The sequence below is a fragment of the Gorilla gorilla genome, chromosome 1 (genome assembly GCF_029281585.2).
Source record: "Gorilla gorilla gorilla isolate KB3781 chromosome 1, NHGRI_mGorGor1-v2.1_pri, whole genome shotgun sequence".
NCBI lineage: Eukaryota > Metazoa > Chordata > Mammalia > Primates > Hominidae > Gorilla > Gorilla gorilla.
This window is the reverse complement of record NC_073224.2, coordinates 165,742,124-166,030,481: the sequence shown is the minus strand read 5'-3', so window position 1 is coordinate 166,030,481 and position 288,358 is coordinate 165,742,124. Positions and strand designations below refer to the sequence as shown.

The following is a 288,358-nucleotide window of genomic DNA, read 5'->3' as shown; positions in this document are numbered from 1 at the left end:
ATTTGGGTAAATAGTTTTACAATAAAGTAAAGCAATTTAATTACATACTTGAAATATTTGTATACATAACAAACACAGGTGGAAAAGAGCCATAGTTTTCAAGATGGTTCTAAGAAACCTCAGTCTGCAGCAGAGCCATCTCTGTAATGAGTGTGTGGGGTGTATATTCCCAAGTATTTTATATGTTTATCTGTCTACTTTGGATTGAATTTTCTATCGAAAACATAAATAGTGAATAAAAGGGGTCTGAAAGCCATTCGAAAAAAACTCCAAACAGTATTCTTTAAAAAGAAGAGTTATAAATGCCAAGCATTCAGGCTATCTTCCCTGGTCCCCATTCTCTCTTCATTAGGGAAATTTCAGAAGCGCTGTGTGCACTTTAATTCAGAATTTACTTGTATATCTTCAAGATTTTAGACATTGGGATGGCATAACTTTTGCTTTTAGTCATCTTTATATTCTCCAAGCCTAGCACAGTTAAAAAAATAAGAACTGAATAAATGAGTGGATGAATACATGAATTATATTATGTATTGCAGTCATTTTATGTCTTTGAGAATCACTTCTTTAGAAAAAAGGGAGTTAATAGGTGGCAGCACAAACCATGAACAATTCTCAGGAAAGGCCATTCAAAAATTAAAGTAAATGAAAAGATATAAAAGCTTTATCTACAAAAGGTAAGCACTTCTGACATGATCTGTTTCAGCAATGTTAGTAAAGCTAGACTGGAACAACTGACGTTCTACATAATCATTTCAGTTAATATATTCACTCTAACCTATTTTGCATCTATTTGTTTATTGCTGCATAAACAGAAGTGAAAGATCTACTGCTTGCTAGCTACTTAACTTTTGTAAGTGTAGCATAATTATAAGTGAATTGATAAGTAATGAAAACATTAAGTGTTGTGTAAAGATTATGACTCCAGCGCCTAGTAGGGCAATTAAATTTGATGTTTGTTACTGTGTCTCACAGTGAATAATGATACGGTTTCCCCTGTGACTATGTAAATAGCTGATTGATAACAATAAAGAAGTGGTTATGAAGGCCAATTCTACTTATTATTAAATATGTGACTAAGCAATTCATTTGACAATGAAAGTGATTGGTAGCAAACACTGTAATATGGCACAGATGAGATCAATGTTGGACCGTAATGAATGTAAAATGGTAAATGCTTTTTTTTTTAATTTATTGATCTGTGAGAGGAGCAAGAAATGAGCATCATGGAGCATTAGTATTTGTAAGCTGTGACTTGATTGCCAGTTCATTTGCCTGACACTAATAAATAAATAATAAAATGAAATATAGCCAACATTTTCAGAAAGTAAAATTATATTAAAACCCAATACATTGCACATGGTGTGGATCCAATGAATATATGTTATTAAGTTGTTTTTATTCTTTTGTTTGTTTGTTCCTTTCTTAACATTCCTTGTAGCAATAAATACTTTAATAAATAAATAGTCCTTTTAAAACAAATTTTGTCAGATATGTAAAAATCTAAGGTCTTTTATTTTTACATTTGACTCAAGTAATAATCAACAGCAGGTCCAAGAATGAAACACACGGATAATAATAAATCAAGAAGTCTTTGCATCACATCTGGATTGCCCAACAGTCAGGCCAAATATTTGCTGAAGGAATGAGCAAAGAAGACCACAAAAATCATTTTTGGAAAGATTTTTAAAAATAAAATGCACAGTACTAGTTATAACAAGAACTGTTAAGACTGTGTTGTACTGTCCTAAATTAATTTGAGATTTTGTATTATTTTGTATTGAATTACATTAAGCTGAGTGGAGGCTGGAAGGTAACATAAATTACAGGGTGATATAAAAGTCTTAATAAGGTCCAGCCTTTAGATAAATATAAAAAGCTGCCTTAGCTTCTGAAGAATAAATTAAACTCCACACATGAGGATGAGGAAATAGTACCTGAATGACACCGTCTTTTTTTCACAAGGTTGACAGAAGTGTTTATTGGGGTTTGGACATACACTGCCCCTGTTTTAGAGACTGAGGCTTTAAGAGTAGAGAACAGAAGGTACAGTTTAGAAGACACCTGATGGTTCATATGATGTTGTCCTGTTTCTCGGAACAAAATTTAACCAAAATTTTAAAGAAAAACACATTGTTTTAAATTACATTGCACTGGTTATTTTAGAGCCTAGGCCTTTTTGAAGCATGATCATCTTTCTGTATTTTTAGAATAATTTTATTAAAGTCAGAAATAGGCCTTTAAATTTGCAAGGTGAAAATTATCATACTAAAAGATAAATTAGTAATTCTGAAAAATGTTTTACTATAAAAAGACAACTTTTACAATAACGGCAAATCTTTTTTTTTTTTCACCACAATTAACCATCTGGCAAATGAGTTATAATTAGGTCATCATTTGGTAATGTGATTTCAATAGACAAAAAGAATACTAATAATACAATGAGCCAAATTTCATTATCTAATATAATTCATTATAATTTCTCTAGCACTTCAGTTTTGTTCTAAATGACTCTATTTGTTAATCTTTCTACATCTCTTTCATGAAGATGAATAATACAACACATTCCCAATTGATAGACATGAAAACTGAAGATACATGCCAAGTAATTTATCCGTGGCAATTTCTAAAAGGGCTATGTTATTTATGTAGCCTCCAGTAACTTCAGACACAATTAATTCAACAAACATTTACTGGATACCTACCATGTATCAACACTGTATTGGCCATTATCCACCATGAAGACAACATAGGCTGTGACATAAATGAGTTGAGAGAAAGAAGTGAGAGAAAATTATAAATGCATGTTGCAAAGTAAAGTTCAAAATCACCAAACTACCAAGAGAATAGGAGTTGCCTGGAAACTATAAAATGGATCACAAGAATGTATTTCAAGAAGTTTACCAGATGACTAATTGGCTACGGGAATTTGTGAGAAAAAAAGAGTCTAGAATTTTTCTTTCTTTTTTTCTTTTTTAAAAATTGAATTGATATCATTGATGGTACTGTGCTCAATATGGGCAATTCATGAGAAGTAGAAGCTTGGGAAGAGAAAGTAATTAATTCAATTTCTATGTGATCAAATTTGAGTCTTGATGGCACTTCAGATATGTAGCGTAAGAACTTGCTAAGTTCTAGAGATATTGATTATGAAACAGTTAATACCATTGAGGGGAATCAAAAAGGTTGGCCAGGGAGAATATATTGAGTAAGAATAGATAAAGCTGAGAATGAGGTTCTGGGGCAACATTTATGCTTAAATGATGAAAAGAAGGAAAGAGGCCAGCAAAGTATCGTAAGTGGCAATGGTCAGAAGTACAAAAAAGAAGCAGAAAGTGGTATCATGGAAACGTCCTCCCCACCCTGCGAAATATATATATATCACAAGAAGATTAAATCACCCAGGGTTTTTCTTTTATTTTTCTGCATTGATACTGTATAAAAAAAAACCCACAAGATATGAGTGCTTACAACAAAGCATTTATTTTCTGGCAGATTGATCTATGAGTCAGCAAGAGCAGCTCTGCTTCATGTTTTGGGCAGTGCCAGGCCTGGCTACAGTTATAGGTTGAGTTCAGGTGTCCACCATGTGTCTCCTTGTTCTCTCCAGACCACCACTAGCTGGAAATGTTCTCAAGCAACATGGAAAGAGCATGAGAAGCCAAGCATATGAGAGCCCTGGCTCATGTCGTATCCGTTAATAGTCTATGGGTCCAAGCAAATCACATGTCAAAGGATCAGCAGTATATACTCCACACACACTAGTAATAGAGGCTTTCCAAAGTCATCTGGAAAAGAGCACAGGTTTATAATTCTATAATATTGACGGAATGAAGAAATAAAAACTGTAATCCAATCCAATCTGTAACAGAAGAATGTGGTCAACTGTCAAGGATCAATTAAGGGAAGAGCCAGATAGAGCAGAGTCTACGGTTTTTGTAATTACTCACTCATTTCCAAGTATAAAGATTTAGGGGAAATGAGAATTTCTTGTAGCATATATTCTCTCCTCTATTCTACAGAGAAATATAAATACCTGAGGAGATTTGTAAAAATACCTATGCTTGAAACCAGATCAATTAAATCAAATGTACTGAGGCTGAAAGGCAAACTTTAAAAAAATTTTTTTTACAATTCCTCAAGGGACTGTAATATGCAGGAAGGGTTTTACAGAAGTAAACAGTCTCCACTTTGCAAGGGATGTTAAAAAAATAGTCACATTATAGCATAGTTTTAATTTTATGTATATGCATGTACATGTGGTATTGCATGTATATATATATGTAATATATATGCAAATATGTATATGTATACATACATGTTACAAGGGAAAAGAGAGATACAAATATCATGTTTACCTCTGAATGATGGGTTTGAAAATGCTTATGATTTTATTATTTATACTTTTTTACATTTTTAAATTTTCTGCAATGAAATGTATGACTTCTAAACTCTGAGATAATAAATCAACATTAATAAGTAAAAATTCAGACTAAATTAGATGCCCAGGGTCAAAACTGCAAAATATTAATAATTCACAAAAACAGAGAATAGTCTTCCAGAATGAAGATGTGAAAATTATTGAATATCTGAAGGAAAAGAAAAAACTGAGAGCCAACTATTTCCTATAAGTGGTCAGCATGTTCTAAAAGATCATGATGAGGGCTAAAATGTAGTGATATACTTTTATTTGAATCTAAACTATTTCAACCCAGAATTTTGTCATAAGGGTCTGACTATACTCTGAAATATCAGGTGAAAATAAGATTGAGAATAAGTTAGTGACAGTTCAGTGTCCAATATGCATTTTTCTTCTCTGCCTTTCATGAAACTTGATAGGTTAAAATTGATCCTTTCATACCATGAAATGGGATAATTTTTCATCTCAGTTTGATCTTATCAGGCATCCTGTACCTCTCCACTTGATGACAAAAAATAAAACATACCACTCCGATGGAAAAAAAATGAAGAAAACTGAAATAAAATAGAGATGGAGGAAAAGTAGCAATTGCCGAAAGTTTGGATATATAAATATGCAAATGTAATATATCCCAGGTTTTAACTCAGTTGATTTGTTGGGCCTTCACAAAAGATATGGGCAAATTTATGGCCCATTTTTTTCCTGTCTTTCTAAAAAATTATTTTGTTTCTGAGCACTGAAAAGGGAAGACTGTCTGTATTTTTGTAAATAAATGTGCCTGTGGTTTGTGAGATCTAGGCACATATGTTTCAAGCATAAATGTTTTCTACTGGGAACTCTATAGAAAACCTATTATTGAGAGTTAGATGATTTCATGCCTCATAAGTTTAACACTAACTGGCAGAAGTCAAAAGGAATTAACTTTTTTGCAACTGTGTCACAACTCCAAACATTGTGCCAAACATCCCAGTTTTTAAAAATTGACTGGGTAGAAACATCCATTTGTAGTTGATGTCTGTGTTGAACTCCTGACAATGACTGTTGTTGCTTTTATTATTTAGGTAGTTATTGTTCTTATTGTTTTTAAATGTGAACCAAATATATGCCCCTTTAATTACAAAATATAAACTACACTTTTTAAACCACACTGGTGGCTTTACATAAAACTAGCATTGCAACAATGACTTCTTTAATAATCCTACACTTGCTTCCATATGAATGTTAACATTACTGCAGAAAATCCAAAGTTTGTGATTATAAAGACGCGAACACTAAAGAAAGAAAATTAAACAATATTTTCTTTAATAAAAGACTCTGAATATTTACATTCTAATTAAGAAAAGTTTAGTGGCTGGCCTAATCATGGTAATGGTGGAAATGAAGTATATGAATTCCCAGCCCCATACTCTGATCATTTAAATGCACTCTGTATCTTTCCTTTATCCACAGGCAAGATTCAGGGAGCAGACACACATGAACTCTCCCCATGACACCCCTAATGACCATTGCTTAGTAGAGGTAATACCCTTTCTCTAATACAAAACCCATTAACCTGAAGACACCCAGAGACCTCCATACTCAAACTGAGGTTTAAGTTCTTCCCGTATATCTCTTCAACCACAATTGACCTCAGGGAGAAAACTACAGCAAATGTGCTCAGCATGCGGTAATCCTGTATTGGGCCATGAAGGAGGAGATATAATCCTTCTCCCAGTTGAAAGCTCAAAGGGAAGCCAAGCTCTTGTTACATTAGTATAGAGAGTGTGCTAGTATAGGGTAGCACCACTCACTGAAAAAGGGGATAAAGTTTTTATGACCCCAGAAACACAAGAGAGAGGTTCATTCTCACTCCTAAGGAACAATGAACTTAACTGTTGTTCCTTTAGCATGGGGGGATTCGTTTACCATTTCTGTAGATTAGTACCACCTATTGAGCCAGGCTATTTTTATGCAGGGTACAAGGTTACAATGAGATTTCACTTTCTAGAAAAAGAGCAAACAACAAAGATCAGTAACCAGATTCAGAATAAAGTAGTGTCTATGTGCTTTGTTAAGTATGAAGAGAAACAGAAAATTTCAAGCATCCAAAGATGATTTCAAACAATGGAACTGCTTCTTCTCCCCTCATTGCACCCATGGGAACTGCTTTTGCTCATTAACTGCACTGAGAAAGATCAATTGCAACCTGTCGCTTTCATAGAAGAAGTAACTGTTCGTTGCACTCAAGCAAGTCTTCTCTTTTAAAAAAAGTTTGAATAGGAAATGCCACAGACATGTATGGTATTTAAAATATTGTATTCTTAGTTCATCGATTTTGAGAACAGTTATTTAATGATATTTAATGAATTGCAATTATTACTATAGACATAATGTCATAATACAGCATTTATTTAGGCTTTGGAGTAAAAGGGAGTGTTTGTACAAACCTTTTTTTTTTTTTCTGTAATTGAAATGTTATTTACCTCTTCCTAACAGAGCGAACCATCTGTATAGAGTGGTATTTAAAGGTAATGCTGGATTTTCATCTGTTCTATTCTGGCTGTGAATATCTCCTGATGCCTCCCTCTTTTTTCTTAGATGTCATGAAAGGGCAAACTCAAATATCCAGTGTTTTCATATAAAATGTCATTCATCACATGGCTATAGCCATCCATTTATTGAAAATCATTATTGGGAGAGGTCTTAAAAGGAAAACCTAGAGATAACTCATTTGTGGCCTTAAATCTAAAAGAAACCTAACATGCAATCTACATAGAAAGAGAGACATAACTTGTTCTAAGCATGATTTATATTTTTAGTCATTTTCTCTTTCTCTAAATTTGTGCTTAGATTCTTAAATGAATCAGAACCCTTCTTTTAAAAAATCTATTCCTTTTAAATTTCCATGGCAAAAACTATTGACAGCTTTCCATGAGACAATAGGTCATATTTGGAAAGACCAATTTGATGCTAACATTTGATCTCTGAGTGGCATATATTCCAGAAGGAGATTTAATTATACATCTGACTCCCACTCACCCATTTGGCAGAGTTTCATTTGATTTTTATTAAACACAAGACTTGAAAACATGAGATATAGCTTTATCTTTCATGTTTTTTTAATGCACCAGAAAAGTAGTTAGAAAGCTGAAGTTCAAACTTGTGTAGATACAAGTTCTTGTTCCCTCTTGCTTTGTAACTGATGCCTTCAATTCAAAAGGGAAAACATTTTTCTTCTGTATACTCTGGAGTAAGTAACTTTACTGGGACTCCTCTCTCCCTCACTCCACTCTCCAGGTTATAGAGTGAGAAGAGAGCCTATTTAATGACTTTTTTTCATTATTAAGAACCCTTCCAACCATACCCATTAAATGCATAACATTAATATATTCTTGGGGTAGTGGTGACCTTGGTTTAGAGATACATGGGAATAAGATCTATAGTTCATGGGTCCCAACTCACTCCTATCTTACAATAGAAACCCTCATTCAATAAGCATTTGGATATAGCAAAGTGATGAAGAATTTCCTCAGACTTTTTTATATACTTCAACTCTGGTGCTGGTTTTGAGTGATATTTGGCTAGTCATTCAAACTCTTTACTACTCAATTTTCTTATGTTTCAAATGAAAAAGAAAAAAAGGACGTACTAATAATTTAGGATACAGTGAGAAAATGAAATACTGCGTGTAAAACTCTTATTCTAGTGCTATGCCAGAAACAGAGTAGAAGAAAGTTACATGTTCAAATAATTTAGATACCACGATTCTCTCTAGGAATCCAAACATGAACAAGTTGTTACTTCAAAAAGTTAATCATCTGGGGAGATACAGAAAAGAAAGAAAATACAGGTGGAGTGTGAAAAGTGATGGAGGATAAGCCGGTTGCTGTGCAATCATGGAAAGGCGGAAAACTTTTGACCAGAAAAGAAGAAGAAAGCAACAGAGTTTATCTAAGCAGATGCCTGAAATGTAGGAGGATTTGGTTAGACTGTTCACAGGAAGCTAAAAGTAAAAGAGAGAAAGGAACACACGTGATCTAGTGTGCCCTAAAGATCCCTGTTTATTCATTAGCCCTTGGCAAACTACAGCCTGGGTGTTAGCTGACATCCTTGCATAGCCCTCTCTTCCAGAATAGAGAACAGACCTTGCCTTCCTTCCTGAAACAAACACAAACATTCCTAAGATTGTCATATAAAAGGAGGAATAGTTATTTTATTATTCTTACATATAATATATCATTATATACATTGTATCCACACAATAATGATGAAAATATTAATTATATTATCAATTAGTAAATTATGACAAATTTAAAACAAAACTGTTAGCAGCTATAAAACATGCCTTTAAACATTCACAGAATCTAAAATATAACTCATCATCATGAAGTTTTTGTGGTGCCTATTGTTCTGTTAAGAGGCATTACATTTAATCTGCCCATAAGTCGTTAGTAACCTTGAACCCTTTTTTTTTTTTTTTTTAGACGGAGTCTCACTCTGTCACCCAGGCTGGAGTGCAGCCAGCACAATCTCAGCTCACTGCAACCTCCACCTCCCAGGTTCAAGCGATTCTCCTGCCTCAGCCTCCTGAGTAGCTGGGACTACAGGTGTGCGTCACCACACCCAGCTAATTTTTTGTATTTTTAGTAGAGACGGGTTTTCACCGTGTTAGCCAGGATGGTCTCAATCTCCTGACCTTGTGATTTACCAGCCTCGGCCTCCCAAAGTGCTGGGATTACAGGCGTGAGCCACCATGCCCAGCTCCCACTCATCTTTTAGGTAAACTTTTGAATGGTCTTTTAATGTATCAACTTTGCTCTCGTGTCTACTTATGCTTCATCTATATTCCATCAGTGTCATACATTTTATTAATAGGTGTTTATTTTTCATTCAAGTTTTACAGTGGCTTAGACAATATTCAAGAAATTCACCTTATGTTTTATAAAGTATATCCATTTTCTTACTAGTCATTTGGATCCAATCTGAATAGTACATTTTATGTTAGAAATCACTATTTAGAGCCTAGAAGTTTAGTCTTTAACTACCACTCTTGCTTTTAAAAAACGTATACATTTAAAACCAAATGACCCCCTAATTTTTACCCACGCTACACACATGCACATACACACACACACACACACACACACTAGACTAAAACATTTAAAGTTAAAATCAATTATACTGATATTCAGTTAAAATACAAATCCATGTGATTCAGAGTATATATTTTTACATAGGCTTTATAACCATAGATTATGTACCTTCAAATCAAAATTAAATTACATACCAAAGTTTCTCAGGATAGTCTTAGAAAGGCTGTGATGAGAACAGGCCCATGGAACTGTCTCCAAATATGTCTTACAGCCATTCATACTTCCAGTTATAAAGAGCATTTAAATTTTTTTGCTTCCTTGACGTTCACAGAAACATCCAAATTGCTTCTTAAATCCCTCTACTATGAATTCCCCAGCTACTCCAATGACAATATTTTGTAATGTTAGCACCTTGCACAATTTCCATCACTCTGTAGAATCACAAGCTATGCTGTAAACCTAAAACAAGTTTATATCAATATAAAAGGACCACAAGTGATTCTCTTATCTACCTTGAATCAAAACCGTTAAGACTAAAAGCAACTTCAGAATAATCTTACTTAAAACCACTAATCTCTGGTTTATATGCAGTCCATTTGTTCATCTGTTCATCAAAAATGTATATAAGTACTGGGCATACAACTGTGAGAAAATAGATACTCCTGCCCTCTTGATTCTTATGTTCTTTTAGGTAAACTTTTGAATGGTCTTGTAATGTATCAACTTTATGTTCCAGTGGAGGAAAAAAATTATAATGAATAATATATGTAAAATACATAAGATGTTAATAGGAAGGAGAATAAGAAGTGTTGATGGAGTTGCCTCATTATACAGGTGACATTTGAGTAAAGACTGGAAGGACATAAATAGCAAATCATATGGCTATCTGGAAGAAGCTTTTTCTAGTAGAGAGAAAAACAAAGGCAAAGAGAAGAATGAAGGAGGGGTGGAAGAGTAGGAAATGAAGATTAGATAAATGATAAGAGTGCAGAAGCTTCCATAGAAAAGTTTAGTCTGAGGGAAATGGGAAGATACTGGGTGATATGGTTTGGCTCTGTGTCACCACCCAAATCTCATTTTGAATTGTAATCCAAATTATAATCCCTACGTTTTGAGGGAGGGACCTTGTGGGAAGTGATTAGATCATGGGGTTGGTTCCCACATGCTGTTTTCATGATAGTGAGTGAGTTCTCATGAGATCTGATGGTTTTATAAGGGGCTTTTCTCCGCTTTGGTCTGCACTTCTCTCTCTAGCTGCCATGTGAAGAAGGGTGTGTTTGTTTCTTCTACCATGATTCTAAGTTTCGTGAGGCTTCCCCAGCCATGCAGAACTGTGAGTCAATTCAACCTCTTCCCTTTATAAATTACCTAGTCTCAGGTATTTCTTCATAACAGCCTGAGAATGGGCTACCACACATGGATAGAATGTTTATACCCTCCAAAACTTACATTGACATTTAACTGTCATTAAAACAGCATTAAGAGGTGAGACCTTTATGAAGCCTTTAGGTCATGAGGTTCTGACCTCATAAATGGACAAATTCTGCTTTCAAGGGAGTAGGTTCATTATTGAGGAAGTGTATTTACTGCCTCATGCTGTCTCTCCATTTGCTCTTTCATCCTTCCACCATGTGATGCCTTTCACCACATTATGATGTAGCAAGTAGGTCCATTGATTTTACACTTCTCAGCATCCAGAATTGTGAGCCAATAAATTTCTGTTCATTATAAATTCCTTAGTCTGTGGTATTCTGTTACAATAGCACAAAACTAAGACAGAAGCCAACTGGAGTGTTTCGAGTAGAAAGATAATACAATTTTACAGTTTAATAGGACCACTCTGGCTCCTCTGAATGTGATTAACTGGGACAGGAACTTATGATGCCCTATAAATATAATACCTTATAGTACATTAACACTTAGAGCAATGATATCACCAAAGTGTGTATATATTGATTTTAATAAAAATATTGAAGGGCTGAACATTATGATGTAAAGACCAGAAAATGAAGAATAGACAACAAAGAAGACTAAGAAGAACAACTAATGAAGTAGAAGGAAAACTGGTGGTGTGTGTGATCCTGGAAGTCATGTGTTTAATGGAAAAGGGAGTACATCAGTGGTGCCAGATGCTGCTAATGCATCAAATGAGATGAAGACTGAGAACTAACCACTGGGTTTAGCAATCTGGGAATCATTGTTGACCTTGACAAGAGAGTTTCAGTGGAGGAACATAAGTAAAAGCTTTGTTAAAGGAGTTCAAGGGATAATTGCTGGAAAGTAACACAGGAGAGTGAGTACACACAACTCTTGTACTATAAAGGAAAGGTGAGGAATAGGGAAATAGCTGGAGATTAAAACAGGGTTAGAAAAGAGAGGTTTAAGATGGGAGAAATAACAGATTCTTTGTACACATAAGAAAAATCTAGTAAAGGGGAGCAAAGGAGATGAGAAGAAATAAATATTCAGGTGAGAGAAAAAATGCTGGAGCAATCTTAATGAGACCAAAGGGGTTAAGAGGAAGCCTACTCAATAGGGGAAAGGATTGGCCTTTCTTCAGATCACAGACAGTTCATCTATAGTAATAGAAGTTTATTACGGATGGAAGGTTAGATGTGATGGTAGGAGTTTGTTGAAATTATTTTCTGATTGATTAAATTTTTCCCAATTAAATAGAAAACAAGACCTTAATCTGATATTGTAGATAAAGGAGTATGTTAACAGTTTTAGAAAAGAGGAAATTATATAAAATAATTATATGAGAGCTGAAGGATAAATGAACAAGAAAAATCTAGTATAATTGTTAGGCAGCATTAAGGGCTCATTTTAGGTTAGTGATCCTGAATTTAAAGTGAAACCATTCAGCATGGCTGTGTGTTTTTCTCTAGTAACATTCAGTTACAGAGTAGCAATTTGCAATTAAGGAAGGTTATAATTTTGGTAAGTGAATACAATGAAGTAAGAAAGGGGCAAGAGCTTTAGGAGTATATGCAAGAGAATGATTATAGTAATTGTTCATAATATTGAAACTTGAAACAGAGGATAGTCAAGAAATGAGGGGATAAGAGACAGAAAAGATCATAAAAATCAATGAATCATAGGTCCTAGTGATATAAAATGATTGCTGGAGTTAGGGTCCTAAAATAATTAAGTTGAAAAGATTGGAAATGATGAAGAGAGAGTCAAATGCTTGAAATTAAGGTTATGTTTCAACAATGTTTAGGTTCTGCCCATTAGAGAAAGTAGCTGAGGTAGGCAGAAATTAAGATAATTAGAGGATGAAAGTTCAATGAAATGCAGGCCCAAAGTACTATTAGGATAATCTACAAAGATAATGATATACCCTAAATTATGACAGAGGTGGTTTAGAAGAAAGTAACTCTTTGCCTGTGAATAATATCTTCAAGAAAGAGGATTAGAAGTTGACTATACCAAGCAGGTATTGTAGTTGATATAGTTTTATGCATGAGAGTGAAAAGTGGGAGGCTTAGGTAAAAGGGAGGAAGAATAAAATGGAAGCAACTAAGAGAAAATGGACAACCACTCTCTTTGCCTTCCTCTGGCAAATGTGGTACAAGATGAGTGGGAAAGAAAACAGCCACCACATGAAATGGCTTCAAGAGAAGCAGTGTCCTCATGTGAGAGGTAGATTCCAGATAGAGCAAGAGGGTGAAGACAGAGGGATTTCTCTGAAGATCTCTGTGAGTTGCAGAAGAAATAGGACAATGCTTTTGAGAGTTGTAAAGGAGTGCTATCAGAAACAGGGATATACAGTCTTAGACTGCGGTGTAGCAGAAGATAGAAGATAATAGATTTGATTTTCTTTTGCTAACTAAAATTTAAGAAGCCATATGAATTAAATGTATGTCAAGGTTATTGTTGAAAACCAGGAATCTAAAAGTTCAGGCATCAGAGTCTGGGAAAAAGGAAACCGGTGTTTGGGCTATGGGGCTGTTAAGCTTCATGAGTAGTCATAAACAATTTCCTTTTTTGTTATGACCATGATAATGATCAAATCTTATAGTTAGAGAAGTATATGACAGGGTAGAATCTTGACTTTCCACTCTACCCCGCTACCTAATTGCTGAGAGAGTACCAACCCCTTCTCCTATATTACCAAGGGATTTAGGGAACTTCCCTTCAACAACACATAAACTGTATGACATACCTTGGGCTTCCAGCTTTACACAGCCACCTTCAAGTCGAAGGAGGACCGATTGCTTTACCTGTCGGCTTTGCAGAAGACCATCTGCCTCTATGGGAAGCCAGACCAAAGAAAATTGATCTTATACACAATTACGTCCATATCTCAGGCTACACTCATGATCCCAAAATGTGGCCTCTAAGTATTATACTCCACTCTTTCAGTCACTGATACAATTTTTATTTATCAGGCCCATGATACTAATCACTGGTCATGCTTGGAAGACCCTTGAAGACAATCAAGTCAATGAACAGGAAAAGGAAGTATGTGAGTAACACCCGTGACTCTCTACTAGTCCGGAAGCCAAAGAGGCCTAGATCTAGACAGCAGAAGAGATCTCAGGAACTCTTAAACCATCATTCTGCCACATTTGGGGGACTAATTGATTTCTCTTATCACTGATATTGATCCTTATATAGGGTGACCATAGAATTTATTATCCAAGCCACATGATATTTAAGAGTTGAAGAAGATGCTTAGTCAGAATTTCAATCTTGCTCAATAGCTATAAGCTGGAATTGTTCCAGAAAAACAAAAATATGTGGTCACTCTACCTACATACAACATGTTTGCTCAGGGAGCAGATTACTCCTTGGCTGGCCAATAGACTTAATTGTTTAAAATTATCCTAGCCAAAAAGCCAAGGCTAATCTGCTGCCTATAAAGCTCACATAACATCTTTGGTGTTTTGGCCTGGGATAGGTGACAGATTTTCTATTGTTCTGGTTACCTTCCTCTCAAGAATGAGATCACAAGCAACGTCATGGAGTCATTACTACTATATACACTCTACAGGTCAGAGATTGGTCATGGGTTCTGCAGGAAGGAACCCTAGAAAACTTTGAAAGGGAAGTCCAGTCACTCCCCTGGTTCAACTCTTGTGGATCTGAGGATGTAAGTGGAAATTATTTGTACATATAGGAAGAACAGCTTGTGAGAGGCTTGTTTCTAGTCACCCGGTTAGAGACTGTTCTTACCATAATGGACACAGGCATTGCATGTAGTTGGGAAATACTGGTATTTGCAGCTGCAAGGAATTGTAGTAATGCTTTAGAGGAGACAGTGTGGTGGGACAAAGCAGGAAACAATCAGTTCCAAAGATGTGAAAGTACTTCCCATAGGTCTTAAACAATAAGTTGAATATTTATGAATGTCGGAGATATACATGCAGAAGAGCATGATAGGAAAAGGGAATGAAGTGTTCAAAAGTACCTAGGAAACAATGGGGAATTTCAGGAGATCACATATAATGTAATGTGTCTATCAACAATAGTGATTGCTATCATTTGTCAAGTGCCTACTTTATAGGAAGAACTCTATTAAACTTGTCTCAACAATTCAACATGATCCAGTTCCTATACCAAATCCCCATCTAAGAAATAATAGTCTGAGTCCAGAATTCTGAAGACCGATTCAAATATTTCTTAACTATTTATTTAAAGGAATAGCATAAGACTCTTACGTAGTACCTTATAAAAAGAAGAAACTTTTTACAAGCCTTTGTGGGTGGTTCTCTCCCAAAAGATTCCCAATCTAGGAAGCTAATAAAATGCTCCTCTTTCTGTCTCTGCTGCTGTCTCAGAACCATGCTGTTCCTCTCTCCATTTCCTCACTCCCTGTGTCATTTAGATCCAGGATGTCTGCAGTAAAATTAGTCCTCTGGAAATCTCCCTTTCCTGTCTGCTGATACAGACCCTCCAAAAGCACTGCAGGACTTCATGACAAACACAGTCCTTGTGAAGGATCCTTTCTTCTTGCTGAGAAAACAAGCTGAGCCCTTACTCTTACTCTGCTCTTCTGGGGAACAGCAATCCACTACCTAAATTCTGCATAGCGAGAATGAACTCTTGACTATGTATATATATATATATATATATATATATATATATATATATATATATATATATATATACACACACACACAGAATGCTTACTCCTTTGTAGGTGGCACGGGGATAGAAACGGAAGAGAGAGATTATAATTATTTGAACATTAATACTTTTATTCCCATTACAATAAATTTCAACAGTGATGATGACAGATTATACCTACTGAGCACTTTGCATTGGGCATTCTTCTTAGTGGTTTAGTTTTTCTAAGCACTTCAAATCCTGAAAACAATCCTGTGAAGTAGATTCTATTGTACCCCCTTTTACATATGAGGAAACCAAGGTACAGCAAAGTTAAGTAACTTTCCCAAGATCATACAGCTCATTATATTATAATTATAATTATAATTATAATTATAAGAGGAGGCCAAAGAACTAGCTTGCCCTCTTTCTGTCATGAGAAGTTACAAGAAGTTTGATGTCTGCAACCCAGATGAGGGCCCTCACCAAAACCGAAATATGCTGGCACTCTGATCTCAGACTTTCAGCCTCCAGGAATGTGAAAAATAAATTTCTGTAGCTTTTAATCCACCCAATCTATGGTACTTTGTTATACCAGCCTGAACTAAGACACCAAACTAATGCACTCTGATTAGTCTGATGGTATATACTGATGACCTTTGAACCATGCTGAGCTTAGTCTTAATAAGAAGGAACATTGCATATTATTAAAGATTTTCAAGTATCATGGAGAAGGAATAAAAGCCATGATGCCCTCCCTGCTCTACTTAGAATAGGTGAGGCATGATGAGAGAGGAATATGATTAGGCAGGTTTCAGATTTTCTTCAAGTATCTTGTCCATCATGCTAAGGAGTTTTGGTTTAATCTAAATATAACGGGGGACATTAATAGTATCTAAAGTGGGGAATAAAAAGATCAGGCTATGTTTTAGAAAAATCTTACAGAAATTGTACTGTCAGCTCTCTGCATTCATAGATTATACACTTATTGTTGTCAAATTTGGGCAGCCTCAATGATTCCTGACTTGAAATAGTTTGGGATTTTGCTGAGGCATGAACCTGAACCCCATGCCATATGAGGCCGGAATGGAAAGAACTATTGAGAAAGCCTGGGGTCTGTTAGTAACTATGGTCCAACTCTGTATCCTCGTATCAAGGATCTAAGTCCCTAGTAATACCACTTTCCCAAATCACATCATACCTGTAATAATGTAAGAATTTTGCTGATTTTTTATATTCTTAATTGCTCTTTGAGCCTGTCCTACATCCCATGGTCCTATCAGTCTTCCTGTAACTATATATAACTTAGAATAATAAGGCCTTATATTTTATCTGATTTTTTCAAATAATTTATACTTTCACTCTCTAATTTTTCCTTCACAACAATCCTAAATTAGGCAGGGATGGTATGTAGTTTAGTAAAAGTAAACTTTTACCATTTTGGAAAAATTAAGGGACCAAAGAAGGATCAACTAGTTAAGTAGTGATGGAGTCAAAACAAGAATTTATAGTTTATTTTATGAGCATGGAGGTGTTATGGAAATGTTCTGCATCTTTATTGTTTCAGTAGTTTTACAAGCATGTAAATTTGTCAAAAGTAATCAAATTGCATGCTTTAATAGATGTGCTTCATCCAACACAAATTATACATAAATAATATTTTAATAAGTTTAGTTTAAAAAACAGATCTACTGTTATTAACTTTAACAGTGCTAGAATTAAAATCTATCTGTTTCATTTTGGACTTTATCAAAAATGAAACAAAATAAAAAATACTTCCAATTGTATATTTTCTACAACATTAAATTTAAACTAACTCAAAAGTTTTTCACAATTAAATTCCATATTACTTTTGCAGTCTGATTCCAACTCTTACACCTATTTCCACTTCCTATTCCTACCTCCATTCCTTTTCTGCATAAACTCTGCTACATCCAAACTATACAACTATACATTCCCTGAATCAAAAGGAGGTCTCTGTACTTTGGTTCATGTTAGACTTGGCCATGAGAAACCACCTTCTACCTCCTCATACACACCCAAATTTTTATATTTCCCACTTTCCCCCACCTCATACACACCCAAATTGTTTATATCCTGCTTTCTCATTCCTATCTTCAAGATTGTTCTGATAGCCTTGCCTTGGTGGTTACTTTTCTTTCCTTCATTCATATAGCATGTATTGCTTTTTATCATTTGGACGTTTAGTTCTTTCCTTTAGTCACACATTTTTTCTGTGCCTCTTAGGTGCCAATGATTTTGTAAACATATGTGTTTGTTCTTTATCCTGTCAAACTACTTAGATTACAATTTCTCAGTCCTATGAAAAATTATATGCTTGGTATCCCCAGTATACTTTAAATAAATAATAGGCACCCACTTAAGATTGTATGATGTCGTTCAAAGAGCCCTGGACAGGGAAATAGAAAACCTATTATCTGGGCTCAGACTCACTAGATGAGCAAGTTGAGGTATAGTCAACTTTTCTGAACTTAAATTTTCACATTTTTGAGTGGGAAAACTATATTAATTATGATACTTAGTTCTGACAGTCCAATGAAGCAATGTGTGTACAAGTGCATTCTAAAACACTGTGTTCCTTCTGCAATTGTGGTGCAACTCTGTGTCAACCTTTCTTCAACTTTTACTGCTTCTTTAGACAGTCAACAATTTATTCATGTGTTGAAGGTAATCCATGCATCAATACATTGATTGATCCACAATTCATACATCCCATATCATAGCTGATGCTCTATTATGCACAATAATTTAATCTAATTTATAGAGTAAACCTGACTTTCTTTCTCTGCCTGTTTCTGATCAACTTTTAGGAATGGCCCAACTAAAAAATATTACAAAGACTAGAAAAAAATTTGGTTAATTGAGCACTTTTGTTTTCCAGCAGCAAAATTCAACTCTTGATCAAAGAAGCTACCCTAGTCTGGCTAGCTCTGATTAAAAATTCAGTAATTCCACTATCTATGCATAATTAACTAAAATGTTGACAGAGTGGCGGGATGCTACAATGATTCATTTTAATATGCTTTTGTTTAATATTGGTAATGGAGTAAATATAATGCACTAGTTTATAAATTATGCTGAAGATAATTTTAATTTTTTTGAATTAAATATATCCTCTTTTAATTTAATTTTATACATGTAAAGTTTATTATAGATGTGACTAATGTTTACCAATTTTCAGGATACTCTGGGAGCCTGGTACTTTATTAACTAGATTTCTATTTCCAAATTATTTCTACTATTTTCTTCTTTTAAAAATATAGCATTCATGCTTGAATTTACCAAGTGCTTATTTACCTATGCTACTTTTTGCCAGATACTACTTTACCTAGTACTCCAACTTAATATGTTCTTCTACAAACTCTCCATTCATTTGGGTTAGTTGATGCAAACAAGTGGTTATTTATTTACTTGCAATGATTCAAGTAACATTAGGATGAGTCATTTACTTGCAAAGATTAAAGTGACTGAATCAAGTAAAGTGAGCTGTTGGTCACGTTAAACCACCTATCTGGTGACCTCTGTGCATTGTCATGCAAAATCAAGCAAGAAAGCCATGCTTTTTAAAGTGGGAATGTGCTACCTAAGCAGAACAGTGAGAAGACCTCTGCAGACACAGATCAGATGAAGGACATTCACTCTGCTCAGTAAATCTATGGGGCTTGAGAGGCTTTTCCTGACCTGGTAATGTGCTGAAATTGCAAGAAATTCTTGTAGGAAAATGATGTGTGATAGGGGAAGGGTAAAATACACTGCCCCACCTGCATTTGTCTTGACATAGCCAAGTTTCTCCATTTTTCCATCCCATATCTAGAAGTAGTAACATTTTTTCCCTTCACATCTCAAAGGACTCTTCTGAGCATCAAAAGGGATCACATAGATAACAATATGAAGGAAAATGTAAAATTGAATACAAATATGAAATTCATAGTTTTCTGTTTCCATCCCCACCCATAAACTAATGAATGACATTCAGGATAAAAGATATGCAAGGGTAGCTGAGGTCCTGATTCCCCTGATCAGGGATTTTCTGAGGGTAAAGAAGCTTAAAATTTTGTTACTACTCCACTTAAAATCAATAAACATGCATTGAGAACCTACATGTATGTATAGAACATTATGATGACTACTACTGGGAATATAGGTGATTAGTTGGGCCTCTTGTATACAAAGAAAAACTAAATGAAAGAAACACTGTACAACTGGAAATTCTCTAAGACATTTGCACAAGCAGAGAGAAGGAGAATTTTTTAGCAGAGTCTGAAAGATGAATAAGAGCTTGAGAAGAGGAGAAAGCACAGAGGAACCAACGACATTCATTAAGATAACAGCATAAGCAAAGGGATAGAAGTATGATTGGATAGTACACTGGGAGGATGAAGAAGAGAAACACTAAGACGTTGGATGCAAGAGGGGAATAGAGTGAAAAGTTTGATACATTAGGGCAAGATTAGAGGCTCCTAATATGATTTTATGTGCACTTGCCAGTCAGACCAGCAAAATGACAATACTTCGGTCCGAATATTTGAATTCTAGAGACCAGTCTTTCCACATTAAATCCCTTTTATCAAACTTTACATCTGAGCAGCTTTAGGGATGTTTGGCACTTCTCCGTCTCCTAGAAAATGTTCATAGCCACGGAACCCAAATTAGATATTACTTTGATCAAATTGCCACTGAGCTCAAGAAAAGGTTCTCTTCATGCTCTGTCACCCAACAAAACAAATAAGTATCAACCAAAAAATTACTTGTGAAGAGAATATTAAAGAACTGAAGTTGAACACGTTTTCCAAAAGCCAACTGCCTAAAAGTCATTAAAGGACTCCTTAGAAATTTTCCATGAGGACAGTATGTTTTTACACATGTGAATAATGTGCATGATGAAATTATAGAATGGAGACATGCAGCTAAAATGTAAAATTGAAATGCTCATTGTCAATATCAAATAGTTTCTGAGTGTCTTCCCACCTTACATTTACATGGACAAGCAACTTCAGATTCTTCCTAGTAACGAGGTTTAGTTCAAGCATCTAAAATGAAAAATGAATGAATCCCATTACATTTACAATTGGTGCCAGTTTTACTGAAGATTATAACTTGATGAAGCCACCATATATCAATAATTTTGACTTAAATTATTCAGAACAAAACCCCTCATTTCTACCAAAAAAGCTTCCTCTAACACAGTCTTATAGTATTAGTCAGAATAGGCCATGTTGTACTAACAAACAACTCCTACATTTCAGTGATTAAAGCAACAAATGTTAATTTTTCACTCATACATCATGTAAATAAATGATAAGCTGCAGTTCTGCCTCCACGTCACCCTCACTGTGAGACTCAGGCTAACGGAGCAACAACTATTTGAGACGTGAATTATCAATGTAGAAGACAGAGTTATGGGGGATCTCTGTTGGCAACTAAATGCTTGGTTGTCAAATAAGACTACATTTTATTATCTAATTCAAGCTTAGGGTTATATCACATATTTTTTATCTTCTCACAAATATATGTTAACACAGATTCTTAGTTATTTTAACAGACTCATCTGAAATAATTTATTCCTCAAACTGCACTTGTGAAAACTGTAGGGCTATATTTATTCCTAAAAGGTATTTTCTTGATCTTTTTTGCATTAGTGATTTAAGTTATGAAACATATATTATATAAACTATATTTCCAGCTTTGGGTCATGTTCTTAATAGTATTTGTTGGTATACGTGGAGTACATTTTTAAAAACTTGATAGAAAGGAAATTATTCTTCTGAACCAAATTAGTTTAAAGTTCTTTCAAGCATTAAAGTCAATATTTCAACCACTTTAATCTCAGTTCTAAGCTCTAGAAACATCTTTTTCATGATTAGTCTCACAATACCAAGTTTCTTGAAAATGCTAAGTATGCAAATAAGACTTGAGCTTAATTTCTAGGTTACATTTAGATAATTAAGAGATTCAATATAGATTCTAAATCTTATCAGACCAAAAGGAGCATAGTTATAGAACAGATAAAAGTGGAAGAACAATAGTAAAATCAGAAATTTTATAATGGTGAATTAAATTAATGGTTAACTGGGATGTTATCGTTGGTCAGTAAAAAGCCGATTCAATCTGAAAATATTTTTCTGACTTGTCTTCCAACATACTCAAAAACTTATTTTTCAAAATTTATTAAGTGATTTTTTTTGTATCAGACCCTTTGCACAGAGAAACACATGATATGGCCACTGCTTCAGGAAATATGTTCCCTAGGTGGGATGAATGGCCAATGTGTTAATAATTCTATTCAGTTGTGTGGCAGAGTCTGGGCTCTAAGTACAGTGGGGCCACAAATGGAATGGTCAATGCTACCTAAGTGGTCAGAAAAAGCTTCACAGAAGATGACATAAGAAGAGTTTTTCGAAATGAACAGGTTGGACGCAGTGGCTCATGCCTGTAATCTCAGTACTTTGGGAGGCCAAGACAGACAGATCCCTTGAGTTTAGGAGTTTGAGGCTAGCCAGGGCAACATTGCAATATCCCGTCTCTACAAAAAAATGCAAAAAATTAGCAGGACATGAGTGCACCTACTCGGGAGGCTAAGGTGGAAGAATCACCTGACCCCAGGAGTCAGCCGTGATAGCACCACTGCACTCCAGCCTGAGCAACACAGTAGACCCTGCCTCAAAAAAAAAAAAAAAAAAAAAATTTAAAAAAAAGAACAGATGTTCGCTCTTTGAAAACTTTAAACTCTAGCAGAAATAGGACTAAATATTAATCATCCTATTCCACAAAGTTACTTGTTTACATTTGCCTTCTATAATTTAAATGGAATCCCATAAGGATCTCTATTCTTGGATATTTCACTGCTCCACATTTCAAGTCTAATTGCTTTGCTGTGTTCAAAAATTTGAACATACATTTAAACATATTGATTTATATTTTAAACTGATTTGAGTATATTGGAAGAAGAGAAAAGTGATATCAAGATTGTAAATCACAAATATTATATTTAGTTATTGATACTTTACTACTACCAGAACTATTTATCCAGATCCAGCTGTGGAGAAACAGGATGGATCTATTTATTGCCCCAACCAAAGCAAGATCAAAGCTGGAGAAATTAGCCTTATGTGGGATGATCAAAATTCTAGTGGGTAGAATCATAGTAGTGAGTCTGAACTAAAGTCCCAGAGTATGAGAGGCCCAAGCCAGAAACGCAGGATCAGTCAACAAGTCCAAAGGTCAGTTTCAGGGTCCAAACAAGAAGACTGAAACGGCAGTAAGTTTGCCAGCAGTGATGAGAAACAACAGAGGTTAGAAGCAGCACAGGAAACATTCTGGACTGTCTTAAGTGGAATTGTAATGACATTAATATCGTGCTTACTGTTAGAGTATATTTAACGCTACACACAGTAAATGTTTAGAAGTGCATAACTTCTAAACATTTATTGATCTAGTATATATTCCTTTTGTTGTATAAAGGAAAAACCTCTGGTATAAAAAGAAAAAAAGAATTTATTACAAGAACACCGAAGTAGCTAATATAATCAAAGGAATAACTATGACTTGAGATAAAAAGGCAGCAGACAGGCCCAAAGACCACTGTAGCAAGGATTCATAGACCTTTACTGTAGACACAGCTCCAGGGTCAAGTGTCTTCCCCTGTATCAATAAACTATGGTCAGTAGGCCCAGGTCATGTAATCCAGAAGAAGGAAAATCAGTGTGAGCTAAATCATCCGAGAGATGGTTTCTATATTTTCTCACAGTTAGCGGTTAAATACAGATGTGAGAGTAACATTTGGTTGTAGGCTACAGCCACATCCAAGTATGAAACTAAGCAACGTGGCTGTTATATCAGCACAAAACCTACTGGATGACTGAAATTAAACCAGTAGATTTCCCTTACCTCCTTGTCTTTTTGAGGTCAGTGTTTGCTTTAATGAGTTTCTGAATAAAACTAGTCTATGGCATAAGTTTAAGCTATTTGTATAGTAGCATTATGAGGTCAGAAAATGGCATTAAGAAGATACCTGGCTTCTATGGGTTCCAAACACCTAGAAAAATGCTACCTGTGTTACTAAATGTTTGCTGGATAATTTTAAAAATGAATACATGTTTCCTCTGGGAACTCCCAACTTCTAGTGATATCTAAAATACAGCAGTCTTTCTGACTGGACATTGTAGATAGTAAATACAACTCTCTTGAGTCAACCTCATAATGGCTGGCACAAAATCAAATAAAGCTTGTAATTACATACAGGAATCTAAGTGCTTCTGGATGAGAAAGCATATCAACTAAGGGGAAGTCAGAGTATCTTCCAAGATCCAACAGGAGTCTTGAGTCACAGGCTAAGATACTGATCTGTAGAGCAAGCAATCATTGTAAAGTCAATTGCATGACAGTTTTATCCCTTATTATTATATTTCCCTTTGCCTAAGGCTTTATTCAGGAAAGAATTCTTTTTGAAAATCCAATAAGATTATTGCTTCTTTTTATTTCCTTTACACGGCCATAGCACATGTTTGGCTTTATTCCCATAATTTATCAGCCCTTGGCCCTCAGGCACAAGAATTTTGTAGCATAGTACAATAAATAGTGACCAGAATAAGCCAGGGCCTGTGGGACACTAGCAGTAGCAACTTAATAAACGTTGAGTTTGTTGCTTCTGGACAATCTTTTTTGATGACACAATTTAATTCTCAACACATCTTAAAGAGAGAACAATTTTCACTATTCTCACTGTAAATTTATTAAGGATCCGAAGAGCTTAAAGAAATTAAGCCATTTTCATTGCAATATGAGAATAGCAGGGCTGAAATCAAAGAGAACCATAGTCAGAGCTTAAATCTTTGACAATTATCAACTGCCCATAAACCTTGTCCTCACTCAAGGTCAAAGTTTTCCATTGGGGAAACTTCTTATTAAACTTCTTTCAAAAATTGACTTAAGTAACAGAATGTAACTCTAGGGAGAGACTTTCATTTTGAACACATCTTGCTTATCCACAGTGGAGACAGCAATCAGTGAGCTAAGTTGCTTCCATTGACCTGACTACTGCTCCTTTGAGTATCCTCAAAGTTAGCTCTCCCATAAGGCATAGGCAGCTCAATAATTGTGAAACAGCAGGGAATAGAATATTTGCCCCAGGAGATATTTCTTAAAGGAGTTTCATAGTCATCTTCCTTATAATATGGGGATTCTAAAAACTTGGAAATTGTAGAAGTGTGTTAGTCTATTAAAAGCTTTGATAATCCTTTGATAGATGCAGTAAAGAAACTCATTTAACACAAGATCTCCCAAACACATTGACCATGCAATCTCTCCTCATAGAATATGTCTTGCGGAACATGCTTTGGAAAATGTTACCATGAAGAATTAGGAGAGCAGATTGTGCTCTTCCTCAAAGATATTGGGTGTCTGATAATCAGTGAGATACCTTTCAGGGTTAATGCCTTCTAGGTGACTTCTTGTACAAACAGCAGCCATCCCACCAGACCCACTAGCATATCATAACTCAGAAACAAGCGAATTCATCAGGTCAGTTTCAAAGTCTGCCTTAGAGCCTGAGAAATATAGAATGTACATGCTGCAGCAGCTCCATTAGAAAACAGAAATGCGTGATTTGCTCATGGGAAAGTAAGAGAACAAAAGAATATGTGATTAATTGAAGTACTGGCTCCCACACTTGGAGCCCACAGCTGGAGTCATTTAGCACATTAATAGAGATGATGACACTGAAAGAAGAAAAAAGGTGGAGGAAAAGGATGAGGAGGAAAATACAGGATAAGGGGTTGAGGAGGAGACAAGGAAGTAGCTGACAAAAAGAAAAAGATAACTCAAAGCAAGCCTACTGTGAAAACTTTTATAGTTTCAATTTAGAAGTAAGTGTAGATGTTTTGGTAATTGAGCATTTGGAACACTGGGAAAAAAAGTTTTTATTTCCAGGAATGTTATGGGTCCTTTCACCCTGGGAAAGCTCAGTCCTGAAGTTCATTAACACTATTGAGGTTTTGGAACACTACTGAGGCTGAAGAAAATACTTCTACCCTGTAGCTATAATTATCCAGTAAAAAGGTTAATTTACAAGTGGGAGCAGACTAACAAGGATAATGTGAAGAAAGGATCTTAGAGTTACACATCTCTAACATGCAACATACAGACTTCTTCTGTGGATTGACCATCTACAGGGTTAGATGTCCCCCATATAGCTGAATAACACCAGAAATTTATATAGTTACTCTGAATCACTTAGAGTCAAATAAATCCTGCCTACTACTACAGCCCATGTTCAGTGTGGTAATCAGATAAAAGGATGTATTTGGAGTCAAATAATATACCATATGATCTAAGAAATATTTTCTCTTGTGACTTACATTGTGCTCCTTCCATTCGGGGACCCTGACTGTAGCCATTTTGGGCTGACTCTGGGAGTTTCCCAGACAAGCTGTTAGGTTCCTACATGCCTACCTGCTCATTCTGACAGCACCTACAAAAATGTCTTTTTCATGACCATGATCTTTTGCTACACCCATAATTTCTCTCAACTCTTGATTCAATCCATTAGAAATGTATGTTAGTTCTATGTTTAAAATATATTATACCATGATTGTCCCCTCCCATTTCTTGTTGCTATATATCTAATCCAAGTCACCAGCATGTATAGTCTGGATTTCTGCAGTAACTTCCCAATAATTTCTCTCATTCCATGTTTTCTCAACACTCTTATCCCCATAATCCATTCTCTATAAAACAAAACAAAATTCTAAGTTTTTAATATCAACTCAGATCTCTTCACACTTTATTTCAATGTTTTCCTATTGTGATTATAGCAAAATAAAACTCTTCGTCATAGCCTAGAGTGTCTTATATTATCTGGCTTCTGCCTATTTCTTTGAATTCAACTCCTACGCTATCCTGCTTGTTCATTATTACAGTCTAGCCACATTGGCTTTCACTTTGTCTCTGGAACATACCAAGTTGACTCTTCTTCAAAGAATGATCCTTATTGATCTCACTACCTAGATTGCTTTTATGTGTAGGTCTCCTTATAGGTGCTAGCTCATCTTTCAGATCCTAGTTCAAAACTCATCTCAGAGAAGCCTTCTCCGATCATCACCACACCCATCCCTCCCCATCACTGTTACCTTATCTATCTTGTTTATGTGTGTTTTTGTAAATCAGACTACTCAATTGTAATGTAAGCTCCAAGAGTGCAGGAACCTTGTCATCTTATTCACTGATGTGTTTTCAGTGCCTAGAAAAGTGATTGACACAAAGTAGGCACTCATAAAATGTTTCCTAGATAAATAAATGAAAAAAAAAAATGTCATTTGTACTGAAACTCGTTTTGGTCAAATCTTCCAACAGCAGGTAGTCCAAACTAGCCAGGACCTTCTAATAGGACTACTGCGTCAGTCTCTCTCCTTGTCTCCCTGTTGTGCATGAGTGGCAGATGTTCAGTAGTATTAAAAGGTTCCATGGAAACCTGTGTGTCAACAATATGCTCTAGAATGTCAAGCGATGTGGCTATTTCTGGAGGCAAAAGGAGTAGTTACTAAAGGTAGTTACAAAAGAGTTCCCGAGGATGCTTTGGATTATATATAAATTTACATTCTCTATAAGGCTTGCTCTATTATTCTGAATCCTATTTCAAGCTCCACTTTGCAGATGGCATAACTCAACACAACCCCAACTAATACTGATCTCTCCACATTTGTGCAAATAATACCACTACTATTGTCATTGTTTTTTGACTAATATAATACTACAAGTGGTACACCATGCCAGGGGAGTCATGTATATGTTTTATTTAATATTCACAACCTTACGAGATAGATATTATTGTTGTTCATGTTTTTAAAGATGAGGAAACTGAAACTTAGACTTTTCTGTCTGAGGTTGTATAATTTAGAAATGAAATCCAGGTCTTCTTGACTCCAGAATCTGAGCTCTTAATTGCTACACTCATTTCCTTCACAATTATAAATACAGTCTTAAGAGATCCTTTGTATAAGGACTTGACACCAAAAAGAACAAAAATAAGATTTTACTGAGCTGGGTTCCTTTGTGTCTACTACTGGGCTAGGTGAAACAGATAAAAAGATGAACTGTCATAGTTCTTGTCTCAAGTTACTCATGGTTTAAAAAAGGAATTAGCCCTACACAAAATAAGTATTATACAGTGTACATGTTATAATACTGGTGGGGTGTGTATGGTCCAAATTAAAGTAGTCCAGGTCAAAGTAAGATTTTTGGTATAATTAATGTCTGGGATAAACATTCAAGATAAATCCATCTTAAAACTGGAACCAATTTCTTCTTGGTTAAAAGCCAAGGCAAAAGGAATCAGACATATCTGGACTATGTTACCCAAATACCAGCCATATAACATCTAAGGGCAAATATCTTAAATCCTCATTCAGTGTCTTGTAAAAAGACTGTATGCTCTTCAAAATAGCTGTGAACTACTGGGAGCCTTGCATGGTCAACCTGCAGCTTAGAATTCCTGCTTTCCTTAATTCTCTGCTTTTTTTCTTGAGACTATTTCCTTATCTTAGTGCAGTTCTGACATCTGACAAAACCTGGGACTCTTTGCCTTGTCCCCAGCCTCCTCTTTCACCCATCAACAGAAAGTAAACCACAGATAAAAGTCTGCAGCAGAAATTTTACCAGAGATTTGTGGATCATGGTGAAGAGTTTACACCATTGAAACACAAAGAATACAAATGCAAATCATATACAGTGGATTCTTGTTATAGCTTTGTTCAATAAAGTCTGTACAAATCCTGAATTAGCAATACTGAAACATTGGTCCTGGGGGGAAGAAAGGTTAGTCTCCTGTGAACCTCCGGTGACAACATTCCATCACCAAATTAATAAATAAATTTGTTTTATGTGTGTTTCTGTTTAAAAACACCTTTTAAAAATATATATTGGTGATTCACGAACATGAAACTCACAACCAACAGCACTGTAATTCATGACTGTTTTAAATTTATGTAAGACTTTTTTTTTTTTTTTTCTGTAAGGCATACCACAGCCTTCTTTCACTTAAAAACAGTAGACAGCACTTCAGCACTATGCTTGGGGGATGTTTTAAACAGAAAAATTACAAACAAAAAGGACACAAAAAAAAATGTCTAAAAGTGTCACTAAGTGTATTGCAAAAGGAATACTTTTTCACCATATAAAGGCTGAAACAGGATGACAGAGCATTGCTTTGTCCGTTGACCTCAAGCTGTGCCCATCCAACGACTCAAATTTTTTTTTGTTTGCCATTTTGCACATATCTATGAATGACTGAAAAAGTACCACTCGTATGGATTTTGGGGTTACAGATACATTTTAGTAAGTGGGCAAGTTTTTAAATGCAGAATCCACCTTTACTAAACGATCGACAGTATTAGACACTCTCTTAGTACGATTGCCAACAGCACCCTCTTGCTGGCTTTCCCCCAACCCCATCCCCAACTGCCTCAACCTCTTACCATCTGCTGGTTTATTTTATTCCCTTCAATTTCCCATCTTATTTTATTATATCATTTTTCCAGATTGCCTTCTCTGATCCAAATTCTTATCTTTCTACTATGAGAAGTAATATGTTCAAAGCCACCATTAAAGATATATATCTAGCAAATGATTATACAGAGCCAGCAATGTCTCTGTGATTATGGTCTTTTTTATTTCAGATTATATTAGTTTCCTAGAGCTGCAGTAAGAAAGTACAGCAAACTCGTTGGCTCAGAGCAATACAAATTCATGTGCTATATGGCTAGAGGCTACAAGTCCAAAATCAAGGTGTTGTCACTGTCATGCTCCGTCTCAAACCTGTAGAGGAGAATTTTTCCGTGTGTCTTCCTAATTTCTGGTGGTTTGCTGGCAATCCTTGTTCCTTGGCATGCAGGCACAGCGTTGCAGTCTCTGCCTACATTGCCACATGGCATTTTCCCTGTGTGTATCTGTACCTTTGTGTCTCTTCATTTCTTTTAAGGACACCAGTTATATTGGATTAAGGGCCTAACCTACTAAGTGTGGCCTCATCTTAACTAATTATATCTGCAACAACCATGTTTCCAAATAAGGGAACGTGCTGATGTACTAGGGGTTAGGACTTCAATATATATTTTTGGTACCACAATTCATTCCATAACAAATATTACAGTAGCTGCAATAGCAGCAGCAGTAGTAGTACAAAGTAGCAGGTGTGGTTTTCAATAGCACCATTTTTCCCTTTCTTTTCTTTTCTTTTCTGTCTCTCTTTCTTTCTTTCTTTTCTTTCTTTCCCTTTGCTTACTTCTTTCTTTCTTTCTCCCTCTTTCTTTCTCCTTCCTTCCTTCCCTCCTTCCTCCCTTCCTCTCTCTCCCTTCCTTCCTTCTTCCTTCCTTCCTTCCTTCCTTCTTTCCTTCCTTTCTCTATTTCTCTCTTTCAACAGAGTCTCACTCTGTTGCCAGGCTGGTGCAGTGGTGCCATCTCTGCTCACTACAATCTCTGCCTCCCGGGTTCAAGCAATTCTCATGCCTCAGCCTCCTGAGTAGCTGGGATTACAGGTGTGCACCATCACCACAGCAGCTAATTTTGGCATTTTTAGTAGAGACAGGGTTTTGCCATGTTGGCCAGGCTGGTTTCGAACTCCTGGCCTCAAGCAATCTGCCCACCTTGGCCTCCTGAAGTGCTGAGATTATAGGCGTGAGTCACTGCACGAAGCCAGCACCTTTTCTCTTTCTATTACAGTTGTAATCACAACTCTGCAATGTGACTCTTGTAAAATTGTTCAGTCTTCCTAAATTGTTCAGTCTTCAAAACTAGCTTTGAGGATCACAATAGATAATATATATGAGCCACTTAGACGATACCTGGCATTTAGTTAGAGCCTAATAAATGGTGCCATTAATAATGTAATGCACACATACATACACACAAATGCACTTACAGGTGTATGTTCATGCTAATAATGTTAGATATATATCTAGCAAATGATTATACAGAGCCAGCAATATCTCTGAGATTATGGTCTTTTTTATTTCAGATTATATTAGTTTCCTAGAGCTGCAGTAAGAAATGTTAGAAATGTAGTAATAATGTTAGCATGAATATGCACCTGTAAGTGCATTTGTGTGTATGTATATGTGCATGTATGTCTCTATATATGCATATGCATTTTGGCTAGTGTTTGCCTAAAAATATTGAGAAGATAATAAATTAATCAAAATGCAAGGTAATCAAAAGGAAGACTATTCTTTAACAATTTAAGAGGATCACTTATATTACATCATCATATTCAACATTATTTTTCCTATTTTCATCCAGATGTTTCAAGAGTAGTCAAGAAGTTTGGCTTTTCATTGACTAACCTGTATAAAATTTAAATACTGATTATTCCATAGTTGATAATCAGGCATTGATTTATCTAAGTGGGGCTATGGCAAGTGTCCAAGTTTTTCCTTGGGAGACGCTGTAGTGAGGAAGCTGATTTGTTGATGCTGACTCAATAAGCACCTGAGGAAATAAAGAGAACAGACAATTTTAAGATTGGATGATTGGATGGTGGCAGTTGAGAGGGTGTAAAAGGAAAACCATCACCTACTGTATCATTTTATGCTCCTGAGAAGGCCACATTCATACTTTGATTCTCAATTTCTCTGACAACTTCCTTTGGCGCAGTTTTCACCTGAGTGATGAGAGGCTAGTGAGACTGAAGATCTTGTAAATTGAGGAATATTCTATCAAATTTATATCAAATATTCTATTAAAATATCTGACACCAATCCTGTAACCAAATTTGATTGGACAAGGTATGCACCAAGCTAGATCATGAATATTCTCTCTTCCAGAAGTTTGGGTGAATGGGAGATAGATGCTGGTTTCAGCTGTTTAAGTTGAATTGAGAACATCTTAATTTGGTAGCTGCAAGAAACCCAACTTCCATCATATGCCCAGAGAAACAGAAAGAGCAAAATCAAGCAGAGCTGAAGGGAGAAGCCAAGATGAGAGACCATGACTTAAACACACACACAACACACACACACACACACACACACACACACACACACACACACAGAGAGAGAGAGAGAGAGAGAGAGAGAGAGAGAGAGAGAGAGAGAGAGAGACAGTGGCTACCTGGGAAACTGCCAATTCATATCGCCTTCTTTCTGGAGTCTCAAGAGTGCTTTTTGCCATTGGGTTTCATGGGACATACCTGTGTAGGTTAACAGGCATCCCACCTCTTTTTATATTATTTTTATTTATTTTTACTTTTACCACTAACTAGCCTTCACTGAGATAAAACACAGTTAGACCTTTCCACCATTTGTTAGTGCCCTGGGTGAGACAGTTGAGCTACTGCCATAAGGCTGGCAGGAGAGAATTTATTTGACTTCCTGTAAAACTTATCTGATGAACAATGGTGATATGTAAATTACGAACTATAATATTTTAACCTTATGAGGAGTAAGACTATTTATTATCATAAACGGTCAAACTGACTTAGGCACTCTGTCTCCTCTTCATTTTTAAAGAAAATATATACTCCTTAGAAGAAAACATTAATAACTTTGTCAACACTTTATTTCAGTGCACTGCAAGTAAAACTCCTTCGTAGGTGTCTGAGATACATGTTTTATATTTTTTCCTACAGTCTAACCACTTGGCTCTACCTCCTGCCAGAGGCTATAATACCTTAAAGGCTTTAACAAAGAACTATCCCAAGGTTTGTCATTTTACACTGACATTGAACTTAATGAGTTTCAGCTGTCATCACATTTTAAAACATAAATCTATGTTCTATTTATCGTTGTTTTTTTCGGTGACATTTTTAAGGTTTCCTAAAATTTTATGGAAGATTTGACACACTTGCCCTGGAGTGTTTTATCTTCACAGCACTCAGGAGCTAATGTCTAAAACGCTGAGATCTTGTTCCACAGCACATATTCGTTGATTCATTTATACTTTAAACTTTTGTGGAAAATCATCTGAAGGCAAGACTTTTGAGAGGCATTGTCCTGGGTTTCAAGAATCTTACAATTCAGGAAAGCCATGTATATAAATGAATCAAAATAAGCTAGAAAACATAAGTACTTTAAGAGAGAGCATCCAAAGGATCAAGATAGTTTTGCTTCTGGATAAGCAGACTAGGAAATGTTTTGAGAAATAATAAAATTGGAATCATGATAAAGGTTGATGTGATTTTGCTGTGTCCCCACCCAAATCTAATCTTGAATTATAGTTCCCATAGTCCCCATGTGTTGTGGGAGGGAACAAGTGGGAGGTAATTGAATAATGGGGGTGGGTTTTCCCATGCTGTTCTCATGATAGTGAATAAGTCTCATGAGATCTGATGGTTTTATCAAGGGCAGTTGCCCTGCACACGCTCTCTTCCCTGCCACCATGTAAGACGTGCCTTTGCTCCTCCTTTGCCTTCTACTATGATTGTCAGGTTTTCCCAGCCATGTGGAAGTGTGAGTCCATTAAATCTCTTTTTCTTTATAAATTACCCAGACTTGGGCATTTCTTTATAGCAGTAGGAAAATGGACTAATACAAAGGTAAAAACTGAAAAATGGTGTGCAGATTATTTATTTTCTTGGTACTTTAAAAATTAAAATAACAAATATTTTCTTTTAACTTCAGCTAAAATATACATCACTTTTGTTTTTACTGATTGCTTCCATTCTTACTGTAATCCAACACTTATTAGCAAACCCTATGTTATTTTACCCTTTTTTATAGGCTTCCCTAATCTGGTCAAAAATCTTTTCACAGTCAGTGAAGAGTCAACATATCTCATTCTTTTTCCCAGGCTTATAGGACCTGTTGCTAGATCTTCCAATTTCTTGATAATTCTGCAAAGTAAACAACTGCTTCTTCTTCATATAATCTGATCATGAATAAGCCCCAATAAATAAACCTCTATTATGAATCAAAATGTATTCTGCAGAAGATGGGCTTAAGAAAAAAACAAAGAATGTCTTCTATTGAAGGACGTTTGTTTATACTCAAAGTATCAGAAATAAAATTAACCACAAGTAAGAATTCAACTAAACTGTCATTTCATGTATATATTGTTTCCAAGTGATAAAAATATGCCACTTGATATTTTACAAGTTTGCATTCAGTATCAGCAGGAAATCCAAGAAGGAAGACGGCTGAATCTCCAAGTTTAAGTTATGTAAAATTATATGCTTCTTGCCTCATGAAATCTGTGACATTTGAGAAGGACCAAAAGAAAGGGTAGTTCCCTCTAAGCTGAAGAAAATTCTGCCTTGGTCTATATGTAAACTCATTGCAATAGAGAGTGTAGGATTAAGTGATTCAATTCTCTATCCAAGTAAGAGAAATATGCGAAAATTATATTTAGTCCACAATTTTTTTCTTCTGTCATCCTGTTTGAAGGAGAAATATCATGCATATGGATGTCGTTTTTTGTTAACTAGAAAGTCTTCCCTCATAAACACTCAATCCCTATCTCTTTCATCTCAGGCAAAAATATAAAAGAGCCTCCCTCAACAATGTACAATTCTTGTGGATATACTGATGGAAATCCACAAACTAGTTACACAGAAATGAAAACAGAAAAATGATTTGATCACCTAAAGGAAGCAGACTTTTTTTTTTTCTGGAAACAGGAGAGGTCAGAACCCTCCTGTCAGTGGTCAGAACCACAACATGTCAGTTCTCAAACTCTGAGATGCATTGAAACATGAATGTTGTCATTTCAGCAAGACTTGGTTGTGATCCAGACCTGCAATGTATGGTTTTTCTGATTGTTCTCCAAATAAAGGCACTCAGCTAAGAGGACGAGAGGGGAATGACATCCAGCCCCTGCTTTTGGAATAAGGAACACTTTTTTTCTAGTTCATATGCAACCTTAGTTGTCTCATAAGTCATGGGTCCTAAAGACTCCACCTCTTTCAATAAGGTGTTTTCACTAATTTCCACAACAGCACAGTATGGGCTAGTGTTGACCTAGAAGTAAACACCAAAGAAAATTATTTAGACTCTGCTGTTAAGGGCAAATGATGTTAGATATGAACTAAAAATAATGTCTTTAAAATGTACTATGCATCAGACTTAATGCAATCTCATTAAACTTTTCCATAAACTTCATAAGATAGATGCTATTACAAAGAACCCTCTTAAACATCTTTTATCTAAAAGACTCTGTAGATTAAAGACATTCTCTACCCTCTTCCGTGAAACATAATGAGCACTGAACACTTAAAATCATGAAATTAATCTTTAACACTGAAGACTGCTGAAGAGTTTTAATTTCTCCATTCAAAGTTTCACTTTAATGCTACCAAGAATGAGTTGAGACAGATCCCAAACCTGTCAAATTCAGGTGTGACTGTTTTAAAATTTGTAATTTTTTAAAGTAACTTATAAACCAATAATTGGAAATTTCTAAATAATGTTTTTTTATAAACATTAAGTAAATCATTTTTGGAGTCTAATAAAATGGGTCAATAAAAAGAATTTATCTTGTATTACAAGTTTGTGCAGCCACTATAAAGTGTTGGGAACCACAGATAAATTAATGAAGATTGTGTAGACAGATTGCTTCACAAGTATTTAAGTTCTCATTCATTTTAAAGAAACTAACATGAAAAATCACAGATGATACATAATGGATGCGGTTTATGGAATACAACAAGGAAGTCCAATCAGCAGACTAATACTAAAAGAAATGTTTTTTACTCTTCATCAAAATATTGGAAAATGCTTATATCTTTAAGTTATAATCACGTTTAGGATATGTACATCACTTTTTATGATTACCCACTTTGACGAACTTTTTAAAAGAGCTTTTACTGTGCTTTTAAACATTATAAAGACAATGAAAATGCACCTGCATATTATATAAACTGCAAAAAGTAATAGCCAACAGATGACAGAACCTTTCATAACCTTGGTCCCCACATTAATCCATGGTATATCCAGCCCTGAGATACGTCTTAAGGTCTCAATGATTTGGCCTCTGCTCAGAACTACGGTCCCATCTATTGCCAAAACCTCGCTGATATTCTAAACTGTATGATAAACTACCTTGAGTTTCTCATATGTTCGACATTCTCTCACTCTTTCCGAACTTCAAAGTCTCTGAATTTGAACCTATCAAAAATATCCTTCCCTTTCCCTTCCATATTACCTGGCAAACATGTATTCTATAGACTTCAAGTTTCAAAACAGGCATCATTTCTTCTTTGGAATATGTCTGTGCCTTATGACTTCCCTCCCACTCAGATTAGAAGCCCCTTTAATAGCACCTTCACATTGGCCTTTTATACCTTTCATAATACTAGTTATTGTCTGTTTATTTATCCTCCTGTCTCAACTCAAGCAGGTATTCTTTAAGCTCAGGAACTATAGAGCTCATCATCACATATACAGCATCAAACATAGTGCCTGGCACATAATTTGTCCTCAATATATATTTAGGAAAGAAAATCAGAAATGAAGATATTCAGAGGATTTTAATTAATCTTTTCTAGAAATAGAAGAATTATTGTGTCGCCAACAGATTATAACTAAAAGAATGCCATGATGGTACCAAATATATATTCATGCCCTGGATCTTAAAGATTTGCCCTATTTGAAGATCAATTGAAAATATATTTTTATCATCCCATAATTAATACACTTAAAATTTTAAGAGAAACATGCTAGAAAATGAGCTAGAACTTTCATAGAGAAATTTTTATATACCAAGTATTTTAAAAATTTAGTTTCACTACATGAGTCACATTATTTCAGGCTCCACTCATTAAAAATGTGTAATTATTCAGTCATAGATTAGGGTGAAATTTACCTTGTGAATTTCAAAGAAAAATCAAGCTTTTAAAGCTAAAGTAGAGTATTAAAAGGGATTGCAGAGGAAATATTTATCTGATTTAATATAATTACTTAAAGCTCTTAGAAAAATGTTTCTATCTCAAAGTAATCAATACTATAATTGTAATTTTACTGTCTTCGGTTTCTTAAAGCAGGCTTCTTAACAGGTTTTCTACCTAATTTTTTTTTTTTTTTTTTTTTGGTTAACCTGAGTTAGTTTACCTGAAGACAATAAAGTACATTTTTAAGCATATAATTTTAACTTTTAATTACAGACATATTTTGTTTGCTTGTGCTTAACTTTATGGAGTTTTACAGGTAGGGTGTATTTGTTGTTTGTTTGTTTGTTTTTTACAAACTGAGGGTTTGTGGCAACCCTGTTGTGAGCAAGTCTATAGGAACTATTTTTCCCATCAGCATGTAATCACTTCATGTCTCTGTCATATTTTGGTAATTCTCACATTTCAAACGTTTCCATTATTATTATATTTGTTATGGTGATCTGTGATCAGTGATCTTTGATGTTACTATTGTTAAGTGTTTTGAGGAGCCAAAACCACACCCACAATGGTAACTTAATAAATGTTGTATGTGTTCTGACTAATCCACTGAGGATGGGCAACTCTCCTGTTTCTCTTCTTCTACTCTGGCCTTATTCCCCGAGACACAACAAAATTGACATTAAGCCAATTAATAATGCTATAATGACCTCTAAGTGTTCAAGTGTTAGGAAGAGTTGCACACCTCTCACTTTAAATCAAAAGCTAGAAATGATTAGGCTTAGTGATGAAGGTATGTTGAAAGCTGAGACAGGCCAAAAGCTAGGTGTCTTGTGCCAAATAGTTAGCCAAGTTGTGAATGCAAATAAAAAGTTATTTAAAAAAGCTAAAATTGCTACTCCAGTGAACAAATAAATCACAGAAAAGGGAAACAGCCTTATTGCCAATATGGAGAAACTTTTAGTGGACTGGATAGAAGATGAAACTAATCACAACATTTTCTTAATCCAAAACCAAAACAAAGCCCTAACTCTCTTCAATTCTACAAAGGCTAAGAGAGATCAGAAATCTGCAGAAGAAAAGTTGGAAGCTACCAGAGTTTGGTTCCTGAACTTTAAGGAAAGAAGCCATCTCCATAACATAAAAGTGCAAGGTGAAGCAGCAAGTGCTAATGTAGAAGTTGCAGTAAGTTATCCAGAAGATATAGCTAAGATCATTGATGAAAAGGGTTATACTAAAAAACAAATGTAGACAACAGTGTAGAAAAATAGTCTTCTATTGGAAGAAGATGCCATCTAGGACATTCATAGCTACAGAGGAGAAGTGAATGCCAAGCTTCAAAGCTTCAAAGGACAGGCCAACTCTCTTGTTAGGGACTAAAGCAGATGGTGACTTTAAGTTAAAGCCAATGCTCATTTGTTATTTTGAAAATCCTAGGGCTCTTGAGAATTATGCTAAATCTACTCTGCCAGTACTCTAACAATGGAACAACAAAGCCTGGATGACAGCCCATCTGTTTAGAGTACGGTTTACTGAATATTTTAAGCCCACTCTTAAGACCTACTGCTAAGAAAAAACACTGCATTCAAAATATTACTGCTCATTGACAATTCACCTTGTCACCTCAGAGCTCTATGAAGATGTACAAGGATATAAATGTTGCTTTGATGCCTGCTAACACATCTATTCTGTAGCCCATCCATGGATCAAGGAGTAATTTTCTTTCACATCCTAAGCTGTACCTGCCATAGATAGTAATTTCTCTTATGGATCTGGGCAAGGTAAATTGAAAATCTTCTGGAAAGGATTTATCACTCTAGATGTCATTAAGAACATTTGTGATTCATGAGAGGAAAGCAAAATATCAATATTAACAGGAGTTTGGAAGAAAGTGATTCCTATCCTCATGGATGACTTTCAGGAAATCAAGACTTCTTTGTATAAAGTAACTTCAGATTTATGGAAACAGGAAGAAAACTAGAATTAGAAGTGGAGCACGAAGATGCTCCTGAATCGCTGCAATGTCATGATCAAACTTGAAAACATGAGGAGTTCTTACAGTCGAGCAAAAACAGTTGTTTCTTGAGATGGAATCTACTCTTTATGAGGATGCTATGCACATTGTTGAAATGAAAACAAGGGATTTAGAATATTACATAATCTTAGTTGATAAAGCAGAGGCAGGGTTTCAAATAATTGCCTTCAACTTTTGAAAACACATCTACTGTTGGTAAAATGGTATCAAACAGCAATGCATGCTATGGATAAATCTTTCATGAAAGGAAAAGTCAATTAATGTGGTTACCATTATTATTGTCTTATTTTAAGAAATTGCCACAGCTACCCCAACCTTCAGCAACCATCCATCTGATCAGTCAGCAATCATAAACACTGAGGCAAGACCCCCCACCAGCAAAAGGATTATAACTTACTGAAGGCTCAGTGATCATTAGCATTTTAGCAATCAATGTTTTAAATTAAGGTATGTACATTATATTTTTAGAAATAATGCTATTGCACACTTAATAGACCACACTGTGGTGTAAACACACATTTTATATGCTCATAGAAACCAAAAAATGGGTGTGACTCACTTTGTTGAGATTTTTACTTAATTATGGTGGTCTGAAACAAAACCTATAGTATCTCTGAGGTATGCTTATAATTGACATTACACTTTCATTTATTTCAAGGTGTTCTCAATATTTTTACTGTAACATACGTGAATGATAATCATTCACCTGATCATTCACTTATTTACTCCATGAGAATTTATAGAAAGCCTACTGATTTTCAAGTCCTGCCCCTTGAAAACAAAACCAAACAACAACAAAAATCCTTTTAAGTTCAGAAGTACATGTGCAGGTTTGTTATATAGGTAAACTTGTGTCATGGGGGTTTGTTGTATAGATTATTTCTTCACCCAGCTATTAAACTTAGTACTCACCATTTATTTTTCCTGATCCTATTCCTCCTCCCACCTTCCATCCTCCAACAGGCCCCAGTGTCTGCTGTTCCCCTCTATGTGTCCATGTGTCTTGAGCGTTATGAATATAGCAAAAGACGAACAGACATGATCAATTTTTTTTCATGGAGCTTACATTCCACCGTAGAAACAAAAATAAACAAATAAACAGAGTAAATGAGGAAATGACAAGTGCTACGATAAAAATAAAATGGTGTGATGTGTTATGGAGTTATTTCAGGTTGTATAATCAGAAAAAAAAAATTCTAAGGAAGAGGCATTTGAACCAAGACTGAGTTTGAGTCAACTTCTTGAAAATCTAGGAAATGTATTTCAGAAAAAATAGTCCAAGATCCTACTTAGTAAGGACAGTGGATCATAAAATGAGATGAGGTCAGAGACATCAGCAGGAATTTGAGCAGACATGCCTTTGTAAATAAGAGTTAGGATTTTATTCTGAGGGTTATTGTGTATAATTGAAGATTTTCAAGCAGGTGAGAAATAGAATGTGATTTCAGAAGTTCCTGTGCATACCATATAGAGACTGGGCACAGGCTGGGAGAATAGGAACAGAATGAAAATGCTAAAGCCACTTAAAAGTCATTTCAGTTGTCAACAGAAGACTAGATGGTAGGATTACAGAGGAAAAGAGTGCACAATTTTAGGTCTACAGAACATAGTGACATTCTATGTGTCATATTGGAGGTAGAAGAAAGAGGAATAAAGATTAACTGTCATGTTTTGAGGTTGAGCTACTAAATTGTAATGACATTCGCTTAGATGGAAAAGACAGGGAAACATTAATGTTGGATTGGAGGATCAAGAACTCTGTTTTAAACACTTAATAATTGAGATACTTCTTTCAAATGGATAAATCACATAGTGTTGGGTCCAAGAGGCTGGAGTTCAGAGTAAAAATCGAGATGAAACTAATGGGTTTAGTGTGCCCCCCGCAGAGACTAAATTTCAAGGCATAAATCTGGGTAAAATTATTTAAGAAAAGAGTAGCAATTAAAAAAAATTTCCAGAAACAAATTGTCATAACATCAATATTTAGAGTTTAAGAAAAGGTATTGAAGATAGCAAAAAGAGAAGCAGAAGTAACTAGTTAGGGAAAATAAAGCCAAAAGAACTTAGTATTATAGAAGACATAAGATAAGGTTTCAAGGGCAAGGGAGTCATTTACTCTGTCAAAGTTGCTGAAATCTAGTAAAATAAAAGAGAAAAATGAACCTCAGACTTTGGCAAACTAGTGATTATTAGAGACCATGGTATGAACAGTTTTAGTAGAGTAGTAACCAAGGAAGTTTGATTAAAGTGAGTTGAGGTGAGGATTAAAAAATGGTAGAATAGAGAGCACTTACATGGATAACTCTTTCAAAAATTTTTGCTATGAAAGATGAGCAGCAAAAGGAGGATACAGCTGAAGTGGGACATGACCTCAAAGAAAGATCACATCAAGATTCATGATATTAAGGTATATTTGAAGGCCAATGATAATGTTGCATTTATATACTGATGTTGGTAATATGAGAGAAATATGATAATTTAAAGACTGGAATTTTTGAGAAAGTGAGGGGCAAAAGGAACCAGGGTGTTTATGGAAGGGGTGGACTGTGATTGGAGCAGGGCTATGTCATCCATTTTAACAAAAGGAAAACAAAGAGTATGAAGCAGACAGATAAGCTAGTAAGATTGGCACTGATGTGTAGTACTATTTCTGAGCTCTCTGTTCTATTCCATTGGTCTATATATCTGTTTTGGTATCAGTACCATGCTGTTTTGGTTCCTGTAGCCTTGAAGTATAGTTTGAAAAGTCAGATAGCATGATGCCTCCAGCTCTGTTATTTCTGCTTAGGATTGTCTTGGCCATATGGGATCCTTTTGGGTTCCATATGAAATATAAAGTAGTTTTTTCTAATTCTGCAAAGAAAGTCAATGGAAGCGTGACAGGAATAGCATTGAATCTATAAATTACTTTGGGCAGTATGGCCATTTTCATGATATTAATTCTTCCTATCCATGAGCATGGAATGTTTCTCCATTTGTTTGTGTCCTCTCTTATTTCCTTGAGCAGTGGTTTGTAGTTCTCCTTGAAGAGATCCCTAACATCCTTTGTAAGTTCTACTCCTAGGTATTTAATTCTCTTTGTAGCAATTGTGAATGGGAGTTCACTAATGATTTGGCTTTCTGCCTCTCTATTATTGGTGTTTAGGAATGCTTGTGATTTTTACACATTGACTTTGGATCTTGAGAGTTTGCTGAAGTTGCTTATCAGCTTAAGGAATTTTTGAGCTCAAACTGTTGGGTTTTCTAAATATACAGTCATGTCAACTGCAAACAGAGACAATCTGATTTCGTCTCTTCCTATCTGAATACTGTTTTATTTCTTTATTTTGCCTGATTGCTCTGGCCAGAACTTACAATACTATGTTGAAAAGGACTGGTGTGGTGAGAGAGGGCATCCTTGTCTTGTGCTGGTTTTCAAAGGGAACGCTTCCAGCTTTTGCCCATTCAGTATGATATTGGCATGGGTTTGTCATAAATAGCTCTTATTGTTTCGAGATATGTTCCATCAAACCTAGTTTATTGAGTGTTTTTAGCATGAAGGGATGTTGAATTTTATCGAAGGCCTTTTCTGCATCTATTGAGATCATCATGTGGTTTTTGTCATTGGTTCTGTTTATGTGATGGATTACATTAATTGACCTGTGTATGCTGAACCAGCTTTGAATTCCAGGGATGAAGTGGATTTGACGGTGGTGGATAAGCTGTTTGATGTGCTGCTGGATTCAGTTTGCCAGTATTTTATTGAGGATTTTCACACTGATGTTCGTCAGGGATATTGGTCTGAAGTTTTCATTTTTTTCCAGGTTTTGGAATCAGGATGATGCTGTCCTCATAAAATGAGTTAAGGAGGAGTCCCTCTTTTTCAATTGTTTGGAATGGTTTCAGAAGGAATGGCACCATCTGGTCCTGTGCTTTTTTTTTTTGGTTGGTAGGCTATTAATTGCCACTTCAATTTCAGAACTTGTTATTGGTCTATTCAGGGATTCGACTTCTTCCTGGTTTAGTCTTGGGAGCATGCATGTGTCTAGGAATTTATCCATTTCTTCTAAATTTTCTAGTTTATTTGCATAGAGGTGTTTATAGTATTCTCTGATGGTAGTTGGTATTTCTGTGGAATCAGTGGTGCTATCCCCTTTATCATTTTTTATTTTGTCTATTTGATTCTTCTCTCTTCCCTTCTTTATTAATCTAGCTAGCGGTCTATATATTTTGTTAATTTTTTCAAAAAACCACCATCTAATCTTTGACAAATCTGACAAAAACAAGCAATGGGGAAAGGATTTCCTGTAATAAATGGTGCTGGGAAAACTGGCTAGCCATATGCCACAAACTGAAACTGGACCTCTTCCTTACGCCTAATACAAAAATTAACTCAAGATGGATTAAAGGCTTAAATGTAAACCCCAAACCATAAAAACTCTAGAAGAAAACCTAGGCAATACCATTCAGGACATAGTCATGGGCAAAGATTTTATGACTAAAACAGCAAAAGCCTTTGCAACAAAAGCCAAAATTGACAAATGGAATCTAAGTAAACTAAAGAGCTTCTGCACAGCAAAAGAAATTATTGTTAGAGTGAACAGGCAACCTACACAATGGGAGAAAACTTTTGCAATCTACCCAGGTAACAAAAGTCTAATATCCAGAATCTACAAGAAACTTAAATAAATTTATAAGAAAACAGCAAACAACCTCATCCAAAAGTGGGCAAAGGATATGAACAGACACTTCTCAAAAAAAGACATTTATGCAGCCAACAAAAACATATGAAAAAAAGCTCATCATCACTGATCATTAAAGAAATGCAAATCAAAACCACTATGAGATACCATCTCATGCCAGTCAGAATGGCAATTATTAAAAAGTCAGGAAACAATAGGTGCTGGCGAGGCTGTGGAGAAATAGGAACACTTTTACACTGTTGGTGAGAGTGTAAATTAGTTCAACTATTGTGGAAGACAGTGTGGCAATTCCTTAAGGATCTAGAATCAGAAATACCATTTGACCCAGTAATCCCATTACTGAGTATATACTCAAAGGATTATAAATCATTCCACTATAAAGACACATGCACATGTATGTTTATTGTGGAACTGTTCACAACAGCAAAGACTTGGAACCATCCCAAATGCCCAGCAATAATAGACTGGATAAAGAAAACATGATACATATACACCATGGAATACTATGAAGCCATAAAAAATAATAAAATCCTGTCCTTTACAGGGACATGGATGAAGCTGGAAGCCATAATTGTCAGCAAACTAACACAGGAACAGAAAACCAAACACCACATGTTCTCACTCCTAAGTGAGAGTTGAACAATGAGAACATGTGGACACAGGGAGGGGAACAACACGCACTGGTTCCTGGCAGGGGGTGGGGGGCAAGGGGAGGGACAGCTTTAGGATGAATACCTAATGCATGTGGGGATTAATACCTAGATGATGGATTGATAGGTGCAGCAAACCACCATGGCACATGTATACACATGTAACAAACCTGCACATTCTGCTCATGTATCCTGGAACTTGAAGTAAATTCTTTTTTTAAAAAAGACTGGTACTGAGAGGGTGCTTCTTTCTGATATTTTTCTCCAAGAATTATGAGGAGGAGTGATTCCTTAAAACTGAGAGTGGGGGAAGGGTGTGAGATGTTTTAGGGAAAAGCTGATGCTATGAAACCTTCACTTGGAGAGAGGGAAAGGGAATGCATAATGGCTGCCAAGCAGTACTGGGAATCTATTTGAATTATATGAATATGAATTTAAAGTGTAATACTTGTGGGATTTTTAAATCTTTTTTGAGCAAATTTCAGTGCCTCTGGAGCAGGCACTATATAGACAGATGATTTAACAAGGACTGGACTTTTGCTGGCCAAGTATAAGAGGGACAAGTAGGAGGATTAAAGATGTTCATAAGGTAGTGTGTCATAATTGTGGGGTCAGTAGAAGATATAAAGGCTTTCCATTAACAAGGGAGTATATACAGCTTTAATTTCCAAATATTTAGATTTTACAAGTAACTTTATTTTTCATATTGGAAACTCACAAAGGGTTCTGTTTTTTCTCCCTAAGATCCTCTAAAAAAACAAAAAACTCAATTTATTATCATCATGATCATTTCATATTTCAAAATAAAGACCAAAGACTAGGGAGGACACAACTTCAGGATAAAAGGCAGCCTTTCAAATTAAATTTAATTAAATAAACTTAGTTTTCTAGAACACTCAAAATATTGTTCTTATTTTATTATTGATGAGTAGAAATTATTCATGGACCAGTACAATGTCACTGACAATTACTTGGCAATCACAGGTGTACACTATGGATGCAGAATCAGAAAGACATAATCCTAGGTCCTGGTTCTGACAGCCATCACCTATGTGATCTTGGAGAAATTGCATAATTTTTGTGAACCTCTGCAAAATGAGGTATCTTATCCATACATTTCAATAAGGTATCTCATCTATACATTGCAATAACTAGTACCACACAACATTCTATGAATATCAAATTTGATCACATATGTAAAGTGCCTCATGTAATGCCTGGAGTATATCAAACACTCTTTTATATCATTTGTTATGATGATTGACTTAAAATCATGAGGTTCATAAATTTGGAGAAGAGGCTTTAATTCTTATGAAGTGTTCTAGCCTGTAAGTTGGCCATCTTAACAGGCTGGGAAGTGGCAGATACCAAAGCGAGCACTTTGAGGATGGGGAGTGGAAAAATAATTTATGTTGAATGAGTTGGCCAAGTATAAATTTTCAGCAGATTATAGTAGAAGCTATGAGTATTCACAAAGAGGGGGGATGTGCACAGGTGTAGTATGCAAACATGCATGTTACATATGTCTCATGCTCACTTCGGGGTGGAGATCTAACACTTTAATGCATTACAATTAGGCCCTATATATCAGAAGATGAAGCAGGAACATGAAGGCACTCAAGTGCACAGCCTCTGTAAACCGGCCAGAACCAGTCCATGGTCAGTGGTTTATCAGGAGACAGTTACTGAAATCAGTCTCTTGTCCAGTCAAAGCTGTAATTATATCTTGCGGAACTAGTTATGGCTTGTCAGTTAGTCAGTGTCACATTTGGTGAGCTGCAATTGTTTTAATATTGTTTATCTCACTGCCAGAGGAAAAAAAAAAAATCTTGTTGTAGTTAGAACACAGTTTATTCTTTAAGTGAAGTGGTATGCAAATTAACCCTTGCCTGTCATGGCCCTGTGCCCTGTTTTAACAGTCTTCTTTTTACCCTCTGTGAAACTGCTATTAAAACTGAGTTGTATCCCTTATAATCTTTTCATCCTTATCTTTAGTGTCTCTTATAAAAGAAATCAGACCACAAACTCCTTTAAGGTATTTATCAACTCTGTTGAAACAGGGCAGGTCTCCTCTTATTAAGACAAAAAGACTGAAGTAACAGTGTCTGTACCTATTTTACATTTGCTTCCAAAGTGATAATTTAATATTCAGTTAGAATTAATATATAATCCCAACTTTTGGTTTAAATCTCTACCCTGTCAATGGGTTTTACTTTTGTAACTGTTTTTAAAAACAAAATAATATTTGTCCTTTATTGTGGGTTAATTAAAATTTATATTTAGTTCCAAGATTCCAAAGATGAAAATTAGAGAATGGAAGAGATGATCTTTCATATGTCAATCAGAAGTCTAGTGGATCCTAGAATGAATCTTGACCTTCTCCTGAGTAAATATCTTTCAGGACCTTACAAAGTTGGTCAACCAACTTTGACCGATATATACACAATAAGAATTCTCAACATTTGCTTGTTCATTTCGGATTGGAGATTGGAACCTTTTATGTTAACTTGGAATTGCAGCTAAAACCTTAAAGTTCACTCAGAAGAAACTAGTCAAACATATACCTCCAGGACTACCTAACCAATATCCTTATAAAATCACCCTGTCTGACCTATTCAAGTAGAAGCCTAGGGAGAATTTTGAGGAATTTCTACAAGTAAGAGTTACCTAATTAGAGAAAGAATGCAATGGGAAGGGGGTACTTCCACAGGCAGGTAATGAGCCCCCCCAGGAAAAACTGCTCACAGAGACTGGGTTGCCTACAAGTGCACTTTTTGTGACACGAAATGCTGTGTGCTTCCAAAAACAACCAATTCTCCAATCTTCCGATACAAGCTGAGCATTCCACAACTCAATTCATTTCTGACACTATCTACCCAGAACTAGAGCAGACCGCACAGGTTAAGGGGTCGGTTCCAGAGAACTACCACCTCTTCAGATGCCAGCTGCAAAGGGATTGCTCAGGCTATCCACACTACATCCACCGACTACAAATTTGGGGGTTCCCCCAATGCTCTCCTCAGGATCAACAATTCCCTAGAACAACTTACAGAACTCAGGAAAGTACTTTATCTATGACTACTAGTTTATTATAAAGGATACAACTCAAGAACAGCCAAATGGGAAGAGCTGTGTAGGGCAAGGTATTGGGAAAGGGGTACAGAGGTTCCATGCCTCTCCAGGCACACCACCCTCCAAGCACATTGATGTGTTCACCAACATGGAAGCTCTCTATCCCTGCCATTGTTAAGAATAAATAAAGTTCTCATTACTTAGCCATGATTAATTAAATCATCGGTCAATGGCAATTGAACTCAATCGCCATCCGTCTCTCATCCCTGGAGGTTGAGAATAGGCCTGAAAGTTCTAACCCTCTAATCACATGGTTTGTTTTTCTGGAGAGCAGCCCCCGTTCTGAAGCTATCTAGGGCCCTCAAGAGTTGTTTCATTACTACACAAAAACAGTAAGCTCTAAGGTTTTAAAGAGTTTTATGCCAGGAACTGGGGACACAGACCAAATATATATATATATATAATATATACAAATATATAAAATATATATAAATATATAAAATATATATAAATATATAATATATATATAAATATATAAAATATATATAAATATATAATATATATATAAATATATAAAATATATATAAATATATAATATATATATAAATATATATTATATATATATAAATATATAATATATATATAAATATATATTATATATATATAAATATATATATAATATATATAAATATATACTAAATATATATAAAAATATACATTAAATATATATAAATATATATATATTTTAGTATATCACTCTGCAAGAAAATAAAACTGGCATTTTATTTTGCTTTGCACATTTGCCAGGTAGTGACCTGATGACTTGCCCTCATGACACTTCCAGAAAGGAGCACTTCTGGTAAGACAGAGAGGAAGCACTGAGATTTTGTTCCCTTCCCTGAGGAAAGGGAAAATAGGAATTAATAAGAGCTCATTTGATGGCAGTGAACATAGTTTATTCTTCAATAAATTGGTTATTAATTATATATAATTAATAATATATGTAAATTATATATATATATATATATATATATATATAATGCTTATTAAGCCAAACACTCTTCTAGTCATGCTGGACACAACTGAAAGCAGAAGAAAGTCCCTGTTCTGTTCAGGGAGTATACTGTACGTTGTGGAGGAGATGGACAATAAGCATGGGAGCACATAAATGTCATGGTTTCAAAGGTGGTTGCTATAAAGGAAAAAAAGGAAGAAAACAAAACACAACACAACAAAACAGGGTAATGGGGCAGGCTGTTGGGATGGGGGATGGAGTTATTTTAGAGAAGCCCTCACTGTGGAACTGATATTTGAGCAGTTTCCAGTGAAATGTGGAGGCAAGCCACATAAAAATCCAGTGGACTTAGTTTGCTTTTTATCAAAATAGAAATGAATACACAGACTTTAAAATAACAAAAGAAGAATTTCAAGCTATAGTAATGATAGTTGAAAAAGTAGAAAAAAAGAGTTTGGGTAGTCTAATTGTCTGGTAAGCATGCCTTGTTTACATTTTATCAGCAACCCTTCTTTGTGTAGCAATCAGAACAAGAATAAAGAACATGCATTCAATTTTTTGACTTTCACACAGACTAATGGTTTACAAGAAGTTATTTTTTAAATCATGCAGACTATCTATTGCCTTCTAATCAATATGTGGAAATCAATGATCCAATGATGTCTAATGAAATTTGAGGGATGTAATGCTTCTCTTAGTTCTTTAAATGAGAAAGCTTGAATTACATGGATCGATAGACAATGATCCAAACTGCCCTTTCTGGCAGGCAGCCTGACTGAGCAGAAGAATATATCCAACTAAAGAACTGGGTTTACAGGCACTTGGTAGAACTGCTTTCTCTTTTAAAATCCACTAAGTGGTTTGCTTTCTTTCTGTTATGACATTTCTCTTATTTGAATGGTAGTCAATTTTGGATTTGACTTTTGACCATACTGCACTGTCTGCTACTTTAGAACAGGAGCTGAGCTCTAATAATTGTTTTACTTCTCACCCAGCACATTAAGTATAAATAAATATTTGCCTTGTTCCTTAAATTCTAGCTTTAATAGACAATACATTTAAATTGTTCAATAAATAAAATTTAAAAAAGGACACATTGAAAGCCCTTACTCCCATCCCTGACTCTATCCCCTCAATGCCCACCTGTCCCCCCAACTATGCCCAGTAGTTAATGACTTTCTTGGATATATTTTAACTGTTTCTTCATGCAAATGTATCCAAATTAAAATAAATAACCTTAAACTCTTTTATTCAAGTCTTACACAAAAATAAACAGCCAATATGCTGTTTTGCTCTTGACAGTTTTTTCATTTAATAATGTGTCTTTCTATATCAATACATTGAGAACATCTTTGTACTCTGTTGTAGCTGCATGGTATTATTTGTGGCTATATTTCTGCCATCATAAACTGTCTTGTAATCAATAACCTTTTGCTTTGTGGTAGGCAGAATTCTAAAATGACCACCAATGACCCATGCCTTTTTATAATTCCTTAGCCTTTGAGTGTGGCAGGAACTGGTGATTGTGATAGAACATCACTCTTCTGATTAGGTTACATTATAAGGCACATTTGCCTTAAGAATTATCCTAGGTAGGCCTGATCTAACCAGGTAAGCCCTTGAAAGAGGAGATTCTCCATGGCTGGTTTTAAAGATAGAAGGACACAGGACAAGGAAAGTAGACAATCGTTACTTGCTGAGAGCAACCACCAGCTCACAACTCCCAAGAAAATGGAGACCTTAGTCCTACAACTGCAAAAAAGTGAATTCTGCCAACATCCTGAAGGTGCTTTGATGAAGACCCCAAGCTCCAGATGACACAGCCCAGCCAACACATTGATTTCAACCTGTGACACATAAGCAGAAAATCTAGTTATGCCTGGAATTCTGCCCTATAACAACTGTGAGATAATGAACTTGTGTTGCCTTAAGCCATTAAGTTTGTGGTAATTTGAATATATGGCTCCTCTTTTTCCATTTCCCTGGATATTCTTACTTGCTTAGATTTTTTCAATAAGCTTTTTAGAATCAATTTTTATAGTTCCAGAAAAATGAAACTTGTGATATATTTTTAATTAACTTAGGAACAACTGATGTCTTTCTTATTTTGAGCATTTCTAATTTAAGAACATATTAATTCTGCCTATTTTTTACATCTACTATTATTGAATAGAGGAAAATATCTGTGAGGTAAGGTGGATTCCCAATTATTTAACATAAGTTTCTTTCCAGGAGATAGTTGAGTTTTCAACTCTACACAAGGAGATAGGTCAAAGTACCATCTTCTTCCAATGAAATGTGGATCGCGTCTTGTGAGGATGTTTTGTGTGTGCATATGAAAGAGGAAAAAAAATGAAGGAAAAATGAAGGGAATAGGGAAGAATAGTGGAAAGAAGGGTGAGGATTTCAGTTATTTCACAGGAGGTTCCTTTTGAATACCAATAATGGAGCCAATCCAGCTACAAATGTTTTGGGAGGAACTCCACTGGTGTTCTCAAATTCAGGAGACTCTCTGGGGCATAGAGAAAGGCCATTGCCACAATTTCCAAAAGCATGTGTAAAGAGTGACAGACCACCTAACTGTATGCTCATTGCCTTGGGCCTTGTCACTGTCTCCAAGAGCTTTCTAATGGTTGGGTTAAACAACAGAAAGTTATTGTCTTACACACCTAGAGTCTAGAAGTCTAAATTCAAGGGGCAGCAGGGTTGGTTTCTTCTGAGCGCTGTGAGGATACATCTGTTTCATGCCTCTCTCCTACCTCCTGGTAGTCTCAGGATTTTTTCAGCTATGGATGGCATTCTCTCCATGTCTTCACATGACTTTCCCTCCATACATGTCTGTTTCTGGGTCCAAATTTATTCTTTTATATAAGAACACAGACATATTGGTTAAAGCACATCCTAATGACCTTATCTTAACTTGATCATGTGTGAAGACCTAGTTTCCAAAGACTACCTTCATGGGTACTACAGATTAAGACTTCAGCATCTTTGGGGGCACACAATTCAACCCACAACAGGTCTCCTCAGTGGATTTTACACAAATATCCAGTCCTAATTCTAACAAAAACATGGAAAGTTATTTTTAAAAACCTTTTCTAACTCTACCACCTTGTAACTAAAAGACCCATGTGATTTGTTTTAAAAAGATATCTAAAATGATAAAAAGTTAACTTTCATAATTCTGAGGCTCTTCACAATTCTTAAATGGTAGATTCAACATAAAATTATAGAGGGTCATGTTTTCTTAAATAAATTTCTGACTCATCGAATTCTTGGGGAGAAAAATTAAACAGACAAAATTAACTCCAAACCTGTCAATTGCCAAGATACTTGAAAATAAAAAAGCTTAATTTTACCTTATTGCATTACTTGAAATTTAGTTAGCATTTCAGGGGGAAGGTAAACGTGAATTTTTATGAGTCTTTTAGAGCTTAATGAGTTTTATTTCTTAAGTAAACCTTTATCAGAGGAAATTAACATCTTACAAGATTTTAAATGGAACAAAAGCAAAATCAAAAGCTAGTGTTGATAAAGTTCACAGCCTTAAACATTATCACTTAATAATTTGTTACTATATGCTGGAGATCCATTATACCTCTGGTTGCAGCTTTTGAGAGCAGACTTACCTACTTCTAAAAATAATCAATTATTTATAATGCCTTGGAATAAAATATTAATCTATATACAATCTAATGAGAAATATATTGTCCTTTATATTCTTTTTCATTCTGTTGCTCTGAATTTAAACTTTTTATCTCTTTTTTCTTTTCTTGTTTCTTTTCATCTGTTTTTTTTTTTTTTTTTTTGGTGGGGGGGTGGAGGTGCCTTTGAAAGAGATGAACATTGTAATCTAGGCTTGAGGAAAAGAGAAGAAAGAAGGAATGAACTTGGAAGGAAGACAAAGTCCATTTGTCTTCTTAGTAACTGTAATTCTACTCTTTTCTTCTGTATGCAGGCAAAACATTTTAGCTTTTCTCTGTTTTCATGAAAAGACTGATTGGCTGAAAGCCTAAAACAGCTTCTCTCTTTCTCCTTTCCTCTCTTGCATTCTCCTCTGGCTTTACCTCCCTCTTCCACTACTGTATCTAGTGACCTTGCCACAGGAGCTACAATCAGCCATAAAGCGTAGCCTTACTGGAGTCACCTCCATATTAAAAATATCATCCTGGATTCCACCCTCGTCTTTGAAAATAGAACACGCTTAAGTCTACAGAAATTATGCCAACTCACTCAGCTTAGGAAAGACATCCTATTGTTCTAGTTATCATTATAAAGGCTGCTATTTTTATCTTTGTTAAATTTTTTATTCTTTTCCTTAAGCATGTTTGTAGAGTGTTAAAGCAAAGGGAGAAAGATAATCAAGCCAGCCAAAGTGAGCAGGTTTCTCTATGAAGCAAGTAGAAGGTGGCATGACTGCTCAGATATTCTTTGTAGGGCAGTTGCAATAGGAAGATAGTCCTGGTATAGCCTTAGTGTAAACATAACATCAGATCACAAGAAAAGGAAATATAGAGATCCTCTGTTTAGGTCAAAGTTCCACAGATGAATAACCTGAGGTCACAATCTTGCAAACAGTGGCTGTTGAGGGTCCACTGATTACCACCAGTACACTTTCTCTCCTACTACCTTTTAGCAACAGAAGCTTCCAAATTTTGGCTTGGCATTTGACTTCATAGCTATAGTCTACATTTCAAAACTTCTTTCATTAGTTTTCTATTTTTGCCATAATAAATTATCACAAATATATTGGCTTAAAATAACACACATGTATTATTTCATAGTTCTATAGATAAGAAGTCCAGGTGGACTCAGCTGGATTTTTAAATTTTTTAATGAACATATAATAATTGTACATATTTATGGTGTGACATACTGATATTTTCATACATGTAATGTATAGTGATCAGATCAAGGTAATTACCATATCCATCACTTAAACAGTTATCATTTCTTTATGTTGAGAACATTCAATATCCTCCTTGTTGCTATTTGAAATTATATGTCATTGTTAACGATAGTCATCCTACTGTGCTATAGAACATTATAACTTATTCTTATCTAGCTGTAATCAGTTAACAAATCTCTCTCTATTTCTCACTTCTCCCTACCCTTCCCAGCCTCTTGTATTCTCTATTCTACGTTTTACTTCTATGAGATTAACTTTCTTTAGCTCTCATATATAAATCAGAACATGTTGTGTTTAACTTTCTGTTTCTGGCTTATTTCACTTAACATAATATTCTCTGGTTCCATCCATGCTACTGCAAACTACAGCATTTCATTCTCTTTTATTGCTGAATACTATTCCATTTTGTGTATATACCACATTGTCTTTATCCATTCATTTGTTGTTGGACTCTTAGGACGATTCTATATCTTGGCTATTATGACTAGTACGACAATAAACATGGGAGTGCAGATGTCTTTTCAATATACTGATTTCCTTTTTTTTTTTTTTGGATAAATGCTCAGTAGTGGGATTGTTGGATCATATGTTATTCTATTGGTAGTTTTTGAGGAATCTCCATACTGTACTCCATAGTGGTTGCACTACTTTATATTTCCACAACAGTGTATAAGAATTCACTTTTCTCTAGTTCCTGGTCAGCATTTGCTATTTTTTGTCTTTTTGATAATAGCCATCCTAATTGCTGTGAGATAATTGCTCATTGTGGGTTTTATTTGCATTTCCCTGGTGATTAGCGATGTTGAGCATTTTTTATTTATTTGTTGGCAATTTTTATGTTTTCTTTTGAGAAATGTCCATTCAGATGATTTGCCTATTTTTTTCTGGATATGAACTCCCTGTTAAATGAATAGTTTACAAATATTTTCTCCTATTACGTAGGTCACCTTTTCACTCTGTTGATTGTTTTACTCTGAGCTTTGCAGAAGCTTTTCTATTTAATATGATCCCATTTATTTATTTTTGCTTTTGTTGTTTCTGCTTTTGAGATCCTATTCAAAAATCTTTATCCAGAACAATGTCCTGAAGCATTTTTCCTATTTTTTTTTCTAGTCATTTTATAGTTTCAGGCCTTACATTTAGATCTTTGATCACTTTGAGGTGATTTTTTTTTATTATACTTTAAGTTTTAGGGTACATGTGCACATTGTGCAGGTTAGTTACATATGTATACATGTGCCATGCTGGTGCGCTGCACCCACTAACTCGTTATCTAGCATTAGGTGATTTTTATAAAGAGTGAGAGGTGGGGATGGGGTCTAATTTCATTCTTTTGCAGACAGATATCCAGTTTTCCCAGCACTCCTAATTGAAAAGACTATAATTTCCCCAGTGAGTGTTCTTGGCATCTTTGTCAAAAATCAATTGACTGTAGATATATGGATTCATTTCTGGGTTCTCTATTCTGTTCCCTTTTTCTATATGTCTGTTTTTATGCTACTTTGGTTACTATAGCTTTGTAGTATATTTTGATGTTAGGTAATGTGATATCTATAGTTCTGTTATTTTTGCTCGGGATTGTTTTGGCTATTTGGGACCTTTTGTGATTCCATACAAATTTTAATTTTTTTTATTTCTCTGAAGAATGTTATTGGTATTAGGATAGAGACTGCATTGACTCTATAGATTGCTTTGTGTAGTATGTATGGTCATTAAAAATATTAATTCCTCCAATCCATGAGCATGAGATGTCATTTCATTTGTTTGTATATTGACTCAGGGCCTCACAATGCCAAAATTAAACTGGTGGGTGAGTTGGGATCTTACTGAGAGCCTCTGAGGAAGAGCCAGTCTTATTCAGATTGTGGGCAGAATTTAGCTCCTTTTGGCTGTTAAAACTGAGGTCTCTGTTATCTTGATATGCGGACTCTTCACTTTCAATCTGACAATGGCATGATGAATCCTTTTCATGTTTTGGAACCCTGACTTCCACTTCTGCTACCACCAGAGAAAGAACTCTGCTATTAAGGGCTCCTGTGGTTACATTAGGACCAACAAGATAATCTAGGGTAATTTTACAGTGAGTGGACTAGTAACATTAATTATATCCCTTTTGCCATATAATGAAACATACTCATTGGCATAACACTGGGGAAAGTTCATGGGGTACAACATGCTGCCTACCACTCTCTTGAGCAAGAAGCAGCTATGCTAGGGCCACCATTCTCCGGCACAAGCCACAGAGTATCATGAACCTGAAAATATAATTAAATTATATCCCTTGGAGGTGTGTAGTGTGAGAGAACCGTGCTATACAGCTAGGTTTTAGCAAATAGGAGGTAAATTGAAATAACGTGTACATTTCAGATTATTTTATTAAACCCAAAGTCTCTTCCCATGTTTCTTTCCTTTCTCCCTTTAAATTAAGTTTAAAATAGCAGTAATATGAACAATCTAGGAAGCCATGTGTTGAAAATGGCAACTCCACCCTCCCAAACCCAAACCATTCATTTCTGACCTATTAAGTAAAAGAGGAAAACAATTATATCTTATTCAAGCCACTGTATTTTATGGTTTATTCGTTATGGCAGCGGAGCTTGATAATGCTCCTGTAGAATCAGAAGTAAAATCCAGGCCCATTCATTCCCAGTGCAGCACTTCTTGTCGCCTTTTGTTTCTCCTTATTCATGTGTGTCTTTAGTTTCAAACACTGCCACTAATCATGGGGCCTATTGTTCCAGGTTCCTTCTCATTCAGTACTCCAATGTCCTCTGGTATCTGGTTCATTATTCTTCTCTTGTGTTCTTCAAAAGTTCTGTAAGAGGCTGAGGTTGGGGAGACATAGCAAGCCTGGTTGGAGGGTGAAAAGGCATAGTTCAGGCTGATAATTATGAAGGTGAGGGACTTAACAGTGGTGCATAAGGCAGACTTATGTAACACTTTAAGTCTTTGTGTATAAAAAATCTGGGGTTAAAAAAATGTGTATCATTATGTACGCAAATTCCTGAAAAGTGGTGGATAATTCTAACAGAAAATGAAATGTATCGTGATAAAGAAAAAGCAAGTCATGTTCCAGTAGAATCCCAAAAAAATTCAGGCTTGTTCATTACAAATACAACATAAATATGAAGAGTAACTAAATAATTTATTGAAAAATTTTATATCTAACATGTGCATTCATAAAACAATAAGTTACTGACAATACCAAATCAAGCAATAAATAGCATTTGCCCATTCTAATAGCTGTATTTTTCTCCATCCCCTTCACTAAATGGCATTCAAAGTCTTTGTCATGTTCCAGATTTAGCAGTTTTATTAATCTTGGCAGCAATGTGGTCATTGTTCTGATGAAATCCTCTCAGGAAAGAATGCAGCCAATGTCTGTGACCCCTTAGCCTTTTTCATGCTGGCTGATAACGTTTGTCTTAACTTCAATTGTTTCTATGGCTCTGAGCCTCTTTGAAACAGTTAACTGACACAATTTTAGGCATTATTTTTAAAAATTTAAAACATTACTTAACAAAGTAACCCTTAGAAAACACATGTGTTCATAGAGTACAATCGAAGACAATTTGAATAGTACAATATCCCAGGGCAACTGGGAATGCAAATGATGGCTGATAAACCATCTTTCATTGTGCTGTGAGGCAGAGTTTCATATCAGGTTTTACTTGAATAGTTGGAAGGACTTTGAACCCACAGTATGACTAACAATATAACCCTCCTCCTGCAAAGATAAATAAATAATGAATTTCTCTCAGGTATTTCGAAGTGTATAACTACACAATTTTTTTCTATATATTAATAAAGGTGCTACTTTTTCACTTTATTCTCGAAACAGAAAATGATTGTGAATAAACTGGGTTGTGAATTTATCTACCATAGCTAGATATTTGTTATATTTGTTATTTGTTCTAGGGATGGCTGAGCAAAAGGAATTAAAAGAAGATGCCTAGGAGGGGTAGAAATAACATTAACAAGCAGAGAACAGACAATAAAAGTCAATAGCTCCCTGGAAGATGAGCCTTTGGCTACCTATATTGCATTTGAAAAAGTTATTTAATATCTCTGACCCTGTTTTCTCATCTAAGATATGGGGATTCTAGTACCTACCTCTCCATGGATTTTTGAGAATATAATGAGAAAAAGGTAGTAACATATACCATGGTTCTAGTAACCTAGTGGGCACCCAATTATGGTTTCCTCTTACTCCCTCTACACACTCTTATCTTAGCCTTTATAAGTTAAGACAAGCTTGGAAGGAAAATATTTAGAGAGTGAGACATTCCGTGGGTACAAATTCATCACCAGCCTCAACTATATGAAACTTCAGAGGGTGGAATAGAACTCATATCTTTTGCCAAGTTTCTTCCAGGTAATATTTCTCTATCTTAAAGGATAATATTATACCTAAGTTTATATATATTAGTTTTCTCTTGCTGTATATCAAATAACCACAAATTTAGTGGTTTAAAATAACACAGATTTGTTACCTTTTAGTTTCTGGGGGTCACAGGTCAAAGTCTAGCTTAAATGGGTTTTCTGCTCAGGGTCTTACCAGGTTAAAATCAAGGTTCCAGTTCAGGCTGTATTCTCATCTGTAGCTCATGGTTCTCTTGCAGGTTGTTGGAATAATTCCATGTCCTGCAGTTGTAGCACTAGGACCCCTATTTCTTGTTGGCTATTCAGTGGGGGTCACTGCTTTTAGGTTCTTGGTTATGAAGTCTTTCCTAAGACAGTATCTAGAAGGGTTTCTCCAACGTTATATTCCAAAATTTTTATGTCTTCAGGTCTTAGATTAAGTCTTAGATCCATCTTCAGTTGATTTTTGTTTAATATGATATATGAAGATACAGTTTAATTCTTCTACATATGGCTTGACCATTATCCCAGAACCATTTGTTGAATAAGGTGTCTTTTCCCCACTTTATGTTTTGGTATGCTTTGCCAAAGATCAGTTGGCTGTACGTATTTGGCTTTACTTCTTGGTTCTCTATTCTGTTCCATTTGTCTATGTGCCTAATTTTTTAAACCAGTACCATGATGTTTTGGTGACTATGGCATTATAGTGTGGTTTGAAGTCAGGAGGCGTGATGCCTCCAGATTTGTTCTTTTTTGTTTAGTCTTGCTTTAGCTATGTGGGCCCTTTCTTGGTTCCATGAGAATTTTAGGATTTTTTTTCTAGTTCTGTGAAGAATTATGGTGGTATTTTGATGGGAATTGCATGAATTTGTAGATTGCTTTAGGAAGTGTATCAGTCCATTTTCATGTTGCTGGTAAAGGCATACCTGAGACTGGGATAAATTATAAAGAAAAAGAGGTTTAATGGACTCACAGTTCCACATGGCTGGGGAGGCCTCCCAATCATGGCGCAGGGAAAAGGCACATCTTACATTGGCAGCCAGCAAAGAGACAATGAGAGCCAAGCAAAATGGGTTTACCCTTATAAAATCATCAGATTTCATGAGAGAGATTTACTACCATGAGAGCAGTATGGGTAAAACCACCCCCATGATTCAATTACCTCCCATCAGTTCCTTCCACCACACACGCGAATTATGGGAGCTACAATTCAAGATGAGATTTCAGTGGGGACACAGCCAGACCATATCATTCCACCCCTGACATCACATTTCATTACCAGCCTCAGATCCTCACATTTCAATACCAATCGTGCCTTCCAAACAGTGCCCCAAAGTCTTAACTCATTTCAGCATTAGCTCAAAAGTCCACAGTTCAAAGTCTTATCTGAGACAAGCCAAGTTCCTTCCACCTATGAGCCTGTAAAATCAAAAGCAAGTTAGTTACTTCCCAGATACAATGGGGGCACAGGCATTGAATGTTATACCCATTCCAAATGGGTGAAATTGGCCAAAATAGAGGGGCTAAAGGCCCCATGCAAGCCTGAAAACCACTGGGGCAGTCAAATCTTAAAGCTCTAAAATTATCTCCTTTGACTCCATGCCTCACATCCAGGTCACACTGATCCAAGAGTTGGATTCCCATAGTCTTGAACGGCTCCACCCCTGTGGCTTTGCAGGGTACAGCCTCGCTCCCAGCTGCTTTCATTTGCTGGCACTGAGTGTCTGTGGCTTTTCCAGGTGCACAGTGCAGCCTCTTCAGGGATCTACCATTCTGGGGTCTGGGTCTGGAAAATGGTGGCTTCTTCTCACTTCTCCACTAGGCAGTGCCCCAGTGGGGAGTCTGTGTAGGGAATTCAACCCCCCATTTCCCTTCTGCACTGACCTAGCAGAGGTTTTCTATGAGGGCCTTGTACCTGCAGCAAGTTTCTGCCTGGACATCTAGGCATATACATACATGGTTTGAAATCTACACACATGGTTTAAAATAATTGAGGTTCCTAAACCCCCTCAATTATTGACTTCTCTGTACCTGCAGGCTCTACACTATGTGGAAGCCACCCTCTGAAGTACCCTCTGAAGCCCCAACCTGAGCTTCACCTTGGCCCCTTTTAGCTATGGCTAGAGCAGCTGGGACACAGGGCACTAAGTCCCTAGGCTGCACAGAGCAGGGATATCCTGGGCCCAGTGAATAAAACCATTTTTTCCTCCTAGGCCTTCAGGCCTGTGATGGGAAGGGCTACTGCAAAGGTCTCTGACATGTCCTAGAGACATTTTCCCCATCGCCTTGGTGATTAACATTTGACTCCTTGTTACTTATGCAAATTTCTGCAGGAATGCTTTTAACAGCACCCAAGTCACATCTTGAATGCTTTGCTGCTTAGAAATTTCTTCTGCCAGGTACCCTGAATCATTTCCCTTAAGATCAAAGTTACACAAATCTCTAGGGCAGTGGCAAAATGCTGCTAGTCTCTTTGCTAAAACATAGCAAGAGCTACCTTTACTCCAGTTCCCAACAAACTCCTCATCTCCATCTGAGACCACTTTAGCCTAGATTTCATTGTCCATATCACTATCAGCATTTTGGTTAAAACCATTCAATAAGTCTCTAGGAAGTTCTAAACTTTCCCATATTTTCCTGTTTTCTTCTGAGCCCTCCAAACTATTCTAACCTCTGCCTGTTACCCAGTTCTAAAGTCACTTCCATATTTTTGGGTATCTTTACAGCAGTGCCCTACTCTACCAGTACCAATTTACTGTATTAGCCTATTTCCACACTGCTGACAAAGACATACCTGAGACTGGGTAATTTATAAAGGAAAGAGGTTTAATGGACTCACAGTTCCACATGGGTAAAGAAGCCTAACAATCATGGTAGAAAATGAAGAAAAAGCAAAGGAAGAATGAGAGCCAAGCAAAAGGGGTTTCCCCTTACAAAACCATTAGATCTCATGACACTTATTCACCACCATGAGAACAGTATGGGGGAATTTGCACCCTTGATTCAGTTATTTCCCACTGGGTTCCTCCCACAACACACGGGAATTATGGAAGCTGCAATTCAAGATGAGATTTGGGTGGGAACACATTCAAACCATATCAGGTGGTATGGTAATTTTCATAATATTGCTTCTACCCATCAATGAGCATGGGATGTGTTTCCATTCATTTGTGTCATCTATGATTTCTTTCAGCAGTGTTTTGTAGTTTTCCTCCTAGAGGTCTTTCATTCCTATGGTTTTTTTTTCCAGCTATTGTAAAAGCGTTTGAGTTATTGATTTGATTCTCACCTTGTCATTGTGGATGTGTGGCTGTGCTATTGATTTGTGTACATTAATTTTGTATCCAGAAACTTTGCTGAATTCATTTATCAGTTCTGGGAGCTTTTAAATGAGTCTTTAGGGTTTTCTAGGTACATGATCATATCATCAACAAACAGTGACAGTTTGACTTCTTCTTTACTGATTTGGATGCCCTTTATTTCTTTCTCTTGCCTGAGTGCTCTGGCTGGAACTTCCAGTACTAGGTTGAATAGAAGTGGTGAAAGTGAGCATCCTTATCTGTTCCAGTTCTCAGGGGGAATTCTTTCATCTTTTCCCCATTCAGTGTAATGTTGATTGTGGGTTTGTCATAAATGGCTTTTATTACATTGAGGTATGTCCCTTCTATGCACATTTTGCTGAGGGTTTTAATCATAAAGAGATGTTGGATTCTGTCAAGTGTTTTTTCTGCATCTATTGAGATGATCATGTGATTTTCCTTTTTAATTCTGTTTATGTGGTGTATAACATTTATTGAGTTATGGATGGTAAAACATCCCTGCATCCCTGGAATGAAACCCACTTGATCATGGTGGGTTAACTTTTTGATATGCCATTTGATTCGGTTAGCTAGTATTTTGTTGAGGATTTTTACATCTATGTTCATCAGGGATAGTGGTTTATAGTTTTCTTTTTTTTTTTTTTGTTATGTCCTTTTCTGGTTTTGGTATTAGGGTGCTATTGGCTTCATAGAATTATATAGGGAGGATTCCATCTCTTTCTCTATCTTGTGAATAGAATTGGTACCAATTCTCTTTGAATGTCTGACAGAATTCAACTGTGAATCCATCTGGTCCTGGACTTTTTTTGTTAGCATTTCCCCTTACTTCTTCACAGCATGTAGTTGTATATAAAACAATCTAATCAAGAGGATAACTCCCCCATTATATTCTCAGGTCCTGCCCACATTCAAGAGGAGGGGTTTATACAGGGAATCTGTACCGGAAGGTAGAAGTCTGGGGACCATCTCAGAATTCTGTCTATTTTACTCTACAAACTCATTTTGAACCAAAATAATCTGCTTTTCCATGTCAAAAAAAAGTGATATTTTTTAAGTCAACAAATCAGGTGTTGCCATATTGTTCTATGTGTATTATCTTTCACAATCAGATTCAAAGAATCTTAGACAACAATTTCTAATTATTTGTTATTCTGAAAAACAATCACCAGCCAGACCATGTAGTTATGTGAAAAATTACTTTAAAGAGCTAGCATAGGACAGGTGCTATGTTTCATACCTGTCATCTCAGCACTTTGGGAGACTGAGGCAGGTGAATCACCTGAGGTCAGGCATTCAAGACCAGCCTGGCCAACATGGCAAAACCCCATCTCTACTAAAAATATAAAAATTAGCCATGTGTGGTGGCACATGCCTGTAATCCCAGCTACTCGGGAAACTACAGCAGGAGAATTGCTTGAACCTGGGAGGCAGAGGCTGCAGCGAGCCAAGATTGTACCACTGCACTCCAGCCTGGGCAACATAGTGAGACTCTGTCTCAAAATAAAAAGTAGAGCTAGTATAAAGTGATTGTCTGAAGAAGAGTACAAATCATTAATATCTAGAAAATACAATTCTACACAGAAGTAAAGTTTTGTATTACGTTTGTTTGATTTTCACATGATGAAAATAATATACACCTGATACAAAAGAAATACAGAAAGGTAAAAAGAAGGAAAAACATGTTCATAATGTTCAACCTGCAAATAAACATTTTGTTATATTTATTTCCAGGTTTCGTTTTTTCTTCCTGTATTTAAAAGATTATCCAGATCACAATTTTACTTTATCGTTAAAAGCACAGCTCTAAAGAAGCTCCTAGAACCAATAAATGAATTCAGCAAAGTTTCTGGATACAAAGTTTCCTGGCTATTTGACCTTTTTCCAGTTACTTAACGTAAGTTTTAGGTTTTTTATTTAAGAAATACATATATATATATACACACACACATACATAATACACACATCCATAGACACACAGAAATGCAAAGTAAATAAGATTCTTTCTAGAATCAGATAAGAATATTTGTACAAAACATTTAGTAAAATGTGTGGGCTATGATAAGCATCATATAAATGTGTTTTTACTTAAGTAGTATTCCTATAGATACATACACACATTTCTTATTGTTACAATAACAAATTACCACAAACGTATCTTCTTTAACAGTACAAGTTTACTCTTTATCATTTCTGGTGGTCAGAAGTCCACAAGTAGTCACAGTAAGCTAAAGTCAAAGTGTTGTCAGGACTGGTTCCTCGTGGAGGTTCTGAGGAGAGAATCTGTTTCCTTGCCTTTTTCAGTTTCTATGTGCTGTCCTTATTTTTTGGCTTGTGGCAATTTTCTCTGTCTTCAAAATGTACATCTTCAAATTTCTCTTTACTCCCATGATAACTGCCTCCTTTTGCATTTTACTGCAAGCAGCAAACAGAAATCAAGCCATACCTTTAAAACTTTGCTCAGAAAGTTCCTTAGCTACATACCCAAGTTACTCTCTTCGCAATTTCCTAGAAAACAAGTTCACTGCTTCCAAAATATAATGGTAGGATAGCCATAGTAGAAGAATTATGGACAATTCCATTCAAAAATCAAGAAAAAGAAAAAAAGAGTTGGTTCTCTCAAGCAATTTTAAAATCCAGCAAGGCCAACTCCATTATGTTTTAAGGCCTGGAATAATCTTCTGTGACTTTAGGCTCATCCCTCTATGCCAGCGGTTCCACCCTCAGAGTCATTTTTCCTTTATGTTACAGGATAGCAGGTGTTTGCAACTAAATGGTTTTATCAGCCTGCTTCCTGCCTATAGAATTTTGGAAGTCCAACAGCTTTATTTCATTTCATCTCCTCTGTCCTTTTAGAGCAAAATTAGCCATGTTTCTTCTGACCTAACATTCTCAAGTATCAGTGAGTGAGTCTTTTGTGTATGTCACAGGAATTCACTCCATTAGACAAGTGGGTCCTCCACAGGTTTTTCTGGATTATTCTTCCTCTAATTTTGGCTTTTCCAGAGATAGCTGAGAGGATCCATGAGTCAGACAACTAAGCTCCTCAAAGAGTCCTCTGTGTGACTGAATACTGACTGTGAGCTTTTGTTACTTCTAAGAAATTAGCAAAAGTTGTCCAGCTAAATTCTTGGCTTTTCCTCTGAGCATGCTTTTCTGACAGTGAATCTCCTCATTATAGCATCTTTTAAAGTCTAGATAAACTGAGAATGTCCAAAATCATCAGTTTCTGATTCCTCTTTGCTTAATAGTTGTTTCCTCAATTTATCTCTTCCTCTCACATTTTACCATAAGTAGCAAAAAAGAAACTAAGCCTTGGCTTCAACACTTTGCTTGGAAATCTCAGCTATATATCCAAGTCCATCCCTTACAAGTGTAGGACACAATGAAGGTAAGCTTTCTGCATATATAAAAAAAAGATTATCTTTACTTCTGTTTCCAATAGTATGTTGTTTTGTAAAATTTAAAGATTCTTTTGATGACAAGACGCAATACAGGAATACTCAGATAAAAGGCATAACTTTTTGTTCTTTATGGCTTGAAATGAGAGAAGGCTGCAGGCAGAGCCACATGGGGAGTTGCAACTGGAGACAGGGTAATAGGAAGCTGGAGCTTTAGGGGAAAGTTTCTGTATCTCAAATGGAGTGAAGTGTGCTAGATTTCAAGGGCTCCTTGTTCATTGCCTAATTTGAATAATTTCTCCCTAGTTGCCTGGTACCTGGCTCTGGGGTGATTAAAGTTGATGCATAACGGCCCATAATATGAGAGCTTGATAAGGGATGTGGTTACAGTGTGGACTTAGGCAGCTGCTCAAGAAGGGGAACTAACCAGCCTCTAGCCAGGGCATTGTTCCACAGTGGATACATATAAAAGTATCACTTTATACTCCACAAATATATGTGGTTATTGTTTGTAAATTAAAAATAAAACTTAAACTCTGGATAAACACAGAAAAGAAAGTGGAAAAACTATGTTACACACGTTCCTCATGTCTTTCTGAGCCCTTGCCAGTGGAATTTAACATCCATATTTCTACAAAAAGTCTATTTGAGGCAATCTAGGTTTTTTCTAACTTACTTCTCAAAATTCCTCTAGCCTCTACTCATTACTTAATTTCAAAGCCACTTCCACACACAAGTGTGTTCTACAACTGGCTTTTCCCACTTAATATACATTAGACATCTCACCATAGCAGTAACATAGGTCTGGATCACTATTTTTTATATTCCATTATGTGGCTGTGTCTTCACTTATTTATGGACACTTAAGTATTTCTTACATTTTCACTATTTCAAATAGTGCTACAACTGACATTTGGAAATTTGTTAATTATTTTCTTAAAACCCTCCATAATTTTGATTGGTTGGGTTGTTAACTCATACTATCCATAAATATATTTTATCTATGTCTTTCTAAATGTTCTTTGATAGGGTTTATCCCCAAATAGTGTATATTTGTTAGATTTCTTTTTAAATACTTCAGAATTCTGTTGTTCTTTGAAAATAATATCTTAATTTCTGTTTGGTTTTAGTAGTTTCATACCAGTATAGAGGAACAGTTGTTTCTACTTGTTAATCTTATAGCCAGCAACCTTGAGAACTCTCCTTTTAGTTCTAATAGTTTGTTGAATTTCATAGGTTTCTATGCAAAATATTATAGTATGTGAAAACAGTGACTACTAAATCTCTTCCTCCTATAGTATACACTGCTCAGTGTGGCCATCCCTCAGTTGCTATGAATGTCACTGCTAATGGCTCATACAGGCAACCTCCTCCATAGAATGGCTCTTCAGTGATTCGAGCTGCTGCATGAGGACGTGCCTGGGAATTATGCCCTCTCACTCCAGGATGGCGCATATCTCATGACTGATGATATGAGCCTCACTTACCTAAAGACAAAATAAACTTCGGGCAATTGATACTCCAGAAATCTTCTTAAGATCATCCGGAGGCTACATTTCACATAAAATTGTGTTTCTCAGCCCCCTTTTTTCCACTATTGTCCCCTAAAGAAACTTCATAGACAGTTTTTTTCCCCTAATCATCCACTGCCATGAAATTTTAATGTCAAGAGAGACCATCTATGTATTTATTTGTGTATGGTGGTGTTTTGGAGGGCTACACACCGTTATAATATCTTTCGCTTCCCCACAATCAATTTTCACTCCCTTGGGGGTGAGATTGCCCCACTGAAAGTATATGATCTGAATTATATCGTTGCTTAATTTATTTCCTTTCCTTATCCTGCTTACCTCCCTCCCTCATAGGTTTCTTCTGAGAGCACTCTTAATAAATCACTTTTTCCTTTTAATTATTTGTTTCAGAGCATTGTTCTGAAGAATGTTAACATAATTTTATCAGGTGAAAAATATCCTAATTGGAATTCTATTTTAATTACAATAAACCTACAATATAAGTTTAGACAAACTGACATTTTAACAATATTCAGTCTTCTCATCCAGAAATACAGTGCATTGCTTCATTTACTCAAGCATTCTTATATGTCCCTAAAATATCATATACATTTCTTATTAAAATTATTCCTGTTTCACATTGGTTGTTAATGTGAAAGTATTTTTTATTATTGTTTTACTTTCTGATTATTTATCTTTATAAATAATTTCAAGAGTATATTTTTATTTTTTAATTTAATTTTATTTTAAGTTCCAGGGTATATGTGCAGGACGTGCAGATTTGTTACATAAACATGCCCTTGCTGCACCTATCAATTCATCACCTAGGTATTAAGCCCTCCATATATTAGCTATTTATCCTGGTGCTCTCCCTCCCTCAAGAGTATGATTAAGAGTAAAAACATTGTCTTTCAAATAATTCCAAGAAAATTAGAATTGTTAACATCTTAAGAATAAGTAATTGAAAATTAACAAAAAGTGAATGGAAATAAAATCAAGATCAAAACACAAGCAGGCACCTAACGATGAGTAAAAAAATGGGAGTGTATTAGAAAATACATTATGAGGAATAAAAATAAATAAATAAACTGAGATCATAGTACAGATGCTTCCCAACTTAACGATTGTTTAACTTATGATTTTCTGAGTTTATGATGGTACAAAACCTAGATGCGTTCAGCAGCAACTATACTTTGAATTTTGAATGGTGATTTTTCCCCCCAGGCTAGCAATATACAATATAATACTCTCTGGCACTGCTGGGCAGTAGCAGTGAGCCGCAGCCTCCCGTCAGCCACAGGATCATGAGGATAAACACAGAGATTCTACAGTGGACTGTGTTGCCAGATAATTTCACTCAGTTGCGGCTAATGTAAGTATTCTAAGCACATTCAACATAGGCTAGACTAAGCTATGATGTTCGGTAGTTTAGGTGTATTAAATGCATCTTTGATTTATGTTATTTCCAACTTACAATGGGTTTATCTGGATGTAATACCATTTTAAGTCAAGGAGCATCTATATTTCCCAAACTAAGCAGATGTGTAAGCTATATAAAGCTGTCTGAGAAGAAAACAATGCATAAGATAGCAGATTATGTTAAAAAAAAAAAAGGACAAGGAAGAGTCTGTGAATAATTGTCTTTCTTTATTCGGTGCTAATTGGGCCCCTGTAATAATACTGCATTGTTGGAAGCCAATGTTTCTACCAATAATAATTAATATTAGGTTTGTGCAAAAGTTTTTGCATTGCTGAAGTTTGCCGTTTGATACTGGAATACATTCTTAAATAAATGTGGTTATAAATCACTTTAATGAACATTTCTCACTTTATGTTTTTTTTTTTTTTGCTAATGACTTATTACTTCCCATTTATTTTATAGTTATTTTGGACTATGGAAATGATGTTGGACAAAAAGCAAATTCAAGCAATCTTCTTATTCGAGTTCAAAATGCGTCGTAAAGTAGCAGAGACAACTCACAACATCAACAATGCGTTTGACCCAGGAACTGCTAACAAACCTACAGTGCAGTGGTCATTCAAGAAGTTTTGCAAAGGCGACGAGATGAGGAGCATAGTGGCTGGCCAGCAGAAGTTGCCGATGACCATTTGAGAGCAATCAACGAAGCTGATCCTCTTACAACTACATGAGAAGTTGCTGAAGAACTCAAAGTCGAACATTCTGTGGTCATTCGTCATTTGAAGCAAATTGGAAAGGTGAAAAAGCTTGATAACTGGGTGCCTCATAAGGTGAGCAAAAATTGAAAAAAATCATCATTTTGAAGTGTCGTCTTCTCTTCTTCTATGCAATAACGATGAACCATTTCTCAATCAGATTGTGATGTGCAACAAAAAGTGGACTTTATATGACAACCATCGACCACCAGCTCAGTGGATGGAACAAGAAGAAGCTCCAAAGCAATTCCCAAAGCCACACTTGCACCAAAAAATGGGCATGGTCACTGTTTGGTGGTCTGCTGCCTGTCGGATCCACTACAGCTTTGTGAATCCTGATGAAATCATTACATCTAAGACGTATGCTCAGCAAGTCCATGAGATGCAATATCTGCAGCTGGCATTGGTCAACAGAAAAGATCCAATTCTTCTCCATGACAATGCCCAACCACATGTCACACAACCAACACTTCAAAAGGTGAACAAATTGGGCTATGAAGTTTTGCCTCATCTGCCATATTCACCTGACCTCTCGCCAACCAACTACCACTTCTTCAAGCATCTCAACAACTTTTTGCAGGGAAAATGTTTCTACAATGAGCAAGATGCAAAAAAATGCTATCTAAGAGTTTGTAGAATCTTGAAGCATGGATTTTTATGCTACAGGAATAAACAAACTTATTTTTCATTGGCAAAAATACGTTGATTGTAATGGTTTCTATTTTCATTAATAAAGATGTGTTCGAGCCTAGTTATAACGATTTAAAATTCACAGCCTGAAAGCGTAATTACTTTTGCACCAACTTTTTTTTTATGGCAGTGTATTTTCTTTTATCACATATTTAGAATTATCAAATCATACATTGTTGGAGCTGGCTGACAACTTAGAGATTTCCTAGTTTGCCTTCCTCATTTAAAAAATAAAGAAGTTAAGCTCCAGGTAGGCTAAATTGATCTTTAATTAGGTGAAATTATTTTCCCTCTGATTTCCCTTCCTCAGGTAAAGCCATCAGAACTCATTCAAGGTAAAAATCTGAGTCATTTTGAAATTATTCTTTTTATCTCATATCCAATCAGTGATCCACATGCTATTTAGTTTTGTATCCTACATATCTCACTAACCCAGAGACACTAAGGTAGTTCAGGTCCTCATCATTGCCTCCACTCTTTCATACCCCAAATATTCTTCTGCATCTTCTGCCAGCCACATATTGCACCAAATACTGAAAATATGACAGTAATAGTCTGTCTGTGGCTGCCTTGGGTTCCTACTCCCCCCTAATTTTGATCGATCTTCAACACATCTATTGGAGAGTGTTTTACAGAACACAAATCGTATTATGAGTTCCCTTATTCAAAACTCTTCAGTAGCTTTCTGTTACCATGTGAGATTAACGTCAAGTCCATTGGTCTTTCTCAGAGTGAATCCTTCCCTTTATTTGGGGATCTTTTCTTGCTCATATTCAAGCTTTGGGTCTGCCATTCTACAGACCCATGTGCCACACAGAGGTACTAACTTTTATCGAACTATGACGGGCACATTCATACTGTAAACGTAGAATGTTAGCCTCCCTTTCTCTAGCTTATTTGGGGGAAAGTGAGCATGTCACATGTCTGATCGTGAGTCATCGCCTTCGCTGTTGCTACCACATGAGATATGTTTTCTCCCCTGCTTTCAGCTCTAACTCTGGTCATTATTTACCCTACAGCTGAGCACTACCTGATACTCCAGGATGCTTGGTTCTTCAGTATAGCACTGCGGCAGCAGTACTAGCTACAGTGAAAGGTGATACGAGGAGCATCACTTTTTCCTTTTTGGATCCATCCCTTAATTCTCCATAAAAATCATTACAAAAAAATAAGATTTTATGTATGTAACACATTTTATTACACTGTTGATAACTAAAGAAATTAAAATAAATGTAAAACAAACAACTTTAGATGCTACTACGATTGTTCCTAGTATTCAAAGAAAAAATAAATAATAATTAATGCCCTTTTTCTTAGTCTTAATAATAGAAAACTCTAAGAAACGCTTTGGAACATCACGTATATTCTTTAAGATTGCCATGACAAGGCGAGGTACCGATGTACCTCTTAATTTTTCCTGTAGTTTTGGAATGAGTAACTATTAAAACACACACATGCACATATACAAATATACAAGCCATTTATAAGGACATTAAAAATTAATAGTCTGAAACACCTTAAGAAATTTTCTTTCTATATGCAAAAATGCTTGTACTGTTATCCCTGGCCACAATGTAGGTAGAGCTGAATATTCTAATGAAGAGAAAATTTACTTTATTTTTGTAGGTTCCAGAAAATACACAAAAGATTATTGGATTTTTTTTTAAGTGGGCCATTAAAATATCTTGACAAACATCAGAACCATCTACATCTTGCTCCTGTCCAGAAAATAAAAACCCACTCAAATAATTGGACATACGAGTTTTAGAGAAGAAAGAAAGGAGATTACTCTTTTAAACATACAGTTTTAGATCTTTTCATATATTCTTTCTCTTGCTAAAGATGCTACTTCTTCTAATAAAAAGGTTCAAGTTGAAATGTCTTCTCTGTGATCCCTCCCTTACTCCCCTGTGCCTTTACCTGATTTTCCCTCCTACACTTCTCATAAAAATCTGCACTTTACTATAACTCACCACATCTCATCATATTTACTTACATCTCTCTGTCTCTCTGTGTCACCTGTGAGCTCCTGTGGGGGCAAGAAATAAGATTCTATTCATCTGTGTCTTCTGGTACTTAGTCACAATAAGTGTTCAATAGATATTTGGGAATAAATTAGAGAAGGAATACATTCCCAAAGTTATACAAAGTAGTGACCAGGTAGATAACAAAACTAGGGATTTATGACTCCTAGTCTAGTATTTTCCATAATTATATAACTTGGTCTCTAAACAGCAGTTAATTCCCAAATTGCAGGCTAGACATCCAAGAAGTTTAATGAGTTTTTCAAGATCACATTTATAATGTAAGAAACATCATTATTTCAGTCAGCATAGATTAGGTTATGCTGCAGTAATACTCTCCAAATTCCTACATACTGAAACAATGAAGGTTTGCTGATTGCTCCTGCTACAGGTCCATCATAGGTAAGAAGAGGATATTGATACTGCCATTGAGAGACACAGGCTGATGGAGCAGCCACAGTCTTGAACCCTGATTGCATTTATGCCACAGGGAAAAAAATATTCTGAAGAGTGTCCACCAGCAATTAACTTCTCTGGTCCGGAAGATGTTACTTCCCCCCATTACTCATCACACGATCCCCAGCCAACAACAAAAAGATTGGAAAGTATAATTCTACCATGTTTGAACTGGAGATGATATTTGGTTAGCAACCATTTTCCTTAAAAATGCAAGTTGGTCAAGACTAGTACCAAGACTTACATATAATAAGTATATCAGAGATATTTGCTAAGTTGAATATAATTTTTATTTCTAGCCCAGTATTCTTTCTACTAGGCAGTTATAAGATACACTTATTTAACAAAAATACCAAGGATGTGGGCATTTTTATTTTAAGATAATTCAGATACAATAAATGTGAAACTGTTCAAGGAATTATACATCTTAGCTTAAGACCAAGAAATAATTGTGATTATTTTTTATGGAAAATAGCTGTCTTTAGCTACACAGTAGGTGATAATAAGAAAAACCATGACTAATTGTTTGCAGATTGTTGAATACAGAGAAATAAACTTAAAGGTCAATAAAAAGTTAAATGGGGTGATTTTCGTAAGTGCTATATAAAAGCAGCATGACACCTTCCTCCCCTAGACAGGGCTTTGGGGCAGGAAAGCCCAAAATTCTAGACCTAAATTCATTACCTATTAGCAATGTAACCTCGACTCTCCTGTAGGCATATGTCTTGCTGTATAAAATGAAAATCTGGAATAATGTATAAGATTCCTTACAATTTAAAATTATGTGAGCTACGTGAGTTAACTTGTCATAACTCAGATTAGGAGTAACTTCTATAATAGTTATGGTGGCAGTAACTGCTATAGTAACTACTCCTCAAAATTTCAATCCCATAAAATAATACAATTCTATTTTTCATCCACATAACAATGTTCCTGTTTTTCCACATGGTGATTCATTCACAGGCTTCTCCACCTATTTGCTCTACCATTCATTCACTGGAGCCTCAGAGTCCTCTGCTTCTGGTGAAAAAAAGGAAGGAGAGTGGAGAAACCTAGACCATAAGTGGCACACATCACTTCTGCTTAGCTTTTTTGGGGGAGAATTTCTCATAGATGAGAACACATTACTGCAACTGTATACAAAGGAGGCTGGAGAAACATAGTTCCTGTCCGGAGATTCCTCTACCAGCACCAACTTCACACTGTGGAAGTAGAGACTCAAATTTTTGGAGAACATCTAACCCGTGGCACATATTCTCAAGTCTTTCTTGACCGCCACCTTTGTCCATTGAAGAATTTATCACTTCTCTCTGCTGCTTCCCCTACGCTCAGACAGAATGCTATCCTGAGATCTACATTAGTTGGTTTCTTTAGGTGGCAAAAATTTAACAGCAGAGACAATTTTTATTTTAGCCTTGTACCTTCCAGCATGTTGCCCTGTTCCAGGATAGAGCAATTATTTTGTTAAAATAAATAAACATATATATATATATATATATACACACACACACACACATATATATACACACACATATATATACACACATATATATACACACACACACACACACACATATATATATACACATATAATGAATTTACTCAGAGCCCTCTCTGTCACTTTTGTGTTTTATTTCTGTGTATTTGGGAAAATATTTTAATCTACAAGAACATTATTAAAACATGTACCCTGCAATGCTATTGAGGGCATTAGATGAGAAACATATATTAAGTGTTTAAATATAAATGATGTTTCCCAGACCCTCACTCTCCACCTGAAATCACATCCCCTTCGTAAGTAGGAGATGGAGAGAAGGCCTATTTTTGAAATCCTAATGTTAGGTATAGGAATTGAAATATGCCCTTATTCCCTAAGTTTATGTCCATAAACGTTGTTGTTGTCGTTGCTGCCGTTTTATTCAGAAAGGTATAAGTCACCATACTGCTTCTAGAATGACAGAAAAATTAGATTTTGTAAACTTACAAGTAAAGACATAAGTGCACCCTGAAAAGCGGCACTTAGACTTCATAGGAAATACCTGGGAAGATTTTGTCCACGAGCAGCAAGGAAATATTTTGAGAAATTTAACTTTTAGGTCTTATTCAGTTCAGTCAAATATATAAACATGTAATAATATGTTTAATGCAGAACATGTATTCATTCATTTATCAAACAAACATTTATTAAGCATTTACTTTGGTTTATTAACTTACATTATTTAGGAAAAAATCAAACCATGTTTTTCAAATTACCTACGTAACTATAGAATGCTTTGGACTGGATATGTAGTAAGATCCTTGGGGAGCATTTTTAGCCATAACATTTGGACCATTAAATGACCAGAGCCCACTCCTACACATTGCTTGAATTCCAATAAACATTTATGGAATAAATGCAACAATAACTATAAAAATTCATTTAAATCCCTTATTTAGACTTTTTAGCTATGACAATGTAGAATTTTACTAGAACCCAGGGATCTTGGAAAACAAAGGTGTTAAAGAAATATCCCCATCCTTTTGTGTCCCCGAAGATACCTTACTACAAAGAAACAGCCTTCCCTATGACTTATTTAGGGATGCTTTCCTTGGTTTACCTATGACCAATCCAGACAAAACCCTCCAAACTCCCATTCTTTGCTTCATTAATAGTTAACTGAACTGCTGGTCCCCACGGATCAATGAGAACAAAATGCTTGTTAAGCAAGCTTTGTTAAAGCATCTCTGCTTCCCCTAGGTCCATGAACTTTGAACCACCTTCAGACTAAACCAGCAGACAGCCCCTTAACAGCAACTCCTGAGAATAATTCAGTAACACACTTTCTTATTTACTGTCCAATCTGCTGTCCACTCTTTCATCCCATTTATCCACACCTAATTTTTCTCTAGCCTTGTTTACTTCTTATTATAAAAGGAAAACTTTTTTTGTTTAATCTTTGAATACTGGCAGGTCTCACGATTTATTACAGTAGTCCCCCTCCTTCTATTACAATTCCCCTCCTTCTATTCTCTTTCCTCCTTGCGATAATTTTTAAAAATATTTTCTTTACCCTAATTCCAGATTTGTGTTTTATTTGATACCTGCTTTGAAAGAGGATTATTTCCCCCCCACACACACACCCCCATGTACAAATGTAAACTAAATCTCCATCTGCTATAGTCCTAACTTCATTTTTTCTCATTTGACCTCTTAGAGTGTTTTTCTGATTTTCTAAAGTGAAAATATTTATTAACATTCAAGTTGAATAAAAAAGGATGTTTAGAGCCTATATCAAATAAAAATGCGTTGCAAATAAGAGTTCCATGACTCTGTCTTGGGGCTTGAGGAGCACTTACAGAAAGACTGCCTTCTTGAATGTTAGGGGACACTGTTTTAGTTACAGTAACTGTCTTGCCATAAGCTTGAATATGTACTGCCATCTACTGGTAAATAGTACAAAATCAAATAAAAACAAATGGCACTTCTTTCTTGCAATAAGTATGTGAACACATTTGTTGAAAAAAAAGGTCCTCTCAACAGACCTAACAACAAATGTTTATGTTCTATATACATAATTTATTTATTAACTCACCATGTTTAAATACTGTTTTATCTTACATTTTCTTAAAAATGTTTTTTGGTTTATAAAATATTTTTAACTGATTCAGGGTTAAATATCTGAACAAGTCCAATTATTGTACTATGTTGAATAGGATAGTACAGTTCAGAACAATACAGAGCTTTGATGTGCAAAGGTGCAGTCTGCTGACCACACTTTAGGTACAAGAAACATCTGGGAGCTCGTCAGGAATTCAGAATCTCAGTCCTCTTCCCAGACCCTCTTAGAATCTGCACTTTAACAAGATGATTAGGCAAATGGTTTTCACATTAGAGTTTGGGGAGCCCTGGCACAAAGTAAAGTATAGCACTGCATAGGCAAAATCACTAGTCTGAAATATTAAAAATCAAAAACAAAGAACAAAGGAACTCATGGTCCTGGAATCATTTTTTATTTTTCAATCTTTAAATGGACTTCATCCTGCAATTAAAATATTTTGAATCACTGTAAGATCAATTGAAGCAGTTATGAAACAAATTATAATGGAAGACAATTAAGAACAATACCCTAGAGCTAAATGTTAATATTATACATTTGTGCATATTGGAATTCATTTTTCTGTTCAGCATCCTTGATGAGACTTTCCATAACATTAATTACTGAGACAGCTATGCCAGCAGCCTCCCAAGAAAGTCAAGAAATAGTCGAAGAAAAGATACAAAGTAAGGAGTTGGAGTTAGAGTAAAGTCAATGAGGGGTGCTAAACTTCATGCAAATGCATACACATATACATATGCACACACACACACACAGACAGACACACACACACACACACTGAGAGTGATCTCCCAATATCAAGCTGGCAGACCGCAGGAGCCAAAATTTCAAGGTTCGCTGGCTCTCCACAGCTCCTACAATCACTTTTATTAGAAAGAGACTCCATCGCTAAAGTGATCTTATTTAGTGTGCCAGAGGCCTCTTACTTGAAAAAGAAACACAGATAAAAGTGTACATTCAGCAAAAGGGCACAGTTTTCTTTTTTTTTAATGTAAGTTGTATATATTATCATTGTCTTTGAATTTATTGAGACTTTCATTATGATTAGCACACAGTCATTTTTTTAAAAATGTTTCATGTGAGCTTGAAAATGTGCATTTTCTACTTCTTAGGTGCTAAATAGATAGATAAATCAAACTTGTTAATTGTTAATTATGCTGTCCATATTGTCTATATCATTATTAATTTATTTCACTGCCTAACTGATTGATTAATAAAAGTATATTAATATCTCCCATTATAGTGATAAATTTTTTCTATTCCAGCAGATTTTGCTTTCCATATTTTATGACTGTTTAACTAGACTGTTTATATTTTCCTAAGAAATTTATTATTTTATAATATATCGTGTCCCTCTTTATTCTTAATAACATTCATCTTAAATTCTGTATAATTTAATATGACCCGATGTAGGCTAAACTTCACAGGTTTAGAGTCAGGAGCCCCCAGGGCCACTTTTACTTTTGACCAGTTGGTGACAAATTAGAGTGTTTCAACAATCACTCTCAGGTTTGATAATTCAAGAGAAAAATTCATAGGACTCACTAAAAGAAAGTCTAATACTTAAAGTTATAGTTTTAATATATATATTATATAGCATATATAATATATATATTCCCAAATTAGAAGAGATGCATAGGGTGAAGACTCAGAGAGTTCCAAACACAGTTTTCATCATCTTCTCAGCGTCAAAGTGCGACAATACTCAAGAGTATTGCCAACCAGGGAAAGCTCACTGAGCTTCAGTGTTAAGAGTTTTGTTTTTGTTTTTTTAATCGGACTCTAACTCTGTAGACACAGTTGATTGAATCATTGTCCACTGACTCAATCTCCAGTTAGCTCTCGCTTCCACTGGGGTTAGGGTGATATAAAAATATAAGGTTGATCTTTCCAGTATGGCCAAATCCAACCTAGTCAACTCCTTAGCATAAACTATCTAGGAGCTAACCATCAGTCACCTAATCAGCATAACTCTCTATCAAGTGTGTTCTAACAGGCCCACCATAACAAAGACACTCCAATTACTTGGAAAATTCAAAGGGTTTAGAGGCTACCTCCTGGAGCCAAGACAAAGGCCAGACTTCTCTTTTGGTAAAGTTAGTTCTTCACCACACAAGTACTAATATTGCCACCCTAGCTTTCTTTTCATTATGAATGACCCACAAAGTATAAAATAAATGGTAAAAAAAATCCAAATATTTCTGTAATCACAGTAAATATAAATATACGAAACTCATTATTAAAATTTGTCTTATTGGAATAAAATAATTCTTGTTATTTACAAAAGCCAAACATAAATGATATGGACACGTCATCAAATAAGTGCAAATTAAAACCACAATGAAACACCACTATGCACTCACCAGAAGAGGCAAACTTTAAAAAACTAATAATACATAATAATCATAATCTTCATCTAAGCTGTGGTAACATGGGAATATAAATTCACCTGTAACGTGTATACAAGTAGAGATTACCAAGCCATACATTTAAGATATATGCATTTCTGTGTATGTTATATCTCAATAAAATAATTTTAAAAACATGAATAAAAAAAGACATTCGCTTTCAGGACAGCCTCATATTCTAGTTTCACTCTTCAAAATCTGCTTGCAGCTGGTTTCAATTCACTGATAGAAGTAATACTGCCTACTAGACAGGGATTGGAGAATGTGGAGAAATAGGGAATGAGCCCAGAACAGAGGAAGGATATTGATATTATTACCCAAAGTTAATATAGTTGAACAGAGACATCTCAGTGCTTAGGTTGAAAAAGAGGGATAAGAAAAAGAACAAGGCATAAAAGAAGGAGATAGGTTGAATACAGGAGTACTGGCTAGAAAGTTCAGAGGGCTATGGAATCAATGTTCTGCTTCAGAATCATGGGCCTAGCTAGATAACTAGTATAGTTTTTATTCCCACAAGTCAGTGAAGTAATGTGAGAAAGTCACACCGAACTGACAGATACACCACTGAAAATGTGGATGCATCTCACGTGGTAGTATGGTCCAGTTACAGGGAAATAGTTGACTGGCATATCAACATGTCCTCCTTCTCCTGAATCTAGCAAATTCTCTCATGTGTCCAGTTGAAGTCTTCCTTTCTCCCGTTGTATTAGGTTTCTAGGGCTGCCATAGCAAAATACCACAAAGTCACTTAAACAACAGAAATGCTTTGTATCACAGTTGTGGAGGTCAGAAATGGAAAATCAGGTGTCAGCAGGGCCATGCTCTCTCTGACAGCACTGGGGAAAATCTGATTGAGACCTCTCTCCTAGTTTCTGGTAGTTTCCTGGCTTGGGGCAACATAATTCCAATATTCACGTGGTATTTTTCCTGTGCGCATTTGTTTCAGTGTCCACATTTTTCCTTTCTATATGGACACAGACATAATGGACCAGAGTCTACCCTAATAATCTAGTCTTAAATTGATAATCATCAAACACCCTTTTTCCAAATAAGGTCACACTTAACAGGTATTGGGAGTAAAGATTTCAGCATCTTTTTGGGGATACAATTCAACACATAACACTAGTCCTCTGTCTTAATACTGACACTGCAATGTCCTTGAACTTTTACCTTAATTAAGTGGCCAAGACCAAGTCTTCCTTCCTAGAATCTCCTTTGTGTCACGCGTGTCCGAGTGAAGAGACCACCAAACAGGCTTTGTGTGAGCAATAAAGCTTTTTAATCACCTGGGTGCAGGCAGGCTGAGTCCAAAAAGAGAGTCAATGAAGGGAGATAGTGGTGGGGCCGTTTTATAGGACTTGGGTAGGTAGTGGAAAATTAGTCAAAGGGGGTTGTTCTCTGGTGGGCAGGGGCGGGGGTCACAAGGTGCTCAGTGGGGGAGCTTCTGAGCCAGGAGAAGGAATTTCACAAGGTAATGCCATCAGTTAAGGCAGGAACCAGCCATTTTCACTTCTTTTGTGATTCTTCAGTTGCTTCAGGCCATCTGGATGTATAAGTGCAGGTCACAGGGGATATGATGGCTTAGCTTGGGCTCAGAAGCCTGACACTTTGTGCTATCTTTTGTGGACAGATTGAGATTGCATCATTCATATCCACAAATACATGACCTGTCCATTCTCCTCTTCAAGTACCTAGCAGTTGTTTCAGCAATTACTCATGAAATTCCTATCAAATTATCGCTTTGTAATATCAAAGATCTCAAGGAATCTAGATCTCCAGGCATTCTGTCATAGTGCAGATATAAGCAAAACCACTGGTTAATGCACATTACACAAATGGAGGTGGAGAGGGAGAAAGGGAAATGCTAACATCTCTTGAACTGTTGACCTCCTTTATCCCCAATTCCATTATGTAAATTCAAGCCTTACCATCTTCTGCCTGGATTATTTTAATAACCTCCTAATGGGCTTCCTATCTCCAATCTTGTCCACCTCTAATCCATTCTCCACATTAGACCCAGAATGATCTTTTTAAGTCACCCACTCCCCTCCTTAAAATCCTATCTTAGCTCAAAACTGCTCTCAGGATAACATACCAAATTCTTATAATGCTTTTTTCAGGTGCTTATTTAAATGAAGTTCAATTCTTTAAATTCACCTTACACTCTCTGTCCCTTAGGAAATTGCTCTTGCTTTTGTTTCTGCCTGGAATTCTCTTTCACCACTGTCACTCATTGCAAGCAGCTAACTCATTTGAGCCTTCCATCTTTGCATAAATCTTTCCTGCATCTCCAAAGGATAGATTAGGTGTTACCTTCCACTACCATTAAGTACTGCCACTAAGCACTCAGTACCAGTACTTAAATCTTATTACAGCTTTTATCACTGTCTATTGTGATAATTACCTGAGCACCTCTCTGTTTCCCCAACTATTGCCTAAATTCCTTCAAGGCCAGCATCTTATGTTATCTTGTTCATCCTTCTCTTCTTAACACCCAGCAGTGCCCCCTCCACATAGTAAGTACTCAGTAAAGCTGTCTAATGTATCTAATTTTACTGATTTATTTTAATTTTACCAATTTAATAAAATAGTAAAATAATCAGATTATTCAGGAAAAAATATATTTTTTGCTGCCAAATTTCTTTCTGTAAATAAAAGTGCCCCCAAACTCATTTTTAGATGATCAGTTTCACTAATTTTAATACAATGGAATATTGCTCTAAAGCTATCAGATACAAAGAAGTAATATTTTATGTAGAATAATCTCATATTTGATTTCATCCAAATAGGGTTAGTTGCTAATGTCCCCAGAGCACTTCATTATAAGTTGGCCAGACTTAAAAGGCTTAGACACCAAAAATGCATATCTAAAACAGATGTCTCTCTCAGAGAGTAAGCTTTTCCAGCACAATAAATTCTACTGTTCTTTGCTTCAGAACACAGAAATGCATGACATGCAAGAAAAATGTGTGAAATACAACAGGTATTTTGAGATTTAAAAAAAAAATGGTATAGAAGTGAGTCTTTGAACAAAAGCTGTTTTGTTTTATAAACCAACTTGTGTTCACAGTCACAACTATCCTCCACTCACTGGATAGAAAAGTGTTTTTTTTTGTTGTTGTTGTTGTTTTTTTCTTGGGAGAAATAAATACAGTATTTTATAGGTTCTTTTCTCCCTGCCTTTCATAACTGGAATATGAAACTATGTAGCCCTTTAAAACACTTTTATGTCACCTTTCAAAAATGAAAACAAAACAAAAAGCACATTTTTTTATTTTTGTAAAATAAAGAAACATAAATTTGATGATTTGGTGTATTTCTGCAAACAAAGTACACAATCTGAATACTTCAGAGAAATAAAACATTGTTACAAGCTAATAGTTTCTTACTTGTAGCTATGTGCCAGGACACCTATCAAAAACATGTCCAGTCAAGAGGTTGACACTGTTTCAAAGTGAGGCCATTAATCTGGTGACAGCACTCCATTAAACTAACTCTGCAAATCATTTTGTTGGAGGAGTGAACTATTGGAGAGAGAGTGGGACCCCTGTTTACTGTCATTATTGACTAATTACAGCATGATTGCTTAGGGACAAGCCAATTGTTTGCATCATGTAGAAAGATAACAAAGATAAAGACACTCCACTTTGGAGGAACGCAGCTCCAAGGGGATACATTTCTCTTTCTCACTCTCCTCAGTAAATGAGAAAAAATCCTGTTCTACCATGTGGATGGAGGGAAGATTTCATTTAAGGTAACATAATTAATAGAGCACATTTTTATTCTATAAATAAGCTGTATGTACATTTTGGTAGCATTCTGAGTAATGTATTATTTACTATTTCCTTTTTTATTTTTATTTTTATTTTCTTTTTGAGAGAGAGTCTTGCTGTCTCCCAGGCTGGAGTGCAGTGGAGGGATCTGGGCTCACTGCAAGCTCCGCCTCCTCGGTTCACACCATTCTCCTGCCTCAGCCTCCCGAGTAGCTGGGACTACAGACGCCCGTCACCACGCCCGGCTAATTTTTTGTATTTTTTAGTAGAGACGGGGTTTCACCGCGTTAGCCAGGATGGTCTTGATCTCCTGACCTCGCGATCCGCCCACCTCGGCTTTCCAAAGTGCTGCAATTACAGGCGTGAGCCACCGCGCCCGGCCTGCTATTTCCACTTTATACACTACTATAGTAAAATATTGGCCTACCAGAAAACAGAGTTTTTTACATTTTGGTTTCCAACTGTGATATAGGACAGTAACAGCCAGAAAAATATTGATCTAATGAAATAAATCAAATATCTCTTATGGTTGCATTTACCAGCTGTTTTATTCAAACTAAGTTTGTCATTAGAAAATTTCATGAGATTTGTTTGGAATTGTTCTCCCAAATGTATACTCAATTCTTGACGATCTAAGAGAGCAGAGCGTAGGAAATAGCAAAGATTACTAAATCTACAAATCCCTTCCTTGTCTAAACTTCTTCTAACAAATTTAACGGAACAACTTCATCTCAAGTCGATATGTTAATGAGCAGGAAACCGGAGAGTGAGTAGCAAAACAGAAAAGAAACAGAAACAAGGGCTCTGGAAAATTTGTTAGCTGCTTTATTGACTCTAAAATACACCTTTATGAGGCAGCAGGGAAGTGGAGGAGGATTATTTCATTGAATAAAATGCAGGCCAAAGTTTGTTATTTCTGGATGTAAGCCAAACATATCTACAAAGGTCTTATATATTATGAGATATATTCTCTAATATGTTATGAGATATGAGAGAATAAACGAGTAGATCTTATGGTGTAGTAGAGTAAAAATTTAGTCTCTGTAACTGTGAAACAAGGAAGTAATTGGTTAAGCATTCTTAGCCATTTATAAAATATCCCCTAAGTGCCTTACAGGTTCTATGTTAGCTGTAGGAATAGTGATCATTAAGACAGGTACAGGTATTTCTTTCAAGAATTTATTTAAACAGTTATTAAGTGAATTATTTTAATTAATTAATTATTAGTTAGCATTATGAAAAACCTATGAGGAAATAAAGGGTGTTATGAAATAACAAAACAAGGAACTGACTGAGTCTGAGAGGGAAATATCCTCTGGGGAAGTGCAATCTGAAGATCATCAGGTGGTAGGTAATTCAATTAAAAAACCTTATTGAGCCTTTGCTGTATATATACCACATATATACAGCAAACTATACCACACTTTGCACATATTTTTGCATGTGTATAGAACTACACTTTTTGATAATAAGATGTGGTTATACAATGAAGGAATGTTAAGTCATTCACAAATAACTATAATAGGAAGCAGAATGTATTGCCACCAAAACTTGTCTTAATAAGTTTTTGGAATATCAGAGAAGAAAAAATTGCTACTGCTTCATTTTCTTGATAAGATTAGTTAAATTAAATTGAAAGAAGACACCGATCAGATTATTTGAGAAACAATGGCAAAAGACACACTTCTCAATGGCTTCCAAAGACCTGGCAGGGGTGACAAAAGCTGAATGAACAGCTTGCATGCTGGACATGATAATACCAGAGAGAGACAGCGTCCTCATGACACATCTTGCAGTATCAAATCCTAAAATAAAATGAAAACAATGGTCTCAAGGATTCTTTGGAGCTGGACTTTTTAGTAAGCCATACATAGTTATTGGGTTGTTAATTTGGGAATGTGAAGCTCAAGTTCCACTGGTTCCGAAAGCTTCCATTTTATTTCTCTTATAATTTTTTGTTGATAGGGTGAATTAGTAACACCCTTAGGTCAATTTTTCATTTAGGAAAAATGGTAGAAACCTGTCAGGCTTTTTATTAGCCTCTATATCAACAGAAATCCTGCGTTCCGTAAATCTGACAATATTACATGTAAGATTAAGTACTTAGATGATGGCTGAACTGGTAATGGGTATCCGTGTAAAGCAGTATTTGTAATTTGTCAAACGAATTCAGTGAACACATTAGTTTGATCGTGTTTTTTTAAAGAAAAATTTGAGAGAATTCCTGGATGAAGAAGATCACCACCCTAATCATGAAAATAACCACCATTTACTAAGTGCTAACTATGTGGCACACTGCGATTAAAACATGTAGTAAACATGACCTCCTTTAACTCCCTCAATAAATCCATGAGGAATGCAATAGTCAACTTACACATGAGGAGCTTCTTCACTTATTGTCATTCAAAAAAACATATTTTATACCAGGCATATTTTCCATACTCTGAGTATGCAGCCTAGAAAGTTTATTGAAAAGTGCTGGGAGCTACACTCAACAAGTAGTGGACTAGGAGTTGAACCCATAATTGCATCTACCATGTTATTTTCTTCAGCAGTTAGTGGCGGTCAATCTTCAAAGCTTAATTGAAATTTTGTTTGTAATCAATGAGTTGCAAACTTCATAGATCAAGGGAGAAAATAGATCTATTGAGGAGGAATATATTTGTTGCTTTCCAAATTACATTTCTTATAACTGCAGAGAGCCTCACCTGCCTCAGTGGGCCCCTCTATCCATCACCTGCTGTGCAGAGCAGATTCCATGAAAGCTTTGATCTGCATGTCCTGTTTCTTTTAAATTCACACAGGATTTTTAAAGTGACTAAATATTAAAAGTAAAATTAAGAAGTATTTTTAAGGTTTTTTAGGCCATGCATCTGATTCAGTGGACATTTTAAAAATATATGTTTTTATGTTGTATCTCCTCTTTTCTGCTTTGCTGGGAAGTAATCCTATGCCTTCTTTATTTCTGTAGCTCTGATATAGATGGACCTATCACCTAAATAAGTCAATTAAATCCGTAAGAGCTATTAGTCTACTGGTTCGATGACAATGTGCCAAGATTAAAGTAAATCAACTATGGCTGAAGATACTGGAAATGAATGAAGCAGAATCTTTGGCATATATCCATCTTTACACACTTGATGAAGGGATAAAAAAAATTCCATGGCTAATGCAGTGCATTGTAGTAGTGACTAATCTTAGATTTAGTCACTCTTAGGATTAGCAGCTCCAGATTCCCATCTTTTCCTTTCTCCATTTTTGCACAATTTTCAAACAAATCAATTCCTTATTCATAAAAAGCTTTTTCCATATCCTTAAAATTAAAAGTCTTAAACCTGTATATCATGATGTTGTTGGTTTTTCCATTTTAAATATGCCTTCATATTTTATTAGAAAATTACTTAGAATGCTGAGCAAATGTCTCTGTGGATACTTGGTCAATTATGCCAAACAGTCAAGACAAATATGACCCCTCTGAATGATCTAGTTTTGTAGACAGTAGAGATAAAACAATTGATTGTAAAACAGATCATTATCTGAGTCTTACAGATTTACTTTTAACAATAAGATTGTTGATTTTTGGCCGAGCTTGGTGGCTCACGCCTGTAATCCCAGCACTTTGGGAGGCTGAGGCAGGCGGAGCACCTGAGGTCAGGAGTTCGAGAGCAGCCTGGCCAACATGGTATAACCCCCGTCCCTACTAAAAATGCAAAAACTTAGCCAGGCGTGGTGGCTGGTGCCTGTAATTATGTAATTATGTAATTCCAGCTACTTGGGAGGCTGAGGCAGTAGAATTGCTTGAACCCAGGAGGCAGATGTTGCAGTGAGCCGAGATCTTGCCATTCCACTTTAGCCTGGGTGACAAGAGCAAGAAACAAAAAAAAGAAGAAGAAGAAGAGTATAGATTTTTTTAAGTGTATGAAAAATATACTGCTGTGACCTAAAAATGAAAATTTTCATAGATACTTTTACAATTTCCAGTATGACAAGTTCAGCTGAAATAATGTTCTCGTGATAATTTTTAGCCTACCCATTTAGCTAAGGTTAAAAGCAAAGAATACAAGTTATTTTTATGTTTACTCGAGTTTTACCTTTTTGATTCATTTCATATTTTTTACCTGTACTTACCTGTACCTGTTTTAGCTATTTTTCTTTTCTTTTTTTTTGAGACAGTGTCTCACTCTGTCATGTAGCCTGGAGTGCAGTGGCGCAATGTCGGCCCACTGCAGCCTCCACCTTCCAAGTTCAAGTGATTCTCCTTCCTCAGCCTCCTGAGTAGCTGGGACTACAGATGCCCACTACCATGCCCAGCAAATTTTTGTATTTAGCAAAATTTTGTATTAGTAGAGATGGGGTTTCACCATGTTGGCTAGGATGGTCTTGATCTCCTGACCTTGTGATCCACCTGCCTCGGCCTCACAAACTGCTGGGATTACAGGCTTGAGCCACCACGCCAGTCGTGTTTTAGCCATTTTTCATAGTAGGCCAATTCATTTCAAATACAGAAAATGTTATTCTTTCTCCATTTTTTCTCATTTCCAGCTTGGGAAACTTATTACAGCTGATATGAGACAGAAATTGATACAGTTGGTGCTGTTAACAACACTCATCAATTATCAACTGTGTACACAGTATCAGATTGCATTAGACACTGTAGAAGGATATAAGAAGAGGGGCATTTGCTTCTGCCTTCAATGCACATGCAATCTAATGAGATTTACATAATACATACCCATGGAAACATATGGTACACTAGAGAAACACTTTTTGCTTATTTAACAGGCTCAAGGACAAAATTAATTATAGAGAAATGTGTTCATTTCTTTGTTCAAAAAACATTCATTAGGATTCCATTGCTAATAATATTAGGCACAATAAATTTCAAAAGGTTCATGAAAGACCCAAGCAGCTATAACAATAACATGGTAGTTAATTTTACAGAATGCCTAGTGCATGCCAAACCCTGGAGTTTTACATGCAGTCTCACTTATTCCTCCTGACAACCCTGCATGCAGGGTTGGGCCCTGTTTTCGGCATGAGGTAACTCAGGCTTAGACAAATTAAGTGTTTGGTCAGGGTATATAGCTGATAATGGTAGAATATGGATTAAGAACAAATTATTCCAAGTCCAAAGTCCAAGTTTTTCCCATTTTCCCACACAAGCTCTGGAATTGCTTCACCTGGCTAATCTATTCTGAATAATTATTTTTTTTTCTGTTACACTGACTATATTTACCCTCTGACCTCAGCACACTATTATCCTTTTCTTTTGCACCTTTCTCCCTGTTTTAGGCTGTTATCAACTGGGCAACACAAGTATCACCAGTACCACCACCAGCACCAGTGGCAGAGCACAACTTCCTGAGCGCTGCGAACTACATTTTCCTGGATGCGCTTTTCCAGGAGTGCTGGTACAGTTGGCCTTTGGGAGAACATTAACACCATTTGGAAGGTGAAAGTGAAACTGAAACTCCGTTGTTCTCCCGCTTGGGGTGCTCAGGCTTCCTGGAGTGCTTGTGCTCCAGTGTCTCCACCTGTGCTTCAGTCTGCAGTAGTGAGTGATGGTTGTCCAGTCCTCCAGCTGTCTCCCAGGCATTTCCCCTTCAACTCCTCACACATTCTTTAAACCCTAAATCTTCTAATAAACAACCTTTATTCCCAAAATACCTTACCAAGCTAAGACTGACACACTCTCTTCAATCTATAAAGCCCCCCTTTCTCACCTTCATCTATGTAATTGTAACCAATTTTTAGAAGGCAATTCAAGGGAAAGAGAACTAGCGTTTACTGAGCAGCTTCTGTGTCTGACGATGTGTGCTAAGTTGTTTGCATCATACCTGATTTTATATCCAGTAAGTCTCTATATCTAAAGTCACTTCTCACTCTCCTGAGCATCATTGCTATTTACTGATTCAACAAATGTTTACCAAGTTCTCATTATATATCAAGTACTGTGTTGCTTACTGATGAGAAAATGATAAGAAGGCAGGTCTGTACCCTCAAGAACCTTAAAGTCTATGAAAAGAAAGTCAATGGGAAAATATATTACTATATGATAAAAGATAATGACAGAGATGTAGAGGGCCCTATGCATACGTGGGAGGGACACCAGGCTCAAATGGAAGTAGGAAGGTGGAGTGAGACAGAAAAATTTCCAAGTTGGTTATATGGAGGCAGCCTCTTAATTATGAATATAGGTACGCCGAAACCAGTAGCTTGTGAGTGCAGAATACTCCAGGCTAAAGCAGCACCATGTTCAGAGTGGCTGTATGTGACTAGAACACAAAGTAAATGCCTGGTGGAGATGCGACTGAAGGCAGACGAAGAAAATAAATTTTAAAGGGCTTTCTCTCAGATGCTAAGTTGCTAGGGTTTTTAACTTGAAAGCAATGGGGGAGGCATTAAGGGTTTATTTTTTAGCTAAGGAGTATAGGTACAGATTTATATTTTAGACAGATGATGAATCTGAGGTGTGGGGCCAGAAAAGCTGGAAGGAGAAGGGTTAATGGGCTGCATTGCAGTACATCCAGGTGAAAGATGATGAAGGTCTGAACTCGTGATGGAGAGAAGTACCAAAGAAATTGATTTTAAATATTTTAACTGGAAATGGGCTATAGATTGTTTAGATGAACAGGATAGTGGAACAGTGGGATCTAGGATAATGCCTCGGTACCTGCCTTGGATGATGGGACCTTAGAGGAAAGCAGTCCCAGTGGGGTGAAGGAGAAGGTGAGGGTACATTTGGTTATAGCTTAAGGTGCCTACCAACCTTTCAAATGGAGATGCCCAGAAGATATTTCTCCCTGAGTTGGTTGAGATCTACCACATACTCTCTTTAACTGTAATTTACTATTTTTGTGCATGTTTTTAATCTAATCAAGTTTTTTTTCTTTTTTAATTCCTTGAAAGAAGAAGGAGAATTGCCTTATAGTCCTTTGCATTCATCACAGGCCAAGCACAATCCATTGCTTATAGTGGTTGCTCAGTAAGGATTTGTTTCTCAATAAATGCATTGTTTAATTGCAATAGAATGACTCTGATACATACTAAGTTAAGTTGGATACAGTTTACTTGAGAGGGCTTTACAAAGGATTTCTGTGTGAAGGGTAGAAGGACAGAAGCATGGTGCATTTATGAAAATCTTTCTGCCATAGGTTTTTTAATGTGTACCCTCAATACTCAGTATCTTAGAAACTATTACTTACATACATTTTGAGAACAAAGATTATGTCTTATTTTACCCTCATTTTATCCCAAGCTACTTTCATGGCACATAGTAGGTATTCAACAAATATGTGTGGAATAAATGCATGAACCAGAATCACTAGCTCACAGTTTATGTACCAAATTACATTGTAAAATTCAATATTTAATAATAGCTATATGAAAATAATAGATGGAATTTATGTAATTTTTACTGTCCAATAATCACAAAGTATCTTTGTTATCTTTATGATATATTTGTAGTTGGAGTCTGTCCCTTTATATCTGAGCAACTCTGCCTCCATCTGCTAGTGATGCCAGATGGAGGAGAGGCAGGAAGACCAAGAGATTAATGAAGCAACTCATCAAGTTGTTTGAAAGGCAAAAAATATATTAGAAAATTAAATCTGTTGAGATGCCCTTTAAAGAGCAATGGTTGCATGTTGTATATGTTTAAAGTTTCTAGAGACAAAAAAGAAAAAAAACCTAAGAAAATTTCTGCGAGATAAAATTGTTAATGACTTGTAAGACATCCATGCCGGAAAAACACAGGGTATCATCTTCTCCTTAGTGTCTGTGTTAACACCCTGGTGGCAAAGGAAATTAACTCTTTCTGACCACAAGGGTGAAATTAACTGCACTGGGGAGTACAAAGTCCATTAGTGGAAATGGTTTCCCATGGCTCTTATGTGGTGATAGGCTCACAGACCATGAAATAAGGGTGCAAGCTAGTCTTTCCAAAAGAAAGCCAGTACTTAAGAACAAAGATATTGCCTGTAATTTATAGGAGGAAAAGAAAGGCAAAATCAGGTGAACTCTGCTGGACTTGCAATTCTTTGGAAAGCAGTAGTGAAAATGGAGGGGAAAAAACTCATGCACGACAGTTTAGGACAGTGCCAGATGTCAGCTAGTGAGAGATAAAAGATAAAAAGTTCCTCAAACAGTGTTGTAATGCAATAAGCTGCATTATACAACTCACCATTATGAAGTGTATTCTAGTAGAAATAAATTCATTTTAAATGTTGATAACATACATTTGCATGACAAAGAAATAGTGTTGATAACATTACAAATGAAAAAATACACAATGAGAAAAATGTTATTTATTTATTTATTTTAACTTTTATTTTAAGTTCAGGGGTACATGTGCAAGTTTATTACATAGGTAAACTCATGTCATGGGGGTTTGTTGTACAGATTACTTCATCACTCAGGTATTACGCCTAGGATCCATTAGTCATTTTTCCTGATCCTCTCCCTACTTCCACCCTTCACCCTCCAATAGGTTCCAGTGACTGTAGTTCCCTTCCTTGTGTCCATGAGTTCTCATCTTTTAGCTTCCACTTATTAGTGAGAACATGCAGTATTTGGTTTTCTGTTCCTACATTAGTTTGCTAAGAATAATGGCTTTCAATATATTTTAAAAGCAGCTAAAGCAGTGAATATATCTGTATACCACCCAAACAAATATTCTTAATAAAATAATTATGGAAACTTACTCATTAGAATTATATAATTCCCTTTTCTAAAGAAAACTTTAGGTGGTTGCAGCCAAGAAAATGTAAATACTAATTTTTTAGTTTCTGTTTGCTTAGCTCTCCTTCTCAGCTCCTGGTGAGTCAAGTGCCATGTAGATCTGTAGTTCACCTCAATTTCTCCCTTGGCCTAACATTATTTTTTTTTTATATTTAACTTCTCAAGGTCAATTCTTTTGTTTGTTTAAAAATAACAGTCCTAGTAAGAATCCTGAGTTCAAATTATTTGCTGAATTTGGTTGACTTGACAGAATATAATACTTTTGAAATGTAAGTAATTTTATTTACTTAGAGCCACAAGCAGGCCAGACCTGAAAACAGATATGGGGAAAAAAGGCAGAATTATATTATAGTACTGGGGCTTTCTTGCTGGAACTTTAGGAACACATGCCTTCTTTTTTCATCTTCCAAGAATTACAGTCATCATGAATATTCTCTATTCACTCATTAATCTTTCACTTATTCAACAAACATTCTTAAGTTCTCATATATGCCAATCACTATTCAAATTTCTAAATGTAGATGGCACTGATCTTAAATTTACACATATATATGTACACACACGTACACACACACACATATATATATATACAGACATACATAAAGTCCTCACTTAACACTGTCAATAGATTCTTAGAAACTGTGACTTTAAGGAAAACAGTGTAATAAAATCAATTTTACCAAAGGTTAATTGATACTAGAACAGAGTTATGGAGAGGATTTCTGGCAAGATGGCCGAACAGGAACACCTCTGGTCTGCAGCTCCCAGCAAGATCAACACAGAAGGTGGGTGACTTCTGCATTTCCAACTGAGGTACCTGGTTCATCTCATTGGGACTGGTTTGACAGTGAGTGCAGCCCATGGAGGGCAAGCCAAAGCAGGGCAGGGCATTGCCTCACCCAGGAAGCATAAGGGGTTGGGGGATTTCCCTTTCTTAGCCAAGGGAAGCCGTGAGAGACTATACCATGGGTCACACGCCCACAGAGCCCAGCAAGCTAAGATCCACTGGCTTGAAATTCTCGCTGCTAGCACAGCAGTCTGAGATCGACCTGAAAAATCTGGAGCTTGGCAGGGGGAGGGGCGTCCGCCATTGCTGAGGCTTGAGTGGGCAGTATTATGCTCACAGTGTAAACAAAGCCACAGGGAAGTTCGAACTGGGCAGAGCCCACCACAGCTCAGCAAGGCTGACTGCCTCTCTAGATTCTACCTCTGAGGGCAGGGCATCTCTGAACAAAAGGCAGCAGCCCCAGTCTCCCTGGGACAGAGCCACCTTGGAGAAGGGGCAACTGTGGGCACAGCTTCAGCAGACTTAAATGTCCTTGCCTGACAGTTCTGAAGAGAGCAGTGGTTCTCCCAGCACAGTGTTCGAGCTCTGATAATGGACAGACTGCCTCCTCAAGTGGATCCCTGACCCCCATGTAGCCTGACTGGGAGACACCTCCCAGTAGGGGCTGACAGACACCTCATACAGGAGAGCTCTGGCTGGCACCTGATGGGTGTCCCTCTGGGACTAAGCTTCCAGAAGAAGGATCAGGCAGCAATATTTGCTGTTCTGTAGCCTCTGCTGGTGATACCCAGGCAAACAGGGTCTGGAGTGACCGTCCAGCAAACTCCATCAGACCTGCAGCTGAGGGTCCTGACTGTTAGAAGGAAAACTAACAAACAGAAAGGAATAGCATCAACAGCAATAAAAAGGATGTGAACACCAAGACCCCATCTGTAGGTTGCCAACATCAAAAACCAAAGGTAGATAAAACCACAAAGATGGGGAGAAACCAGTGCAGAAAGGCTGAAAAATTCCAAAACCAGAACGCCTCTTCTCCTCCAAAGGATCACAACTCCTCACCAGCAAGGGAACAAAACTGGATGGAGAATTAGTTTGGTGAATTGACAGAAGTAGGCTTCAGAAGGTGGGTAATAAGAAACTCCTCCGAGGTAAAGGAGCATGTTCTAACCCAACGCAAGGAAGCTAAGAACCTTGAAAAAAGTTAGATGAATTGCTAACTTGAATAACAAGTGTAGAGATGAACATAAATGACCTGATGGAGCTGAAAAACACAGCACGAGAACTTAGTGAAGCATACACAAGATTCAATAGCTGAATCAATCATGCAGAAGAAAGGATATCAGTGATTGAAGATCAACTTAATGAAATAAAGCGAAAAGACAAGAGAAAAAAGAGTGAAAAGAAATGAACAAAGACTCCAAGAAATATGGGACTATGTGAAAAGACCAAATCTACGTTGACTGGTGTACCTGAAAGTGATGGGGAGAATGGAACCAAGTTGGAAAACACTCTTCAGGATATCATCCAGGAGAACTTCCCCAACCTAGCAAGGCAGGCCAACATTCAAATTCAGGAAATACAGAGAACACCACAAAGATATTCCTTGAGAAGAGCAACCCCAAGACACATAATCATCAGATTCACCAAGGTTGAAATGAAAGAAAAAATGTTAAGGGCAGCCAGAGAGAAAAGTCAGGTTACCCACAAAAGGAAGCCTGTCAGACTAACAGTGGATCTCTCAGCACAAACCCTACAAGCCAGAAGAGAGTGGGAGCCAATATTCAAAGTTCTTAAAGAAAAGAATTTTCAACCCAGAATTTCATAACCAGTCAAACTAAGCTTCATAAGTGAAGGAGAAATAAAAGCCTTTATAGACAAGCAAATGCTGAAAGATTTTGTCACCACCAGGCCTGTCTTACAAGAGCTCCTGAAGGAAGCACTGAACATGGAAAGGAACAACTGGTACCAGCCACTGCAAAAACATGCCAAATTGTAAAGACCATCAACATTATGAAGAAACTAAATCAACTAATGGGCGAAAGAACCAGCTAGTATCATAATGACAGGATCAAATTCACACATAACAATATTAACCTCAATATAAATGGGCTAAATGCTCCAATTAAAAGACACAGACTCGCAAATTGGATAAACAGTCAAGACCCATCAATGTGCTGTATTCAATAGATTCATCTCACATGCAAAGACACACATAGGCTCAAAATAAAGGGAGGGAGGAATATTTACCAAACAAATGGAAAGCAAAAAAAAAAAAAAGCAGGGGTTGCAATCCTAGTCTCTGATAAAACAGACTTTAAACCAACAATGATCAAAAGAGACAGAGAAGGGTATTACATAATGGTATAGGAATCAATGCAACAAGAAGAGCTAACTATCCTAAATATATATGGACCCAATACAGAAGCACCCAGATTCATAAAGCAAGTTCTTAGAGACATACAAAGAGACTTAGACTCCCACACAATAATAGTTAAAGCCACTGCACTCCAGCCTGGGCAACAGAGTGAAACTCCATCTCAAAAATAAATAAATAAATAAATAATAAAATAAATAATATATATTTTTAAAAAGAGTTAAGTTCTTATGGCATATTTCTGGTCACAAAAGCATCACCAAACTTCTAAATAAAGACAAAAGACTTCTAATATTAAATATCGAAATAACAGTGAGTTATACATACATATAAGAAAGACTAACTAAAACAAGTAAGATAATTATTTACTCAACTTTGGTGAATAAGTGAATGACGGTGGTCATCGTGGTGGTGGGTTAAATCAAGATGTTTGCAAAGTGAAAACTTTAAAGAGTACTTCCTATCACCACACGGTTCAAAAACAATGATAAATATGGCAAGTTCACTGAGTGCTTTTGTACAGAGTCATTTATTGTTATACATTTGTATGATTATTGTATACTTTACAAATTTTTATTTGACAATAATTTGTATTCCTTCAGTCATTATCCAACCCATTTATTCTAGTGGGTAGCTGGAGCCTATCCTGGGAACCCAACCTGGACAAGCTGCTGTCCCATCAAAGGGCACACACACACACATCCACACTCACTCAAACTGAGACCATAAAGACAGGCAATTCACCTAATGTGCACAGCTTTGGGATGTGAGAGGACACCAAAATGGAGAAAATCCACAAATACATGGGCAGAACATCCAAACCCCCTACAGACAGTGGCCCTAGCTGGGGATCAATTTTTTTTTCTCATCAATTTTATAAGGAAATTCTGTTGAATGAAGTGATATTATTTGAGGACCTGTTCTTTGTGTGTGTGTGTGTGTGTGTGTGTGCGTGTGTGTGTGTGTGTGTGCATTTGAAATGAAGTTCCCTTGTGATGGCTGGTCAAAGATAATGCCCCCGTAAATATTCTCTATATTAGAGATGAACTTGGCTGTCCTTGCTCCCTAAAACATTTATCTGCTCCCCAGCATTTCCAAAAGCTCTTGTATTAGGTGAAGCCATGTGAAAAGTTCTGGCCAAGGACTCTGAGCAGACTTGACATGTCATTTTGGAGCCAAACCATTTAAGGGCTGTTGGGCCCCCTCCTTTCTACCATGTTCTTTCTTTGCCATAGCACCATCACAGGCCATCTGTAAGACACTGACACTATTAAACAGTGATGTCTTCCTTAGTCACACTGGACATGGAGTATCAGTGAGAAATGAACTAAACTGGGCTAAGTCACTGAGAGTAAAGGGTCTGTTACCCTAGTCTGACAGTGTCAGGCGGTTAAACATGATGGAATTATCCTGAAATGATAGAGGAAGTGTTGATATGAAGAGTAGGGATTATAATATATCAAATCATACATTTCTTGACTTCTAGGAACTGTGTGTATCAATTGAAAAGTATTGCATATTATACAGATATAACCATTTAGTTTCTGCCTGGTTGGTAATGACCTCTATTCATGAGAAGATAAAAGAAGGTTCTACACCTCTGACAATCCACTTTCTCATGAATTATTTCCTTCATCTTGAAGAGACTTTTAGATTCTCAGACTATACAGGCAGATTTATAGTGAAGATAATGAGGCTTAACCTTCAGTACCCCTCATATTATGGTCCCCTTCCAAGGCCCTATACTTAACTTGATAATTTTGTATTATTTTCCCAAAAGAGCATCCTCTCAAGTTGAATAAGCTTCAGGCCCCATAAAAACCTAGATCTAGCTCTAACTGATCTTTTACATTACTACATTTACCTGGCACTCGGCTTTATTTTTGTGTTTTACCAGTTATTTATCTAGTTCTCCAGAAGTAAACAATAAAAAAACCTTCTCCCCTTGTGGCCTGGGCACTGACTATGCATATTTCCCTCTTTAGGTTACTGGGCCAAAAAGAAGTTTCCTTTGCCTGGGTGTTTAAGCCACTGATGTTGTGAGCTTCAGTCATCTTCAATAGCTGTCATTTGCATATGGAGACTGGCACCTACATATTCATATATACATGGAAACACATATACACACCCACAGACTTATGAACACACATGGAAAACACATTTTGTGATGTGTTTATTTCATATAATAAGATCACCTTGTAATAGAGACCTTTACCACATATCAATATCAGGTGAACAAGGCCACTGTCTAAAGATTTCTACTGCAGAGGTCTGTCATTTTCACAAGGTCCAGCTCTTCTCAGAGGCCACATAGTGTACTCTTAGGAAAATCAGTTAAACCATATTAACCTATGCTGATGAGTTTTTGGAGCTAGCCTATCAAATGAACAAACAAAAACAAAAATGAAAAAACAACATCTGTATGATTACTAGGTGACTTTCTTCTCAAAAGTACTTTATTGTGTAAATCATGAGAGCAGCTGCCACTTTTATATGGATCCATTCTGGCTAGAAGGATGGCAGGAGGAGGCAAAAGGGGTGGCCAGGAAAAGAGTGGTTAACAATTACACATGCAGGTAGCGTGTTAGAAACTCTCTTTCTAAAGCGATGATAAAGTACTCCATTCTTTATTTAACTCTCATAATCAGTCTTCTTCTTTATCTGAAGAACCACATTTTTAGAAGTAAAATTCTAAAAAAAGTCAGCTTTCAACTTTGTATTTTTTTTCTCTAAATGTAGGAAAGAAGGGAAAATAGGAGGTTTTTGAAATTACTATAAATAGGGCTTTTAACCTAAAAGTTGATTCCTCAGCAGAATAGTTTAGATAGTTAATGCAAATAATGAAGCAGATTAGAGTTTTTTTCTTGAAATATTAGTGGCACTGAATGCTCATATCTCAATTTTGTCAATCTATAGGATATATTTATCAATCTTTGACCTCTACATAGGACAGAAAATTTTAGTAAAAACAATTAAAATATTTAAAGGGTATTATTTGTTCTTGATGTCATTCCAAGGGCTAAACAGTACACACAGGAAATTAAAAGATATCCCTCTTTCTTGTTTTATTAAGCACTGGGGATAAACAAATTAAGATACAGGGAATCCACAGTCAAATGTGTGGAACAGCATATAATCAATTTGTTGTAATGCCATGTAAATAAGTAATATAATAATACAATAATATAATAAAGGCATGCACAGAAGCACTGGATGAAAGACTTTCAGAGCATGCCCCTTGACTCTAGAAGATCAATCAGAAGTTCTCTAAGCAGACAAAAGCATAAGGGCACTTGAGGTAGAGGAGTTAGAGAATTGAATAATCTGATAGATGGAACATGGGGCTTGAGACTTCTGATGGCAGGAGAAGCTGGAAAGGTAGGAACTGTCAAGGCCACTAAGATTTTCTTCTTTCCTGCTACTAGGAAAGGGTTTTTTTTTTTTTTAACTTTATCCTATTGCAGTTGGGATATGACCAAAGAGTTGATTTCCACTTCAGGATATGCAGAATAGATTTGAAGAAAGAAATAGCAAGAACTAAACATTGTCATTGGAGATTCAGAGGAGAGTTTTAAGAGCAATGAGATAAGAGGATGCAAAAGAGTTGGTTATGTAAGACATGTGGTGTTACATATGTTAAGGATGACCTGCAGGATAGGTTCTGAAAGGGAAGATCTATGATTTTAGTCTGTAGCATGTTGAGTTTGAGTGCCATGTGGGTCATCCAAGTGAACATGTTTGGTGGATGATTAGAAATATGCCTGGAACTCAAGAGAGATGCTGTTAGGACCTGTTAGAACATGGGCAATATGATTATGGGCAATGTCAAAAAACATGGCCTTGCATGCTGTGAACCAGGAAACATACAAATTGAGAAGAAAGCTATATATGGGAGAATGAGGCAGTAGTCTGTTCAGGATGCTATAAATACCATAGACTTGGTGGCATACGAATAACAGAAATTTATTTCTCATATCCCTAGAGGCTTGGGAGTCCAATACTAAGACACTGGCAGATTCACTGTCTATGAGGACCTGCTTCCTGGTTCATAGATGGCTGTCTTCTTGCTGTGTCTTCACATGGCAGAAGGGGTGAGGGAATGCTCTTGGGCCTCTTTTATGAGCATTAATCCCATTCATTAGGGCTCTGCCCTTATGACCTAATCATCTAAAGGCCCCACCTTTAAATATGATCACTTGAGGGATTAGGTTTCAACATATAACTTTTAGGGAGACACAAACATTCAGTTTACAAATGTGATAGCACCAAAATTTAAGGAAAAAATAACAGCAGGAAAAAAAGTCAGAAGGGTGAGAAAGGATATAAAGAGCAGCATGTGGTGTCATGGAAATTGAGACGGAAAAAGCTGTGTCAAAGAGGGCAAAATTAATAGCAGTGAATGCTTCTGAAAGTTCCAGCAAAATACAGGCTAAAAGATGTTGATTTGACTTAGCAAGAAGGAGGTTATTGGTGATTTTGTTGATGTTTTCATTACAGGGTCAAAAGATGAAATGGAAGTCTGATTTTATGGAATTGATATGTAAAACACAAGACAGGATGTTTATGTATTTTGGTAAGATTTGAATGGCCTGAGAAAGTGTATATTTAGCAGAGAAGGAATCAATAAAGGTGACAAATGGGGCAGATAGGAAACTACAGAAAAGAGCAAATAGTTGTTTAATCATTTCAATATACATATTTATAATAAAAGTAAAAATATATATAGAGATTCTTTGTTCTTTTTGAACATAGGCTTTAAAAAATCTTCAACTTTGTTACACACTAAATCATAGCCAAGGAAGATATCTGTGAATGATTATTAAGGACCATTGCAATGTGTAGGACACTGCTAGAGAAGGCTGTCAATAGAAAGATGGTAACACACATTTTCTGACTGTAAAGACTTTATAACCTAAGTGAGGCAATTAAACAAATAGGCAAACGACCGGAACAAAAGATAGGGTAAGATGAGTGCCATAGGGCTGTACAGGCAAAGTATCATGCCTGAACTTCAATTTATTGTGCCTTCTGATTAGCAGCCTCTGAAGCATTCCCTTCCAGTTTTCCCCAAAGCGGAAAATTCCCAGCATGGAAAATAATGAATAATAATAGCAAACACTTATCTAACACTTACTATGACCCAGGCACTGTTCTGGGTATATCACATTCACTTATGTTTAAAACTTTCATGATAGATAAATATTATATCCCATTGACAGATTATTAAGACAAAAAGCCTACTTTTTGCGCTTTAAAAAGATCTTTTACAGCCGGGCGCGGTGGCGCATGTCTGTAATCCCAGCACTTTGGGAGGCCGATGTGGGTGGATCACGAGGTCAGGAGTTTGAGACCAGCCTGGCCAATATAGTGAAACCCCGTCTCTACTAAAAATACCAGAAATTAGCTGGGCATAGTGGTGCATGCCTGTAGTCCCAGCTACTTGGGACGGAGGAGAATAGCTTGAATCCGGGAGACAGAAGTTGGAGGTTGAAGTGAACCAAGGCTGTACCATTGCACTCCAGCCTGGGTAAAAGAGTGAGACTCTGTCTCAAAAAAAAAAAAAACTCTTACATTTGTAAAGTGAGATTTACTGAGACAAAATAAATGTATTGGAATTCTTCTTATTCTGATGTACGACTGAGACCATTGCTAGTAAGAACAACAAAGATACTCACTGGAAGGATTGTTGGTAACTCAGGAATCTAAATGAAGAAATCTGGGACCAAGCTCAGAAAATGGGTAGATATCAAAGCAGGCTAGGTAGCAGAAGCTCAGTAGACAATGCCACATATATGGCCATCTTTGACATTGCTATCACTGGAAATTTTCTGCTGCCACTCTTGGACTCAACACCACTGGGAATGACTTCTTGTCTTTCGTCCTGGTATCACTTTAGAAGTGCTAACATGAACATCAAACGACTGGCTCTCTATCCCAGGAGTTGAAGTGAAAACTTTTTGATCCCTCTAAATTTGTGTTAAGACATGGTTAATAACTCAAAACAGGCCAAAGGGTATTTCCCCAGAAAAAGAACATTTAGATGATTTATAGGCAAAAGTAAACAAAAGAATCTGACAAATGTACATTTACATTTTTCTTATGATACTAACACCTCTCACTACTCCCATAAGGTGGCTCAATCCTAATATAAGTATTCTTTATACAACCACAAAAGCATACATCCACTTCTCTAAGGGAAATAACTCAAAGTCTCATTAGTTACTACATTCAGCTTGGAGCCCAGGATCACTGTGCAATGGCCATTATGCTCCAGTTCTATTATGATACTTCATTAATATTATATGGAATAGAGGAAATGGAGAGGAAGAAAAAATATAAAGTATACAAATGCATTCGTGATAAAACATGAAGGCAATATGAGTAGAGGTTGTGATCTTTATTTCTGTATATATTTATGAAGCCATAGTTAAAATGTATTACTTTCCACCTCCACCATCTCTTCAAGGTACCTTTTGCCTTCAGCCAACAATTCACTATAACAGGCTTTACCTGGTAGGCTTACCCAAATATTCTTTCCTGAGAAATACAAGCCCTTGCTTGTAAAGTGTTGAGGCAGCCTTCCGTTAACTTTAGCTCTAGACATGGAAGTATATGGAGATGTTCCAAGGGATGGCTGGAGCTCTATCTGTACTCCTTCATAGTTTTATTGTGTGAAAACTCTGTTTCCCATTGATAATCAGACACTTACTGGGAAAAGTAAGCCTAGAAATTCCCTGGTTAAAGTATGGGCAGGAACTTAGCAAATCCAGTGGCACAAAACAAAGTCATGTTAGAACACAGAAAGAATCTGGAGGAACTTCTGGTAATACAGCCATAGGAAACTAGTAGCTTCTCTCCTGGAATGTTGAGCTGCAATGGCAGTGAATAATTTATAAATTACCTCTGTCTTAGCAATATTTCAAGATCCAGAATCATGGGCAAGAATAAATAATCAATCAGGTGCCCTCACTGTAGCCGAGTGTAGGGGGAGGGAATGTCTGATACCTTTAGCCCCCATTGTGAATGACAAGCAAATTTCCTCCTTAAAAACCCACAAAGCCTACTAATACTTTGCCTCATAAAACCGAGAAGCCTCACTTGCCTAAAATAAGATAGGGAGATAGGTTACTCCCTTTCCACTACTGCATCCTAGTTCAAACCCTGTATCTGTACCAGTATAAAAATGGGATCTCTTCCCCAGTATGAATGTGTTTGCTGCTACTTATGCTAGCTAGAAGTTGCTGAATCACTCTGTATAGACTCATCCATTATGATATATTAATTACAATAAAACAGTTGGTCAGAAAATGTATATGTTTGAATGTATAGGGTGGTGCTCGTATGTCCCATTTGCTTTATGTGTGAAAGTTATCATAGGATTATGGATGAAGACAAAGACAGGAAGAGCTCAGCCAACAATTGTTTAAGCGTCAGTGACCCAGAAAGTGACAGGGTAGGGTGGAGGAGTTGGGTGAGAAGCAAGAAAAAGAGATCAGTAAACAGAACAACACGCATACATACATATACCCCTAACCTAGAAAAACAACCCAAAATATTAACAGTGGTTATCTGTGGGTAATAGGCTATTACTTATATTATTTATAATTTAAATACATTTTCTGCTTTTCAAAAATAATGCTGCTATTATAATTGAAATACAATATTTTAAATTGTTATAGTGACTCAGAAGAAAGTGTAAAATACATCTAATTGGAAGGATTAGACAAATTTCTATGGATCACAGTGTTGGGGTATTAGATTTCATTAAAAATTATGCAGGTGACATTTGTGATATGGAGCATATCGGCCAGGAGTGAAAAATAACTGGAGTCAAGGAAGAAGTCATATAATCATGGTTTTCAAGAACCATTAATGTTCTAATTTGAATGGGATGGGACGTGCTATTATAGGTCAAGCATCCCTAATCTGAAAATCTGAAATCAAAATGTTCCGAAGTCCAAAACTTTTTGATATCTGACATGACACAAGTGGGAAATTCCACACCTGACCTCATGTGATGGGTCACAGTAAAAATGTGGTCAAAACTTTGTTTCATGCACCAAATTATTGAAAATGTTTTATAAAATTATGTTCAAGCTATGTGTACAAATGTGTATAAGACACAAATGAATTTCATGTTTAAATTTTGGTCCTATCCATAATATACCTCATTATGTATATGCAAATATTCCAAAAATTAAAAAAAAAATCTGAAATCTGAAACAATTCTTGTCCCAAGCAACTTGGATAAGGGATGCTCAATCTGTAGAAGATAAATACCAGAAACAAATCAAGAAATATGGTAGTGCTTCTAAAGAGAGTATTTGAGGTAGAAATAATATATTGTTCTTTAGACTTTCTTTTATTATGTATGTGTCTGTACATATGTGTGATCTGTGTCTGTGTGGGTGTGTGAAATTTAAAAAAAATCATTCTGCTTAAGTCTGTAATTTGCACTGAAGGCAAGAGTTACTGTATGAAAGAGTGCAACAGAATTCTAAGAAATCTTTTAAAAGGTGCTGGCTGAAAGGGTAGGAATAGGAAAACAAATTAACCAACAATATACATATTGCTTTCTAGATTTAACTAAAAAAATTTTTTTAGACATAAGTGATCTGAATAATGAAGTTAAAGGCAGTATAGGACACTAACACCCAGAACCCATAGCATTTAAAACTTTACATGGGCTATAGTATGAGTAGACCTGGGTCTCCATATTTCTGTCTTCAATATTGGTTTTCTTACTACCCCACAAAGCCAGTACCAGATACATTGGGATTTTGTGATAGTAGCACTCCTATTTTGGTAACAAGTTCTCTACTGATTAAATCCCTCATAGATGCTGGCCTAATATAATTGATGTGGTTGCAAAGCCCTTAATATAACTGAATTTTCTTTTGGATGATGTAAAGCACAAAACAGGTATTCTCTCACACTCCAAACAGGGATTTAGGAGGCCAGGTTCTTTCTATCTAGGGAATTTTTTAAGCAACGATGTTTTAAAAGCTTACATATATAACCAATGAGTATTAAAGAGAAATTTTGAATAGCATTAGCTACATCGTATTTAGTGAACAATGTCATAATTATAGCGAGACACCCATCTTTCTAGATATATGAAATCACTATTGAAAATGGATGCAAATTTTACAAAGGATTTTTATGTCTTTTTTAACAGTTTATTTTTCAAATTTTCTACCATTGGTATGTATTAAACAGACTTATGGTTAATATATACCATTTCTGTATATTTTATGATTCCAATATATAATTATATGGCTTCTCTCTTGCTTCTCTCCTCTGTCTTTTCCCTGTCTTCACATATATACCAAACAGGGCAAACCCATCAAAAGTAAATACACAAAAATCTTACAGTCTTCAAGGAAGGTGATAAGAATGTTTAATTTACTTTTCATAGTTCATATTTTCTGAATTTTTATAACAGCATATATCACTGACAAAATATTGAAACCATACTTTAAAAAATAAATTCAGGAATTGTTTTAACAAAATAAGCAGGAAATATAATTAAATATATAAAAGCAGGTAATAAAAGTCATCAACGTACACAGTGTCTTAATAAAAGTCAGCAGTTGGAGTAGAAATTACTATTCTAAGGTTTCCAGAAAAACCTAAATTAGCTTATGAATTGCTATATTTAGAAAGAATATGAAACAGAATATCAGCAATGTCATTGCAACATTGTCTGCAATAAATTAAATCAGTTTAATTGTTCCTTAGGCATCTGATCTAAGAAATTTGTCAGAGGTGCTAAGTCAACTTTAAGTTAAATTATGACCAGTAAGAGAAACATTTTAACTAATCTTTATATTTTTAGAAGACTTATATATAAATCCATCTTGTGATGTAGAGTATTTCTTGCTTTAGAGTATTATTTCAAATTCCTTCAACTAAAAATAATGACTATAATTTAAGATGATCATAGGATGTGATCTGGCATTGATTCATTTTATCAGTCCATTGGGAACTTTAAAGTCTAAATTTGTTTTCACAATTGCTACTTTTGTTTTAGCATCTTGAAGTCTTTCACAGGCCTTTTCAAAGGCAATCATATCCATAACAAATTTTTCTTCACAATGTTTTTTATATATTTCTTGAGATCTAAGAGGAGAAAGAAAGGTAATAGAATGAGATACTTTTAAATACTGAAACCATGGCAATCTATTAGACTGTTAATGATAATAATTAGATGTCTTCGAAATAGGCATATACAAGTGAGAAAGACAGAATTCCATTTATATAACTTGGTTATATCATTAAACAATACTCAGACAAGTATTTATGAGATATCTATAAGCTATAATTAAAAATTCTCACAAACTATGGCTTAGATTTCCAAAGAGGCATCTAAACTACCCTATGTCATCACTTAAAATACATCTACTTAAGCCTCACTAAACCCAAGCTACTTCTTCGACTCTGTTATGGACTGAATGCATTCCACCATATTCATATGTCAAAGTCCTAACTCCCAGTGTCTTTGAATGTGACTATTTGGAGATAAGGCCTTTAAGAAGTAGTTAAGGCTAAATGACATTATATGGGTAGGTCCTAATCCAATATAATTTGTGTACTTATAAGAAGAGGAAGCAAGAGCAGAGATGTGAGTGTACAGAAGAAAGGCCATGGGAGGACACAAGGCAAAGGTGGCCATCTGCAAGCCAAGGAGAGAGGGCTCAATAGAAACCACACCTGCTGACACTTTGTTCTTGGACTTCCAGCCTCCAGAACTGGGAGAAAATAAATTACTGTTTAAGCCACCCAGCCTGTGATATTTTGTTATGGCAGTCCTAGTAGACTAATACCCTGCCAAACCGGGGAAATGTCACAGGTCTTAGGAGATTTCATTCATTCATCCTTATTTATTCAACAATTATGTATTGTGATGCATGGCACTAACCTTAGATGCTGGAGACATAAATATGACATGATGTAACTACGTGAAGCTTATCAAAAGTTAAGAGAAATAAATGTATACAAATATACAAATGAGATATTATGGTTCATTGTGAAAACATTATGTAACAAGTCAGAGTGAGGAAAAACTTGAGTAAAAACTTGGTAAATATAAACTAAAGAGCAAGGAGGGGAAGATAAAAAAAAGTTTAGAGTTAAAATAACCTTTGAACTGAATCTTGAAAGATGTGTATTTTCCAGTCAGAAAGTGGAAGAGAATTTTGTTCAAACTATTTTTACAGCACGAACATGGTCAAAACAAAGGTAGAGAGGGTAGCACAGCTTGGAATGCTCCAAGAACTGGCATCAATCTAATTGTCTGGGTCTTACAGTCTGGGAAGGAGAACAAGGAAGCAGGCAAGGCTGGAGAAACAAATTTAGGCCAGATCATAAAATACTTTATTTATGTGTAGGTATACTCAGAAATCTGAAGTTGAGGAGAGAAAGAGAGGGTGAAGTCTAAAAAGCCTGCAGCTTATTGATGATGTGACTTTAGACAAGATATTCATGTTCTTTCTCTCTCATTTTCTTCATTGTTAAGGAGATAATCTAACTCATAGGGTTAGTAAAGGACTAAGTGGGTTGATACATTAAAAATTCTTAGGTGACTGCCTAACATTAAATAATTCATTTTACTGGATGGATAATAGTGGCGTTCAACAGAAAGAAACGTAGGTAGAGCAACAAGACGGGAAGAAAGATTAGAGTTCTGACTGGAAATGGTTAGTGTTAAGAGCCTACTTATTCATGTGGTGATGCCCAGGGTGTTGAATATAGAGAAGTGAAGGCTTATAGTTAAGAGTACAGGTAGTAAAGCCATTCTGCTTGGCTCTGAAATGTATTGTTGGTGTGATTTTAGATAGGTTATTTAAGTTGTCTCTGTAATTTTTTTTTCATCTTTATAAAGAGGACATTTCAACTCACAGGGTTTAGTAGGAAGTAAATAAACTAACACATTTAAAATCCTTAAAGGAGTGCCTAGCATTTAATAATCATTTTAGTAGTAGCTAAAAGTTAGCTACTAGTACTATAAGCCTAGAAATCAAGAGAGTAGTCAGGTCTGGATGCGTAGCAGAGTAGAAATCATAGAAAAGGAATCTTGCACATGTAATTAAGGATAGTAATTAAGTCAATAAATGTACTAAAATAGCCCTCCTACAGATAAACATTATAAGCTGTGAAGAAAATGTAAGTAAAAGAACTATTTAAAAGTCTTAAAGATTTTTGCACATTGATTTTGTATCCTGAGACTTTGCTGAAGTTGCTTATCAGCTTAAGGAGATTTTGGGCTGAGACAATGGGGTTTTCTAGATATACAATCATGTCATCTGCAAACAGGGACAATTTGACTTCCTCTTTTCCTAACTGAATACCCTTTATTTCTTTCTCCTGCCTGATTGCCCTGGCCAGAACTTCCAACACTATGTTGAATAGGAGTGGCGAGAGAGGGCATCCCTGTCTTGTGCCAGTTTTCAAAGGGAATGCTTCCAGTTTTTGCCCATTCAGTATGATATTGGCTGTGGGTTTGTCATAAATAGCTCTTATTATTTTGAGGTAATTTATTGAGAGTTTTTAGCATGAACGGCTCTTGAATTTTGTCAAAGGCCTTTTCTGCATCTATCGAGATAATCATGTGGTTTTTGTCTTTGGTTCTGTTTACATGTTGGATTATGTTTATTGATTTGAGTATGTTGAACCAGCCTTGCATCCGAGGGATGAAGCCCACTTGATCATGGTGGATAAGCTTTTTGATGTACCGCTGGACTTGGTATGCCAGTATTTTACTGAGGATTTTTGCATCGATGTTCACCAGGGATATTGGTCTAAAATTCTCTTTTGTGTGTGTGTCTCTGCCAGGCTTTGGTATCAGGATGATGCTGGTCTCATAAAATGAGTTAGGGACGATTCCTTCTTTTTCTATTGATTGGAATAATTTCGGAAGAAATGGTACCAGCTCCTTCTTGTACCTCTGGTAGAATTCGGCTGTGAATCCGTCTGGTCCTGGACTTTTTTTGGTTGGTAAGCTATAAACTATTGCCTCAATTTCAGAGCCTGTTATTGGTCTATTAAGAGATTCAACTTCTTCCTAGTTTAGTCTTGGGAGGGTGTATGTGTCAAGGAATTTATCCATTTCTTCTAGATTTTCTAGTTTATTTGCTCAGAGAGCCAAATCATGACTGAACTCCCATTCACAATTGTTTCAAAGAGAATAAAATACCTAGGGATCCAACTTACCAGGGATGTGAAGGACCTCTTCAAGGAGAACTACAAACCACTGCTCAACAAAATAAAAGAGGACACAAACAAATGGCAGAATATTCCATGCTCATGGATAGGAAGAATCAATATCATGAAAATGGCCATATTGGCCAAGGTAATTTATAGATTCAGTGCCATCCCCATCAAGCTACCAATGACTTTCTTGGAAAAAACTACTTTAAAGTTCATATGGAACCAAAAAAGATCCCGCTTGCCAAGTCAATCCTAAGCCAAAAGAACAAAGCTGGAGGCATCATGCTACCTGACTTCAAACTATACTACAAGGCTACAGTAACCAAAACAGCATGGTACTGGTACCAAAACAGAGATATAGACCAATGGAATAGAACAGAGCCCTCAGAAATAATACCACACATCTACAACTATCTGATCTTTGACAAACCTGACAAAAACAAGAAATGGGGAAAAGATTCCCTATTTAACAAATGGTGGTGGGAAAACTGGCTAGCCATATGTAAAAGCTGAAACTGGATCCCTTCCTTACACCTTATACAAAAATTAATTCAAGATGGATTAAAGACTTAAATGTTAGACCTAAAACCATAAAAACCTTAAAAGAAAACCTAGGCAATACCATCCAGGACATAGGCATGGGCAAGGACTTCATGTCTAAAACACCAAATGCAATGGCAACAAAAGCCGAAATTGACAAATGGGATCTAATTAAACTAAAGAGCTTCTGCACAGCAAAGGAACTACCATCAGAATGAACAGACAACCTACAGAATAGGAGAAAACTTTTGCAATCTACTCATCTGACAAAGGGCTAATATCTAGAATCTACAAAGAACTCAAACAAATTTACAAGAAAATAACAAACAACCCCATCAAAAAGTGGGCAAAGGATATAAACAGACACTTCTCAAAAGAAGACATTTATGCAGCCAACAGACACATGAAATAATGCTCATCATCACTGGCCATCAGAGAAATGCAAATCAAAACCACAGTGAGATATCATCTCACACCAGTTAGAATGGCCATCATTAAAAAGTCAGGAAACAACAGGTGCTGGAGAGGATGTGGAGAAATAGGAACACTTTTACATTGTTGGTGGGACTGTAGACTAGTTCAACCATTGTGGAAGACAGTGTGGCAATTCCTCAGGGATCTAGAACTAGAAATACCATTTGACCCAGCCATCCCATTACTGGGTATATACCCAAAGGATTATAAATCATGCTGCTATAAAGACACATGCACACGTTTGTTTATTGCAGCACTATTCACAAAAGCAAAGACTTGGAACCAACCCAAATGTCCAACAATGATAGACTGGATTAAGAAAATGTGGCACACATACACCATGGAATACTATGCAGCCACACAAAATGATGAGTTCATGTCCTTTGTAGGGACATGGATGAAGCTGGAAACCATCATTCTCAGCAAACTATCACAAGGACAAAAAACCAAACACCGCATGTTCTCACTCATAGGTGGGAATTGGACAATGAGAACACTTGGACACAGGAAGGGGAACATCACACACCGGGGCCTGTTGTGGGGTGAAGGCAGGGGGGCGGGATAGCATTAGGAGATATACCTAATGTAAATGAGGAGTTACTGGGTGCAGCACACCAACATGGCACATGTATGCATATGTAACAAACCTGCACGTTGTGCACATGTACCCTAGAACTTAAAGTATAATAAAAAATATATTTAAAAAAGTCTTAGAGAATGAGAAATATGAAATAATCAATTATATCATTATATCCATGTATACCAATGTCAAACAATTGGAAAATAAAATCAAGTGATTCCACTTACACTGTGACCAGAAAAGCATAAAATATTTAGACATAAATGTAATAAAAGATAGGCAAGGTCTATACCTAAAAATGATAAAATATTGCTAAAAGAAATTTAAAAAGATCTAAATTAATGGGGAGTTATATTATCTCAAAGATTATAAGATAATATTATTATTATGTCAATTTTTCCCAAGTAGATCTATGGATAAATAAAATTACAATTAATATGCCAACAGCCTCTATGATAGAAATTAGAAATTAACATTTACATTTGTTTTAAATATATATTAATTTAATTCAGATTTATTTTAAATGTGTTAAATTTAAATGTTTTGAATTTATTAAAATTTAAATTTATATGAAAATGCAAAGGTCCTAGAACAACCAATACAATCTTGGGAAAACAGAACAAAGTTGGAATCTATTTTTCATTCCGCATAACAATTTACCCATAAATGTATTGGCTTACAACAACCACCTTATAATACCTCATAGTTTCATTAGGTCAGAAGTCCAGGCACATTGTGGCTAGTTGGGTTTTCTGCTTAGGTCTCACAAGACTGAAATCAAGGTGTCAGCCAGAGCAATGGTTCTCATTTAGGTCTTGGGTCCTCATCCAGGATCAGTGGTTGTTGTCAGAATTCATTTTATCATCACTCTTTCCCTGTGCTTCCCTCTATTTTTAAGTCAGCGATATCATGTAAAACCCTTCTTATACTTTGAATCTGATGTTCTCTTTTGTCTCTGTATTTGAAAGGCTCATGTGATACATTGGGCGCATCTGGATAATCCAGAATAATTTCCTTATGTTAAGGTTAATTAAGCAATATCCTTAATTACATATTTAAAGTCCCTTTACCAACACATTCACAGGTGTGCTATCTCATCATATTCATAGTCCTGGGAATCAAGGAAGGCATGGTATCTATCTTCTTGGTAGCCATAATTCTGACTAACACAGCAGCCTTACATTACTTGATTTTAAAGATTATAAGAATTATAAGAGGAGAGTTTATTAGCTTTTAACAGAAAATGGAAACCTAATCATGAGACAGCAGAAAACGAAACTGTGGTAAATATAAAATATATAGAATTTTATAAATATGGATATAGGAAGTTGAATGAATTAAAGCTTGAAGTCCTAAAATTTCGTTGGAAAATAGATAAAAGTATCTTGTTGAGAAGGAGAGGCCATAAGTGGTGTTTGAATAGAAAGCTGTACTGTTGAAGATTTTAAATGGCTCTTGTAGGTAACAGGAGAAAGAGCAAGCAACTGTGGGAGCAGCTCAAGTTGGAGACCATAAAATTAATATTGGCATAAATCTATGGGGCATTGATTTCTTCTAGACATTTTTATCCAAATACAGGAAATGAAGATAGATAGTTGAAATGTTCCAAGGTAAGGGTTGTAAGGAACATTTTAGCATAATCAAGGCAATGAAATGAAAGAACTTTAGAGACACTGGAGAGAATGGACAAAATAATAATTTAATTAAAGAACCCTGGAGCCTACACTAGAAATGAAAATAAAAGTGTGTAAAGGAGGTTATTTGATGGATGGGTGTCACCATATATTTGGAGGATATGTGTGGTGGAAGTAAAGGAAGAAAGGAGTTGAGGAAGAAAGGAGTTGAGGAAGAAAGGATTTTAGTTATAAATAAATATATAGGAGTTGAAGATTTAAGAGGTGGGGCAGTTCCAAGTGATAAGAGGATCTTTGTATGTGTCTATGGAAATCAGTTTATTAACGTCCCGTAGGATAAAGATTGTTGGTGTCCAAAAATGTCAATATTAGGTAATTGGGAGGGCTGTTCTTATGAATTTGGAAGTTAACAATGATTATGGCAGAAATTGGATGGAGAGAAAAAGCTTCATAAGTCAAAATGATGTAAAGACCACAGTAAATGAAGATGGTAGTATGGGAGGTCAATTGATGACCAAATAAGGACAAGTTGAAGATGATGTAATTGAAAAACCACTTTATTTTCTAGCTCTTCCATGCTAAGTGATACCCTACTTCAAAATGGACACCCTGCTCTCCTGGCTTGAACAGTATCATCACTTTCTCAGAGTACAGACATGAATATCTTAGAAAAACCCCTGACTAGCTATTATCTGATACATAGATTCTTTCATTTCAAAGTCTATCTTTAATTAATGCTTAAATACTCCTGTGGGTATTTTATTAACTTTCTAAATTAGAGCTTTATGGTTCCCCTTTTTTCTTTTACTCTTTCTCATTCCACATAGCAGGATTAGGGAGCTACATTCTCAATAATGACTTCACTAGTTGTTGAAATTTATCAGAATGCTTTTAGGTCAAGAGAATAAAGAATCATCAGCGGAAAAAGTATCAGAATTGAAAAATTTCAGAAGTCTCCAGTTAGATTTCACTTTTTGATCACATCTTCTTTCTGTATATTGATACCTAATCTTTATTTGAAAATATTTAGAGTAAAACTCAAAGATGCCTACTGGAACATACTACTCACATAACCGAAACATTGCCCTATTCTTATGTGCTCTGCAGGTTAATACTTTTGCAGTAGCTTATGAGAGAAGATAATTCAGTTCACATATATTAGGATGCTTGTTTGAGTCTGCATTCTTTAAAAATTAATTATGGCCAGATATTCATTTTACTGTGAAAAAACTAAGCTGATTAAATTAGATTGATTTGCACTAGATTTGTATTTCAATACATACTAGCTTTCATTTTCTTTTCCAAAATACTTTTTTAAATTAAAATAAGTTATAGGAAATATTTCCAAAGCACACACAGACACACACACACACACACACACACACACCACACAAAGTGTACACTAAAGAAAATGATTTTAAATTTGGAGGGGGAAATATATAGTATTTTTCATACGTAATAAAGTATTACATAAAACACATCAGTAAATAGCTTAAATTGCTTATAAGTAGGAAAAGGCAAGTGCTTTTTTTATTTAAAACTTCTTTCTAGCACAGGCTTTTAAAAACGATGCTGTTTAAAAATTTAAATAAAATAAGCAGTTCTGAAGATCTCTAAGTGTTTCTATACAAGCCTTAAACATGTATGTACATAATTTGGCCATTTGAAATAGCACTAGGATAAAACTGTGGCTGATCAGTTTCAATCTAATATCAGAGAAAAAATGTGTGAAAGACTTTGAAAGGGTAAAATAAAATTACTATGAGTCCTGGCTAGTACACCCTTCAGAACTATCTGTGCCTTTCAATCTCTGTGAACAATTTTACAACTCTAAATTAAGAAAAACTGTGAGCAATACAAATGATTCTTGTTTATAGAGATATAAATAATCGTGTTCAGCTAAGTTACGTTTGATTATTGCCCAGTGAATATTGACTAGTTTTGCACCTATCTGTGAATTTAGTTTAGCATTTTTGATTGCCAATATCAATATAGACGTAGAAGTAGACATAGACATAGATATAATATATAGATAGATAAATGCTCTTTGAATTCTCATAACTGATTTATTCTTTAATGAGTTAAATGATATCTTTGGCATGTGCTCATTTTATATTTATATGGGTCATGGTTTTATGTTCTTAAAAATGTTCCTTGGCAATTAATAAAATTTAAATTTACTAACTGTAAGTTAAAATATTTTGAGTCAACAAAGCTCCTACTTTACCAAATTTGGTTTAAAATTTTAAAATCTTCACCATAAAACAATTTCTATTTTTGCAATTGTTTGAGAAAGTTTTGTCCAAAGTGTGCCCTAAGAATTATTTTCTGAGATATTTCTTGAAAGGAAAGTTTTATGGTAAAATACATGTGTAAAATGCAATATATCTTTCTGGTAGGAATCCTAATGGTCTTTACTGCACAACTGTCTACTGAGACTTAGAGGCTCTTTTTAATCAAGTTGATATTTCTCAAGCAATTGCACTGTCAACTACTCTTCATAAACTTTCTGCTATAGGTACAGGAATATTCACGATCTCCTTGATCTCCCCTAGCTTTACCTATTTTGAACTTTCCAACTTTGCTTATCCTCTTCTCCTTGCCTCACCTCTCTACTATAATGGTCTCCTCTCACCTCTCTGCTTTTCCAATGTGAATCAACAATTGTACTTCTCCTACTACTATTTTTTGTAACAATTGAAATGTATGCTTATGTTTGCCACTGGACTGTGAGTTCTTAGAGGATCAAGAATATCTTATTCATCTTTGTATGGCAGGGCAAGGGAGAATTTAAGTGAAGTAACACTCTGGTTTAGTTAAGGCTTCTCTTTGAAGGTTTTGATTTTGGAGTAGCAAAAAATGCTGCCCCCAAATATGGCACATTGGCACACTATGTATTTTAAGCTGAAGGAAACTGAGAAACTTGCAGAAGCAGAAAGATTGCTCTCAACTTCCGCCTCCTGTCTTTTAAACACTGTGACAAATGCCATGCTTTAAACCATGAGGGAAGGAATATTATATAGAAAGGCCAAGAAGAATCTGAACAAACAGGCCTTGCTTGGTACCCCGCATCCCCAGTTTATTACCATTAGGTCATACCCTTTTCTTTTTGTTCCAATCATACTTCTACAAAATTGTCTATTCTTCATCAAATCTAAGCATAAAAATAGTTGTCCCCGGGTCTTCATTTTAGAAAGCTTCTAGGTCACAAAACATTTTGATGAAATAAATTTGTTATGCCTTTTTCTTGCTAATCTGTCTTTGTTATAGAAGTGTCAGCCATAAACCTATTAATGTACCCGAAATTTTAATTGTCTATTCGTAATGTTTGTGTTATTGCTGGCATTATTATGTAACTGTTAATCTCATTGCTTTTTGCCGTATTTCCCATCTCAATTTTCAGTTTCTTGGGCCAAATGATCTTTACATGACTACATCACCTGTAAGAGAACTCTTCAAGAGCTAGAAATGAATTACTACTTGAATTATTTGAATTGAAGGTAGGTACTACTTAGTAGAAGCACCAATGATCACAGAGGGGCAGAAAAAAATGTGCAGGGCAAATTTACTGCCATGAATTAAGCACTTGTACTAAGAAGTTTACTTAGTCTAATGATTAGTGAAGCTACTTTCGTAACTTGGTTAATTACATTTTTACTCTATGTTTAATATTATTCTGATTATTTATCTTCATTGTAAAAGCATTCAGAAAAAATATACATTGCTTCTTATTCTAAATGACTCAAGTACAAATACGTAAAAAGCACTCTCTTCTCGATGGTTGTTATATGACTTAAATGAGTTTATATACAACCTTTACTAATTGAGGTTCTCGCCTATTTTCCCCAAGAAATGTGTGTTGAATAAATTTGTTAACTAGGTACTATACTGGGCGTTGAAATAGAAAGATGGAGTGAATAATACAAAGACTTGATTATTTTATTGAGGGGGTGGGGCCAAAATGGCTGACTAGAAGCAGCAGTGATTGGAGGCTGTCATCAAAAAGAACCATAACTGCCTCCAAATCCTGCACTGGCAACTGAGGTATGCAGGGTCTTCATCAAAACTGACTAGGGCCAGGTGAGGTGACTCACACCTGTAATCCCAGCAATTTGGGAGGCTGAGGGGGGCGGATCACCTGAGGTCAGGAGTTGGAGACCAGTCTGGCCGACATGGTGAAACCCTGTCTCTACTAAAAATACAAAAAACAGCTTGGTGTGGTGGCGGACGCTTGTAATCCCATACTCAGGAGGCTGAGGCAGGAGAATCATTTGGGAGGTGAAGGGTGCAGTGAGCCAAGATCATGCCATTGCACTCCAGCTTGGGCAACAAGAGTGAAACTGTGTCTCAAAACAAAACAAAACAAAAAACAAACAAACAACAACAACAAAAAAACAAGAACTGACTAGGCAGCTGGTATGACCCATGGAGAGGAAGGAAGAGGAGTGTGCTGTGGTGGCCCACCTAAGAGCCACACGGGGCAGGGGAGCCCCCACACCCCAGTCAAGGGAGGTGGTGAGTGTGCTACCCAGCCTAGGAAACCGTGCTTTTTCCATGGAACTGTGCAACCCAAGGATTGGAGGATCCCACTCATGAACCCATGCCACCGGGAAGCCATGCAGTTTCTCAACAGCCACTCAACTAGAATCTGCTTAAGCCTCCCAGGGGAGGGGCAACCAGCACCACAGCTGCCGCTGCCTACTGTCTAAGCTGCCTGAGGTCCTTAGGGGAGGGGCACCAGCCAACACTGGGACTGATAGCTGCCTAACACATTAAGCTCCCAGGGCGGGTATGGGGCAGCAGCCATCTCTATAGCTCCAGGATATGCTTTTCCCCTGATGGAGCCAGGGAGGCTGGATGGCTTGGTCCCAAGAGGTGTCCCCCACAGCCCAACACACCGGCTGTGGCAGATTGCAGCCAGAATGCCTCTTCAGGCCTGACCCTGACCCATCCCTCCTCACTGGGTGGGGTCTCCCTGCAGGAACTCCAACAACTCCAGCCAGGGGCTCAGGGACAGAAGCCTGATCTCCCTGGGCCTGAGCCCCCAGGGTGAGGGGTGGCCACAGTCTCTGCAGACCAGCAGACTTAACCTTTCCTCCTGCTAGTTCTGAGGAATCTGGGCAGCCCAGACAAGTGGGTTTCCCCCCAGCAAAACACACCTTTCACCAAGGGATGGTCAAAGTGCTTTGTTAAACAGGTCCTGCTCCCTGTGCCACTCAACTGGGTGAGACTCTTAAACAGGGATTGTCAGACACCCTATACATGAGCATTCCTACTGAGATCAGGTAGGTGCCTCTCGAGGGACCTGACCATTGAAATAAAAACAATCAAACAGAAAACAACAACAATAGCATCAGCAAAAAAGAATTCCCAACTAAAGCCCTATCCAAGGGTGGGCAGCCTCAAACATCAAAACTAGACATACTCATGAAGATGAGAACGAATCAATGAAAAAATGCTGCAAAACCAAAAGGCCAGAGTTCCTCCTCTCCTCCAAATGATCATAATGCCTCTCCAGCAAGGGTGCAGAACTGGACAGAGGATGAGATGGGTGGATTGACAGAAGTAGGCTTCAGAAGGTGGGTAATGATAAACGCCACTAAGCTAAAGAAGCATGTGCTAAAGTTCTTAGCAAAGAAGCTAAGAACCTTGATAAAAAGTTCGAGAAGGTGCTAACTAGAATAACCAGTTTAGAGAGGAACATAAATGACCTGATGGAGCTAAAAACATAGCACGAGAACTTAGTGAAGCATACACAAGTATCAACAGGTGAATCGACCAAGTAGAAGAAACGATATCAGAGTTTGAAGACTACCTTGCTGAAATAAGTCACGAAGACAGGATTAGAGAAAACAGAATGAAAGGAATGAACAAAATCTCGGAGAAATATGGGACTATGTAAAAAAAAAACGAACCTATGACTGATTGGAGTACCTGAAGGAGATGGGGAGAAGAGAATCAAGCTGGAAAACACATGTCAGGATACTATCTAGGAGAACTTCCCAAACCTAGCAAGAAAAGCCAACATTCAAATTCAGGAAATACAAAGAACACCACTAAGATACTCCATGAGAAGATCAACCCCAAGACACATATGGGCAGCCAGAGAGAAAGGCCAAGTAATCTACAAAGGGAAGCACATCAGACTAACAGTGGACCTCTCAGCAGAAACCCTACAAGCCAGAAGACAGTGGGGGCCAATATTCATCATTCTTAAAGAAAAGAATTTTCAACACAGAATTTCATATTCAGCCAAACGAAGCCTCATAAGTGAAGGAGAAATAAAATCCTTTCCAGACAAGCAAATGCTGAGGGATTTCATCACCACCAGGCCTGCCTTGCAAGAGCTCCTGAAGGAAGCACTAAACATGGAAAGGAAAAACCGGTACCAGCCACTGCAAAAACACACCAAAATATAATGACCAATGACACTGTGAAGAAACTGTACCAACTAGTGTGCAAAATAACCAGATAGCATCATGATGACAGGATCAAATTCACACATAAAAATATTAACCTCAAGTGTAAATGGGCTAAATGCCCCAATTAAAAGACACAGACTGGCAAATAGTATAAAGAGCCAAGACCCATCAGTGTGCTGTGTTCAGGAGACCCATCTCACGTGCAAAGACACACATAGGCTCAAAATAAAGGAATGGAGGAACATTTACCAAGCAAATGGAAAGGAAAAGAGAAAAAAAAAGCAAGGGTTGCAATCCTAGTCTCTGACAAAACAGACTTTAAACCAACAAAAATCAGAAAGACAAAGAAGGGCATTACATAATGGTAAAGAGATCAACGCAACAAGAAGAGCTAACTATCCTAAATATATATGTGCCCAATACAGCAGCACCTGAATCCATAAAGCAAGTTCTTAGAGACCTACAAAGAGACATAGTCTCCCACACAATAATAGTGGGAGACTTTAATACCCCACTGTCAATATTAGACTGATTAATGAGACATAAAATTAACAAGGATATTCAGGACTTTAACACAGCTCTGGGTCAAGTGGACCTAATAGACATCTACATAATTCTCTACACCAAATCAACAGAATATACATTCTTCTCAGTGCCACATGGCACTTATTCTAAAATTGACCACATAATTGGAAGTAAAACCATCCTCAGCAAATGCAAAAGAACTGAAATCATAGCAAACAGTCGCTCACACCACAGTGCAATCAAAGTAGAGCTCAGGATTAAGACACTCACTCAAAACCACACAATTACATGGAAATTGAACAACATGCTCCTGAATGACTCCTGAGTAAATAATGAAATTAAGGCAGAAATCAATGTTATTTGAAACCAGTGAGAACAAAGACACAACATACCAGAATCTCTGGGACACAGCTAAAGCAGTATTAAGAGGGAAATTTATAGCACTAAATACCTACATTGGAAAGCTGGAGAAAGATCACAAAATGACACCCTAACATCAGAATTAAAAGAGCTAGAGGCTGGACACGTTGGCTTATGCCTGTAATCCCAGCACTTTGGAAGGCCAAGGTGGGTGGATCACCTGAGGTCAGGAGTTCAAGACCAGCCTGAATTAGATGGTGAAACCTCATCTCTACTAAAAATACAAAAACTTAGCTAGGCATGGTGGCGCAAGCCTGTAATCCCAGCTACTTGGGATGCTGAGGCATGAGAATTGCTTGAACCTGGGAGGCAGAGGTTCCAGTGAGCCAAGATCATGACATTGCACTCCAGCCTGGGCTTCAAGAGTGAAAATCCATTTCATAAAAAAAGGTGGCGGGGGTGGGGGGGGGGTGGCTAGAAAAGCAAGAGCAAACAATCCAAAAGCTAGCAGAAGACAAGAAATAACTAAGATCAGCACAGAACTGAAGGAGACAAAGACATGAAAAACCCTCCAAAAAAATCTAGGAATCTAAGAGCTGTTTTTTTGAAAAAATTAACAAAATAAATAGACCATTAGCTAGACTAATAAAGAAGAAAAGAGAGAAGAATCAAATAGACACAATAAAAATGATAAAGGGGATATCACCACTGAAACCACAGAAATACAAACTACAAAAAGAGAATACTATAAACAACTTTACAAAATAAATGAGAAAATATGGAAGAAATGGAAAAATTCCTGGACACATACACCTCACAAGACAACCAGGAAGAAGTTGAAATCCTGAATAGACCAATAACAAATTCTGAAATTGAGGCAGTAATTAATAGCCTACCAACCAAAAAAAAAGCACAGGACCAGACAGATTCACAACAGAATTCTACCAGAGGTACAAAAGGGAGCTGGTATCATTCATTCTGAAACTGTTCCAAACAATAGAAAAAGAGGGAATCCTCCCTAACTCATTTTAGGAGGCAAGCATCATCTTGATACCAAAACCTGGCAGAGATCACAACAAAAAAAGAAAATTTCAGGCCAATATCCCTGATGAACATCAATGTGAAAATCCTCAATAAAATACTGGCAAACTGAATCCAGCAGTACATCAAAATGCTTGTCCATGATGATCAAGTTGGCTTCATCTTTGGGAAGCAAGGCTGGTTCAACATATGCAAATCAATAAATGTAATCCATCACATAAACAGAACCAATGACAAAAGCCACATGATTATCCCAATAGATGCAGAGAAGGTCTTCAATAAAATTCAACATCCATTCATGTTAAAAACTCTCAATAAATTAGGTATTGATGGAACATATCTCAAAATAATAAGAGCTATTTATGACAAACCCATGACCAATATCAAATTGAATGGTCAAAAGCTGGAAGCATTCCTTTGAAAACTGGCACAAGACAAGGATGCCCTCTCTCACCACTCCTATTCAACCTGGTATTAGAAGTTCTGGCCAGTGCAGTCAGGCAAGAAGAAGAAATAAAAGGTATTCAAATAGGAAGACAGGAAGTCAAATTGTCTCTGTTTGCAGACAACATGAGTCTATCTTTAGAAAACCCTATTGTCTCAGCCCACAAACTCCTTAAGCTGATAAGCAACTTCAGCAAAGTCTCAGGATACAAAATCAATGTGCAAAAATCACAAGCACCCCTATACACCAACAACAGACAAGCAGAGAGCCAAATCATGAATGAACTCCCATTCACAATTGCTACAAAGAGAATACAATATGTAGGAATACAGCTAACAAAGGATGTGAAGGATCTCTTCAAGGAGAACTACAAACCATTGCTCAAGGAAATAAGAGAGGAAACAAACAAATGGAAATACATTCCATCCTCATGGATAAGATAACTCAAGATCATGAAAATAGCCATACTGCCCAGAGTAATTTATAGATTCAATACTTTTCCATCAAACTACCATCGACATTCTTCACAGAATTAGAAAAAACTACTTTAAATTTCATATGGAACCAAAAAAGAGCCCATACAGCCAAGACAAACCTAAGCAAAAAGAATGAAGCTGGAGGCATAACGCTACCTGACTTCAAACTATACTACAAGGCTACAGTAATCAAAACAGCATGGTACTAGTAACAAAACAGATATATAGACCAATGGAACAGAACAGAGATCTCAGAAATAACACTCCACATCTACAACCATCTGATTTTCAACAAACCTGACAAAAACAAGCAATGGGTGAAGGATTCCCTATTTAATAAATGGTGCTGGGAAAACTGGCTAGCCATATTCAGAAAACAGAAACTGGACCCCTTCCTTATGTCTTATACAAAAATTAACTCAAGATGGATTAAAGATATAAATGTAAAATACAAAAACATAAACACCATAGAAGAAAACCTAGGCAATACCATTCAGGACATAGGCATGGCGAAGACTTCATAACTAAAACACCAGAAGCAATGACAACAAAAGCCATAATTGACAAATGGGATCTAATTAAGCTAAGGAGCTTCTGCACAGCAAAATAAACTATCATCAGGGAGAATAGCCAACCTAGAGAAGGGGAGAAAATTTTTGCAATCCATCCATATGACAAAGGGCTAATATCCAGAATCTACAAGGAATGTAAACAAATTTACAAGAAAAAAAACCCATCAAAAAGTGGGCAAAGGATATGAACAGACACTTCTCAAAAGAACACATTTATGTGGCGAACAAACATATGAAAAAAGCTCAACATCACTGATGATAAGAGAAATGCAAATCAAATCCACAATGAGATAGCATCTCACACCTGTCAGAATGGCGACTATTAAAAAGTCAAGAAACAATAGATGCTAGTGAGGCTGTGGAGAAATAGGAATGCTTTTATGCTGTTGATGGGAACGTAAATTAGTTCAACCATTGTGGAAGACAGTGTGGAGATTCCTCAAGTACCTAGACCCAGAAATACCATTTGACCCAGCAATCTCATTACTGGGTATATACCCAAAGGAATATAGATCATTCTACCATAAAAACACATGCACACGTATGTTTATTGCAGCACTATTTACAATAGCAAAGACATGGAACCAACCCAAATGCCCATCAGTGATAGACTGGATAAAGAAAATGTGTTACATATACGCCATGGAATACTACGCAGCCACAAAAAGGAATGAGATCATGTCCTTTGCAGGGAGACATGGATGAAGCTGGAAGCCATCAACCTCAGCAAACTAACACAGGAAAAGAAGACCAAACACTGCATGTTCTCACTCATAAGTGGGAGTTGAACAACAAGAAAACATGTACATAGGGAGGGAAACAACACACACTGGGGCCAGTTGGGGGGTTGGGGGTGAGGGGGGAGAGGGTATTAAGACAAATAGCTAATGCATGCGGAGATTAAAACCTAGATGACGGGTTGATAGGTGCAGCAAACCACCATGGCACGTGTGTATCTATGTAACAAACCTACACGTTCTACACTTATATCCTGGAATTTAAAGTAAAATAAATAAAAAATAAAGAATTAAAGAAAATAATTCAGAACCCAACCATGCAACTATGATAAAATCTCTCTGGTTATAACTGGTAACATTGAGATTCCAATAAAGTATATAAAATCACCACAAAATTAAAGAGACTAATTCAGACTGGAGGAGCAGTTGGTAAGATTAAAAGTGAAAATGCCTTTGAGTTGGTTGCTAAAGGATGGGTAATAAAAGTATAAATTTTACCAGTGGTTGTGCAGTTCATGTATTGTATGATGAGCGCAAGTAGGTACGAAACAAGGTCACACACAGTCAAGAAGCAGCCACTTATGAGGCACTTCCCTGGAGAAAAGAGTGTCTTTTTCTTCACATGTAGGCACCACCTTCTCACCAATTAGAACACAGCAAAGCATTCTGATTTGCACAATAACATAGAGGCTTGTGTTGCATAATAATATCTAGACAACATTAACATTGTGAGCTTGTAGTGCTCTTGAGGAGTATATATTTGAGAAAAAAGGGGATAGTATCAGTAAAGTCATAGGAATAAAAGAGTATAAAGTTGGGTAGGGAGTAGAGAATAGTCTGTTTAGAGCAGAGTGCTGCTAGAGGGAGGAGGGAGGAAGTTATAGCAGAAAATTTAGCGTGAGATAAGTCTAGACTAGAAAGAACAGAGCACATTGTCTGAAATGCCATTTAGAGCAAATTCAGTTTTATTCTGTGAATAACTGTAAGCTATTAATATATTTAAATAGGAAGTGATGTGATCCGAACTTTATTTTAAAGACAGTTGAGGTTTGTAGGCCAGAGAAAAGACTTGGGTTGAAGAAAAGATGAAGAATAGGAATGAAGATCTCAGTTGGAAGAATAATGTGAATTCGTGGAGAGATTATGAGAGCCTAAATTAGAATAGGAGGAGTCATATTGACAAGGAAGGATCCTTTTGAGACTCCTTTTAGAAGTAAAGTGAGTAGAAAAACATTAGATATTGGCAACGAAGACTTTGTTGCAAAAAACTGAGGTTGATAGCACTGGTCAAGAGGCTGATGATGATGCCACTTGTGATAATAAGAACAACTCATAACTAAGAGGTAGATAGGTTTTGTTGCACAGGTGGAGAGATGGGGAAAGACAGAGTTGTTTTATTGCCTTATCTTTGGTAATATATTAGTACATTATTTGTTCTTTGTTTTAATTTTTCAAAGTAGAATGTACTATGTTATAAACAGAATACTAATTATTAGGTCTTAAAATTTAGCATGCAATATTCACATGTAATTGACTTTAATGCTTCTGTTATATCTAAATTGTACCTACCTAACTTTTTTCATTTCTTTAAGTAAATTCTTTCCATATTTTTCTGCTTTTAGTTTTTGCTTAACAATCAGGCTTTTCTCTTTTAGGACAGCCTCATTCTTCTTCAGTCTGTCAATTTTAAGTAGTCCTCTGGTCAAAAGAGTGTGCTCATTATTTAAGTTTTGAACTAATAAACGCTCTGCAGCCTTTTGGGATTTTTCTTTTAGAAACAGAGCTTTTCTCTCTCTAGCTTTTTCAAGGTAGTTGAATCTGTTTTGCCAAACTTGTCGTAAACTGTTCTGAATTGTCTCTTTATTTTCTTCAATTAGTTTTTGTGTAGCATATTTTTTCTGATTCAAATGTTCATTAACAGTTACTCTAACTCTTTCTCGAGCAACTTGTGCCATGGCTACAACTCTTACTTTTTCTTTATGGCATTTCTGCTTCTTTTGTTCTGTGTAATATTTGTCAATATCACTAAATGTTCGGAGTTTCATACCAGCTCTTTGTGTTGCAAAAAACTCTTTCATACTCCGCTCCAATCGTATGTCTTTTTTAATGATTGGCTTTGGATGAGTAGTATAGATTGGCTGAGGATATGCAGGAAAAAAATGTTGTTTTTTCTCTCTCAATACTGCATTATTCTTCAATGAACCTGAAGTGTATATGGGTAGTTTGAAAACTGATATCCTAAAACTGGTATCCAATTTTTCATCCACAATTTCATTTTCAGACTCCTGACCTACATCAAACAGAAGCAAATATTATACATTATACAAGAGCTAAGCACATTTTATTTTCTGTCCAAATATATCAATAAACTTGATAAGAACCTGTTATTTACTTTACTAAGAAGAATTTTTCCCAAGTACCTTTTCAACTTGTGATTTAATAGTAACTTTGGAGAAGAAAATCACTATCAAAACATTTTCACATAGAAATGCACTGAATCTAATTCTTATATTTTCTGTATTATCTTCCACAATTACTTAACTTGCACTGACTCAATAGCAGCATCTTATCACATACTTAGTACTACTTAACCACACATATTATTTTTTCATATAGTTTGCTAAAAGAAACAAAGTTTAATTAAGCAAAGAATAATTCATGAACTGGGTAGCACTGAGAACCAGTGAAAATTTAGAAAACTCTGTGTAATAAATGAGCAGGGAGTATTTATAGATAGAAAATGGAAGAAATATAGAAACAGCTTGATTGGTTATGGTTCAATTTTGCCTTATTTGGACATAATCGTATCAGTTGGTGGCCTGTGATTGGCTGAAGCTTGACTGCTGTGATTGGCTATGACTTTTACAAAAATATACCCGTAAGTTAGGCTTTCAGTTTGTTTACATACTAAGTTAGGTTGCAATTCATTATGTAAGGACTCAAGGAACAGAGGCAGCCTTAGGCCACATTTAACAAGTTATTAGTATGTCATATTTGCAAAGGGCATTGTAATCCATTTTACCTTATTTTTCTTAACTCTGGTGGAAAATAGTAGCAGCCATCAATTGTTTTTCCCTTTTTTGGACAGACAAAATTACTAAAACTCTTAGCTTCCTTTGCTTTCCTTTGTGTGACCATAGGCTAAGTCCTTTTTAATAGAGTGTGAACACAATTGTTATGTGTTATTCCTTGTCCAAGGGATTGTTTTAAGAAACAATGTGCACCTTCTTTCCACTATGTAGAGATGAGAATGAAACCCCAAAAGATGGTGGAACCATAAGATAGAAGCCGCCTGCCTGCCTGAATCACTTGTTGAAAAAACTTCTCATGGACCAGAATCATCCAAGTTGAGTCACTTATGAAGCCAGAAATCAAAAGTAATTATGTTTCAGTCAATATGCATTTCTGGGTCTATTTGTTACTATACCCAACCTAATTAATACAATAAATTGAATCACATTGTTGTTTGCATATTTACTTTTTGACAAACCTACTAACGAATTCAGAATCAGGTGACAAATACAAGTATAAAAGTTATGCTTGTTAATTTAGGAGAAAAAGGTGTTTCTTGATTTCTTCCACTTATTAAAATTACATTCCTGCTAACTCTAGTCTACAAGGGTTTGATCTCCCTTAGAAAATTACCTTGTCTTTATGTGTAAAAATGTCAAATATGATGCTGGTGGTTTTATGGAAGTTAAGGGAACTATGAAGAAGGGCAGGGCTTGTAGTCTAGACGGACAGTAGAAAATAATTGAATAGGCAAGATTTTCACGAAAGGCTACAGGAGTATCAACATTGGAAAAGTAAGTAAATTCTACAGCAAAGTAGGAAATCAAGTCTAGCAAATAGAAAAGGCAGTCCATCAGGATACAAAGCCAAAGTGTCCAGAAATAAACACTAAATATGTGTGTCCAAAGCAAGAGACTGAGGAGCCAAAGTGTCAAAAGTCAGAGTCTCTCATTAGTTGGTTGAACATAGTCCCACTAACACTTTTAAAAGTCTCCTAATTTCTTTCTCTGCTTTCAGAATCTCTGTTTCAAGAAATCACTCACTGCTATATTTATCTTTCTTAAGTAGGGTTCTAACAACATTGTACCTTATACACAAACAAAGGAAGACAAAATCTTTATGGCTTTCCACCCATAGTCTGAAGAATAGTTTCCATTTTTGGCCTAGGATTATATAATACCAGAAAAGAGCGACATATTTTTCCCCAACACATGCATCATATCTTATCATCATTGGGCCTTTGCTTTTATTATTTTAAGTTTTGCTCAGTATTCTGTTTTTCTTATCTGTATCTGTTCATATTCTATGCATTCTTCCATGTCTTTTCACATGTCATATTTTCCTTATTGCTTAAAAAGAATTCATATGTTTTAAACTATCACATATGTTTTTCCTGATAGAATTAATCATATTCCACTTACATTAAAGCTCTATGTAGTAGTTTTTAGCTATAGGATCGAACTTGATATAACCTTCTTATGAGTAAGGATCTATTCCTTTGGTCTTTGATGCTACATTCCCAGCCCCTAGCCTACTATTTTGCACAGTTTGGTTTGTGCAGCAATGCGGTTTAGATGTGTGTCCCCTCCAAATCCCATGTTGAAATGCAATCCCCAATGTTGGATATTGGGCCTAGTGAGAGGTGTTTGGGACATGGGGTAGACCCCTTATGAGTGGCTTGGTGCCCTCTCGTGATAATGAGAGAGTTCATGTTATGGTAGTTCATATGAGAGCTAGTTGTTTAAAAAAGTCTGGCACCTCTGTCTTCATGTGATATGCCAGCTCCCACATCACCTTCTGCCATAATATTAAGGGAAATTTATAGCACTAAATGCCCACAGGAGAAAGCAAAAAGATCTAAAATTGACACCCTAATATCACAATTAAAAGAACTAGAGAAGAAAGAGCAAACAAATTCAAAAGCTAGCAGAAGACAAGAAATAACTAAGATCAAAGCAGAACTGAAGGAGACAGAGTCACAAAAAACCCTTCAAAAAATCAATGAATCCAGGAGCTGGATTTTTGAAAACATCAACAAAATAGACCACTAGCCAGACTAATAAGAATAAAAGAGAGGAGAATCAAATAGATGCAATCAAAAATGATAAAGGGGATATCACCACCGATTCCACAGAAAATACAAACTACCATCAGAGAATACGATAAACACTTCTATGCAAATAAACTAGAAAATCTAGAAGAAATGGATAAATTCCTGGACACATACACTCTTCCAAGACTAAACCATGAAGAATTTGAATCCCTGAATAGACCAATAACTAGTTCTGAAATTGAGGCAGTAATTAATAGCCTACCAACCAAAAAAAGTCCAGGACCAGAGGGATTCACAGCCGAATTCTACCAGAGGTACTAAGAGGAGCTGGTACCATTCCTTCTGAAACTATTTCAAACAATAGAAAAAGAGTGAATCCTCCTTAACTCATTTTATGGGGCAAGCATCATCCTGATACCAAGACCTGGCACAGACACAACAAAAAAAGAAAATCTCAGGCCAATATCCCTGATGAACATTGATCCGAAAATCCTCAATAAAATACTGGTGAACTGAATCCAGCAACACATCAAAAAGCTTATCCACCACTATCAAGTCAGCTTCATCCTTGAGATGCAAGCCTTGTTCAACATATGCAAATCAATAAACATAATCTAGCACATAAACGGAACCAGTGATAAAAGCCACATGATTATCTCAATAGTTGCAGAAAAGGCCTTCGACAAAATTCAGCAGGCTTCATGCTAAAAATGTTCAATATACTAGGCATTGATGGAACGTATCTCAAAATAATAAGAGCTGTTTATGACAAACCCACAGCCAATATCATACTGAATGGGCAAAAACTGGCAGCATTCTCTTTGAAAACCGGCACAAGACAAGGTTGCCCTCTCTCACCACTCCTATTCAACATAGTATTGGAAGTTCTGGCCAGGGCAATCAGGCAGGAGAAAGAAATAAACGGTATTCAAATAGGAAAAGAGGAAGTCGAATTGTCTCTGTTTGCAGATGACATGATTGTATATTTACGAAAACCCATCATCTCAGCCCAAAATCTCCTTAAATTGATAAGCAACTTCAGCAAAGTCTCAGGGTACAAAATCAATGTGCAAAATACACAAGCACTCCTATATACCAATAAAAGACAAACAGCCAATTCACGAGCGAACTCCCATTCACAACAACTGCAAAGAGAATAAAATACCTAGGAGTACAGCTAACAAGGGATGTGAGGGACCTCTTCAAGGAGAACTACAAACCACTGCTCGAGGAAATAAGAGAGGACACAAACAAATGGAAAAACATTCCATCCTCATGGATAGGAAGAATCAATATAATTAAAATGGCCACACTGCCCAAAGCAATTTATAGATCTAATGCTATCCCAATCAGGCTACCATTGACTTTCTTCACAGAAGTGGAAAAAACTACTTTAAAGTTCATATGGAACCAAAAAAGAGCCTGCATAGCCAAGACAATCCTAAGCAAAAAGAACAAAGCTGGAGGCATCATGCTACCTGACTTCAAACTATACTACAAGGCTACAGTAACACAAACAGCATGGTACTGGTACCAAAACAGATATATAGACCAATGGAACAGAACAGAGGCCTCAGAAATCATGCCACATATCTACAACCATCTGATCTTCAACAAACCTGACAAAAACAAGAAATGGGGAAAGGGTACCCTAATTAATAAATGGTGCTAGGAAAACTGGCTAGCCATATGCTAGCTGAAACTGGATCCCTACCTTACACCTTATACAAAAATTAACTCAAGATGGATTAAAGACTTAAACCTAAAGCCATAAAAACCCTAGAAGAAAACCTAGGCAATACCATTCAGGACATTGGAATGGGCAAAGGCTTCATGACTAAAACACCAAAAGCAATGGCAACAAAAGCCAAAATAGACAAATGGGATCTGATTAAACTAAAGAGCTTCTGCACAGCAAAAGAAACTATCATCAGAGTGAACAGGCAACCTACAGAATGGGAGAAAAATTTTGCAATCTATCCATCTGATGTAGGCCTAATATCCAGAATCTACAAAGAACTTAAACAGATTTACAAGAAAAAAAACAAACAACCCCATCAAAAAGTGTGCAAAGGATATGAACAGACATTTCTCAAAATAAGGCATTTATGTGGCCAAAAAACATATGAGAAAAAGCTCATCATCTCTGGTCATTATAGAAATGCAACACAAAACCACAATGAGATACCATCTCACACCAGTAAGAATGGCAATCATTAAAAAGTCAGGAAACAACAGATGCTGGAGAGGATGTGGGGAAATAGGAATGCTTTTATACTGTTGGTGGAAGTGTAAATTAGTTCAACCATTGTGGGAGACAGTGTGGCCATTCCTCCAGGATATAGAACCAGAAATACCCAGCAATCCCATTACTAGGTATATGCCCAAAGGATTATAAATCATTCTACTATAAAGACACATACACATGTATGTTTATTGTGGCACTGTTCACTATAGGAAAGACTTGGAACCAACCCAAATGCCCATCACTGATAGACTGGATAAAGAAAATGTGGCACATATACACCACAGAATACTATGCAGCCATAAAAAAGGATGAGTTCATGTTCTTTGCGGGGACATGGATGACACTGGAAACCATCATTCTCAGCAAACTAACACAAGAATAGATAACCAAACACCACATGTTCTCACTCATAAGTGGGAGTTGAACAATGAGAATACAGGGAGAGGAACATCACATACTGGGACCTGTTGGAATGTGATGGGCTAGGGGACGGATAGCATTAGGAGAAATACCTAACGTATCTGATGGGTTGATGGGTGCGGCATACCACCATGGCACGTGTATACCTATGGAACAAACCTGCACGTTCTGCACATGTACCCCAGAAATTAAAGAAATTAAAGTATATATATATATAAAAAAGAGGCCTGATAGAGGTCCTTCACCCTCTACCATCATGTGAGCACACAGCCAGAAGGCACCATGTATAAACCAGAAAGTGGGTTTTCAACAGACACCAAATTTGTTGGTGTCTTGTTCTTGGACTTCCTAGCCTCCAGAATGATTTTAAAAAATCTGTTGTTTATAAGCTACCCAGTTTATGGTATTTTGTTATAACAGCCCAAATAGAGCCCCAACCCCCAGTGTGGCTTTATTTGGTAGTGGGGCCCCTCAGAAACTGATTAAGGTTAAATTTGGTCATAAAGTGAAACCCTGATTGAATCAGGTTAGTGTTCTCATAAGAAGAAATATCAGATAGCTCACTTTCTCTTCTCACTATGCACACATATCAAAGAAAGGCCATATGGACACAGCAAGATGGTGGTTTTCCAAAAGGCAGAGAGCCCTCACTAGAAACTTACCATGTTGGCATCCTGATCTCAGACTCAGACTCCAGAATTGTAAGAAAACAAATTTCTGTTCTTTAAGTCACCCAGTCTGGAATTTCGTTATGACAGCTTGAACAGACTAACACAAAGGAAGTTCCCTCTCCTGAATTTTTAAGTGAAGTTGCCCAACTGGTATGCTGTGGCAAACTAGTGTGTTATTAATGGATAATAGGAGTGCTCAGAGACATTGATCACCCTGGGATGGTTATTTATTTCCATTTTATTTCAATTTTAATTCATCCTAGCATGTCAATAATTCTTCTAATTTGGAGAGGGGAGTATAATGTTCCTAGAATGTCCAAAATGTGACCATTTGTCCAGTCTTGGGTCTCATATCTCAATTTCATTGTGTTATTAATGTAACAGATAACAATTTCCCCCATAACCTCCCAGCAGCTACTTAAAATTACATATGATCTCAATGAAGGATTAAGTAGCTTCTGGCTTCCTAGAATCATTTTGATTCATTCACCAATTAATTCATCTATCTATCCTTCCATCCATTCATTCATATTTTAGTAGCTTGCAAATTCTATGGAAATTCAGGGATCACAAATATAAAAGTTATTATTCAAACTTTCTTTAGTTCTTAACTTTTTCTGTAAATTTTTTTCCTTTGTGTTTGAGAGTTGTTTTCCATGAATATTAGCAGTCTGTCTTTACTCGTAAATGTTTTCTTTGTTAAATATAGAAGTCCAATAATAATATAATGTGTGAACAGTGTATACATAACATTGAATGTTTGTTGTGTATAAGACACTTTTCTAAACAAAATACATGAGGTATTTACTAAGAAATGCACTATCCCAGGGCTCATGAAACTTCTATTCTAGTGGAGAAGATGGATAACAAATTTATAAATAAGAAAATATCAAATAGAAATAAATGCTCTGATAAAAATTAATTGGCAGTGAGAGGGTCTAGTAATTAGATTGGGTGGATAGGAATGGGTTTTTAGAGGATATCTGCTTTAAACCTAGATGAGAAAAGATAAGTAAGAACAAGCAAGGAGAAAAAATGTATATTCCAGAAGAAAAGAGAAGCTAATATAAAGGCAGTAGACAGAAGCACATTTAGCCTGTTAGGGATACAGAGAGAAAGCCACCTGAAATCCACTAAGTAAGAGGAGAGTGGTGCTAGAGACCCTCACAGAGGTAAGGCAGGGGCCAGATTCTATGCGGCATGGTAGGTCACAGAATAAAAGTTTTGGATTTCATTCTGAGATGTGAAGCCGTTGAAGTAGGGGACTGATACGGTATGTGTTTTACCATGAAGGCAATGGATTTGAATGTAGACCATAAAATTCTAAGTAGGGGACTGGTTAAGAGGCTACTCTAGTGGCCCAGGTAAGATTTTATGATAGGAAGGGCCTAGATGAAAGCAATAAATTCACAGAGAAGTAGAAAGATTTGGCATATGTTTTACAAGTATAGTCAGAAGGGGCTGCTGATAACTTAGATGGCAGAAGTGAGAAAGAAAAAAATCAAAGATGAATGGTAGCACTTTGGCTTGAGAAACCAGGTGAATGGTGATGCCATTTGCTGACATGGGAAAAACTGCAGGAAAAGCAGATTTGGTGAGCTAGAAGAAATATTTTTATATGTATTACTGTTTTGCAGTTCGTACTTTTCATATTTAAACACATAACTAACATTTTCCTAATTCAACATCATATTCAAATTGCTTATATTAAAAATCATTTAAAACTTTCACTAATGTAACGTCATTTTAAAGTATTTTATTCTTAAAATAAAATCATTTTGAACAAATACCATTTATTTCCATTTACATGATTCCTAGTAATACTCAGGTTAAAACTGAGGGAAATTACACCTTTGAGTCTTTTTTTTTCTTTTTTTTTTTTCTTTTTGAGACGGAGTCTCACTCTGTTGCCCAGGCTAGAGTGCAATGGCATGATCTCAGCTCACTGCAACCTCCGCCTCCCGGATTCAAGCAATTCTCCTGCCTCAGCCTCCTGAGTAGCTGGGATTACAGGCACACACCACCACACCTGGCTAATTTTTGTATTTTTAGTAGAGATGGGGTTTCACCATGTTGATCAGGCTGCTCTCAAACTCCTGACCTCATGATCCGCCCACCTCGGCCTCCCAAAGTGCTGGGACTACAGGAGTGAGCCACCACACCCACCTTGCATACTTTTTAAATAATAATACCAGATAATACTTGAAGTACAGGTTCTCCTTTCTCCAGCCATAACTTCCACAAACTGAATTTTTTGACACAAAGGCAACAAAATGGCTTGTTTTAGATACAGTATTAAAGAAAAGCTTGCTAAAAACCAATTATTCTTATATTTGTACCTTATATGTACCTCTCAACTTAAGAGCAAAACAACTGGATCATATCAGCCAATTTACTTTCAGTTTTCTGAACAGATAGTTGGATCTTTTAGGACTCAGAGGAACACAGAAGCCAATACCATTTGTGGTCAACAGAGCTTGTTTGATTCTTCTGAACGTATTGCAGATTTATGAACCATCTGTGAAGAAACAAATGGTCCAAACCTATTTAAAATCAGCATAGCTGTGATTTGAATGCTCACAAGTGGGTCTGAAGCAGTTGCTTTCCTCAGCAAACTGGCCTGACACCTTTGCACAAGCTTATAGCCTTATGTGATACATAAGCTTTAAGTTTAGGTGAAGCAAAGAACAGGAAAATAAGGAAAATGAAACGAATATAAGGAAGAAAGCAGTGGCATAAACTTCTGTCACGTACTGAGTTTTTCCTGATTTGCTAGATGCAAAAATTTCACTTATAGCAATGGTTGCAATTTCTTCCTATTTTCTTAGTAGCAAATGTTTTCAATGAAGTCTCTCCCATTACACACACACATATACTCTGGTATAAATGACTTATCTAAGATATGGTACAAGATCACCATAATAAAGAATATAGTTTATGAAACATCTTACATCTCACATGTAATAAAGCTCTACTGGGGATTTATTGTAATAGAATAGAAAGTTACAGAGATGCACAGGAGTTACCCCTCTCACTTTACATCTTTAATCAATTTCTGAAAATTAGACATTCTGTAAAGAAGTGCTATGCTGGAGCCTATTTCTTTATATTCTACATGGGAAAATTGTAACACATTAAATGTTAACCACCAACCCTTATTTGATTTCCAAAAATGAAAATAGAGCATTAAAACATTAAAGCAGGAAAACACACTGAAACATGAATTTATAAGTACTGTTCACACTAATGTACAAATTGCTTAAAACATTGCTTTTTGATTATCAGTTATTAAGGCTGCTTACAAATAGTATCCATTGCAATGATGTGGCTGTTAGTGACAACGTCTCAAATAGCCATACCTATTGTTGACATTTGGCATGCTTTAAAAGTTCCTACATACGATTTTAAAAACATCTGTATTGAGATATACTTAATATCCTATATTAGTGGTATATTAAATCATTAAAGTGTACAATGTAATTGTTTTAATACATTTATAGAGTTGTGCAACCATAAGTATCACCACAGTCTAGGTTTAGAGCATTTTCATCACCCCAAACAGAAACCCCATACCCATTAGAGTCATTCACCATCCCCTGTCTCCTACCATCTCCCCCACCTTAAGCAACCACTAATCTACTTTCTGTCTGCCAGATTTTCCTATTCTGGACATTTCTTATAAATGCAATCACACAATATGTGATCTTTTATAAGGGGTTTCATTATTCTAAGGTAGTAAATTACAGCTTTATGATACGTTCCCTTTTAAAATTTGCCTTTTATACAGTTTGCCTTCGCCACTCCACTCTGAGTTCTACCTGTCTGGTAATTTTACGTAGAACAAAATATTTAAACCAATTTCATACCTGGCCATAAAGAGTGAAAAAAATAGACTGGGCAAGTTTGGCTTAGGATTAAGGTCAAACTTTCTACAGGTTCCTGAATAACTATGAATCAGTCCGTTAATAATTATATTATTTCCCTTTTCCCAAGCTTACCATTTCTTTCATCTTCTAAGGATCATGACGCTTCAATCTTTTTTTCCTCTAAGATCAGGATCTTAATTTGAAGATCTAAATTTCTCTACCTGATATCTTAGGTCCAAATATGTGAGTTCCACCAGGACCGCACTGACTACGTAAGTCTAACTAGTCCGATGTCCACTGAAACAGTGCTTTGGATCTAACTTTCTCTTTTTTTGAGCCATTGGACAGCTACTGCCACTGTTGGATAGTAGTTAGGGTGAAAAACCAGCAGCACAATCACTTGCATATCTGAAATGCCACATCCTATCATTTCAGAAAGTAACTTCATGAAAGTTACTCAAATTCACGATGCCATAGTTTCTTCATCTATAAAATGGGAGAATGAAAGTGCCCACCTTATAGATTTGCTGTGAGGGTTGAGTGAAATCTTCTTGGCACTGAGGAAGAAATTTTAAAATTTAGTTGTTCTTCTTATATCAGCTCTCAATTTCATTTTTTGATCTACATCTTCTTATGTCCTCGATAATGGTAGACATCTCTAATATCCTCAAAAGCCTTTCTCACACTGCGTTTCTCACACTCTGGGCAGAGAGCGGTTATTCATTTGAGTAGATTATAAGCCAATACAGATTTACTATCTTTATCTGATATAATAAATTTTGCTTAATCTCTTATTATATAACTATTACAAATCCCTCTCTGAGCTCTTCTCTCTGTGGAATATATTCAATCTGCATTTCCTTTTTTTCATAATGTGTATTATATCTGACTTCTTTAAAACAAAATAAATTCTAGATTGTAGGAATCCTACTTACACTTGATCTTAATTCAAGTCTTCAATTAATTTTGATTTAACAATTTCCTTGTTCACTATTCTTTCTGGTTTTTAAAAATAACATCTTCTTTGAGATATAATTCATATGCCAAAGAATGTATCTTTTTAAAGTGTACAATTACAATAATCAAAACAGTTTGGTATTGGCAAGAGTATTGACAAATAGATCAATGGAACAAAGTAGAGAGCCCAGAAATAGATCTGTCCCGTGATATAGTCAACTTATCTTTAACAAAAGAGCAACGGCAAAACAATGAAGTGAGACAGTCTTTTCAACAAATGGTAATGAAATAACTGGTCCTCCACATGCCAAAAAAAAAAAAAACAAAACTAATTAATCTAGACATAGACCTTACACCCATGACAAAAATCAATTTGAAATGGCTCATAGATTTAAATATAAAATGCAAAACTATAAACTCAGAGAAGAAAATGGAAGAAATCCTATATAATTTTGAGTATGACAATAACTTCTTTAAAAAAACCAAAGTTCCATGAAAGAAATAACTGTTAATCTGGATTTCATTAAAATTAAAATTTCTGCCCTGCAAAAGAGACTACCCAGAGAATGAGAGAGCAGCCACAGACTTAGAAAACTATTTCAAAACACACAGTTGATAAAGAACGTTATTAAAACTCAACAATAATAAAATAAACAGCCAGATGAAAAAATGAGCAAGGGGCTGGGTGCACTGACTCACCCCTGTAATCTCAGTACTTTGGCTAAGGCAGGAGGATTGCTTGAGCCAAAGAGTTTCAGGTTGCAACAGGATATGATGGCACCACTGCACTCCAGGCTGAGCAACACAGTCAGACCTTGTCTCTAAAAGCAAATAAATAAATAAATAAATAAATAAATAAATAAATAAATAAATAAATGGACAAGAGACTTCCTTAAAGAAAATATACAGATAGCAAGAAAGTATATAAAAAGATGCTCCACATCATATGTTATTAGAGAATTGCAACTTCATAAGATAACACTACACACCTACTAGAATGGCCAAAATTCAAAACATTGACAACACCAAATACTGATGAGGTTATGGAACAACAGGACCTCTCATTCATTGCTGGTAGGATGCAAAATGGTACCACCACTTTGGAAGACTGGCAGTGTTTAAAAAACTAAAGATATTCTCACTGTAAAATCCAGCTGTCATGTTCCTTGGTACCCATCAAAATGAATTGAAAACTTTGAAAACTTGTGTCTGTACAAAAACCTGCACATGTATATTTATATTTAATAGCAGCTTTATTCATAATTGGCAAAATATGGAAACTACCAAATATTCTTTAGTAGGTGAATGGATAAATAAACCTTGGTATATCCAGACAATGGAATATTATTCAGTGCTAAAGACTTGTGCTATCAAGCCATAAAAAAAAACACAAAAACTAAATGCATATTATTGAGTGAAAGAAGCCAATCTAAAAAGGCTACATACTGTATGATTCCAGATACTGGTATACAATATGTGTGAACAGGTAAACCTGTAAATAATAGTAAAAACATCAGTGGTAGCCAGGGATAAGGTGGGGAGGACAGGATGAATAAGGAGTGCAGAAAGGATTTTTAGGGCAGTGAAATGATTCTAAATGATACCGCGATGTTGGATAAATGTCATTGTACGTTTGTCAAAACTCATAGAATGTACACCAAGAGTAAACCCTAAGGTAAATTATGATCTTTTGCAGTAATAATGTGTTAGTTTAAGTTCATCTATTGTAACAATTGTACCACTATATTATATGTGGTGTGGGATGTGGATAATGAAAGAGGTTGTGCATATATTGAAACAGACTGTTATGGAAAAATCTCTGTACTTTCTGCTCAATTTTGCTATGAACAAAAACTGTCCTAAAAGTTTATTAATTACAAAAAGGAAGAAAACACAAATCTATCTATCTATCTATATACCTACATACACATACATATAAATACACACATACATACATATATACATACATATACACACATACATCCACATTTTTAATGCATGTGTATATATGTATATATTTATGTGCAATTATAAATATAATTTAAAATACAATTATGAATTACAATTATAAATTATATAAAATATATAATTGTATTACATATTATGAATTATATAATTATATAAAATATTATAAATATATAATTATATAAAATTTAAAAATATATTTTAAATAATATGTAAATATAAATATAGTTTATATAAATACCCACATACATATAAAGTGTATAATCCAGTGGGTCTTTGCCACTTTTTATCACAGAATAACACAACCATCATGACATGTATGCACATACATACACATGCATACATACACATACACACACATACATACATATACACTTTATATATATATATATACACACATACATATAAAGGGTATGATTCAGTGTTTTTCTGACACTTTGTCGCAGAATAATGCAATTATCATGACTACCTAATTCAAGAACATTTTCATCACCCTAGAAAGAAAGCAGGTATCTACTAGCAGTCATTTCTTGTTCCCCCCTCTTTTCTGCCCCTGACAACTACAAACCTATTTTATATCTCTATAGGTTTGTATTTTCTGGGCAATTCATATACACGGAGTCATAAAATACGTGCTTTTTGTGTCTTCTCTCTTATTTAACATGTTTGCAAGAATCATCCATGTTGTAACATATATCAGTATTTCATTCCTCTTTGTAACTGAGTATCATTCATTATACATATTCATTATATGCCCAGGACTGGGCAATGCATTTTTTACTTACTGGTTGATGGATATTTGATTTTTTGATTTGTTTCCACCTTTGAACTGCTTTAAGTACTGCTTCTTTCATATACAATTTTTATGTGGACATATGTTTATGATTCTCTTGGGTATATCGCTAGAAATAAAATTAGGGGTTCATATGGCAACTGTTTAATGTTTGAAGACTGCCAATCTGTTTTTCAAAAGTGGCTGTATCACATGCAGGAAAAGCACTCATGAAATTAAACACCCTTTCTTGATAAAAATTGAATAAAGTCCTGGCATGGTGGCTCACGCCTGTAATCCCAGCACTTTGGGAGGCCAAGGTGGGCACATCACGAGGTCAGGTGATCAAGACCATCCTTGCTAACACGGTGAAACCCCGCCTCTACTAAAAATACAAAAAAATTAGCCAGGTGTGGTGGTGGGTGCCTGTAGTCCCAGCTACTCAGGAGGCTGAGGCAGGAGAATCGCTCCAAGCCGGCAGGTGGAGGTTGCAGTGAGCCGAGATCATGCCACTGCACTCCAGCCTGGGTGACAGAGTGAGAATCTGTCTCAAAAATAAATAAATGAATAAATAAAAAAAAACTCAACAAATTAGATATAGCAGGAACATACTTCAACACAGTAAAGACCATATATGACAAAACCATAGCTCATATCATACACAATGGGAAAAATTTTAAAGCTTTTTCTGTAAGATCTGGAAAAAGATAAGGATGCCCACTCTCACCACTTGTATTCAACATAGTACTAGAAGTTGCAGCCAGAGCAATTAGGCAAGAGGGAAAATAGGGATCCAAATTGGAATAGAGAAAGTCAAAGTGTCCCTCCTTGCAGATGACATGATCATACATATAAAAAACTATGAAGACTCCACCAAAAAACTCTTGGAACTAATAAATCAATTCAGTAAAGTTGCAGACACAAAATCAACATACAAAAATCAGTAGTGTTTTAATACACGAATAGTGAACTGTCTGAATAATAAATCAAGAATGCAATCCCATTTACAATAACTACAAAAATAAAATAACTAGAAATAAATTTAACCATGAAAAGAAAATATTTCTATAATATAAAATACAAAATACTGATGAAATAGTTTTAGGAACACAAAAATAAATGGAAAACTATCCTGTGTTCATGGATTGTCAGAATTACTATTGTTAAAATGTCCATACTACCTGATATGTGTCCCCAACCAAGTCTCAACTTGAATTGTTACCCCCACATGTGGAGGGAGGGACCTGGTGGGATGTAATTGGATCATGGAGGTGGTTTCTCCCATGCTGTTCTCATGATAATGAGGAAGTTCTCTCAAGATCTGATGTTTTAAAAGTGGCAGTTTCCCCTGCACTCACTCTCTGTCTCCTGCCACCATGTAAGATGGACCTTGCTTCCCCTTTGCCTTCGCTATGAGTGTAAGTTTCCTGGGGCCTCCCCAGCCATGCAGAACTGTGAGTCAATTAAACCTCTTTTGTTTATAGATTACCCAGTTTCAGATAATATCTTTATAGCAGTGTGAGAATGGTCTAATATACTACCCAAAGTGATCTACAGATTCATTACTATTCCTATCAAAATACTAACGACATTCTTCACAGAAATAGAAAAACATTCCCCAAATTATATAAGATCCTGAATATCCAAAGCAACTCTGAGCCAAAAGAATACAAGTTACCATAGATTTTTAGTGTATTTTAATGTCAGGTAGTGGAAGCATACTACCTGACATTAAAATATGCTAAAAAGGTATAGTAACCAAAGCAGAATGGTACTGGCATAAATGGAGACACACAGATCAGTGGAACATAATAGAGAGCCCATAAATAAATTCATACGTTCACAGCCAACTGATTTTAGACATAGGTGGCAAGAATACTCATTAAACAAGGACAGTCTTTTTAATAAATGGTGCTGCAAACACTAAATATTCACATGCAGAAGAATGAAACTAGACCCCTATCTCTCACAATATAAAAAATCTACTCAAAATGCATTAAAGACTTATATGTAAGACTTGAAACTTTGAAACTACTAGAAAACAAAAGAGAAATGCTGCATGACATAGGACTGGGCAAGGACTTTTTGAAATAGACTTCAAAGGCACAGGTAACAAAAGCAAAAATAGACAAATGGGATTACACCAAACTGAAAAGCTGCTGCACAGCAAAGGAACCAATCAGCAGAATGGGAGAACATATTCACAAACTATACATGTGATAAGGGGTTAATATCAAACATACATAGGGAACTCAAACTCAATAGCTAAAAAACAAGCAACCCAACTAAAAAATAGTCAAAATCCCTGACTAGACATTTATCAAAAGAAGATATAAAACTTGCCAGCAGGTATATGACAAAATGCTTAATATCACCAATCATTAGGAAAATGCAAATCAAAACCACAGTGAGATATTGCCTCACCCCTCTTAGAATGGCTATTATCAAAAAAACAAAAAATAAATACTAGTGAGAACACAGCTAATGAAGAACTCTTATACACTGTTGGTAGGAGCATACATTAGTACAATGACTATGGAAAATAGTATGGAGGTTCTTCAAAAAACTAAAAATAGAAGTATCATACGATCCAGCAGTTCCACTACTGGGTGTTCATCCAAACGAAATGAAATTAGTATTCAGAGACATCTGAACTCCCATGTTTGTTGCAGCACTATTCACAATAGCCAAGAAATGGAATAAACCTTTGTTCATCAATAGATGAATGGATAATGAAAATGTGGTATATACACACAATGGAATATTACGCAGAAATAAAATGGAATGAAATCTTGTCATTCGCTACAACATGGATGAGCTTGGAGAATGTTATATTAAGTGATATAAGCCAGGTACAGAAAGACAAATATTACATGTTATCTTGCATATATGGAAGCTAAAAAAGTTTGTCTCATAGAAGTAAAGAATAAAACAGTGGTTTCCAGAGGCTGGGGAGTGTTGGAGAAGGGAAATAGTCAGAGGTTGGTTAACAGATACACAAATAGATAGGAGGAATAAGTAAGTTCTAGTGTTTTGTAGCACTGGGGAGTGACTATAATCAACAACAATTTGTTGCATGTTTTCAAATAGCTAGAAGAGTGGACTTTTAATGTATCTAACACAAGAGAATGGTAAATGTTTGAGGCGATGAATATTCTAATTATGCTATTGATCATTGTGCAATGTATACCTGTATTGAAACATCATACTGTACCCCATAAATATGTATAATTGTTATGTATTAATTATAAACAAAATAGAAAGTAAATTGATGTATCATTTTACAGCCAGCAATGTATGGAAATCCATCTGTAATCCACAAAGTTTCCAATTTCTCCTTATCTTTGCCAACCCTTTGCACTGTCTGTGTTTTTTATTATAGCCATATGAATGGGTATGAAATAGAATCTCATTAAATTCTTTATTTGTATTGCCCTGGTGGCCAAAGATGTTGTAAGAGATTTTTAATATTTCTGGGTACAAGTCCATAGCAGATATGTTATTTGCAAATATTTTATCTTACTCAGCGAGTGTCTTTTCACTTTCTTGATGGTATACTTTGAAGCACAAAGTGCTTTATTTTTTCAACTTTGATGTGGTTCAATCTTTCATTTTCTATCTGTATTTATTTGCTTCCTTTTTTTTCTTTTCTTATTATTTTTGGCTTATGCTCCTAGTGGCATATCTAAAACATCGTTGCCCAAGTTAAGGTTACAAAGGTTTACTCCCATCTTCTCTTTTAAGACACTTATAATTTTAATGCTTATGTTTAGATCTATGATCCATTTAAAGTTAATTTTTGTACATGGTGTGATATAGAGATCCAACATCAATTTTTGAATGTAGATATATAGCTGTCCCAGCACCATTTTTTGAAAAGACTATTCTTTCCTCAATAAATTATCTTGGCACTCTTGTCAAAAAGTTGTATTGCCTTGATCTAAATGTCTTTCATTATGCCAGTTTCACATTGTCTTAATTACCGTAGCTTTGCAGTAAGTTTCAAATCAGGAACTGTGAGTTCTTCAAATTTGTTTTTATTTTTAAAGATCATTTGGTTGTTGGAAATCCTCTACATTCTATGTGGACTTTAGGATCATCTTTTCCATTTCTGAAAAGAAAAAAGCATTGAAATTTTGATAGGGTTTGCTTGTATCTCTAGATTGCTTTCAGTAGTAATATCATCTTAATTTTAAGTCACCCATTTTAAGAAAATGAGTGTCTTTCCATTTATTTAGATCTACTTTAATTCTTCAGTATAGAAGTCCTGTACTTCCTTCATTAAATTCATTCCTAGGTATTTTATTCTTTTTTGTTGCTATTATAAATAAAATTGTATTCTTAAATTATTTTCAAATTATTCACTATATAATTGATTTTCAAATATTTGCGTATTTTTATACTTCTAGGAAAGTGTTCATTTCATCTAACATAAAATTTCTTTGCATATTGTTCATTGTATTCCTTTATCATCCTTTTTGTTTCTGGAAATTTTGTAGTAATGTCCCCTGTTTCATTTCTGATTCTAGTAACCTGAGTTGGCTTCTTCTTCTTCTTCTTCTTCTTCCTCTTCCTCTTCCTCTTCTTCTTCTTCCTTCTTCTTCTTCTTCTTCTTCTTCTTCTTCCTCTTCCTCTTCTTTCTCTTCCTCCTCCTCCTCTTCCTCCTCTTCCTCTTCTTCTTCCTCCTCCTCCTCTTCCACCTCCTCCTCCTCATTTTCTTCTTCTTCCTCCTCCTCCTCATCCTCTTCCTCCTCCTCATCTTCTTTTCTACCTCTTTTTTTCTTAAGGTGGAAAGTTAGGTTATATATTTGAAGTATTTTTGCATTTTTAATACAGGTGCTTACAGATATAAATTTCATTCTCAGCACTGCTTTAGCTGAACCTCATAAGTTATTTTTGTTTTCACTTACCTAGCTATATTTTCTAATGTCATTTGTAATTTTTTTCTCTGATCCATTGGTTATTGGAGAGAGTGTAGCTGGGTGTGGTGGTGCATGACTGTAGTCCCAGCTAATAGAGACCACTTAAGCCCAGGAGTTTGAGTTCACAGTGGGCAACATAGCAAGACCTTGTCACACACACACCAAAAAAAGGTAGGAGGAACATCTGCCACCAAGGGACTAGGACCTCAGGAAGACTGGTGCACTCCAAGCAGATCTTCAGAAGGAAGGCATTGAGAGTGGACAGAGAGGAAACACATGCTAGGTTGAAGGGGCAGGAATCTGGGACCTCTGCATGTAGCTACCACACATCAGGACTCATTTTGACCCCCAGTGACTTCTGGGGAAGGGGTGAGTTTAGCAGGCAAGAAGCTTCCCACTCTCACCACAGACCTCTGGAATTCTGGCAGCGGGAGATGTCACAACTTTCAAGGACACTTGAGCTGGCAGGGAAAGCTGCTTAGAGAGGTGGAGGGGCAGGACTTGATCTGATATATGACCTCAGCAAAGTTTCAGGATAGGAAATCAATGTACAAAAATTAATAACATCCTCATATGCCAACAAGATCCATGCTGAGAGTCAAATCAAGAATCCAATTCCATTCACAATAGCCACAAAAAGAATGAAATACCTAGGAATACAGCTAACTGGGGTGGTGAAAGATCTCTCTCATGAGAATTATAAAACACTGCTCAAAGAAATCAGAAGTGACACAAACAAATGGAAAAACATTCCATGTTCATTGATAGGAAGAATCAATACTGTTAATCAATATTGTTAAAATGGTCATATTGGCCAAAGTAGTTAACAGATTCAATGTTATTCCTATCAAATTATCAATGACATTCTTCATTGAATTAGAATATTTTACAATTCGTATGGAACCAAAATACAGACTGAATAGCCAAGACAATCCTAAACAGAAAGAACAGAGCTGGAGGCATCACATTACCTGACTTCAAACTATACTACATTTGCACAAAATGAAAACTCGACCACTTCCTTATACCATATAGAAAAATCAACTCAAGATATATTAAAGACTTAAACGTAAAACCTAAAACCATGAAAACCCTGAAGGTAACCTAGGAAATACCATTCTGGACATGGGACCAGGCAAAGATTTCATGATCAACATGGCAAAAGCAATTGCAACAAAAACAAAACTTGACAAATCAGGTTGGGCATGGTGGCTTACACCAGTAGTCTCAGCAGTTTGGGAGGCCTAGTCCAGTGAATTGCTTGAGCTCAGGAACTGGAGACTAGGCTGCATAACTTAGTGAGACCCTCTCTCTATAAATAATATAAGTATAGCCAAGCTTGGTGGCACATGCCTGTAGTCACAGCTACTAGGGAGGCTGAGGTGGCAGGATTCCTTGAGCCTGCGAGGCTGAAGTTGCAGGGAGCTGAGATCATACCACTGCACTCCAGCCTGGGAGACAGAGTGAGAGTTTTTTTCAAAAGAAAATAAAATTGACCAATGGGACCTAATTAAATTAAAAAGCTTCTTCTGCAAGGCAAAATAAATTATCAACAAAGTAAACAGACAACCTATAGAATGGGAGAAAATATTTGCAAACTGTGAATCCAACAAAGGTCTAGTATCCAAAAACCTATAGGGAACTTAAATATACAAGTGAAAAATAACCCCATTAAAAATTGGGCAAAAGACATGAAAAGACACTTTTCAAAAGAAGATATATGTATGACCAACAAGCATATGAAACAATGCTCAATATCACTAATCATTAGAGTAATGCAAATAAAAACCACAGTGAGATACCATCTCACACCAGTCAGAATGGCTATTACTAAAAAGTCAAAAAACAACAGATGCTGCCAAGGTTGCGGAGGAAAGGGAAGGCTTATACACTGCTGATGGAAATGTAAAGTAGTTCACTCATTGTAGAAAGCAGTTTAACAATTTCTGAAAGGACTTAAAACAGAATAAGTACTCAAAGGAATAGATCACAGCACTATTCACAGTAGCAAAGACACAGAATCAACCTTAATGTCCATCAGCAGTAGACTAGATAAAGAAAATGTGGTATATACACAACATGGAATACCATGCAGCCATGAAAAAGAATGAGATCATGTCCTTTGCAGTAACATGGTTGGAGCTGTAGGCCATTATCATCAGCAAATTAACACAGAAACAGAAAACCAAATACCACATGATATCACTTATGCGAGCTAAACATCAAGTATATATGGATACAATGAAGGGAACAGCAGACATTGGGGCCTACTTGAAGGTGGTGGGTGTGAGGAGGGTGAGGAGTGAAAAACTACCTATCGGATACTATGCCTATTACCTGGGTGAGGAAATAATCTGTACACCAAACCCATATAACATACAATTTATATATGTAGTAAACATTCATATGTTCCCCTGAACCTAAAATAGAAGTTAAAAATAGAAAGTAAAAACAATTAAATAAAATAGATACTCAAGTAGTCCTAAAATAACAACCACTACCAAAGCAAAACAAAACAAAACAAAATCAAATCAAAACAAAACAAAACAAAACAAAAAACCCCAAAACCAAACAACAACAACAACAACAACAACAAAAAACGAGGAAGGGTGTTTCCTAATTTACACATATTTGTATATTTGTGAGATTTCAAAATTTTCTTCTATCATTTCTAATGTAATCTCATAATGAATAAAGAACATGTTTTGTATCATTTCCATCTTTTAAAATTCCTTGATTCTTTTCATAACGTGGTATACTTGTATATGGTTTAAACTGGAAAATATTCCACGCACACTTGAGAAGAATGTGTATTCTGCAATTGATGAGTGGTTTATTCAATGTGGCTGCTTTAAATTGTTGGTCAAATCTTCTAGGTCCATTTGGATCTTCTACCCATGTATTGAATCCTTTATTCAAAGTGGCATATAAATGTCTCCAATTCTTATTGTTGCATTGTCTATTTCTCTCTTCAATTCTGTCAGATTTTGCTTTCTGTCAATTTGGGGTTTCTATTGTTATGTGCATATATTTTTATATTTGTTATATATTCCTAAAGTGTTGACTCTTTCATTATTGTGACATGCCTCTCTTTATTTCTAGCAACACTGTTTTTTCATTTTAATTTTTTTGACTGACATTAATACAGTCCCTCCAGTTCTCTGATGATTGCTGTTTGCATGATATCATTTTCCATCATTTTAGTTTCAAATTACATGAAACTTTAAATCTAAAGTGTGTTCGCTTTAAAAAGTATGTAGGTAGATTGTTTTTAAATTAAATTGGGCAATCTGTCTTTTGATTGGATCTTTATCAATTCACATTTAATTTTATCTTGATATGGTGTGTGAATATTTTCTGCGGCACCATTTTAATTATTTTAATGATTGTTTAATTTTATTTTTGAGCCATATTCTCAGGGGTCATTCTAGGGCTTGCAATAGATATATATCTTAAGTTATCAAAATGACACCAGATTTCCAGTAAATTCCAGTAAAATATGAAAACTTCACTCTTGCAAATGTCATTCCCCACTTTTGTGCATATTTAGATACTATATATAATGTATAATGTCTATATACGGTAAAAATATTTTTGTAATTATACTGTATATATATTCAGAAAGCTGATGAAAAGTGGAGAGCAAGTATATATAGTCATAGAGCTTGTTATTATCTTTTTTATTTACCAATTTTTATCCTATTTCTTTCTGTAGGCTTGTTATCTTGCATCATTTCATTACTCCATATAGCTTTGTTACACCTGCCTCCTTTATGCTGTTATTACCAAATATATTACATTACTATATGTTATATGGCCAACAATATAATTATGTATACATAATGTTTTATTCAGTTGTTTCTAAAGTAAGTTAAAAGAGAAAAGGAGAAGAAAGGTGCAATTACATTGTGTTTTATAATTACTGACTTTATGACCTTTATTAGCACTCTTTGTTTTTTCATGTGGATTTGAAATACTGTTTGATGCCACTTGCTTTCAACTCGTGGAACTTTCTTTCATACACCTTCTAAGGCACATCTTTTAGCAATGATATCTCTCAGCTTTCTTATATCTGGGAATGGTTTCATTTCACCTTCATTCATCTGGAATGTCTTTATTTCACCTTTATTTTTGAAAGACACTTTTTCTGGATTTAAGAATCTTGGTTGATAGTTTTCTTTTCTTTCAGCATTTTGATATTATCTCACTGCCTCTGGCTTCATTATATCTGATGAGCAGTAAGTTATTATTCTCATTGGAGTTCCTTGCATGTAATGATTTGTTTTTCTCTTACTACTTTCAAAATTCTATCTTAATATTTTGTTCTTAATATTTTGATTATAATGTGTCTGGATGGAAATATTTTTGTATTTATCTTATTCGGAGTTTGTTGATATCCTTAAATGTGTAGAATACAGTTTTTCAACAAATTTGGAAAGTAACTATTTTTTGAATATTTTTCTTTCCCTTTTGTCTCTTTTCTCCACCTAGTTCTCCTGTTACATTTGGCTACTTAATATTCTCATATATTTCTCCAAGACTTTGTTCACTGTACTTACAATCAAAGAACTGCAGACTATTACAAGATAGCTGGCACTACAGAAGACTTCTAGTACAACCAAACCAATTATTTTTATTGCCTTCCTTATTCAAAAAGCTCAACAAATGTTCATCCCAGCTTATGCTTGCATATCTTCAGTGAAGGAAGTGACTAATTCTTAAGTATTTCATTTTGATTTTATGCTGGTCTAATTTTAAGAAAGCTTTATATTAAGGAACAGTCTCCCCTTGTTTTGATTCCAAGTCCCCTTAGCATCATAATTACCCTTCTCTCTAAAAGCTTCTGTTAGTTATAATCATTTTCAAAGGTGAATCATAATCCTAGAAGAGCTGACATCAGAGTAAAAAATAGGTTTTTATCTCACTGTAGATGCATCAATTCATAAAGCTGAAGATATATCAGCTATTGAAGAGGTACAAAATACACTGTTCCTCCATAGTTAACTTGAGGTCAATTAAAAGTTGAATGTCTTTACATGAATTTGCTTTAAATCATATGTCGTTTAATCTGTGTTTGAATAGAATTTTTTAAATGGCACACTTATATTTGCTAAAAATTTTATATTCCTGGGTTTAGCTCTTTGTTTCAGTCTAAATATTTGTAATTTTATTTTTTATTAAATATTAGCTCACTCTTCTGGCCTCATAAAATGTATAATCATGTTGTTTGTACCTAATTCTAATATGGTAATAAACAGAATGATCCTGAGATAGCCCCTTAAAAAGCTAACTTCAGGTTAACGTTGAAGCATTTATAATAGTTGTTAAGTAAGATTATTCAACTACATAAAAACTGAGGCAGGGCACAATGGCTCATGCCTGTAATCCCAGCACTTTGGGAGGCCGAGGTGGGTGAATCACCCGAGGTGAGGAGTTTGAGACCAACCTGACCAACATAGTGAAACCCCATCTCTACTAAAAATACAAAATTAGCTGGGCGTGGTGGTGCATGCCTGTAATCCCAGCTACTTGGTAGGCTGAGGCTGGAGAATCACTTGAACCCGGGAGGCAGAGGTAACAGTGAGCCAAGATCATGCCATTGCACTCCAGCCTGGGCAAGAAGAGTGAAACTCTGTCTCGAAAAAAAAAAAAAAAAGTAAAAATGTACCCATACCTTAATATTTTCTATTTTGTCCTAAGATTATTAAGAAAACCTCTTAAATTCAAAGATCTCTAAAAATCAAGATAGCCTGTGTATTACATAAATTATTATTTGAACACCAATAATAATGAAAATTAGATTTATTTGACATAATGTGTACTTAATAATCCCCTATGGGCTTCCATTTCTTATCTATTTTCTTTCTAAATTCTCAAAAAATATTATACAATAGACACATTTTTTGGTATAACCACAGCTACTTTTCACAATACATTTCAGTTCTATGGGTATATGAGGTCTAATAACAACAATAACAGCAGCAGCAGCAGCTAACATTTATTAACAATTATTCTGTGCTAGATATTTTACTGGAAAATTGAGTATACACATGTGTTAGACTTTATGTCAAGTACTATCCATGCATTCTCTCACTTAATTTTCATAGCCTACTTATGAAATATATGTTTTTATTATAGCTATTTGATTATAATAAAAGTCCATCACCATGGTTAGTATATTACTCAAGATAATTAACACTAGATGCCATGGCAGACAAAACCTAAAATCATAATGGTTAACAAAACAAATATTGATTTCTTGCTCACTCAAACCTAAACTGGATGGGGCATTCTTCATATGTAACATAGCTAGACCATCTGAAACATAAGCTAGCTCTAGGGATGCTAAAGCAACGAAATAAAGAGAATGGTGTGCTTAGCCCAGAAGTGACACACTTACTTTGAGTCAGAATTTATTAACCAGTAATAAATTATGTCACCCCAATTAAATTTAAGGAAAGCTAGAAAATGTAGAGAAACAAGTAGAATACTTTGTAAGAATAAAATTATTGCCACAAGTCACCAAAGATCCTTTGATCCCTTTTCACCAAACATTGAACACACTCCTAAAAAATGACAACTGAAATCCCATCAAGTCCAGAATCTCTACCTGTGCTGTATCTCTCAATCAGGTCTGGATAAGTTTTTAATCCAGAGACTTATGAATTAAAAGACAAATCATCTGCCTTCTGCCCCACCCATTCTTATACACCTTAAATATACAAAAGTGGAAGAGGGAAAGACTAACCACAAGTGGAAGCACACACTCTGTGAACTTCTCCTACCTTAAGGTACAGGTGGTTCCTGAATTAGTCCCTGATTCTGCTTTCCCTGTGGAGTTAGTTCTCTTGCCTTCTGAATGTGTGGAGAATTACGGAATTGCCTACCTCAGAGGCTACAAAAGCTTTTTCAGTGCACTTTTTAGTGCTGAAGATGAAGAAATCAAGTGTATATTTAAGTCTTGAATGCTCAAAGGTATTTTAGGCTAAAATTCTCTGGTAATCCCTCTCTGTTAAAATTATAGATATCTGATCTATTTTCTTCTGTGAGTTCCATATGTGGTTGATCACAGTCAAAATTCTTTTGGAGTCATATGTAGTTTTCATATCTGCTTTTTTTTCTTAATTTCTTCCCACAATTCACTCTCTAGCAATTTAATGGAAGTTACTATAAATCTGGAATAATACACGGGAAGCCGATACGCTTAATCTAAACTGTGCTGTGAGTCATAATTTTCACTTAAGAAGTTTGCACCCTTGTCTAAAAGACTTGTTAAATTTATTGTTTTACTATTTGTTATTTAGAAGCAGACAGCTTTCCATATGCGCAAGGCCGTAATTTTGGAGCTCTTCTTTTTCTTTTATTTTGTCTTGAAAACCAGCTACTTTTCTGAGCTCTCTTTTTACTATAAGGTAACTTGCCAAACATAGTCAAGTACAACCAACACACAGAATCAATATTCCGTCTTCCAGCTTCTTGCCTTAGAGACATAAATTAGTAGGCAAATAGTTTGCCTTCCAAGTTATCACGGGGAAATTCTTTGCTACTAAACAACTTGGACTGCCATCATTTCAGCCCCTGATATCAATTTTTTCATCTCCTACAACTAATCACAAAGATAAGGCCATATTTTAGGTTTTATGTTATGATACTAATTTCTGTATTTAATAGCATAATTAATCCTAATTTCCCTCACAGATAAACCCTGTAATCTCAACAGTTTAGTACAGTGAAGATTTCTTTATTTCTCATCTAAGAACCAATGTGGGTCAGGAGGACCTTGCAGCTATATTAATGGAACATATGGCCTCTAAGATCTGCATAGCAGGGAAATAGAACAATTCTCTTAATTGCTTTTACTCTGAAGTGATCACTTTTACTTTTGCTCACAGTCAAGTGGAGAGACTGATCACATAATTTTTACATAACTGCATGGGAAGCTGGGCAATGCAGGGGAGCACACGGAATATATGACACTGGTGCTTATAATTACAAAATAAATTCAAACATATCTGATTTAAATTTCACCTTCTTCCTCTCTGTTCTCAGTAGTAAAAGTATTTAAAATATTTTAAAAGCAATTTGAAATATTACATAGATACAAAAACAAAATACATTTTTGGTTTGTTTGCATGTTTGCTTTTAATTTAACATCTGGTGGCAAAGATTTCTAGTCTTATATGCATGAGTATGCTTTAATTGCTCATCTGGAGTAATTTAGTTGATATTATTTTATATCCTAGACTAAAATTCAGTCATTCCAGCAAACAATTTAGGAGAATGGTAAAAAAAAAAGAAAGCACTGTTAAAATTGCATAAAGCACAAGTGGATTGAGATCAGAAAGATGTGATAAATTGGATGAATTTGGAAGAAAAATGTTGGAGGCAGAAAATGTAATGTGTTTCAATGGAAACCATAAAATCACCTTTAGAGTCTTCATTTCAGATATAAGTGGATTTGGAGCAAGACAAAGTATATAATGAAGGTAAAATAACTAAAAACTGCATAAATCTGATCACAGGCAGGTTGATACAATGACCCTCAAATAATTAAACTTTTGACCTTTTTGGCTGAATAGGAAGTAGCAGTTTTGTTCTCAGAAATATCTTTTATGTAGCAGCTGGCACTTTCTGGAAAGTATTTGAATTTACTTCTTTATAAGTGTATCTGAAATATAAATGGTCCTTGAAATGGCTATAGAAGATTGGCCCATTCTGCAGCTATACTTACTATAAAGGGTTAAAAATCACTAACAGAACACACACTTTTAAGGTTTCAATTTCAGTCTTGTATGCCACATCTTTTCAGTATAAATCAAGAAATTTGTATGTTAATTTCTAATACTGAAAATGCTTCTTACAGCAGCCGATGAAATAGGTATTCATGAAGTATAGCATTATTTAAAAACGTCTGACCTACAGTGTTACATCATTTTTGTAGAGAAAAATAAAAAAATTTGGATAAGCATTATAAAATGAAGCTAGGAGAAATAATAGCTTTAATTTAAGTTAAAGAAGATAAAAGCACCTATTATTACAAACTAGCTAATTAATAAAACAGGAATTTTGGATAATATTTATAGCAAAATCAATCAGCAGCTAAAATGTCACATACAAGTAAATTACCATTTATTTGATAATATAAATGAGACAACATAATATCTATCCTTAGTCACAAGTTACAAGTAGGTGCATGGAGACTTTGAACTTCATAATCTTCCAAAATTTCCACTGAAAATTATAATATCATCCTTACAATAATACGCAAGCTCCATGACAGTAGGATTTCATATGCCCTAGTTGAATTTTGAATGCCTAGGGCTGATAAAAATACTTATGTAGTATCACTAATCATTAAAGAAATGCAAATCAAAACCACAATGAAATGCCATCTCGCATTAGTCAGAATGGTTATTATAAAAAGTCAAAAAACAACAGATACTGACAAGGTTGTGGAGAAAAGAAAAGGTTTATACACCGCTGATGGGAATGTAAATTAGTTCACCCACTATGGGAAGCAGTTTGGTGATTTCTGAAATAAAACTTAAGAATTACTATTTGGCCTAGCAATTCCATTATTGAACATTGGACATATACCCAAAGGAATATAAATTGTTCTATCATAAAGACACATGCACACATGTTCATTGCAGCACTGTTCTCAATAGCAAAGACATGTAATCAACCTAGATGACCATCAATGGTAGACTGTATAAAAAAACGTGGTACATACACAAGATGGAATACTATGCATCCCCCAAAATAATGAGATAATATTCTTTGCAGCAAGATGGATGGAGTTGGAGGCCATTATTCTAAGTGAACTAACACAGGAACAGAAAATCAAATACCACAGGATCTCACTTATAAGTGGGAGCTAAACATCAAGTACATATGGATACAAAGAAGGGAGCAACAGACACTGGGCCCTACTGGAGAGTGGAGGGAGGCAAGAGGGAGAGGATCAAAAAAACATGTATTGGACACTATGCTTACTACCTGAGTAAGGAAATAATCTGTACACCAAACCCCTGTGACATATAATTTACCCATGTAATAAACCTGCATATGTACCCCTGAACTTAAAATGATATATATATGTATATATATAATTGTGTGTATATATATGTGTGTGTGTGCATGTTTAGTAATAACTTATGATTTAGTAAAAAGAAATCTAAGCATAATAAAATACCTCTCAATTTCAAAATCTGTTGAAGGGGCAGGAGGAAGGAGTTAAAGTATCTGTCCAATAATCCACTCATTTTGTTTATAAAATGAGGGCATGTAGGAAGAAAAGAAGACTGTGATGTAATCTAATCTCCATGTCAACTGGAACTCCAGAAAAAATAGAGAAATTATATTTTTCAGGAGAAAGACATCTTACCTATTGCATGCCTTTAGCAGGGTGGTCCCTGGCTAAAGATTGTTTATATATATCAATATATATATAATTGATTCCTTGTCTTTGGTATATATATATATATACACACACACACACACACACACACACACACATAATATATATATAAAACTATACAAATTTTATAGTTATATATATATAGGTTGTTAGGTAAATTGCTTGTATGTATATATAACTATCTATTGTCTATCATCTATCTATGTAGTTATATATAGTTATATAATCTTTTAGAGACAGGGTCTCGCTGTGTCACTCAGGCTAAAGTGCAATAGCATGATCATAGCTCACTGCAACCTGCAAACCTCAAGTGTTCCTCCTACCTTGGCCTCCCAAAACTCTGAGATTACAGGCATGAGCCACTGTGCCCTGCCAGGATTGCTTCTGTTAAATAAACACAGAGTCTGTAAGGTGTGTTGCCTGGAAAATGTCAATAAACTACACAACCCTCTGGAAAATAAAATGAAAATATTTTGTAATGTAAACACTTGCCTCCGTTGGAAGTAAACTCATAATCCTCACTAGAGACTTTGTTTTTCCAAGTCAGAAGTGCATGTTCTCCAAGGGAAGAGAGGACCTAGAAAGCTACCCTTGATGTCCTAGATGTCTCCTTGTTTCATTTGAGTCTCATGATTGTATCCTTGATGTTATTAGTACAGTTTCATACTGAGATAAGATCTTTGATTTGTGTCATTCTAATTTGATAAGCCAATCATGTTAAACTGACTTATGAAGAAGAAAAAGTAAGGCACATATGTTTTGTATAATAATAAAATATCATTTAGACTGGAGCATGTTCAAGACTGAAAGGCACTGTTACACACCAGGACAACAGGCACTAACTCAGACTCTCTGGGGCCAAACTGGGACATGTAGTTATAGTACAAATAGCATGGGTCCCTTTCATTAGTGTATTTATCTAATAAATGCTTAAAAAGTTTTGCCAACTTTGAAAGTCTAGGTGAGAAAATGGAATAATATGGTCCCATATGGGATTTGTAATACTCAACCATATATAATTATTCAGGCTGATCTTATATTAACAATATAAGGATTAGAAAATACATAGAATAACATGTTATTTTCAGTTAAAAATTAACAAATCATATATTACTCTTAAGGGTAGTTTGATTGTCACCATTATATTTAGCCACACAAATATCAGTATTTAAGAATGGTATCTAAAAGTTGGAATTATGGTAATAGGTGATATGAATAGCACTCAAATTAATCTATACTCTGTCAGAAACATTAAGCAACGCATATATCTCAAGTAAGTCTTATATAATGTCTAATGTTTAGGAATAGCTCAAGGAATGAAGATACAAAAGTGTGCAAGATATGTAATTGATAATACCAGAACCATTATTTACTGAGGTGAGCTTCTCTTGGAGATTTTAGAGGTAGTATAAAATCTCGCATATTAGCTAAATTATGTGATTCTTGTTCTTATCAACTAATTTAAGGACCATAGATGGGCTTTGGTGATCCCATGAACCTCCTAAAATTATAAATAAAATGCTTTTGTGCTCATATATATATTTTTTTAATTGAGAGATTAATGTTTTTATCATGTTCTTAAATTTCTTCATATTTGGGCTTGTGAACAAAGAAGAAAAAATAATCAGTGCTCAGGAGTAATAGTATCTAGGAAATAGGTCTACTGAGATATGATCCATATTGTGGGGCAATTTATGCTCACATTTATGCTCTGATTATGAAGAGATCTCTAGCCTAGTTGGAAGTAGGTACCTATTAGCAGACTGGACCATTTTGAAAAAAAATTTAATCCACAGTCATTCACTCATATTCCCTTTACCTTAGAAGGCAGAAGTAATATCTAGAATTTATTATATCCAAAATTAACTTTGGGTATGAAGTTTTGATTATTCGAATATTCTGACCATAACGTTCTTTTATAATTCATACATGTATAATAAATTTTCAAAGTATAAATATAACAAAATATTGATAACACTAAAAATGCTTTTGGCTCATAATTTAGAATTTTTGATACTCAGAAGGTTGATTTCTTTCTTTCAATGCCTTGAGATTATTGAGAGCATAAAAATTGTAAAGTTTAAAATACCTCAAAAGTGTTAAATATTGTCAATGTTTTTACTCCTTTACTTCCATTCACTCTTAACCTTCTCCAACATGGTTCCTATCTCTGCTCCTTCGCTGAATTTGTTTTTGTCAAGGCCACCGTTGATATCTATGTTCCAGATTCAATAAATACTACTTAGTTTTCATATTCCAAGACTTTTGGCCAGGTGAGGTGGCTCACGCTTATAATCCCAGCACTTTGGGAGGCCGAGGCAGGCGATTGCCTGAGCTCAGGAGTTCAAGACCAGCCTGGGCAACATGGTGAAACTCCATCTCTACAAAAAATCCAAAAGATAGCTGTGCATGGTGGCTTATGCCTGTAGTCCCAGCTACTTAGGAGGCTGAGGTGGAGGATTGCTTGATCCCAGGGGGTCGAGGGTGCACTGAGCCATAATCACTCCACTGCACTCAAACTTAGGTGACAGAGTGAGACTGTCTTAAAACAAACAAACAAACAAACAAACAAACAAAATAAAAAGACCACACACAAAGGCTTTTCAGCTGGCCTTCAACACAGTTGAACAGTCCATTCTTTCTTTTTTTAAAAAAATAGTTTTATTAAATTAGTACATGTGTAAAATGGAGAACTGATGAAATAAAGCCACTGGCAATGAGGATCTAACAGAGTTTGACCAATTCATATGCAAAGAAGAGAGAATCAAATGGGATAAAGACACCATCATGGGATTAAAAAAGAAAGATTTGAATGTTTAAGAATTAGGAGAAGCCCTTGAGAAGAATAAGACCTTCAAATGATTTTACAAAAGTGATTTTATGATTCTTCTGTGAAAGATAAAGAAAAGTTTATCTAATCATGACATTTTATCAGAATAAATGTTGTAAAACAAAATCAAGATCACATTTAGTTTTTTTTTTTTTTTTTTATACTTTAAGTTTTAGGGTACATGAGATCACATTTAAAACTAAAATTTTATCAGCAATAAGACAATAGGCATTTTTATTCAACAAAAATGATTATGTCCAAAGTCTGAAAGAAATTTAATAATTTATAAAATTTAACTAATTTATAATAATTATTCTGATACTTGACAGATTTCCTGAAGGAGGTACAATGCTGACATAGCCATACAGTAACAAAGCTATCAGTTCAATGATTCTTCCTAACAAAAATTTCTCCTAATTCCCAACTTCTACCCCAAATGAGGTTCTTGATATCCATAAAGTAACCTTCTGAATATGTATATTTAGAAAATGTTGAATAAGATATGATTTTTTAACATTGCTGTAATATTTTTAATGGGAATAGAGAATACATAGAGAAAAGTGCACAAATCACAAGTGTATAGGTGGATGAATTCTTCCAAAGCATGTAACCAACACACAGATCAAGAAATAATATTATCAAAATCCTAGATGCCTGTCTGTAATTTCTTCCAGTCACTACTCCCTATGAAGATAATTATCATTTTTTAGCTTTTTATACATGGATTACATGTACTCTTTTGTGTCTGGCTTCATTTGCTCCAAGATATGGATATTTTATCTAGAAGTCTCAACATATATTTCATAGATTTTGGATTTATACTTGCAAATCAACATGCCCAATTTCTAATTATATTATTTACTCTTCATCAAAATATATTTATTAAATATAATTAAAAATTCATATAACTAACCTTTTTGAATGAGATGTCTTGATGTTTTTGATTTCATGCCTAGATCTTTTGGTTTTAATTCACATAAAATAGATGACACATGTTTTCTGTGTTCACCGGAATTTTTTAAATCAACAGGATAATACATATTCTGTGAAAATAAAATAAAAGCAATGACAATGATAATATCTCATGTGTTTTAGAGTTCTTCAAGGGTTTTCACATGAATTATACATTATCATGATTGATTTTCACTTAAAACACAAAAACAAAAACCTGTGAGGTAGGCAGGGTTAAGAAAAAAATTTAAAAAACTCCACTGTGTATAATTTTAACAATCTGTCTTTCTACTAATATTATACCTTGGCCAATGCTGTGAGAGAGATTGAGGGAAAGAGAGACCTGCCAGGAAAGTGCTGTGACCAAAGGAACAAGGGAAGAGGGAAAATAAGGAATAAACAAAGAGAGGCAAGATAGTGTTCCCCAGAAAGCCTGAAGGAAGATTCAGAGTAATAAAGGGAGGTACAAAATTATTTCACAGAGCACTAAAAGGCAGTAACATGGGGGAGGAAAAGGAGGGACAATAACAGGAAGAAAGGAAGGGAGAAACGGGACCAGAATTATCACACATTTTAAAACTACAAATGGGCCAGGCACAGGGGCTCACACCTGTAACCCTAGTACTTTGGGAGGCCGAGGCAGGTGGATCACCTGAGGTTAGGAGTTCGAGCCCAGCCTGGCCAACATGGCAAAACCCTGTCTCTACTAAAAATACAAAAATTAGCCAGGTGTGGTGGTGCATGCCTGTAATCCCAGCTACTCGGGAGGCCAAGGCAGGAGGATTACTTGAACCCAGCAGGCGGAGGTTGCAGTGAGCCGAGATTGCACCATTGCACTCCAGCCTGGGCAACAGAGCGAGACTCCGTCTCAGAAAACAAAAAAAAAAAAAAGAAAAGGAAAAGGACAAATGGATCAGCTATGTGTGGGAAGAGTAGCAAGTAGCTTCATGGGGAACAGAGGCATTGTCAAGTGTAAACTGTATAATATCTGTGAACTGGTTGGGATGTTTTAGTGACAGTGTTATCTGTTTTCCTCTTCACAGTTCATCCAGGACTGTTATGGAGCTTTCATCAGGTTATCAGGGACATAGGCTCTTTCAAAGTTCCTTTATCATCTCTTACTGTATCTGCATGGGTACTATCCTCAAACTTTTCACATGAGTGAAAATAGCTACTAGAGCTCCAAACACCATTTCAGTCAGAAGTTGGAGGAAAAGGGAAATGACAAAAGGACACAGGCCATGTATCTTAAGGAGCTTTTCCAGAGGTTCTTCAAATAACTTCTGTTTAATATCTCATTGGCCCCACATCCGGCTATGAAGGGGAGGGTAAATAATAACGTATTTTGCTAGGTGTTTTGCTGCCTGGAATGAAATTTGGGCCCGTTACCATGACAGAAGAAAAGAGTAGATATTGGTAGGCAACCAATAATCCATCAGAGAAAAAGTTCAGAAGCTTAGATGAGGGTATGTGTTTACACATTAAAAAACTTTCTCGGGATATGATACTTTCTTTGGTAAGAAACACTGATCTGACTTCAGAAGACTCACAAATATTTAGTTTCCATAGATCTTTCTGAGATCTTTGGTTTTGTGTATTTGTTTCTGGAACATTTACATAGCGCTTATCATTTGCTATTGTGAAGTTCTTTATGGATATTAACTCATTTAATAATCAAAGCAACCATAAACTGAGCTCTTTCACATGGACATCTCATACTCAAGAGAATCAAAACAGTATTTTTTTCCTCCAAATATATTAGTTCTTAGTCCTAGTTTCAGTGAATGGCACCACATTCATTTAAGAAGAAGAAAGTCAGGTAAACTCTCTGATATGTCACAGCTGACAGAATTTTGAAATAGAGAATTTATCCTCACATTTCCCCCATTACTTCGACCTGTTCACTTGTTCAAACCTCCTTTATTTGATAATTTAGAAGACACTTGGATATGTGCCTTGGTCCCCTGTATTTACAATTTTCTTAGTTTCTATTATTTAAATTTTATATGTGATATTCTCTAATTTACTTATCAAAAACAATTTGTCTCCAAGCAGTGACTCATAGGGTAAGGGCTTTTTAATGCTCATTATAGGTGTTAAGTATCATCTGTTCCTGGAATAAACCTGTTTTTATTTTTCATTTAAAAATTCTTCACTCAACTCTTACACAAGACAATTTCTATTCACTCTTTATGTGATAAAATCACCTCATTTTGCTAGAAACACAAATAAGTACTTTTAAGCTCATACATTCTCTTTACACTTAAAAATTTTTCAATGTTGCCAAGGATAATTAAAATTTAAGAAGTCACAATACCAAAACATATTGTCAAAATATGACACAATTTTAAGTAATGCTGCTTCTATTTTCATTTAGGCCCTGGTTTTTCTATTAGAAAGTATGACAAAATACAATGTGTGGCACTATTTTGCAATTCCAGTCTGTAACAACAACTCTAAATACTTTTTCAACCTCAAATTCTTCCGCAAGTCCTCTTCAAGTTACATGATCACTCTCGTATTTTCCTACTTCTAAGAATTTTGCTCTATTTGGAAACTTCTCTCTGTTTCTGCCTCCTAACGATGCAATTCATCACATGTTGAAAATCACCTCAAATTGCATTTGAACCATAGAAATGTGTCATTTATTTCTTTTATATATCTCACTTTTATCCTACCCATGATAAAATAATGAGTATGTTCAGTGATCCTGTTTCCACTAGCACTTACACCTTTAGATTCCCCTGAAAAAAACAAGAACTCCCCCCAAAAAATCTGTCAAATTTGAGATATCCAAACTCTATCACAAATACAGTTAATTTATAAACTCATGAAATGTAAAGGGTCAGAAATTAAGTAGACATCTAGTTAGCTCCTTTTAGAAATATATTTTCTTTTTTTCTCCTAATTATCCTTTTTCATGTATCTGGCTGTCATTGCTTGCCACATTTTATAAAAATATTTCCTTCCATGTTTTTAGAAAAGAAGAATTCATGACAAAGGGTACATATATGACAGGGGAACAAATCTACAGAAAGATGATCAAAAAGTTTAAAGCTCTAAAGGAACTGAGGCTTACACAAGCTGCAAAAGTAAAGAAATGGGCTTTTCTGTTACATGTAATGCAAGAAGGGAAAGAGAATGTGTGCACTTACTGATAGATCTTTGAGCTCATAGAGAAGGAAAAGTTATCAGAAGACTGGGAATGATCTAATAACGATCTTACTTTCAATAACAGAAAGTATATGTGATTACCCTACTTTAGACTTAACACTGGTCCTCAATAATTGCAGAAAATATTTTAAGGATATTTGGTAGCACTTAGTAAAGGAATAATAATCAAGGAATAAGTTGACAATAAACTAATTATATCAAATACAATTTCATTTTTAACAAGGTCAAAATTAATTCAGGTTCAAATATCCTTTGCATGGTAAACCTGTATTCAGCAGTATGTTTGATAAAATCTTCCATTACTTTTAGATAGAGATCAGAAATGTTGAGTGACCATGAAAGACTGAAGATTAATAAAATGATGCCAAGCTGAAGGGAGGTATCTAATGTCATGATACGTGGTTCTGTTTTCAGCTCCATTCTGGTGAACGTTTATATAAATGAGAAGTAAAATATAAAAGAAATGCTTGCTACCTTTTCCAATGAGATAGTAAAAAAAACAAAATCAATTAATACCAAACAAAAATCTAAGATAGTGTCAACAGCCTGGAAGTAAATTAAGCAAATGAAGTAAAATAGAAATAAATATTGCAGTTGGGCAACATACGCTTAATCACTGGGATACTTGGTGGTGATTTTAAAACATGCGTGATAAGACATATTATATTATATTTATAAAATACGTTTTAGTTAAAAGTAAATTAGTTAGGAATTCGTTATGTGATGTGACCCTAAGCTGTATTAAGCATTTCATTGAGAAAGAGAGAAGCAATAGTTTTACCATATTCTCTTCTGAAGAACTATGTCAGATCAGGAAAACATATTTACAGATGATTTTGGATAACCTGGAACATGAATAGTAAGCAGCTTACCTACTGAATTATTGTGAACGTAAGCCCTGTATAAATAGGCTATAGATAAATCCAGTATAGAGAAAAGGTAAAGGGAGATTCAGGGTCCCTATTTCCTCCAGTATCCATCTTCTTCATTTTGAAAAATAATGCAGAAAAAAATAATTTTTTGATCAACTCAGAAATACTTAGAATTTGTTCTTTAACCCTTCTTCTGAAACCTTATGCCTAAGCTATCAGCAAATCTTGGCAAGGCTACTTCCAAAATATATTTTAAATATGCTTCCTTCTCTAAATTTTCAGCTACTTCTCTATTCTACAGCTATAATCGTCTATTTCTGCTCAATCACAAATGCCTCTTATTGGACTCTGCCTTCACCATGGCTTTTATAATATACATTTGCATTTGTCAAAATGTAAATCCAATCATGTTTCTCTTTTAGCTTTAAATCCTCCTACTGTTCAAGATGCTAAGTCCTTTCGACGAGGTATAGAACATCATCAAAATATGGCTCCTCACCACACAGCCAAACTCATCTCATGCTACTGTTGACTTGGTTTATTACAGTCCTGCTATACTAGATTTAACGCAGTCTCTTGAACAAACCCCAAACAAAATAAGCTATTGCATGCCTCAGGTCCTTGTATAAGATCTTTCTTCTGCCTGGAACACTCTCCTTCCCAAAATGTGCATGGCTAGCTCCTTTTCCTTCAGGACTTAACTTTAAATATTGTCTCCTCAGAAAAACCATCCATAACAATCTTATGAGAAATAGTCCTCCTCCTATTATTCTCTATCTCAACATCCTAGTTGTTTTATTTATAACATTTATCACAATTTTGTTTGCTAACGTAGGTTAAGATTTGTTTTGTTTTGTTTTGTTTTCCTAGAATCTAATCCACAAGGGCAAGGACTTTTCTCTTCTTTTTTACTCAATGCTGAGAATGTTCTCTGACACTCAACAAATACTCAATAATTATTCATTCAATGCTGAATGAATACAGCCAAAGAGAAATAGCAGAAGGAATGAGTGGAGATTTAGAAACTTCAGTTCAATATGATGTAAAACAAAGCTCCATTCTTTGGAGACAGTCCAACAACCAGAAATAATTTTAAAAGAAATGTATAGCTTGTATTTTCTACAGGAATTTGCCCCAATAACACATTCAACATTCTCTTCTTTTCTTCCTGAATTCTTTCACATCTTTTTGTTACTCCAAAGCTTCTCACTCAGCAACCCTTCACAACTCTTGCATCTCTTTATAAACTGTTTATCACGATTCTCTGAATTTAGATTCTCTGAATTTTTTGGTGTCTTAGATTCTCTGAATTTTTTGGTGTTTCTATCAACTTATCAATTTCTGAATTTGTCACACACACAAAAAGCATAAACATAAACATCTGGTAAGAATAATTATATCTTTAGTCAGATACATCTATCTACCTGTTCTGTTGATTCTATATCAAAAAAAAAACCAAAACAGCAATTAAAGAGCCATCCTTAGGTAATTCAGAGTGAAGAAGCTGAGAAAAGATAATCTATAATAGGTATAGAAGTGGGGGAGACATAGTATATTAATAAATCTCATCTAATCATAATAAGAATTTCTCAGAGCATTATTGAAAATTGGAATAGATTATCTGAGGAGCTATATAACTCTCCACAATTGACAAATTGAATAAGTACCTGGTTATAAAAGTCAGATGGATTATGGTACTAGATATGTATTTTCTCAAGAGAGATAATGATTTATCTTTAAAAATTAAGGAGCAGTAGCAGTGGTAACAATTGCCTATATCTTCTTTCTAGATCAAGAATAAACACTTTATACTGAACTCTGCTGTCTTTCAAATTCAAGGTGCATTTTCAACCCTTCCTAGTTTGAGTTTCCCAACTTAGCCTAGTTAGAGCTCTAAAAAATTGTAATTTTGTTTTCACATTCTGAATGATACAAATCAGAGTGCTAATCCAGATCTTACCTTTTCCAGATAATACTCAAAGAGATTATACTAAAACACAAACAAAAAGAGTCGCCTTTATTTGTTTGAATGAAAATTGTTAGCTCTAGTGTTTGGCAGCACAGCCGCTCATTAACATAGTATGCAAAGCCTTCACCTTACGGGGAGGTTAACGTGTACAGCAATCCATGTATGGCAAGTAAATAGGGTTGTCCTCAAAGTGGGTAAACTATAGAGTAGCACTTGGACTCTGCTTTCAATAATAAGTACTGGCTAACAAGAAAAACCATGGAGAAAGGAGCGTGGTTCAAATGGTTTAAAATGAAGTTTTACCAGAAATAGTTACTAAAAAGTAACTCTAAAAAGTTACTTAAAAAAGATAACCCCTTTAAGTGACTGGCAGGTTTAACCGCGGTTTGAATAATTGCTACTATCCTGCATTTGATATCGATCTTACTTTATCTTAAGAGAGTGAACTAGAAGTGATAATACCCTTGATACGTAGGAGAGAATCCAAAAAGAATAGCCTGGATAAATAAACACAGGAAACATATAGTATAAATAAAAGAAATGTGACATTTCTCTTCTACACACAAAGTAGCCAAGAAATGAGGGCACCTGAATATTATATTATTCTGCAAGTGTCCAGTTTAAGAACACATGACAAAAAAGATAATAGAAAGCTTATGTTCCCTCAGTTCAAGAATGGTCTAATAGTCTAAGGTCTATCTTTACTAAGATTGGAGGCACCAATGTGTAAATTAATGATGCCTACTCTTAGCTACACTACAGTGGACACTTGGTAGTAGCCTTTGTAGAACTCAGTGAAAAAGAGATGTTGCAAACTTCCATGAGATTTTAGAGCAGGTTATAGTTTCAAATTGAGGAAAAAACAATGCTAGTTTGTGTATTGTAGTAATTGATACTAGGTGGAATAAGTAAAATAAAGGACATGGGGAAATTTCAGAATATATAGTTTTCATTTTATTTGAAAATCTCTCCAAAAATGTATTTGATTAATTTTTGTTTACATTTCAATACAATTCTATTCACAACCCTATTTTTCTAGTATGTGGATTACATTATCTAGTAGCTAACATATTATTAGTAATGATTAAAAATAATTTTATATCTTTATCTAAAGAACTCATTTTAAACAGAGTATAACTCTCCCTTAAATAATTAATATCATTGTTTATAGCCTTCAAAGCATTTGTTGCATTCTACTTTATATCATAGTTATGTCCATTGCTCACCCCTAGTAAAAATTACTCTCTCTGAGGACTGAGGTTGTGGTTTACTTATCTTGATATTTCCACACCAGTTTGATTGTATTCTTCAGTCTGTTGTATTATCAAGTCACAAATAACAAAAAAGGATGATAAATTTGATTAGTTTATTCAACAACTATGTATTGAATGGCAGCTATATCCATGGCATAATATTAAACATAGGCACAAAGTTATTATTAGTGAATATTTAAATTATGTCTTTTTCAAAATATTTCATAATTTACTGATTATTTCCCTACGTAGATGTGAAAACAAGAAAAAAAGCATTGAAAGTGAGAAAAACATAGTAGAAAGCATAGGCTAAATTCTTAAGCTCCTGATAAAAATCTGCATTTTACTAAACCTCATGTTTTAGGTCAATTAGTTACGATAATATTTTCAATGTATAAATCTAATCATTTTAATGAAAGAGACATATGTATATGAGTAATATGAGTTTACACTGCTCAAGTAATTTGAAATTCTGAAAAGTTCATAGTGTCATGTAAAATTTAATGATGGGCAATAAAATGGAATTTTCAAGAGGGAAATTCTTTTTTCTTAACAATAAAATACATAGCTCAAGAGTCTATATTTCTAAGTATATTTGAACAATGTCTATATTTATGAAAGATTTAGAAAAAAGCCACAAATGGGGACTTGTCAATATTTTATTACTGATTAGTTTGCTCTTACTTTACCTAAACACCTTAAGTAATCCAGCAATTTAGAATTTATATGTTTTAAGTTTGAGTTTGAATCTGAGGTGGGATTTATATTTTTTCATGAGAAAAATGTCTCCTATTAACAAAGTAGCTATATATATATAATTATATTTCTAAAGTAAGGCATATTACAATCTACTTGCATGTACTTCATAAACACACATTGATAAATTATCAAATTGACTCAATAACGATTACTTGAATTATATTTTCTAAAATTGAGGTTTTATCCCCCTGCAACTTGGAATAATATATTCATTTTAGGATTTCAGAATATTTCTTAAGTGTTACTTCACGTAAGTTTTTATTACAATACTGAAGCCTAAAATGACTGTCTCATATGCAGTATAGTTATGTTTCTTCTCCGACAAATGCCACATGTATCTCTAAAACTTCAGGGACTCTTTTTATCAAATGATGGATTATACAACAAGGCAGAAAATACACACACACAAACACACGTGAGTATGTATGTACATATATATCTCCTGAGGCTCAGTCTCAGTAAACTGCTATCACTCACCCAAGGTAGGCAGCCTGAAAATTCTACAGCCTCAGTACAAATCTTAGTCTGTTTCACTCCACATTGTATTCAGCACAGCTTGCTTAATAACTTTATGCCTACTGCTCTGATCAGAAATATTTCAGCCACTGCCCAAATGTTAATTATTTACAAGACTCCAATATTCCGGGGACTGGATAAGGTGACTCAAAACTGTAGTTGGCAAACTATTTCTACCAACAAGCCTATTTTAAGTTCTTAAGCAATTAAGGCAAGTATTGTCAGAATCTTGTATATTTTATTTTTTAAAGGCCTTAATATAAAGAAATGCCTGCAAGTGACTGTAAGTCTCTCTGGGCTTTGTAGGTGAATTTTGTCAGCAAAACCCAGGCTTATAGGGAGTATCTAAAAAACTATCTTAAGTAGACCAGAGAGCATCGGTGTGATTCAATAGTTAATATTTTCCTTCCAAGTCATGCTGCCTAAATAAGTTTTGAGAAAATTCAGTGCTGTTGATGTATAGGTAAGTCATAAAACACAAATCTTTGTTATTTAAAGCTTAGACCAATATTGAAATACATTGAAATAGCCAATATCTCTTACATTGAACAAATAAAAATTCATTCTAAGTAAGTGGTAAAGAATGGTGCTTTTATTGATCTTATTATCTTTTTCATTAAAAAAGGATGAACAGCTTAAAAGTTTTTGCATTAGCAGTCTCTGCAAAGCGATTTTTATGATGGTATGTTTCATTCAATTTAAGAATTGTAATGTTAGCTTTCTTATATGAGGAAGGAAATAATATCATTAACATTTTAATGCAAGTTTTAAATTGTTAATAAATGCTAGCTTGAGTGAATTACTAAGTGTATTTCTCTTTTCAACTTTACACTTATCTTGTGTGTACAGCTGATATCCCTAGTGTCCAATCAGAGACAAGTTTTCATCCTGTTGTCCAATGAATGATGTGCATAATTCCTTTTGGCACTGATGAGAGATGAATACACACATCCAGCCCACTTCAGTGAAAATTGACCCATAATTTTTTTTTATCCTGAAGAAAAATACAGTAATAAAGTTTAAAGATGGAAAAACTCAGTTAAATTCTTGAGGTGTACCATTAGTTAACAATAATCAGCAAACATTACATTTTGCCTGGAGGACAGTGAGCTCAAGATTTGCTTTTAGGTGCTCATGAATTCTAATAATCATGGCTCTCCAAATGATAGCAAGAAACCTAAACATGTGAATTTTCACGTTTCAATGAGCTCAAAAGTTAAAATTCAAAAGGACAGGCATACTTTTTAACTATTTTCTTCTATCTCTACTGTCCCCGAATATTTTTCTTGTGAAACGAGTGTATGCATTTCTAATATTTAGCAGTTGAGAATATATATTTATTTCCCACAGAAAGACAAAAAGTGCAGATCTTATGTAAAACTCCAATGCTGTCTCTCTAGTAGCATTATCAAGATAATACCAGAATTCTAAGAATTAAGGGGAAAATGACTTGGCATACTGAGGCAGTCTAACTGTCATATATACCAAGTATTTTACCTCTAATAGTAGTAAAAAGGAATATGCTGTAAAAAGTTGTTTATCCACCAAAACATTTTAATTTTCTTTAATAACCCTTAAGAATCTACTATTCGTTAATTTATCTATGTGATTTATTTTTGGTCTGTTAATATCATCAGCCTATAGAATTTCCAGAATAATGAATTTCATTATAATGACCACAGTACTGGTAACCCCCTTACTTTATCTATCTTTGAAGGGTATTCCAAGTTCTACTATAACAGGACTGTCAAGAAAATCAGTTTTATTTCTGTAGCTCATAACTTTATGTTTTATTCTTTGACTTGCATCTTATAATGTTAATGTATTTTCTTTCAATGATTCCCTTCAATCTTCCCACCCACATACAAATATCACAATGATAAGCAGATTCTGTCAGCTATTATTTTATATTAGGGCAGTAGAATAATGTTTTCACAAAATATATGAAAATGATTATGTGATTTATAAGTTGTAACTCAAAACAATATAAATAGAATTTGGATTATACTTTTTAAATGCAACAGATACAATTTTAAATAAATAAATATTTTTTGAGCACATCCTATGTGCGTATCACTATGCTAAGTACAGGGTGGCAAAAAAAAAAAATAATAAAACACAACCTGCCATAAAATGGCTAATATTTTTAGTGTAAAAATGTTCATATAGAATAGTCACCTTAAAAGGAGGTCGAATATAAATAAATTTAAATAAAGACATAAACAAACCTGAATAACATCAGAGAGAGACTAATTTCCCCTAATACTAAAAGTGGTCTTTACTAAAAGAGAATGAATCTTCATTCTGGATGACATCAGAGACTATATTATTTTATTTACCATTGCAAGTTGAAGTGTAGAGGGAAAAAATAAAGAGGTACAATCTTGGAATAAATTATTCCGAAATAAATTGAAGGAGTTTACCAGGAAGGAGGTTTTAGCCTGGGAGCCCAGAATTTAATTTAAGGCAAATGAACAAAGGCTTTTTAGTGCCTACTTTAAGATAGCATAATTGTAGAAAGAAGGCAGTGTGCTGGAATGGAGGTGAAGCAGAGAAGGACATATAGTGATGCTTTTTATGTCAGACCTATCTGTGAAAAAGACTTTGCTCTCAATAATTGACTGATTGATACATAGGCACTAAGATCAAACACAGTTAATTCTAACACACAATTCTAATAATGGAATCTCTCACAATATGCAGCCATGGTTTGCTTCTGAGAAAAAAGCTGCTGGTAGAAATAGTGCTACATCTCTGTAATCACCCTCTCCATCCTTTGGAGCTACTAAATCAACAAACAGAGACCCCACTCTCTTTCCAGTTCTAGTACCTGTGACAGGAGCTATTTAAGTGTCTTCAGACCAAAATTTAGAACTCTTGATAAATTTATCTTTGTGAATAGCCTAACATATAATGCTGGTAGTTAGGTTTTTACCTCATTTTGAGACTTCATCACCCCTTTCTGCCTTTGCAATGTTTCCCAGTTTCTTCAAACTTGACATCTGCCTTGAGCCATTTCCTAAGCCTCTATTCTACCTATCCAGTCTTTAGTCCGAGTTTTCTTCTTAAGACAATACTTCAGCATGGTGTCTGGGATTTGATACCTGATGACAGATTCCATTAACCGACTTTTAATCTTAACCTGGTCCAATTTCAATGTTGCTAAATGCTTCATGCCAGTTGCTCAACTCTTTCTTGCCATGTGGACAATGAATAGAGCTTACAGTACTCACTGGATACCAGACTGATTCTCTTTTTCTAATTCCTAGTGCTATAACCATTCTGTCTCCTGTACTGTCATACTAGCCCAGTCCAAATTCTTCCTTAGTTTAACCTATTGTGTTTTAATTAATATACCATCACCTGTGAATCTCAAGATAAAGTATATGTTTAAGTTTTAATATGAGTAATAGGCTAAAAGCTCTAAAAGTTATCAAAAGATTGAGCTCATTGGAAAGCATCTTAAAGAAACCGGGAACATGAGTTAGGCAGATGTAAAAGAGTAAATAATACTTAATTTACATTAGGAAAACATGAGGCAAACAGGTAATAATGGACAAAAGACTAAAGAGAATGGTGAACAGATAACAAAAAACAATTAAACAGTAAGCCAAAACACCCATAAACTCCTGTAATCTATAATCCTATTATGCTCTTTTATCTAGGCTCTAGGAAGTTTTCTACACTTTCTTGTCATCTGTAACATTTCACCACCTACAAAACTTTAGGCTGACAGGTATAAGAACTTACTCTTTACTCTTTCCTTCATATCTTAATTACAATTAAATAGCAATCCTAACATTTGGTTGCTTATATGGAAGATTAAATAATAAATGTAACTTGTTTACTCAAAGTATTTTGATAAATATTATGCATATAATTCCACAACTCCACATATGGTATTAAAATATATAGAGAGAACTTTTATTGCCAAATAATCATTTTGAGTGCTCATGTGAAATTAAAATGTTCATTAACAGCCCTATCCACTTGTTTCCACATTTTGTCTCATACATCTCTACGTTTAAGATAATTTCCTTTCCATTAACACATTTGCCAAGCTAATTCTCACTTCCACAGCTTTGATCATATAGTTTTCTTAGTTAGCATTTTCCTTCCTCTGTTCTTCTGAATAGTATTATTTAAAACTTTATCTTTTTTTTTTTTTTTTTTTTACTTTTTGGCTTTCATTTTTTTCAATGATCCACCACAGAGTTGGTGTTTAATTATATAAATGTATTGGTCTCTATTTCATCTTTATTCCTCTATTACCTCATCTAAAATGCTATTTCATTAAAAAAAATCTACCCTCTTTAATTATCCCATCGCATGTTGAGGTGAAAAAAGCACGTAAGAGCATAGAATGTGAAATTTTTAGCTAATCTTTAGTACTCATGTAAAAACAATCTGTGTTGATATCTGTATTGATACTTATATCTATAAATTTGTGTGAGTACCTATCTACTGACCTTTAAGTATATGAGCAAAACTGATTTTTTAATTATAAAGACCATCATATTTGCATTATACTGTGTGGCCGAACAGTGGGATAAATCAGCATTTCTATAGGTAAAAAAGTCATCAGGCCGGGGGCTGTGGCTCACAGCTGTAATCTCAGCACCTTGGGAGGCTGAGGCAGGTGGATCACGAGGTCAGGAGTTCAAGACCAGCCTGGCCAGTATGGTGAAACCCTGTCTCTACTAAAAATACAAACATTAGCTGGGTGTGATGGTGCCTGTAGTCCCAGCTACTTGGGAGGCTGAGGCAGAAGAATTGCTTGAACCCAGGAGGCAGAAGTTGCAGTGAGTGGAGATTGCACCACTGCACTCCAGCCTCGGCAACAGAGTGAGACTCCATCAAACAAACAAACAAAAAAACAAAACAAAAAAAATCAATAGTCTCTCAGATATTTGAATATTCTTTCCACATGTCAACTCTCAGAAACTAACTCTCCACATAGATTTCTATCCATTATAAGTCTAAAAATTACAAACATTTCGTAAGTTTTTTCAGAGAAAATAACACAATATTCATACACTTGGGAGGAATTATTTGCATGTTAATTTCTGAAATTTATTATAATGACATAAAATGCTTACATTTTAGGATAATAGATTTAAATATTAAGCATAAAACAATAACAAACTATACCATTGAAGATTCTTAAGATTTTTTGTCCTTCAGTAGTAGCATACCTTTTAAATAATATAAATTATTCAATGCCAAAATTATATATACAGACATACGTATCAATAAAATAGAACTTAGATTCCAGGAATAAATCCTTGAATATAGTCAATTGAATTCTGACAACAGTACCAAGATAATTCAATAGAGATAAGAAATTTTTCTCAACAAATGGTAGTGGGACAAGTGGATACCTACATGTAAAATAATAAAGTCAAACCTTTACCTCACACCACATGAAAATTAGCTCATGATAGATTATAGGTCTAAATATAAGAGCTAATACTATAAACTCTTAGAAGAAAACATAGAAAAAAAATCTTTGAGGCCTCAACTGAAAGAATGGTTTCTTAGATATGACACAAAAAATAAAGGCAACAAGAAAAAAATATAAATGTAAGTTTACCAAAATAAAAAGCATCTGGGATTTAAAGAATACCATTGAGAAAGTGAAAAGACAACCCACATAATGAGAAAATAACTCACAAATTATATATGTGATAAAAGATTTGTATCAAGAATATGTAAAGAATTCTCACAACTCAATAATAAAAAGATAATCTATTATAAAATGATCAAAGGATTTAAATAGACAGTTCTCCATAGAAGATATATAAAGGGACAATAAATACACAAAAAGACGCTGGCATCATCAATTGCTAGGGGAATGCAAATTAAAACCACCATGAGATTACTTTGTATCCCGTAGAACAGTTATAATCATAAAGACATAAAATAACAAGTATTGGTTACGTTTTGGAGAAATTATAACTCTCATGCATTTATCATGTGAATGCAAAATGGTACAACTGCTATGGAAAACTGTTCGGCAGTTTCTCAAAAAGTCAAGTATAGAATTACCATATCATCCAGTAATTTCACTTTTAGGTATACCCAAGAAAACTAAAAACATATATTCATTCAGCAATTTGTACATGGATGTTTAGAGCAGCATAATTAAAAATATCCATAAATTAGAAGGAACTCAACGAATGAATGGAAAAACAAAATGTGGCATATCCATACAATGGAATATTATTGAGCCATAAAAAATAAATGAATTGTTGATAAATGTTACAACATGTTTGACATGAGATTTGGGCAGTGAAAAAAAGTGTTTCAACATGGATGACTCTTGAAAACATTATACTAAGTGGAAGTAGCCAGACATAAAATAACATATGTGCATGATTCCACTTATAATAAATGCCAAGAATAGACAAATTCATGGAGAGAGAAAATAGATTAATGTTCCCAGGGGCTGTAGAGAGAATTTCTAATGGGTATGGGGTTTCTTCTGGGGAATAATGAAAATTTTATTTAATTAGTGATGATCATTTCACAAATTTGTGAATATACTAAAAACAACTGGAGTGGACACTTAAAATGTTTTATTTTAATGGTATGTGAATTACATCTCAGTAAAGATGTTTTTAAAAATGGTGAAGTTGGCAATGTAGCTTCAGTAGTGTTTCTCAAAATTATAACAAAATGTAAACAATGTGAGATACCAAAAAAAATTAACATAATAGCAAGAGACCTGAGAAAATCATTATAATTTTTCAGGCAATTTAGGATTCACATTTTCAAAAACTGTAACACTTTTTACTATTTCTAGTGGTAACTCAAGAATGTAAAAAGAAGCCAAGTAAATATGAATTTTACTATGTTTTTACTGTTTGATAAAACTGAAGCTCAAAATAACTAAAATGCAGAAAACAACATATTTATCATTAATTACTAGCTATAACACTTCCAGAACTTTCATTTAAACTTGGTAATAGGATCTTATGCATTTTCTGTCTTTGGGGATCCAAATATAAATTATTTGATGGCATCTACAGAATTATAATAAATCAGGATTCAAGATAGACTAGTCAGAATGGAAGAAAAAATCTACAAAACAGTTTTTTTTTTTAAACTGAAGTGCTAGGAAGATGAGAAAACTATGAGAGAACTTTAAAACTTAAAAATAAATTATAAAATCAACACAAAGTACATCAGATTTAGTATTTAAAATACAGCTAAAAAGAGAGAATGATTATCAGGTCAAAAGAAGACTGTACCAGAAATACTTAGTAATGAAAATAAAATTTGGAGAGTAGAGACATCCATAACCAGGACTGGTAAAATATAAATTTGGACTAATTCTCAAGTTTCAAAAAGCCCTATGAAAGATTTGTTTAGGCCAGGCATGGTGGCTCACATCTGTAATCCCAGCACTTTGAAAGGCCAATGTAGGAGGACTGCTTGAGCCCAGGATTTCAAGACCAGCCTGGGCAACAACCTTGTCTCTAAAAAAAAAGTATAATAATAAAATTTAACTTAGCTGGGTGTGGGGGTGTGTGCCCGTATTACCAACTACTAGAGAGGTTGAAGTGGAAGGACTGCTTGAGTCCAGGAGGTCAAGATTGGAGTGAGCCATGAATGTGCTACTTCACTCCAGCCTGGGCAACAAACAGAGTGAGACACTATCTCAAAAAGAATAAGTAAATACATAAATCAAAATAAAAAAATTAAAAGTCTTTTGAAAATTAGGAAAGAGCTACCAAGAAAGCTAGGACTTATCAGGTCAAAATTTAAGAGAAGGCAAGATCCCCCAAAGGTAAGTCCTCAAAGATGCTTTTGTTCTGATAAAATTTGCAGATCAGGAATAACTTTGGTGGCTCAAGGAGATCAGGAATCAAAAATCAAATCCCATGTTCACCAAAGTAGAAGATACTGTCCATAGTGAGCTGGAAACTCACACAGCCTCAGCATGATACAAGTAAACATGGAATAAAACAGGCTGTAAATTAAAATGATAACTGAATAATCCATAAAATCTCGAGATTTAAATTGTGTCATGGTCAAATATTGGTGGTGATTCAGTTTCTAGTGGTAGAAAATGGAAACACTATCTGGAGGAAAGTACCTTCATTCTAAGGCCTAAAATTTTCACAATTGATATTTCAAATACAATGAGCAGTACACAAGACCTGAGGTATCAAATGAACATGAACAGACAAAGACTATAGAGTTACTCTGCTTATTATTTTTCAATAAAGAATGAGCAATTTTGATATATCTGCAGGAAAGAACAGAAAATTAAAATTTATTGATTAAACATAGCTAACAAGAAAATTAGTGAACTGGAAGAGTAGTTTAAAAAAATTTCAGAAAGCATCAAAAAGAAACCAAAAACAAGTGAAATTCAAAGAAGAGAAACAAGAACCATAGAGAATACAAGTTTATTAGTAAAAAGTAACAAACATCCTATAGCAAGATTTTTGACATCAGTGCAACCTAGCTTTGCTTTAACTGTCTCAGGCAAATAAATGTCTTAATAATTCAAGTGGAAAGTATCTATTTTATTTTATAACATTTTATTATAACATTCTACCTCCATTAAATACTTTCTTTACTTCTTGATTATTTTCTATTGCTTTGCCAATTGCTTTCCATACCTACTCTGCAGCAAAGACTTATATTTGTTCTTTAATATTCGTTTACCTTCGCTTTCATAATAGAATCTCTGATTTTTGTCTGGGCGCATTTCTGCTTAAAATAATGCCTACATATTTCAGCCTTCCTTGCAGCTGAATGTAATGATAAAACCAAAATCTAGCCAAAGATATATTGTGTGGCATCATTTAGAAACCTTACTTAAAACACATCTACAAGTTCCCTCACACTTTTATTTTCTATCTCTTCCTCTTTCTTGATGGCTGGAGTGTGCATGTGATAGGTGGAGTAAGTGCAGTCATTTTGAGTCATGAGGTACTATTTGACTGAAGGTCATGTGCAGAAAAGCATGAGATAAAAACAGTCAGTCACTAAGTACTGAGTGAAATAGTTCCATAATATCAGTCCTAGACTGTATACCTCTGGAGTTTTACCTGAGAGGTGAACAAACATATTAGTATCATTTTAGATCTTTATTACACATAGTTGAATCTAATTTAAACTGATAGCAATATGGTAGCTGGAAGTGGGATGGTACAGATGAAAGAAATGTAAAACATTTGACACTACCTTAGTACAGGAGATTGGGTGACCAGTGATAAGGACTCAAGATATTACAGGCTGAAGAGCTGGTGACCCTTGTTATTATGGCTTCAAAACATTTTCACTTTGGAAGGCAGGCTACATGCTGACTGAGTGTGTTCTGTTACAGAAATTTTCAAACAAATACCATATTTAAGTGTGTCTTAGATGTTACTTGTAGCTTTTATTTAAGTCTTTTGAGAGAAAAAAAAGATCTGGGTTACATCTAGCCAGGCTGAAATAAGAGATGGAAATAGAATAAAATTTTTGATAAGGCAGGCACTCTTTGAAGTCTGCAAGTTAAGCTTACTGAGATTCTAGTGATTCAGGGCCTTGTGTAGGTGAAAAAACCAACATCTCGTTCCTCAAATTGAAGCGGTTACAATAGGGGACTTCAAAGTAGAAATAAGACTTATATACAAAGGTGTAAATGTCTGCAGGAAAGATAAGATTAGGAATTTTGTCTTCCCTCCAACACCCATTGTTTCAGAAAGTTCACCTATGGTCACTATTGTTAATTTGGAAGAGAAGAAAATGAGTAGAGAACAAAAACCAGTAAGTGAAAGATCAGAAGCTTCAGGATTATAAACGATGTCTAAACAAGATCTTTCTACTTGCTTAAGGATACAAACTACTGACATCAAATAAATCAGAAGCATACTAAGTTTTTGAATGAAATGTATTACCAAAAAAATTAAAGTCTGTCCTAAAAATACCTGTGGTTCTTCAATCTCTATAGCAACCCATAGGCCCCTAAATCTGTTAAGATTATGAAACTCCAACACTCAGGAGGAACAAATTCCCTAATACGTAATTCTGATGTTGCCATAAATATGAATAAACAGGTAAGATGTTTTCACAGGGAAAATATAGGAGATTTTCCAGATGTGTTCACTCTATTTCAAAAGAAGAGAGTGTTTACTATTCCTATCAGACTGATTTGGTAACTGCTATGGGGGCAGAAACAACTGTGTTTCCCTTTTCCAAATTAGAGTTTTATTATAGGTATGCTGTTTCTATGCCACTTTATATGCTAGGTATGTATAAGGTGAATATTTTATAATTTAGCTATAGGTTGCTAGGCTATGAATTATATCTTGTCTAAGTGAAGCAGACTGGACATCTACCAATATAACAATTGGAATTAAGTTTAGCTGCAAGTAGTGACTTATTCAATATAGGAGTACTTCCATCTCACATGAATATCTGAATGTAAGAAGACCAGGGCTGGTATGAAAACTGCAATTTTCTGTTATCCAGGATACTTCCAAGTTTCCACTCATATATGGCTTTCACTCTCATGGTCTAAAATGAAGTTCCAAGCCACAGGATGAACGAAGGCAGAAAGAAGAGACAAAATCCATTGCCAACTGTCTTTTGGGGACATTTCTCAGAATCTGCCAAATACTTCCATTCATGACATGGTTTGATGAGCTGAATAAAGGGCTGCCAAATCATCTATGTCCTAATCCCCTGAACCCTGTGAATGTCACCTTATATATTAGTTGGGTGGGGCTTCCATAAGATACCATAGACTGACTGGCTTAAAACATAGTCTTTTTTTTCTCACAGGTCTGAAAGTTGGAAGTCCAAGGTAAAGGTTCCAGCTGATTCAGCTTCTGATGAGGGCTGTTACTGGCTTGCCGATGACAACCTTCTCACTATGTCCTGATATAGTCTTTCCTCAGTATGTGCACATGGGGTTGGGGGAGGGGGAGATTCTTAATCCTATCAGGTCAGGACCCCATCCTTATGACCTCATTTAACCTTAATTACTTCTTTAGAGTCCCCATCTCCAAATATAGCCACACGAGTTTAGAATTTCAACATATGAATTTTGAAGGGACACATTCAGCTCATAACACTTTATAGGCAAAAAGATATTTGCAGATGTGATTAAGGATGTTGAGATGAGTTGATTATTGTGGTGTGCCTGATAAAATAATAGGGGTCTTTGTAAGAGGGAGGCAGGACATTAGAGAGGATGTATGTAAGAGATGAGATGACAGAAGCAAGAGGTTAGGGTGATGTGAGGTAGGGGTCACAAGCCACAGAATATAGGCAGCTTCCAGAAACTAGACTAGGCAAGAAAACAGATTCTGCCCTTCGAAAAACATCAGCCATGTAAACACTTTGATTTAGTCAAGTAAAGCCAATTTTAGTCTTCTGGAACTGTAAAGGAATGAATTTATCCCATTTTAAGCCACCAAATTTGTAGTAATAGAAAACTAATATACATGCCAATACTTAATTGCTAGAGAAGCTGAGAAATGCAAATTAATCCAGACAGCTAAAATTTGGGGATGCTATCAGAGAGGAAGAGAGATATGATAGATATTAGAGGGCAAACATCACTTACTGTCACAACCAGAAATGATGGAATTTTTTCTGACTATTATAGTGGCATAAGCTTTTAGGTTTGCTCCCTTTGGTAGAGGCTTTGTGTTCTGTTTTTGGAAAAGGTACATGCAAATGTTTGAAATTGTCCTTCAATAGTCATTCCAATCTTATTCTACAATAAAGGAAACTCATGTTTTAGCTGGGCATTTGGATGGTCTGAATGAGACTTTATTTCTTAGCCTCTTGTAGCTATGAGCCCAATTTGTGGGGCCTACCAGATATAAGCAGAGTGTTGCATGGCAGCTTCTAGGAACTTTCCAAAAGTAAACACAATAGCTATGCCCTCTTCTTCTTTATTTCCTCTTCTTTCTGGCAGGTTAGAATGAAAGCATAATGACTGGATCTGATGAAACTATTGTGGACCACGAGAGGACCTGCAAAATAGAGGCCATGTATGCTGGAGCAACAGGATGGAAGGAGTGAAGAACTCTGAGAACATTATGATGCAGAGTTGTTATACCAGCGATGCACTGTCTATCTCTTGATTTTTATGTGAGAGAACAGTTGTTTTGTTTAAATAGCTATTAGGGATGATTACTCCCAATTCTAACTACTGCATTCTCTTCCTTCTTTATTATTTCTCTCATAGAACTGTTCATGTAAATTTTTACTCGTGTCTCTACATACATATCCATAACATGTATGACAAAATTTTGTCTTTAAAAATGTGACATTAGTGAAGTTATTTAAAGGCATATGTGTTGTGAACTATTATAACTAAGATATTGGGAAGGAAATTTGTTAAATATATTATGCCTAAATAAATCTCATAAGCAACTTACATTAAGCACAGGAATTCTAGCTAATGAGTAAGAATGCTTTTTTATGTAGACAGTATATTCAATATTGGATACTTTTGTACTCTAAAATCATAGCCATATATAACTTAACCATGGTCACATGTGAACATAGTAAATAAAAAATGTAAAAATACATTTAGGTCATTACTGCTAACTTATAAGTTTATCCAAAACATTCCTAATCTAAGTGTTACTTTACTATCATATAGTTATATTTAAAAAGAAATGATAAAAATTATATCTGATGGAGATGTTTAGCAGAGGGTCTCAAACTTTTTGGTCAGAGGACTCCTTTATTTGCTTCAAAATTATGAGGCCCCTAAAATCTTTTATTTATGTGTATTATATTCTTTCAATATTTACCATACTAGAAATTCAAAGTGTAAAAAGTTTAAAGTATGCATTAATTTATTTAAAATAACAATAAGAAACTCATTTTATTTTCATGAAATTACACATTATTATAAAACAGAACTATATTTCAAAAAAAATAACTGTTAAGAGTGGGATTGGTCTATATTTTTAAGAATAGATTTAGTGTCTGGCTTAATAGATAACCCAGAGATTTTCATATCTGTTTATATATTAAATCTCTTATTCTATCACATCATGCAGCCTCTGGAAAAACTCCATGATACAGTAATGGGAGAATGAGAATCAAAAAGGAAAATACTGTTTTAGTATTATTATAAAAGCTATATTGGTATGGTGGATCCTTTAAAAAGATTTCAGGAACCTAAGGTGGTCCCTGAACTACACTTTGAGAACCACTATTATACAGAATAACTACAAAGATAAATCTTACAAAACTGGACCAATTATAGGAAAGCCAGTCAAAAGGCAATTATAGGAAAGCCAGTCAAAAGGCATGAAAATTCTCAAGGTTATAACTTCCTCCTTTGGCTTGGAGAAGTTTAATTGTCTGAAGCCTTCTCTCAACTCGTTAAAGTCATTCTCAGTCCAGCTTTGTTCCGTTGCTGGTGAGGAGCTGCATTCCTTTGGAGGGGGAGAGGCACTCTGATTTTTGGAATTTTCAGCTTTTCTGCTCTATTTTTGCCCCCATCTTTGTGGTTTTATCTACCTTTGGTCTTTGATGATGGTGACGTACAGATGGGGTTTCGGTGTAGATGTCCTTTCAGTTTGTTAGCTTTCCTTCTAACAGTCAGGACCCTCAGCTGCAGGTCTGTTGGAGTTTGCTGGAGGTCCACTCCAGACCCTATTTGCCTGGGTATCAGCATTGGAGCCTGCAGAACAGCAAATATTGCTGAACAGCAAATGTTGCTGCCTGATTGTTCCTCTGGAAGCTTCGTCTCAGGGGGGTACCCGGCTGTGTGGAGTGTCAGTCTGCCCCTACTGGGGGATGCCTCCCAGTTAGGCTACTTGGGGGTCAGGGATCCACTTGAGGAGGCAGTCTGTCTGTTCTCAGATCTCAAACTCCATGCTGGGAGAACCACTACTCTCTTCAAAGCTGTCAGACAGGGACATTTAAGTCTGCCGAGGTTTCTGCTGCCTTTTGGGGGGAAGTTTGAACACATTGCAAAGAAGCTAAAGTCCTTGAAAAAAGATTAGATGAATGGCTTACTAGAATAACCAGTGTAGAGAAGTCCTTAAATGACCTGATGGAGCTGAAAACCATGGCATGAGAACTACATGATGAATGCACAAGCTTCAGTAGCCGATTCAATCAACTGGAAGAAAGGGTATCAGTGATTGAAGATCAAATGAATGAAATGAAGCGAGAAGAGAAGTTTAGAGAAAAAAGAGTTAAATGAACAAAGCCTCCAAGAAATATGGGACTATGTGAAAAGACCAAATCTACGTCTCATTGGTGTACCTGAAAGTGACAGGGAGAATGGAACCAAGTTGGAAAACACTCTGCAGGATATTATCCAGGAGAACTTCCCCAGCCTAGAAAGGCAGGCCAACATTCAAATTCAGGAAATACAGAGAATGCCACAAAGATACTCCTCGAGAAGAGCAACTCCAAGACACATAATTGTCAGATTCACCAAAGTTGAAATGAAGGAAAAAATGTTGAGGGCAGCCAGAGAGAAATGTTGGGTTACCCACAAAGGGAAACCCATCAGACTAACAGAGGATCTCTCGGCAGAAACTCTACAAGCCAGAAGAGAGTAGGGGCCAATATTCAACATTCTTAAAGAAAAGAATTTTCAACCCAGAATTTCACATCCAGCCAATCTAAGCTTCATAAGTGAAGGAGAAATAAAACCCTTTACAGACAAGCAAAAGGTGAGAGATTTTGTCACCACCAGGCCTGCCCTAAAAGAGCTCCTGAAGGAAGCACTAAACATGGAAAGGAACAACCAGTACCAGCCACTGAAAAAATTTGCCAAATTGTAAAGACCATCGATGCTAGGAAGAAACTGCATCAACTAACGAGCAAAATAACCAGCTAACATCATAATGACAGGATCAAATTCACACATAACAATATTAACCTTAAATGGAAATGGGCTAAATGCTCCAATTAAAAGACACAGACTGGCAAATTGGATAAAGAGTCAAGACCCATCAGTGTGCTGTATTCAGGAGACTCATCTCACATGCAGACACACACAAAGGCTCAAAATAAAGCGATGGAGGAAGATTTACCAAGCAAATAGTAAAGAAAAAAAGGCAAGGGTTGCAATCCTAATCTCTGATAAAACAGACTTTGAACCAAAAGATCAAAAGAGACAAAGAAGATCATTACAAAATTGTAAAGGGATCAATTCAACAAGAAGAGCTAACTATCCTAAATATATATGCACCCAATACAGGAGCACCCAGATTCATAAGGCAAGTCTTTAGAGACCTACAGAGAGACTTAGACTCCGACGCAAAAATAATGTGAGACTTTAACTCCCCACTGTCAACATTAGGCAGATCAACGAGACAGAAAGTTAACAAGGATATCCAGGAATTGAACTCGGCTCTGCACCAAGCAGACCTAATAGACATCTACAGAACTCTGCACCCCAAATCAACAGAATATACATTCTTCTCAGCACCACATCTCACTTATTCCAAAATTGACCATATAGTTGCAAGTAAAGCACTCCTCAGCAAATGTAAAAGAACAGAAATTATAACAAACTGTCTCTCAGACCACAGTGCAATCAAACTGGAACTCAGGATTCAGAAACTCACTCAAAACCGCTCAACTACATGGAAACTGAACAATCTGCTCCTGAATGACTACTGGGTACATAACGAAACGAAGGCAGAAATAAAGATGTTCTTTGAAACCAACGAGAAAAAAGACACAACACACCAGAATCTCTGGGACACATTTAAAGCTGTGTGTATAGGGAAATTTACAGCACTAAATGCCCACAAGACAAAGTAGGAAAGATCTAAAATTGACACCATAACATCACAATTAAAAGAACTAGAGAAGAAAGAGCAAACACATTCAAAAGCTAGCAGAAGGTAAGAAATAACTAAGTTCAGAGCAAAACTGAAGGAGATAGAGACACAAAAAAACCCTTCAAAAAATCAATGAATTCAGGAGCTGGTTTTTTGAAAAGATCAACAAAATTGATAGACCACTAGCAAGACTAATAAAGAAGAAAATAGACAAGAATCAAATAGACACAATAAAAAATGATAAAGGGGATATCACCACTAATCCCACAGAAATACAAACTACCATCAGAGAATACTATAAACACCTCTATGCAAATAAACTAGAAAATCTAGAAGAAATGGATACATTCCTCGACACATACACCCTCCCAAGACTAAACCAGGAAGAAGTTGAATCCCTGAATAGACCAATAACAGGCTCTGAAATTGAGGCAATAATTAATAGCCTACCAACCAAAAAAAGTCAAGGACCAGACAGATTCACAGCCGAATTCTACCAGAGGTACAAGGAGGAGCTGGTACCATTCCTTCTGAAACTATTCCAATCAATAGAAGAAGAGGGAATCCTCCCTAACTCATTTTATAAGGCCAGCATCATCCTGATACCAAAGCCTAGCAGAGACACAACAAAAAAAGAGAATTTTAGACCAATATCCCTGATGAACATCGATGCAAAATTCCTCAATAAAATACTGGCAAACCGAATCCAGCAACACATCAAAAAGCTTATCCACCATGAACAAGTGTGCTTCATCCCTGAGATGCAAGGCTGGTTCAACATATGCAAATCAATAAATGTAATCCATCATATAAACAGAACCAAAGACAAAAACCACATGATTATCTCAATAGATGCAGAAAAGGCCTTTGACAGAATTCAACAGCCTTTCATGCAAAAAACTCTCAATAAATTAGGTATTAATGGGACGTATCTCAAAATAATAAGGGCTATCTATGACAAACCCACAGCCAATATCATACTGAATGGGCAAAAATTGGAAGCATTCCCTTTGAAAACTGGCACAAGACAGGGATGCCCTCTCCCACCACTCCTATTCAACATAGTGTTGGAAGTTCTGGCCAGGGCAATCAGGCAGGAGAAAGAAATAAAGGGTATTCAATTAGGAAAAGAGGAAGTCAAATTGTTCCTGTTTGCAGATGACATGACTGTATATCTAGAAAACCCCATCGTCTCAGCCCAAAATCTCCTTAAGCTGATAAGCAACTTCAGCAAAGTCTCAGGATACAAAATCAATGTGCAAAAATCACAAGCATTCCTATACACCAATAACAGACAAACAGAAAGCCAAATCATGAGTGAACTCCCATTCACAATTGCTTCAAAGAGAGTAAAATACCTAAGAATCCAACTTACAAGGGATGTAAAGGACCTCTTCAAGGAGAACTACAAACCACTGATCAACGAAATAAAAGAGGACACAAACAAATGGAAGAACATTCCATGCTCATGGATAGGATGAATCAATATCATGAAAATAGCCATATTGTCTAAGGTAATTTATAGATTCAATGCCATCCCCATCAAGCTACTAGTGACTTTCTTCACAGAATTGGAGAAAACTACTTTCAAGTTCATATGGAACCAAAAAATAGCCTGCATTGCCAAGACAATCCTAAGCCAAAAGAAGAAAGCCGGAGGCATCATGCTACCTGACTTCAAACTATACTACAAGGCTACAGTAACCAAAAACAGCATGGTACTGGTACCAAAACAGAGTTATAAGCCAATGGAACAGAACAGAGCCCTCAGAAATAATACCACACATCTACAACCATCTGATCTTTGACAAACCTGACAAAAACAAGAAATGGGGAAAGGATTCCCTATTTAATACATAGTGCTGGGAAAACTGGCTAGCCATATGTAGAAAGCTGAAACTGGATGCCTTCCTTACACCTTATACAAAAATTAATTCAAGATGGATTAAAGACTTGAATGTTAGACCTAAAACCTTAAAAACCCTAGAAGAAAACCTAGGCAATACCATTCAGGACATAGGCATGGGCAAGGACTTCATGTCTAAAACACCAAAGCAATGGCAACAAAAGCCAAAATTGACAAATGAGATCTAATTGAACTAAAGAGCTCTGCACAGCAAAAGAAACTACCATCAGAGTGAACAGGCAATCTACAGAACAGGAGAACATTTTTGCAATCTCCTCATCTGACAAAGGGCTAATATCCAGAATCTACAAAGCACTCAAACAAACTTACAAGAAAAAAACAAACAACCCCATCAAAAAGTGGGCAATGGATATGAACCAACACTTCTCGAAAGAAGACATTTATGCAGCCAATAGACACAGGAAAAAATGCTCATCATCACTGGCCATCAGAGAAATGCAAATCAAAACCACAATGAGATATCATCTCACACCAGTTAGAATGGCAATCATTAAAAAGTCAGGAAACAACAGGTGCCAGAGAGGATGTGGGGAAATAGGAACACTTTTTATACGTTGATGGGACTGTAAACCAGTTCAACCATTGTGGAAGATGGTGTAGCGATTCCTCAGGGATCTAGAACTAGAAATACCATTTGATCCAACCATCCCATTACTGGGTATATACCCAAAGGATTATAAATCATGCTGCTATAAAGACACATGCACATGTATGTTTATTGTGGCACTATTCACAATAGCAAAGACTTGGAACCAACTCAAATGTCCAGCAATGATAGACTGGATTAAGAAAATGTGGCACATATACACCATGGAATACTATGCAGCCATAAAAAATGATGAGTTCATGTCCTTTGTAGGGACATGGATGAAGCTGGAAACCATCATTCTCAGCAAACTATCACAAGGACAAAAAACCAAACACCGCATGTTCTCACTCATAGGTGGGAATTGAACAATGAGAACACTTGGACACAGGAAGGGGAACATCACACACTGGGGCCTGTCATATGGTGGGGGGAGCGGGGAGGGATAGCATTAGAAGATATACCTAATGTAAATGATGAGTTGATGGGTGCGGCACACCAACATGGCACATGTATACATATGTAACAAACCTGCACGTTGTGCACATGTACCCTAGAACTTAAAGCATAATTAAAAAAAAAAAGAAAATTCTCAAGATTGTAAGAGAATGCATTTGGAGACTATCAAGAGGACAAAGTAGATGAGAAAAAAACATTCTTCATAGTTTCTCTCAGATCAAGAGGGAAAATAATATTTAGAAAAGAATAAAAATGAAACTACTACTCTCCAAATTATTCGATACTGATACAGTATTATCTTCACTGAGTGGTAAATAAAGGTATAATGTTGAATGTTTTCATTAAGAACTAATTTAAAAATTGCCTAAGAACTTGAATAAACATTTCTTCAAAGAAGACACAGAAATGCCTCAAAAGTATATAAAAATGCCCAATGAAACTAATCATCAGAAAAATGCAAATCAAAACTGCAATAAGATATTACCTCATATCTGTTAAGATGGCTATTATAGAAAATAGTAAAAGACAAGTGTTGGTAAGAATATGAAAAAGTTGAAACTCCTTTGCACTTTTTTTGAAAATGCGAAATGATGTAGCAGCTACGAAAAGCAGGATGGAGGTTCTTCAAAGAATTAAAATTAGAACTATGATATGATTCAGCCATCCCACTTCTAGATATTTATCCAAAAGAATTGAGATCAAGATCTCAAGACATGAACACTTCCTAGTTCCTTTCTCTTACTCTTTCCCTTTTCTAGGATGCATTGTGTCATTTGATAAACCCTCTGTTCAACTCTCTCATTTCCCCAGTGATCTCTCTATTGACTTTGGCAATTCACACAGCTTTTTACCTCAGATTATGTATTAATCTAGCACCCACTTGCTGCTTTTCGAAACCAATTCTGCAATTACTTGGCTTGAAACCTTTCTTATCCACATATACGGAGCTAGGTATAATAAATGGTGTCAAAGATGGGTTTCTCTAGAAAGGGCTATAGCCTCCCTTCTAAGCCATCAATATTGCTTCCTTGGACCTTAAAGGCTGAACTAAAATTATCTTTAGCCTCTGGTAGCTCTACTATCTTCCCTATAGATTCTTCTGACAAATATCTTATACTTCTACCTAAGTAGACACTAAAAACCACTACTTCTCAGAATTCCTAATACTCAGAACAAGTCCAGCTTCTTATATGAGACCCATTAGTTGCAGGTGGCTGACTGACTAAATTGTACTTCATTGTTTATATTTCCCTCATTTCCATTCTTTATAAAATCAACCTCTGCCCAGTGAGATTTTTCTAGCTCTTCCCCATCCCCTACAAGTTCCAGCATAGAACTTGATTGATTGCAAGTTTGTAGGCCTTATGCTTTACTACAGTGCCTGGAATATTGTAAATATTCAGTAAATATCTATTTAAAATAAATTGCATTACTGGTGGAACCCTAAAATGGGAGTTATACAATAACAAAGGACAATTTTTAGAGTAGATGTAAGAATGTCATCACAAAGCTCATTTCTTAGGATTAGTTAAGCTAGAACAAATCCCAGAAACTGAATAATAATAATATTTTACTTTCCAGCATAAGGAAACACACTATTTCACAAAACAATGACATAAATTGACCCCCAAAATAAAAATACTTAAACATATTTTTTAACATTCCATATTATAAAAGAAGGTGACCAGTTCCACATTTGCTAAATCTCATAGAGAATCAACTCCTTCACTATTTTCTTAGTATCATTTTCTGTTGAACAAGATAAAAAAGAAGATGAGTAGTAGCTTCAATATTTTGGCTTGTAATATTATGGAACTAATTATTCTCCCTCTGTCCTTCCCCCCCGCCATATTTACCTGAATTTAAAGTAGACATAAAATAGTAAAAGCAATCAAATAAGACTAGTTCTTGATGTATGAAATTACAGCAACCTCACCGTGACTTGCCAGCTCTGTTCCGCAACACTCGAGTCAAAGCCAGCTACATAGACTGTGATGTAAATGCACTCCTGTGCTACACAATGCAATAGTCCTGAGTAAGGTGAATCCTTCTCTTTCCTCTCATATATAGGACAGGTGACAAATTATCTCATCTTTCTAATAGTAAAAGGAAAATTACACCTCACCAAAGAATATACATAGATGGTAAGTAAGCATATGAAATGTTCGACATCATACGTAATTAAGGGAATTATAAATTAAAGCAACAACGAGGTACCACTACCAACCTATTAGAATGACCAAAATCCAAAACACTGACAATACCAAAAGCTGATGAGGTCTTGTGTAGCAACAGGAACTCTTATTCATTGCTGATGGGAATGCAAAATGCTATAGCTGTTTGTATGACATTCTTGTCATACAATCCAGCAATTGTATTCCTTGGTATTTACCCAAATGAATAAAAAACATGCCCACACGAAAACTTGCATACAATATTTGTAGGAGCTTTATTCATAATTGCCAAAACTTGGAAGCAAACAAGATGTCCTTCAACAGGTGAACAGATGATCTTTCATACAATGGAATATTATTCAGTGCTAAAAATAAAATGTGTGCTCAAAGCCACATGAAAAAGGCATAAAGGAGACTTAAACACATATCACCAAGTGAAAGAAGCCAATCTGAAAAGGTTACATACTATATGATTTCAACTATATGACATTTCAGAAAAGGCAAAACTGTGGAGACAGTGAAAAGATCAGTGGTTGCCAGGGGTAAGGTAAGAAGGATTGGCAGAGTACAAAAAATTTTTAGGATAGTGAAACAATTCTGTATACTACAATAGTGAATACATACAGTTATACATTTGACAAAACCCATAAAGTGTACAACACCAACAATGAACCACAATGGAAACTACGGACTTTAGGTGATAATGATGTGTCAGTATGGGTCCATCTATTTAATAAATTTACCACTGTGGTGTAGGATGCCAACTGTGGGGTATAGGGAAACTCTCTGTACTTCCCACTCAACTTTGTTATGAAACTAATACTGCTCTAACAAATAAAGTTTATGAATTAAAAAGAAGAGAACTGATGATTGGCATAAAATATAAAACAGAGGTACCTGAAGGCAATATTTCTATATTTATGTTATCAAAAATGTAAGTAAATTTTTTTGTTCACAATAAAAACGTTTTTATTTTGTAAATAAAACATATTTGAATTTTTAAAAAGATGTATAAACCTTTAGAAAGCAATAATTATCTAAAATTGTATTAACTATGAACACTATTAATATCTTGCTGACTATACCTTAATGTATTTTTTCACATCTATGTGGTGTGTGTGTGTGTGTATTTTTTTTTTGAGACAGTCTTGCTCTTTTGCCCAGGCTGGAGTGCAGTGGTGTGATCTTTGCTCACTGCAACCTCCGCCTCTGGGATTCAAGTGATTCTCATGCCTCAGCCTCCCAACTAGCTGGGATTTCAGGAGTATACAATCATGCTCAGCTAATTTTTGTATTTTTAGTAGAGATGGGGTCTCACAATGTTGGCCAGGCTGGTCTTGAACTCCTGGCCTCAATTAATCTATCTGCCTTGGCCTCCCTAAGTGCTGAGATTACAGACGTGAGCCACCATGGCTGGCCTATGTGGTATAATTAAAAAGTTATCTTGTTGATATTTTTGAGTCCTTATTAAAATTATAATAGATTTAAATACAAACAGCTCATCAGATTTAAAAATATATATTTAACCTTTAGAATAATACATCTAATAATAATTAATGGAAAGGGTTCACAGGGAGAATTGTATATGAGAACATTTAATTTTATTTGATCTTACAAAATGGCACTCAACATAGCATGTATATAGTTCCATGAGTCTTATTTATGGGAAAAATTAATCTTTGGAAGCAAAGCAAAAATAAATAAAAATATTCTAGAATTCAAGCAAATCAGCAGTTATAAAACAAATCTTACTTTAGTAGAGCTGAATGCCAGGTTATTTTATGTCAGGTGTTTTCTGGAGGTATACAAAGCCATAGAGTACAAGATGTGAACATTCAGTATGTTAGAAGTGGTTCCGAGTAAGAGATGCCTTTCAGAGAGGTTGTATATGGTTACCCTATAGATAGCTTTCCTCCTTTGCTGATAACCAGGGAGAATCAGGCACCCTCTCCAGAAGATTAAAACAGAGGGTGTGAAATTCCAATTTTCATGCCTCAAGGAGAAAGGGTATTGCTCAAGTTCTAAGAAAAAGATTAGATCATTATCCTAGGAAGTGGACTGTCAAAAAAGATAGAAATTCACAACATATAGACTGATTCTTTTCTTTCCACATGGTTGAAGCAGTAAAAGTTTCTGGCCATCACTTTCTTACTTCACAGATGCTTTCTCTCCTTCCTTACAACATAGGAACTAAATCAGCACAAGGAAGCTTCCAACGTATGTGGCAAGGAGTGGGGATGGCGGGGGGAGGAAGGGAGGGGAGCTAGGCTGCCTCTAACATAAATATTTTGGGAAATGCCCCCATCTATTTCCTTTTGGCTCCCATGGGTGTGAGTATCTCTCACACTATATTCCTTCTAAATTCATGTTTGAAATATAGGAAGTAGATGAAAGAAGACTATTTATGCCAACAAAGTATAGGTAATAAAGGAATTACAACACAGTCCAGCTTAGGTTACTTACTATAAGTTTATAAGGAATTTGAAGTCAAAGCCCCGGTGGGGTATTGGTGTGTTTGCTATTACTCCCTGAACATATATTTTGCTTAGAACAGCAGTAACCTCCAAGGGAAAGGATCAACGATACCAAAGCCGATTTTAAATATCCTTAGGCATCCCAGCAAAATCTTTCATATTAGTATTCAGATTTTCCTAAAATCTATCATAATAGTATACAAGTTTTCCTTCAATTGGATCTAATTGAACTCCCACAGTTCTGTATTTATGCCAGCCTAATCTGTACCACTCACAACCACGCTTTAATACCTGTAAGGGAAAAATAATGTCCCTAGTAAGTGTCTAGGAAGTGTTCCACATCCTCAATTTCTTCTATTCTGACCCAGCTGCTTTTGTCAAATTCACTCCTCACGGCTTCTGACTTCTGGTTCTATATCTCATTTACAGTTAGTTCTTGCTCCATAAACACTGGATGTTTATTTGAACATCTAGTTTTGCATCGTGGTATTTCCTAAGTGAATGTAGCTTGAACTCACTCCTCTGTCTCTTCGCACTTTAGGTTCCATAGTTATGGGAATTATTAAACCGTTTAAGTCAAGCACGTTTTATTCCCAAACAGGAGAAGATTCAGATACTGATTACTTCATCTAATTACTGAACCTTGAATTATATTCTTGGCTAATCCTTTGTATTGTTTTGCTTATGGCATGTTTTGTTGTTGCTATTGTTTTGTCTTGTTTTTTATGAACTTTCAGTATTAAATGTTCATGTTTTCTCACCTCCACCCCTTTCCCTACTCCTTAACCCTTTCACTATTCCTTTAGATTTATCAATTATCATTATAGTTTCTTACAAACCAAACTCCAAGGTACAGGAAATCAGGTAGCTCACTTAGTTGATATTATTATTTTTACCACTCAAAATAATAAAAGATATAAGAATAATAAGTGAATAAAAATAATACATAATGAATAAAAGAATAATATGTAATTATTATATAAATAATAAAATAAGAATAATGAAAGATAATAATAAAAGAATAATATATCAACTAAGTGAGCTGAAGAGGAAACTACAAACGAAGCCAGCAGAAGATTGAAGGACAATTTTATACAAAGAAACTATTCATCAAAAAATAAAACTTACAATTAAAAATAATTTTAATTACTTTAAGAAATTGAGATGAAGACAACTTCTATAATATTCTATGAATGATGGTTATAAAAAATAAAAATGCACAACACAATGTACATATTTATCAACTATGAAAGAATAGTTCTTAAAAAGTAACATTAATAATGATATAGTTAGCAGAATTATTAAAAATACAAGGGAGATTTCAAACATTCTTTATAATAAATTTATCTCGAAAAAACTTCATAATATTCAAAATACTTGCAAAACCCTGACAATGGTACATTTTATATAACTTTATACATACTAAAAAATCTTTAGAAAATGAGTATTTTATTTGATTTCATGCACGTATATATTTGCTTGCCACAACACAATATATACACAAAATATATATTTATACACACACGCATTGGTTGTCAATATATTCAAATTAGTTATAATTACACAACAAATTGGTTATCAGTATACTGATATCATACTCTCTAATCATACTCCGAAATCATACTCTGTATAAAGTATGTAAAAAAGCAGGTGGTATGCTCTGAAATCCAGTGATTTTATATTCTACACAGAGGGTCAAAACATACTTCAGATGAACTTTATAATTTTATAATACACACTATCATCTGGAGCAAATTAATACTGTTGGCACTGAGTGCTGATGAGGGACAAGTTTTAAGTAGAATACGTTTGCCTTTTGTATCCTATGTTTTTATTCAATGAATAACTTTCACACGATTTAAGGAGTTGAGAACATTACTATGCTATATCTGGAACACAGGTGTTCATCTGCCTTGAAATAAGACTAATGACAGTCTGGACCTTTTGTATTGCCTTCTAACAATGCTAATGTAATGGAAATATTTGTAGTTCAGGCTACTCAAGCAGAGAGCCACATATGAAGGAGCTTATCACAAACCAAGTGCTTTAGAAATTATAGAATGTTCACTCCAGTTAATTCTACTATAATGCTAAGTATTCATTTCTGCCATTAATTAGTGTCCAAATCAAAACAAAATTATAAAGATAAAAAAGCACAAATTCTGGAGTCAGAAGACCTGGAATCCGATCCTACCTATTAATTATGTAGCTTTTGGTAAGTTAATTAACCTCTATGTCTCTTAGTTTTCATATTGGTCAAAATGAGATAAAAAATATCTATCTATGGTGCTACAGAGAATAAGTTACATACCACTTGCGAAATGTCTAGTGCAGTGCCTGGGATATAGTAGGCATTCAATCAACATAAATAAATTTCTTTCTATTTCCACTGTGTCCTCAAAGCAATTTATAATATAGCATAAAACAATGAATGAATGTTGTATTATAGAGTTCCCACTCTTTAATAAACTAAATATTTATGTTTTCAATCACTGAGAAGTGGTTTTTACATTACTATTACTACTTGTAAAAACTAAATAAAAAATTATATATATAAAGCATAAATTATTAAATGGTTGTGGTATACTATACTATAGATGCACCACAAAAATATATTTGTATTACATTACTATATGACTTTTTTCAATCAAAAAATATAAAGCAGGATATTAATAATGTAATGAAGGACATTTAATAGAGACTGAAGAAATAATAGTGCTACCTAAATTATAACTTTAATATCTTAAATACATACATTTCAAAGAAAAATAATAAACTAACTATACTTACATGTTTCCAATATGCGAGCTTTCCTTTTATATTAGTTTCAGGTTTGAAAAAGAGATCCTTAAGGAGCTTATCTTCATACCCTTTGGTTATGTAAATCCATTTTGTTTCATATCCTCTAATAATTTTTTCCTGCTGTTTTTTTTTGTAGAAAAACACAGGGCTGAATATAAGGGGAGGGGAAAACTATTTGTTAGTTTTTTGCCATTAAAAAACATGAAAATTAGTCATGAGTTCACTTACATCTTAGAAAACATGGTGTTAAATTGAATGTAATAATATATTTATTTTCATAGTAGTGTTATATAATGCTACTTAGTAACTAAGATTTGTTCATCAACATTCATCAGAGGATAAATGAATGCTGAGAAATTTCAGCTGATATGAATCTACAAACAATTCTGTACTTACATCTGGCTAAGCATTTTAATAAATAATGGGAAGGAGAACATGTCTAAATTATCTATAGAAACATAACGTAAACAGTGTGAAGTTATTTTTTTTCCAAACCTAGTGAAGAAGGAACTTTTTAAATGAGGTAACAGTTATTACTATATCACAAAAATTATATTTGTACTTCATTACAAACTAGGAAATATACTCTAGAGCAGTATGTCCAACATAATATAAGCCAAAAATAATTTTAAGTTTTTGATTAGCCACACTAAAAAAAAAAAGTTTAAAAAAAACAGGTAAGCTTAATTTTAATACTATGCTTTATTTAACCCAATAGATCAAAAATATTACCCAATAAATGGCATCTACAAGCTAACATCATACTTAATGGTCAAAAACTACATGTTTTCCCTCTAAGATTAAAAACAAAGAAAGGATGTAATATTTCATCAAACCTACTCAATATTGTACTACAATGCCTACTGGTCTAATAAGGCAATAAAAAGAAAACCATAGACCAATCTCACCTTTGAACACAGGCACAAAAATTCTAAATATTAGTGAAAAGAATCTAGTAATGTAAGCAAAGAATAATGACACTATGATCATGTATTGTAAAACTCACTACGTCAACAAATTAGTGGAGGAAAAAAGTGTGATTATATAAGTACATACAGGAAAGTCATTGGATAAAATTTAGCAGTCTATCTTTATAGAAAAATCTTTGTAAAACAGGATCAAAAGAAACCACATCAATATCATGGAGGTGATTTATCAAAAATCAGTAACATCCATTCTGAGTGATAAAATAATCGTTTGAAGTAAAATGATAAATGAGGTAGATGGTTACCATTATTACCATTATTATTCAATAGGAGAAATAAAACAAAATTAACTGAGGAAAGCAATCTTCTCACTTCTAAGATGTTTTAAGCAGACTCCACCTATTCACTCCTTCATTCAAAATATTTGTATTAATGACATACAAATTAATTAAGGTAAAATATACTAAGATAATACAATTTATAATAATTTAAATAAGGCCGTTTACTTTCTCATGCTGACCAGTCTAGGCTAGTGGAGTAGCCCTGCTCCATAAAGTCATTCTATTTTGTTTTACCATATCCAAAATCACTGCCATCAGCTACATGATGAATGCACTCTAGCCCATGGAATAAGGAAACGTGAAAACAAAGGGGGAGCAATAACAATTTAAGCACATAAAATCGAAGTTGTACTCATTACTTCTGCTCACTTTCCAATATAACAACAACAAAAAATTGTAGTCTGATGAATATACTTAGCCACGAGAGAGTGTGAATACAATCTCTAGTTTTCAGTCAACTGCCAAAAGAAAAGAATGGATGTTAAAGGGAAAAGTAGTCTTCTGCAAATGCTCAATATGTGCCCTGTGAAGAGAAAAAAAAAGTTTCTACCATGATGAAGCTTATATTCTCTACTATGTAGAGATAGATAGTATATAAATAAAACACAAAATACATAATAAGTAAATTGCTTTTTACATAGGCTGGTCTGGGATAATATTGCTAAGAAGAGACAAGATATAGCGGGCATCACAGAAAAAAACATTCCAGTCAGAGCAAATACCAAGTGCAAAGAACCAGTCAGAAGTATGCTTCATGAGACAAGACCACATTTGGCATGTCTGAAAAACAGAAAGAAGGTCACTGAGATGGAAAGTCATTGCAAAGCTTTGAGCAGAAGAGTGGCTTTGAAAAGGATCATGTTGGGGAGATGATTTTCTGGAATACAGATGTGAGAAATTCTGTGGAATCTCTTCCCAGTGAAACAATATCTGGTGGAAATTATTTTTTTAAGTTATATATCTCTGGAAATTGTCCAAAGGGCATTCAGCAAAATAAACATCTATTCAAGAAAATCTATTACATCTCAGTGTTAACAGTGAATCTTTGCCATTTAAACCACAATTTTCTCTCTTCTTTCCTCCCTTCCTCCCTCAACCCCAGTTCAGTATGACAGAAGTTCCACCCTGAATAAGTACAGCCAAGAACATAGGATCCCTCTACCACTGGGTCCCAGTTGAGGGCTATGGTATTTTCACAAGAAATGCATAAATTTATCTCACATCCCGATCCTACCTCCATGTTTCAGAGATATTATGTCAGGAAAGAATAGTTGAGAGGTCTGGGGCTTTCTTCATCCCTCCAGCTCCCACTGATAGGCAGAAGCTCTAATCAAGGTGCAACGGGTAGAGAATACTGGAGCCCTGGTAGCCCTTACTCCAGATCACTTTTAAGATAGCGATTCTGTGCAAGGTGAGGCAAGTTGAGAAGACTAGAGACTGCTGTCACAGCTGAGCACTCTATTTGTGAATGTCGCTCTGAAAAAAGTGAGCCACTGCCTCCTCCTTCTGATCTAGGACAGTGGTACAGTGATTTTGCCCAAGGATAAATGCAGCCCATATGAACATAGACCCTGAAGTGCTCTCCTCATCCTCTCAAAGTGAACTGACTTTATGAAACAGAGTGTGGAGAATTTCAAATCTAAAGGCACTGTTAAAAACAGTAGAGATTATGATGTTAAGCAATTAAGAGGAGGATGGTAGCTCCATGAGACTAAAAAGGTAAACTGAAGATCAGGTTGAAGTTTTCCAGAGAGAAACAGGAAAAGAGCTAAGAGTATCGGGATTAGAGCAAACAGCAAAAACTGGCCTCAAAGATTACCCTGGAAGGGGCCCCAACATAAAATGAATCAGACAGTGGGTCAATTCATGTTCCAGAGCATTGTTAAAGACAATAGAACAATCAACCAGCAATTAGTGGAGGTTGACACTGGGTTTGATACTAAAAATGTTCAGACAGCTTAACAGGGAAATCAGAGAAGACAGTCAAAGAAAGCTTATACCACTGTCCTACCAAGAGCAACATAGCTGGCCAAATAGCTGACTATAGCTGGTGCACGCTCTGAGGAGCAATATCAGAGGCTTGCACAATGCAGGGAAAATAGACTTCACTAAAATAGTCCAGACAAATTATTAAACAAGTAAACAAATCACAACAAGAAACTCGGTGGGGCTACAGTATCCCGGATTGTTACGATATATTACCTAAAATGTCTAATTTTAAACAAAATGTTATTAGGCAAAGAAACACAAAAATGTAAATTATATACAAAATAGGGCAGACAACAGAAACCAACATAGAAAGGGCCCAGACAACAGGCGAAACAAAGACTTCAAAGCAGGTGTTATAAATATGTTGAAAGAAAATCAAGCTTAAGTAAGTAAATACGCTTAAAAGAAATCAAATACATTTAAAGGCATGATAACAATGCCTTTTCAAATAAAGACTATCAATAAAGACATACAAATAATTTAAAAAAAACAAAAATTTTGCAACTGAGAAGTACAATAACTGAAACAAAAAAATTTTACTATGGTGGCTCAACAGATTATGCTGAAAAACAGAAATAAAATGAAGACAAGTGAACAGACCCACAAAAAGTTGAGGGATATAATTAAGTCCACCAGTACAAATAATGGGAGTACAAGAAAATAAGAGAGACAGAGAGAAAAAAGCAGAAAATAAATATTAGAATAATGGCTAAAAATTCTAAAACTTGATTTTGAAAAATTAATCTACACATCCAAGAAGTCCAGTGAACGTAAAGAGGTCCACATCCAGACACATCATAGTAAAACTATTGAAATCTAAAGACAGAAAATCTCGAAAATGTCTTCTTGAACTCAAGAAAAATGATGAGTCATGTCCAAAGGAACCCCAATAAAATTAACTATGGCTCTCTTATGAGAAACAATGGAAGCCAGAAGGCAATAGTATGACATTGTCAAAATTCTGAAAGAAGAAAAAGAAGAAAGAAATTCAATTAACAATCTTAAATCCAGAAAATATGATCTTTCAAAACTGAAGGTGAAATAACAATGTTTCCAGATCAATACAAGCTAAAATAATTTACTTCTAGCAGCATGCTTTTTATGAGCTAATAAAGGAAGTTCTCTTTAGGCTGAAGTCAAGAGACCTCCATGCTTTTTAAGATTAAAAAAAGCAGAGAGCTGGCAAAGGTAATTATGTAATTATTAATCGGTATAAATGCATATTTTTTCTCTTAACTAATTGAAAAAGTAATTATATAAACATATATATATATAAATCCCCTCTCTCTTTCTCTATCTCTCTCTCTATATATACACACACAACTATATATAAAATTGTATCATTTTATGTGTATATTGTTATATATATACACATATATATAATTGTATTGTTGGATCTATAACATATAGAAACATATCTGACAATAAGAGCACAAGGAGGCAGGTGAGAGCAAGTTGGAATAGTGAAACTACCCCAAATGGTAGCTCAAATCCATAAAAATAAAGAGAACTAAAAATGATAAATAGAAATATAATATAACAAACTCTATGAATATATCCATTCATCTTTTAGTTTCTTTAAAAAGCTTACAGTTTTATAATGTAACAATTATAGTCACAAACTGTTGGATTTGTAACATGTATAAATGTAATATGTCTAATTTAATAGTACAAAAAGTGGGGAAAGGGAATAATGCTATATAGAAGTAATGTCTCCATATCTCACTAGACTTAAGTTAGTACAAATATTAAGGAGACAAGATAAGTTAAAGTGTATATTGTAAGGCCTAATAAAAGCACCAAGATCATGCCTGTAATCCCAGCACTTTGGGAGGCCGAGGTGGGCGGATCATGAGGTCAGGAGATCGAGAGCATCTTGGCTAACACAGTGAAACCCCATCTCTACTAAAAATACAAAAAATTAGCCAGGCGTGGTGGCAGGCACCTGTAGTCCCAGCTACTCAGGAGGCTGAGGCAGGAGAATGGCATGAACCCAGGAGGCGGAGCTTTCAGTGAGCAGAGATGGAGCCACTGAACTCTAGCCTGGGCAACAGAGCGAGACTCCATCTTAAAAAAAAAAAAATGCACCAAGAAAATCACTAAAAACATACAATTAAAAAGTCAAGAAATGTAAATGTTAAGCTATAAAATATTCACTAACAATAAAAGCTGTAAAAGAAGAGAGGAACAAAAAAGATATAAGACATATCTGTGAATAATGTTAAGATTTAAGTTTATTTTAAAATAAATTCCCCTTTTATTCTTAATATTTTATACAATTATATGATTAATTTTACATGGCTCCTATTTTAAATATAATCTTTAATTTTATTTTCATTTTCTTTCTAAAATATACTATCTTATCAAATGATTTATTTTTTATAATGTCTGATAGAAAGTAAACTCATAGAATTGAAGCGGTACAAATCATTTCCACAACCTACAGATGTGAAAACTTAATTTTTATCTCAGAAGAAGTATTTAGTCACTCTTTCATGAATTGCTCAACCATTCATTCATTCAAAAAACACTGTTCTAGACTCTAAGGACCTATTGATTAAAAATCCAAAGTCTAATGATGTTTAGATTAGGAAAACTTCTCAATGGAAGATTATTTTTCTCTTATTATAATGAATTATAAGGACAGAACATTTCAATTTAACTTTTAAAAACATCAGTTATTTAATCTCAACATTTCTTTAATATTTCCATCTCATTTTATTTTTACTGGAGACTCCCTAAATGACATTCTAACAGGAAGTGGCTTTTTAATGAACTACTGGCTGGAGGAATTCAGGAATTATCTGGTTGCCTTAGCAATTAAAACTCCCATTACAAAATAGAAAATAACTCAAGAGTTCAAAATAGAATGGGGTGTTTGTAAAACTTTGCTTTGCCTTCAGTAAGTAAATGGCTTCATTAATCCATTAAGATCCTGGCTGGACAGTGTGAGACAGTCTAGATCTCAAGATCAAGGTAACCTAGCCAGAAGAGAGGGGTCTTGGATCTTTCATGAAATAACTCAGATTTACTCTAATTTTCCAAGAACAAAGGCTAAAAAACAGGAGAATTTTAAAGTTATGGTATATATTACAGTTTAGCTTCAGGGTCATGAATCTATACTGAGAAAAATACCCATAGCTTTCTTCAGATTCCCAAAGGAATCTGAACCCTCCCACCAAAAAGTCAAATGTTGGAACAGGTGTTAAAACAACTAAGAATGTTCTAAAAGAGAAGAAAAACAAGACTTGATGACAAAAAACCAAATATTAAACGCTTAAAATGCATAATGTAAAATAGAAAATCAATACAAAGAACTAAAACAATATAAATGAGGACATTATTCAATTAAAAATAAGTCCAAAACATACATTCTAACTTTCTTTTTAAAAATCAAAATATATTGATTTTAAAAACCTGAAAACAAAAAACTCCACTACAGCTTAAAACAATAAAACAGAAGAATTCTCCAATATAGACGTTTTTCCACAGCAGAGTACCCAATATTAGAGAAATGTGTTGGTGTAGAGAGAATACCAAAAGAATAAAAAATAAAAATCCATACACTGCCCTATACCTGGAGCTCTTGCCCTTGCCCACTGAAATTAAGGTAATAGAGTTTCACTATGTTCTTTTGTAACTTTGGAAATATGAGGTCATGTATTAAAGAATACTATCATGGCTTGAAATTTGAAGGCTAGAAAACCAATATAAGGGTCTATTAACAGTTCTCTGAAATGACAACATACAGGCAATCAGATATAAGGCTCACCCCCACTGAACCTGTCAAAGGGTGAGATAATAACTTCAGCAATTTCAGAAAAAAAATTGAGATTTCTTTCTATGGTATTAAATAAAAAACAATTGGATTAATTATTATTTTACAATTCAATACATAGGTATTATTAACTAAAAAATATTAGATAATTTTTAAGTTTTCCTCAAAGTTTGTTGCTAATTACCTGGGTTCAGTAGAAAAATACAAGGAAGTGAGCATCAAAATTCAAACGAAATGTTGATCACAGTAATTTTTACATAAGAAAGAAGATACATATGTTTAGAATGCTTTAAAAGTATCTACAAAATGCTATCTGCAAAGAGCTTTAAATTTACATATTAATGAAAAAATTTAAGCCATTATGTAAGTATTAAGGTTTTATGATGATAGGTAATATACCATTAATAAGGTATAAATTGCAGAAGCATGAAGAGCCAAACTTATAAAGACCCATAATTCAAATGATTATTAATTTAAAAGAGTAAATCTGCCCTGTTATGTACTTAGTCTTCAGCTCTATTTGTCCTAAAAAGGAAATGATTAGTAATAATGTAGTGCCACCCTTTAGTTCTTTCTACTGTAAAACAAAGAAAGTTATATTAAATTATTTTAAAAGAATCATCACAATAATCATCACAATCAGTAAAGGAAAAGTCACTATCATTTTCAGAACATTTGCATATCAAAATATTTTAAATAGAAGTTATCCAGAACTGATGATAAAAGGTGATTTTCCGGGTAACTTTGGCAATGGTTGAAAGTAAAAATATAGATAGATGGAAAAGATGTGTATATTTTATCACAATTGGAAATATTAACTTTCAACATAGCCTTTAAGAGCTACCTCCAACCACCTTCATTCCTGTGGCTCATTTCATTAAATAAAGACTTGACTTAATGACAAGAGTCTCAGGTAAAAAGTATGAAGAAAAGATAAAGTATGAAGAAAAGATAAAGTATGAAGAAAAGATAAGGCCTTATTATTTGTATTAACAGTAGTACAATTATTAGCAGAAATAATAGAAAAACAAATATTGTCTTGATAAGATTAATAATATACCAGCTTACTGAGGTGGCTCATGCCTGTAATCCCAGAACTTTCGGAGGCCGAGGTGGGCAAATCACTTGAGGTCAGGAGTTCCAGGCCAGCCTGGCCAATGTGGTGAAACCTTGTCTCTAGTAATACTACAAAAATTAGCCAGGCATGGTGATGCACACCTGTAATCCCAGCTACTCAGAAGGCTGAGGCAGGAGAATCACTTAAACTCAGGAGGCAGAAGTTGCAGTGAGCTGAGATTGCACCACTGCACTCCAGTCTGGGTGACAGAGCAAGACTGTCTCAAAATAATAGTAATAATACACCATATAACTAGCAATTACTAGTATCAGTAATACAATAATAAAAATATAATTCTATATATCCATTGACCTGGCAAATCAAATTCTAGAAACTGTTTATAAAGACATTATAATGGATATATAGACATACGTAAATTTACAGGGTTTTGTCCCTTTTTATAATTTAGAGAAAATAGAAACCATAATAATGTCCACCAAGAAGGGAGAATTTACCTAAATAAAACATAACCATTTAAAAGAATACATTTAGCTATTAAAAATTGTTATGGAATAATATCTAATACTATAGAAAATGGAAACAACCCTATTAGAAAATAGCAGGCATAACATACCCTTTTTTGTAAAATAAAAATACACTCATATGTATATGTACACATTTTAAAAATTGTATACACACACATACACAATTATCAATCATTACTACACTCTCGCTTTTATAGACCATTGCACAGGCACCTACCCATACATTTGGTTCCACATTTTTCCCTTGTTCAAACGGACATAAACTTTTGCCCTTGTTTTGTGCAAACAAAGAAGTTTGTTAAATGTATTTTTTTGTAACTTGCTTTTCTAACTTAATACATTTCTGAAATCACTCAAATTAAATTTTAGAACTAACCCATTACTTTTTAACAACTGCATAATATTTTATACTGTCTTTGTATCCAGTTTTCAACAAAGGACACACATAAGTTTTTCAAGAGTTTTGCCACCAGAAATAAGACAGTATCTCTCTTGCTCTCTTTCTCTCTCTGTCTCTTCCCAGCCTTCTCCCCAACCCCACTACCTCCCACAAACACATTTTATTTTTGTAGTATAAGTTTCAAGAACTGTTATTGCTGGCGTAAGACTGTATTAGTCAGGATTCTCTAGAAAAATAGAACCAGTAGAAAAAAAATATATAGATATATATAGAGAGAGAGAGCGAGAGAGATTTATTTTAAGGAATTGGCTCACACAATTGTGGAAGCTGGCAAGTCTGAAATCTGTAGGGCAGGCCTGCAGAGAAAAGTTGATGTTGCAATCTCAATTCCAACTCTGCAGTCTCAAAATTCAGGCAGGGTTTCTATGTCGCAGTCTTGAGGAAGAAATGCTTCTTCAAGAAATCTTGGTCTTTGTATTTGAGACCTTTAATTGATTAGATGAGGCTCACCCACATTATGGAGGGTAATATGCTTCACTCAAAGTCTACAAATTTAAATGTTAATCACATCTAAAATTCTACCTTTATAACAACATCTGGGCAGGTGTTTGACCAAGTAACTGAGCACCGTAGCCTAGCTATGTTGACACATAAAATTAAACATTACAAATAGTATAACACTTTAAAAATTAATTTTAGTAAAAATTATCATTTTGTTTTTTAAAATGGTGGTAGCAATTGTTACCAGTAATATAATTCCCTTTCTCTTAAATCCTTATAAGAACTATTATCGCACTTTAAATTTTTTTTTCAAATTATTAGGGAAATATATCTAATTGCTGATATAATTTGCATACTCGAATATTAATGAGGTTAAAGCTCTTTTGATATGTTGGTTGGTAGTTTATATTTCTTCTTCTGTAAGTTGTCTATTCACATCATTTGTCCTTTTTTTTCTGACTCATTTTTCTTTGCTCGACTACTTTATATACAAGCTATTTATATGTGAACATTTTCTGATTTGTATAGACATATTCTTTTGAAAGTAGTTAAATACATTTTCTCCATATATAGGTCACTTACAGTCTCCCCCACAACAACGTTACAAAAATATTCAACTTAATTATCTTCTAATGTCCTATATGTAATGTTTTAACTCATCTGAAATATATTTTTGTTTATGGGTGTACAGTAAGAAAACAAATATTTTGTTTAGAAAGATAATTTTACCACTATCAATTATTAAATAAATCATCCTTTCCCCACCAAATTAAAATAATACTCCTATCCTACTTTGAGATTCCCTTATATATACAGCTCTTTTTAGGGGCCCTTGTTATTCTGTTCATCTGATTTCTCTATCCCTGTGCCAATACAATCATATATCGATAAAGTGGCCTAAAAGTAATTTTTAATATTTGGAAAGGCATACTTCTTCAGATGTTTCTTGGATATTACAAAGCATTTAATTTTCCTTCTCTGGAACTTTAAAAGCATATTTCCCAGTATCTCTACAAAAACAAGATTGTAATTGAAATCACTTATGTTTAAACATAAACTTAGAAAGGATGGTTATTTGTATTATACTGAATTCTCACCCAGAAATATGGTATTTATTTATATATGTTCAGGTTTTATTGTTTGATAAAAATTATTATTTTCTTCACATAGGATCTTTATTTTTTGTACGTTGTTTCTTTTTTTTTTTTTTTTTTTGACATGGAGTCCTGCTGTGTCGCCAAGCTGGAGTACAGTGGCGTGATCTCGGCTCACTGCAACCTCTGCCTCCTGGGTTCAAGTGATTCTCCTGCCTCAGCCTCCTGAGTAGCTGGAATTACAGGTGCATGCAACCATGCCCAGCTCGTTTTTGTATTTTCAGTAGAGACAGGATTTCACTATGTTGGCCAGGATGGTCTTGATCTCTTGACCTTGTGATCCGCCCGCCTCGGCCTTCCAAAGTGCTGAGATTACAGGTGTGAGCCACAGTGCTGGTCTCTATGTTGTTTCTTAAATATTTTCCGGTTTTATTAACAAGGGGAAATATAAAATTTTCCATTTACATGCAATTGGAATTTTGTTAGTATGAAGAAAAACATCCATTTTTATATATGCATATTTTGCATCCAGCCACCAGCCAAACAAATTTTTAAATTCTACTAATCTCTTTGATTTACCATTCATATTAATACATTATATAATAATATAATTTCTTTCTTATTTTCTAAACATGTGGCCAGATTTATCTTATGTATGACCTTAACTTGAAACTCCAAAACAATGTTAAAAATTTTAAATTTTAAAATAAATATGATAATATTTAATAAATAGCTCAGTCTTTTAAAATTATTTTTATTAGAAAGAGTGTTAATTTTATTAAGTTACTTTTCAGGCACTCAATAACATGATTACATTTTCTCCATTAATTAATTGTATTAATAAGTTTCCCACTTATTATCCCTCGATTCGTGGACTAAAGTTTACTTGGTCAAATTTATTAAACCTCTCATATATTGCAGAACATTATGATTGATTAACATTTAACATTTGTGTCTACCTGTGCTCCTGATGCTGGGCAGTAACATTTTTATTACCCTGTCATGTATTAGAATTAAAATTGTACCAACCTTATAAAATGAATAGGTATTTTAAAAACTTTTCCTATGGGCAGGAATAATTTAAACAATATTATAGTCTTGTTCGTTAAAGATTATGTGGAACTCAGAAATAAAACCACTTGAGAATAGTGTCTTTGTCAATGTTCATTCATTATTTTATTGTTTGCTTATTGGTCTACAGAGATATTATACTCACCTTGAGTCCATTTTGATGGTTCGTATTTGCTAGATATCATTCTTATTTTGGCAGATAAGTGCCATCCAACTTTTCCATGTCATGGCAAATAAAGAAAATGATATTATTTGTTTATTATTGAAAACAAACCAAGTAACTTGTGGCTGGAAGGGACCTGCCAAAAAGGTGCAGAGGATTATGGCTGCCCTAGGCTTGCGCTGATTGCTGAACCATAACCCCTTATGGGCAAGTCTATGTGGCACAGTAAGCTGGTGAGAAGTTTCTCTCTAGACTTTAATATTTCATAATTTTGTAGGCTAGTCATTTATATAATTTTAATCTTATTAGTAATTTTGGTTATAGATCTTCTCATTACTTTTCTGTTTTTTTAATTATACTTTAAGTTTCAGGGTGCATGTGCACAACGTGCAGGTTAGTTACATATGTATACATGTGCCATGTTGGTGTGCTGCACCCAGTAACTTGTCATTTAACATTACACATATCTCCAAATGCTATCCCTCCCCCCTTCCCCCCACCCCACAACAGGCCCCAGTGTGTGATGTTCCCCTTCCTGTGTCCATGTGTTCTCATTGTTCAATTCCCACCTATGAGTGAGAACATGCAGTGTTTGGTTTTTTGTCCTTGTGACAGTTTGCTGAGAATGATGGTTTCCAGTTTCATCCATGTCCCTACAAAGGACATGAACTCATCATTTTTTATGGTGGCATAGTATTCCATGTTGTATATGTGTCACGGTTTCTTAATCCAGTCTATCATTGTTGGACATTTGACTTGGCTCCAAGTCTTTGCTATTGTGAATAGTGCCGCAATAAACATACATGTGCATGTGTCTTTATAGCAGCATGATTTATAATCCTTTGGGTATATACCCAGTAATGGGATGGCTGGATCAAATGGTATTTCTAGTTCTAGATTCCTGAGGAATCGCCACACTGACTTCCACAATGGTTGAACTAGTGTACAGTCCCATCAACAGTGTAAAAGTGTTCCTATTTCTCCATATCCTCTCAGGCACCTGTTGTTTCCTGACTTTTTAATGATCGCTATTCTAATTGGTGTGAGATGTTATCTCATAGTTTTGATTCATATTTCTCTGATGGCCAGTGATGATGAGCATTTTTTCATGTGTCTTTTGGCTGCATAAGTGTCTTCTTTTGAGAAGTGTCTGTTCATATCCTTCGCCCACTTTTCGATGGGGTTGTTTTTTTCTTATAAATTTGTTGGAGTTCCATGGTACTGGTACCAAAACAGAGATATAGACCAATGGAACAGAACAGAGCCCTCAGAAATAATGCTGCTTATCTACAACCATCTGATCTTTGACAAACCTGACAAAAACAATCAATGGGGAAAGGATTCCCTATTTAATAAATGGTGCTGGGAAAACTGACTAGCCATATGTAGAAAGCTGAAACTGGGTCCCTTCCTTACACCTTATACAAAAATTAATTCAAGATGGATTAAAGACTTACATGTTAGACCTAAAACCATAAAAGCCCTAGAAGAAAACCTAGGCACTACCATTCAGGACATAGGCATGGGCAAGGACTTCATGTCTAAAACACCAAAAGCAATGGCAACAAAAGCCAAAATTGACAAATGGGATCTAATTAAACTAAAGAGCTTCTGCACAGCAAAAGAAACTACCATCAGAGTGAACATGCAACCTACAGAATGGGAGAAAAATTTTGCAATCTACTCATCTGACAAAGAGCTAATATCCAGAATCTACAATGAACTTCTCGTTACTTTTCTAAAATATTTTTTTCTGGCCTGGGCCTATTTCATTAGTCTTTTGAGAGAATAAACATTTAGTCCTCACTCATTTGTGGGAGCTAAAAATTAAAAGCATTACTTCCTAACTCTAGTTTTTTGGTTCAACTTCTGTGTTAATTTTCCATTCCAACTTTTATTTACTTATTTTTAAATTTTTAATTTTTGTAGGTACATAGGAGGTGTATATAGTTAAGGGGTACATGAGATATTTTGATACAGGCCTATAATGCATGACAATGTCATCAGGATTAATGGGGTATCCATCACCTCAAGCATTTATCCTTTCTTTGTTTTACAAACAATCCACACATATTCTTTCAGTTATTTTATAATGTACAATTAATTTTTCTTAACTATAGTTACTCTGGTGTGCTATTAAATACTAGATCTTATTCATTACATCTAACTGTATTTTTATGCCCATTAACTGTCCCCACTCCACCCACCCTACTACCCTTCCCAGCTTCTGGTAACCATCATTCTATCTCTACTTCCATGAATTCAACTGTTTTAATTTTCAGCTCCTATAAATGAGTGAGAATAAGCAAAGTTTGTCTCTCTGTGTCTGCCTTATTTCACTTAACATAATGACTTCCAATTCCAGCCATGTTGTTGCAAATGACAGGATCTCATTCGTTTTCTGTGGCTGAATAGTATTTCATTGTGTATATGTACCACATTTTCTTTATTCATTCATTCATTTGTTGATGGACACTTAGGTTACTTTCAAATCTTGGCTATGGTGAATATTGCCACAATAAACATAGGAGCACAGATATATCTTCAATAGACTGATTGCCTTTACTTTGGGTATGTCCTTAGCAGTGGGAATGCTGGATCATATGGTAGTTTTTGTAGATATTTGAGGAACATCCAAATTGTTGTCCATAGTGGTTGTCCTAATCTACATTTCTACCAACAATGCCAATGTCAAATTATACTACAGAGATATAGTAACCAAAACAACATAGTACTGTCATAAAAACAGACATCTACAGATGTCTCTACATCTGTGCCAGCATTTGTTTTTGCCTGTCTCTGATAATAGCCATTTTAAATAGGGTGAGATGGTATCTCAATGTAGCTTTGATTTATGTTTCTCTGATGATAAATTATGTTGAGCACCTTTTCATATATATGTTTTCCATGTATCTGTCTTCTTTTGAGAAATGTTCATTCAGAACTTTTGCCCATTTTCTAATCAAATTATTAGATTTTTTTCCTATAGAGTTGTTTGAGCTCCTTATATATTGTAGCTATTAATTCATTGTCACATGGATATTTTGCAAATATATTATTAATTTCTGCAGGTTGTCTCTTCACTTTATTGATTGTTTCCTTTGCTGTGCAGAAGCTCTTTAACTTTATGTGATCCCATTTGTCCAATTTTGTTTGGTTGCCTGTGCTTGTGGAGTATTACTCAAAACTTGTTGCACAGTCCAATGTCCTGGAGAATTTCCCCAACGTTTTCTTACAGTAGTTTCATAGTTTGAGGTATTAGCGTTAAGCTGTAAATCCATTTTGATGTGATTTTTCTATATGGTGAGAGATGGTGGTCCAGTATCATTGCTCTGACTGCAGATACCCAATTTTCCCAACACCACTTACTGAAGAGACTGTCTTTCTCCAATGCATGTTCTTGGCACCTTTATCAAAAATGAGTTCACTGTAGATATATAGATTTGGTTCTGAGTTCTCTATTCTATTCCATTGTTCTATATGTCTGTTTTTATGACAGTCCTATGTTGTTTTGGTTACTATATCTCTGTAGTATAATTTGAAGTCAGGTAATATGATTCCTCCTGTTTTGTTCTGCTTGCTCAAGCTGACTTTGGCTATTCTGGGTCATTTGTGGTTCCATAAAAAATTTAGGATTGTATTCTCCATTTCTGTGAAGAATGTCATTGATATTTTGGTAGGGATTGCATTGAATCTATAGATTGCTTTGAGTAGTATGGACATTTTAAAAATATTAATTATTCTAATCCAGGAACATATGTATTTCTATTTTTTTGTATCCTCTTCAATTTCTTTCATCAATGTTTTAAGTTTTCATTGTAGAGATTGCTCACTTCTTTGGTTAAGTTAATTCCTAGGTATCTAATTTTATTTCTAGCTATTGTTAATGGGATTAATTTCTTGATTTATTTTTCAGATTGTTCACTGTTGGCATACAGAAATGCTACTGGTTTTTCTATGTTGATTTTGTATCCTGCAACTATACTGAATTTATTCATCTGTTCTCAATTTTTTTGGTGGGATTTTTGGGTGTTTTCAAATATAAGATTATACCATCTGCAAACAAAGATAATTTGACTTATTCCTTTCCAATTTGAATGCCCTTTATTTCTTTCTTTTGCCTGATTGCTCTAGCTAGGACTTCGAGTACTATGTTGAATAACAGTGATGAAAGTGGACATCCTTGTCATGTTCCAGATCTTAGAGAAAAGACAGTTTTTTCCTATTCAGTCTGAATCTAGCTGTGGGTCTTTAGTACACAGCTTTTATTTTGTTGAGGTATGTTCATTCTATATCTAGTTTATTTAGGTTTTTATCATAAAGGGATATTGGATTGTGTCAAATGCTTTTTCAGTATCAATTAAAATAATTATATAATTTTTGTCCTTCAATTCTGTTAATATAATGCACCACATTGATTGATTTATGTACGTTGAACCATCCTTGCATTCCTGGGATAAATTCCACTTGGTGGTGATGAATGCTCTTTTTAATGTGTTGTTGATTTTGGTTTGCTGTTATTTTGTTGAGGATTTTTGCATCAATGTTTATCAGGGATACTGGAATGTAGTTTTCTGTTTTTGACCTGTCTTTTTCTGATTCTTTTATCAGGAGAATACTGGCCTTGTAGAATGAGATTGGAAGTATTCCTTACTCCTCTATTTTTGGGAATAGTTTGAATAGGATTGGTGTTAGTTCTTCTTTAAATGTTTAGTAAAACTCATCAGTGAAGCCATCAGGTCCTGATGTTTTCTTTGCTAGGAGACTTCCTATTACAGCTTCGATCTTATTACTTGTTATTGCTCTTTTTAGGTTTTGGATCATTTCATGGTTCAATCTTAGTAGGTTGTATGTGTATAAGGATTTATTCATTTCTTCTAGGTTTTCCAATTTATTTGCATATAGTTTCTCATCGTATCAACTAATAATCTTTTGGATATCTGTGGTATTGCTTGTGATGTCTCTACTATCATCTCTGATTTTGCTGATTTGGGTCTTCTCTCTTTTTTTCTTGGATAATCTGGCTAAGGGTTTGTTGATTATATTTATCTTTTAACCACCAATTTTTCATTTCATTGGTCTTTTGTATTATTCACCACATTTCAATTTCATTTATTTCTGCTCTGATCTTTATTATGATCTTGTCTTCTACTAATTTTGGATTCCAGTTGCTTTTGCTTTTCTAGTTCTTTAAGATGCATTGTTAGGTTGTTTAAAGATTTTTTAATATATCTGATATTGGTGCTTATAGCTATAAATTTACCTCTTAGTAGTGCTTTCACTGTATTTTATAATATTTGGTAGGTTCTGCTTCCATTATCATTCGTTTAAAGAAATTTTAAAATTTCCTTCATAATCTGCTCATTGACTCACTGGTCATTCAGGAGCATATTGTTTAATTTCCATGTGTTTGTATAGTTTCCAAAATTCCTCTTGTTGATTTCTAGTTTTATTCCATTGTCATCAGAGGAGACACTTGATATAATTTCAATTATTAAAAAAAAATTTTAAGACTTGTTTTGTTGTCTAATATATGGTCTATCCCTGAGAATGATCTATGTGCTGAGAAGAAGCATGTGTATTCAGCAGCCATTGGATGAAATGCTCTGTAAATATCTATTAGGTCTATTTGGTCTATAATGTAGTCTAAGTCCAGTGTTTCTTGGTTGATTTTTTTTTTGTCTGGGTGATCTCTCCAATACTGAAAGTGGGGTGCTGAGGTCTCCAGCTATTTTGGTTTTGTGGTCTAACTCCCTCTTTTTCTCTAATAATATTTGCTTTATATATTTGGGTGCTCCAGTGTTGGGTGCATATATATTTAAAATTGTTATATCCCCTTGCTGAATTGACCTCTGTACCATTATATAATAACCTTCTTTGCCTCCATTTATAGTTTTTGTATTGAAATGTATCATGTCTGGTATAAGTATTCCTGCTCCTTTTTAGTTTGCATTGGCATGGAATATCTTTTTCCATTCCTTATTTTCAGTCCATGTGTGTCTTTATAGGTGAAGTGTATTTCTTACTGGTAACCAATCATTGAGTCTTGTTTTTTCATCCATTCAGCCACTCTACGCTTTTGATTGGAGAGGTTAGTCTATTTACATTCAATGTTATTGTTGATAGGTAAGATTTTACTCTTGCCATTTTCTTATTTGTTTTCTAGTTGATTTGTGATCTTCTCTTCTTTCTTTCCTGTCTTCCTTTTAGTGGTATGTTTTAATTTCTTGCTTTTTGTGTGTGTATCTGCTGTATTTTTTTTATTTGAAGATACCATGACCCTTGCAAATAATATTCTATAACTCATTATTTTAAACTGATGACTTAACAATGATTGTATAAACAAAAAAAAGAGAATTGTAATAAAAATTCGACACTGAACTTCATCCTCCTGTTTTTTAACTTTCTGTTGCTTCTATTTACATCTTAGTATGCTGTCTATGTCTTGAAAAGTTGTTGTAGTTATTATTTTTGAATAGTTATCTTCTAGGTTGTTTTTACTCAAGATATGACTAGTTTAGACACCACAATTACAGTGTTAAAATACTCTGTGTTTTTCTGTGTACTTACTATTACCACTGAGTTTTGTATCATCAGATGATTTCTTATTGCTCATTAACTTCCTTTTCTTTCTGGTTGAAGTACTCCTTTTACCAGTTCTGGTAGGCAAGTCTGGTATTGATGAAATCCCTCAGTTTTTGATTGTATGGAAAATTATATCTTCTTCCTATATGAAGGATATCTTTACTGGACATACTGTTCTAGGATACAGCTTTTTTTCCTTCAGCACTTTAAATATATCCTGCCATTCTCTCCTGGCCTAAAAGTTTTCCACTGCAAAGTCTGTTGCCAGATATATTGGAGATCCATGTATGTGAATTGTTTCTTTTCTCTTGCTGCTTTCAGGAATTTTTCTTTATCTTTGACTTTTAGGTGTTTGATTATTAAATACCTTGAGGTTGGCTTCTTTGGGTTAAATCTCTTTGGTGTACAATAGCTTTCTTGTACTTAGATATTGACATCTTTCTCTAGGTTTGGGAAGTTCTCTGTTATTATATCATTTTTTTGTCTCCTCTGTATGTTTTGTGATGGCATGTCTTAAAGCTCACTAATTCTTACTTCTACTTCATTAATTCTGCTGGTAAGAGACCGATTTACTCTTCAGTATCTCAATTGCATTTTTCAACTCCAGAGTTTTTGCTTCATTCTTTTTAATTATTCAATATGTTTGCTAAATTGATCTCATAGGATTCTGGACTCCATCTCTATGTTATCTTGAATATCTTTGAGTTTCCTCAAGACGGCTATTTTAAATCATCTGTCTGAAAGTTCACATACGTCTCTCTCAACAGGATTAGTCCCTGGTTCATTATTTAGTTTGTTTGGTGAGGTCATGTTTTCCTGGATAGTCTTGATGCTTGTGAATGTTTATCAGTGTCTGGCCACTGAAGAATTGGGTATTTATTGGACTCTTTGCAGTCTGAGGTTGTTTGTATGTGTGCTTCTTGGGAAGGTTTTTCAGATATTTAAAGGAATTTGGGTGTTGTGATCTAAGTTTTTGATCTCTGTAGTCATATATACATTAGGGGGCAACCCAAGCCCAGTAACGCTGTGGCTCTTAAAGATTCATGCAGGTACTTCCACGAAATTCTTCTTGGATAGATCTGGAAGAATTATCTGGATTGCAAAGCAAAAATGCTTGTTCTCTTCCTACTTTCCCCTGGATAAACAGTCTCTCTCTCTGATGAGCTACATATAGTTGAGGAAGGGTGGCATAAGCATCCCTGTGGCCACCACCACTGGAACTGTGCTAGGTCAGATCTAAAGCCAGCACAGAACTGGATCTCAACCAAGTCTTTCAGTAACCACTGCCTTGCTATTTTCTATGTTCACTCGAGCCTGCAGAGCTTTAAAATCAGCAGTTGGTGAAGCCAGCCAGGCTTGTTTTCTTTTCTTCAGTGTGGCAAGTTCCCCTTGGTCCCAGGTAGGTCAAGAGATGCCATCCAAGAGCCAGCACCTTGAGTCAGTTACTTTACGAATCTACCTGTCACCGAAGCCACAAAACAAAGTCCTTCCCTACTTCCCTCCTCTACCCACAAGCAGAGAAGTCTCTCCCTGTAACTATCACCACCCCAGTTATGTGGTGAGTGAGTATTACCTGGTTACCTCTGATGTTTATTCAAGGACCCAGGGCTCTTTAATTAGCTTGTGGTAAATGCTTCCAGGCCTAGGACTCTCCCTTCAGTGAAGTGAGCTCCCCTCTGGACCAGAGATGGTATAGCAATGCCATCTCAGAGCCAAGACCAAAGCCTGGAATCTGAGAACCCTTGGTGCTCTACTCTGTTTGGGCCAAGCTGGTACCTAATCTGCAAGATGAAGTCTCCTTTTCTCTTCCTCCATTTTTCCTCAAGAAGGAGTCCCTAGCTATAGCCACCACAGCTGGAAATGTGCAGGGTCACATCTGAAGCCAGTATGTCTCTCAGTCTCAACCAAGGCCCACCATGAGTACTGCCTGGGTACCACTGCTGATTATTCAGTACCTAAGGGATCTTTAGCTAGGAGATAATGAACCCTGCCAGGACTGGGTCTTTCTCTTCAAGACAGTGGATTCTCTTCTGGCCCAGGGTATGTCTAGAAATGTTGTCCAAGAGCTAGGTCCTGGAATAGGGGCCTCAGGACTCTGCCTCATGCCCACTTCTACTGTGGGTGAACATGTATCAAAGTTGCCCCCCCCCCCAAAAAAAAGCCCTCCTTACTTGTCTCTCTCTTCTCTTCAAACAGAAGGCAGAAGTCTCTCTTGGAGTTGCAAGCTATGTTGTCTAGTGTTGGGTGAGGGGTGATGCAAACCCTCCCTTGGCTGCTTCTCTGGCACCTCATTTGGTTATGCTCCCCTGTCAACTCCACTGACTCTGAGCCAGCCCAGCACCAACACTTGACCACAGATTGCAGACTTTGTGGTCTAGACCGCCTTTCAAGTTAATGTAGGCCTCCCCAGAGCACTTTAGCCCCGGGTAACGTGGTGAGGCTTGTTAGAACTCAGGCTCTGACCACTGGGATGAGCAACTTCCCTATGGCTATGGCTGATCTCAATGCACATTCCATGAGCACTGGCTGAGTTCCACCAAGTGCCACTTTCCACTGTGACAGGGCAGCACTAAATTTCAATGCAAAGTTCCACAATTACTGCGTTCTTGCTGTCTTCCAAGTGCAGATTCTCTTTCCACGCCATGTGGCCACTGCCAGAGTGTGGGGGAAGGGTGATGTTGGCAATTAAGGACTGGCTTTCCTACCCTCTTGAGTGGCTCCTTCATTGATACGAAGACAAAACCAAATATGGTGATCACTCACTTGATTTTTGGTTCTTATAAATGTGATTTTTTTTGTGCCGATAGTTCTTCAATTTGGTGCTTCTGCAAGGAGGATGATCAGTAGAGGTTTCTATTCTTCTACGGTGTGTTACCTCTTTCAATCAGTGTTTCCACTTTTAAAAGGTATTGTTGTTTGTTTTTAAATAAAAATCTCTAAATGCCCACAAGAGAAAGCAGGAAAGATCTAAAATTGACACCCTAACATCACAATTAAAAGAACTAGAGAAGCAAGAGCAAACACATTCAAAAGATAGCAGAAGGCAAGAAATAACTAAGATCAGAGCAGAACTGAAGGAGATAAAGACACAAAAAACCCTTCAAAGAATCAATGAATCCAGGAGCTGGTTTTTTGAAAAGATCAACAAAATTGATAGACCACCAGCAAGACTAATACAGAAGAAAAGAGAGAAGAATCAAATAGACACAATAAAAAATGATAAAGGAGATATTACCACCACAGAAATACAAACTACCATCAGAGAATACTATAAACATCTCTACTCAAATACACTAGAAATCTAGAAGAAATGGATAAATTCCTGGACACATACACCCTCCCAAGACTAAACCAGGAAGAAGCTGAATCCCTGAATAGACCAATAACAGGCTCTGAAATTGAGGTAATAATTAATAGCCTACAGACCAAAAAAAGTCCAGGACCAGACAGATTCACAGCCGAATTCTACTAGACGTACAAGGAGGAGCTGGTACCATTCCTTCTGAAACTATTCCAATCAATAGAAAAAGGGGGAATCCTCCCTAACTCATTCTATGAGGCCAGCATCATCCTGATACCAAAGCCTGGCAGAGACACAACAAAAAAAGAGAATTTTAGACCAATATCCCTGATGAACATCGATGCAAAATTCCTCAATAAAATACTGGCAAACCAAATCCAGCAGCACATCAAAAAGCTTATCCACCATGATCAAGTGGGCTTCATCCCTGGGATTCAAGGCTGGTTCAACATATGCAAATCAATAAATGTAATCCAGCATATAAACAGAACCAAAGACAAAAACCACATGATTATCTCAATAGATGCAGAAAAGGCCTTTGACAAAATTCAACAACCCTTCATGCTAAGAACTCTCAATAAATTAGGTATTGATGAGATGTATCTCAAAATAATAAAGAGCTATTTATGACAAACCCACAGCCAATATCATACTGAATGGGCAAAAACTGGAAGCATTCCCTTTGAAAACCGGCACAAGACAGGGATGCCCTCTCTCACCACTCCTATTTAACATAGTGTTGGGAGTTCTGGCCAAAGCAATCGGGCAGGAGAAAGAAATAAAGGGTATTCAATTAGGAAAAGAGGAAGTCAAATTGTTCCTGTTTGCAGATGAAATGACTGTATATTCAGAAAACCCCATCGTCTCAGCACAAAATCTCCTTAAGCTGATAAGCAACTTCAGCAAAGTCTCAGGATACAAAATCAATGTGCAAAAATCACAAACATTCTTATGCACCAATAACAGACAAACAGAGAGCCAAATCATGAGTGAACTCCCATTCACAATTGCATCAAAGAGAATAAAATACCTAGGAATGCAACTTACAAGGGATGTGAAGGAACTCTTCAAGGAGAACTACAAACCACTGATCAATGAAATAAAAGAGGACACAAACAAATGGAAGAACATTCCATTCTCATGGATAGGATGAATCAATATTGTGAAAATGGCCATATTGCCCAAGGTAATTTATAGATTCAATGCCATCCCCATCAAACTACCAATGACTTTCTTGGAAAAAACTACTTTAAAGTTCATATGGAACCAAAAAAGAGCCCGCATTGCCAAGTCAATGCTAAGCCAAAAGAACAAAGCGGGAGGCATCGTGCTACCTGACTTCAAACTACACTATAAGGCTACAGTAACCAAAAGAGCATGGTACTGGTACCAAAACAGAGATATAGACCAATGGAACAGAACAGAGCCCTCAGAAATAATACCACACATCTATAACCATCTGATCTTTGACAAACCTGACAAAAACAAGAAATGGGGAAAGGATTCCCTATTTAATAAATGGTGCTGGGAAAACTAGCTAGCCATATGTAGAAAGCTGAAACTGGATGCCTTCCTTGCACCTTATACAAAACTTAATTCAAAATGGATTAAAGACTTAAATGTTAGACCTAAAACCATAAAAGCCCTAGAAGAAAACCTAGGCAATACCATTCAGGACATAGACATTGGCAAGGACTTCATGTCTAAAACATCAAAAGCAATGGCAACAAAAGCCAAAATTGACAAATGGGATCTAATTAAACTAAAGAACTTCTGCACAGCAAAAGAAACTACCATCAGAATGAACAGGCAACCTACAGAATGGGAGAAAAATTTTGCAATCTACTCATCTGACAAAGAGCTAATATCCAGAATCTACAAAGAACTTAAACAAATTTACAAGGAAAAAACAAACAATCCCATCAAAAAGTGGGCAAATATGAACAGACACTTCTCAAAAGAAGACATTTATGCAGCCAAAAGACACATGAAAAAATGCTCATCATCACTGGCCATCAGAGAAATGCAAATCAAAACCACAATGAGATACCATCTCACACCAGTTAGAACGGCAATCATTAAAAAGTCAGGAAACAACAGGTGCTGGAGAGGATGTGGAGAAATAGGAACACTTTTATACTGTTGGTGGGACTGTAAACAAGTTCAACCATTGTGGAAGATGGTGTAGCAATTCCTCAGGGATCTAGAACTAGAAATACCATTTGACCCAGCCATCCCATTACTGGGTATATACCCAAAGGACTATAAATCATGCTGCTATAAAGACACATGCACATGTATGTTTATTGCGGCACTATTCACAATAGCAAAGACTTGGAACCAACCCAAATGTCCAGCAATGATAGACTGGATTAAGAAAATGTGGCACATATACACCATGGAATACTATGCAGCCATAAAAAAGGATGAGTTCATGTCCTTTGCAGGGACATGGATGAAGCTGGAAACCATCATTCTCAGCAAACTATTGCAAGGACGAAAAACCAAACACCGCATGTTCTTTATCATAGGTGGGAATTGAACAATGAGAACACTTGGACACAAAAAGGGAACATCACATACCGGGGCCTGTCGTGGGGTGGGGGGAGGGGGGAAGGATACCATTGGGAGATATATCTAATGTAAATGACGAGTTAATGGGTGCAGCACACCAACATGGCACATGTATACATATGTAACAAACCTGCACATTGTGCACTTGTACCCTAGAACTTAAAGTATAATAATAAAAAAAGACAAAGCACATAATTCTACCAAAAAAAAATCTATACTTCTTTATAAGTATTTCAGCTGTATTTTATTTGTCTTATATGAAATGACACTCAATGCTTTTTTTAACTTTATATTTGAATTTTTATTTGATTCAAGTATTATTTATGAGAGTATTTTTTTATTCCCAGGAAATTTTGACATTTTTATTACTCATTTCTAACATTATTGGAGTAACAGTATCTGATCTTCAAAAATTATTTCTTAAAATATAGAGGTCTTCTGTAACGGCTGAGTGAGGGACTTGACAACTTCTCTTTCCAAAGAGTAATTGTAAAACTGAACAAAATTTCCAAAAATTACCATTTTAAGACTAGAAATTCACTGAAGGCATATAACCAAATGAAAAGTCTTTATTGATGAAATGATAATAAATATAAATAAGAACACTGGGGAGTTTGTAGCATTTTAGCCTGGTGCTGCTCCTGCTACCAATAGCCGCCCATAACCCCTACCACTTCTACCTACATGGTGCAAAGGTACTACTATGGCATAGCAGACTGAGAGCAGATTGAAGTGACATCAGACAGTAACTTCAATTCACAGGAAGAAAACATGAGTAATAGAAATTATAAATACATACGTTAATTTCAAAGAGTCTATAAGTATATATTCCCTCCTCTTAATATCTTTAAAAGCAATAACTATAACACTCTTTTCTTTGGTTTAAATTACCATATATAGATGTAATATAGAGCAACAGTAGGGCAAAGGAAGGTGGAGGGATTTAAGTTATACTGGAGCAAAGTTCTATATTTTACTGAAATAAAGGTACTATTAATTTGAAGTAAAATGTGATAAGATACATACTGTAGTACATAGAGCAACCACTGAGAAAACAACAAAAAATACAGTAAAAAGCAAGAAAGAAATCAAATGGTACAGTAGAAAATACCTGTTTAATATAAAAGAATGTGGTAAAGGAGAAATACAGGGAAATACATGTGATATATAAAAACCCAAAGGAAAAATGGTGGATGTAAGTCCAGCTATATAAATAATAATTTTAAATGAGAATGGATTAAATATTCCAATTAAAAGACAAATGTTTTCAGATTAACTTAAAAATAGCAAAACGTAAGTTCTAGTTACAATCTGTCTACAAAAGAAACTTTAAAATTCAGAGATGCGAATCAGCCAAAAGTAAAATAATGCAAAAATACCATAATAAGAGTGACTATAAGAAGCTGGAGTGGGTATCCTAATATTAGACAAAATAGACTTTAAGATAAAATATGTTACTGAAACACAGACAAAAATTTTACAGTGTTGGAAATGTCACTTCATCAGGTACACACAACACTTCTAAGTATGCATGTACCCAACAAAAATGAGACCAAAATATATGATGTAAAAAGTGGCACAATTGAAGGAAGAATTACACAATTCAACAGTAAGAGTTGTGGACTTTAATGCCACACTCTAAATAATAGACAGAATGACAACACAATAAATCAACAAACATATAGCAAATTATAGGAACTCTATCAACCAACTTTACTTAACTGATGTTTATGGAACAATTCACCCAATAATAGAATGAAATTTCTTCTCAATCACATGAAACATTCTCCAGGATATATCTCATAACAAGGCTATAAATAAGTCTCAATAAATTTAAAATAATTGAAATCAACAAAGTATGTTCAGTAATCATGGTAAAATTAAATAAGAAATCAACAACAGAAGAAAATTTTGGAAATTCAAATATATCTGGAAATAAATTTATTATTTCTCAATAACCATGGGGACAGGAATAAATCATGAAAGCAATTATAAATTATTTGAGTTGAATGAAAACACAACATATAAAACATTATGAGATGTAGCTAAAGCAGTGCTTAGATGAAAACATAGCTGTAAATGCCTATATCAGAAAATAAGAAATGTCTCAAATCAAAATCCAAACTTCCTCTTGAAAAGTGTGAGGTGGAGTGTGGAAGGAGGGAGGGTAAAGGAATCCCATAGCAAGCAAGATTGAAGGAATAAATATGAGAGAGGAATCAGTGAAATAAAAAACTAGAAAAATAGTAGAGAAAATTAATAAAATCATTGATTCTTTGAAAATATCAACAAAATGGCAAACCTCTAGGTAAGCTAAGTAAAACAAAAGAAGTCATATATTACGAAAATAAAAAAGAGACCACATTACTAATGACCTTACAGAAATTAAAAATATCAAAAGAAAATATGAGAAATAGTATTATGCCAACAAATTGGAAAATGTAGATGAAATGGACGAATTCCTTAAAAGACACTAATTACCAAAACTAACTTAAGAAGAAATAGAAAACCTAGATAGATCTGTAACAAGTAAAGAAATTGAATTCACAATTTAAAATGTTCCCATAGATAAAATCCAAGGCACAGACGGCTTCACTGGTGAATTCTACTAAACATTTAAGATAGAAATAATACCAATCTTTTACATACTCCTCCAGAAATAGAGAAAGAAACACATCTCAATTAATTCTGTAAGACCACAGTGTTCTGCCATCATTCCAGATGGTGGCTACACAGAAAGTTTCTTAGCACAGCAGTGAGCATCATTCCAAGGTACCTCTCTGGAACCCTACTAAGCAGCTTAACGGCAATTTCAAGAATAAAGAATTGTTCAAGAATCCATAAAGAAGAAATAGATCTAATTATATATATATATTAGAAATAGTAAAAAATCATCAGGGACTTTGATTTTGTTGTTGGAATTATTCCCTAATGTGAGCATTAATGAGTTTTATCTACCTTCTTATCCACCATTCAAAATTTTTCTATTACTTTGGTTATTCCAGTCAATTTCTCAGAGGCAAATTGGGAAGACTGTTCTTAGTAATTATTTTGCTAACTGTAAATGCAAAATTTCCTTAGCATTCTTCATTCTTTCCACTCTCTTCACTATCATTCAGTAGAAATTATTAAGGCTAAAGGGAAAACCACTTTGATTCATTTTATACTGCAACTCAAACCATAAACAGTTGAAGTAGAAAACCTTTAGAGTCTTATTTGCTGAACCTCATAACGGTTCTTTATTTATATCTTCAAGCACTGAATTAAGTTTATTATTTTACTGCTGTTTGGTAAAAACATGTTAAGTATTTTACGAGTATAATATTTTTGTCTATTTCTTGCATTCATGATTGCTTTTGTTTTCAACTTTCGGGTCCTAAGGGGCAGGAGACATGCCTTTACAATGATCTAAATAAAAATCATATATACCTAACAGACAATATATCTAGTTTAATTACAGGGGGAAAAGCATCTCCTCTTTAAATTTTTTTAAATTCACTTCTATTTTATTTGCAACACTTTTTAAAATTAAACAATCAACCTAAATTGCTACTGCAGATTTTACATAACCAACATCTTTCTATATACTATAAAAATAGATATGAACAGACACTTCTCAAAAGAAGACATTTATGTGGCCAAAATACATATGAAAAAAAGCTCATCATCACTGGTCATTAGAGAAACGCAAATCAAAACCACAATGAGATACCATCTCATGCCAGTTAGAATGGCAATCTTTAAAAAGTCAGGAAGCAACAGATGCTGGTGAGGCTGTGGAGAAATAGGAACACTTTTACACCGTTGGTGGGAGTGTAAATTAGTTCAACCATTGTGGAAGACAGTGTGGTGATTCCTCAAGGGTTGAGAACCAGAAATACCATTTGACCCAGCAATCCCATTACAGAGTATAAACCCAAAGGATTAGAAATCATTCTACTATAAAGACAAATGCACAGGTATGTTTATTGCAGGACTGTTCACAATAGCAAAGACTTGGAACCAACCCAAATGTCCATCAATGATAGATTGGATAAAGAAAATGTGGCACATATACAACATGGAATACTATTCAGCCATAAAAAAGGATGAGTTCATGTCCTTTGCAGGCACATGGATGAAGCTGGAAACTATCATTCTCAGGAAACTAACACAAGAGCAGAAAACAAAACATTGCATGTTCTCACTCATATGTTGGAGTTGAACAATGAGAACACAGGACACAGGGAGGGGAATATCACACACCGGGGCCTGTCAGGGGGTGGGAGGGTAGGGAAAGGATAGCGTTAGGAGAAATACCTAATGTAGATGATGGGTTGGTGGGTGCAGCAAACCACCATGGCACGTGTATACCTGTATAACAAACCTGCATGTTCTGCACATGTATCCCAGAACTTAAAGTATAATAAAAGAAAAGGAAGAAGAAAAGAAATAAATATCCTGGCTCTTTTGCTTCCTTTAAAAAAACAAACAAACAAACAAACAAACAAAAACAAAAAACAAGGCCCTGACTTTATTTAATGGTAATGTGACCTGGATGTATGATTACAAGTATGGGGTAGAGGTCAGTACGGATAAGCATAAAGACCTTTAGCATTTTTCATTTTAAAGACGATCATGTTTATAGCCAAATCACAGTTCATAATTATCCCAGGTCACAAAAAGTCTATTTTCAGCTATTCCTTCTGAGTAAACTGGGGCCAAAATGCCCAGACTGTCTCCAAATATCCTTCAATCCATTACCAGACTTACATACTTACTTTTTGGTGTCCCATGGGCAGGGTCTGACCCAGAGTTCAGCTAGGCATGTCAAGTTGAATGTCTGTTGTCTCAATATGAGAAACAAAAGGAGAAAAACTGCAAGTGGAACTCTTCAGGAGAGTGAAATGGCCTTTGTTTAAACAAAAATCCTCTCTTATGGCTGCTTTCAAGAAAGCAGCCAGCAAAGACTGTATTTTGAAACAAGTGGATTGAGAAACTACATTTTTGGACTCAGAACATGTTGCCAGTTATACTTGTAATGGGAGTATTTTTCATTTTAAAGATGACCATGTTTATACCCAAATCACATTTCATAACTCCCAGGACTACATGGGCTCCAGGATGTAACTGGGTTACATATGAAATTCAATTATCTGTGATATATCTGTTCCTCTCCAAGCACCTTCCCTTCCTCTCCAATACAGCCCCCAGTACACTTATCATAGAAAATAGGAGAGTGGCTGGGCACGGTGGCTCATGCTTGTAATATGACACTTTGGGAGGCCAACACTTGAGCCCAGGAGTTTGAGACCAGACCGAACAACATAACAAGACCCTGTCTCTACAAAAAAGAAATAAATAAAACACAAACACAAAAAATGTATTTATGTGTGTATATATATATATATACATATATGTATGTGTGTATATATATACATATGTGTGTGTGTATATATATACACACATACATACATGTAAAATGTTAGGCTGTAAATGATGAAAATATGATGGCTTTGGGGAAATAAAATGTATAATTTGACTTCAAACTTTTCAGTGGAAAGAAGGAAGGGAGAAAGGAAGGAAGGAAGGAGGGAGGGAGGGAAGGAAAAAGCGAGAAGCGAGGAAGGGAAGTAGTGAGGACTGGCCACAATCCATGCAATTGCATACACCAAAATTTTTAGTGTCATCCATTATATGCTTCTTTTTCTCACCATAACAACCACTACCCATTTGCTCACCAAATTCTCTAATTCTCTGTATTGTACCCATAAATACCTTTATCTGATCCCTACATCTATATTTTATTCCAGGCACCTATGACTCACCTAAACTATTTTAGTAACCTAGGATTGATGGCTTTAGTCTTCCCTCATTAAAACTTTTATTCCACATAACTGTAGAGTAACATCTCATGGCATCTCTTCTGTGCTTAAACACTTGTAATGGCTTGCCACTACTTATAACAAAGGATAACATTTCTTGATATAAATACTGACTATATAAAAATAACAATATTAATGTCTTATTATAACCCATAGATAAAATTATAGTACATGACAAAATAGCATGAAAATTGAAAAGGAGGTATAATGAAAATAGAGTTCTAAAATTTTTATATGGTCAAGAAGAAGAGTAAAGGCACTAATTAAATGAAGATATATTAAAGTAAATAAGCAAATTTTATTTGCTAGGATTACTGATTCTTCAAAATTGGAAATATAGAGTGTATCTTCCAAAACAGTAGAGGGGGAAAACATATAACAATAAAAACTAAATTCCAAAGAAGGCAGGAAATATGAGGGAGAAAATTTACAGAACAGGAGAGAAAAGCAAAAAGCAAAAATAACACAATGTATTTAATACCCCAAACATCAGGAATAACATTTAATGTAAATAGTCCAAATATGATAGTTAATATAAAAATTGTCAGACTGGGTTTAAAAAATCAAACTCTGTTATTTATGAGCTAGATAGACAGATAAAGATAAATATACAGAAATATTATAACCAAACGGATAGAAAATAAATATGCACAAACTAAATACAAAACAAGCCAGTGTAAATACATCTGATAAAGTAAACTTTAAGCCATAAAGATTATTAGATGAATTGAGAGTCATTTCATAAAGATAAAAGGTTCAATTGACTCATTGACATAATGATTTTTAATTTTTATGCAACTAATAACATAGTTCAAAATATGCAAAACAAAATTTGACATAACTATAATGAAATAATAATAATACATCTACAATCACGGTGAGAGATGTAAGTTCACTTCTCCCAGTGACTGACAAAACTAGTAATCCCAAAATTAATAAGGAATAGAATAGTTGAACACCACCTAACCAGTGACCTAATAGAAATACAAAAAATATCTTAGCCAATAACTATAGAGGACACCTTTTTTAAGCACACGTGAAAAGCGTGGGCCATATGCAAATCTCAATGAAATTCAAAGTCAAAGGACTGAAATCATATAGGACAGGATTTCCTACTGCAAGGAAATTAAGCTTGTTTCCCCTGCCCTAAGATATATTCACACCAATAAGTTATTATCATATCAATGTGAAATGTCCTTCCCTACCTCAATAACTTTACACATCCTACAGTCATGACAGCTGCAACAGAATAATGGGGAGACAAGTAGCCAATAGTAACAGTAAACTAGGAATGCTCTCTGGTGGAGTTGGCTCTGCCATGCTTCTCACTGCTGTTCATTTTCCAAAGCCAGTTACTGTGTCTTCCTGAATTTTTCGTGAGCTTCCTGAAAAACCTCTAACAAATTCTATTATTGTCTAAGTCATTTACAGTTAGCTTCCGCTGTTTGCAAGTAAGAACTCTAGATACTACATAATCTAATCTTCTAAACTTTTATGTGAGAAGGATTTAAAAAATTACTTGCTTTAATCAATTATGAAAGAAATAACTCATTAACTACTCATCAACAAAATAATCAGAAAAACATCACAAGTATACTAGGCCTACAATCCAAATTTGAAAAGAGTTTTGTAAAATATTCCACCACTAAAATATAATGAATTACTAATTTTTTTCTTAATTATATTTGTATTAAGTATTTAAATGTAGTATTTTCTCTTCTTTTTATCTAGTTTTAAAAATAAATCCTCAATTTTCTCTATCATATCTATGAAGTAATTATATTTACCTCACAGAACTGCTGTGAGGATCAAATGAGTTAATAAAGACAAGTGTACATTTAAAATTTCCCACAAAGTATATAGTTATATGCCATATAATGATGTTCCAGTCAATGACAAACTGCATATACACTGGTGGTCCCCATGAAATTATACTACCATACTTTTACTCTCTTTTCTATATTTAGATACACAAATATTTATCATTATCTTACAATTGCCTATAAAATTTAGTATAGTAATATGCTGTACAGATTTGCGGCCTAGGCTACAAATAGGCTATACCACCTAAGTTTGTCTAAGTGTAGTAGGCTATATAACCTAAGTTTGTCAAAGTACTCTCTATGGGTTCACACAATGACAAAATCACCTAACAACATGTTTCTCAGAACGTATCCTTGTCATTAAGCAATGCATGACTGTATTTCAACAAAAATAATCTATTAGGAATAAAATAATTATGTTATTTATAATGTAAAATCATATACAATGTTAGTGTACCATTATATATGTTCCATGATATGCCACTATATATGTGAAAATAGTAATTCTATTAAAATATAAACTCCACAAAGGCAGTGAATTTAAATGTTTTGTCCACTGTTGTATCTTCAGGACCCAGAAAGGGCCTAACTTATGGTAGGCACTCAATAAATACTTGTAGAATGAACTGATCGATAAAAATTAATAATTATATCATGCCTATAAGGCAGGTAGTGCACATTTGTATATAATTTCATAACTTTGCTATGAAAATTTTATTAAGAAATAATATTTCCCAAGATCTAGCAAGTGCTAGCAGAATAATACAAATTATTTTATTTTATTTTATTTGGTTATGATCCATGAAATATGGGCCTGAGTCCTGTGTCTATAACTTAGAAGTTTTGAAACCTCAGGCAAGTTATTTGGGATTGTTTATAGGATCAAATGAGGTAAATTACATAAAATGTCTGGCACACAGTGCCAAGCCAGAACTTGAATAAATTATCTGATGATTCTAATCCACCGTCAACTTTGAATAACACCAAAAAATTCACAGTAAGTAGGATAGTTGATTAGACCTAAATAGTTAATATTGTTTTATAATAAATAAAATAGTCTTTATAAGAGTTCCCTATGATTGGTTAGCCAAGGCGGCTCATACTTGTAATCCCAGCACTTTAGGAGGACAAGGCAGGCAGACTGCTTGAGCCCAGGAGTTGGAGACTAGCCTGGGCAACATTGCGAAACTCCATCTCTATAAAAAATACAAAAATGAGCCAGGCATGGCAATGCGTGCCTGTGGTCCTAGCCACTTGGGAGGCTGAGGTGGAAGAATCGCTTGAGCCCAGGAAGGTGGAGGTTGCAGTGAGCTTAGATAACGCCACTGCAGTCCATCCTGGACTACAGGTAAGACTGCATCAAAAGAAAAGAATTGCCTACAAACAATAAAAATTTTAAAGCAAATTTAATTTGGTACATTTAATCTCTAAAATTTTCTAGGCAACAAGAAAATTCTAAAAAAACTCCATATGAAATAAATAAATTTTTCTCTTTTTATCTACTCTTTTTCTTTGGTCAACCATGAAAGATTCTAACTCATGATAAATAAAAACATTTTAAGGTATTTTTCAAACCCAATTAATTTGATATTTGATAACATAGGTTGCTACCCTGACAATCACAGTAGAGAATAATGATTTTATGTCAAAATGCTAATCATTTCAGGAGAGCTTTCCAATATCAACACAATGTCCATAAAATAAAGTGAAAGTGTCAGAAATCTTAAAAATTTAATTTAAAAGGCATGCGTTATTGATAAAAACATGTTTTGGATAGAGTTTTAACTGTTAGTCTGAGGGGGATTTCCTTATATGTGACTTGAGGCCTTTCTCTTGCTGTCTCTATCATTCTCTCTGCTTTTGTCTTTTGTCAATTTAACTATAATGTGCCATTGAGACGACCTTTTGGGGTTGAATCTTTTTGAGGACTTTTAAGCTTTCTGTATGTGGGTCTATATGTTTTGCAAGACTTAAGATGTTTTCAGCTATTATTTCATTAAATAGGTTTTCTTCATCTTTGTCCATCTCTTCTCCTTCTGGGTCTTTCAACATGTGAGAATTTGGTCACTTTAAATTTCTCATTCAACAAGTCATGAATTGCTTTTCTGATATCTTTGTATTGTTTAACTCTGTTCCTTTATATCTCATTGAGTTCCTTTAAAATCATTAAAAAAATGTTTCAGCCATTTCAAATATATTTTTTCCTTTGGAATCTGTTTATAGAGATTTATTGTTTCTTTGGAGGCATTATGTTTCCTGCTTTTTCATGTTTCTTGTGTCCTTACATTGACATCTGTACATCTGGTGTTAACAGTTGCTTTTTCCAAATTTTGTAGGGAAGTACTTTTTGTTATAGATGCATCTACAGTGTTGGTTGGATAGGATGCTTTGACTTTGAATCTGGTGGGTGTAGTGGAGTAGTCTCAGTATAATTTATTTGACCATAATTAGCATCAGAAGTATCTGTGAGTTCTTCAGTGCCTGAGGCTGCAGTTGCTGGTAGAGGCTGTAGCAATACTTTGCTGGTGACAGAGACACCAGTCAGGCCAGTCCTCAGTCACCATTTGTGGCAGTGGTGGGCTAGACACGCTGGTCCTTAGGCCTCCACATGGCATACATGGGTGGCAGTAGTTATGGTTGTGGTTAGGCCAGTCCTTGGGCCTCAAGGATGTTGTAATTATAAAGGACACAGATAAAGAGATGCATAGGGTGTGTTGTGGGGGAAGAAGCATGGAGCTTACCTTGAGGAACCTTCACTTGTTCAGTTATTCAGTGAAAATTCTGTTTTTAAAGTACTCGTGAGATAACGTTAGATCCATCTAGATAATCTCTCCTAAGGTCAACTGATTAGTAAGTCATTTTAATTACATCTGCGTAATATCATTTGTCCTGCAACATAACATGATCATTCGAGTAACACCAGGGAACAAAAGCCATGTGGGTCACCTAGGAATTCTGTCTACCACATGTGAGAAGAGATTAAATAAGATTAAATCTTTGTTACCTTGAAACCATGACAAGTGAGGACACAATTGGCTTATAATAGGCACACATTTTAGTCAACATGGTTCCAGGCAAAAGGGAGGAATGCCCATGGTGTTATTTTCCTCTTTCAGTCTGCTAATATAAGTGATTTTCTAATGTTAAACTAACCTTGTATTCCTGGAATAAATTATATTGGTTATAAGGTATTATTTTTTCTATATCATTGGATCTAATTTTCTAATATTGTATTCATGATTTTTACATCTGCATTCATGACACTGACCTGAAATTTTCTTTCTTGTAACATCTTTGTAAGATTTTGGTATTAAGGTTTTGTTGATCTCTCAAAATAATATGTAAAGTGTTTTCTTTTACTCTCTGGGAAATTTATGTAAGATGGCATTATATTTTCCTTACATGTATAGAATCATTCATCAGTAAATTCATCCAGGCTCAATGTCTCTTTGTGAAAAGGACTTCAAGAATGTGTTCAATTTTTTAATGTATGTACAACTATTTAGTACTTTTATTTCTTCCTTTGTCAGCTTGAAAATTGTGTTTCTTCACAGAATTTTTTCATATCACATAAAAAATTGTAATTTTTGATATAAAGTTGTTCTTATTCTCTTTAATATCTGTAGACCTACAGCAATGTGCCTTTTTAAATTCTTTACGTTGGTAATTACTCTTTGCTTTATCAGTCTTGCTGGAGTACTACCAATTTCTCTCCACAAATAATGAATTCTTAAATATATTAATTTTTTCATGTGCATTTTCTCATGTTTATTGTATATTTGTATTCCATTTCATTCATTTCTGATACTACTTTTCTTATTCCCCTTTACTCTGTTTGGGTATAACTTCTGCTATTTTTCTATCTTCATGAGACAGATGCTTAGATTCTTGATATTCTAGCCTCTCTCTTTTGTTCATACATGCATTTGTAGCTGCTAGGCAATAGTTACTATTTTGTCTTTTGCTTTCAAATATTCTGTGGCAGAAACTGCCACTCAATTCCAATTCTCTTTTTAATCCTTATAACAGTAGCCAAATTTCATACAGGTGACAAAGTGATCAGATAAAAGACCCTATTTCTTAGCTGCCAGTGTACCCATACAACTAAATTCTGGCCAAGGAAATGTAGGAAAGGGGAATTCTGGCTAACGAAATGTAGGAAAAGGGAAATGCAGTATATCCGATAAGGGTGATTAAAATTGCTGTTATAATCAGGAGATGTGCCCCTTTCTGCCATTCATTATTGCCTGTCTTCCAGCATAAAATCAGATGTAAAGATTGGAACTCTGGCAGCCATTTTGACCATAAATGACCTTGAAGATAAAACACACAAATTAGAAAGGTAGATTGAAAAGTTAGAGGAAGGTTGGATCCTTGATTTTGTGCAGCATCACAGGCCTGGACTTCTTGAACCACAGACTCTTCTCACATAAAAAACAAAACTTCTGCCTAGTTTAAGCCAAGATATTGGGGATCCCTCTTACATAGAACTGAATTGAATAAGTAAAACATACAAATATATTATTTCTTCTTTTTTTAATTATCAAATTTACTAAAGCTTCAGGAAATTGTAATATATAGTGATGATTATGGGCCTCCTTATCTTGCTCCCCATTGGATAAGATAATGTACTATCTTGCTATTATTTTCCAATATGTATATTAATGTATTTTAATCATATTTACTGGAAAACGCAGTCTAAGTATCTTAGACTTTTCTCGCTTCTGCTAAAACCTAGTTTATTATAGCCCTAGCATTTAGATGGTTCCTACATTAACATTACCTGCAAAAAGAAATTTGCAACCATACAATCAGACAATCAGAGTTAAACATTTTTCTTGGAAAATAAGATGAAATTTGTCTTTCTAAAACTTTCACTCACTATACCTGATTCTTTTATCTATTTTACTTACAGAAAATATTCAACAATTTGAGGTCAACTATTTGAATTGCCTTAAATTTACTCTTGTGATACTTATATATCCAAGTTCCCCTAATCATACCTCTCATGATATGACTACAGGATATTTCATTTCTCTCCACCTTATATGTTTTAAGAAATAAATATTTATTTAATAAATATCACCTAAAATGTGAAAGTCATAGAAATTTAGTTTGCCAGAAATAGTTATTGAATGATGCTTTTTTTTTTTTTTTTTTTTTTTTAGATGGAGTCTTGCTCTGTCACCAGGCTCGAGTGCAGTGGCCCGATCTCGGCTCACTACAACCTCCGCCTCCTGGGTTCAAGCAATTCTCCTGCCTCAGCCTCCTGAGTAGCTGGGACTACAGGTATGCACCACCATGCTCAGCTAATTTTTGTATTTTTAGTAGAGACGGGGTTTCACCATGTTGGCCAGAATGCTCTCGATCTCTTGACCTCGAGATCTGCCCACCTCAGCCTGAATGATGCTTTTAACATGTAAACACTACTTTTTAAAGGCACTGTGGGATAATAGTTATGGCAGTGACATAGTTTTCTAATTTCTGCAGATTCCTTCATAGAAACAAACATAACAACTAGAAGGCAAATTTTTTTAAATATCTACAACAGTACTATGTGACAAGGTATCCTCGGGAAATCTAAAATGTGAATGAATGGGGAAAAATCATAGACAATTGTAAGCCCACTGCTGTGTTAGCAATTATTCAGGAGGAAACAGACAAAAGTAATGAGGCATTTGATGGACAGAAACAAAACAAATAGAACAGAAGCTAAATCCGGGGTGGCGGGGATGGGCATTAGTGTGTGAATACAATAAATAAAAAGTCTATGGTAAGATCTAAAGGATCTGAAGCATTCCGGGACTCTAAACCCCCAAAACTAACCAGCCAAAACTCTCTTACAGGTCAAAGCCCAAAGTGAGGAGAATTTCCTGGGAAAATAATAGTAATTGAGTAGCAGAGAAAAACAGTGAAAAGAGAGAGCAAAATATTCACATTAAGAGGGAGGTAATAGAAACCACAGCCAGAGACACCAGAAAGAGAACTACAATACTGTGGATGCTACACAAACACAACAGGAGTAGTTTTAAATACTAAAATAAGAAAAGCTTCTTCTTAAAGTTCAGAAAAACTAATTTTATAGAAACAACAATGCAGAAAAATCACTATCTTGTCCTTTACAGAATTATAATAAGAAGAAAATAAAGAGCATAACAATATCATTGTAGACAATGGAAGCAGGCCAGAAAGTGAACCTTATAAAAAATAAAAATAAAATTACACCTATTATTTCAAAATGAACAAAAAGATAGCAAGAAAATTATATAAGACATGTGAGAGCAAATTTAGAAATGCAGTGATAGAAATGAGAAAAAAAATCAGCATTTAAAAACATTTTATATATAAAGACTAAACCAGAAGGATTATAATTATAAATGAAAACAACAAAAAATTTCCTAAGTGAAATAGACTAAAATAAGAAATATTTTTAAAATTAAAAAGAAAATCAGTAGAAAAAGAACTACCATCACTATGATAAATGAATATGAGTAACTATTCAACAAACTATTTCAACAATATATCTCCAGTCTAATCATTAAAAAAATCCTGCAACAAATCTTGAATTGTATTAAATAGATTGTTGATAGTAGTGTGTAATAGCGATTATGAAACTATTTTGTGTATATTGTAGGATTAAGCTAATGAGTAAAATTAATAATGTTGGCAACCAAAATTCAAAGGGAAATATAATGTTGAATGAAAGCAGTGAATAACCCTCTGTGTTGGATTAACATTTGGGGTGTTAACATGAAATTATGATGGAAAGAATAATCCATATTCTTTCAGCTAAAATGGGCTAGGAATAACGACACCCCAATAGCAATGAATACATCTAGTTTCTAGATCTTACTTTCCAAATACCATTCCTTACTGAAAGGACTAGAGCTGTTTGGAAAAGCTGACTTCAGGGGTGTTGTCAGAAAAGTAAAAGGAGCATGGAATTTGGAATGTGTTAAACACCGGAACCTGATATTTATTTACATGCAGTTTCATCTTTTCATAACTGACCACAAATGACCAACACAAAATGGCTTTCTAATATTGATTCATATCTTAGCCTCCCCACCAAGTTTAAACTCTTAATGTTTCATCTGTAAAACAGAAAATACAGAAAGACTCAAAAGCTCTGTTTTATTAAATAATATAATGGATTAATGTACCTAACATGGTGCTTTACATATATTGCACATTCAATAAATGTTTGTTTCCTATATTCTTTTCCATTCTTTTTCCTTTTTTACAACCCATCAACACAACCAATAATCCTCCCCATGATCTCAGTATAGCTGCCTTTACGTAGGTTTAGGAGGCTATCAATCTAATTACAACATTTCATTCTAAGAATAAAAGTATACTTTCCTTATATTGTATCACCCGTACTAGAAATACTACCACTCTAAAAGATAATAGCATTAATCATAATAATTTTATAAATTTTGGCCATATATATTTCAAGTACTTAAAGTTAAAAATTTCAAAGTACAAAATATTTGGGTGTGAGGAGACATTTCTCATGCCTAGAAATAGAGACACAAGAGGACTAATCACTCGGACCCTAGGTTGTGGGAATCTATAGTTGCCTCTCAGGGGAGCTCTTCATATTTCCTAATTCTTACTTTCACCTTTCCATGCATGAATCCAGATCTGATTTCAGCTCTCACTGTCTCTCCATTTGTTGATGTATTAATCAATTCAGAAAGTATTTTTGAGCACCTAACATGTGTCAGGCATTCTGTTACATATTAAAGATACAGAGTGGAAAACAGAGATACAGTCTCATAGAGTTCATAGTAAATCTGGAGATATAGGTAACTATAGAGACGACTATAATACGGTATGGTAAGAGCTTGTGATAATAAAAGTATGTGAAACACATCAAAGAGGCAATATCCCAAACATTTGTCCTAAACAAATAGAAAGCCACTGGAGGACTTTAACTTGGTGAATAAAATGATTAAATTTGTATTTTTGAAAGATTACTGTCTGCATGCTGGAAGGGAGCAAGAAATCCAAGGAAAATTTCCCATGGGGCCAAATAACACAGAGAGCACTAAATATAACAACAACAATGATAATTAAATTTTTAAGGCTGGGCGCGGTAGTTCACGCTTGTAATCCCAGCACTTTGGGGGGCCGAGGCGTGCGGATCACGAGGTCAGGAGATTGAGACCATCCTGGCTAACACGGTGGAACCCCGTCTCTACTAAAAATATAAAAAATTAGCCGGGCGTGGCGGCGGGTGCCTGTAGTCCCAGCTACTGGGGAGGCTGAGGCAGGAGAATGGCGTGAACCCGGAAGTCAGAGGTAGCAGCGAGCCGAGATCGCGCCACTGCACTGCAGCCTGGGCGACAGAGCGAGACTCCTTCTCAAAAAAAAAAAAAAAAAAAAAAAGAATGTAATATCTACTTTTGTCAGGTGCTAAGAGCATTATATTGATCATCTCAATTCCCACAAATAGAAATAAGTACTTTTTTTTATCCCCTGTTCTTTACAATTTTACAGATAAAGAAATTCAAGCCCAGCATAGATAAGTAATGTAACTAATGGAACAGAGCTTTAAAGAGAGAGAAAATACAAATCATCTTGTCTTGAACCCTGCCATATATTATTACTGAAATCTCTTCCTGCAAAACTCTCTATTCATACATGCTTAGTTTTTAAAGATTGTTCCCATGAACAAAGTTTTTATCTCATGTTACATGAGCATCAGTGAGAACCTTCATTCTACCAGAGAAAAAAATCCCTGGGGAATAAACTAAAAACAAGACCCTTTAATTAGATCTGTATTTAATATAAAGAGCACATTATATTCCAATGCAAAATAAAGACAGAATTAATATTTTAAATAAGTATGCACTTTTCAGCAACTGCCTGATTTATTCTTTTGCACCTCCTTTACTCAGGTAATTTGACTTGTCTCCAATGTGAGATTATGTTCTCTCATATTTTGACCTCAGTGTGGAAAATTATGTGGAACCACTTCCTCAGAAGTCGGAGGCACTGTATTTATGGTCAGTTTCACTACTTATTCCTCATATTTGTTTCTCTTTATCAGGACTATTGCCACCTATGATTTAGTATGTATTGGCTTGTGCTGGAAGGCATTGCATCTCATTGTGTCTATCTTACCACAGAATGTTGAATCTCATTTCAGTGAAACTTCCTAATCTTGCTTTATCAACAAATGTCTGTTTTCTTATTCCAGATCTACGTCAATCCTGTCTATATTTCAGGGCCAAATTTCATTTCTATCTTCTGAACTTTACCAATTAGAATAAGCTATATGAATATTTTCATTTAGTTTTTCATATGTTTGACGTTTGGTATGATCAATACTATAAATTGATGACAGAGTATCCTATCTTATCTCTGCAAGTACAACGTTGAGAAATTCTAGCAAAAAGGTTTCCATTTATTTGCAAAGCTTAGCTACTGCAAAGGAATGCAAGGAACAAGAAAAGAGGAAAAGACAATTAAATAAAGGACAATATAGATTGATGTGGTAGCAGATGTGTCAGCAAAATTGTATTCGCATCTAAACAAAATATAAAATCTTCCATGTATGTTGCATGTTTTATATTCTATTGTATCCCATTATATAATCCATGGCTTACATTTGTATTTATATGGTAAGTTGAAAAGAAAAAATAAAATATCAACTGTTGATTATGTTAAATATTATATTACTATAGAGTCTGTGGTATTTTTCTTAAAGTTAGGTTAAACAGACTAAACCATTTTAATGATAGAGAATACAAAAATGCAAATTATTGGAGAATTGACTTCTTATCATTTATTTCTTCACCTTCTTATTTCAATATTCAAATGGTAAAGAAAACAAAACATACCTCAAATTTTTTCTAACTAAGAAACCACGTATCCATCTTTGAACAATCAAAACTGGTGAATTATGAGCCAGAATTGCATTAATTTTTGAAGTAATATGTTTAATATTATTAATTTCCTCTTCATAGGTTGTTTTCTGTATAAAGAAAATATAATTAATAATTTTTATCTTTCATGAAAGTATTTTCAAAAGATATTTTAAATTTGGTAATCTATTGGTTTAAATAAACTAACAAAATGTTCACAAGGTCTTACAGGCATTATAGTTAAACTATGATATGGTTGGATGTTTGTGCCCTCCAAATCTTACGTTGAAATGCAATCCCCAATGTTAGAGATAGGGGCTTGTGGGAGGTATTGGATCATGGGGGCTGTTCCCTCCTGAATGTCTTAGTGTCATCCCTTTAATGATGAGTGACTTCTTGCTCATATAGTTCACATGAGATCTGGTTGTGGGACCACCCCTTCTGTCTCCTGCTCCCTCTCTCACCATGTGACTTGCCTGCCTCTCATTCACCTTCCACCATGATTGTAGGTTTCCTGAGGCCCTCACCAGAAGCAGATGCCAGCACCATACTTCCTATATACCCTATAGAACCATGAGCCAAAATAAACCTCTTTTCTTTATAAATTACCCAGCCTCAGGTATTTCTTTATAGCAATGAAACTGAGTAATAAAAATAATAAATACATTTTTATTATTAGAGTAAAAGAACAATAATTAGTAGTATCAAGTAATTTCAATTCTCTACACAAAACATAAGATTCTTGATGATAACTTTTTCCGTTAAAGATTATTTTCCCAATCTGATAATACATGTATAAAATTTTAACCATAATCATTCTGCTCTCTAAATGGTAGTGGCACAAACAGGTGTCCAATGAAACTGCAAATACTCTGTCAGCCCCCATAAAGAAAATTGATATACTTTGATTCATAAAATAATGTATAGTAGTTAAAAATTTTGTTGTAGCTTAACTAGAATGTTGGACACTTTTACTGGAACACACCAAATTATCTTGGAAAAGATCCTGTATTGGCTTTGAGAAAGATCTCCTTTCCTGAAAATTTTTAGATTTGAGATCGTAGGCTCAGTATATTTCATTGACAACTTGACTGGTTAGAAATAAGGTCACTGTTTATGTTTTGAATGTAAGATAATGCATTAAAAATACTGACAATTGCATTGTTCATGAAGCACCTCTTCTGAAGATTATCAACCCTATTACACTTAAAACATACCCCTTTTCCGCATATACACTCAATAAAAAAGTTTACAGGAAACAAAAAAAAATCACAACACCTTGCAGATTAGTGCTGCTTCCGATTTATACTTTCAAACACTCATTGCTAATTATAAACTTATTTCCTTGGCTCTGTCTTTATTCCATTCCCAACATTAGCTACTGAAAACCTTTGACACTATTCAATACTCTTCCAGTCCATTCCCTGGAGCTTCCTAAACACTCTGCTTCTTTTTTCACAGAGAAACTAGAGCCATCAAGTCTGAACTCCATCAATTAACTCCCCTCCATTCTCTGTAAATTTAACTACATTCCTATCTATACTGAGTAGAAGTGCCTTCTACGCAAACTTAAAACAAGAAGTAACTCTTTTTTTGTCTAAGATTGGCACTCTATTATGAGTCTCTTATCTATTTTCTAAGGCTCTCCCTCTGCTAGCACTATCTGTTCATATATAAAGATGATATAACTTTACCTATCCTTAAATCCTAACTCTCAATCCTTTATATCTAACTTTCATTAAGAGCCCAAAATCTAGAAACAGAATTCCACATTTGTTTCTCCCACTTTCTTTTTTTTTTTTTTTTTCTATATCTCATTCCACTGGCTTCTATCCCTATCATCCAAGGGCACTTTTTTAGAGTTAACATTGGACATTCCCTCCTTGAAACACTTGCCTTAGATTCTGTACTACACTTCTTTCAGTTTTCCTCTAAATCTTGTTTACTTCTGCACTTTAAAAAAAACTATATATACCATGTTTATCACTTCATTGTTACATTGAAAGAATTTTCTCCATGTCGCTTTTTAATCTCTATACATCCTCCAAATGACCACTTCTAAGTTCATAGCTTGAACACTCACTTTTGTGCTACAGACTCTCAGATTTTTATGTTTAGGCCTGACCTCTCTCCTGAGCTACGTAACAATATAGTCAAACTTATATCTAACTAAATACAACTTTCCCAAATATGAATCTTCTTTCCCAACCTGCTTTCTCATATACACTACCTTAGTAAATGGTACCACTGCCCACAGTTGCCTAAACCAGAAACCCTGGAACCATCCTAGGTTCTCTCTTTTTTTATGCTTCCTGGCATGCAAATGTTACTAGATGCAGTACATTCAACATCCCAAATATCAGTCTTACCTCTCTTTTTCTTCTATTTTCTGCCATTGCTTTTCCTATGTCCTTAACACCACTTCCGTAACTTACTAAAATTCTCCTAACTTATATCTTCATTAATTCCTGTTCCCCCACTTTCTCCAAACCATAAAATGCACTATTGCCAGATTGAGCATTCCAAAATGCAAATCTTATCATATGACATTCTAGATTAATATATTTATTGGCTTACCAATGAAAGACAAATTACAAATGTCTTGGTTTGCCACACAAAGTCCTTCTTGATCTAGTCCCATCCTAGCTCCTTAATCTCATCTCCATTTATCCTACATAGAATTACCTGATAATCAAACTTAAATGCTTTTTGCCATCTGTATTTCTTGAACTGCCTTTTCAATGATTTGTCTCACAATTTTAATCTTTGGAAGACTCAGTTCCTTCCCCCAAGAAGACTTTCTTGATGTTGATCTGCATTCAGTGTCTTTATACAATATTATCCTGTGTCGTGTGAAATAATTCATTTGTCACTCTCAACAGTGTTGAGTTTTACCTGACCCCTGTGTTCTTGGAAAACAGTGAAAGTTAAGAAATCTCCTCAGTCCTTTGTTTCAGGAAATGGCTTACGAAAAGAAGCACCCTGCTCTTTATGACTGACTTTAATACTCTTGGATGCCTTTCTTGTTTGTTTATAACAAGACCTGACACAGACCTTCAAAATTCCCATTCTTCCCTTCTTTAACAATTAGCTGAAAGGTTTTGTCCCCATCAATCAATTGGAATAAAATATTTGTTAGCCCAACTTTAGTTGAGATTATTTCCTTCCCCTGGGCCCCTGAACTTTGGCCCACCATCAGCCCCAGCCAGCACACAGTCTCCCTTTAACAGCCCCTCTTAAGAATAGGTTTTTCTCAGGGTAAAACAGTCTGTGCTCTAAGGTCAGACCATACCACTTTTCTTCATTCCACTTCCCCACATTCATTTATTTATAGTCTTGTTTATTCCTCGTTATAAATGAGAAATTCTTTTGCCTAACCATTATGACTTTTGCAGATCTTATGGTCAGAACATTCTCCATATTGTAATAATCCCACTCTGCCTGTTGCAGTAGTTCCTTTCCCTCACGTGCAATCAGCTTTTTGAATAAGGTCTCTATTTATTAATCCTGATGTTTTTAGCTGACAAATTATTCTTTAATGCAATCATTGGTGTATCTTCTCCATATAAGCTCACCAAATTTAACAACTCTTCATCCTACGTATCTGGACTAACTGAGATATCTGGTCTATAACTGGCATTTGATTATCAATTGACTGTTAAAATACTAAGTAATCATCATTGTTGGCCTCCAAGCGTGACTTAACAATGTCAATCAATTTATTCTTGTAACTCAATTATTTTGCATGGCTACAAAGACATCACACTCTTTTTTTCCCTTTTAAACTTTTCTTAGTCTGTTTTGCTGGTTCGTTTTCTTCTGCAAACATTTAAACATTTGATTTAACTTAGATTTTCATTCTTTTTCATCTTTCTTGGCTAACTCTTCTCAAGTGATCACCTTCCTTGTTATATCTTACTGCCTCACATACCTAGATTATCCACATAGCTGTAATCTCCTGTCAGACATTCTTTCTTAAATTACAGGCATATAAAATAAACTTCCAATTCCATTGATTTACTTTCATGTCAAAACTATAAATAATTATCTCCCTAACTTGAATCAATCCACACTCATATTGTATTATCTATATAGTCATAAAAACGATTCTTCGTCGTGTCAACCAAGTAATAAACCCATATTCCTCTTTCTCTTGCACCTTTTTCCATTCAATAAATCACTAAATTCTATCAAATAGCCCTTCAATCTGTTCCTTATACACTATACCTCAACTATGATAATAGACTCCTAATTCCCCTATATTCAATTTTCCTCCACTCTAAAATTACAGAATACAGGATGATTTTTCTACAATAAAAATCAGGTCATATAAATGCCTGAAATGTTTCCCCAAGATCTTGCAAGATAAAGTCCTCTCTCCTTAGTATTACATATAACACCCTTTGCTATTTTAATCCCGTTTTTTGTCTCCAGCATCATTTGACATGCCCAAACATATCCTCTAAACTCCAAGAACACGAAACTGCTTGTTGTCACTTGCATGTGCCAAGCTCTATCAATACCTCTGTGCCTTTGCAAATGCTTTCCACTCTGCCTCACAGGCTCTTCACTCATGCCAACACCTCTATTTGCCTAGTGATTTCTTACATTCAAAAAATTCATCAGAAATATAAATACTTCTGCATTTTTTCCTGTGATTAGAGAATTGAACTTCAAAGATTTTTAAAGAAAATATATGTACTTTGCTCACAGAATTTTTCCCAGTACTCAGATTCATGGTGTTTTATCCATTATTTCCTTGATTATTGCTTCTCCTTTATTTGCTTTAATTTTCTCTACCATAATTCCATCCTATTTATAAATATTACATGAATGTCTACATTTTTTCTCATAACTTTATGTATTTATTCTCAATCTGGTGAAGCCACTCTGTCAAAGGTCAGTTTCTCATATTGAATTTTTTATTTAGCTTATCAACTATTTCAGTTATGTGGCTGAGTCTAAGTTCTTTTCTGAAGCTCCTAACTGCTCTCACACGAGTCCTATCATATACCATTTGATATTTATTGTAACCCTGACTGTACTTGAATCTCTCCACGAAACCTATTCTGTAGTAATGGATCCTGTCACTTGTTCTATCGTCACCCTGAAAACATAGAGGGTTTTGCAGAATTTCCTCTACTTCCTGTGATTTTATCATATTTTTCAGGAAGAATAGCTTAAAGTCAGGCTGCCTTAGTTTCTTCTTTTGATTCAGTTATGTCTTAGTCCATCTGGGTAGCTATAACAAAATACATAGTCTGGGTAGCTTATAAACAACAGAAACTTATTTCTATCAGTTCTGGAGGTTGGGAAGTCCAAGATAAAGCTACTGGCAGTTTTAGTGTTGGATTAAGGCCCATTTCCTGGTCCATAGATGGTACCTTCCCACTGTGTCCTCACGTAATGGAAAGGGGACGGATCTCTCCGGGGCCTCTTTACAAAGAACATGAATCCTATTTATGAGGGTTCTACCCTCATGACCTAATCACCTCCAAAAGTCTCCACCTCCAAATACCATCACATTGGAGATTAGATTTTAGCATGTAAATTTTAGACTGGCCACATTTAGACCATAGCAGTCTCACCTTCATCGTATCTGACAAAAAGTCTTTGCTATGTCTAGAATTATCCAGAGCTAATAATATTTTGTAAGAATACTATCTTTTACTAGTTTCTAGTATAGATGTGATTTCCACAAATCTATATGTTTCTTTGTTAATTACATTTGTGCTCATGATGCCACCTGTGGCTTAGGATTAAAGGGGTTGAGTGTAATGACGTAAAAGCGCATAAGTGGTGGCAAGGGGATGGGGGTAGAAGTGTTGGAGAAGCAGAAAGAATACAGGAGGGAATTTAGATGATTACACCCAAGTAGCCCTGGTCAGAAGCAGTTCTCATCAGTAGAGAAACATTAAGCTCATATTGCAGTTTACATCAGAGTCCTGCTTCTCACTGAGTCATGAAAAATTCCTTCTCATTAAAGAAATAAACAGAATATTCATCAGCTCTGGGTAGTATGAGTGTCCCTTCCAGAGAACAAGTAAACTCCAGACAATACTTAAGCTTTCTGATGTCATAAAACAATGATCTTGAAAAGTAACAATAAAGACCCTGCAAAATTTTACAAATGCCATAAACCATTTGATGTCTGAAGATGAACGAATCCTCTTTGTAAAATAATAATAATAATGCATTCCCTCCATTAAAGAAGTGACGGCTCTGAAGAAAAACTACATTTGTTTAAATCCTAGTTCTACCACTTGCTAGCTGTGTATTATAGGGTAAATAACCTATCTGTCTCATGTTTTCATCATTTGTAAAATGGAGATAACGATGGTACAACTCACTGGGTTGTTGTGAGGTTTTAAGCGTGCAAACAATGTTATCTTTCAACAGTTTTATAGCAATACTTAAAATGATATAGTGTTTTAGGGTTTATAAGGGACTTCTACATACATTATTATATTCGATACTTACAAAATTTTATCTAAAAAGAGACATGTACTAATTAATTTATCCAAACTAATATAATGTAAAATTATGAAATCAACAAATTAACTATAAAAGATAATCACTACAAATGTTTTCAGTCCAATCAAAGGAATTATAGTAAAGGCTTAGCAAAGAACAAAAGATGTTTAGGCAAAAAACTATCAACAATCAATAAAATGATTGGTAGAACAATAGAAATTCTATACTACGTGCCTGAAATGAAAGGGGCTATTACTAATCCTGGAACGAAATAGAGTGAGACATGCAAAAGAATATTAAGGACTTTTATAATTATGACTCATATGGATAAGAGTGTTTTGCATGTTGACAGTAAGAGTTGTTTAAAAACTAATTCTAAAACTATATGCTAGTCACATTGTATAAAATGATGCAAAACAATTTCCCAATTAATTTGACATTCTAAATGCCTATTGTACTTATATAATTTTTATATTTCCTACTTCCATGTTTTTAGTTCTACGATCTAGTCCATAAAGTTTATCTTTTTCTATTTTATTTGTGAATATTTTCCATAAGAATATTTGATCTCATAGAAGTAAAGTGTAGAACAGAGGATACTAGAGGCTGGGAAGGGTAGAGGGAAAGAAGAGATAGAAAAGATTTGTCAAAAGACAGAAAATTACATGTAGATAGGAGGAATAGGTTCTAGTGTTTATATCACTGCAAAATGACTATAGTTAATAATAACATATTATATAGTTTTAGATAGCTAGAAGGAAGATAGTGAATGTTCCCAACACAAAGAAATGATAAATGTTTGAGATGATGAATATGCTAACTATGCTGATTGGATCACTATACACTATGTATTTTGAAACACCATGAATGCCATAAATATGTACAATTATATCAGTTAATTTTTTTTAAAAATCCAAATTTGGCACACATTTTCTCAGCATATTTGAAAAGTGTAAAACATACCAATCCCGTAAGTGTTTATTTCAAATAAAGAAAAATCATATCATTTTTACCTTTTTATTTATTCTTTTAATATTATGTTCACTTTAATAGTCCCACAAAATGGTAAAAAATCTGTGTGAAACTCCCCACACTAGCATGGAATCTTTTGCATTATTTAAATCAGTATTTCTAAGGATGACTTGGTAAACACTGAGGTACAAGATGGCTGTGTTTTATTAACTGTAAACCCAGGGCATAGAACAAAACTGTAACATAGTACATAGTAGTTATATAACAAAAGTGAGTACTCTAAGTGTGCTAGGCAGTGAAAATATAATTTTTCTATTGTTGAAATAATTTTATATAAATAGCATTATTCTATGGACATTCATACAGATTGCTGCATGTGTATCAATAATCTGTTAATATTTCTGGTTGAGTACCATACCATGGTAGGGATGTGTCAATTCATTTAACCACTCACTCATTGAAGGACATCTAGGTATTTTCCAGTTTGGGGCCATTACCAATAAAACTGCTTTAAACACTCATGTACAAGCTTTTATGTGAACATAAGCCTTCATTTCTCTGGGATAAATTCTCAATATTGCAATTGCTGAATCATATGATTATTCCATGTTTAGTTTTTTCAGAAAATGTCAAAATATTTTCCAGAGTGGCTGTGCTATTTTATTTTCCTACCAGTTTTTCTGCATACATGCCAGAATTTATTGTCACTCTTTTTTTTTTAATTTTAGCCATTCTGAATAGTATGTAGTAATATCTCATTGTGGTTTTAATTTCCATTTCCCTAACAGCTAATGATATTGAATATGTTTTCATGTGATTACTTTGCCATCTGTATATACCCTTTGGTGAAATTCCTCTTCTGGATTTTGTTCAATTTTTAATTAGATTGTTTCATATGTTTTTGACGTGTGTGTGTATGTGTGTCTGTGTGTGTGTGTTTTAAGGCTTGAGAGTTGTATACATTTTCTATATACTAGTCTTTTTTCAGATACAGGGTGTTATAGGCTGAATCATTTCCCCTCAAATTCATATACTGAATTACTAACCCCCAATAACTCAGAATGTGACTGTATTTGGAGATAGAGTTCTAAGAGGTAAATAAGTTAAAATAAGACCATATGGGTGGGCTCTAATACAGTATGACTGGTGTTCTTTTAAGAAATTTGGACACAAACACTTTCACAGAGGAAACACCATGTAAAGACAGGGAGAAGAAGAGCATCTACAAGCCAATGAGAGAGTCTTCAGAAGAAATCAACTTTGCTGATGCCTCAATCTTGGACTTCTAGCCTCCAGAATTGTAAATAAATAAATACATTTCTCTTTAAGCTAACTAGTGGTACTTTGTTATGGCAGCCCTAGCAAACAAATACATAGAGTTTGCAAATACTTGCCCCAAATCTGTAGCTTATCTTTTCATTCTCCTAACAGGGTCTTTCATAGAGCAAAATTTTTGAAAAAAAATTTGATTACGTGCATTTTATCATTTATTCCTTTTACAAAGTATGCTTTTGATGTCAGGTCTAAGAATTCTGTCTAGTCCTAGGTGCCCAAAAGTATTACTTTTCTAAAATTCTGTAACTTTACATCTTACACAACTGCTTGACCTATTTTGAGTTAATTTTTGTATAAAGTATGAAACTTAGACTGAGGGGTTTTGATGTCATTGGTCTTTTGGCTATGGATACCCAATTGCTCCAGGACCATTTATTGAAAAGACTTTTTTACTTCATCAAATTACATTTGTACCTTTGCCAAAATTCATTTGGACATATTGCATGAACCTATTTTTAGGTTTTATTTTCTGTTCTATTGATCTATGTGCCCATGTGTTATCAATACCACCACAGTCTTGATTACGATAGCTACACGTGTCTAAAAATAAGGTAACTGATGCATCCCACTTTTTTCTTGTTTTTCTAAGTTCTTTTAACAATTCTAGTTTGTTTATATTTCCATATAAAATTCAGTATAATCTTGACTACATCTATGATCTTATGGAATTTTGATAAGAATTGCATCGAAGCTGTATATAAATTTCAGTAGAATTGAGATCTTTATTTTTATTTTATTTTTTAAATCAGTGTTATGTAGTTTTCAGCACAGCAGTACTGTGCATGTATTGTTAGATTTATATATTAAGTATTTCATTTCTTTGAATGATGATAAATTGTATTTCAAATTTTGGCTTCCATGTGTTCATTGCTAGTATATAGAACTATAATTTTTGTATGTTTATCTGGCATACTGAGACAATGCTAACCTTACTTATTAGTTCTAATATAGTCTTTGTAGATTCTTGAGGATTTTTTACATAGGTGATCAAATGATCATCTGCAAATAGAGTTGTATTTCCTCTTTTCCAATTTATTTTCCTTTTGTTTCCTTTTCCCACCTTGTTGTACTGGCTATTTTCTGGCACTATGCTGAAAAGACAAGTGATAGTAGACATCCATGCTTTATTCCCAATAATGTGGGAAAAGCGTTCTTTCACCATTAAGCATAATGTTAGTTGTAGGTATTTTCTTGATGTTTTTCCTCAAGTTGAGGAAGTTGCCTTCTAAACATATTTTTCTGAAAGTTTTTGTCACAAATAGATGTTGAAATTTGTCAAATTTTTTTTCTGCATGAATTGGTATGACATCTCTTCTTCAGTCTTTTAATAAGGTGGATTGCATTCATTGGTTTAGAATGTTGAACCATCCTTGAATCCCTATACTTGCTCCCACTTGATCATAGTATATATTTTTATACACTGCTGAATTGTATTCGCTAATATTTTTAAAGATTTCTATGCTTATGCTCTTAAGGAATATTGATCTGTGGTTTTCCTTTCTTGTGCTGTCTTTCATTTTGGTATCCAGATAATTTTAGCTTCATAATATCAATTAGGAGGTGTTCCTTTTTTTATTTTTATTTTTTGGAATATATTGTACAGAATTGGTGTTACTTTTACATGTTTGGGATAATTCTCCAGTGAAGCAATCTAGACTTGTATGTTTCTCTTTTGTGAATTTTAAAACTATGAAATCAATTTCCTTAATAGTTATACAATTATTCAAATTATCTATTTCATGGTGGGTGAGTTTTTTATAGTTTGTGTTTTTTTTCTGTAGAAGTGTTTCATTTCATCCAGACAGTCTAGTTTATGTGTGTAGAATATTTAGTATTATTATTCTGTTAACATTTGCAAGGCCTGTGATCTCTCTAGTTTCATGCATGATGTTGATAATTTGTCTCTCCCTTTTCCTTTGTCAGTCTTGACAGGTTTGTCAATTTTATTCACTTTTTCAAAGAACCAGATGCTTGTTTTCCTAATTTTCTCAACTTCTTTGGTTTTTAAGTTTCACTAATATTCACTCCTTATCATTTTGTTCCTTCTGCTGGCTTTGGGTTAATTTTGCTCTTCTTTTTCTAGTTCTTGAGTGGGAAGCATAGATCATTGATATGATATTTTCCCTCTTTTCCAATTTAGTGCTATAAATTTTCCTCTAAGCATTGCCTTAGCTGTGTCCCACAACTTTTAATACTTTGTATTTGTATTTTTATTCAGTTAACCATTTCTTTATTTCTTTTACACCATCCTCTTTTGGGCTAAGGACACGAATAGACAATTCTCAAAAGAAGATATACAAATGGCCAACAAACATATGAAAAAAATGCTTAACATCACTAATTGTCAGGAAAACACAAATCAAAACCACAAAGTGATATCACCTTACTCCTGCAAGAATGGCCATAATAAAAAAATAATAATAATAGATGCTGGCGTGGATGTGGTGAAAAGGGAACACTTCTACACTATTGGTGAAATGTAAACTATTACAACCACTATGGAAAACAGTGTGGAGATTATTTAAATAACTAAAAGTAGATCTACCATTAGATCCAGCAATCCCACTCCTGGGTGTCTATCCAGAGGAAAAGAAGTCATTATACAAAAAAGATACTTGCACTTGCACACAGATGTTTAGAGCAGCACAATTTGGAATTGCAAAAATATGGAACCAGCCCAAATGCCCATCAATCAACGAGAGGATAAAGAAAATGTGGTATACATATACCACGGAATACGACTCAGCCATAAAAAGGAATGAAATAATGGCATTTGCAGCAACCTGGATGAAATTGGAGACCATTATTCTAAGTGAAGTAACTCAGGAATGGAAAACCAAATATCGTATGTTCTCACTCACAGTGGGAGCTAAGCTATGAGGACTCAAAGGCATAAGAAGGTGATAGGTTCATAGGTGCAGTAAACCACCGTGACACATGTTTAACTATGTAACAAACCTGCACATCCTGCACATGTACCCCAGAACTTAAAATAAAAATAAAAATTAAAAAATACGACACTCTAAACTTCCACATATTTTTTTAAAGAATGATACAATGGACTTTGGGGACTTGGGGAAAGAAGTGATTGGGGGTGAGAGATAAAAGACTGCATACTGGATATAGTGTACATTGCTCTGGTGATGGGAGCACCAAAATCTCAGAAATCACCACTAAAGAACTTATTCATGTAACCAAACAGCACCTGTTCCACAAAAACCTATTGAAATGATAAAATACACTAAAACCACTGAATTGTACAATTAAAAACATAAAATAAAAAAACGCACACACACACACGAAAGACTTCCTCCTTGACTAATGGATTTATTAGAAATGTGTAATAGTTTCCAAGTGTTTGGAGATTTTCCTCTTATCTTTCTGTCATCAGATAGCACACCCTGTATGATTTAAATTCTATTAAATTTATTGATTTTTGTTTTAGGGATAGTTGCTGATATTTAAGGATATAGTCTATATAGAATTTCATGGACACTTGAAAAGAATGTATATTTTGCTGTTGTTGGGTGGTGTTCTATAAATGTCAATTACATACTATTGGTTAATAGGATGCTCATATTTTCTATATATATCCTAATTTCATATCTAGTTGTTCTAATTTCCTGTCTAGTTGATAGAGAGAAGTATTGACATCTCCAACTATATTTGTAGATTTGCCTATCTCTCATTTCAGTTTTCTGTCCATATATTTTGTTGCTTTATTGTTTAATGCATCCCCATTTAGAATGGCTATGCCTTATTAGTAGATTGAACCTTTTATCATGATATAACATCTCTCTCCACCTCTGATAATTCCCTTTGTGCTGAAATTTCCTTTATCAGATATTCATACAGCTACTCAATCCGACTTTTAACTAATTTTTGTATGATACATATTTTTCCATCATTTTATTTTCAATTTGCCTATAACATTCAATTTGAAATTAGTTTATTGTTAACAACGCATAGCTGAATAATGTTTTGAAGCCCAATTTGCCAATCTCTTTCTTATAACTGGCATATTTAGACCATTTACTGTAAATTTTAATGTAATTATAGACAGGTTAATGCTTAAGACTACCATTTTATTTTTTGTTTTCTGTTAGATTCCTCTGTTTTTTTCTTTCATTGTTTTCTTCTCTTGATTTCCTATGGGTTACTTAAACATTTTTGGAATTACATTTAGATTTATCTATAGTGAGGTTTTCTCCCCCAGTTTTCCTGACATATAATTAGTATACACAAAAAGCCTAAACATAATTAATGTGAGTATGGACATATGTATTACTTGTGTTACTATGTCCATAATCAAGGTAATAAATATATCCATCACCTCTAAAAGTTCTTTTGGTTCTCTTGTGTCACTTTTATTTTCTTTTGTTTGTTTGTGGTAAGAACACTTAACATGAGATCTACTCACTTAATAAACTTTTAAGTTTACAATACATTATTGCAAGCTTTAGGCTCTATGTTGTACCACAATTTGTAGGAACTTCCTCATCTTGCATAACTGGGTATTTGTAAACCTTGAACAACACTTCCCACGGTGTCCTCCCTATCCCCTGGTAAACATGATTTGATTATCTACTGCTGTAAATTTGACTATGTTAGATGCTTCACATAGGAGAAATCATCTGGTATTTGTCCTTCCATGACTGACCTGTTTCACATTGCATAGTATCTTTCAGGTCCATCCATATTGTCACAAATGGTAGGATTTCCTTCTTTTTTTAAGGCTAAACAATATTCAATTGTGTATGTACAGTTTATTTCTGTATTCATCTCTCCGTGAACGTGCAGGCTGTTTCTGTCTCTTGGCCATTATGAATAATGTTACAATGAACATGGAATACTGTTCAAGATCCTGATTTTAATTGTTTCTTATATAGACCCAGAAGTAGAAATGCTGGATCATATGATAGCTCTATTTGTACTTTGTTGAGAAACCTCCATAATGTTTCCATAATAGCTGTACTATTTTACATTGCCACCAACAGTGTACAAAGGTTTCAATTTCTCCAACACTTTTTTTTAAGAGACAGGGTCTTGCTCTGTCACCCAGGCTGGTGTGCCACTGGCAAAATTGTAGCTCACTGCAGCCTCAAACTCCTGGACTCAAGCAATCCTCTCACTTTAGCCTCCCAAATAGCTGAGACTACAAGTGCACGCCACACCTGGTTAATTTCTTAAATTTTTTGTAGAGACAGGGTCTTGTTATGTTGTCCAGGTTAGTCTTGAACTCCTGGCCTCAAGTGATCCTTCTGCCTCAGCCTCCCAAAACACTGGAATTACAGGCTGCTTTGTTGTGTTTTAATAATAGCCATCCTAGGAAGTATGCAATGGTATCTCCTCATTCTTTGATTTTCATTTCTCATATGATTAGTAGTGTTATCTTTTCATATATCTTTTTTATGTATTCATTTTTATGTATTCTTTGGAGAAATGTCTATTCAAGTCTGTTAACCATTCCTTATTCGGGTTATTTTTTGTTTGTTTGTCTTTGCTATTAAGGTATAAGAGTTCCTTATATAATTTGGAAATTTACCCCTCATTAAATAAATGATTTGCCAATATTTTCTCCTAGTCTATAAGTTGCCATTTCACTCTGTTGATTGTTTCCCTTGCTGTGTAGCAGCTTTTTAGTTTGATGTAGTCTTAATGGACTGTTTTTGCTTTTGTTGATTGTGTTTTTAGTGGGATATTGGAGAAACCATTGCTAAGACCGATGTCAAGAAGGTTTTCCCCTGTTTCCTTCTAGAAGTTTTATAGATTCAGATCTTACCTTTAAGATTTTAATTCTTTTTGAGTATAGTGTAAGACAAAGGTCCAATTTCATTCTTTTTGATGTGGATATCCAGTTTTCTCAACATCATCTATTGAAGAGAATATCTTTTCTCTGTTGTGTATTCTTGGCACCCTTGCTGAAAATTAGTTGAACATATATCCATGGGTTTATTTCTAGGTTCTGTATTCTGTTCTATTGTTCTATATGTCTACTTGTATGCCAGTACTACACTGTTTTAATTACTATAGATTTGTAACGTATTTTGAAACCAGTAAGTGTGATGCCTCCAGCTTTATTTGGTTTTTGTGTTTGTTTTGCTTAAGATTGTTTTGGCTATTCAGGATCTTTTGTGGTGCCATATTAATTTTAGGATTTTTTTCCATTTCTGTAAAAAATTACTTAGGTATTTTGATAGGAATTGATCAAATCTGCATTGCTTTGGGTGGGATAGACATTTTAACAATACTAATTTTTTAGTCCATGAACCCAGGATACCTTCCAACTTACTTATGTCTACTTTAGTTTTTCCATTAGTGTTTTATACTTTTCAGTGTACAAGTTTTCACCTCCTTGGATAGGTTTATTCCTATGTATTTTATTCTTTCTGGTGCTATTTTAAATGGGATTGCTTTCTTAATTTCCTTTTCAGATTTTTTATTATTAATGTGTAAAAATGTAATGGAGTTATGTGTAACTTTACTAAATGCATTTATTAATTCTAACAGTATTCTTGTAGCATGGTTTAAGGTTTTCAACATATAAGACCATGCCACCTGCAAGTAGAGATAATTTTACTTCTTCCATCCTAACTTTCATGGCATTTATTTATCTGTTTTGTCCCATTGCTTTGGCTTGGACTTCCAATACTATGTTGAATAGAGGCATCGTTACCTTGTTCCATATCTTAGGAAAAAATACTTAAAAGTTTTTCACTGTTGAGTATGATGTTAACTGTGGGCTTTTTATATATAGTCCTTATATGGCATTAAGGGAAACTCTTTCCATACATAATTGTTGAGAGCTTTTTTAATCATAAAACGTGTTGAATTTTTGTCAAATGTTTTTCTGCATCTATGGAGATAATTGTGTGATTTTTATTATTCATTCTGTTAATGTGGTGCATCACATTGATTGATTTGCATAGGTTGAACCATCCATGGCTCCCAGAGACAAATCTCTCTCAGTCACAGTGTGTGATCCTTTCAATGTACTGCTGGATTCAGTTTCTTAATACCTTGGTGAAAATTGCTGTATCCATGTTCATCACAGATATTGACCTGTAGTTTTCTTGTGTTGTTTTTGCCTGGCTTTGGTAGCAGTGTAATGCTGGACTTATAACATGAGTTTAGAAGTGTTCGCTCTTCTTTTTGGGGGGCAGAATTTAAAAATAATTGGTATTAATGCTTTAAAATTCATATATAAAGCCATCTGACCCTGGACTTTTCTCATTAGAGAGGAATTTGATTACATAATCAGCCTCCTTATTTGTTATAGGTATGTTCAAGCATTCTATTTTTTCTTGATTTATTCTTGGGAGGTTGTATGTTTCTGGGAATTTATTTATTATTTCTTCTAAGTTGTCCACTTTGTTGGAGTATGTTTTAAATGAGTCTCAAAATCTTTTTTATATCTGTGGCATTAGTTGTAATGTCTCTTCTTTCATTTCTGAGTTTATTTAAGTCTTCTTTTTTTCTGTGTTATTATTGCTGAGTTTGTCTATCTTGTTTGTCTTTTTAAAAAGCCAACTGAATTTTGTTGAATTTCTTTGCTATTCCATATTTCATTTATTTTTGCCCTGATCTTTATTTCTTTATTTCTGCCAATTTTAGGTTTAGTTTGTTAACTTTTCTAGTTCCTTCAGGTGTACAGGTGGTTGAGATCATTTTTTCTTTTTTAAAATAGATTTCACTATAAATCTCCCTTATCATACTGCTTTTACTTTATCCTATAAGTTTTGGTAGGTTGTGTTTTCACAAATTTTAGTAAGTTCATTTTCACTTGTATCAGTGTTTTATGATTTCTTTTGATTTCTCTTTTGACTCAATAGTTGTTTAATTTCCTTGCATTTGTGAATTTTCCCAATTTCCTTTTGTTAATGATATCTAGTTTTATTCCATTGTGCTTAGAAAATATTCTTGGAATAAATTCAATCATTTTAAATTTCTTAATACTTATATGTGACTATGTCATTTATTCTAAAGAAGGTTCTGTGTGTGCTTGAAAGGAATGTATATTATATTACTGCTGGATTCTGTGTACATGTCTGTTAGGTATATTTGGCCCCCAGTGTTATTCAAGTCTGCTGTTCCCTATCAATTTACTTTCTGGATGATCTATCAATTGTTGAAAGTGGGGTATTGAAGTTCTGTATTATTGTGTTTCTGTTTTCTCCTAATAACTGCTAATGTTGCTTCACATATTACATAATTTAATGTTGAGTGCAAATATATTTATATTTGTTATAGCTTCTTGTTGGATTAACCCTTTTATCATTATTTGATGACCTCCTTTGTCTTTTGTAAGTTTTTTAATTAAAGCCTACTTTTTTAATAAATGTAGACACTCCTGGTATCCTTTAGTTATGATTAGCAAGAAATATGTTTTTTCATTTCTTTCCCTTCACCAATATGTGAGGATTTAAATACAAGGAAAATCTCTTGCAGACAGCATATAGTTGGGTCTCGGTTTTTTAAAAATCCATTCAGGCCAGGCACGGTGGCTCACGCCTGTAATCCCAGCACTTTGGGAGGATGAGGCAGGTGGATCACGAGGTCAAGAGATTGAGACCATCCTGGCCAGCATCCTGGCCGTCTCTACTAAAAATACAAAAAATTAGCTGGGTGTGGTAGCGGGCACCTATAGTTCCAGCTACTTGGGAGGCTGAGGCAGGAGAATGGCATGAACCCAGGACGTGGAGCTTGCAGTGAGCTGAGATCACGCCACTGCACTCCAGCCTGGGCGACAGAGCGAGAGCCCATCTCAAAAAAAAAAAAAAAAAATTCCATTCACTCCCTCCTTATCTTTTAACTGGTGAGTTTAATCCATTTACACTTAAAATAATTATTAATAGTAAGGCTAATGATTACCATTTTATTGTTTTCTGTTTTGTAGTTCTCTTGTTCTTCTTCTCTTGTAGTCTTTCTTTGTGGCTTGATAATTTTTATACTGCTATGCTTTGATGCTATTTTATCTTTTGTGTATCTACCATAGGTTTTTTCTTTGTTATCATGAGGTTTGTATCAAACCTCTAAATAAAGTCTATTTTAAGCTGCTATAAATTATTGTCAAACACATGTATATTTCTGCACTTTTACTGTCCCCTCCCATATTTTGTCACTGATATCATACTTTTCATATTGTATATTCAGTAACAAATTTTGTTTAGACTTAATATTTTGTTTCAATTCAAACAATAATAAAAAATAATAATAATAAAATAAATTTTGTTTCAATTCAAAAAACTTCCTTCAGCACTTCTTGTAAGGTAGGCCTAGTGGTGATGAACTCCTTCAATTTTTGTCTATCTGTAAATGTCTTTATCTCTCTTTCATTTTTTGAATAAGCATTTTGCTAGGCATAGTATTTTTGGTTGTCACGTTTTGGGTTTTTTGTTGTTGTTTATTTAGTGTTCTGAATATACCATCTCATTTTCTTCCAGCCCACAAGGTTTCTGATGTATCTTGATGTAAATTTCTTTCATTTCTATCTATGTGCAGATTTTTGGGCTTCCTAAGTATAGGTATCCGTTTCTTTCTCCAGATTTGTGACGTGTTCAGTCATTATTTTATTTACTTTCTTCCCTCTTTTCTCTCTGTCTCTCTTAACTTTGTAAGATATCCATAATGCGTTATATTGTTTTACTTCATGGTGTCTCATCAGTCCCATAGAGTTTCTTCACACTTTTTTTTTCTTTTCTTTTCGTCTCTCTGACTGGACACTTTCAAATGACCTGTCTTTAATTTCACTAATTCTTTCTTCTGCTTGACTGAGTCTACTGTTGAAACTCTCTATTGAATTTTTCAGTTAATTCATTATAACACTGAACTCTACAATCCCCCTTCCGCCCTTCCCCACTTCCTTCCTTCCTGTTTTTGACAGGAGTTTCACTCTTGTTGCCCAGGCTGCACTGCAATGGTGCGATCTCAGCTCACTGTAACCTCTGCCTCCCAGGTTCAAGCAATTCTCCTGCCTCAGCCTCCCAAGCAGCTGAGATTACAGGCACCTGCCATCACGCCTGGCTATTTTTTTTTTTTTTTTGTATTTTTAGTAGAGACAGAGTTTTACCATGTTAACCAGGCTGGCCTTGAACTTCTGACCTTGGGTGATCCACCCGCCTTGGCCTCTGAAAGTGCTGGGATTACAGGCATGAGTCACTGCACCCAGCCTACAACTTCATTTTGGTTAATGTTTTCTATTTCTTGTTGGTTAATAGTTTCTATTTCTTTAACATCCCATTTTTTATGTATTGTTTTTCTGATTTCATTTAGTTATTTGTCAATGTTCTTTTGTAGTTCACTAAGATTCTTCAAGAATATTATTTTGAATTCTTTGTGAGGCAGTTTGCAGATTTCCATTTCTTTAGGTTTGGTTGCTAGAGAGAGCTTTATTAGTTTCCTTTAGTTTCCTTTGATGGTAGAATGTTTCCCTTATTCTTCATTGTCCTTATATACTTATGTTGGTGCTTGTGCATTTTAAGAAGCAGTTACATCTAAAACAATCTTCTCATCTTCATAGGCTGGCTTTAGGAATTAAAGGTCTTCACCAGTCAGTGCACCCTGGGATTCTGGGGCTCTGACTGGTGTCTATGGCTGGTGAAGCCTGCTGACCAGTGTCTACTGGCTGTAAAGCCAGATGAGGCCGATGGGGTCCAAGGTCAGGTGAGGCCAGCTGGTCTGCTGGGGCCAAATGGAAGAAGATGTTGTTAGGTGAAGATGATGACAGGTCTACAGTCAGTCAAGGCCAATGGTAGGGGCTATGGGGCTACTGCCAATATCTGTTTGCCCACCGCTAACAGCTCTGCCCTCCCCCTTTTTTTTGTTGTTGTTGTTCCTAGTTGTCCCCTGATGATTTAGCTGTGCTAATTCTCCCATATTCTGACTGATGCAAGATAGAAGTGCACCTCTCAGGCAACACCCTGAAATGCTGAGGAAAACGAACATTCATCTCAGACTCTCCTTCCCCCACTGGATAAATGGGAGGCCAAAAAGATCCTTCTCACTGTGATGCTCTGCTAGCTTGGGGAAAGGGTGACACAAGTAAAGTAAAATTGTTCCTTTTATCCTTTTAACATTCTTCCCCAGATTTTGCACTCTACTGGGTGCTGTAACCTCTCCCCTGGGTTCCGGAATTCTCACAAAGGCATTATTATCCATGAATAGTTACTAAATTGGTGCTTCTGAGGGAGGGCTAGAACTGAGAATCTCCTATTCTTCCATCTTGCTGACATCACACTCCTCTTTATATATTGTTTTTGTATATCTCTTTGTACAGCTTTCTTAGTAGATGCTTTAACATACCACAGTCAACTAATGTCACAACCATGTAATGTTACCAATTTACCAGATCAGGTGAAGTATGGAAACCTTATCCCTCTTAACATCCCTTTACACTCCTGTTTATAATTCTTAAGTATACATTCTATATATATTTAGAACAACCTGAGACAGTGTTATAATTTTTGCTTACACAGTATTTATAATACTCAAGAGAAAGAAAGTGTATTTCGTTTACCCATATTTTTGCTTACCATGTTCTTTCTTCCTTCCTGATATTCCACAGCCTTCTTTTATCATTTTCTTTCTATGTAGAGAGCTTCCTTTAGCTATTATTTTAGGGGAGGTATGCTAGTAATAGATTCTCTTAGTTTTCCTCTATCTGAGTATATATTAATTCCCTCTTCATTCCTGAGGAATATTTTCATTGTCATAGAATTATGATTTGATAGTGTTATTTTCTTTCTGAGCTTGAAAAATATTTTGCAACTTGCTTATATTCTTTACGGTTTTTGGTGCAAAATTTTGTCACTCTCATTGTTTTTCACCTATAGGTAAAGTGTTGTCTTTCTTGTTTTCCAGATTTTTTCCTTTGTCTTCAGTTTTAAGAAGCTTAATTAAGATATTTTTTGGCATTGGACTTCTTTGGGCTGATTTGGGGTTTTCTCAGCTTCTTAAATCTGCAGATTTATGTCTATTGCAACATTTGGGAAGTTTTTAGCCATTATTTCTTAATCAAGCACCTTTTCAGTGCTGCACTCTGTTTTCTTGAGACTCTGATGACATGAAAGTTATATCTTTTATTATAATTCCATGGACACCTGAAGCTATGTTCATTTTTCAGTATTTTTTTTCTGTTGTTTATCTTGTAGGGGTTATAGCTCCTGTGTGGTCTTAATTGGCACAGCTTTAGGGGTAGCCTTGTTATCACCCAGCAATGGTAAAAGTCTTGATCTCCATTAGTTCTCCTCTGACACCACCTCAGCAGGGAGGGGCAGGAATGTTGTACCACAATGGGTTAGTAAGGGCTTATAACTGGCCAACAGAAATGAAATCCCTGGTTCCTTACTTGGCCTCCTTTGACATCACCCTACAGGGTGTTGGGTTGCTTCACATGAGTCTCAAAAAGGTAGAGGTCTAAACTCCCCACCCAGACTTTGCTGCATGGGCGAATGTGAGACCACAGATTTTTCTGTACTTTGACTGCAGTAGAGTGGTTATTTTCTAAAAGTTATCAGTCTTGCTATGTTGATCCTTTCCTGTTCATTTAGATAGAGAGAGCAGGCTTCTGTTACTTTTTTTAATATGTATTTTTTTGTTTGCACCCTTTGTCCCTTCTGTGTTGCTGACTTTGTCAGCTTCAGGTTTTGGATATATGAAGGTGTAGGGGTTCTTTCAGCTGCTAAGTATGTCTATGCCAATTATGTAGTCTGGCACTGGGGAAATGACTGGCCTAGCCTCCCAGCCTACATCTTTCTCCTGTGCTGGATGCTTCCTGCCCTCAAACATTGGACTCCAAGTTCTTCAGTTTTGAGACCCAGACTGGATCTCCTTGGTCCTCAAGCTTGCAGACAGCCTATTGTGGGACCTTGTGATCATGTAAGTTAATACTTAATAAACTCCTCTTTATATATCTATCTATCTATCCTATTAGTTCTGTCCCTCTGGGGAACCCTGACTAATAAAGAAGAAGAAAAACAAACCAGGAAAATGAAGAACTTACCACTGTGTCATTCCTTGCATTTCAACTGTTCTATCCAGTCTGCCTCTTCTCTTTATCTTTTTGGTCTCTTGATGTTTGTTTTGTGTATAATTTTTAAGATATTAATATGTTTATTACATATAATATCTTAAGGAATTATATGTTTTACATTATATGTTTTAAGGAACATATATTTTAATGTTTTAGGGAATTAATATGTTTATTACAGATCATACGATTTAATTATATAATACGTAGTAATTACTACTATATAATGTCCAGGATATTTAATTGTACTTAGCTAGAGGAATATCTACTCTATCTTCTTAGATATGGAAGCCCTATGTGCTTATTTTTCCACACATAATGTGTTGACATAAAAATATTATGTTTTCCTTCCACTATAATATTTTCTATCGATTTATTCTTATATTTATCAAAGTATTTATGGTATATGTTTTTGCATAATACTATTGTGCACATTAATGGTCAGAACTAAAATATCATTATTGTGGCAGTTACTTTTTATATCAATGAAAGAGTTCCTATCTATGCCATTTAATGCTTTATATACTGAATTCTACATTGTTTGAAACTAATGTTAAGTATTTGCTTTGTTCTAGTTAATATATATTTGCTTAGCATTTTATGTTGATCTGTTCACCATTACTTTGGTTTTTGGAATCAATCTTGCCAATGAACAACTTTATTTCAGTTTTTACATTCATTTATAATACACTTACAATTTACTTACATTTACATTCAGGTAACATCCATAAATGTAAACATGTAATTTTCATAAGCCATAATCTTACTTTTGACACTTTTATGGTTTTTTTCATATAGACTGTTTAACTGTATATTCTTTTTTATCTTTTGTATTTTTTGAAAGCAAAAACACGTTAAATTTTACAAAAATTATTTAATCTATATTACTCTATTGAGTGAATTATAAATTTACTTTTAAATAGTTTTTGGTAATTATACATACGATTTTTATATTTTGTTTGACATTTACATTAAAAGAACAAATGGATGCTAAATGCTCAAGCTAAAAATCTCTACCTTAAAATATCAACCTTGTACTGTATTATCAATTTGTTTTTCTCTGTGTGACAGAAATATTAGCTGCCTTACAAGAATCTTCCTTCTTTTTTATTAATAGAATATTGGTTTTGTTTAGGAAGTAAATGTGTCCACTTAAAAATACTCATCAAACCAGATTCCATTCTATCTAGTGGTAGTCATGTGAGGCAGTTCCAGTGGTAGAAGTCTATCAAGTAAGACATTTGTTGCAGGAGCTATTATTTCCTAATATAAAATGAACGGACTTCACTGGCATGTGATTTGTGTTCTCATCAATCCCTTTTTTCTGCCCTAAGCACATTCTTGGATGTGAAGAAGTTCATTGCCTATGAGAGGTAGGGGGACTGTCCACTTGCTAAAGGTGGCAGAGCAGGAAGCCAGAATAAACTTGGTCCTTCATGATTTCCTTGAGCAACTACAAGGAAGGACTTCCTATATCCTAACTTTCTGTAACATGATGAAAATAAAATCCTTGTTTAGATGGATTTCTATTACATGTAAACAAAATGCAATACTGGCTGATAGCACTGGTTTCTTGCCCATATCACTCTGATCTTTAAAAAGTTACATATATACAACAATCAAAATATAAATATATATCCTTCTATGATATGATTTTAGATAACTAAGCACTTCAAATTTGTAAAGTTACTTTGATTTCGTATAGCAAAGAAGAACCTATGCTTCCTCGTTTTTTTCTGACTCAAAAAATAAAGGTTAGAAATCATTTTATGTCACAATTAAGGATAAAATCCTTCTGGATATTTTTATTGTGTTATAAGGCACAAGCTTTAATTACACTATTAGATTTGTCTCTTTTCAAATGAGCATATGCTTCTTTAATTTCTATATTCAAGCTCTCCTTGAATGTAGAATACCAATTATATAAAATAATTGTGTGAACTCTTACAAGGCTCATTATTTTTCTGTTTTCATAATATTCTTATACTCATTAATAAGTGCAATGTTCTAAAACATATATTTCAAACATTACTAAATAATTATCTCCATAGGTTCATATTTATTCCTTCTCAAGAGTTATTTTTGTTGCTGTAAATTAAATAAAATACAAAACATTTCAATGATCAAAGAATAATCAAAAGAACTTTGCTTAGTGGAAGTAATGAACACAAATTTATAGGTGGCCTCAAAAATTGTTATTCAAACAGATTTCTTTAAATCTTCACAACTCATAAAAATCATGTCAGCATTTGGTATGCCTATATCTCTTTAAGTCTTACTCCATTTGTGTTACCGTCCATTCATACTTCTTCACAATGATTTTCTCCAATTATTTCCTCATTTATGACATTTTCAGTCTCTTTCTAATCAAAACTCATTTATTCTCAGTGTATAAATATGGTAAGTTATATATTTGGTAAGTTAAAGTGAGGCAAGTACCACTTCACTTTAATAAATCTTTCATAAATTCTATTTCCTATAGTTAAAGCTTTATTTTTCTTCTGTCCAAAATATTCTCAGTAAAGGTTCTATACTTGGCAATTATATATAACCCACCGCAATTTCATGTCCAACAACTGCAAGCTATTGAAATTCTAAAGATGCGACATCCTCTTTACCATAAAAAATTATTCCAATATGTTTTTTTTCTTTTCTATTTAACTTTTTTTTTACTCTTACCTGCTGAGATCAATTATCCTTTATCTTCATTGGTTACACTGCTTTCTACCCACAAAATGAGACAGTGCCCCAAGGTTGTGTCCTTAGTTTTCAGCCTTTATTGATCCCTGTATTTACCTGAGAGAACTAGGCTTTAACTATGACCCCAAGCAAATACTCCTGAATTTACAATCAAGTCCAGAACACTATTTCTGAAGTTTTGTTTTTCATTTCCAATGTCTAGTTATTATTTCTTCTTTAATATCCTGCCTCAAAGAAGTATGACCAAACTTATCTTTTTACCAAAAGTATTTAAGTGCTGCCACTTCTGTTAAATAAGTTCTTTTCTGTCCCAGTTATCCAGCTTCAAAATAGTAGAGGAGTATTTCCACACTTATTCTTCTCCTCTTTCCACACTCAGTGTGAAAAGTACACTCAAATCTCTGCACTGTCATTTGTGATGCAATGTTGACTGCAGACTTGTTGAAATCCCAGCTCATGACTCATTTTCTGTCCAATATTGGGTAAGTTCCTAAACCTCACTATGCTTCATTTTCTCCTGTAAAATAAGACTAATACTTTTCCACATCCAAGGAAACAATGAGGAATAAATATTTTTCAAAAAGGCCTTCCCCATCCACCCTAGCTAATGTAGCCCAAATCTCTACCCCTTTCAGTCTGTGTTAATGCCTTACTTTCTTTTCTTTAGCAACTAACACTAGCTGACATTTTATGGTTGTTTTGTTTTATTTTTGTTTCCAGATTTGTCTATTCTCTGTGCCTTTCCCTTGGACTTAATGAGGACAAGAATTTTGTCAGTATTATTTACCACTGAATCTCCAAGTCCCAGACAGTCCTTTTCATATATTAGGTACTCAGTATATACTTGGTGAAAGAATGAAGAAATAAAATGTATAAAGCGCCTACCACAATGGCATTCACTGAATATGTGTCTGTCCTCTACACTGTGTTCTTTCTTCTTTATTACTGGTATCTGCCTATATCAATCCTAATCACATCATTTTGAACCTACAGTAATTGATCCCCTTGCCCTCATTTGGCTTCTATCCTCCATTAATCTGCTAGCAAAATGTTGGGTTGATCACCTTTTAAAAACCTTGTCAATATCATTTATTCATAGAGCACTTACTATGAGGGACCTACCCTAATTTTCCTACTTAAATAATTTCAATTAATCTTCATTATATTCATCAAGTCTAAGCTCTTTAGTAGGTCATCCAAGTTCTTTCTCAATGCCCACTGCCCAACTTTCCATTACTTCCTTAAATGAATCTCAGTCACTTTGATTATCCTTAAAAGGGTCATGCATGTTGCCACCTTTCATTATGCCATACTACACAACTGAAGTACCTAAGTGAAATTCTTTATTTAGGGCCCAGGTTAAGATATCAGACTTAAATACTATCTTGTTTTTTATATTTTTAACTATTAGTACAAAATTATTACCAAAATCCTAAATTTTTAAAACTATTACAAAATCACTAATATGCCCCTAATTAAAAAAATTATATGCAGTAATAAAATTCTTCCAACTTTGTAATTTTCAGTTTTTCCATGCATAATCACTGTTCAATGTTTATATATTCTTTTAGATATACTCACTGTTCAAAATTATGTTCTATTCTTCCTCAAAATTTCTACACACATATATGTGACTTCACATATCTTTAGAACATATTATAAACATTTCCTGCAACTTATTGTTACTATATCTTGTACCTAATTTAACCCCCTTTTGAACTCTTAAATGATTTGTTCTAATATTTATTCATGTGTTATAAAGAACGTTTCCTTATGTTTTTGTAAATCCACTTAATTAGTCTGTATCCATTAACTTGGTATCAACTTTTCACAATCACTTCTTCTAACATTTTATAAATCAACAGATGATGGTTTTATCTTGTCAAATAACCAAATCAATTGTGTAAGAATTAAATATTTTATCTTCTAATAATAATCTAAGTCATCCTTTAACGCTCTTAAAAAACATTAAGTATTTCTCAGTGGAGTCTTTCATATACCAAATTCTGAATAAATTAGAGATTTACTTTCAATTTAAAAAACAAAAATTTGTTTCTCTACAATTTGATCATTTCAGGCTTTGTTTAATGTAGTTGGCATGCAAACTTTTATAAAGTTTCAGATAGAAAGACATTACAAATATATTCATTGGTTTATATTATTTTATATAAATGATGCAAAAATATTAAAAAGTTTATATAATTTAGATATAGAACTCAGAAGCTAAAATTTTCCTTTTATACATTTAATTAAAATGAAACCCTAAAGAAGCCAATTACCTTTCTCAAAGCTGGGCAGAAATTAAAGAAAAGTCGATGGTTACATGCTTTGAATCTTTCAGGAAGATGCCAGTTCTGAATTATTTCTTCATCAGAAATCACATGATGATCCAGCGCTTTGAGAGGCCATATACTGTTAACAAGAACATGTCTATATCCTTTTTTAAGGCTTACTGGACAATCAAACATAGTGAGGGCAATGAGGGTTGGACAGGCAGATAATACACATATATTCTTTAACTTTGCAAACCCATTGTCATGAAGATAGAGTAGTTTTAGGTTCTTCAATCCATTCCAAAATTTGGTATTTGGTAGACTCTTTATCTGAAATATTATTAAAAATCTTTTAAATTCCAAAATTACTTTTTTCGAATAGCACAGAAAATGGTAAAATATTACACATATAAAATTCAATATTCCCCAAATAGCAAGTTTCTAATTAATAAGCAAACAGAGTATTTATAATTATCCAATGATGGCCAGTTGAAAACCATAATACACTGGGTATCTGAGATAGTTTATTATTATTAGCGTAGTAAAATGCATAACCATACTTTTTTGTTCAACGAAAATTTCTTTGTAATAGGTTGACTCTTTAAACTTTTCTAAAATACTTTCCTTACCTAAGGAAAATTAAGGAATCATGAGGCATTCTTAATCCAGGCTATAGATTTAAGAAGTGAAACATACCAGATTACACACTATTTATGTATTTTCATTTACATCAAAGTGTCTGTATTTATATACATCTTACATGCTTTTAATTTATTGTTAAATTTTTGTTTATATTTTAGACAAAAGACCATGTTGAAGAAATACTGTGCATAGGTAACATAAGTACTTATTAAAAGACTGAAATTTCATTTATATGCAAATATCTGAAATGGCTATTGCTTACCTGATTTCCATGGAGATCAAGTTTGATTAATTTTACACAACTTTGAAGTGGATGAATATCTGTAATAAAATTGTTTGAGAAGATGCATACTCTAAGAGAGATGCAAGACTGCAAATTTTCCACAGACTTTAAATGAAGGCCATTGAACTTCACAAAAACAAAATCTTTTTGACCTTCTCTTATGTTTTCATTATAGTGACTCCATTCTTCATGACTGGTTAGCTCTTCTGTGATTGTTCCATGAAACATCTAGGAAAGATAAGAAAGTGCCTTGATTTTTTTTTCCACTTTCAAAAATTTACCTGAAAACAAACAAAATTTTGCCAAGATATAGTGCAAGTAAAAAGTGTTATTAAAGTTAAAATTTAAAAAAAAACCCATTCTTATAGAACTTTCTATCCCAAAATAACTTAAATATCTAACATTTCAATAACAGCTAATCAGAATGTTATCACTGCCCTCACCAGTGAACGAACTAATTATCAAGAGGAAGACAAACTTCCATTTTCATAGAATATTTGAAAAATTCAGTGAAGAAACTGAGATAAAATCATCCCTTCTAGACAAGACAACTAACAACAAACAAATGAAACCATACTTTATATAACTCGTATGATAATTTTTGTTAAAATATACTGTTAAAGAAATACACTGAATAATAAACAAGTCAGGAGAGTGATAATATTTGTGAAAGAGGCTGAACAATGCAGCCAGATAAAATAAAGGTGCTATACAGGCCTTCAAATGTTATCAACAATATTTGTGTCTTAAAGAGAAAATTTGTTGTCACAATATTTACATTCAATTCAATTAGGAAATTAGGCTCAGAATTCTAATAGCTTTAAATTTTGACTACTTAAATTTATCTAAAATATTTGGATGAATGGTTTTTAATATAATTTTACACAGTATTTCTCATATACGTGAATTTTCACTTATTAAGAGTAATTTCAGCTTTCATAAAAGGTAGTCAGTGATAGGTGAGAAGAGAATGTATGAGCTGAAGTGGTCTATTTGGAAGTATGTTTTAAGATCAACATTCCCCAATGGAAGAATCAATTTCTACGATGTGCAGATAAACCAAATCAGTGTGATTCAAATGAGAATAAATGTGAAAATCCAGATACACTCTTGTACTCTTTCAAGACACTGGTTACTTTATATATCATAACCAAGGCCTAAAATTAGAATCCTCCAGCTCTAAGTGTCAATGAATTAACTAGAAGGCAGATTCATGGGCCCCATCTCATATCTACTGTATCAGAATTTCTGGGCTAAGCGCATAGGAATAATGTTAACAGGTGATCGATGAACACCTTACGAATGATTAGCCTCAACTACAAGTAAACCAGTCTTAAAAATATAGAGTCAGATATGGAATACACAGATATAAATAAACCTTTACAAATTAAACTCATGAAGCTCTATTGGTGCTGGGATGTAGGATAATATACACATCATTTGGACTTCCAAAATAGAAAATATATAAGTCTTTCCTCATTTAAAGAAAGCTTCAATTTAAGGTTCCTCCAAGTCTTTAGAAAAATAACTCATTTTTTAAAGTACTGAATAACATTCCATCGCATGGATGCACTATGGTTTGGTTTATTTATCCATTCACCTATTGAAAATGTCTTGGCTGTTTCCAACTTTACACAATTATGAATAAAAGTGCTATAAAAATTTATGTGCAGGTTTTTGTGTGGATATGTTTTCAACTTACTTGGATAAATACCAAGGAGTTCGTTTGCTGAATCATATAATATATTTCATTTTGTAAAAAACTGCTACTGTCTTCCAATGTGGTTGTACCATTTGGACTCCCACCAGCAATGAATGAGAGATTTTATTGCTCCACAACCTCACCAGTACATAATGTTGTCAATGTTTTGATTTTGGTCATTTTAATAGGCGAATAATGGTATCTCATTGTTTTAATTTGCAATTCCCTAATGATATATGATGTTGAGCATCTTTCATACGCTTATTAGCCACATGTATATCTTCCTTGGTGAGTTATCTGTTCAGATCTTTTGTCCATTATATTTTGATTGTGGTATTGTGTTATTGTTGAGTTTGAGTACTTTGTATTACTTCAGATACCAATCCTTTGTCAGATACGTGTTTTCCAAAGTTTTTTTTCCCATTCTGTGGCTTGCCTTTTCATTTTCTTAATTTTCATTTCTTTTTTAGCTCACAAATGCATAAAAAGTCCTTGAAAGGGCCGGGCGCAGTGGCTCACGCCTGTAATCCCAGCACTTTGGGAGGCTGAGGCGGGCGGATTACCAGGTCAGGAGATCAAGACCGTCCTGGCTAATATGGTGAAACCCCGTCTCTACTAAAAATACAAAAAATTAGCCGGACATTGTGGCGGGCGCCTGTGGTCCCAGCTACTCGGGAGGCTGAGGCAGGAGAATGGCGTGAACCCAGGAGGGTGCACTCCAGCCTGGGCGACAGAGCAAGACTACGTCTCAAAAAAAAAAAAAAAAAATCCTTGAAAAACCAACACCCATCAACATGGAACCTCAGAGATCTCATTTCTTCACATAATGCTAAAGGTGGCTTTATACTGTTAATCATGGCATTAGTACACAAATTATATATATGTACACAAAATTATATATATAATTATATTTAATATATAGCTATATAAATATATATAAATATTTTTATTTCAAAGGATTTATTTCTCACATTGATTATCCCATCTCTTAACAGTCTATTTTGAAATTTCTTTATGAAGATATTATCTTCTTCCTGGCATTTATTTTCAGGGATTCTCAACAGTGCTATTAATCAAATATAGTTAGTAATGTCTATAGATTCATCCTCCAGGAATAATTGTTTATTTTAAACCTTCTGCATTAATGCTATCTATATGCCATTTGAACATGCCAATGAACTACTAATGGTATTATTCCAAAGTGGAGTTTTTTCTATTCTCCTTACTGATCTCAGATATATTAGAGAATTTTCCAAAATGAGAGGTTCTACACTTGTGTGAGACATTCAAATTTTAGCTATTAGATGAATAACCTTGTTAGTAGCTTTGTGACATTAACAAATACTGCTGTAATGAACCTGATAAAATAACATTGTCCCCTCCCACCAAAATTCTTAAATATGTTCAAATATTTTTCTACATAAAATTTGTAATATATAATAAGGGAATTGGTATGATTGGCACTCTTGCCTCACTTGAAAACTTCTTGTAAATAAGACATAGAGTTTGATGAAGAAATGAAATATTGGTTCACACAAATCCAAATTTGGGATAATGCTCATGATATTACTTAATTCAATGCCTTTTTTTTCCATTTTGTACAACAGTTTACTTTTCAGTTTCAATCAAAAAGATGTCTATTAGAAAAAAATTGTAAGAATTAAGTACTAGTGTAATTAAGGATATATTAAATTCAAATTTGAGATCTTTTTGATGTTACTTAATGCAGTGTCTTTTCCTCCATTTTGTTCAACTGCCTACTTTTTAGCTTTAATCAATGACTATTATAAGCAAAAAAAAAAATCACTAATCATCAAGGAAATGTAAATTAAAACCTTACTCCTGCAAGAATGGCCATAATTAAAAAGTCAAAAAACAATAGATGCTGTCTTGGATGTGGTGAAAAGGGAATACTGCTGGTGCGAATGTAAACTAGTATAACCACTATGGAAAACAGTATGGAAATTCCTTAAGGAACTAAAGGTAGAACTACCATTTGATCCAGCAATCCCACTACTGGGTATCTATCCAAAGGAAAAGAATTCATTATATAAAAAAGACACATGCACATACATGTTTATAGCAGCACAACTCACAATTGCAAAGATATGGTACAAACCTAAGTACCCATCAACTAATTAGTGGATTAAAAAATGTGAGAGAGATATATAGATATATATATATAGGTATATGTTTATAAACACACACACACACACACACACACCATGGAATACCACTCAGCCACAAAAAGGAACAGAACAATGTCTTCTGCAGCAACTTGGATGGAGCACAGAAGGCTATTATTCAAAGTGAAGTAACTCAGGAATGGAAAACCAAATATCATAGGTTCTCACATATAAGTGTGAGCTAAGCTGTGAGGATGCAAAGGCCTAAGAATGATATAATGTACTTTGAGGACTCAAGGGTGAAGGTTGGGAGGGTCACGAGGTATAGAAGACTACATACTGGGTACAGTGCACACTGCTTGGGTGACAGGTACACTCAAATCTCAGAAATCATCACTAAAGAACCTATCCATGTAACAAAATAGCACCTGTACCCCAACAACTATTGAAATAAAAATTAAAAAACAACAAAAAAAGTCAAAAAATAACAGATGCTGGTGATGTTTTGGAGAAAAAGGAACACTTATACATTGTTGGTGGGAGTGTAAATTAGTTCAACCATTGTGGAAGACAGTGTGGCAATTTCCCAAAGACCTAAAAACAGAAACAACATTTGACCCAGCAATCCCATTACTGGGTATATACCTAAAGCAATAAAAATTGTTCTATTATAAAGACACATATACGTATGTTCACTGCACCACTATTCACAATAGCAAACACATGGATCAACCTAAATGCCCATAAACGGTAGACTGGATAAAGAAAATGTGGTACATTTACACCATGGAATACTATACAACCATAAAAAGAATGAGACCATGTCCTTTACAGGAACACGGATAAAGCTGGAGGATATTATCCTTAGCAGAAAAAATGCAGGGATAGAAAACCAAATACTGCATGTTCTCCCTTATATGTGGAAGCTAAATGATGAAAACACATGGACACATAAAGGGGAACAACACACTGGGGCCTACTAGAGGGAGGAGAGTGAGAGGAGGGAGAGGATTAAGAAAAATAACTAATGGGCACTAGGCTTAACACCTAGGTGACTAAATCAATTGTACAACAAACTACCCTGAAACAAGTTTACCTATGTAACAAACCTGTACATCTATCCCTGAACTTAAAGCAAAAATTTAAAAAATCCAAACTATTAAGAACCCTGGCTTCTTAGTTAATGAAATGTGCTAACCTGCTATCTTAGGATGTCACACTTCTCTCTCAGTGTAACCTTCTTTGGCAAATTATTGTCTAGTCATTATTTAGACTCTGATTCTATCCCCACATCCCCAATTTAGTGATTACATATTTATATATGTTATTATTTAATGGCCCTGTTTTCCACTAAATTATATGTACCCTGTGAACAGAAAACTTGTTTTATGGTTAGGTAGTTTTTCAAATTTTTCCATAGGACCTGAACTAGAACTGAGTCAGGTTTCAATAAATGTCTCTTTCATACACATGTCTGTCTTTTCCTTTCCTCAGAGAAATAGCAAACTACGGGGAAGGAACCTTTAAAAGACTTCTAAGTACAAATGACAAAGTCTCTCCCATTTTGGTAGAAATCTATTGTAAATTCCTTTATTTTTAATTCTCCACAGCCAATAATCTCTTGCAAAACAACAAAAAAGGTTTATTTTTCAATTATTTATGTAGTGTAACAAATCACTCCAAATTTATTGGCTTAAAATAACCATCATTTTGTTACTCTGAAGATTCTGTGTGTTGACTCAGTTGAAGTAAGCAGTTCTCCAACTGACAGTGGCTGAAGCATCAGTTAGTTCACTCCTCCAGTGAACTGCTGGAAGGTTAGGTTCAGCTGGAATGCTGAGATGAACCAGTCTTTCTTTCCATACTATCTCAGGACCTCTCTATGTTGACCTGTCCTCTCCATGTCATCTATCCATGTGTGTCTGAAATAGGGTAGCCAGACTTTCTACATGCTTAAGGGCTCCCAAAGCATAAAAGCAGAACCTGTCCAAACTTCCTAAGGCTTAGGTTCAACTGAAGCGTCTCCTCAGCCACATTCTACTGGTTATGACAAGTTCATTTTATTTTTCAAGCACCCTATAAACTAAGTACAGAAAAAGGAAATGAAATGTAAGTTGTTCTGAGATTGGTGATCTCAAGTAAATTATGTATCCTGTGCCTCAGTTTCCTTATCTGTAAAAAGAAGATAATAATAACAGCCCATAGAATTGTTATGAGGACGAAATGAGTCAACCTAAAGGGTTTAGAACAGTGTTTGGCACTTAATGATATGGTTGGGCTGTGTCCCCACCCAAATCTCATCTTAATTGTAGCTCCCATAATTTCCACTTGCTGTGGGAGAGACCCAGTGGGAGATAACTGAATGATGGTGGCAGTTTTCTCCATACCGTTCTTGTGGTAGTGAATAAGTCTCATGAGAGCTGATGGTTTTATAAGGGGAAACCCCTTTTTCTTTGTTCTCATTCTCTCTTGTATGCTGCCATGTAAGATGTGACTTCCACCTTCTACCACGATTCTGAGGCCTCCCCAGCCACATGGAACTGTGAGTCCACTAAGCCTCTTTTTCTTTAGAAATTACCCGGTGTTGAGTGTGTCTTTATCAGCAGCATGAAAACAGACTAACACAGTAAGCACTACAAAATTAATTGAATGCCTAGTTCCATTAACAATTCAAGATAAAATATATGCTTCAAAAAGTGTATCAAGGGACCTGCAGTTTCCAGTATGGCATGTAAGGAGCTTGGAGTAGTCACTCCATCCTAACAACACATTAGAAAGCTGAAGAAACTAAAAATCAACAACTCTTCTTAGCTACACAAAGTAAGGTCATAGGGTAAACTGCTGACCACAAAATTGGAGCAACAGACAGGCAGTACAGAAACTCATCAGGAACAGACACACAGATGTCAGGGATGTTGGAAATATCAGACTGGGAATTGAAAACAACTAGGATTAATATGCTAATGGCTCTAATAGAAAAAGTAGGCAACATACAAGAACAGATGGATAATGTAGGTAGAGAGACAGATATTCTAAGAAAGAATAAAAAAGAAATGGTAGAGACCAAACACATTATAACAGAAATGAAGAATACCTTTGAAGGGCTCATTAGTAGACAGGACATGACTGATAAAAGAATCTCTGACTTTGAGGATATGTCAACAAAAACATTCAAAACTAAAAACCAAAGAGAAAAAAAAGACTGAAAAAAAAGCATAATATTCCAGAAGTGTGGGACTTCTAAAGGTGTAACATACGTGTAATAAAAATGCCAAAAAAGGAAAAAATAGAAAGGAATAAAAGCAGTATTTAAAACAATAATGAATGACAATTTACTGTAACATTGGACACTAAGCCACAGATTCAAGAAACAGAGAACATCATGTAGGATAAATGTAAGAAAATTAAAAAAACAACCTCACACCTAGATATTTAATATACAAACTTCAGAAAATCAAAGGTAAAAAAAAAATCTTGGAAAAAGCCAAAGAATTTTTTAAAAATCTTACTTATAAAGGATCACAGATAATAACGACATTTGACTTATCAGAAACCATGCAGGCAGAAGATAGTGGAGTGAAATATTTGAAGTGTTAAGAGAAAAAAAACTCACTGACCTAGAATTTATAAAGGGAAACCCCTTTCACTTGCTTCTCATTCTCTCTTGTCTGCCGCCATGTAAGATATGCCTTCCACCTTCTGTCATGATTCTGAGGCCTCCCCAGCCACATGGAACTGTAAGTCCACTAAACCTCTTTTTCTTTATAAATTACCCAGTGTTGAGTGTGTCTTTATCAGCAGCATGAAAACAGACTAATACAGTAAGCTCTACAAAATTAATTGAATGCCTAGTTCCAGTAACAATTTGAGATAAAATATATGCTTAAAAAACTATATCAAGGACACTGTATGGTGCAAAATTATTCTTTAAAAGTGAAAAAGAAATAAATTCTGTTAGATAAATATTGAAGTAATTTGTTGTTGGTAGGCCTGCCTTGTAAGAAATGTTAAAAGAAGTTCTGAGAGAAGAGAAATGATATAGGTCAGATACTCATATCTATGTTAAGAAAGAGTGTTGGGAAAGGAACAAGTGAGGATAAAATAAAAATCTCTTATTTTTCTTATTCTTAGTTGAATAATTTGTCCAAAATAATAATAGCAACTAGTTTTATTTTAATTCATCCAACAACAACAGAATATACATTCTTTTCAAGCTCACATGGAGCATTCACTCACCAAGACAGACCACATTCTGGGCCATAAAACATGCCTTTTCAAATTCAAAAGAACAGAAGCCATGCAACGTCTTCTCTCAGACCACAATGGAATTAAACTAGATATCAATAACAGGCAAACAGCTGGAAAATTCCAAAATACTTGGGAGATTTATAAACAACACACTTCTAAGTAACACATAGGTCAATAAAAATTTAAAGATATTTTGAACTAATAAAAATAAAATGTAAAATTTAGCAAAATTTGTGGGATATAGTAAAAGCAGTGCTTAAAAGGAAATTCATAGCACTGAATACATATATTAGAAAAGAGCAAAGATCTAAAATGAATCATATAAGCTGCCATTTCTAGAACTTGAAAAAGAGCAGCAAATTTAATCCAAAGTAAATATGAGAAAAGTAACAAATATAGTAACTTAGTTTTCAAGAAAATTGTAATTCTTAATTATATTCTCAAATATTCTGGGAGGAGGGGCATATTTTATCATTATCTCATTCCAGAAGAGTCCATAAAGATCTATAGTCTCTATAAAAAATAAATACTCTACTCAGATTATATGTAGGTTCTTCTATAATGTAAAGCATCTAACCATTAACCTGTAGTTCACATGTTTAGTGAAGAGTGGGGAGGTCTTTCCATATACTCTCTGTGGTTACTTTTACCATGCAATAATAAATCTTACTCCAAAATGTATCCTTTCCTTATCTGTTAGGACATTCAGAGTTAATTTTTTTCCAACTTTTATTTTAGAATCAGGGAGTACATGTGCAGGTTTGTTACAAAAGTATATTGCATAATGCTGCAATTTGGAGTATGAGTGAATTTGTCACCCAAGAAGTAAGCATAGCACCCAACAGGTAGTTTCTTTTCAGCCCTTACCTGTCATCCTCTCTCCCAATTCTTGTATTCCTCTCAAATACCAAATCTTATCCAAAATATGTGTCTAAAAACATATTTTTCAGTTCCTCTTTACTGATTTTTGTTTTATATGTATTCAATATTTTAAAATCTTCTCAACTGGTTTCTTTTTAGTTGATGTGATATGAACACTAAAATAATTTAGTCTTATAAGCAGTCTTCCCCATACACTATATTAATTTACATTCATTTTCTCTATTAATATTCACCTCTGCCAACAATATGTATTTGCCAGTATATAAACAACCTTAATATTTTTAAAAATTACAAAACAGAACATAATAATACCTGGTTATTGCTATTAAAAGGAAAGATTAACATGATTAATAAATTACAGAAAAAACTAGTATTCTATATTCAGAATATAACGTATGTGTCAGTTATTTATATTATTCAGCTACATATTCTGTCGAACTTTCCAATCATTATGGAAAAGTGGGGATTTTTTATATTTTGTTTTAACTACCACATGCAGCATTTCAGTTTTGTTTCTCATTATTTATTTATGTTGTACATCTGAAAACTGGAATAACTCAAATGACCAGGCCCCAGAGCATGTCCCCTGAATCATATCATTGCAGCTATGGGCCCATATGATTCTATTGCCTACCAAGGGAAGCTAAAAACCACTACAATTGATATATTCTCCTCTACCAAGTTAGAAGCCCTTTACCACTTGTTGCAAATTTAAGATATGCACATAGAGGAGGAATCTAGTCACTTTCGTTCATTTTAGACTTTGATAATTTTATAACTATTTTGTGAAATGTATATACACATTTGTAAATTATCAAGTTCAAATAATAATATAATGTTCAAAGGCAAATTAAGTATAGCAACATGTTACAGAACGTATCAAGTCTCCAACCACAGTTTCAAAGAAATTCTGCAGTTAAAAATAAATCAGTACCATTATCAGTAAACTTTTCCTTAGTTTGTATCAACTAAAGTACCAATTTAAAAATTATCCTACATTTTAATTGCACTATATAAACCATGTCTATAAAATAAAATGCACATCAGTTATATCACATCTTCACTCCCAACTTTGATGGCAAACACATTAAGTGTAACTGTACAAGGTTATAACTCATGAATATTTAAATTAAATATTAAGAAGTAAAAATTATTTATTTTGTATATTTATTTCTTTTCCAAATGTGATACATAATAAATATTGGGAAAAAAGTTTTCAAAGAAAGTCTTTGCTGAGTGTACTAATTACCTTTAGACTTAACACTTATTCACTGAAGCTTTTAGATACTTGGAAGACAGATCATCATTATTTTAAGTAATATATTAAAATATTAGATTTGATGGTCTACATGAAAGTAATTTATTTTATAAGCATGAACTATAATATTAGATGGAAATCTGAATACTAGACTCCAGAATTATCACAACAGCTGTTATCTGCATATAAAATCAAATCATAAAAAAAGAATAAAAAGTCTTAGTTTTTAGAAAATCTAATTGTAAGGATTCTAATCAGTAACATTTTATACATATTGTGATTACAAACTATTTTTAGTTTAGAATGTCTGCAACATATTAAGTGCATCTCTATTAACAAAATAAAGAAATTATATTTTTTAAATACTTTTTATTTGGATAACAGATTTGTTAAGTAACGACTGTTTTAATAAAGAATTGCCATGGGCCGGTGCAGTGACTCATGCCTGCATAATCCCAGAACTTTGAGAGGCCAAGGCAAGAGAATGCTTGAGTCCAGGAGTGAGCTATGATCTGCCATTGCACTCCAGCATGGGTGAAAGGTTGTCTCTAAAAATAAAAATCCTGTCTCTAAAAATATAAAAGAATTGCCATGATTTTATATCACAGAAAAAATATATTTTAAAAGTTAAGAAGGGGAGAGTCTAGTAGAACAGTCAGACTAGTACATGTGTCCTGGAAAATGAACACAGAATATAGTGCATTTATAACTTCATATAAATAACCTTGGTGGCACAAAACATTAGATTTTAATGGCATATTCTATATGTTTTCAAATGACATGAAAAGTCATTCAGAACAAGGAATCAGAATTCATTTGTAATTATAACATTTTTTTCTTTAAATATATTGGCTTTTTAAATTTTAGAAGGTTATATACTTCTGTTCAGAAAAAAAGCTTTTGTGAGACATCATTTTTCAATTTTTACTTTTATTCCAACTTGGAGACTGCAAAAGCATAAGCCTGAAAAAACTAAAAGGTGGTGAGCCAGAAGATGGATATTAAACAGCCAAAATTAATAAAAACATTCACAGAAAATAATCTGCACAGAAATCACAACCTCTTAATAAAGAAATTAGCACGACAAATATTTCTTCTAGCCCAAAACATTCCTTGGTTAGCTTTCATAGAACAGATTTTGGATCTCCTAAAATTAAGCCATTAATACCTTTTTCTTAAGTGTCATAAATATTGTATTACATTAATTAAAATTTAATTCTTGACTCTACTAATTTATATTCTTCAATCACTTGCCCTCTCCCTATCCCTTTCCCCTCCCCGAAACCTCATCCTGGTATTTGGACAAAGTAGATTATGATTACACTACTGGGGAACTCCATTTGGAAAAAAAATCTACAAAATACTAAGGGAGGAAGTATAATAAAAGTTCAGGGGTGGGAGAATGTTTCTCTGCACTACAGAAAGTTGAGGGGTGTGAGGGTTCCTCCAACAGGGCATAGTGAGAAAAAAAATATTTAAGAAATAAATTGAGAACAGGCTAGCTGAGTAAATAAATCGAAATAAAACAAACTGCAAAAAGACAATTTTTGCTTTTGTTGCATGTCAGGAAGGGTAACAGGAGGAAACAGTGGTTAAACAGAGCCATGAAGCACAAGGACTGGAAACAAGTACAGCCCTAGCTTGGCCTGACCACAGCATGCACTACGAGCTCCACAGTATATAATCCAGGACCCTATTCATTTGGCTTCAACTTCCTCATATAAAGAAGGGGGGAAAATTAAAACATTCTTCTCTATAATTTCCACACAACAGTCATAGTTATGCCTGTAGTAATAAAAAAACAGTGTAACTGGCATTAACTGTAAATGGGTTGGAAGACATTTTAATGGGGGGATGAAAATGTTCTAAATCTGTACCTCAATAAAGTTGCTTTAAAAAATCTATCTCATTCTTCCTTATGGCAGCTCTTCAGATACTCTCTACTCTCCTCCTAGAAATAAAAAGCCCAAATGCCTCCACAGAATATAATTTTTCAATTTATTATAGTCTAGTATGTTCAACATCTTTTTAAAAATGTGGAATCCAAAACTAAACAGATTATTTCCTGTGTGTTTGATTTGTGCAGAATTAATGGGCTTACAGCTTGGCTGGATTGATATATTTTACTCTGGTAAAATAACATTCTGATAAATACCTGGAAAAACCCTGTGGCGAATTCTCTAGTATAATAATACTCTGGTAGCTTAAGATGTTAAACAGTCATATCACACTGTTTTATTATACTGATTATGAACTTAAATAAAATCCCTAAACTGTTTTTGCCTCCAACAATCAACTGCCACGGAAATTTACTCCTACTCATGTATATAGTATTTTTTAATTTTTTTTACTAAAAATTAATATTAATAAAAATTTGAGGAAAGAAAGAAAACAGAAGCCATAGCTGATAATATGGTATATTTATTTCCAGCAAATTTTGATTGCATGATATAGTCATATTGAGAAAAAATAATATCCCATTTCTATGGCCATCCTTCCCAGATCCAAGAAATACTCTAATATTCTGTATGATACCGTCCCAGATCCAAGAAATACTCTATTTAATATTCTGTAAGATAGAATCTAACACATCACTCTGTTTGTCTCCTCACAATTGTTACCACTGGATTTTTTATTTGGTTACTTCTTCCTTCTTTATTTCACCTTATTAGAATATACAGACCCCAAACATATAGGCTCTGCTGACCTTCACTCCCTTGGGACCTCACCTAGTTCCAGTTAAAATTAATTCTATCTTCTTGCTGACAATTCCCAAAATTGTATCTCTAGCCCAGACCTCTCTCCTGAATTCTAGACTCGTATGTATAATGCATACAGACACATACACACACAAACTTCCATTACATATTCACTGCATACACATGTCTCTTTATTCCACATGTCCAAAACCAAATTCTGGACCCTATTACCCCAAAAACCTTCCTCAGTCGGAAACTTACCCATCTTAATTGATGGCCAATCCATCCCAAGGCAGTCATTTTGACTCCTCTTTTTCTCTTACAGTCCACACCCATTAATTCCATCAGCACATTTTATTGTTTTTGTCTTAAAAATATATCCAGAATCTGACCAACTTCTCACCATTCCCACTGCTACCATCCTGGTCGAGCCTTCACCAGCTCTCACCTGCAATACTGCAGTAGCCTCCAAAGAAGTCTCCCTGCTTCTATCATTGCCTCATCCCCCATTATAATCTATTCTCCTATCTCCGAGTGATCTCTTTAAACATAAGCCAAGACACTTCAAAACCCTGCAATGGCTTTGTTTCCCTCAAGAGTAAAAACCGAAATTCTTCTTATGGCCCTTTGTTCTCTCTCTGACCTTCTCTCGCTACTTTCTCCTTTGGTTACTTTCACTCAAGTCTCTATTTTCTAAATGTTCTTCAATAAGATACTGTTTTTTTAATTAATGAAGTTTTAAATGTAAAACTATGAAAGAGTAATCTAATCTGCCATTTTATCCAAATGCTTCCACTATTAGAACACGATTGTATAACAAGTCGGAGAAGAAAAACTAAGTAAATTTATGACAAGAGTTTATGGTGCCCTGAATGTCTACGTACCTAATGAAGACGTTGATACAGAGAAATCTTCTCAAAAAATCAAACGGTATGGTGAAATAGCACAAGTTCTGGGTTTGGGATTGAAATATATTTCTTAAATCTTTTATTACTTACTAATTGTGATACCTTGACTAACTCACTATTCTCTGATTCAGTTTTATTTTGTGTAAAGATGAAGTGGTCTGTAAAACCAAGAAACCTCGTGTTCTATAACAGGAACACCTCTATATAGCTACCCAAAATACACCTAAAAAGGCTGACTTAGGAATAAGAATGTTATTGAACATTCTAGATTAATCTGCATATACAAAAGAATGACAGAGAAGAAACCAAAATACCAAAAATATTTGGAGCCTGGTTGCGGACTGAATTTTATACAACTTTCAAAGACACTATCTGAGAGGCTGTCGTGTGTAGCCTACAAAGAAAAAACAGAGGGGTGGGGTGGCTCACTCTCTAGGAACCACAAACTTAAGGTTCCTAGAAAGAGCAGAGATTTTAAATATTCAGACTGTGTATGTATCATGACCCAGGGTTGGGGGCAGATGGCCCGGGGTGGCGGGGGAAAGGAGAGATGGCGGAGATCTTCTATCAGGCTATCCTGGGGAACTGCTCCAGGCTGAAACAAACCACCAGTTAGGACGAACTGCCTTTGATGTGAAAGCTGGGAAGCTAGAATGTAGTTTCGCCTTATCCTTAGCGGGTCGGTTCTAACAATTTTGTCACCCAAACTGAACCACTCACCGAGTCAACTGGGCTGCAAGCCCTTATGAGTTGGAGACAAGTGGCCCAGCCCCAACACAGTCAGACAAATCGCTGGGTGGCCATCTGATCCTGAGACCGTTGCTAGAGAAACAAGACAACAACCAAATTCTCCACATCATGGTTTTCCGGGCGCCAGCCAAGGCGCTCCGGAGGCGTGGTTACGTGGGCGACGCACGGAGGGGGCGGGTCAGAAACAACCGGGCGGAGGCGCACCCCAGGGCGCATGCGTGCTGTGCGGCGCGGTCTCAGAGAAGGTGGGGCTATGGCAGCTGCTAGGGACCCTCCGGAAGTATCGCTGCGAGAAGCCACCCAGCGAAAATTGCGGAGGTTTTCCGAGCTGAGAGGTACCAGAGAAGGCACCCGAGTTCTCCTGGGCAATGCAGAGGGAGGGTGCTTTTACGTGCCAGGAGGTTTGCTGGACTGTCACTTCCCGTTTACTTCTCATCTGCAGGCCTATGACGCTCCCCAGGAGTAGCTAGCTAATAATCCTTTTGAGTTTATTCTTTTCACTGTCCCTGCTTGACATGCTTGTTGCTTACTTTATTCTTAGTAGTATAGATATTAAAAATGAGGGCGGAGGAAGAAGAAGAAAATCTGACTAGTGAAGTTATGCATTCATTAGCTCATTAATAAAAGTTGCTTTAAATAAATCTAAAAGATATGAAGCACAGTATTTTGAACTTTATGAGTAGATGCCAGCCCCCTATCTACTTCACGCTTTACATTACGTTCATCTACTTCTCTAATGTAAACGTTTGTTGAGGGAGTAACAGAACATGGAGGAATTATGGATTAAAAATTAAAAGGAAGAAATTTGTTATCAAAAAATTGGCTATGACACTTAATCCCTGTACACCTGTCTAATAAAAGTGATTATATTTGTGTTGCAGTGACTGCTTAAAAAATACTGGGACTAATTCTTGGATAACAGTAAAACATTCAGGACTATTAGATTCTAGCTGACAAGTTCTGTTTGTTAACTAAAACGCTAAATCATTTTGTTTATCAATAAAGAGATTCCAACTGTCTACTAAAAGTGCACACTGTCTTTTAAAGATGTCATCAGAGAGTTGGGACCTTCTGTTATCCAGAATTTTATGTTATATTCTAACAGCCTATGTAAGTTTGCATGGTTCATCTTAAAGTAATAGAAAATAAAGTACCCACATTTATAAACAGCAACATTGAGGGAAGGGATCTTTGGGTTGTGTCTTTCTTAGTCACCTAACACCAAGTGTCCCTGATACATAAGAATTGATTTGCAAAGCTGGAGATTTGTTTATGTTTATCTCCTCTTCTTATTGAAGAATTGAGGCAATAGTCTTTGGCAAGTTAAAAGTCGCTCTCTTAATCAAGAAACATTATGTCATTCAGAATGTATAATTGGATTGCAAAGCATAAAAGGAGGGAGTGAGCTAAAATAAAAAAAGGAACTTGTGAACAGTCCTCATTATAACTATTTTGAATCATATTAATGCACCACTAATTATTCCCTAACTTTCAAAAGCCAAAGATACATTTTGGAAGATGATAATAGATGTTACCTTCTTTTTCATCTTTCTAAATAGGCAAACCTGTGGCAACTAGAAAATTCTGATAATTTTTGTTGTCATTTCCTTGCTTTTTCCAAATAGGCAAACTTGTAGCACCTGGAGAATTCTGGGACATAGTTGCAATAACAGCGGCTGATGAAAAACAGGAACTTGCTTACAACCAACAGCTGTCAGAAAAGCTGAAAAGAAAGGAGTTACCCCTTGGAGTTCAATATCACGTTTTTGTAGATCCTGCTGGAGCCAAAATTGGTACGCGCTTTATGGTCAGTTTTATAATATAGGTCCTAAGCAGAATAATCATTGAAGAAAAGGTTTCTGTGACTTACAGTGTATAAGCTGCATATCTCTACCCACAGCTTTACAAACTTTAAAATTTGAACATAAATTGACTTTTTTTAGAAAGATAAAAGGAATAGCAACTGTTCTTACCCATTATGACTTACCTTGAAAAACTTCCAGAATGTTACTTAAAAGATAATTTTATTAGTTTTAATGAAATTCACACTATTCAGATAGGAATACTCCTTTGGACCTTATCAGTAGAACCCTTGAGGTCCTCTCCACTCCAGAGTTCCTCCGGCAATTTACGTGAAGAAAGCAAATTAGTGGGAAAAAATACTCTTGACCTTTTGGGGACATAATGCAGAATGCAAAAGAACACTGTCACATGGCTTAAATATAATACATATATTTGAAAACCCTAGTTTAGGTCAACTTTGCCCTTTGACCGTCCATTGCAGATAGGAATAAATGCTGTTTTTCTGAAGGCTGCTTTCTATGTGATACTTAAAGTTGAAGCCTCTTGATACCAGAGATAAGATATCTGTATATGACATTACTATGACATTAGCATTATTCTAATTAGCCAACATTATTTTAATCTTTACAACTATGAGGTCAGTACTGTTGTTATTTCTTTTTTTTTTTTTTTTGAGAAGGAGTCTTGCTCTGTTGCCCAGGCTGGAGTGCAGTGGCGTGATCTTAGCTCACTGCAAGCTCTGCCTCCGAAGTTCACGCCATTCTCCTGCCTCAGCCTCCCGAGTAGCTGGGACTACAGGTGACTGCCACCATGCCTGGCTAATTTTTTTTTTTTGTATTTTTTAGTAGAGACGGGGTTTCACCATGTTAGCCAGGATGGTCTGTATCTCCTGACCTCGTGATCCACCTGCCTCGGCCTCCCAAAGTGCTGGGATTACAGGCGTGATATTATTTCCATAGATGAGAATCTGAGGTACTCAAGAGTTAAGTAACTGGCCCAAGATAACTAGTGTGGTAGTTATATTTAAGATTTTTTTTTGGGAATCCAAGTTCTAAAAATCTTTTTTCGAAAGGAACTCTAACTTGTGTTTTTGATTGTGTCATTTGGGAGAATTATTTAAATGGGCTTTGTGATTTGTAACTCTGTATGAATGTTTATATTTATCAGTCTTCTAGTGTTACAGATTGTGTAATTGATTATTTCTTCTTTCTTATTATTACTATTTTGGGGAGAATATTACCTCATCATTTATTACTGAGGGTTGTTGTCTGGGTTTCATTGCTAATTTATTGATTGGTTGTTTGCTATGAGATGTTTTTAATTTTGTTCTATTGCCAATACCTTTGATGTCCATCTATTTAATTATTCCTGAAAGGCAAATCCTTAAGGTTACATAACACCTAAATTTACCATCATGACAAAGTTCTAGTAGGTTTCTATTAAATAAATTGTGCTTTTTTAACTTTGTTTTTAAGGAAATGGAGGATCAACACTTTGTGCCCTTCAATGTTTGGAAAAGCTATATGGAGATAAATGGAATTCTTTTACCATCTTATTAATTCACTCTGGTAACGTTATACTTTACTAATTTACATTTTCTTTTTAGTCTTCCACCTTTAATACTTTAGAGACTTTTTTCTTTCTTGCAAACACTTTCCTTCTTTTTTAAAAGAATCTTTGAAGTTATTCTGCTTTGAAAACAAATATTTTATGATTTTCATGACTTTTTTTAGGTTGTAAGTAGTATAGTGATTTTCACAAATTTTACTCGTAAAATTGTAGATCACGTATATCGTCAATCTTTTATGAATATTGTTTTGTTTTGGGTATGTATATAGAAAATTATTTTCCTAAGACAACTCATTCAAATATGAATAGTTCTCGGGAATACTTTAGTGGGGATTTTTCTTTTAATTTTAATTTGTATTTTAAGTTCCAGGGTCCATGTGCAGGTTTGTTACATAGGTAAACGTGTGCCATGGTTGGTTGCTGCACCTATCAACCCATCACCTAGGTATTAAGCCAGCATGCATTAGCTATTTTTCCTAACACTCTTTCTCCCTTAATGGGGATTCTTGCTTTGAGGGAAGGGTGGTTTAACACTGTCATTACTGGACTTTTGCCAGTAGTTTTTATCTTGCATTTTTGTGTGATTATTGGTAGCCAGAGGCCACAATGCTTAAAAATAAAAGGAAAATGTGACAAGATACAGAGTGGACAAGTAAATATATAAAAGAGAAATCACACACACAAAATAAGACATTTTAAAACAGAAAAGTAGGAAGGACGTGGTCTCAGAATAAAGAATAGCTTTTTAAATTGAATACATTTAGTTGTGTGAAAATTTTGGTTACATGAAAACCTTTGTTGTTTTTCTATGTTTGTTAAGGGGCTAATGAAAACTGTCATGAACTGACACCAGTCCAGGGACAGGTATTTTAGAATTATTCATCTACATGGCTTCCAAGGCACTTTTTCATTCTTATGATTTACATACAAAACAATGATTCTTTGTAAAGATGATGTCAAAGTAAAGCATCCAAGTTCTGCTTTGAAGCCTAAAAATGTGTAAAAAAATCTAATTTACAATTTTATTTAAGAAAATAATTATTATCAGTTTAGTAAAAATTAAATTAGATACCAGGAAATGCATAGTTAGATAATTTTTTTTATTTTTATTTTTTGGAAATAGATAATTCTTAGTGCTAAACTTGACTATTGGCTGCTCTTTGAGAAAAGAAAAACACAGAAACTTATTAGCTCTCTTTTGTTGAACAATGTACTGTGTGCTGCCAAGTGCTTTACAGGTATTATTGATCTTCAGTAATAAATTAACCTTAGCTTACTATAACATTTTTACTTTATAAACTTCTCAATTTTTTTGACTCTCTTGTAATAAGACTCAGCTTAAAACACAAACACTGTACAGCTGTACAAAAATATTTTCTTTATATCGTTAGGGTTTATTTTGTTGTTTTTATTTTTACTTTTTAAATATTTTGGTTAGAAATGAAGACACAAACATATTAGCTTAGGCCTACACTGGGTCAGGATCATCAGTATCACTGTCTACGACCTCTATAGTCCTACTAAAGTTCAGGAGCTGTCATCTCCTATGATAACAATGCTGCCTTCTGAAATACCTCCTGAAGGACCTGCCTGAGGCCATTTTATGCTTAACTTTTTTTTGTATGTATCATATGAATTTATTCTAAAATAACAATGAAAAGTATAGTATAGTAAATACATAAACCAGTAAAATAGTCATTTATTACCAATTATTATATACTGTATACATAATTGTATGTTCTGTAGTTTAGTAAACTGGCAGCACAGCAGGTTTGTTTATACCAGCATCACCACTTGAGTGGTGCATTGTGCTAGGACTTTACAATGGCTCCAACATCACTAGGTGATAGGAATTTTTCAGTTCCATTATGATCTTATGGGACAACCTATGTATATGCTGTCCATCATTGAGCAAAATGTTGTAAAGAAGCAAGTATTTTAGCATTAGTATATTAGTTTTCTATAACTTTTATTTTCTGTGAAGTAGATTTTTTTTTTTTTTTGAGATGGAGTCTGGCTCTGTCGCCCAGGCTGGAGTGCAGTGGCACGATCTCCGCTCACTGCTGCAAGCTTCGCCTCCCGGGTTCACGCCATTTTCTCGCCTCAGCCTCCAGAGTAGCTGGGACCACAGGCGCCCGCCACCACGCCCAGCTAATTTTTTGTATTTTTAGTAGAGATGGAGTTTCACCGTGTTAGCCAGGATGGTCTGGATCTCCTGACCTCGTGATCTGCCCTCCTCGGCATCCCAAAGTGTTGGTATTACAGGCTTGAGCCACCGCGCCCGGCCTTCTGTGAAGTAGATTCTTAATTAGAAGTCTAAACATGGTTGAAATTTGTTGTTTAAAATGTAGATACAGGCTGGGTGCGGTGGCTCACGCCTGTAATCCCAGCACTTTGGGAGGCCGAGTTGGGTGAATCACCTGAGGTCAGGAGTTTGAGACCAGCCTGGCCAACATGGTGAAACTTTGTCTCTACTAAAAATACAAAAATTAGCCAGGCGTGGTGGCAGGTGCCTGTAATCCCAGCTACTCGGGAGGCTGAGGCAGGAGAATCGCTTGAACCTGGGACACGGAGGTTGCGGTGAGCCAAGATCGCGCGTCACTGCACTCCAGCCTGGGTGACAGTAAGACTTCATCTCAAAAAAAAAAAAAAAAAACAAATGTAGATGCAACATCATGTTTTGGGCCGTGGTCCTTCTTATTTGTTATACATGTAATTCAAAACATTTCACAGATTCTACAGTATATTTAAATTTTTTCCTGACCTACAGTTTTTAAAATTGTCTTATATCAAATGGCAACAAGAGAATTTCTCTTCGAATTTTTAATCTGGATTTCATTATTCTTTCCTGATTTGCAGTAACAAGTGGTATATATTAAATATCTTTAAAGATATTTTGATTTGTAACTTATGGGTTATAAAACCCCAGGGTTTTGAAAATTTTATAAATAATACTGCATTTTTAAATGGTTATTTCGTTTTAATTTTATAGGTGGCTACAGTCAACGACTTCCAAATGCAAGTGCTCTGGGAAAAATTTTCACTGCTTTACCTCTTGGTAACCCCATTTATCAGATGCTAGAATTAAAACTAGCCATGTACATTGATTTCCCCTTAAATATGAATCCTGGAATTCTGGTTACCTGTGCAGATGATATTGAACTTTATAGTATTGGAGAATTTGAGTTTATTAGGTTTGACAAACCTGGCTTTACTGCTTTAGCTCATCCTTCTAGTTTGACGATAGGTACCACACATGGAGTATTTGTCTTAGATCCTTTTGATGATTTAAAACATAGAGACCTTGAATACAGGTCTTGCCATCGTTTCCTTCATAAGCCCAGCATAGAAAAGATGTATCAGTTTAATGCTGTGTGTAGACCTGGAAATTTTTGTCAACAGGACTTTGCTGGGGGTGACATTGCCGATCTTAAATTAGACTCTGACTATGTCTACACAGATAGCCTATTTTATATGGATCATAAATCAGCAAAAATGTTACTTGCTTTTTATGAAAAAATAGGCACACTGAGCTGTGAAATAGATGCCTATGGTGACTTTCTGCAGGCTTTGGGACCTGGAGCAACTGTGGAGTACACCAGAAACACATCAAATGTCATTAAAGAAGAGTCAGAGTTGGTAGAAATGAGGCAGAGAATATTTCATCTTCTTAAAGGAACTTCACTAAATGTTGTTGTTCTTAATAACTCCAAATTTTATCACATTGGAACAACCGAAGAATATTTGTTTTACTTTACCTCAGATAACAGTTTAAAGTCGGAGCTCGGCTTACAGTCCATAACTTTTAGTATCTTTCCAGATATACCAGAATGCTCTGGCAAAACATCCTGTATCATTCAAAGCATGCTGGATTCAAGATGTTCTGTGGCACCTGGCTCAGTTGTGGAGTATTCCAGATTGGGGCCTGATGTTTCAGTTGGGGAAAACTGCATTATTAGTGGTTCTTACATCCTAACAAAAGCTGCCCTCCCTGCACATTCTTTTGTATGTTCCTTAAGCTTAAAGATGAATAGATGCTTAAAGTATGCAACTATGGCATTTGGAGTGCAAGACAACTTGAAAAAGAGTGTGAAAACATTGTCAGATATAAAGTTACTTCAATTCTTTGGAGTCTGTTTCCTGTCATGCTTAGATGTTTGGAATCTTAAAGTTACAGAGGAACTGTTCTCTGGTAACAAGACATGTCTGAGTTTGTGGACTGCACGCATTTTCCCAGTTTGTTCTTCTTTGAGTGACTCAGTTACAACATCCCTAAAGATGTTAAATGCTGTTAAGAACAAGTCAGCATTCAGCCTGAATAGCTATAAGTTGCTGTCCATTGAAGAAATGCTTGTCTACAAAGATGTAGAAAATATGATAACTTACAGGGAACAGATTTTTCTAGAAATCAGTTTAAAAAGCAGTTTGATATAGAGATATTTTAAATATTGTACACTTTGCCTTTTTGAGTAACATTCCAGAGATAGGTATTTTCTGTAGGCTGTTTCACTGAACTCAGTTAATGAAAACTGTATTAACATAATTGTTGTAGCATAATATTAATAGTGCAAAAGTACATATAAATAATTTTGATGAAAAATATTCCAAGACTAAGTTGAGAAAAGAGATACCATTTTGGATGTGTATCAGTATTTTTGTTTTTAATAATGATTGATTTGTGGAGCATTGTTTTTTCACATAATTAAAGGTAATTTTCTAAGCATACCTTTGGAATTTTTCCATCTTTTTTGAGGCTTTTGGTCCAGTGAAGTTCTAAGTATTCACTGGCACTTCTCTCCTCAACTGTAATTCTATTTTTAATAATAAAAATGGCATACTGTAGAGTCTTCAGAGTAGTGTAGGAATACTGTAGAAATACTTTTTCAGAAACAAATCCATAGCTGACAAATTCACTCAGTGCCCAATTTTTGTGATTATTTTAGTTGATAAAGAACTAGATACAAAGACCTCTGAAATTGATGATAAAATTTGTATCTCATTAATTTTATCAAAATGAAACTAAAAGTACATATGTATTATACGCTTGAACATGTGTTTGTGTATCTTTAAAATTTTCCTTTATGTTCTATTCCATAGGAAAACACACACATATGCACACAAAACTCAGTTATCTGTGGGGAAAGTGGTAGTAATAATTGAGATTCCTCAATAATCATATAACTTCACTATAGACATTACTCGCATTATCTCCTATCAGTCCTTCTAACAAAACTTAAATTACCAGATGAACTGACTTTAGTTTTCATCTTATTTTTTGTCCACATGCTGGTGATGCTGAGAAACAATAATTGGCCCAAATGCAGACATCAAGAAGCAGGCAGGAAAATGGAAAAACTGAGATAATACACAGGTGATAAACAGTTTCAAGAAAATAAAAATAGGCTAGAATCTCAAGTTATGTGTTTCTATATAGGTATAAGCATATAAGTGAAAGGTCTTATAAGTGTAATAGAGAAAAGATTTGTCAGTGTGTTTTTTTAAATGAAATAACTAGTCTGTGCTACTTTATGTCAATATAAAAATTGGTAAACTAGAAGTAACTTGTCCACAACCCTCAGTTATGATACATATGTGCGCGTTTTTTTTTCCAAAGTTTTTCCCAAGGAGAAGATACAAGTATATGGTAGCTATTGTTTAAAAATGATTGATTTACTTGCAGATTTTTCAGAGGATGTTATGTCTTTGTCATTCATTAAATGTTCAAAATTGTAGTTTTACCAAATCTGAAGTGCCATCAGTTATAAGAATCACCATTATTTTATGTTCCATTAAGAAAAACACAATAAAACGTGACACTGCTTTTTTTGTTACTTGAAATTTTCATATTTATTGGAGAGCTCTTTTAGATGTTTTTAAATACAGATTTTTATTTAACCCTCTTGCATATACATATAAAATAACAAAAAAATAAAATATTGAGATATCATCAAGAAATTTCTACAGCTTCACATTCAAACTCTTCAGCACTTTCAGAGCTATTGATATGCATATGTCCACCTAGTACCATCTTCTGTGCTTTCAGAGTTATTGGTAAGGCTGCATTTCCTGAGTGCTCTACCACACTTATGTCTGGATTTTTTTACCCAGCTACAGACCCACACTCCTGCAAGTTTTGATACCCTTCTATTTGACAAAACTCAGTTTCACTTTTGTTTCAGTTTAATCACAGGTCCTTAGAAGATCGGACCTGTGATTCTATTCAAAGTCAGAAAGAGATTTCTCACAAATTGATGTCATATTAACATGTCAATATGAAAATTATTGTTTGGTAAACCAGAAGTGACCTGTCTGAAGCCCTCAATTGTGGTATTTGTGTGTTTGTTTTTTATTTTTCAAGATTCTTTTTAAAGAAAATATATGGTAGCTGTTGTTTAACATTTATCTACTTACAGAGCGTTCAGAGGATGTTATATGTTTATTAAGTGCTCAATACTGTATTTTACCTAATCTGAACTTTAATCATAATCCTGCACAATGCATGGATTCTAGTTGCTTTGAAATGGTTCTGTTCAAAGGACTTATCAATGTCTCTTGCTTTGAAATGTATTGCTTGACGTGTAGTAGCACAAACGTACCACCAATAATGTACCTAATTCAACTGAAGTGACAGTCATATACGCAGATATGACCAAGTTCACATGTGAGCAAGTAACAACTCCATGACTATTGCTCCCTGGCTAATAGCTATTATACTATCATTTGTAAGGCACATTCTGTTTTCTGGGGTGTTGAAATTTGGAGAAAAAAAGATGAATTAGGAATGATTCTAACCTAAGTATGTGTTTTAATAAAAGGATCTAGGCAAAAAAAAAAAAGTAAGTCACTCCTAAATTTAATCCCTGAATAATGTAGTGTACATGATGATAGAGGAGAAGTGTGTTTTTGATAAGAAGTGACTAAATTTTGTGACAATCTTAATTTTTTAGGCTTTTCATTTAGTCTCCCAATAAAGATAATTTTTTTCTGAGTTTTATCAGCAGTAGAAAAATAAGACCTACATGGATAAGTTTGAAATTAAACATTTTGTCTCATTTTATAATTTTTATTTTTATGAAATCATGGCACTTACATCATATACTCAGGTGTGTAAAAGCCTGCTATTTGTAACTATAATCCATAAACTTATTGATGATTTAATAACTATCAACAACGGCATGGGAAAAATTCAACATTTGATAATAATCTTTTACCTTAGGCATTTATTCTCTAAGCAAAGCAGAAATAAAGGATATGTATCAGTGTATACTGATTGAAATAAAGCTTTAAAAATCCAAGTGATACTCTGAAATTGTCAAAAGTTTGATGGCATGAATCCAGGATTAATTCCCATAACCTGTGATGATCTAGTCATCTTCTGTAGCTACATAGTACTCCTAATGTTAAGATTACCAAAGTCAGCAATAAAGCCAAAATCAAAACTGCCTTCTGTCACATATAGCTGTTAAGTAAACTACACAAAATCAGAGTTGCTGTTTACATACATCATGATGCCGTCTGGACTTGAGCACCTTGGCGGCTCAGGATTAAGGCACCTCAGTCTAGCCTAGCAGAGTTACAATGGAGAGAAGTAAAAACTCATTAGTAGCTCAAAACAAGCTAAAGGATTTCAGATGCTCTTTTTCTTGTTCATCTAAATCAAGTCTTCGTCTGTGTCAAGAACTAAATTGTTAAAGACCTTTTTAATTTGCTTAGTGCAAGAAAAATAATAGCAACCATATATCTAGTTAACTTGAGTCTTCTGTGCCTCTGAAATTTTGTTTAGAGAAAGCCTATTTCTATTGAGGTTGAGGAACACAATTCTAATACTTAGTAAAATTATTAACATTCCTTGCATTTAACTTTGTCATATTTTCCTTCCTCCAATACTAGTGTGCCAAATTCTGTAACATAGTAGCATTTTTCATGCTCCCATTTATCTGTATATACAGAAACTTCTGCTTAGGTTTTTTTTTTATATATAAAGAAAGTCTAGTCCTACCAGTTTGGTTGAAGAATACTAGTTCTGTCCCTGGAAGAGCTGTCTACGTGAGCCACAACAAACCAAACTTGCCACATCATTCAAACTTGCCAATTTGGCTGTAGTTTAGTAGATGACAACTTTGGGTCAGGTTAATATTTGGGGAAATAGAATAATAAAAGCTGCTGATTTTCCTACTCTATTGCTACTTGGAGGATTGGAGGTGTAGAGGGAAGATGCCTGTAAATGAGTCACTGTTATCCACTACCTGCACATCAGCTTGATTGTTGACACTTATGTCTAAAGATGTTCATCCCAAGAGTATTATTGTGCATGCAAGTAACTGATTGATACCAACAGAGTTAACATTTTATTTTGGGCTGCTTGGACAAAAAGTCTTATCTTTTTGAAGCCTCTGGCTGCAGGGATCTCTTAGCCGTTGCACATATAAATTTCAACCATTCACACAGAGCAATTCATTTCTGATTGCTGTAGACTAGTGCAATCCATCTGCTAGTGTCATTTCCTAGCTATCTGTGCCAGAATTACACTCCTTCAATTGTGCTTCAGTGCATTTCTGAAACAATCTAAACTAAAATGTCTATATTCTTTGGCCACTGGCTTATGATGTGTTACTGATATGCTTGTTGAATCTCCAGCCTCTTTAATGCTTTTTAAAATCTTTGTTACAACCAACACATCATAGCTAAGTAATCTGCACATGTAAATGATTTTTTAAATTTCTTTTCTTACCAGTATCCACTCTTTTCTCTCTGCAGCACATTCAGATGGTTCAAGTGAGTTTTAATTTACCACTTCCTTGTAGGAGAGTGTCACATCGCCCAGAATAGAATTAAAGCATTTACATCTTGAGGCAAAAAAATCTTTTAAAATACAGCTATGTAGAAATCAAGTAAGTGTTCATTTCATTTGCAGGTTTAGAAATGTTGCACTGCTTAATGAAGTTTTACGTGAGTGGTTTCTTACCTATTATTTTTAGCCTTGGGGTTTGAGAAAGTAAATTATGTCCATCAATTTGCTGTACTTTAGAGAAGTTTCAAATATTTCTAGAACTAGAAAACTTGGGACTACACAAAGAAATAATTATGATTATATCAGGTGGCCCAAGTGCAGATTTTAAATGTACAGGCACATTGACAAAGTCATAAATTAAAAATGCACTAATTATATATCACTGGGATCAATCTTTAATGAAATTGAATAAGAAAGATCACTCATGACTGGTTAAAGTTGATAGAGCTTCTAATTAAGCATTATCCAGTCAAATAAAGAGCTGTGTATGGAAGCCAGCCTATGAAGAAGGAAGGAAAAAGTTTTAGAGTAATTTTTACTTGTTGCAACAGCTGATTCTTTAATACAAAAGAAATATTTACTTTGATTTGCATTTCTCTGATGGCCAGTGATGGTGAGCATTTTTTTCATGTTTTTTGGCTGCATAAGTGTCTTCTTTTGAGAAATGTCCGTTCATGTCCTTCGCCCACTTTTTGATGGGGTTGTTTGTTTTTTTCTTGTAAATTTGTTTGAGTTCATTGTAGATTCTGGATATTAGCCCTTTGTCAGATGAGTAGATTGCGAAAATTTTCTCCCATTTTGTAGGTTGCCTGTTCACTCTGATGGTAGTTTCTTTTGCTGTGCAGAAGCTCTTTAATTAGATCCCATTTGTCAATTTTGTCTTTTGTTTCCATTGCTTTTGATGTTTTAGACATGAAGTCCTTGCCCATGCCTATGTCCTGAATGTTAATGCCTAGGTTTTCTTCTAGGGTTTTTATGGTTTTAGGTCTAGTGTTTAAGTCTTTAATCCATCTTGAATTAATTTTTGTATAAGGTATAAGGAAGGGATCCAGTTTCAGCTTCCTACATATGGCTAGCCAGTTAGAGGATGTGGAGAAATAGGAACACTTTTACACCGTTGGTGGGACTGTAAACTAGTTCAACCATTGTGGAAGTCAGTGTGGCAATTCCTCAGGGATCTAGAACTAGAAATACCATTTGACCCAGCCATCCCATTACTGGGTATATACCCAAAGGACTATAAATCATGCTGCTATAAAGACACATGCACACGTATGTTTATTGGGGCTCTATTCACAATAGCAAAGACTTGGAACCAACCCAAATGTCCAACAATGATAGGCTAGATGAAGAAAATGTGGCACATATACACCATGGAATACTATGCAGCCATAAAAAATGATGAGTTCATGTCCTTTGTAGGGACATGGATGAAATTGGAAATCATCATTCTCAGTAAACTGTCACAAGAACAAAAAACCAAACACCGCATATTCTCACTCATAGGTGGGAATTGAACAATGAGAACACATGGACACAGGAAGGGGAACATCACACTCTGGGGACTGTTGTGGGGTAGGGGGAGTGGGGAGGGTTAGCATTAGGGGATATACCTAATGCTAAATGACGAGTTAATGGGTGCAGCACACCAGCATGGCACGTGTATACATATGTAACTAACCTGCACATTGTGCACATGTACACTAAAACTTAAAGTATAATAATAATAAAATAAAAAAATTTAAAAAAAATTTACCATGAGTTCAGTGAGAAGAAGCAATTTACAAAATTAGCCATGTTTCTAGTGTCTTTGAGTATGTATCTCTAAGACTACAAACGTGCTGGAATTTTCCGTAACATAAAAATAAGCAAAAACAAAAACAATATTTCTCTTAGCCATATTATTTCATCAGGATATAGCCAGCCTAGTTTCATCTACAATGAAACCGAAGTTTTGCTAGCCATCATACCCAACACTGAATTCTAGATTCAGATATGTACCTCCCTGCTTCGTATCCCTCCCTTTCTGGAAAAAAATACATAGGCATCTCTATTTGGAGAGCTCTAATCTTCTATCAATTAAGGTAATCTTTTTCATCTAGATAAATGACACAGCCATTCACCAAATTGCTCAAGGAAAAAACCTGGGAATTTTCCATGACTCTTCAGGTACTTCCCCTCATCCTTTTCATCCTGTTTTCAACAAGTGAAGTCTATATATGAAAAACACAACCAAAATCCATCAACCTCTCTCAACTTGTTGAGCTACCACTGTTTTCTAGACTAATGCGATAGTTTTTTTTTTCTTTACATCCCACAATGCCTTATTGTGTGCAGTAATAACAATGATCTGACTTTTATAATTGCACATGAACGCAAAGTTGCAGAAAGCCTGCAAAGGAAAGATTTAAAAGATTGGCATTGGGGTGTATGAGGCATTGAAAGAAGAAGGAATACTGTGGCCATCTCAACCTTACTTCACTAATTTGGTACTGTTTTTGTATCCCATTTTGCTCCCTTGAAGACTACCTTTTAGGACAAAGATTCATACTACTTTCTAACATTCTACACTTTGTTTTCTCCATGAAGTTTTGCCTGGTGATAGTCTGCAATCTCTTTAACCACCCACATTGTTGTTTTTTACCTTTTTCATATTTGCTATGTTTAATCAGATGTCAGCTGGAAATTTGCTTTCCCTTTAGATGTAGGCAACATTAGTTGAACCTCTATTCTAAACCCCAGAGATGTCAAAAACTTCTCTCAAATATCTGTGAAATTCCTGAAGATCATGTATCTCCATAATTACTTTGGACTGCAAGCTTTCATTTCTG

The 288,358-nt window shown here is 34.9% G+C and overlaps 2 protein-coding genes across 5 annotated transcripts; one reads left to right on the top strand and one right to left on the bottom strand.

Annotated features, from left to right (window-relative positions):
* Nucleotides 1-101,512: 101,512 nt before the first annotated feature.
* On the bottom strand, nucleotides 101,513-273,526 carry LRRIQ3 (leucine rich repeats and IQ motif containing 3). 2 transcript variants are annotated; one of them, XM_063697669.1, is made up of 8 exons: nucleotides 273,335-273,526; nucleotides 258,771-259,019; nucleotides 257,873-258,196; nucleotides 231,062-231,195; nucleotides 189,187-189,346; nucleotides 154,414-154,543; nucleotides 120,934-121,654; nucleotides 101,513-102,471 (listed from the first exon to the last, which is right to left on the bottom strand). In XM_063697669.1, the coding sequence occupies exons 2-8, from the start codon at nucleotides 259,017-259,019 to the stop codon at nucleotides 102,315-102,317; spliced, it is 1,875 nt and encodes a 624-aa protein (XP_063553739.1). In that variant the 5' UTR covers nucleotides 273,335-273,526; the 3' UTR covers nucleotides 101,513-102,314. The 2 variants fall into 2 exon arrangements, with proteins under 2 accessions (XP_063553739.1, XP_063553742.1); XM_063697672.1 differs by lacking the exon at nucleotides 257,873-258,196 and having other exon boundaries at nucleotides 101,872-102,471.
* A 24-nt stretch (nucleotides 273,527-273,550) lies between these two features.
* FPGT (fucose-1-phosphate guanylyltransferase) lies at nucleotides 273,551-282,574 on the top strand. 3 transcript variants are annotated; one of them, XM_004025982.4, is made up of 4 exons: nucleotides 273,551-273,699; nucleotides 274,990-275,157; nucleotides 276,643-276,735; nucleotides 279,729-282,574. In XM_004025982.4, exons 1-4 carry the CDS (start codon nucleotides 273,579-273,581, stop codon nucleotides 281,168-281,170), a joined length of 1,824 nt encoding a protein of 607 aa, XP_004026031.4. In that variant the 5' UTR covers nucleotides 273,551-273,578; the 3' UTR covers nucleotides 281,171-282,574. The 3 variants fall into 3 exon arrangements, with proteins under 3 accessions (XP_004026031.4, XP_018875410.2, XP_055222180.2); XM_019019865.3 differs by having other exon boundaries at nucleotides 280,546-280,712; XM_055366205.2 differs by having other exon boundaries at nucleotides 273,571-273,729.
* Nucleotides 282,575-288,358: the final 5,784 nt, after the last annotated feature.

Excerpts from the sequence above, each read along its gene's own strand:
- LRRIQ3 (XM_063697669.1), bottom strand. The coding sequence starts at position 259,019 with ATGTTTCATGGAACAATCACAGAAGAGCTAACCAGTCATGAAGAATGG. Across the intron at positions 231,196-257,872 it reads TCTGCCCAGCTTTGAGAAAG|AAAACAACCTATGAAGAGGA; the intron begins GTAATTGGCTTC and ends TTCTTTATACAG. Across the intron at positions 189,347-231,061 it reads TTAGTTAGAAAAAATTTGAG|CCCTGTGTTTTTCTACAAAA; the intron begins GTATGTTTTGTT and ends CCTTATATTCAG.
- FPGT (XM_055366205.2), top strand. The coding sequence starts at position 273,579 with ATGCGTGCTGTGCGGCGCGGTCTCAGAGAAGGTGGGGCTATGGCAGCT. Across the intron at positions 273,730-274,989 it reads AGGCACCCGAGTTCTCCTGG|GCAAACTTGTAGCACCTGGA; the intron begins GCAATGCAGAGG and ends TTTTCCAAATAG. Across the intron at positions 276,736-279,728 it reads CATCTTATTAATTCACTCTG|GTGGCTACAGTCAACGACTT; the intron begins GTAACGTTATAC and ends TTAATTTTATAG.